At 38.1% G+C, this 244,999-nt stretch overlaps 1 protein-coding gene across 1 annotated transcript; it reads right to left on the bottom strand.

Annotated features, from left to right (window-relative positions):
- Window positions 1-5,443: 5,443 nt before the first annotated feature.
- VPS8 (VPS8 subunit of CORVET complex) lies at window positions 5,444-240,821 on the bottom strand. Its single transcript, XM_084872527.1, has 47 exons — window positions 240,713-240,821; window positions 224,656-224,901; window positions 223,808-223,876; window positions 220,239-220,369; window positions 216,049-216,142; window positions 211,845-211,877; window positions 210,871-210,925; window positions 201,977-202,101; window positions 193,784-193,870; window positions 189,737-189,804; window positions 188,315-188,468; window positions 188,150-188,209; window positions 186,821-186,928; window positions 182,994-183,074; window positions 180,448-180,618; window positions 175,306-175,380; window positions 174,295-174,330; window positions 173,316-173,406; window positions 172,568-172,614; window positions 170,961-171,050; window positions 147,397-147,443; window positions 141,239-141,461; window positions 137,855-137,944; window positions 133,476-133,527; window positions 129,757-129,799; window positions 128,080-128,152; window positions 127,696-127,815; window positions 118,493-118,564; window positions 113,041-113,160; window positions 111,922-111,978; window positions 107,308-107,390; window positions 106,282-106,366; window positions 105,156-105,254; window positions 99,137-99,226; window positions 97,507-97,553; window positions 86,855-87,002; window positions 82,300-82,389; window positions 80,402-80,444; window positions 80,000-80,103; window positions 73,846-73,927; window positions 73,424-73,506; window positions 62,101-62,181; window positions 60,170-60,339; window positions 55,692-55,857; window positions 32,887-32,940; window positions 14,127-14,207; window positions 5,444-6,135 (listed from the first exon to the last, which is right to left on the bottom strand). Exons 2-47 carry the CDS (start codon window positions 224,806-224,808, stop codon window positions 5,986-5,988), a joined length of 4,281 nt encoding a protein of 1,426 aa, XP_084728653.1. The 5' UTR covers window positions 224,809-224,901; window positions 240,713-240,821; the 3' UTR covers window positions 5,444-5,985.
- Window positions 240,822-244,999: the final 4,178 nt, after the last annotated feature.

Genomic DNA, 244,999 nt, shown 5'->3' with positions numbered 1-244,999 from the left:
GAACTTGCTTGCTGGCTGCATTAGGTTCATACAGATGACACTCACGTTCTCCCACAAGCAGGACATCTTTCCCACCAAGCCTCACGCCTTGTGTCCATTTCACACGTGCCATGTACGCAGTTCACCCCCGGGTCCTGGGGGGGCAGCCTCTTGGTCACCAGGGCTCACAGCCCAAACCTGAGGCTGGCAAACCCAGGAGCTCAGCTTTTACACTCAGCACCCCAGAAAAGGACTACTCTGGGGTTGACTTTTATTGCATAACCTCACTGGGATTGCTAAGTAAATCCTTTTGTTAGTGATAGTAACATCATTGTTAGTATTAATAATTACTAGAGGCCCGGTGCACGAAATTTGTGCACAATGGGTGTGTGTGTGTGTGTGTGTGTGTGTGTGTGTCCCCCTCAGCCCAGCCTGCACCCTGTCCAATCTGGGACATCCCTCTCACAATCCAGGACCACTGGCTCCTAATTGCTCGCCTGCCTGCCTGCCTGATCCCTCCTAACTGTCCTCTCCTACCCCCACTGGTCTGGTCGCTCCTCACTGCCCCGCCCTGCCAGCCTGGTTGCCCCCAACTGCCCCCCTGTGGGGCTTGGTCGCCCACACAGCCTGCTGTTCAGTTATTTGGTCGCCCCTCACTGCCCCCTCCCCCCACACCAGTCTGGTTGTCTCCAACTCTCCCCCCCCCCCCCCGCCCCCCGCAGGTCTGGTCACCCCACGCAGCCTGCTGCTCAGTCATTTGGCCATCCCTCACTAACCCCCTTGCCGGCCTGGTCACCCACCCAGCCTGTCCAGCCGTTCATTCCATTGTGATGGTCGCTTAGGCCTTATTATAGATAGCTCAGCACCTACCTTACTGCTATGAGCAACCCTCACAGCAACCCCCAAGGGCGATGGCTGCATCCCCACTCCACAAGCTAGGAAAAGGATTCAGGAAGCAAATGTGTTTGCTCCATGTGGCACCGCTTGTGAGTCGAGGGAGTCAGGGCTTGAACCCAGCCTCTTTGGCTCCAAAGCTCGCTGTCTTGGCCCTTTGCCTGTGTGGTCTACTCCTGGAGCGCCCTTCCCTCCCTGCCCCCTCCAGGTTCTGGGAGGCTGAGTCAGGTGGCAGCTTGATGAGCTGGGAGAGCAGCAAGTGTCTCATTCCATCCCTGACCCAGCCGACACCTTGCCCCAGGCTGGCGGCTCTCCAGGCTTTTTCCTTCCCTTTTCTGTGCTCCATATCCTCCTCCACTTCCTCCCTCCCCTCACACACCATCTTCCTGCAGATATCTCAGTGCTTGGATTAGGCCACTATTCCCACCCCCCATCGAATTCCAGCTTGACTAGCAGTCAGGGCTAGCTCTTCACTCTCAAAAGATAACATGCTTTTTAAAGCGACTTCTGCACATAGCTAACCTGATCGACTGGGTGTGCATTCTACTAATTTAACTCCACGTAATTGTATTGCCAAGTTCTAGAAGGCATTTCATTGTGGCCTCTTACAATTGCTGACTGCACACACTTTGATTCTGCAATAAACTTTAATTTAGCCTCTCATCCTCGTTACAGTTCCATCACTGGGAAGCGGTAATGCCTTTAACCCTTGGAGTGCCACCCCCATTCTGTGCTGACACAGAACCGTGGGCAGACAGGACTCTGGGACTCGGGAGGTCCAATGGAGTCCTTCAGGAGCCAGGCAGCCACGGGAGTTTGGTGGAAATACAAGTGAAAAACAGGGCGAAGTAAATGTGCCTAGACATTTACAGTCCTTTTTTCTGTTTGCTTTTTTGACTTTTCCTAGTTTTCGAAAATGAATTGGTGCTATTACTTTTAGAGTCAGAAACAAACCCAGTCAGTTATGCTGGCCATGTGAGTCCTCGGGTGAGTGCAGGTGGAGCGTGTGGGATGGAAATGGAGAGCCGCCAGTGTGGGCAGTGTCACAGCCACCCGAGTGCCTGCTGGGCCGGAGCAGAGGCTGGACTGGGAGTGTGTGCTGAACTGACCGGCCTCTTCTGAGGAGCGGCCCCATTCCGGGCTTCCAGCCGTGGCTGCAAAGGCTGGCCCCGGGGGTTGGAGAGAGGAGAGGATTTGTTTCTCACTTTCTCAGACCCTAGCCCCAAGCTCTGCTGTGGATTTGGAGATGGGAGATCTCAGAGCTTGGGCCCAGGCGGGACAGGTTAGCCCCGTGTGACACGCAGCCTGTCACCTCCTGCAAAACCCCGGGTGGCTTAGCCCAAGAAAGAGACCGGAGTGTCACTGCAAGGTGATGACAGAACACAGCATCATGGGCCAGCGGAGCACCACAGGTCTGAATGGGGACTTCCCAAGCTTTGCCCAAAACTTGTCTGCCATACTCAGCGACACTGGAGACAGAGTGGGATAATACTGTGAGCTTATAGCTGAAGCAACCAGGAGCTAATTCAACTGTAAAGACAGGTAGGTCAGTCATACATGGCAGGTAAGTAGCTGAGCCAGAACCCCAAACTGCCACTGAGGAAAAACCCAGCCGGTTACGCCCTCAACTCCAGCCTGTGCAGCAAACACCGTCCTGTCTGCCCAGGCCTCTCCCTTCACCTGTCTCTCCCCTCCCCACAGCCGAGGCCCCCAGGCTCCCGTGCACACCTAGATCTACCAGAGAAGGAGACCAGCCCCGGCGAAGCTGTTTTTGCTGGTAGAAGTCAGGATGGTGTTTCACTTGGCGGGGGATGGGGCATGATGAACAGAGAACTTTTGGGGACCAGTGGGGTGCTGGTCTTTTCTATTGTTTGATCCAGGCGCTGGTGATGTGAGTTCACTCTGTGAATTGATCCAGCGGTATGCATATGGTTTGTGAACATTTCTGTTCATCAAGTTTACTTTAAAAAGATAATGATTTTAAAGAAAATGTGGCGATCCCTGTTCTAAGCACTGTGCTTTGGAGGACATGGAGTGGACAGAACACAATCCTGATCTCAGGAGCGTAGGAGACAGTCAGGAAGACACCCACCTATGGGAATAAGGTGAGTCACACTGTCCATAGGTAATGGAGGCGGCGTCACGGCGTTGTGGTGTGGAGGAGGCCGGTGGAGAAAGACGGCCAGGACGTCCCAGGGAAGAGGAGCTGCCCGCTGGCGCTCAGCCGGGCTCCGACTCCCTGGGGCCCTGAAGGTGGCCCGGCTGCCAAGGACACCGCCCAGGAGCCCTCCTTGCCTCCCCGGGCACGTCACAGGCATCTGTTCCGAGAGGCACTTTCACGGGGCAGAGCCGAGTAGGAGCATATGGCTTCTAAGAGCATCCCCAACCTCTGAATTATTTATTCACTGAGCATTCATCATTGATGGGGCTCGTCGGCTTTCCTCTCCCACAGACACCTCCCCCCTTCCCCGGAGGCTCCGGATGGCGTACGCTACTTTGTAAAGCATCTTCCCATATGTCACTTGGACTGGACTTAGAGCAGATCGCTTTTACTACTCTTCTCAGAAGCACAAACAGCACTTCTCAGCTCACCCGTGGCCAGTGGTGGGGCTGTGCCTGGAACCTGGGCTCCTTCCCCAGTCCATCTGCCTCTGGTGCAGAACTGGATGCCACTCTGCTCCTGGTGGCTGGAGGGAGGGCTAGTGCAGTGTGTGTGTGTGTGTGTGTGTGTGTGTGTGTGTGTATGTGAGTGGGGGGGAGGGGCACTTTGGCTGGAGAAGGTTGTCCATTCAGGCACTGACTTTACCAGGTGACAAAGCTGTGATGACACTGCTGTGTTTGACCACCATCATCCACTCCCCTCTCCTGTCAGGGCCCAGATTCCCTTTCAGGGGATCTCCCCGCCCCCCAGTAGGAGAGGGACATTCAGACCAGGTACCTATCCTTTCAAAATGGTAGCTGAAGGCCTCTGGAACATCCCTCCCCAGACCCTTCCTTTTACCACGCGCCACAGCCGAGGGGCCAGCACGAGGCCTGGAAAAGCAGCTGGAGCTCAGCAGTGGGGCTGGCGCAGGCCCAAAGCGCCTGCTCCCTCGCTAAGCTCCATGCGCTGTCAGCAGAACCACTGCTGTTGCTGAGTCTAGAAATATTTCCAGATCAGTCTTTGCCCCTAAGGATCTGCTTGGAAGTGGGACCCTGACTGCAGACTAGAGCGAGGGGACGGGCAGTGACTGGGCTGCCGATGGCAGGGGTCGGGGCTCATCTCCAGGCCCAGCACTTTCTGGTCATGCTGGTGTCTCACCCCCTTGGGTGAGACAGGAAAACTCTTGGAATCCAGCCGAGTGTCTTCCTGGGCAGGCGTGACCTGCTTGCAAAGCTGCTGCAATGTATTCAGTGTGCCGTGACTGAATGGCAAGCTAAAGAACTCTTGGGATCTGATGAAGTCGACGGGCTGGAGGAGCAGTTTGTTGATGTTGACGGTCCTGATTTGAGCAGAGGCTCTGATACTCTTACTAGTAAACTGCTTTGGCTCTTTACAGAATAAAGAAAAATCACCACGTTTGCCTTGAGAATATCCAACTCCTTTGGCCTTAATTTTAAGTTCATCAAGAAGCCTTCTGTCTATAATCGAGGGAGGTAACATTTTGAGTTCAGACCCCTGCTCTGCTGTTTCTTGGTGTGTCACCTCGGTTAACTTACCACGTCTGAGCCTCAGCTTTCTCACCCGTAAAATGGGGTTGAGACTATCTCGTGTAGCTGCAACCAGCATCCAGGTGGTGGCCACTGAATGCTCAGCCCGTTCCTCCAGGTTGGCCCCGCACACCTCCATCCCGAGGCGGCAGCGGCAGGCGCAGCCAGGTTTCGGGGAAGGACACCTTGGAGGGACCGCGGGCTTGGTTCTGGAGCATGGACATCAAGGACTGCAATTGAGCAGGTCGTAATCTTTTAGACGGGGAGGGTTTTGCCTTTAATTTGTAAAAAATACAAAATCTGTGAAGTGCAATAAAGAGGAAGTGCAGTAAAATGAGGTATGCCTGTATAATAAAAGCTATCTCAGGGGCGTTTGCTAAGTGTTTGCATGCATTGTTTCACTTAGTCCTCAAAATAGATCTATGAGAAAGCGAAGCTTAGAGAAGTGACTTATCCATCCAGGATCACAGTAATATATGGTCAAAGCAGGATCTACTGTCTGTTAAAGGCCAGCAAATTTGCATCTAGTTTATCCATCTACTTCCCGTGGGCCAGACCCTGAGAGCCTGATCCTCCCTGAGCCGTCCGTCGAAGAGGGAGCACAGAGTCTGCGTGTGGTGACCTCCCGCCATTGTTGGTTCAGCAGCCGTGGCTGCGGAGTCCCAGGGCCCAGAAAGGTACAAATGCTGCTCTGGCAGCCAGTCCCCATCCCCGGAGCACGTGGCTGCTCTGAATGAGTGGTGAGGGAGCCGCTGATTTGAATAAAGGTGGTGTGTCACAATAAAGGTCCTTGACTTTAATACATGGGATTGTGGTACTAAGTGGCCTTTATGGCTTGACAGGCTGAGAGCCAGCCAGCCAGCCAGCAGGCCCGCAGAGCTTAAACACAGAGCATTTATTGTGAGAAAGGGAAAAACCTTACACTCAAATGGGCTTTCACATAAACACATCAAAAGGGAGATGCCCGGCCTGCAGGCCCTTGGCTCCCTCCAGCGCAGGTCCCGGCTATGCTGCAGCCTGGCCCGCACTGCCCCTGCCCCCGCCCCGTCCCAACAGTGGCAGGAGCCCAAGCCCCTCTGGGTTCCCCGCCGGCTGGTGGAGACGAGGACCACAGACTCCCGAGTGCCTTCTGCGTGAGCTCCACCTGTTCTCCGGGCTTCTGGGGAGACAGGGAACTGCCCCAACGGGCCAAGCACATTTTCTCAAAAGCCGGATGGAGCTATGTGACATTCCAGGCAAAAGAGAATCGACCAGTCTGGTGAAGTGATGCTGCAGCAACACCATGGGCTGGTGGGCATGGAGAGAGCCTCCACCTCGGACCAACTGCCCAGGAGTGTGGGTGGCAGCCGGGCAAAGCCAGCCGAGGGGGCCCCCGTTGCCTCAGGGTCACCTCTGGACTTCAGGGCAGGCCCCCGAGAGCCGTCAGTCCTCAGTCACCGGCGGAGGGATGAGCTGCAGCTGGAAGTTCTCGTTCTGGAAGATGCTGTGGGAAGCAGGGCCGCTCTGGGAGCCGCTGAAGGGCCGGTAGCTCTCGCTGCCGCGGCTCTGGGAGAGTTCCGTGAGGAGCGCCAGCTGCGAAGGAGCGGACACGTCAGCCACGCTGTGGGCGGGGAGTGTGGGCAGTGATGTGCGGGGGATCCTGAGTATGTGAGGGGTGGGCTGCGCTGCGGGAAGAATATACTAATTTGGATCCCAGTTCTGCATCTACAAACAGATGTGACTGTGCACTGGTTCACGTTATCTTTAGGACCTCAGTTCCCTCCTTTACTAAGAGTGGACTGGGTGCTTCCCATAGACACATCAGCCCGTGATGCTCTGATAATGGAAAACTGATTATATATTATAACCATCAGTGCCGAGTCCTCTCCAGCGGGTCCTGACCCCTGGCCGAGGTTCTCCTCGCTGCTCATCTCCCTGCGCTCCGTCCTGGTCAGTCCTCGGGGAATGGCTCTGCCCTGCGATCACTGGCTCTGACTGCTCTCTCCTGTAGCTGGGCAGCTTCAGTGGATGCCCAGCTGCCACGTGAGAAGTCGCCAGGGCAGACTCAGAGACTGCCTGCTCCTCTAAGAGCCCTGCCCGCTCCCAGGCCCCTGTGTCCACAGTGACACCGTGTGAAGCAGCGGCTCAGTTCTGGAAGGCCTCCGAGGACAGCGTGGCAGGAGAAAGGTTAGTGCCAGCCCACTGGGAAACCAGGCCCTGCCACTCAGGGGTCATCCCCTTTGCCTCAGAGGCCTCTGCAAGAGTAGGAGCCTCATGGCCTGGCCGGTCAGGACAGGGCCCTGGTCCTGGAGGGCAGCTGCGTGGAGGGAGCCACCAGTGAGCCACGCCGAAGTCTGCGGGACTTCTGACAGCCCAGGTAGCGTGAGTGCCCTCCAGGTGCCAGGCACTAGGCGAGGTCCTTGATATGTGTATCACTTTTTAAATTTAAGTACAGTTGGCATACAATATTAATTATATTAGTCTCGGGTGTATAGTGATTTGACATTTTTATACCTTACGAAGTGATCACTAAGTATTATAGTGTCACTGACTACATTCCCCTTCACCTTTAACACCCCCCCGCCCTGCCCCCCCCCCTGGCAACCATCCCTTCTTTGTTTCCGTGAGTCTGTGAGTCTGTTTGTTTTGTTTTTATGGTTTTTTGTTGCTGTTTTTTTTAGATTCCACATCTAAGTGAAATCAGGTATTTGTCTTTCTCTGTCAAACTTACTTTACTTAGCATAATACTCTAGAGCCATGGTCAGCAAACTGCGGCTCACAAGCCACATGCGGCTCTTTGACCCCTTGAGTGTGGCTCTTCCACAAAATACCATGGCCTGGAAGAGTCTATTTTGAAGAAGTGGCGTTAGAAAAAGTTTAAAAAATTTGGCTCTCAAAAGAAATTTCAATCGTTGTACTGTTGATATTTGACTCTGTTGACTGAGTTTGCCAACCACTGCTTTAGAGTCCATTCATGTTGTCACAAATAGAAGAGTTCATTTTTTCATTGCCCAATATTCCATTGTGTATATTTTATTGTATATACCACTTCATTATCTGTTCATGTATTTATAGACATCTAGGTTGCTTTCATTTCCTGGTTATTGTAAATAATGCTTTAATGAACACAAAGAAGCAAATATTTTTTTGAATTAGTACTGTTTTCTTCTGATAAACGACTCAGAAGTGGAATTGCTGGGTCATATGGTACTTCTATTTTTAAATATATATATTTTATTGATTTTTCTTTTTTACAGAGAGGAAGGGAGAAGGATAGAGAGTTAGAAACATCGATGAGAAACATAGATCAGCTGCCTCCTGCACACCCTCTACTTGGGGATGTGCTCGCAACCAAAGTATGTGCCCTTGACCAGAATTGAACCTGGGACCTTTCAGTCCCCAGTCCTACGCTCTATCCAGTGAGCCAAACCCGTTCCGGCTGGCATTTCTATTTTTAGTTTTTTCTATTTTTAGTACTTTTATTTTACTGTTGTTTAATCACCATGCATTTGTGTGTGTGTGTGTGCGTGTGTGTTTTCCCTGAAGTTGATTTCTAATTTCATGCCATTGCGGCCAGTTTGCAGTTCCACCAACAGTGCATAAGGGTTTCTTTCCTCCACATCCTTACAACACCACAGTTGACTTTTTGACGAAAGCCATTCTGACAGGTGTGAGGTAGTATCTCATTGTTTTGTTTTGCATTTCCCTGATGATTCGTGATGTTGAGCATCTTTTCGCAAGTCTGATGGCCATCTGTATGTCTTCTCTGGAGAAATGTCCTTTCATGTCCTGATTATCTGAGAAGGACAGGTTCCAAGTCTTTAAATGTCTGGTAGATTTCTCCTGTGGAGCCGTCTGGTTCTGTGCTTTTGATTGTCGGGAGTTTTTTTGTTTTTTATTACTACTTCAAATTCATTGCTAGCACTGGTCTGTTCAGATTCTGTTTCTTCCTGGTTTACTCTGGAAGGTTTTGTTTCTAGAAATTCATTTCTCCTATATTGTCCAGTTTGTTGACATATTATTGTTCATCGTGTTCTTTAGTGACTTTGTTTTTCATGGTGCCAGTTCTAACTTCTCTTGCATTTTTGATATGTTATATTCTCTTTTTTTGCTTGATGAGTCTTGTTTGAGGCTTGCCAATTTTATTCTTTTAAGAACCAGCTTTTAATTTCATTAATATTTTCTATTGTTCTTCTATTTTCTACTCCATTTATTCCCACTCTGATCTTTATTATTTCCTTCCTTCTACTTACTTGGGGTTTTGTTTGTTCCCCTTTTTCTAGTTTCTTTAGGGGTAGTGTTAGATTGCTTATTTGGGATTTTTCTTTCATGTTGAGGTAGGTCTGCATAGCTACAAACTTTCCTCTTATAACTGCTTTTGCTGTAAGGTTATGTTTTCATTTGTCTCAAGGTAGTTTTTGATTTCCTCTTCGATCCATTGGTTGCTTAGAAGCATGTTGTTTAATCTCCATGCATTTGTGTGTGTGTGTGTGTGTGTGTGTGTGTGTGTTTTCCCTGAGGTTGATTTCTAATTTCATGCCATTGTGGCCAGAAAATATGCTTGAAATAATTTCAATCTTGAATTTATTGAGACTTGTTTTGTGGCCTAGTGTGGGATCTATCCTGGAAAATGTGCACTTGAAGAAAAAAAGTGTAACCTATTGTGTTTAGATAAAGTGCTCTATAAATGTCCATCAGGTTGCACTGGTCCAGTGTGGCATTCAGGCCAGTATTTCCGTATTAATTTTGTTTGGGTAGTAGTAGTTAACTTCTGCCTTTATGTCTATTAAAAATTGCTTTATATACGTGGGCATTCCTAAGTTGGGTACATAGATATTTACCATTGTTATATCCCCATCTTATATTGAACCCCTTTAAAATTATGTAATGTCCCGCTTTGTCTCCAAGTGTATTTGGTCTGATATAAGTATTGCTACCCTTCACTTTCTGTGTATCTTTCAATCTAAAGTGCCCAAAAAAAGAAATCTACAACCTAGAATACTACAATACTATGTTTGCAGCATATACTAGTACATAGGTCATTTCCTCCCCCCTCCCCCCTCCCCAATCCATTCAGCTGCTTCTGTCTTTTGTTTGGAGCATTTACTCCATTTACGTTCACAGTGATTATTGGTAGGTGTGTGCTCACTGCCAGTTTGTTAACTGATTTTTAGTGGTTTTTCTTGTTCTTCACTGTTCTTTTCTCTTCATTTTTTGTATGCTTTGGTTTTCGGTTGCCATGAGGTACACATGTGTCTGTATCTTTAGCAGTCTCTGTTTGAAGCCGACAGGCACTGGAGTTCAGTTGCATTCTAAAAGCAGTACACTACTTCTCCGTCCTCCGCCTGTGCTTTTTACATCATATCTTATATCTTTTTGTTTTGTGTATCCCGATTCTTTATTGTAGTTATTAATTTTTTTTACTATTGTCTTTTAACCTTCATATTAGCTTTTTAAAATGGTTGATTCACTGTGATTATTGTATTTTTGTCTTTCTCAGTGAGATATTTCTCCCTGTATTTTCTTATTTTTGGCTATGACCTTTTCTTTTCTGCATAAAGAAGACTCTTTAACATTTCTTGTAAGGCTAGGTTAGTGGTGGTGAATTCCTTTAGTTTTCACAGGTCTGGAAAACTCACTCCTTCAATTCTAAATGATAACCCTGTTGGATGTAGTATTCTAGATTGTAGATTCCTTTCTTGGAGCACTTTAAATATGTCCTACCACTTCGGTCTGCCCTCTAAAGTTGCTTCTGAGAAATTAGCTGATAGCCTTATGGGGTTCCACTTACTTGATGTTTCATTCTTGCTGCCTTTAAGATTATCTTCATCCTTAACTTTTGCCCTTTTAATCCCATATGCCTTGGTGTGCGTCTCTTTGGTTCATCTAGTTTGGAACCCTATGTTTGGCTGCCTGTTTCCTTCCCAGATTAGGAGAGTTTTCAGACATTATTCAAATGTTCTTTCTACCCTTTTCTCTTTCTTCTCCTTCTGGAATCTCTATAATGCAAATGTTAGGTTGATTGATGTTATCTCAGAGATCTCTTATACTATCTTCATTTTAAAAAACATTTTTTCACATTGCTGTTCTGATTGGGTAATTTCTATTATTCTGTCTTCCAGACCACTAACCTGTTCTGTATTAACTAATCGGCTGTTGATTCCTTCTGATGTAGTCTTCATTTCAGTTATTTTTTATTTCATATCTGATTTTTTAAAAATTCCATTTTCTATATTTTTGTTGAACTGCTCTCTGAATTCCTCTATTGGACTCTTAAGGGTGTTGAGCATCCTATGACAGATTCTTTGAATTCTTTATCAGGCAAATTACTTATTTCCATTGCTTCAGGGCTGTTCTCTGGAGTTTCTTCTTGTTCCTTGGGTTGGACACATTCTTCTTTCTCCATTTTGATTGACTTTTGTGTTTGTTCTATGAGTGGCAATGAGTAACTGTCGCTCCCGGTCTTGAAAGAGTGGTCTGGTGCCTGTGTTGAACAGTCCTGGCAGGCTGGTAATCAGGGCGGGCACGTGCCAGACCCTCTGTGTCACTTGGCCTGAGGAGTGGGCTTGAGGTGGGGCAACTGGTATGTGCATGCTTCCTTGCCTTTCTAATCGAGTGGCGCTGCCTGATTCAGACAGGACTCAGGTGTGCGGACCGTGCGCTGTTGCTTTATTGTCCGTGTTCACAGCAGGGCTGTGCACGCACACCCAGCTCACTCCCTGTGCGGCGGCCCTGGGTGCGCTACCTCAAAGTTTTGCTGGTCCCACACTTTCTTTGGCGGGATGGCCCTACGTGTGCATGCAGCAGTGACCCATTATCTGTGCACTTTCTCTAGACAGGGGAGCCCTAGAGGCAGGTGCCACAATGATTTGTTAGCTCTGCATCCTCTTCAGGTGAGGAGCCCCTTGTGTGCACAGCCAGGTGGGTGCATGAAGCAGCACACTGCTGGACCTGCCTGATTGACCTCCGGTGGAAGGACCCCTTGTGTGTGCGGTATCATGCCCTCCTGTTCCTCTGGAGCTCCAGGAGGGGCGGCTGGAACTCGCCAGAGTGCCCGCAGCTCGGCCACAGAACCTGGATGAGCTCCTGCCCACCATCCAGGTTCACAGGAACCAAACGTGGGCCTCACTGTTCCTCCAGTCCTGGGTTGTTCCTCAGCTCCTAGAGAGCGTCCTGACCTTTCCTATGAGGTTTCCCTCCCCCCTCTCCCCATTTTTTTCTCTCTTTTTTTTATTGTACAGAAGCTATTCAGTTGGTTCCCATGTTCTCCCAGGAGGAACTGCTCTAAATATAGGTGTACATCAATGTGTTCTTGGGAGGGGGTGAGCTCAGCGTCCACTGTGCTGCTACTGTGTTTCCCCGAAAATAAGGCATCCTCCGAAAATAAGACCTAGCACAACTTTGGGGGGAAAAATTAATATAAGACACTGTCTTATTTTCGGGGAAACAGGGTATCTTGGACCTGCCTCACGTGCCTGTTATTTCTAATCTTCTAAAACAGCCCTCTGGGTGTAAAATACGAAGGCCCTGAGAAGGTAAGTAACTTGCCCTGAGTTACCCAGCAGTGAGTGAGTGCTGGTGTGGGATTCAAACTCGGGTCCCTGTGGCAGCTGAACTGCCCTGGGTCTGCTTTCCCTGAGATAATGTCTGTCACCTGTGTCCTGCTCACATATCCTTCCAGAAACTCTGCTAGCTGTGTCCGGGCCTCTGGTAAGGCGTTCTCTGTACTCAGGCAATCACTTTCACTGATAACTCAACCCCAGTGGCGGTGGTAATTGGGGAGATATCTGAAGGCTCCTAAGTTTGAAGCGCCAACTTATCTAAAATAATCCAGCTTCTGGGTCAGGGCACTGGCTCTGACTGCAGGTTCCTTAGACGGCCAATGAAAGCAGGAGGTACGCTTGCTTAAGCAGTCCTGCCAGGAACTTCACTGCCACCAGAGAGAGAGATCCCTTGTTCTGCTCAAGCTCCACTTTGTGACTTCCTGTCTTCTGTAAGCCCCTCAGCTGCCCATCAGTCTGTGAAGTTCTCCACGAGAGCTTTACACACAGTGCTGAGAACAGAACAGGCAACAGATAAACTCCAAGTTCTTTCACAGTCAGACACTGTGGAGTAGAAAGGTAACTATTTCTGTTTCCCAGGAAAGAGATATTTTGTGTTCTACTGTTGTAATTTAGTGATCTGGAAATCGATGAGCCCAGTGTGAAGCAGCGGAACTCCCTCAGAAGGCCAGAAACCCAGCTCCTGGGCAGAGCGTGGACAAGGCTGGGAGGGGATAGAGGTAATAAATAACTGCTGGACTGCCTTCAGGGACCCCCGAAATCTCCTGGAACAAAAACCTCTGCCCACAACTCCTCTCAAAAATGGAACATTATTTTTTCCTCTGGCATCCATGCAACCCAGCAGGTGTTTGCCTAAGAATGGGGAGCGGGAGAAGGGAGACCAACAGAGCACATGAGCTGTCTGTACAAGCTCAGGACAAATCGGCCCGGCTGGAATCAGGTGTGACTTCGGCACTGGAGGAGGCAATAGAGTTTGGACTCCACCTTCAGGTGATGGAGATCCAGGAAAGTGTGTTAAGCAAGAGGAGGTAACATGACATTAGGGCTTGCAAAGCTTACCCAGGCAGCAGCATGAAGGGACAGCAGGTCTGCAGTGGCTTCTGTGAGCAACAGTTGGGAGGGAAAGGGATAAATACACAGGAGATGTAGGGAAGACGTCTACAGGATCTCCCTAGTGAGTGGTTGGATGGGAGAGGTAAGCCCAGGGTACTGCCCTGCTCTCGGGCCTGGATGAGAGAAGGCACCGCCAGAGAGGAGCACCAGGTGAGGAAGAACAGGTGGGGAAGTTAATGAGAACATTACTGAAGCGCTTCTGCAGCACCCAGATGGATGTTATGGCACAGCTGCTAGCAGAACTCCAAGTCTGTACCTTCTTCTGTGGTTACAGGATTCCAGGAGTTTTAGCCCATGGCCTTTTGTAATAAAGAGCATTTCCCCACTCTGCAGTGCAGTTAGGTGTGTGATCATGTGTCTAAGTTCTGACAATGAGGGGTAAGTGGTTTATATAACTTATAGGAATTGTGGCTTTTGTTCTTCCTCCTTTTCCTCCATCTTGCTGGCCAGGATGCAGATGTAATTGGTGGAGCTGGAGCAACCATAATAAGCCTTAAGTTAAGGATGGTGGAGCCACAAGATAGAAGAAATCTGGAGAGAGGTTTATGGAAGGTGCCCAGGCTGCCTGCACTTACACTTCTATCTTGGTGAAGCCACTGTAACTTAGCAAATGCAACCAATGCAGATGTCCATCAGAGTGTGAGGCTTTGGGGAGACTTGACAGTCATCAACATAAAGAAAGGCCTCCCAGATGAAGGATTGCGAAACACAGAAGCCCTTGGTTAGTAAGGTACAGATGTTTTTCCATTTCCTTTGCATCCTTTGCCAAATGCTCATGGCTCCACGTGGCCATAACAGGGCACTTTTCAGACTAAGGAGGAGGCTGGAGCGAGGGCTAGAGGGCTCTCCATTTCCAAAATAGTAATTATAAATTAGGAAATAAAAATTTGAACAACCACACAAACTTACCCTGGAACTTCCTCGGTAGAGACGACAGAGTCGATCAAATGCTTGGATTTGCTGAGGGTCCAGAGCAGGTTCTGAGGTTGCCTGGAAATAAAAGATAAGGTTGGTAACATCCAGGGGCAGCCTCTGAACTTGACCAACAATGAAATAGGACTTCGTGCTTCCTTCATTCCTTTGAAGAAAACACATGCTATTAGTGAGAGGTAATTTAGTGAACATTAGTTAGGAGTGGACAGGTCTCACTAAAGTCCCTGGGTGCCAGCGCCCAGGTGACCTCTCTGTAGAACCTTTCCCCAGTGTGGTCTCTAACTTTCCGTACTGATCAGCTTCCTTCAGGGCTTCTTGATTCCTCTTTGCCTTTACTATGCAGAGAAATGTAGCTCCCTCAATACATTGGTATTTCTCTCGCTCGCAAATCAATAATAAAAACATATTAAAAAAGGAAACAGTGGCCTTAAATGAGACATTAGACCAGATAAACTTAATAGATAATTTTAGAACATTTCACCCCAAAGCAGCAGAAAATACATTCTTTTCAAGTGCAAATGGAATATTTTCCAGGATATCAAATATTAAATCACAAAACAAGTATCAGTAAGTTTGAGAAGCAACTTTTCTGGACATAATGGTATGAACTAGACACCAATTACAAGAAGAGAACTGAAAAACATACAAACATGTGGAGGTTAAATAACATGCTACTAAAAACGAATGGGTTATCAATGAGATCAAAGAAGAAATTAAAAGATACATTAAGACAAAAGAAAATGAAAACACAATTACCCCAAATTTATGGGACATGGCCAAGGAGTTTTAAGAGGGAAAGTGATAGCATTATAGGCCTACCTTGAAGAACAAGAAAAATTTCAAATAAATTATCTAATCTTAAACCTAAAGGAACTAGAAAAAGAACAAACCCTAAAGTGAGTAGAAGAAAGGAAATAATAAAAATCAGAGTGGAAATAAACAAAACAGAATCTAAAGAAAATAAATAATAAAAAAGATCAATAAAACCAAGAGGTGGTTCACTGAACAAACAAAATTAATAAATCTTTAGCTAGAATCATCAGAAAGAAAAGAGAACCCAAATAAAATAAACGAGAGAGGAGAAATAACAACCAATACCATAGAAATACAAAGGATTATAAGAAAATACTATGAACAATTATATACCAACAAATTGGACAACCTGGAGGAAATGGACAAATTCCTAGAAACACAACCTTCCAAGACTAAACCAGGAAGAAACAGACAACTGCTAACAAAATTGTATTGGTTATCAAAAAACTTCCAACCAACCAAAGTCCTGGACCATCTGGCTTCACAAGCAAAATTTATCAAACTTTCAAGAACTAACACCTATCTATATCAAACTATTAAAAAAAACTGAAGAGGAGAAAAGGCTTTTCAAACTCTTTTTTATGAGGCCAGCATTACTCTATTACCAAAACCAGATCAAGACATTACAAAGAGCCGAAACCGGTTTGGCTCAGTGGATAAAGCATCAGCCTGTGGACTGAAAGGTCCTGGGTTCGATTCCGGTCAAGGGCATGTACCTTGGTTGCGGGCACATCCCCAGTGGGGGGTGTGCAAGAGGAGGCTGATTGATGTCTCTCTCATCGATGTTTCTAACTCTCTATCTCTCTCTCTTCCTCTCTGTAAAAAACCAAAATATATTTAAAAAAAAAAAAAAAAAAGACATAGCAAAGAAAGAAAATTATAGGCCAATGTCCCTGATGAAAATGGATACAAAAATCCTCAACATAATACTGAATTCAGCAATATATTAGAAAGATTATTCAACCTGATCAAGTGGGATTTATTCCTGGGACAAAGGCCCCTTCAATATCTGCAAAACAATGTGATACACTACATAAACAATACGAAGGATAAAAATCATATCATCATATCAATATATGCAAAAATAAGCATTTGATAAAATTCAACATTCCTTTAAAATAAAAACTCAGCTGTGGTGTCCAGCCAGTGTTGCTCAGTGGTTGAGCATTGATCTATGAACCAAGAGATCATGTTCGATTCCCAGTTAGGGCACATGCTGGAGTTGTGAGCTCGATCCCCAGTGGGGGGTGTGCAGGAGGCAGCCAATCAAAGATTTCTCTCATCATTGATGTTTCTATCTCTCTCTCTCTCTCTTCCTCTTTGAAATCAATAAAAGTACACATTAACCAGGAGAAAACTAAAACTCAGCTGTGGGGATAGAAGGAACATACCTCAACATAATAAAGGCCATATATGACAAACGTACTGCTAACATTATACTTAATGGTGAAAAATGAAAGTTTATTCTTTAAGATCAGGAGCAAGATAAGAATGTCCACTTTTACCACTTTTATTCAATGTAGTATTGGAAGTTCTAGTTACAACAATCAGAAAAGCAAAAGAATTAAAATGCATCCAAGTTGGAAAGGCAGAAGTAAAACTGTCATTATTTGCAGATGACATGATAGTATGTATAGAGAACCCTAAGGATTCCACCAAAAAAACAATTAGATTAATAAATGAATTCAATCAAGTAGCAGGATACAAAATTAATATTTAGAAAACAATCACATTTTATACACCAATAACAAACTATCAGAGAAATTAAGAAAATAATTCCACTTATAATTACATCAAAAATTAAAATACCTAGAAATAAATTTAACTAAAGAGGTAAAAGACCTGTACTAAAAAAACTATACAATACTGAAGAAAGAGTGTGAAGAAGATATTAATAAATGGAAAGATAATACTTTGCCCAAGGATTGAAGGGATTCATATTTTTTAAATAACTGTACTCATCAAAGCAACCTACAGATTCAATGAAATTCCTATAAAAATACCAATCACAGTTTTCTCAGAACTAGAACAAATAATCCTAAAATGTATTTGAAACAGAAAAGACCCCAGATATTCAAAGCAATCTTCAGAAAGAAGAACAAAGTTGGAGGTACCATGCTATCTGATATCAAACATACTACAAGGCTATAATCAAACAGGGTTACTGGCATGAGAACACACATACATCAATGGACCAATATCGAGAGCTCCACTAATCTATGATAAAGGCGACAAGAATATAAAATGGGAAAGTCTCATTCAATAAATGTTGTTGGGAAAACTGCACAGATACATGCAAAAACATGAAACTAGACCACTTTCTTACACCATGTAGAAAAATAAACTCAAAACAAATTAAAGAGAGAGAGAACTCACTGACATGAACAACAGTGTGGTGATTTCAGGGTGGGAGTGGAAGAGCGTATCGGGGATAGAAGGTGATGGGAAAAAATATAATTAAGAAAAAATTTTAAACATTCAGTACCTGACTATATAATGAGGTGCACTAACCTCTTTTCCCTTCGACTGTCAAATAAAAAAATGACAACAGCCAACACAATAGCTGTCTGGTATGAACGAATCAAAATTATACCTATTTTTTGTCAGATTGGCAAAAGAAAAAGTTTTTTTATTGTGCTGCAGAATTTTAGCCATTAGTTATGTGTACATCATGAGATGAAAAAATCACTGCTGTAGACTTGTTATTAATTGAACTCAGGGTTAGCTACATAGAACTAGCAACTGCTCAGGACTTGATGGCAAACATTTATGTGTGCTATTATAACCCAGTTTAATATTCTTTTCCACATTAATTTATTCCATCCTATTGGATATATTTTGCAAGCAACTGAAATCATTGGGGAAAGTGAAGGTCGTGTTAGTTCATAAATAGAAAATGTTACTGTTAAAAACAGAATCACGCTTTCATCCCCGCCGGGAATGCATGGTTTTCTATTCTAGGCGCAGGTGAAAGGCTCTAGCCCCTGGGAGTTTGCTCACTGAGGCAGAAAGTGCAGAAGGCTCAATGATGGCCCAACCCACGTGTTCTGATCCAGTGCTTCTCAAACTTTAATGTGCATGAGACTCACTGAGGGATCGTGTTAAATGATTCTGGCTGGAAGATCTGAAATTCCGCGTTCTAACCGGCGCCCAGGCGATGTGAGATGCTGGTCCTCAGTCTGCACCAGCAGGAAGGTGCTCGCTACTCTGCACTGTGGGAGGAGCTCGGGTCTTCCTTGGAGCCTTCCTTGACCTTCCTGAGAAGGTAGCAGGACCCTCCCAGGTTATGGGTATTGTGCCTCCTCCTGAGTCAGCAGTACCAAATCAACCAAACAATCAGCATTTCTTTTTTTTTCTAAGGTCCCCGATAAGATATGCTGCTTTCAATACTCGAGTTCACATTCATCTTAGCAGGTGCAAGAAACTTGAATAAGATAAGAATGCTCCTGCCACATGGTTCTTTTTGAATCTGACTGAACTGTAGGTCCTACACCTACCTTACTAAATAAGTAAACAGGGTTGTATAAATTGAGAAAAAGCAGGCTAGGAGACTTGCCCAGTATGAATAAAAATTTTGCAACCAATTAAGCATCCTAAGTGGAGCCTCCATTTTATAAACCCTAGTCGTGGGAGAAAACCTGGAGTAACATACTAGTAAGTGCGCATGTACAGACACAATTTCAAACATGACACCCCACATAGGTGTACAGGAGTGGCTTACCATGATCTTATTCCTCCTCTAGGTCCTTAAACACTTTGGGGATATCGAGAAGGGGTTTCTAACAACCACATTCTTTAGAAATTGAAAAATGTGGTTGTTCCGTGTGAGAAGTAACTGGAGGTGACACGTCCTTTCTTACAACACAAGCCCTCATCCTGGGCAGCCAGAGACCGAACTAAGGAGTGCCCGCTGGGCTTCCCTGGGTCCTGGAAACGGAGTCCTGTAGGATGGAGAGGCCCTATTCTTGGCCGTCCAGACTGTCTCTGTGTGAAACACACGTCATCTGAGGTGAAACGGGAGACTATTTGTAGATATGCCTCAGACCGAGTGGAGGCTCACTAGACCAGCATTCCGTATTCTCCATGGTTCCAGGGGCTCGAACAGCAGGGTGGGGTGGGAATCAGGGCTTGTGGGAAGGCAGCCCGCGCACCGACAGCTTGTTTGAATAAAAATCCTCCCCGTGCAGGCTCCTGTCCTGTCGCTTCCAGGCATCATGAACTGGATCCAGTTCTGAGGTTCAATAAATATTTGCAAAGTCCCTACAAAGCTGAATAATTCAAGAGGAGTTTAATGTCTCTTAGATCCGGGGGCATTAAAACTCCACAAAAGGATCTCAATGTTGATAAGCAAGGCGTGAGAGGTTACTGAGATATAACCACAGGTTGCGCAGCTGTCAAGGTGGGCCTTACTTGAAACATGCTCTCACATTATCTCCATAAACCATCAAAATGCCCCTGAAATGACATCTCAGCTCGGGCCTCTTCTCTGGAACGCTTTCTTAGATCCCTGTCCTGTTTATAGATCTGCTTGCACATGACCCGTGCGTGACTGTAATTGCTGCCCTCGCCACAATGGAATGGCCTGCTTACCTGCCTCCCCCATTGGATGTGGACACCGTGAACTGTACTTACTCACCCTCCCCTTCCCAGTGCTCTACACCAGCAAATGTTCGACAGTCATCTGCTGAATAACCCCACATCCTGGTCTATTCTCAACTGTTCATTTTAGGGAGAAGAGCAGATAGCCATCTGCTCTCCTGATCCACCGCGAAACTGCGGGCATTTGTCTTCCTATGTCCAAGCATTTGGATTGTGTAAGACTCTCTGTGACTTCTGCATGTTGTCCTTTATCTCAATGGAAATATCTATTTTATTTAGTTTAATTCACTGCTGGGGAAGGATTATTTCAACTCTCAGAAAACGTAAGCACCAACTCTTTTAAGCAGGTAGAAAAACCCACCCAAACCGTGGGATTTATTAAAAGCCTCTCCTCTTGTTGCCCTGAGCGCTTCCCAGTGCAGAGCCCTCCACTCCATGTGCCTCGGGTGCTGGAGAGGCAGGGCCTGCTCCCGGAGACACTGCACACACAGGTGGCGGAGCCTCTTTGCTAGAGAGCATCTGCCTGAGCCCAAACCCACTGTCACCAATCAGCAGCGCTCACTCTAGGCAGGTTATGTTTTCTCTCAGCTGGGCGTTTTGTTTCATTTTGTAATCTGGGGATAATGATAATAACTGTGCCGTATGAAGTGGCTGAGAAGATTAAGAAGGTAATGCATAACGAGCGGGAGGTAGAGCCCAGGACGCTGTAAGCTCTCACTAAGTGCTACTAACTGGAGGGCACAGGAGACCCTGCAGGCCCTGCACAGAGCCAGCCGACCTGGGAGCCTGGTCACGTGGCCCAGTCATCAAAGCACAGCTGACAAAACTGGCCAGCCCGCAGTGAAAGGGGTGGGTGCAGGCTACAGGAGAGCGAGAATGGGGCGGGTGGAGGGAAAGCTTCATGAAAACGAGAGCTCCCTCAAGACAGGCCCATAGTTTGCCTTACTCACCAGCGCCCATGCTGTGCATGACACAGAGCAAGTGGGAAATCGTTAATTATCTGCTGATCAAAGGGATGAAGAGGAGGGAAGGTTATGCAAGCAGGTTTTTCCTCCTTACACGTTCACCGGACTGTTCAGAAACCCTCCGCCGTGCAGGAAGAGCACAGGGCCTGGCTCTCGCGGATTCCACCCGGATCTGCCAGTTAGCTGAGTGGCTCTGGCCAGGTTATTCAGCTTCTCCAAGTCTCAGTTTCTTTATCTGTACAGCCTACTTTGCAGAATTGTTGTGAGGATTAGAGATAAAGCATGGGCCTGGTGCCTTGCCGATGTGACATTCAAGAAAATGGCAGGGAGTACTGCAATTGTGTTATCTATTCTCCCGAGAGAGGGGCCCGAGAGAGGGGCCCGGAAGAAAGAACAATGGGCCGAGAATCAGGAAACCAAGCTCTTGTCCTGTCACAGTAGTTCCCATGGCTCCTCTCAGTCTATGCTCCCGTTTATCCAAGGGCAATGCCACCTTGGACCATACCGCCATCCAGGGAAGATGTGGGCACCATGAGGTTAGGCATTTAGGCATGAAGTTTCATGAAAGATGGTTCTGTTTACTAAAGCGGATGGTGGCTTTTATTGCAGAATCAGAAGCGGACTAGGGCAAGCAATTAGAGGATTGTTAAGAACACTCACGACAGTCTGAAAAGAAATAATAGATTCAGACTAAGATGCTGTGTGGAAAAATGATTTGCCAAATCAGTGTCATGCACAAAACACAAGTGGGAACAACAGCATCTGAGCACGATCTCAGACTGGCACATCTATAAACAGAAAGCACCAGCGTTCCTGGGCCATCCAACCCACCCACCTAGAATTGATTAGGAGTGATGTTCCAATTGGAAAAGAGAGAAAACACATTTCATATGATCTGCTAGCACTAATGTATTTCTCCCCATGTAATGAAGTGCAGCGATAAAAGCTAAAAATTAAACTGTAGCTGCACATTCTGAGGAAGAAGCAGCGACAGAGCCCTGAAAATGACCTTGTAACGCTCAGCATTAAAGTAAATCCAGTGGAAAATTAGGTCCTGATAATTGAGGAGAGCCCCGGGGAGAGGACGCTGGGTGAACACAGCACGCCGGCATTCTCAAAGCTCAGCGACTCACAGACATGGTGGAAGTGAGAGCTGTAATTACATCCGCTGGAAGGAAGAAAACCACCCAGGCCTTTCAGGATCTACGGGCTTCTTAACCAGTACATCAAGCTTCAAAGTAGGAAAACAGCCACGATCCACTCCCACCCTGAAGGCTAGGATCGGAGGAACAGGAATAATAACAGGACTAGGGATTCTGGACAGGAAGCGTCTAAATCATCTGTGAAGATGGGGACAGTCCCAGAAGACTGAGCTCTGCTTGTTCATTTCTCTTCTTTTTTCAATAAAGAAGGTCCTGACATCAAAATCCCAGCGTTTCATTTCTTAATCGTTTTTCCTCGCTAGACCTCGTTTGCGAGAGACATGGGCAACCTGACATAATCCTGCAACGTGCTTCCTGGTCTTTTTGGCTTTCTAGGAGCCTCTCACTGGCCTTTCTGGCATTTGCTGAGGGTGGGGTGGAGGGGGGGGGAGGGTAGAGGTGAGTGAACTGAGTTTGCTGCCCTCACTTTCAAATCTTCCTGTACATCAGTTAGAGGCCTCAGTTACACTTTCGCCACCTTCACCCACTTTAGAGGTCCTTCATATTTAATGCTTTTACTTAAGGTGAAACCATGAACAGAAAACACCTTTCCCATCTACACAGTTTGCTCTCAGACACGAACCTGACTTCTCACACACCCTCATTTCCCAAGGTCTCAAAACTCTCAATGGGTTACAGCTAATAATGGATTAGGTAATGAAATAATAAAATAAGCAAGTTCATTGCTAAGCTGACTGGAGAGAGGAGGGAAGCAGCTGGAAGAACATCTCTTGTGTGTTCATCTAAGGGAGGAACCACAGTTCTAGAATGTCTAGAATGATAAGCTCTAAGGGAGGAGAGTGCTTGAAGTTGGAGGTGGAGATGGCAAAAGTTTGACTGGAAAGTATCCATTAAAAAAACATACAAAACAGACCTGCAATGCCACAATGGAAAAGAAATAACACAGTAGGAAGAAAATGCGTTTACATCTTCTAAGATGTGAGAGAAGTAACTACCACCACACCACCGCAGCGGTTAACAGTCATTGAGCAAGTAATTACTGTGTGCTAGCTTTTGTTGCAAACCCTGTACACGCATTACCTCATTTAACCACCACAAAAACGCTAGGAGGTCAGTACTTTCCTTACCCTTATTTTATGGTTGAGGAAACTAAGGTCACTATAGGAAACAATAAGAAATTCCCTTTGGTTACAGAAGAAGGAAAGGAGGAGAAGATGAGGATGAAATGTAAGCTGGTGATGCCTCAAAAGTCTAGAGTGTCAATCTAAACCATTTCAGATTAACTCTGTTCGCCACAGGGAGCCACTGAAGCTTCCTAAGCGCTGGAAGAGGTGGAGGATGGGCCAGCAGACAGAGGTGGTCAGTGATGAGGCGTTGGGAATAGGAAGGTATATTCTGACTGGGGAATGACAACACTGTTGAAGTAAATGGGAAGTGTAGAGAAGGAGATGATTGGCATTAATGAAGACTTCTCCGAGCTAAATGTGAAACGCTGAGTGAGGTCATTAGCATTAGATCATTTCTTCCTCCTAAAGACTGCAAAGACATTTCTGTATGATTTCATTTTCTCTTACAGAAGTTGCCACAGACAGACAGGCACTGCCCCATTTAGTACTGTTCAAAGGCAGTCTTAACTAACTTAAAAAAGTGATTTGGTAACAATCTGGAGTGGGTCTCTCCTTTAAGGATATACTATCTCTGGAATATTATCTATTATGGGTACATATGTCACTACAAAACAGGGAGCTAAAACTTATTCATGTCATAATAGAAGAACCAATGTCAATCACAAACAGAATGCCCTAGGATATAAGTAGAAAACAACAAAACACAAAAGCCCCAAGGCAATGACTTGTCAGGCAGAACTGACAGCCCCTATTTCATCTTTATCTTCTCTTCATTCCCTTTTGCTTTAACCCAAGTTTCTCACTGTTTCTTGAACATAATTCATGCTCTGGTAATACATGAGAGGAGTGTGAGCTTTTAGGGATGGCACATTAATTGAAGGCTACACTCAACAGTAACAGTATACCACCACCCACCCACATTACAGCGGCTCAAACTCTGCAGAGCTCTGCTGTTTGTGACCTTTAAAACAGGTGACAAGTCAGCATAGTACAATTAAGAACGGCTTACTAAGTTGTCTTAATGCAAAAGAATAGGCTGTGAGTTAGTCTGTCACACAATGAAAAAGATCCCTGCCATGTGCTATAGTTAATGCCTAAAAGCTTCATTAGGAAACACCGTTGGAGGGGGAAGGCCCATTTGTAACTTGGTTGATATTCTAAACTGCAGTAGGCCCCAAATTCCAAGTTGATGGTATATATGACAGTATTAATTGTTCTGATAAGGGAGTTCAGTTTCTTACACTGAGAGGGCAGAGATGGAATCAAGAACCACTGGCTCTGATACTGTCTTACCTTCAACCTCACTGTGAGAGACTCCTATGATCTGACATTGTTCATGAAGGGATGTCATATTATGAAGGAGAAAAATTACAGCCATTAACTCTCAATTGCCATAATAAATAATGCTTCCTAGGTCTCTAATGATGAGCTGCAGGGCTCTATCCTGGGCTTTGTTTTACACAGATATTTTATCAATGACTTAAAGATAAGAGGTCAATGCATTGGAAGAAAAAATGTGATTCCCAACAGAAGCAATATAAGAAATGCCCCATAGTTGGCTCTAGAAACTAATACTGTTTACACAGGATGGGGTCAGGAGCATGTGTGAATAGAATCATGAGTTTGCTATCAACTTGTTTATCAAGCCAACCGTAAAAAATGGCTGCTTAAAAAATTAATGCGCTTTTTGTTCCATTTACAGAAATGGAATCAAGCCACAAGAAGACCTGAAGGAACCTTAAAGTGGGTATTACTTAATATGAGAAGTCAATCTTCATAGGCAATATACTGTCCAACTACATGACATTTTGGGAAAGGCAAAACAAGAGAGACAGAAAAAAGGATGAGCAGTTACCAGAAGTTTGCCAGGAGGGAATGATGAAGATTGGAACATGGGCTATCAGGGCAGCGAAATCATTCTGTAAATGCTGGATACATTTCATTATACATTTGTCAGAACCCACAGAATGTACAACACAAAGAGTGAGCTTTAGTGTCAGCCTTGGAGTTTACTTAATAACAATGCACCAATTTTGGCTCATCAATTGTAATAAATGTGCCACAGCAATGCAAGATGTTAATAATAAGGGAAACTGAAGAGGGAAATAGATGGGAACTCTGTACTTTCTGCTCAATTTTTCTGTAGATCTAAAACTGCTCTAAAAATAAAGTATTAATTTTTAAAGAAACCATTAAAAAAATCAAAGTGTTATGTTAGAAAATACCCACTTAATGCAAAATAAACGGGTGAGGAGTAGATTTGTACATTGCATAAGAATTCTGAGATCCTTTGAAATCCTCAGCTAGTCTCACTTTTCAGACCAGAAAATATGCATTATTATTGGTGACAAGAGTGAGTACAACCAGCAAACAGTCACCGAGGTCCCTCTTAGTAACTGCAGTTGACATTTTCTCCCTCTACTTGAGGAATAAATAGATTTCGAAAAACCTAATCCATGGACTTCAGGTCATAACTAGGGAGAGGAATAAGGAAAGAACGTGGCATCAGAGTCAGAGCCATGACCCTGTTAAACGTCACCTGAGCCCCGAGCTCCTGGAAGCAGCTCCAGATAAGAAATCCCGGGACCCTGCTCTGGGTAACAGCTACTGCAAGGATCCACTCCTCCTCAAAGACAGAGGATTCCCGATGCCACCATGTTTACAACTATGACAGCCAGAGACAGACCGACCAAATTCTCATTCTTTGCCTCATAAACGACTAGCTGACTACTTCCCTATGACTGATTGGAACAAAATGCTTCACTAGTTAAGCTTCTCTGCTTCCCCAAGTCCTTGACCTGTCCTCAGCCTGAGTCAGCATACAGCCCCTCCTGGATAGTCCTTCTGAGAACTGGCTGACCTCCAGGAGAGACATTCCCTTCTCAACTGTCCAATTCTTTCACCTGCTCCCCCAAATCTGGTTCTTTCTAGCCATGTTTCCCTACCCCTATAAATTAAGTTTCTTTTCTAACTGGTATTCGACATCCTTGCAGATCTTGGGATCAGATCATTCTCCCTTTGGCAAAGCCACCTCCACCCTCATTGCAATGATTTTTTTAAATAAAGTATCTTCTTACCTAAAGCCATCTTTTTTCTTTCTTTGATGGGCAACATACTCTTTTAATTCAGGCTGGATGTATGGGCCTAACTAAAATCATGTGCGGCATATCAATGAGTTTTAATATAACTGCAGCGTCATAAGATTTTAATTTTTCAAAACTCATAAGATCTGAACGCTCCAAGGGATTTACAAATTAGCCAGCTCAACCTCTCAGCCATGGCAGGAAAACCTGCTGCAGTTTCCAGCAATGCATCCTGCTACTGATCAAACACCTCTGGTAACACACCAGGTAGCTTGTTCCACTATTAGGAAATTCTCAAACCAAGCTGACATCTCCTTCTACCTGGTGGTCACCCGCAGGGACCAGTTCTGACCTCTGAACCACAGGAATTTCTATGCTTCCTTCCAAATCGCTCTCCAGATGTCTGACGGCTACTGCGCCAGCTTCTTCACCTGAGCATAAAGAGGCCCCAGGCCTGCGGAGATCCTCCACCGGCCTATGCCAGTGGTCAGCAAACTCATTAGTCAACAGAGCCAAATATCAACAGTACAACCATTGAAATTTCTTTTGAGAGCCGAAAACCGACTTCTGCGCATGGGCCACAAAGTTTCAATTGCACTGAACGTGCACGCCCACATGTGGCTCTCGAGCCACAGTTTGCCAACCACTGGCCTATGCAAAACAAAGACCAAATCATGTCCGCCGTTTCCATTTTTTTATTGTAAAGACACTGAAGTCAGCTGTCATGTTTGGGTATGTATTACTGGACAGATACTGTAAGAAAAAAAGGCAGCAGACATCCCATCAGGGGCTATCACTTGCATCTGTGCAGGAGAGAGGTAAGGGTGAGCCAAAAAAAAGGGCAAATGAATCTTTATTTAAGCCGCTGTCAGATGATAGCTAGAAAACGCTTCATCTCTCTCTGGGCTTTCTCCTTTTCATGTTTCCCTTGACTTCTGTGAAACTATCAACTAGCCATTCTTGGGGCCAGTCAGCTGACACACTGCAGTCAGCTCTTCCTGTTGTTATGGAAACAGAGCCCCTGTGAGCTTCTTCCCTTAAAAATACAAATTAAAAAAAACAAACAAAACCCCACTGTGAGTCAATAAAAATCATGAGCAAATATAGTCATCTACATTCCTGACATGAGTGGCAAGACTGGCAACTAGCTATAAAAATTTTACCTCATCCAAACACTTGGACCAACCCCTCCTCCCCCCCCCCCCCCCAAAAAAAAAAAAAATCAGCTCCGAACTGTTATAATATACTTAAATACTTGAGAAAATGATAACCAATTTCTGGGAGGTATGGTTATTACACCCTCCAGTGCAGTCACCATTAACTTGCATATAGATTGAAAGCAAGGACTAGGATACACTGACCTCTGACCTCCCAAGGCCTGGCACCTTCAAGGCTCTGTGGAACACGACTGAATTTACCCAGAACTATTAGCAACGCTTCCTACCCTGCCCTTGCCAGGACCTTGTCCCTAAATGACAGAAGTCACTCTGAGAATATCAACTGTGACTCTTCGAGTGGGTTCCCTCAGCCTGAGGACTTTTCAGCCAGAGTTTCCGGTCCCCCAGGCTTCTGCAAACACACCGGCAAAGCTCACCTAAAACAGGGATGGCTCCAAGTGCAAGCATGCTTTTGTGATAGATATAAGATGAAACCGCTTTCTCTGGTTGTTATGCATGTAACAATTCTAACTTTGCTACACAAACTCCTGGACGGTCTCTCTTTAGGAGTTGAAAAAAGATGCATCATAGCTGAGTGGTTTTTAATGCTACCTTCAACTACCTCTCTAAATTCCTCTAATTCACCTCAGACATTGTCTACCTCCAGTTTGCAACTACTCTAGGAAGTATTGCAATGGACTATTATGGCAATTTCTGTCTTGGGGAAATGATTCTTTATTTTTAAATTTCTGGCCATCCATGATCAAACTGAAAAAGTCCTAGGGAAACATTTATCTTCCAACTTTATTGAAGTTACCATTAAGAAGAAATTTTACATACATAAGAAATATTATATACAAATTAGAGGCCCGGTGCATAAAATATATACTTAGAGGGTGTGTGTGTGTCCCTCAGCCCAGCCTGAATCCTCCAACCTGGGACCCCTCGAGGCAGTCGGACATCGCTCTCACAGTCCAGGACTGCTGGCTCCCAACTGTTCGCCTACCTGCCTTCCTAACTGCCCCTAACCAATTCTGCCTGCCAGCCTGATTGATGCCTAACTGTTCCCCTGCCAGCCTGATTGCCCCCAACTGCCCTCCCATGCTGGCCTGTTCGCCCACAACTGCCCTCCTTTGCAGGCTTGGTCCCTCCCAACTGCCCTCCCTTGCTGGCCATCTTGTGGTGGCCATCTTGTGTCCACATGCGGGCAGCCATCTTTGACCACATGGGGAAGCTATCTTGTATGTTGGAGTGACAGTTAATTTGCAAATTACTCTTTTATTAGAAAGGATAGAGGCCTTGTGTATGGCTGGGAGCCAGCTGGTTTGCCCTGAAGGGTGTCCCGGATCAGGGTGGGGGTTACCTTGAAGTGTGGACAGCCTAGGCGAGGGGCCTGTGGTGGTTTGCAAGCCAGCCATGCCCCCTGGTGACCCTAGCAGAGGTCATGGTATCAGATTTATTTATCTTCTATAATTAAAACTTTGTAGCCTTGAGAGGAGGCCAGGGCAGGCCAGGGTGGGTGGGAAGCTTGGCTTCCTCCATTGCTGGGGGCAACCCAAGCCTCCTGCTCTCGCCAGCTCCGGGGTTGCTGCCATTTTTGATGGGATTTATTTATCTTCTATAATTGAAACTTTGTAGCCTTCAGTGGAAGCCAGGGCTGGCCAGGGCAAGTGGGAAGCTTGGCTTTCTCCATCGCTGGGGGCAACCCAAGCCTCCTGCTTGCTCTAGCTCTGTGACCACCACCATCTTGATTGGGTTAATTTGCATACTTGCTCTGATTGGCTGGTGGGTGTAGTGGAGTGATGCTCATTTGCATGTTTCTCTTTTATTAGTGTAGATTTTATATGACATATATGATAAATATTTCCATCCAAAGCTTAGAGAAAGAATATATAAAATGCAAAATGCTTGTGTTGCAAGAAGATGTTTTGTATCCATGCTCACAATCTGCTAGACTGACATTGCAGCAAAGCAGAAGGGTGACTCCCACCCAAAACTCCCATCTCAAGAGCTAAGCAGATCCTCACAGAAACGCGGCTCTGTCTCCTCAGCACTGATTCAGCTCCTGGCTGGGCCAAGTGTGACAGCAGAGTCACCAAACATTTCTTTCAGTTTTTGGTCAACAGAGAATTTTGGCTGAAATCAAGAACACTACTGCTCCTTTGTGTTTCTTACACATGTCACATTGGCAGTCAGTCTGTTCAACAGACACTGGTGCCTCCATCTGTCAATGTGACTTTGGGAAGGGCGAGTGGAGCTCCCAAATGATAACCTGAATTTATATGTAGATGTACATATATATGCACACACAAACATGGACACACAAAAATACATACCCAACTAAGGAAGTGATAATTAGGTGCTGAACTTCACATAATTTCACTCAGAGTATGGATGACAATATAGCTCAAACAGTAAGGAACTGACCACACTGGGAATACAAGCCTGGGCCAGCAACGATGGCTCATTTGTTCATTCTTTCTATCAGGTCAGAAACTTCTTTCCCCCCTCACTTCCCACAAACAACACAAGGTCCTGTGGAATGTCTTTCCTATCTTTCTCATTCACTGAAAAACTACTGAGTGACTATTTTGTTCTACATGTAGAACAAGTCTGATGCAGTCCCTGCCCTAATGAGGCAAACAGTCTAATGTGGGACACATGTAAGTGAAAAGGAAGATAAGTATGTTGGTAGGGTCTCGATCAGGATACTATATAAGCTCAAAAAAGGAAAGACATCAAATTCAGACTTTGGGTGTCAGAAAGGATACTGAGGAAAAACAGAACTAAGACTTGAATTTTGCTTGGACAACTATCCTTATTTTATTTTTATTTATTTTTCATTGATTCTAGAGAGAGGAAAGGAGGGACACTGTATACACACACATACAGGGCGAGTGAGAGGAAGAGAGGCAGCAAGAGGGAGGGAGAGAGAGACCCCATTTGAGAGGGAAACATTGATCAATTGCCTTCCACATGCACCCCAACCAGAGATCAAAACCGCAACCTTCGGTGCACAAGATGATGCTCCAACCAACTAAGCCACACTGGCCAGAGCTGTCTTTACTGTTCTAATTTGTCTTTTTACCTGCAATCTCACCTTTGACAGGAATCCTTACCTTCAAGATAAAAGCAAACGTAATAGACTGGGACTGCTCGTGATCTGGGCTCCCATTCATTGCACCAGGCTTTTGCCTGCTCCTACATTTAAGATACACAGAAGCATCCCAATTTCCTGAAATGTACTGTATTCACCCATGTCTGTCTGGAGCACCTTTTCCCTTGGATTTTGGGGCTAGATCAGGTTTTACCTCCTCTGGGAAACCTTCCCTGATCTTTTAGTCTGGTGGAGGCACGTGTTATAATGTATATGTCTAAGTTATTCTAGACACCATGAATAGTGTGTTATTAGGCTTCAACTCAGGGTGATCAGTGGCCCTAAAGAAGAATCCATATTTCAGAGACTGCCAACTACCATGCACTCCCAAAGGCAGCTATTAAAAGCCCTTCAGCTGTTCATACATTGACCAACACCCTAAGGCTACTTATTAGCTCAGAAACAGGAGAAGTTTTCCTACTGGTAAAATTAATGGCTTGTTAATCAGAATGGTAATGTTAGAAATGCACCTCTTTGCTAAAATAAAAGGTATTCCAGATCTATAGACTGGGTAGAATAACTTAAGAGATAGTCCCAACTCTTGCATGGAGAGGAATAAGTCTATAACTGATCACTTAGGAATGCTTCCTGGGGCCACCTGTGTCCAGTCATTGGCTTAGGAAGTTTCTCCTTGTCTGAGGCTGATTACAAGAGTAACAGAATCCTATTTTTTATGATATTGCTACCTCTCTGATAGACACCTACAATGACAGAGAGCTGGGACATTAGAAAGCTTAGAACACAGAACAAATTTATTTCTAAATGAATATTTATTTAACAAACACCTATAAGTGTGGTAGGATTTGCTTTCATTATAAACTAGTAAAAGAGCAGCTACCATTTCTCAAACGTCTTCACCAGCCTCTTCAGCATAAAGCACACAAGTGTGGCACTAAATTAGCTTAGTCATTTCAAAACAGGCCTCTCCACGCTCTTGCAGCACCTATGCATCTGCCACAGCATGTCAATTCATATGGAAATTGTCAGTTTACCAGTCAACTTCTCCCATTAAATACTGAGGTCCTTGAGAAAAGGATTGTACTTTTCATCTCTGAAGTCCATTTCTGAGCTCAGTGTCTAGCTTAAAGTAATATTTGCTGCCCGGCTGGGTGGTTGAGCATCGACAGAGGAACCAAGAGATCACTGGTTTGATTCCCAGTCAGGGCACGTGCCCAGGTTGCGGGCTCCATCCCCAGTGGGGAGCCATGCAGGAGGCAGCCAATCAATGATGTTCTTCTCTCACTGATGTTTCTCTCTCTCTCTCCCTCTCCCTTACTCTCTCTCTAAAAAACAATAAAAGTATATTAAAAAAAAAAAAAGAAATACTTACTGAATGAGCATAATGTATAAGTAGCACAATAAAGTGGAAGGGTATCTGATGAGGAGCTTAGAGACCCATTTTAACACTAGTTTCAACAACAGCTGAGTACTCACTGAGTATCAATAATTTATTGAGTACTCACTATATGTCAGGCATAATTAGGCACTTAAATAGTATCTCATTTAGTATTCACAATTCAGAGAGAGAGCATCATCATTTTAAAAAGGAGGAAAGGAAGGGTCTGACTTATTCAAAATTACTCAGATAAATAAATAGAAGAATCCATCTTTGAACCAAATCTGGTTGAATCCAAAGCACATGTTTCTAACCTCTACTTTAGAAGTGTGTCCCATAGCTAACTTTTGTGAGCTTAGGCAAAAAAAGAAAAGAAAAATTCCCTCTGGATTCCAAATTCTTCATTTGTGTTCTGAGTGAGACGAAGTTACTCAAACCCTTTCCAGCTCACGTTACCATGTGATAGTTCTAAGCAGCAACAATCATGGCCTCACTCCTGCCGGCCCCAACTAGACAGTGAACGAGATTTTCACGTGCAGCTTGTTAGATAGCTTTTCAGACAATATTTTGTTTTCATTCCTTTTTTTTCTCTTTTGAAATGCCTCAGTAGGCAGAGGAAAGGGACCTGTTTTCGGCACACTGCTTTGAAGCTAGAGCCTACTGTTACTCACCAGAGCCAGCAAGTTGTTAGTTTAGTTCTAAAATCCTTTGCTGACATGTATGCTGGCTGAAATTGTCAAAAAGGGTAATCCACTTCAACTACCAGAGGAACAGAAATGGTAAGAGAAAACAGCAAAAATGTCAATCTGTTTACCACATTTGAGCTGTGCTGTGGCAGCTGGATAAAGAGAAGAGTTTCAGTGGTTCTCCTGACATCACCTGGGGGTTTGCTCCATTGAAAGCCTCACAGCCTGTTTGTGCCTCAAAGTTTACAGTCAGGGGTTGAAGTGCATTGACAGTTCTATCTCACAGTACTTACTGAAGACTTTATGTGGTATGCGCTGAAATACTGATATCTCAGGCCAGTACCTACACAGCCTTCCTCCTTAGAATACATTTCATCTGCTACCACTCAGTTACGCCACGACGAGAATTGTAGAAAAATGGTAGGCCCCTAGTTGCCAGGAGACCGATGCTAGGGCTAACCCTCCACTTGGCTTCTCAGGAAGAGGCAAGAAGTCATAGTGATACATCATTAAGGCAACTCATCAGAAAGAGACTTTGACGATATAAGGTGATTAAAAATCACGGTCATTTTCAGAAAATTGTTCAACAGAGGAGAACAAATGCACAGAGGGAGGGAGGAAGGTGTTTCCTGCCTTTAAAATGTACTCACTTTCTTAACAGCAGGATCCCCTTTAGATGGACCACAGGATGGAGACATTTTTACCTGGAAAAAGAGGCAAACATTGTAATATCCTGTTGGTTATAATCTAGTTTTATTTGACCCACACTCTAAATAGTTCAACTAGAATTGGTGTAACTGAGATAAAACAGACATTTTCAGAGTAATAAGGAATAGGTGATTTTTTAAAAACCCTTTGAAATATGATTTGGATAAGAAAAGTGGAACAGATGATCCAGATTGGTTTTAACTAAATGATGAAGAACCAAACATAAATAGATTTTTGTTGATAATGTTAATCAACTGATATAACATGCAATAGTCAGCATTTCTTGAAGATGCCAAAGCCAAGTATCCTTTGTGATATAATATCCCTTTTAAGCAAAATGCACAAGAGTTTGATAACAATAGTGAAGAATTTAGATAAAGTATCAGCCAAACCATAACAAAAAGAAGCTTAGCCCACGGAAGAGAAACTCTTCAAATGGTACAGAAAATCTTTATTTATTTGAAAGGTTAAAAGAGATTGTCACATTAGATAAATGAGACCCAGCTGCTAGCTGCCTGCAAGAAAATACTTTAAATATAAAGACACATAGATTAACAGCAAAAAGACTAGAAAGATATACTATAATGGCATTAAATTTCAGAGGAAAGATTACCAGGGATAAAGAAGATCATTTCATATAATAAAGGGCTCAATTCATCAGGAGGACACAACAATCCTAAACACTATAAACCCAATAGCTCAGAAGTACATAATACAAAAACTGATAGGACTGCAAGGAGAAGTAGATTTTATAGTCAGAGATGTCCATACCCATCTCTCAATAAATGATGAAAAACTAGGCAGATAACCAGAAAAAATAAACCGAATTAATAAATGGGCAAAGGACCCAAACAGACATTTTCCAAAGACATACAAAAAGTCAACAGCTCTATGAAAAGATACTCAATCAGGGAAATGAAAATCAAATCCACAATAAGATAACACTTCACACCTGTTAGAACAGTTTTTATAACACAGACAAGAGATAACAAATGTTGGTGAGGATGTGGAGAAAAGGGAATGTGCTGGGAAAAGGGACATATTGGTAGGAATATAAATTTAGGTATAGCTATTATGAAAACAATATGGTGGTTCCTACAAAAATTAAAAATTAAACTACTATATGACTCAGCAATCCCACACCTGGGTGTATATATAATAGAATAGAAATCAGTATTTTGAAGAGGTATCAGTACACCATGTTCAATCAAGTATGCAAGTAAATGTTCATCAAAGGATGAATGGATAAAGAAGATATGATATACATATATACAATGGATTATTATATTTGAGACAACATGGATGGACTGTGAGGGCATTATGCTAAATGAGTTAAGTCACCAGAGAAGAAAAAATATATATGATATCACTTACATGTTGAATGTGGGAAAGCTGAACTCATAAAATCAGAGTAGAATGATGGTTACCAGAGGCTGGGGGTGGGCTGGGGGAGAGGAATTGGGGAGGTACAGCTTAAGGGTACAAACCTGCAACTGGTAAATGAAAGAGTTTGGGAGATCTAAGGCACAACATAGTGACTATAGTAAAAAATATTGTATTATAAACTTCAAAGTTGCCAGGAAACTAGATTTACTGTTCTCAACATACACAAAAATAATTATGTGACATGATGGTGTTAGCTAGTGCTACTGTAGTCATATTGAACGATATAAATGTATCAAACTAACTTGTATACCTAAAACTATACAATCATATCAGTTATATCTCAATTAAAAATGAAAGCTCTATCCACCAGTTTGGCTCAGTGGATGGAGCATCGCCCAGGTTCGATTCCAGTCAAGGGCATATACCTTGGTTGCGGGCACATCCCCAGTAGGGGGCATGCAGGAGGCAGCTGATTGATGTTTCTCTCTCGTTGATGATTCTCTCTCTCCCTGTCCCTTCCTCTCTGTAAAAAATCAATAAAATACATTAAAAAAAAAATGAAAAAGACATAGAAGGCTTAACACAACTACCTTGATAAGATGGACATTTACAGAACACTCATCCCCAACAAAAGCATAATGCGTGTTCTTTTTAGGTACACATGGAACATTTACCAACTTAGACCATTTTCTGGCAATAAAACAATTCTCAATAAATTTAAAAGAATTCAAGTCATACAAAGAATGTTCTCTGACTAAAACAGAAATAAACTAGATTAATAACAGAAAGATCTCTGGAAAAATTCCCTAATATTAGGAGCTAAGTAACAGATGGATCAAAGAAGAAATAACTCTGAATAACTCATGGATCAAAGAAGAAATCAAAAGAAAATTAGATGCTTAGAAACAAACAACTTACTAAGACTGAATCATTAAGAAACAAAATCTGAGTAGTCTAAGAGCTAGTAAGGAAACTGTAATAAAAAACCTCCCAACAAAGAAAAGTCCAGAACCAGATATTTTCATTGGCGAAATCTACCAAACATTTAAAGAAGAATTGTCAATCCTTCTTCAATTCTTTAAAAAAAAACAAAAAACAAAAAAAAAAACTGAAGAGGAGAGAACAGTTGCAAACTATTTTAGGAAGTCAGCACTACTCTGATACCAAAGCTGAATCTGACATTACAAGAAAAGGAAACTATGGGCCAATGTCCCTGATGAACATGGATGCAACAGTCCTCAACAAAGTACTAGCAAAGTGAATTCAACAGCACATCATGATCAAGTGGGATTTATTCTTGGGAGGCAAAGGTGGGCTCAATATAGACAAGTCAATAAATGCAATACACCACATTAAAAGAATGAAGGGGGAAATCCACATGATCATTTCAAATGATGCAGAAAGATCATTTGGCAAAATTTAACATATTTTTATGATAAAAACACTCAACAGAAGAAGTTTAGAAGGAAACTACCTCAACATTTTATATCTCTCACAGCTAACATCATACTCAATGGTGTAAGACTGAAAGCTTTTTCTCTAAGATAAGAATGCCTGCTTTTGCCACCTCTATTTAACATAATATTGGAAGTCCAAGTCAGAGCAATTAAGCAAGAGGAAGAGTAAAAGGCATTCAAATTGGAAAGGGAAAAGTAAAATTACCTGTTTGCAGATAACATGATCTTATATGTAGGAAACTTTAAATTTAGATTTTTAAAAAATCTGTTACAACTGACAAATTAAAATTGCAAGAAACAAAACAACACATAAAAATCAGTTTGTTTCTCTACACTAGGGGTGTCGAACTCAATCAGAGAAGGGGCCAAAATCTAAAATCCAGCCTAAATCGCGGGCCGAACAGTCATAAACTGACAATGTCATAAACTGACAGCGGAGTGCAGTGTTGACAGCGCGGTGCGGGCCACATTGCAAGGCCTGGCGGGCTGGATTTGGCCCGAGGGCCTTGTGTTTGACACATGTGCTCTACACTAACAATGAAAAAATCAGTAAGGGAAGTTAAAACAATTTACCATACTATCAAAATGAATAAAACACTTCAGAATAAATTTATCCAAGGAGGCTTTGACTTGCACACTTAAAACTATAAAAGGACAAATATTGGGTCGGCAACTAAGTAATTGCGGATTTTTTAAAGAAAATCAAAGACAATTTTTTCATGGAACTAAATAACTTTATTCTGTAATGTATTGCCCATTTTGATCAATGACCTTTTGCCATCTTTCAGGCAGCATCATAATCCCACGTTCAAAAAACTTCTGGTTTTTATTAGCAAAAAACTGAATCAGGTACGATTTGACATCATCATCATTATTGAAATTTTTACCATTCAAGGAGTTTTGTAAAGATCGAAACAAAAAGTAATCAGATGGTGCAAGGTCAGGACTATAAGGTGGATGTGGCAAAACATCCCAACCAAGCTCCATTAATTTTTGCCGAGTGACCAAAGATGTGTGTGGCCTTGCATTGTCATGATGGAATACAACACCTTTTCGATTTGTCAATTCGGGCCGCTTTTCTTCAACTGCATTGTTTAATTTCGTTAGTTGTTCAATGTAGACATCAGAATTGATCGTTCGGTTGGGTGGTAAGAGTTCAAAGTAGACAATTTCTTTGTAATCCCACCAAACTGATAACAAAACCTTCTTTTGATGAATATCAGCTTTTGATGTTGTTTGAGTTGGTTCACCTGGCCTGCTCCACGATCTTTTCCGCTTGATATTGTTGTAAACAACCCATTTTTCATCGCCAGTTATCAGTCGTTTTAAAAATGGATCATTTTCATTACGTTTCTTTAGCAAATCGCAGCTGCTAATGCGTTGCGTTAACTGTGATTCTTTCAGTTCGTGAGGAACCCATGTATCGAGTTTTTGAACATAGCCAAGTTGTTTTAAGTGATTTTCAATGCATGTATGTGATACATGAAGCTTCTCTGCAATCTCACGTGTTGTACTGTGACAGTCCGAATTGATTATTGCTTTGATTAGGGCGTCATCAACTTCAACTGGACGACCAGAGCGTCTTTCATCTTTGAGTGAAAAATCACCAGAACGAAATTTGGCAAACCAATTTTGACACTGCCGTTCTTTTAAGGCTTCGTCACCATAAACAGCACATAACTTTTTATGAGCTTGCGATGCGTTTTCCCTTTGCGGAAATAAAAAAGCAAAATATGACGAAAATGTTCCTTTTGATTTTCCATTTTTCAACGAACGCCAAACGAAAACTACAAAACAGGTCAAAAAACTTTTTTTACTGATTAACAGCTGAATAGCCAACTATCAAATAACAAAATGTGTTTTACATTTTACTACGTCTGCAAACCTAAAAATTCAACTGAAGCCATATATGTGTGAAACCCGCAATTACTTAGCTGCCGACCCAATATATATGATATCACTTACATGTTGAATTTGGAAAAGCTGAACTCATAAAATAAGAGTAGAATGATGGTTACTAGGTAGGGGGGGGGATTGAGGAGGTACAGCTTAAGAGTACAAACCTGCAACTAGTAAATGAATGAGTTTGGGAGATCTAAGGCACAACATAGTGACTATAGTAAAAAATATTGTATTATAAACTTCAAAGTTGCTAGGAAACTAGATTTCTACTGTTCTCAACACACACAAAAAAATAATTATGTGAAATGATGGTGTTAGCTAGTGCTACTGTGGTCATATTGAACGATATAAATGTATCAAACTAACTTGTATACTTAAAACTATACAATCATATCAATTATATCTCAATTAAAAATGAAAGCCATGAAGATAAAAATAAATAGAAAAAATACCTCCATGAACATATTTTGGAAGACTTAATATTGCTAAGATGTTCATAGTATCCAAAGCAATCTATGGGTTCAATGCAATTCCTATCAAAAATGCCCATCAGCAGATGAGTGGATTAGAAAACTATGGTACATCTGCACAATGGAATACTACACTGCTATAAAAAAGGAATTCTTATCATTTGCAGCAGCATGGATGGACCTGGAAAGCATTATGTTAAATCAAATAACCCAGGCAATGAAACAAAAAACCACATGATCTCACTCATTTATGGAAAATAAAGAACATTATAACTTGATAAATAAAAAGATAGATACAGAGGCAGTAAAGTATTGAACAGACCGTCAAATTACAGCAGGAAGGCTGGGGAGTGTTGGGGAGGAGGGGGAAATAGATCAACCAAAGGACTTGTATGCATGCATATAAGCACAGCAATGGACACAAAACACTGGGGGTGGGTGGGATGAGGGCATGTGACAGGGAGAAGGGGAGGCTGGGGGAAGGTCAATAGGGGGAAAAAGGAGATATATGTACTAATAAATTTAATACTTTATTTTTTAATTTTAATTTTTAAAAATATTTTTATTGTTTAAAATGTTACATATATTAGTACATATATCTCCTTTCCCTCCCCATTGACATTCCCTCCAGCCTCCCCTACCCCCTGTCACATGCCCTCATTCCCCCATAATATATGTAATACTTTAAATAATTTAAAAAAATTAAAAAAATCTCAATAGCATTTTTTTCCCCCAGGGGAAAAAAAAAAAATCCCTCCTAAAATTTGTCATTTAACTATCTTAAAGAAGAACAAAGTTGGGGGTTTTCACACTTTCTGATTTCTATACTTACTACATAGCTATGGTAATTAAAACCATGTGCTACTGGCATAAAGACAGGCATACAGAATTAATGGAATAGAACAGAGACTAACAAACTGGATTCAACAGCACACTGAAAGGGTCATACATCATGATCAAGTAGGAATATCACATATATGGTCAAATGATTTTCAACAAGGGTACCAACACCATTTAATGGGGGAAAGGACAGTCTTTTCAGCAAAACTGAAGATCCACATGCAAAAGAATGAAGCTGACCCTTATCTAACATCACATATAAAAATTACCTCAAAATAGATCAAAGACCAAATGCAAGAGCGAAAGCTTTAAAACTATTAGATGAATACACAGGGGGGAAATTTCATGGCACTGGATTTAGCAAGGATTTCTTGGATATCACACCAAAGGCACAAGCAACAAAAGTCTTAAAAAAGACAAATGTGACTTCATCAAAATTAAAAACTTATGTGCACCACAGGACATTAGAGATAAAAAAGCAACTCCAAGAATGGAAAAAAATATTTGCAAATGACATATCTGATAAGGAATCAATATCCAAAATATATTAAGAACATCTAAAACTCAACAACAAAACAAACAACCCAATTTAAAAAATCAGCAAAGGGCCAAAACCGGTTTGGCTCAATGGATAGAGCGTCGGCTTGAGGACTGAAAGGTCCCGGGTTCGATTCCGATCAAGGGCATGTACCTTGGTTGCGGGCATATCCCCAGAAGGGGGTGTGCAAGAGACAGCTGATCAATGACTCTCTCTCTCATCGATGTTTCTAACTCTCTATCTCTCTCCTTTCCTCTCTGTACAAAATCAATAAAATATATATATTTTAAAAATCAGCAAAGGACTTCAATAGATATTTCTCTAAAGAAAATATACAGCTAGACAATAGAAATATGAAAAGATGTTTCACATTATTAGTCATTCACAAGATGCAAATTAAAAACACAATGAGATACCATTACACACCTATTAGAACAGCTGAAACAAAAAAGACTGACTAGCCTTGGCTGGGTAGCTCAGTTAGTTAGAGTGTAATCCTGATATGCCACGGTTGCGAGTTCGATTCCCAGTAAGGGCATATACAGGAGGAATGCACAAACATGGAATAGCAAATATCTCTTTCTCATCAATAAATTTAAAAGAATAATAACAACATAAAAAGATTGACTAAACTGAGGATGTGGAGGAACTAGAACCCTCAAATACTGCTGGTAGGAGGGTTAAATAGTACAACCATTTTGGATAACAGTTTGACAGTTTCTTAAAATGATAAATATAATTTTTCATATGAGTCAGCCATTCCATTTCTAGGTACTTGTCCAATAAAAATGAAAGTATACTCCATACAAAGATTTGTACATAAATCTTAAGAACAGCTTTATCTGTAATAGCCAGAAACTAGAAAAGTCCAAATGTCTATCAACAGGTGAAATAACAAATTATGGAATATCCATCAAATGAAACATTACTCAGCAGTAAGAAGAAATGGACTCTTGATAAAACAATGTTAATGAAACTTGAATAATTATGCTGAATGAAAGAAACCAGGCCAAAAAAGCATAGATACTTGTAGTTGCACTTATCTATATTGTAGAAAGTACAAATTAATCTATTGCTATAGAAAGCCATTCAGTGGTTTCTAGGGAACATAAGTGAGGAACTGAGTAAATTTGGGTTGTTGCCTGGCTGGTGAGCTCAGTGGTTGAGTGTCAACCTATGAACCAGGAGGCCACGGTTTGATTCCCAGTCAGAGACATGCTGGGGTTGCAGGCTTGATCCCCAGTAGGGGGCATGCAGGAGTCAGCCAATCAGTGAGATCAATAATTCCCTCTCATAATTGATATTTCTCTCTCTCTTTCTCTCCCTCCCTCCCTGAAATCAATAAAAACATATTTAAAAAGTAACTTGGGCCGAAACCGGTTTGGCTCAGTGGTAGAGCGTTGGTCTGTGGACTGAAAGGTCCCAGGTTCCATTCTGGTCAAGGGTATGTACATTGGTTGCGGGCACATCCCTGGTAGGGGTGTGCAAGAGGCAGCTGATTGATGTTTCTCTCTCATCGACGTTTCTAGCTCTCTATCTCTTTCCCTTCCTCTCTGTAAAAAAATCAATAAAATATTTTTTTTAAAAAAAGTAACTTGGGTTGTTGATGCATGAGATCAAGCACCTTGATTGTGGTGACAGATTCATGGATATGTACATAAGTCAAATTTGTATATATTTATTTTATATCAATTTTATATCAATTAAAGCACCTTGATTGTGGTGACAGATTCATAGATATGTACATAAGTCAAATTTATATATATTTATTTTAAAATAAATACCAATAAAATAAAGCTGGTAAACTGTTATTTAGGTTGATTAAAAAAAAAGAGGATATAAGTTACCAATACCAGCAATAAGTTACCAATTACTACATGGAGCATTACTTATAGACATTTAAAAGATAATAAGACCCTATTATAACAATTTTATGCCAATAAATTTGGCAAATTAAATGAAACACATCTTTCAAAAAACAGCTTATAAAAGTGGATCTAAGATGTAACAGAAAATATAAATAGCTCTAAACTTATTAAAGAAATTAAATCTGTTATCAAATCTATCCACAAAGTAAACTCCAAATCTACATTGTTTCAGCAATGAATTCTTGCAAATATTAAATACACAGAGACTAATATATTGTATAAAATCATAATATCAACTTATTAATTTCAAGGAGAATGAAATTATTATTAGAAGTAATTTCAAGGAGAATGGAATTATTATTAGATACCATCTGTCTAGAATGATGAAGAAGAGGTATATGTGCTGGATAAACAACCGGACTCAACTTCTTAAGCCTCTTCCAATTTTAACAGTCAAATTCTAAGGACCTGCAGCAGAGATGATGAAGACATTTCCTTTCACTGTGGCATCAAGCTATTCAAATCGGACCATGTTGCAGGTTCTTTTGCCTTTCCCCTCTGACTTTCAGAATAACTTTAGAAAACATCCCTCAGCTCAGGGATCGAAGCTGCTGGCTGTCCAGATTGTCCTTTCAGATTTAACAGATCTGCAAAAATTAGACTTGACAGTCTTTGCTCTAATATACCATGACATTGGCACTCTGGAATTTTCTCCAGATGTGTGATGTAGCTTGCTTAAACGTGATCCAATTTTAACTCCTGGTATGCTCTTTTTTAAAAGGGAGAAAATAGATTTTCAAAGCAAAGTAGATATTTAAGCTTAAAAAAATGACCTCATGAAAGAATCTGCAGACTTTTTAAAAACAAGCCAAGAACTAGATGTGGTGCTGGAAAGTTTATCTGAGAAAGCTGTTCTCTGTAGATTAAGCCAGAGTGTTTGAAGTGGCAACAAAAATGGTTCAATATCAACTCATGCTCATGAAAGGTCTTATTTATTTATTTTTCATTTAACAGGATTCCTTCTGGAAATGCCACAGGCAATGCAGCTTAAAGAGACACTTTAAATCCAGGTGTGCAGACCCTAGATCTGGGGATATGGTTGATATTTCCAGCTATGGCCTTAATAATGATGCTGAACTTTGGTGATCTTTGATAATAAGATAATTCCTATGAGAAACAATCTGATGTGAAGTTTAATAGCAACAGGAAAACCTTATAACTTTGCTTTAGAAAAATAACACATTTTTTTTGTGTGTGTTATGATTTTTCTGATTACAAACGGAATACATACTCACTAATGGAAATTTTAAAAATACAATAGAGCAAAAACAAAGCAAATAAAAATCATAATCCAATTACATTAGCAATAACTACTATGAACATTTGGAATCACACTGTTTTGCTATATTTTCATGTTACATGTGATAATGTTTATTTCACCATATTCTTCAATATGATTTTTCATGGATATTTTGGAGTCCCATTCATTGTATAGAAATACTATAACTAATTTAACCAACTATTGGGAAACTACTGAAACATTTAGGTTGTTTTCAATTTATTTTGTTATTAAAAATGCTGTCATAAACATCCTTGTATATAACATTTGGTACACATTCTTCATGTATTATTTCCATTGCACAGATTCTTATAAGTAAATTTCTGCTTCTAAGGGTGTAGGCATTTAAAGTTACATATTGCCAATTTTTCTCCTGGTGAGATGAATCCATAAACCCTTTTTCTATAATTCTAAAATCCCAAAAACTCTGAAACCAAAATAATTTCTTTAAACTTTTTTTGGCTCCAAAAATCTACCTGATAGTAAAACCTGTCCTGAACTGAAGTGAGGCTGTTTGTAATCTTTATTTATCTCACATGAGAATCTGATTATGGGATGCTACCTAGACCTGTATAACTAGGAATCTATTGTATAATAATAAAAGGGTAATATGCTAATTAGACCGGATGTCTTCTGGACGGCATTCCGGACGTCCTTCCTGACAAAGCCAGGGTCAGAGGGAAGCCAGCTGGGGTCCCAGGTGCTTGCAGGCGGCCAGAGGAGGGAAGCAGCCTGTGAAGTGGGTGATAGAGGAAAGCTGGTGCCAAAGGGAAGCTGGTGCCGGGAGCCAGGGGAAAGCCTACTCTTGCATGAATTTCCATGCATTGGGCCTTTAGTCCTATATAATAAAAGGCTAACATGCAAATCAACCAAATGGTGGAACGACCGGTCACTATGATGTGCGCTGACCACCAGGGAGCAGATGCTCTACGCAGGAGCTTCCCCCTGGTGGTCAGTGTGCTCCCACACGGGGAACACTGCTCAGCCAGAAGCCAGGCTCATAGCTGGCAAGCACAGTGGTGGTGGCAGAAGCCTCTTCTGCCTTAATGGCAGTTGGACAACCTCCAAGGGCTCCCAGAATGTGACAGGGCACAGGCTGGGCTGAGGAACCCCCCCTCGGTGCATGAATTTCATGCACTGGACCTCTAGTGTTATGTAACATACAAAAATGCCTTATATTATTTTTCTTTTAACAGTTCAAAGATGCCATTTTATTATCCTCTTGCTTCCCTCCATATTATCAAAATGAGAAGGCATCCACCATTCTTATTATTGTTTACCTTTGGTGGTTTTAAAATTTTCTTCTTTATCATTAGTTTTAGTAGTTAGATTGACAATGATGTGGTTTTCCTTTGTATTTATTCTGTTAGTGATTTGCTGAGGTTTTTAGATATGCAAGTTGATTTTTCCCCCCACCAAATGTGGAAAAATTCCAGACAGTATTAGGTTATCCCATTGCCACTTCTCTCTCTCCTTGCTTTCTGGAACTACAGTAATATATATGCTAGACTTCTTGATATTGTTTCACAGGTTACTGAGAGCTCTTTTCAGTTATTTTCAAACCTTTTAGTCTCTGTGCTTCAGTTAGGATTATTACTACTAAATTTTCTTCAAATTTACTGATAACATTTGTCTCAATGTTAAAAATGCTATTGACAAAGGTATGTACACATATAATACCTTAATAAAAAAAAAAATGCTGTTGACAGCCCTGACCAGTTTGGCTCAGTGGATAGAGTGTCAGCCTGTGGACTGAAAGGTCCCAGGTTCAATTCCGGTCAAGGGCATGTACCTTGGTTGCGGGCACATCCCCAGTAAGGGGTGTGCAGGAGGCAGCTGACTGATGTTTTTCTCTCATCGATGTTTTTAACTCCTTCTCCCTCTCTTTCCTCTCTGTAAAAAAATCAATAAAATATATATTTTAAAAAATGCTGTTGATATCTAATGAACTTTTCTTCTTAGATATGTTTTTTAGCTCTATAATTAACAATTTGTTTTATTTTATAGCTTTTGTTTATCTGCTTATATTTCCTCAAATGTTCAATTATTCTGCTGATATTTTTCTCTAAATCCATTGACATGTTTCTAACTTCTATTTTGAAGTCCCTGACTGCCAATTTCAACATGTGGCCCATCCATAGGTCTGCTTCTATTGATACTTTTCCTCTTGATTTGAAGTTATAAAATCCTTCTTCTCATTGGCCCTATGATAGTTTGAACTTTGGCTTTGTTGGACAGGTTTTATTTTTCTTTAGCCTATAGTCTCGGGGCAGCTGTTAGTTCTAAAGCATAGTCCTTCTGCAGTTCCAGTGCAAAATATGAGGTGTTTTACCAGTCCCCCTATTTGGCAAGACTTGCACTCAAAATAACACTATGTAGCTGCTGAAATGTAGATTCTGCTCGGTTCCTTAGTCCTTCTGATGTTACTTTCTGCCTGCTTTTTGTGTTTGATTTTGAATAGTTCCTGTTTTAATACAATTGAGTTCACTAATCATTTCTGTTGCAATGTGCACCATGCTGTTCTTCATCTCAGACATTGTAGTTTTAATTTCTAGATGTTCTACTGGGTCTTTATAACTTCCGTATCTCTACTTGGCATGTTCAAGCTTTCCTCTAGCTTCTAGAACATATGGAATACAATTATAATAATTGTCTTAATGTTCTTCTCTACTAATTCTATAATCTATGCTATTTCTGGGTCTGTTTCAATTACCCACTTTAAAAAAAAAGACTAGCTTTCAGAGCAGTTTTAGGTTCACAGCAAAATTGAGAGGAAGGTACAGAGATATTGAATATATCCCATGTTTCTCAGATTCACAGCTTTCCCTATTATCAACGTCTCCTTCCAGATGGTACATTTGTTGCAATTGATGACACATTACATTGACACATCATTAACACCCAAAGTCTACAGTTTACATGAGGGTTCACTCTTGGCATTGTATATTCTATGGGTTTAGACAAATGTGTAATGACATATACCTACCATTACAGTATCATACAGAGTATTTTCACTGCCTAAAAGTCCTCTGTGTTTCATTTATTCATCTTTCTCTTCCCCAATCCCAGGCAACCACTGATCTTTTTAAAGTAGGTAACCACTGATCTTTTTTTTTTTCTTCAGAGAAAGAGAGAGGGAGAGAAAGAGAGAGGGGAGAGGGGGAGGAGGAGGGAGAGGGAGGGAAGAAGAGGGAGAGGGAGAGGCACAGGGACAGGGAGAGATAGAAACATCAATGATGAGTGAGAATCATCTGTTGACTGCCCTCTGTAGATCCCCTATTAGGGATCAAGCCCACAACCCAGACATGTGCCCTGACCAGGAATCAAACCATGAATTCCTGGTTCATAGGTTGACACTCAACCACTGAGCCACACCAATGAGGCAACCACTGATCTTTTTACTGTCTCCACAGTATTGCCTTTTCCAGAGTGTCATATACTTGATTTTTTCCTCCAATTTATGTCTCGTCTTTTCCTGCTTTCTTTCATGCCTTGTAGTTTTTTTTTTTTTTATCAAATGCCATACATAGTGCATTTTACCTTGCTGGGTTAGATCTTTTTCTAATCCTTAACATATTCTTTAACTTTGTTCTGAGATGTGGTTAAAGTACTTAGAAATGTGATCTTTTTTAAGTTTTGCTTTTAAGCTTTGTCAGGTGGGATAAGAACAGTAGTTAATCTAGGGTTAAGTTTTCCTCTAATACTGAGGTTAAGACCTTTCTTAGTACTTTCAATGCTGCCCTGTAAATTATGAAGCTTTTTAGGCTGGCATTATTTCTCACTCTATGTGAATGTGGGGCATTGCTACCTTTAATTCTTTTGGGTGATTCTTTTTCTGGTCTTCCTCACACACAAGTGGGTTAGTATTCAATTTTATATTCAAAGTTGCCTTCAGCACATCTCTGGCGCTCTCTGTGGGTGGCTCTCTCCTGTCCAACCCTCTGTCTGGTGAACTCTAGCCACCTTGCCTTCCCAGAGTTCTCAGCTCTGTCTCCTCAACTCATAGGACTGATTAAGTTCTGCCTCAGTTACCCCTCCTTACACCACGGCATGGACACTTTCTCCCAGCAATAATTTGGGATTAGTCCTCGGGGTTACATAATTTGTTTCTTGTCTCCCAAGAATCACTCTCCTTCACTTCTTGAAGTCCAATGTCTTGAGAATCATTGTTTTATATGCTTTGTCTGCTCCCATCCCACCAAGAAACTTCAACTGCATCCTCTTAGAAATGGAAGCCCCTGCATTATCTTTATAAAATAAAAAATCTGAATTACATCTCTGGCCAAAGGGATTTGAATAAGGTAATGTAAACTTGTACAAATAAGCATTCCCACTGGTAATGCACAAACATGTTTGTCTCCTCACATCCTTTCAATATAAATGTATATGTATTTTTTAATATATGACAGCTAATATGTATTTTTTTAAATTTGCCAATTATTTAATATGTAAAAAATGGCATCATATTGCTGTTTAAACCAGTATATCTTTGATTACAGGTAAAGTTAAACATTTTAAAAGAGATTTTTAAATTGATTTTTAGAGAAAGAGGAAGGGAGAGTGACACAGAGAGAGAAACATTGATGTGAGTGAAATACTGATTGGCCACTACCGGGGATCGAACCTGCAACCATGTGCCCTGACTGGGAATCGAACTGGCAACCTTTTGGTGGCCAGGACAATGCCCAACCATCTGAGACACACTGGCCAGGGCATAAAATTAAACATTTTAAAAATTTAATTGGACAGTAACATTTTTTTAATGCCCATTGCCCATATTTCCAACAAAGTTTTTGTTCTCCATAAAGATTGGAAATACTTTGATGGTACTATTGTTATCTTTCAGACTCTTGGACTTCAGCCTTTTCTGTATCAAAGGGAACCTCACAAATTTATAAAACATATGAATCTGATTGTTACATTGCTCTGGCAAAGAGGTGAAGACCTGGCTACCAGTAAGATATTGCTGCCTATCCATTTTCCACAATCACAATCAATGTATCATATCAACCCTTGTTTTAAATCCTTCCGACTTTGATTTCGAGAATACAAACTAAATTTCTCCCAGTGTGACAGGCTACGTATTTGGGATCTGACCCTGCCTACATCTTCAACTCCATTCCTTGCCATGTTCCCTTTCAGTCACTGGGTTCCAGCTACTGATCTTTTTTCAGTTCCTGAACAAGTCACTTCCCCCCTCAGTTCTCTCTTGCTTGTAATCTTCTTCCCAGGGCTGTTACCTTCTTATCTCTCAGATGACACCTTAAACTTCAATCTGCACATAGATATTCCCTACTACTCAATCCAAAGTAGGTTTCCACTAATGCAATTCTCCCCATAATAATCTTGTCTTTCCCTTCACAGCACTTATATACCTGTCACAATTTCAAATTATATATTTGATATACTATTTGTTTAATTATTATCTAGCTCTCTAACTAGAAGGTAAGCTACATGACGGTGGCAACTATGTTTTTTTGTTCATCAATGTTCACTTAGTAACAAGAATAGTGTTTAGTCCAAAGTAGGTATACATAAAATATTGGCTGAAGTAATGACTCACTCGATACTAAAGTACAGTGGGGTTGGGAGAATGAGAAGAGATAAACCCAAGATCTTATTTACTTATATGCATAGCCCATGGACCAGGATAATAGGGTAGTAAAAACCTGAGGTGAGGTGGGTAAGGCTGAGGGGAGGGAGGGAAAGGAGGAGGGGATTGGGAGATATCTCTAATACTATCAACAATAAAAAATAGATTTAAAAAATACTAAAGTATAATAAGATTATTGGAAAATGGGCAAGTCTCAAAAACATTCACTTATGTTAAGATCATTCATCATTCTATACTTCTGAGATATATTAATCTTCACTTAATCTGTAAGCTTATATAAAAATATTCTTTGGAGAAATGTTATCACCAAAAATTAAAATTTCATTTTTTAGTATTAATTTTAATCTAACATATTTATAATGGGGAGCTAATAGTCTTTGAAAATGGACATATGAAACCAAGGTAATATTAGTGTCCTATTTCATTAACTAACATGTAAACCAAATCTCTAATTTATAGTGAAAATCAAAAATAAATAAAGCAATGTAAAATGGTTAATAGAAAATTATCATTGAGCATAAATAAATGTCATTTACTGAATAATTTCTTGGAAGTTATAAATACTTCCTTCTACATTATTTATAAATTTACCCTGAAAGATAAAACATTTTCTTAGACAACTCTAAAAACAACAAAATAAAAAATCACTCCAACCATCAGAGAAAAATATCAGCTTATTTAATTTAATTATCTCCTTCGTGATTATTAAATGACTAGAGGCATGAGATTGGGGGGAAAAAAGTCATTATTTGCAATTGTGGAATCTACAAGAAGTACTAGCACTAATAAGTAAGCTTAGTAAGGCACTGGTTACTGGATTCAAGGCCAATATACAAAAATATATTATATTTCTATATTCTGGCAATGAACAATTAAAAATTGAAATACAATAACACCAAAATCATTAATCACTTAGAAACAAATCTTGTAAGACATACATAAATTTATATGACAAAACTACAAAACACTGATGAAATAAATAAGAGAGTTAAATAAACTGGGAGATATATTAATAAATCAGAAGACTCGATATTATTAAAATGTCAACCCTCCAAAATTGATCTATATATTCAACACAATCTTAATAAAATCCCAGCTTGAATTTTTATAAAAATTGATAAGCTGATTTTAAAATTTATATGGAAAAGCAAAGGAAGTAGAATAGTCAAATGTGAGAAAGGAGAAAAAGTTGGAGGATTGATATTACCTGATATCCAGGTTAACTATAAAGCTATAGTATTGGAGAGAGGATAGCAACATAAAGCAAAGAAATAGAAGAGAAAGTCCAGAAACAGACCCACACATCCAAAGTCAGTTGGTTTTTTTGACTAGGGTATAAGGGCAATTAATGTATATCCACATGCAAAAGAGTGAACCTCAATCCTTATCAAATGCCCTATTAAAATTAAACCCGAATGACCAGTGATTACGAAGGTTGAGGGTGTGGGGAGATGTTGACTACAGAGAAATAGTATAGGGAACTTTTGAGGGAAATAATCATACTGCTCTTTATTTTGATTGTAAAGATGGTTGTCAAAACTAACAGAAGATGAATTTTATTCTTTGTAAATTATGTATTAAAATATATAATATGTAATTTATTTCTTTTTAAAGAGAAAAAAAGTCTTTTAGCCTCTCAGGACTATCTCGGGGAAAAAAATCTAAATGGTAATATCCAGGCCACGATATGCATGTAATCACAAGTTGTTTATGCATAGGATATAAATGAAAAGAAAAAACCAAAAAACTGAAGTGTCCCAAGATGTAAAGCCTTAAGTATCTACATAAATAAAAGTTTCCCATCTGCATTTGGTTTTGGCTTGGAAAGATGTTGGAAATCACAGGGCCTTTTCTTCCCTAAATGCAAAAAAGGAAGTGTTTTGAATTTATAGCTAACAAAAATTTCAATCTGGGAACCATATTTAAACATCTTTTACTTTTATGTCCTGCAGACATTTCTAACTCCAACAATGAACTCTATTTTTTGATGTTTGTGTTCATCTCAAACACATCTCAAATATGTACTCTTTTCTCCATCCCAATTTCTACCATTCTAGAACAAGTTACAGTTGTTCTCTCCTCTAAATTACTTCAATATTCTTGGTCTCACTATATCTATTCTTGCTTCCCTTTCAATTCTGCAGTGTTTTTTAAAAATACTATTTTAAAAAACAACAAACTCTGTTCTGATCATATCATATCATATCATATCATATCATATATCATATCATCTCTTCCTCAAAACTCTTCAATACCTTCTCTATTTATTTAGCACAGACATAAAAATAATTAATGTAGTCCCTCTTTATCTCACTAGTCGTATCTTATACCACTCTTTCCCCCTCTAGACCCAATTACACTCAATGTCTAGTTCCATGATCTTCTCTGCTTTATAGTAGATATGTTACATGTCTGTTTCATATATTGGTTCCCTCTGCTTATACTCCTCCTCCTCCTGTCTATATTTGCATTTAAACTTGTCTAACTTGCTTCCTTTTTTCCTCAGGGGCAGCTAACATGGCATTTCGAGAAAGCCTTCCATGATCCACCATGTCTACATTGATCTACTGGCTATCAGCTCTTACAACACATTCACCGGTAAGTACTATGACATAATAAAAAAAAATGATTTTTTGTCCCTGGCTCCTGTCACATAGTGCCTAAAACTCTTGGAATCTCCTGAGTAATAGGAGTACCTTTTGCATGCTAATGAAATTATGGGTGTCTGGTCTGGAGATGCTACATAGATTCAGAATGGCAGCTTGTCACCAGAAAGATAAGCCATGAAAGGTCTCCCCTGCCCTTCACCCCCCGCCCCCACCTCTGGGGAGGAGAGAGGGCTAGAGACTCAGTTAATCACCAATGGCCAATGATTTACTCAATTATGACTTCATAATGAAAACTCCATAAAAATCCCTAAATGAGGTTCAAAGTGCTTCTGGACTGGAGAGCAAGCACACTGATGTGCAAAGAAGGTGTTATGTGGGAGAGGATACAGAAGCACCCCTCCCCCATCCTGTTCATTTCTTCCCTTTGGCCATTTCTCAGTTGTATCCTTTATAATAAACAGGTAAATGGAAGATATTTTCCAAAGTTCTATGAGTGATTCTAGTGAATTATTGAACCTGGGCAGGGGTGGGATGTCACAGGGATCCCTGATTTTACAAAGTCAGACCAGAGTGTGGGTAACCTGGACACCTCTTTTGCAGCTGTGTCCGTAGTGAGGGCAGTTTAATGACAATGAATTCTTTTTAAACTTGGGGAGTCTGACGCTAATGTCTGGAAGTTAGTGTTAGAATTGAATTCGATTGTTGGACGTTCAGTCCAGAAAATTGACAGAATTGATGTTAGAAATCAGAACACTTATTCAAAGCCTGTTTATAATTTCATTAGTTATAAACTCCATAATGTCTACTATTGTATTCCCAGCACTTGTGCCTGGAACACTGTTCCAAATATAATGGCTGAATATAAAAATGAATGCCTACCACTGGAGTATAGAAATTCCGAACTGTTATCTGGGAGAAACTAGGTCAGGGGGTTTTACTTGGTCTGCCTCTGATCCAACACTAAAAGCTGATGAAACAAAGCTAAGAGACAACAGGGCCAACTTTTCATGTAATGCTAAGGCTGACTACAGGATAGGGTGGTACACCGGAAAGAGCAGGAAACAGCAAATATAACCCCACTTCTCACTTTGAAAAGGAAGCAAACTGAGAACTGCACAGTGATCAAGTCACAGCCCTAGCAACCACTCCTCCTCCACACTGAGCCCCTCATGGTGGCAAGTCCTGTTCTCCCAAAAGCCACTAAGAGTAGAGTTCAAACTCGCTCCTAGACTTCAAACTGCCTGCCCATGAAGAAAAAATAATTTGATGTAAAATGAATATAATTGTATCTAGTCCATTAGTCAGTTCCCAGATGCAATGAAAATTCCTCACATGAACACCACTTGGAAGAAAGTTACCCAGCTGAGAAAACCAGGCACAGAGCACCTTTGTATGTGCCTTGTCCATAAGCCCTACTTAAAAGTGAAGAGAAGCAAGGACCGATAACCAAGACCACTCTAACCTGCAAAGCTGTCATTTAGAATTGAAGTTACAGATAAAGAGCTTCCCAAACAAGAAAAAGCTAAAGGAGTTCACCATCACCAAACAAGTATTACATGAAATGTTCAAGATTCTTATTAAAGAAGAAGGAAAAAAGATCAAAAGAATGAATAAAAATGGCAATAAATACATATCTATCAACAATGGAATCTACAAATAAAATGAACAAGTAGAACAGAACAGACTGTTAGTGTTAGATACAGATAACTTTCTGTTAGTTGCTAGATGGGAGGGGAGCTGGGGGATGGATGAAAAAGGTGAAGGGATTAAGAAGTACAAATTGGTTGTTACAGAATAGTCATGGGGATGTAAAGTAACAACATAGGAAATATCGGGTCTAGTAATAATTAATGTCGTTTTAAAACATTCGTTTAAAATCTTGCTTGGCGTTGACTTGTACTGACATAACCTTCAAACACGTGGTATCTACAGAACGTGTGAAGTGCAATTAACAAGTTTTGCTTGAAAAAGTTTGTGTTTGGTTTGGTTTTTGTTGCAGAACTAGGGCTAAGAAGATGGCGGATGAAGAGCATATTCGGCACTGCATGCTTTACGAGTTCCAATTAGGAAGAAAAGCAAGTGAGGCTGCAAAAAACATCTGTAGTGCTCTTGGTCAAGATGCAGTTAGCGCCAGAAAATGCCAGCGTTGGTTTGAGAAATTTCGCGAGGGAAATTTTTCGTGAGATGACAAGAGTGGTCGAGGCCATGTGTCCAATTTTGATCAAGAAGCTCTTCAAGCTCTTTTGGTGCAAAATCCTCAAATTACCCAACAAGAGCTTGCGACAATTATTTTAAATTGTTCACAAAAAACAATTTCCAATCAATTGCGTGCACTTGGCAAAGTCCAAAAGTTTGGAAAATGGGTTCCTCATGAGTTGACCGACAACAACCGTAATCAAAGAGTCACAATTTGCAGTTCGCTCCTCTCTCGTCAAAACCGTTTGCCGTTTTTAGAGCAAATTGTTACCGGAGATGAAAAATGGGTGCTGTATGTTAATTTGAAAAGGCGGCCTCAATGGTTGGACAAAAATGAGGCTCCGCAGCCCACGCCAAAACCTGACTTGCATGAGAAAAAAGTGATGTTGTGTGTTTGGTGGAATTTTAAAGGAATTCTTCATTATGAACTTTTACCATCTAACCAAACCATTACAAGTGCAGTGTATAGTGCCCAATTGGAAAGGTTAGCCCAAGCTTTAAGAGAAAAAGAACCCGCGCTGATTAATCGGAAGGGCGTAATTCTTCACCACGATAACGCACGACCGCATACTGCAAGAATCACTGCTGAAAAACTGCGCCAGTTGGAATGGGAAGTTCTCCCTCAACCTGCATATTCTCCTGATATTGCCCCTTCCGATTACCATTTGTTTCATTCTTTGCAAAACTTCCTTCTTGGAAAAAAATTTAATAATGAAGAATGCCTCAAAAATGCATTGACCGAATTTTTTGCATCAAAATCACAAGAATTTTACAACAGAGGGATTAAAATGCTTCCTGAGCGTTGGGCACAAGTAGTAGAAAACAACGGCAACTATATTGTTGTTTAAATTTTGTTGTATTGTTTAAATAAATTCGATTTAAAAAAGTATTAGAAAACGACATTAATTATTACTAGACCTAATATAGTCAACTAGAGGCCCCGTGCACGAAATTCATGCACGGGGGGTAAAGGGGGGGGCGGGTATTGTCCCTCAGCCCAGCCTGCACCATCTCCAATCTGGGACATCCCTCTCACAATCCAGGACTGCTGACTCCCAACTACTCACCTGCCTGACTTCCTGATTGCCCCTAACTGCTTCTGCCTGCCAGCCTGATTACCCCCTAACCACTCCCATGCCAGCCTGATTGATGTCTAACTGCTCCCCTGCCAGCCCGTTTGCCCCCAACCTCTTTCCTCTGCCGGCCTGGTCACCCTTAACTGCCCTCCCCTGCAGGCTTGATCACCTTCAACTGCCCTCCCTTACAGGCCTGATCTCTCTCAACTGCCCTCCCTTGCAAGCCTGGTGTCTCTCAACTGCCCTCCCCTACTTGCCTGATCACCCACAACTGCCCTCCCTTGCAGGCCAGGTCCTTCCCAACTGCTCTCCCCTGCTGGCCATCTTGTGTCCACATAGGGGCAGGATCTTTGACCACATAGGGGCAGCCATATTGTGTGTTGGAGTGATGGTCAATCTGCATATTACTCTTTTGTCAGATAGGATAGAGGCCTGGTGCACGGATGGGAGCCAGCTGGTTTGCCCTGAAGGGTGTCCCAGATGAGGGTGGGGGTTCCCTTGGGTCATGGGGCAGCCTGAACGAGAGGTCTGTGGTGGTTTGCAGGCAGGCCATGCCCCCCAGCTAACCAAGCCGAGGCCTTGGTATCTGGGATATATTTACCTTCTACAATTGAAACTTTGTAGCCTGGAGTGGACCCAAGCCTCCTGCTTGCCACTTGGTGGCAGCTGTTTCTATTTGGATTTGTTTACCTTCTATAATTGAAACTTTGTAGTCTTGAGTGGAGACTTAAGCCAGCAAGGGCAGGCAGAAAGCTTGGCTTCCTCTGTTGCTGGGGAAACACCTCCCTCCTGTTCTCTGTGGCTTTAGCCATCTTGGTTGGGTTTATTTGCATATTCGCTCTGATTGGCTGGTAGGCGTGACACCCACCAGCCAATCAGGACTGAGTATGCAAATTAATACAACAAAGATGGTGGATTAGTTTGCATACAGAGGCATCGCCCCAGCCACACTGGGCCTCTGGGCAGTGTGGAAAGGAGGAAAGCCGGCTCTGGCCAGAGCAAAGGTGCTGCTGGAAGCCAGGGAAGGAAGGCCCATTCTTGCACGAATCTTCGTGCATCGGGCCTTTAGTGAATAAATAAATAATAAAATAAATAAAAGTAACAACTGCATGTCTCAGCATATAGGTAGGTCCCTCATTAACACTGAAACTTTTATACTTGTTGACTTCTTACTTTGTCAAAAGATCTTAAGAAAGCAGATGTATATAATCACTCTTTTCAACTAGAAATTAGTAATTTTAAGGGCAGAAAATTGCTCTCAAATCTCCACTTTTCAGTGCTGGACAGAGAAAAGAAGCTCTTCTTCTCTATGTAGAACGGAACAGATGTCATGCACTAGATTCTCATAGGTAAATTTGTTGAAGCCTAGGAGACCTGCAAAAAATGAGGCCAGGCCTACAAGATATTTATAAGAAAAGACCATTCCCATTTTGCCATGAAAGCAAGTCTTACCTGTGATGGAGTTATCCTTCCTTTTTTTACTTCAGATGAATTTTCACTTAATTTTCCTGCTTTGTAACTTGAGCTGCATTTGTAGCATGTCCATCTTGCTTGCCCTTCAATTTCTATGGTGCACTCTTTGTTTTGCAGACAAAATGAGTGATACAAATGGCCACAGCTGCAAAACAAAGGCAACCAATTGTACTTTTCATTGTTACAAAACCCATAAACATAAGCCGTGTTGGAGTGTTCATAAGTGATAAAGATTTCTTTTTTTTTTCTTATAACAAAGTTTTTACCTTTTTTAAATATATATATATATTTTTTTTATTAAGTTATTATTTTTGTACATATACCAATGCCCCCCCCTCCCGTACATACCCTCCCTCCTCAGAGTTTTGTGTCCATTGGTTGTAATTATATGTATGTATACAAGTCCTTCAGTTGATCTCTTATCTCCCCCAGATCTCCTCAGCCTCCCCACTGTAATTTGACAGTCTGCTTGTTGCTTTACTGTCTCTATAAGTGATAAAGATTTCTGATATGCTGAAATGCACTGGTGGTTGTATTGGTTAAGAAACAAGAAAGGGAATAAACTTATTGTTGTCTTCTCTTTTTGAAATCCAGACTCACATATTTGTATACTTAAGCTGTTAGTAAGAACAAAATCAGTTATCTGACTATAAACCACCTGAAGGATAAGCTAAACTTCTGTTCATTTCTCAAACTATGAAATATTTTTAGATAGTTTGAAAAAACATAAATTGGGGGAAATCATCCTATCTAATAGAAGAGTAATATGCAAATTGACCATCACTCCAACACACAAGATGACTGCCCCCATGTGGTCAAAGATGGCTGCCCCAATGTGGACAAAGATGGCTGCCACAAGATGGCCAGCAGGGAAGGGCATTGGGGGTGATCAAGCCTGCAGAGGAGAGCAGTTAGGAGGGCAGTTGGGGGCAACCAGGCCTGCAGGGAAAGGCAGTTGGGGGGGACCAGGCCTGCAGGGGAGGGCAGTTAGGAGCAATCAGGCTGGCAGCGGAGCAGTGGCATCAATCAGGCTGGCAGGGAAGTGGTTAGGTGGTGATCAGGCTGGCAGGCAGAAGCAGTTAGGGGCAATCAGGAAGTCAGGCAGGTGAGTAGTTGGGAGCCAGCAGTCCTAGATTGTGAGAGAAAGGTTTTTGCCCGTTTAGGCCTGATCCTAGTAGGACATCCCTCGAGGGGTCCCAGATTGGAGATGGTGCAGGCTGGGCTGAGGGACACACCTGCCATGCACGAATTTCGTGCACCGGGCCTCTAGTCCTATATAATAAAATCCTAATATGCAAATCAACGAAATGGTGGAACAGTTGGTCTCTATGCCACGCACTGACCACCAGAGGTCAGATGCTCAATGCAGGAGCTGCCCCTGGTGATCAGTGCACTTCCACAGAGGGAGTGCTGCTCAGCCAGAAGCTGGGTTCACCACTGGTGAGTGCAGTGGCAGTGGCAATGGCCAAAACCTTTCCTGCCTCTGAGACAGCACTAAGAAGCAGCAAGCTGGGCTCATGGCTGGCAAGCACAGAGGTGGTGGCAGGAGCCTCTCCCACCTCTACTGCAGACAGGCAGTAGGAACGAGGGGTCCTATGAGAGCCCTGGATTGTGAGAGGGATGTCTGACTGCCTAAGCCAGCAGGTGGACATCCCCTGAGGGGTTCTGGACTGCAAGAGAGTGTAGGCCAGGCTGAGGGACTTCCCCCCCCACTACCCCATCCCCCAAGTGAACGAATTTCGTGCACTGGGCCTCTAGTTATTATCTAAGTAGCTTATATAATAACAAGAGTCTGCCTTATCAAATTCAAGGCAAAAAGCAGTGATTTGATTAAGCATTAACAAAAATGTCAGTGCTACCGTAAATTCTTACACTCTTCCTATGAAGAAATTCCCTATTGATTACATTAAATTAACAAATGAACCTCCTGACATGATGTTGAGTATAACTCTCAGTCATCTTCACTGATTCCCCCTCACTTCTCAAACCTGAAGGCTGAACTGCCATAGAAGTCAATCCTTTTCTCTTCTGTAGTCTTTACAGTCTTTATCCTTCTATATATAATCTTCTCTCTGTATACCCTTGCTCCTTTAGTGATTCCTTTCAGTTCCATAGCCTTCAAATACTACCTACATGCTGATAGCTGCCCAGACTTCTCTCCTATACCTCACCTACCTGTCTCCTCAAGAACTCTACACTGAATATTAATGGGCTTAAATTTAACATGGCCAAAATTCTTGATTTTCACTCCATACCACCCCCACTCCATGCTCCCACCTAACCTTCCACGTCTCAATAAATGGCAACTACACTCTTCCAGTTTCTCAGGCCAAAAATTTTTGAGTTATCCTTGACTAGTATCTTTCTCTCACACCTCACATCCAATCTAGAAACAAATCTCAGCTTTCTCTTCATAATATCTCCAGAATCCGACCGCGTTTTAACTCATCATTACTACCCTGCCCTCTCTCACTTGGATTACTGCAGGAGCCTAACTGGTCATTCTACTTTCACCCTTGCCTTCCTATAGAACATTCTCAACACAAGGTGATCCTTAAGACATAGGTCAGATAATGTTAATCCTATCCTCAATGGCTTCTCATCTCAGAGTAAAGTTTAATTCTTTATAATGATGCAATTCCTATAGGATCTGGCCTCTGTTCCTCCTCTGAAGTTATCTCTTACCATCTTCCCTTTCCTTCTCTCTGCTCAGGCAGCACTCCCCTACTCATTCACTACTCCTTCAATCTCCCCAGACCGCTCTTGCCCCAGGCTCTGCATTGCTGACCTCTGCCAGAGGCATTCTCCTCTGACATTGCATGGCCACTTCCTTCATGTCTCTGATCAGATGTCACTTAAATAGGGAGACTTTCCCTAATGACTTTATAAATTAGTAACATCAAATATTCTCCTTCTACTATATCATGTTTTATTTTAGTCAGTCATTATTAATTACATTTTTATTAATAACTTTAAAATTTTCTGTCATAAGTCACCTTAACAGTGATGCTTTCCATGATTACCTATATAAAATATATTCCCCCCTGCCCAAGCTCTCTGTATCTCACTTAACATGTTTTAATTTTTTCAATACTAGTCACTATCTGACATTTGTTCATCTGCCCTTGATACTGGAATGTAAACTCCACAAGAGCAGATCCTTTGTTTCATCAGTACTACACCCTATCCTCTAGAACAGTACCTGCCATACAGTAGGTGCTCAATAAATATTTGTTGAATAAATGGGCTCTTTGTATGATGAGAACTACTTCTCTTTCCTATCACCACATCTGCCAATCTTCCTGGATCTATAATAGTAGTAGCTAACACTTAATATAATGCTTACTATATATGTGACATATGTCACCATGATCAAATGCCTTAAGTGAATTATCTTATTTAATCTTCACAAAACCCTTGGAAATAATATCATTATTATTCCAATTTACAGATGAGAAAACTAAGATGTAAAGAGATTAAGTTACTTGTTGAAGTCTCAAAGACAGTAAGAAAAATTAGGATTTGAACTCAAGAAGTTTGGCTACAGAGTTTACCTCATATCGCCTCTATCCACATATTCTAGGCAAGCTGTCTTTGCTCCTGAGATCAAACCTTTAACTTTTATACTAGATTTCTTCTTTGTACTACAGCTTTAAATATCATTTTATGCTGTCAGTTTCTAAATTTATATTTCCAGGACGTGTCTTGAGGGTTCTGACTAGAAAAACTGTCTACCTGTCATCCCTACTTGGATTCTATTATTCATCTCAAATCTAACATCTCCAGGACAAAACTCTTGATTTCTCCAGTTCCTCACACCTGTTCTTTCTCATCTTAGACAATGCTAACCTGCTCACCCAATTGCTCAGGCAACTCACACTCCATATCTAATACATCAGCAAGTTAGCTCTACCCTTAAAATATCTGAACCTATTCTTGTAGCACTCTCACCCTGAACACTTCTTCCATCCGCCTTACATGTATTTTATTTTTCCCCATAGCTCTTTTTAGAAAATATATATATTTTATTGATTTTTTACAAAGAGGAAGGGAGAGGGATAGAGAGCCAGAAACATCAATGAGAGAGAAACACTGATTAGCTGCCTCCTGCACACCCCTTACAGGGGATGTGCCTGCAATCAATGTACATGCCCTTGACCAGAATCAAACCTGGAACCCTTCAGTCTGCAGGCCGACACTATCCACTGAGCCAAACTGGTTTCGGCTCCACATAGGTCTTATTACTCTGCATTTATTTATTGCCTGACCACCCTAACACCCATTCCTTCTGATTCCCATGCAGTGCATAAGGTCTACAAGAGCAGAAGCATTGTCTTGTTTTGTTCACTGCTAGAATGTTCGACTGGGGCTGTGTACCCATGTGTTTTCCTGCCTGGTAATACCATACTGTATACACACACACACACCAGTTCGTGGGACATTTCCTTCTTTCTTACCTAAAGACAATAATTTCATCAGCTGTTTCTTGGTGCCTCTTATACTGCTGCAGACATATAGAGCAGTAATCCTGCTTGGGATTCAGTCCTCTGGTGACGGAAGCTCTCAGGTTGCACAGTGACCAGTGGAGATCTTGGTTTAGAAGGCTAGTAGTTGTTTCCAGCAGGGTCTAGGAAAGGCCAAAACAAAATACAAACAAATAAAAAAATGGTTTATAAAATAAAAGACACAGAGGGGATGGATAGAAAATATCAGTTGTTTTGTTTTCAACCACAACCAAAATTAAAATACACTATAAAGGTATAAAATTAAATAAGCATTAAAAACTCCAAATTAAGTGGTTAACTAAATTCTCAAAATAATTATTAAAAAGCTGTTACTAGTTTCTACTGAGAAATGAATGCTTGGTCATTCTATGGCTTAATTCAGTACTGATGGCTTTTGAATGACTAGATAAGCCCAAATCTATTTATTTATTACATGTATAAAATAAGTTCTCTCTAAACGACTTGAAATGTTGTAACAAATAACAAAAATATCCCTGATTTTTAAAATGTTTTACTGATTTTTAGAGAGAGAGGAAGGGAGAGAGAGAAAGAAACATCAATGAGAGAAGAACATCATCGATCGGCTGCCTCCTGCACGTCCCACAATGGGGATCAAGGCCACATCTAGGCATGTGTCCTGATGGGGAATCAAACCAGCGACCTCTTGGTTTCTGGGTCAGTGCTTAACTGCTGAGACTTCCTGATTTTTTAAAAAATAGAAACTGCATCCATGGCACTATTTCAAATAACCTTTCACTGAAAGAGCTAATGGCCATTACTCAGTTTATATCTCTCTTGTGCAGAGATCACATTTTCCTGATCAGCACTTACAAGTCATTTGAAACTGCTCAAGACTGTGACATCTGTCATTAAGCCACATGAAGACATTTTCACACTACCACATTAAATCATTTTTACAGTTCTATGTGCTTATAAAGTATTGCATTCACTTTTGCATTAATTCTCAACATTCATATATGTCATATCGTTTAGATGTATAGTTGGGGAAAATATACCATCCTCCTTGCTACAGAGCCTAGCCCTTTAACTGCATCTGTAATGTAGAACTTCTAGTTTTAATAGTCCAAGCATAGAACTAAATGTCATTCTTTCCAATCAACCCCATCTTTTCCTCCTCTTCCAAAGTTCCCAACAATATTCTGCCTCACACTCAGCTTTCCTTCTGCTGACATGCACTCTGTGCTTGTGGGGGTTTCAGCTCCACTGGGTTATGCTGACCAAAACTGTAGTTCTTACGGCGCTCTAAGAAAAGCTTTGTCACCCAAATGCTTCTTTTTCTTCTAATTAAAAAAAAGCAGAAATTCTATCTACCATGCCCAAAATGGCACTTTTTCCTAGGTGGTTTCATGAGTAACTTTGAAGTATATTAAGAAAAAAATCTGTTCCTCAACCTGCCTCCCACTGAGAATTTAAGCTATAGGCAGTTTTGAGTTAAGGGAGAACTAATGACCATTTTTGGTTAGCGGCAATTATCTGCTTCAGGATATTTAAAAGAAGACTCTTTAATTTTAGTTTGTAATTTTCTAAACTCATGCTGACCCTTCCCTTTCATGGGTTATGTCTTTGCATCCAATTATTTTTCCAGAAAGTTTTTCATACTTTTGATTCCTGCCAATAAATCAAAACAATAAAATGAATCCAAATTTGATGCATTTCCACATTCTAGAATGTATACTTGTGTATAAAATATATATTAGTTAATTAAGGTCAAGAGAAGTTTAAAATTTTTTTAAACCACACATTTTAATCTATTGAACTTTCTTTAAATAGATGGTAATTTTTAAAGAAAAAGTATAGGTGCAGAGAAAAAGAAACAGCTTTTTTCCACCTTAGGAAAGGCCTAGAAAAAGAAAGTAGCTTACTTGTTCATAGTTAAAGGTGTCCAACATTCCCAGAATAAGTCCCTGGATTTCTCCAAGTTTTCCTTTTCCATAAACTGGATCCTAATTTTAAAAAAAGTTGCAAGAGATTATAATTTTGTTCTTTAAACAGAACTTTAAAATACAAGTTATCCAAAAAAGCCAATTATCCTTAAGTATTATTTTAAAATATATTTTATTGATTTCAGAGAGGAAGAGATAGAAACATCAAGTATGAAAAGAATCAATGATTGGCTCTGGCACACCCCTTATTGGGGATCAACCCTGTAACCCAGGTATGTGCCCTGACTGGGAATCAAACTATGATCTCCTGGTTCATAGGTTGACCCTCAACCACTGAGCCACACCAGCCAGGCCTTAAGTATTTTTCTATAGTCACAAAATATTCTTCCATGAATCTGCCACTGGAAATGCACACTCGTCTCCCTTTGGCCATCACAGATATTTTTGAAAAATAAATAAAATTTAGCTGACCCAAGCCTCTTGTTTTACAACCTTCCTTGCAAGTCTAATTAAATTTCACTGTGGTTTTGTTTCTGCAAAAAGCTTCCTCTCATTCTCCATATTAAAAACCACCTCTCCTTTAAGCTCTTATTTATCTGCTACATCAAAACCAATGTACTCACAAATACTCAGAATCTATCTTAACAATTTCTCCTGCTACTCACATTTAACCACCTCTTAGCTTAAACCAACTAAATTGTTTCAGGTTAGGAGACAAGACTTCAATTTACGAGATCAGTTTATGCATCTAAAGAGCAGCTTTCAGTTTTTCAGTTTTTAAAAAATAAATCCTCTACTAATAAACAACAAATACCCAGACACCCAATTGTCCTCCACTACTTTTCATAAGAGGTGTGCCAAGTAACTTGCTAATTAAATACAATTTGGAAAACACTAAAGTGTACAAAGATAAATAAAATCCAACTACCCAGAGACAAATTATTTAGTATTTAATGTATATTCTTTCAATCTTATTTCTGAAGAGGCAGAAAAAGGGAGAGAGAAAGGAATGTATTTCTTAGTGTACAAAATTTAAGTATTTCACATATTACTTTTTCATTTACTAAGTAGTATATTGTGAGCAGTTTCCCATGTCATCAAATATTTCATAATAACTACAGAGTATGAATTATGATAAAATATTGTTATTCAATCATTCTCTGCTGTTGGACATTCAAGTTCCCTCCCCAACCCCCATTTTCCACCCCATATCCTACCCACTATTATCAAATGCTAGTGGCTGCAAATTTTTGTCTAAATCACCTTATTTAGAGCAGATTTCTAGAGAGGAAATTTCTGACTTAAAGAGCATTTTTTTATGGGAATGGATATAAACTGCCTAATTGGTCTTCAAAACGTTGTTATTATGCAATTTTATCTCCATCAGCATATTTGTGCACTCATTTTTCTGCACCTTTGGCTAGGGTGGGAATTATAATAAAATGCTTTGTTAATAAATGAATATATCAAGCCTATTATTTCACTATAGTATGAGGTTATACATGACATAAATAACTTCCATGCTAACAGGGGAATCCAACTAAACAGTAATGATAAAAGTAGCTATGTATTAAGTGGCTACCATATGCAAATACAGTGCTAAGTACTTACTATATACCATTCCAAAACATTTATAAATAAAGAAATTTGGGCTCAGAGAGGTTAAGTAAAAGCATTTAAGATCACAAAACCATTAAGCAGATAAGCTGGGATTTGAATCTCAGTACTTTATGGTTAATTAAAACCATGCTTTTAACACACAGTACTGATCTCCCAAGTGTGGGTACATAAACTAATAAACTAGTGTTTGCTAGATAACATGGGTAATGGATATGGATAACTAAATGACAGGCCAATGTTTGCTGGAAAATATGAGTAACATTTCTGGTTACTTCTTAGAGAGTAGGGGTTCTTAAAATCTTGGTGCAGTAAGAGTAACTGAGTTCAGATGTTAAGAAAGAATAAAGACAAAATTGTAAAGCAGGAAAACTTAGAAGAAAGGTCCAGAAATGTGAGAGGAAACTTTGCCTTCCTGTCCTTGCACAACATACGTCTTAGGATTTGCATCTTCTCTTCTGGCTCTGATGATGGCTCATGAGGATTGGGTAGTTGAGTTTCTAAGACTGGTTTCAGTATTTTATTTGTTCTAGAGCAGCACAAGATAGTCTACCACAGATTCCTGGTCCCTGATGCAGAGGAAGATGGAAGGTAGAGAATACCTCTACATTTATGTGTTTATGAATAAGTTTACAAGTGTGGGCTTGAATGGGTCACTTCAGCTAGGTGGGGAAATTTTCTGTTTCAAAACTGGAGATTGTACAACTAAGCTAAAGATACTTTTCAAACAGGTACAGACCATTTACAGAAGGCAAGACTATAGCTATCTCAGATAAGTTGCCACTAGAAAAACATTTCGGGCCATAAACTTACCAGACAAATTTTTCTTCTAATTTTCTTTGCATAAAAATAGACCCATGCTAAATCTTCCCAAGTTAGTATGCTTTTCATCAAGCTCTTAATAAATACACTTATTTCTCAAAGTATCGACAGTTTAATACATTATAAAAAGACCTATTATAATACCTACTGTAATATGTATATCTCACACACTAATATAATTCTAATACAGAAAAGCTCTGTCATTTTTTATGACCAGAGTGACTTAGATAATAGAGGTCTTTAAAAGGTTAAAGTCTGATAAAAATAAGTAATCTTTATAGGTCATGTCTATATTTATATCAGTACATTTCATTTTAATATGCATAATTTAAAAGCAAAATCATGAAAATTACCTCATGCTGGGACAACATATAAATTATAGAATGCAAAAGAGAGTTCAAGGCTTAATGCACAGCATGCACACAATCCACTGGCTTTTCAAATTATTTTCCAAAGATGTCAGCCAGATTCTTCGGCAATGAATAACTACTGAGTTTTACTTTAACTTTTTGTAAACTATAAAACAAGAGCAGACTGGGTGCTTCACATAAACTTGTTTTTTAAAAGCACATTAAAAAAAGATGTGATGATCACTTTTTTCCCTATTGTTTTTGAGTACCCTTTGTACCATGTATATGGTTTGTTTTAAAATAAAAAAAATTTGCTCATCAAACACTACTTTAAAATATGAATAATGTCCTCAGCAGGTTAGCATATGAATCGTTTGTTTGCTTTAACCCCCTCAGTAAGACGGCCATTAATAGGTTGTCACAGCCAGGAACCACTTTTGCCACAGAGGGAAGATCAATAAAAGCAAGCAGTGAAGATAGAACGCATACAGCATACATATGGTTCCTTATAAACACTCGCTTCTTTATCATCTAATGTTCATGAAAGAAATCTAAGTAAGTCAGATGCCAGGAATCAGTTTGAATAAATACTCAGAGGTCAAGAAGATCTTTGAGAACCTATCATGTGAACATCTTTCTGAAAAAAACTGTATATCTGAGCAACTTTACGTTTAAATAACAGTCAATACCTATTTCTCCCCAGGGCACCTGGTAAAATGAGGGGGAATATGAAAAACGTGGCTGATGTTAAGTACAGAAGGAAAGATCTAACATCGGGAGTCAGAAGACCAAGGTTAATGTTCTAGGTGTTCCCTGTTAATAACTATTAAACTAAGTCACGTCATGTAATCTTTCTGAGTGGCACTTTCCTTATGAGAAACATGAGGATACTACTACTTCCCCAGCTTAATGTACACAGAACAAAGGAAAGAAAGTGTGCTATAAACCACTCAAGGGCATTAGGTGATTGAGCCAACAAATATTTATTGAGTCTATACTATGTTCCAGGCACTGTGCTGAAACAGGAAATATTCTAGTGCAGCAGATTTAAAGTGGATTACATAAATATTAGGAATGATAAGGGGAAAGATTATCATCATTGATGTTTCTATCTTTCCCTCTCCCTTCCTCTCTGAAATCAATAAAAATATGTATTTTTAAAAATGGTAAGGGGGAAGATTAAAAAAACAAACAAACAAAACACACATAGATACGTAAAAAACCTTGGATGGAGCACTTGATAACTTAAATGAAATGGACCAGTTCCTTGAAAGACACAATCTACCAAAACTCACACAAAAAGAAATATATTTTAAAAAGAAGAAGAAATAGTTAATTTGAATAAATATGTATCTTTTCACAAAACTGCCTTCCAAAACAGAAGGCCCAGACCCAGATGGTTCTGTTGGTTTATTCATACCAAATGTTTAAAGAAGAAGTTATAGAAATACTCTACAATTTGTTCCAAAAACAGAACCAGAGGAAATGAGGCCAGCATTACCCTAATACCAAAAACAGAAAAACAACCGCAATTGAAATGTTAGCAAGTTATTTTACAGATATAGACAAAATGATTCTAAAGTTTATATGGAAAGACCAAATACTCAAAATAGCCAACATAACATTAAAGAATAACAAAGCCTGAGGACACTACCTGACTTTAAACTGTATTCTTAAGCTCCAATAATCAAGACAATGTGGTATTGGTGAGAGACTAGGCAAAAAGATTCATGGGAAAAAAAAAAAGAAAAAAAAAAGAAAAAAAAAAAAAAAGAGCTGCCAGAAACAGACCCTCTTAAATACAGTCAACTAGGCAAAGGCAATTCAATGGAGAAAAGGACAGAATTTTCAACAAGTGGTGTAGGAATAACGGGACATCCACATGCAGAAAACTGACTCTAGACATTGACATTAAACTTTTCACAAAACTTAACTCAAATTCGATCACAGACATAAAATGTATAATGCAAAACTTCTAGAAAATAATATGGGGGGGGGGGGGGGAAATCTAGGTGACCTTGAATTTGATGGTGAGTTTTTAAATATACCACTAAATGCACAATCCATGAAAGAAAATAATTGAATTGTTCTGCATTAAAATTTAAAATCTGCTTTGTGGAAGATACAGTTGAGAGAATGAAAAGACAAGGTGGGAGAAAATATTCCTAAACACATATCTGATAAAGAACTTGTATTAAAAAATATACAAAGAATTTTTAAAACTCAAGAAAACAACCCAACTAAAAAGTGTGCAAAAAGAACTAAACAGACACCTTACCAATGGAGATATACAGATGGCAAGTAAGCACATGACAAGATGCTCAACATTATTCATGAGGGCACGACAAATTAAAACAATGAGACCACTGACCTATCAGGATAGTTAAAATCTAAAATACCGGATTTATTGTTTTATATAGGGTCGGCAACTAAGTAATTGCGGGTTTCACACATATATGGCTTCAGTTGAATTTTTAGGTTTGCAGACGTAGTAAAATGTAAAACACATTTTGTATTTGATAGTTGGCTATTCAGCTGTTAATCAGTAAAAAAAGTTTTTTGATCTGTTTTGTAGTTTTTGTTTGGCGTTCGTTGAAAAATGGAAAATCAAAAGGAACATTTTCGTCATATTTTGCTTTTTTATTTCCGCAAGGGAAAAATGCATCACAAGCTCATAAAAAGTTATGTGCTGTTTATGGTGACGAAGCCTTAAAAGAACGGCAGTGTCAAAATTGGTTTGCCAAATTTCGTTCTGGTGATTTTTCACTCAAAGATGAAAGACGCTCTGGTCGTCCAGTTGAAGTTGATGACGCCCTAATCAAAGCAATAATCAATTCGGACTGTCACAGTACAACACGTGAGATTGCAGAGAAGCTTCATGTATCACATACATGCATTGAAAATCACTTAAAACAACTTGGCTATGTTCAAAAACTCGATACATGGGTTCCTCACGAACTGAAAGAATCACAGTTAACGCAACGCATTAGCAGCTGCGATTTGCTAAAGAAACGTAATGAAAATGATCCATTTTTAAAACGACTGATAACTGGCGATGAAAAATGGGTTGTTTACAACAATATCAAGCGGAAAAGATCATGGAGCAGGCCAGGTGAACCAACTCAAACAACATCAAAAGCTGATATTCATCAAAAGAAGGTTTTGTTATCAGTTTGGTGGGATTACAAAGGAATTGTCTACTTTGAACTCTTACCACCCAACCGAACGATCAATTCTGATGTCTACATTGAACAACTAACAAAATTAAACAATGCAGTTGAAGAAAAGTGGCCCGAATTGACAAATCAAAAAGGTGTTGTATTCCATCATGACAATGCAAGGCCACACACATCTTTGGTCACTCGGCAAAAATTAATGGAGCTTGGTTGGGATGTTTTGCCACATCCACCATATAGTCCTGACCTTGCACCATCTGATTACTTTTTGTTTCGATCTTTACAAAACTCCTTGAATGGTAAAAATTTCAATAATGATGATGATGTCAAATCGTACCTGATTCAGTTTTTTGCTAATAAAAAACAGAAGTTTTTTGAACGTGGGATTATGATGCTGCCTGAAAGATGGCAAAAGGTCATCGATCAAAATGGGCAATACATTACAGAATAAAGTTATTTAGTTCCATGAAAAAATTGTCTTTGATTTTCTTTAAAAAATCCGCAATTACTTAGCTGCCGACCCAATAGCTCAGAATCTAGTCTCTCTTGGTCAATGTTCCAATAGTCTTGGGAACAATGAGAATGCTACTGCTCTAATTGATACACAAATGTCAACTAGTTCAAAGTGGTTAGCAGAAATATGCTGTTGTCCTTATTTTTATTCCTCTGGCTACTTTTAAGCTTTTCTGTTAATCATGAATTTTGAGCAATGTATGATATGCCTTGTAGTTTTCATAATGATTTCTGAGTTTGAGGTAACTTATTTGTGTACTAACAATTCTCCATAAATTTGGAAAATTTTTAGCCAATATTTGTTCAAATATTTTTTTCTGTTCCGGCTCCCTTTTTCAGGACTCCAAGTACACATATTTTGGACCATTTCAAAGTGTCTTACAGCTGATTATTCAAGTTGATACTGTGGTTCATTTTATTCCTGAATCTTTTTGCTCCAAAAATTTCATTCTGGAGAGTCTATGTCACTATGTCTTCAAATTCACTAATCTTTTTTGTTTGTTTGTTTGTTTTGGTGATCTTGCCTGCTAATTCTAATACCCATGTCATATCTGGGTTTCATTTTTCAATTTCTTTGCATACCTTATAAGTTTTGATTCAATGTCATACACTGTAAATTGAACACTGCTGGGATCTGAATATCTTTGTATTCCAAAAAGCATTTCTAAGCTTTGTTCTGGGATGCAGTTAAATTATACTTGAAAACAGTTTAATCCTTTCAGGCTTTGCTTTTAAGATTTGCAAGGCATGACGAGCTATGTTTAGTCTAGGCTTGTTTCCCACTCTTGAGTAACTCTGAGCACTCTACCCAATGTTCTGTGACTCATGGTGTCTTCTAATCTTCACTGGTGGGAAACACTGTTGTTGACCCTGTATGACTACAAGTATTAGTCCCTCTAACCTTTTCAGGTGGTTCTTTCCTTGGCTTAGGTAGTTTTGTCAGAGCATGCTTGAGAGCGGCCTACCACACATCTCCAGAATTTTCTCTTGGTACTTGCCCTGCAAATTCTTGGTCTCTCTTGACTCTCAGCTCCATCTCCTTAAATCAATGGGTATATTGGAAACTGTGTTACTCTCTGGAAACTCTCTCAAAACATTACGTACAGCAAACCTTATTTATTTCCTGTCTCTTGGGGATGACTGTCATTTATTGCTGGATATCCAGTTTTTGAAAAACTACTAATTCATACATTTTGTCCATTTTTTGGTTGTTTCAAGCAGGAGTATAAATCCAATCTCTGTTACTCCATCTTGATCAAAAGTGGAATTCCTCTCCTTGACTTTTATTTACTCTAGAAATATTTATTGAGTAGCTATTATATGCCATGTGCCTCTGGGCTAAGTGGTAGTGATGGAATACTAGGCAAAGCATAGTCTTATCTCCAAGGTCCTTCTGTACTAATAGGAAATAAAAAAATATTCTGATTTTTAGATATTTTCTAGAACTCCATTTTTGCTTTTCTTGCTAATTAGCTTTCTCTTAAAGTTCATCAAGTTTCAAGAATTTAACTACCACTTCTATGTAGATGATCTCTAAGAATATAGATCTCTTCCTATAAACTACAGTCTTGTATTCATCCACAGCTCATTGTTAGCAATGGGAAACTGATATCAGGGGATTATCTCGGTTCTTCTTGTATTCCCCTACATCTAACCTGTCAAAAAGTCAAGTGGATTCTATCAACTAAGTAATTTCCAAATCCATTTTCTACTATCCATTCTATTTAACTCAACTAACACGCTTTGAGTACCTATTACAATACATTCCAGGTATCTCTATGCCTTCAGCCTTGATTCCTTCCAGTTTATCCTACATAACATAGGTTGAGTGATCTTTCTAAAGAGAAACCTCATTCCATTATTTCTCTGCTTAAAATCCTTTAATGAGCATTTAATGATTTGAAAATAAAATCCAAAGTCCTTACCATGGTTTACAAAGCAATTAAGGACACATTCCCTGCCTGTCTCACACAATTTGGCTCCGACTCCCCTTTATTCTTATCCTGTGTTCTAAGAATACTTAAACACAACTCTCCAAATGTACCATGTTTTACCTCAAATCTTTTGTGAATATAGTTTACTCTGCTTAGAAAAGTCCTATTTCCTTTTTTCCCAGATCCCTTTAGGTTCTTTAAGATTCAGTTCAGACATTTTCTCCAGAAAATTGTTCCAAAATCCCCAATCTGTTTCAAATATACCTTATATTAGTACCCCTTTGAAAATATATATTCAGAAACCCAACTCATTCTAATTTACGCAAAGCAGACAATTATTGTAAAGGTACTGGGATGTTTCAAGATTCTGAACAAAGGAATGCAGGTAAGCTTTAAGAGCTACTGAGCGACTCAAATGCCATCAGGATTTCTTTCCATTGTCTCCCTGCCCAGTGTCTTGAATCCTCTCCCATCTTCTCTCTTCTCCATAAATCTTGTCTATTTTCCTCCCTGTATGTCTGCTTCAATTTGCTTCTTCTCTCTGTAGATTAACTTTTTTTTTTTTATAATAGTTTAGTCCATATAATGGAAAAGTAGTTACTGTCACCTCCTCAACATTGTACCTTATGTAATCCAGTGACCTGAAGAGAAACTTACTCATCTTTCTCAAGTTCAGTCCTAAAATTTCCAGTAAAGGACTGATTGGCCCTGCTTAAGCCAGCTGTCCACCCTGAGTCAATGAGGTGGAGCCAGTGGGCAGGGTCTTGCCTTCATAGGCTGTTCCTGCTGTAATCTCATTGACTGAAAGGGAGATATAAAAGTGGCAGTTGCCATAGCTGGAGTTCAGAGCACATAATCCTTAAGGGGGGCACCATTACCTGATTAGATCCCTGTGCATAGTTATATCAGAATACTTTCTATCTCTCTTATAAGAGTTATTTTAGGGCAAGAACTGTGTCTTTTATCCACATAGGCAATGACCAAACAGGGTAACATATAATTAATAAACTAACTAATAGTAAGCTTTTCAAAAGACCAGGGCCTGAAACAAATGAAAAAGCTTACATAATATAATGAGAAAGAACATAAATTAGAAGGTAAGAGACTATTTTGCATATCATCTTTCATTAACAGAAATTTTTATAGTAGCCATACCTACCTCAAGAGATTATGAGCTTTAAATGAGAGAATACCTGTGAAAACATCTTGAAAACATAAAAATCTGTATAAAATATAAGGCAGCACTATTACTACAGTAATCACAAATGTGAAGGTAAAGAATTTAAGAACTAACATACCCTCCTGATTAGTGGGATAACAACCACTGAGGGCAGAAAATAAGAATAAATCACATTGAATGCCAATAAAACTCAAAGGAAAGTGAAGATTTTCAAATATCAAAAGCCATTAAAAATATGAATTTTAAAATACAGAATAAAAGAACATATGCTTTTGCCAAGGGAAAATTAGATTTTATTTATTGTAATTTATGTATCAGAAAGTGTGGTTAAAGCTCAACATAAAGCAAAATGCATATACTGAAAGATAAGCCAGTTTTGGCTTCAGGTTTTCATTTTTTTTCTAATCTACTTGGTGAACTAAAGTATTCCTGCCTTATGGAGATACTGCTTCATATGTGATTAAAAACCTTATAACTAATGCATTTTAAAATAGATACAAAAGAAGTAGTCTATATCAAAAGAATTATTCAACAATGACAAGGATCAAATGAGATAATATATGTCAGGAGACATTCTAAATGATAAGAAACTAAGTGATGAGAGACTACTGAATGCAGTAGTCTTTATCAGCAAAGGCCCAGATGCTCCATACCAAGTGGAAATAAGAGCTTGCAAAGTCTTAAAAGAGATCTGACAGGGACATTCTTGATTGGATAGAAATCATCAGAAAATTATAAAGACCAATGGCATCATATTATTGTTTGATTGTGTGTGTGTGTGTGTGTGTGTGTGTGTGTGCATACTGCATGAAGTAAAGGAAGGCAAAATGGACTCTAAGGATAATTCTTGCTTTTTCCCTAAGAATGTTCACATATTTTTCTAAAAATGTATCTTAATGTATTTTTAATGTTCTCCTTTTGATGAAGTTGGAAAGGTTCAGGTGTCTTTGCTGGTGAGAACAGGCTGAAATAACGTGTCCTACAAAAGCTTTGGATACAAAGCCAACTAGAATCTAGAATAGGGGATGAGTTTTAGACATAGAGAAAACTTTAGGATGAGTTAGAAAAGATAAGTAACAACTAATAATTAAAAAATACCTATATTAACGTAATTTCTAGGATATCTTTTTTTTTTTTTTTTTTTTTTTTTTAAATATATTCCCATTGATTTCAGAAAGGAAGCCAGAGGGAAAGAGACAGAAACATTAATGGTGAAAGAGAATCCTTGATCGGCTGTTTTCTGCATGTTCCCGACCAGGGATCAAGCCTGAAACTTGGGCATGCGCCCTGACTAGGAATCGAACCATGAACTCCTGGTTCCTAGGTCGATACTCAACCACTGAGCCATACAAGCTGGGCTAGGTTATCATTTTTTTGTAATTAAAAAAGTATAAGCAGCTGGAAATAATGGTAATTTTCTCCTAGTTTTAGCACACTAACAGGAAGCTTGTGTATCTAAATGCCAAGGTAACTGAACATCTGAAGGCTGCATGCCTTAACTGAACCTCACAAGTGTGTGCCAAACCCATACCACTGGAGCGCTAGGAAGAGTCAAGATGAGAGTAATAAATCAGATATTAGCTCATGCCAATGTTCAGCTGCAATCTGCTTGAGACATATTTAGACATTAGCTCAAATTGCTATCATTTACATGTAACGAAATATTAGTTGAACTTGATCAACATTGAATTTCCCCCACGTTTCACTCACCTGTAAGATTCTTTGCAAGATTGATGGAAGTGCAATAAAGGCTGCCATGCTGTTTAGAACTTGCATGGTCAAGGATTTCAGAGCTGTTGTAATAAAATGTTGATATTAAGGTTAATTTAGAATAAGAGTTTTTGGTTTTTCCTACAATTCAGTGGAAAATAGGTTTATATAGCCTCCTGAAAACTTAGCTAACCAAGGCCAGTTTGATATTTTAAAGTTTAATTACTGCAAAACTATTAATATTAAAGACAAATGACATAATTGGTGCCGTGGAAAGCAATGAATCTGAAAGATGAAATCAACACCACAATATAATTTCATCAAGATATATAATAAGAATATGATATTGGGAAAAAGTATCACAATGTTAGTTTTTAGCAGATAAAACTGGGTGGTAGTATAGATGGCTCTGATGAACGTACCTTCAGAGTGTAGGTGAGGTGTGGCTGAACTGGACAGCTTCTGAGGGGCCATCATTGCCTCCAATAAGGGAAACCAGAGTGCCTACAATGACAGAGCAAACCAAAGGAGAACAAAAGTGCTGCTATTTAAAAACATATTTTTAAATTAATTTTTAGAGAGAAAGGAAAGGAGAGGCAGAGAGAGAAATATTGCCTCCTGCCCACACCTTGCCAAGGATTGAGCTGGCAAACTGGGCATGTGCCCTGACTGGGAATAGAACCGGCACCCTTTAGGTGCACTGGACGATGCCCAATCAATTAAGCCACACTGGGTGGAGCAAAAGTGCTGTTATTTTTAAGAATAAGTAACATCAGCATAGTATTTCAAAGGCTGAAATGAACTTCTCACATATATTTGTTGGTAAAAATTAGAAAAACAAAAGATGGGACACTTGAATGGGAAGACAAGACAACAAAAAGCAGGGACCATAGCTAAAACAGATACATTTCTCATGCAACCTGGAAAAACAAGGAAGCTGCGGGTAAGCAAGGTTAGACCTCAGAACTGCAATCTTTGGTGTTTCAGAAGAGGGTAGGTTTAAAGGAACCAGGGCAGACATTGTATTAAATGCTTGACAACCATTTCTCATTTCAATCTCATAATAACCTTATACAGAGAGCATTGTCTTCACTTGAGATAAGAAAATGAAGCTTAGAAAACTTAACTTGCCAAAGATCACATTGCCAAAAATTGGTAGTAGGACTCCAAATTCTGTGCTATTCCTTAGGAATATCATCAGAAATAAAACTAATACATTTAAAGTTTCAAACAAATTTTCTAGATGGATAATGATTTACAAAAGGCCTTGACCCAGTATCTAGGTGGAACATATTCCTGTAAACATCCAGGTGGCAGAGCAGGACAAGAATGGTTATCTACAGAAGAGGGCACGTTCTCACCTCATCTGAGGAGCTCACGTGGCCATGGAGATATGTTAAGGGACGGGCTCAGGGCCCAGTGACTTTCCTACTGGGTGACCTCCCACTAAGGAGCTTTACTAGGAAGCCCTCATCTGCCCCGTTTGAGGTTTTCTAAGGCCAGGTTTTATACTGCTGGCTTTTTATATATTTCTTCCATTCTTAAGATACTGGCTTGAGCCATGTTATATACCAGCAATTCTTTATTTTATTGAAATTTTATTTTATCTAGTACTTATGACCTTTAATCTTATATTTATTTGTCCTTTCCTTTTTAAAAATTGAGTTATTTTTCTTCAATTAAATCTCCACATTAACCCTAAATATATGGTAAATACCTTTTCAATATTTTACCACTCTTGCTCTTTAGTATTGTTTCTTAATTTTTTTTTAACTTGGAAAACTGAAAACCCACAGGCTAAAATAACAATCCATGAAAGTAACAATGCTAAACCCCAAGGGCAACAAAACTAAACTGGAATTATTTTCCCTTGTTATATAATGAACTAGAGACCCAGTGCACAAAATTCATATACTGGGTGGGAGGAGTCCCTCAGCCTGGATTGCGAGAGGGCACAGGCCAGGCTAAGAGACCCCATGGGTGTACAACTGGGGCTGGAGAGGGGAGCAGGAGGTTGACCAGCTGGGGAGGGACCACTAGAGGGCTCCAGGGCATGTCTGGCCTGTCTCGCTCAGTCAGGATGGGCTGGACCCCAACAGCAAGCTAAACTACGGGTCGAGCATCTGCCCCATGGTGGTCAGTGCATGTCATAGCGAGCAGTTGAGCAACCTTAGCATATCATTAGCATATTAACTTTGATTGGTTGAACAGACTACTGGACGACCAGGCACTTAGCATATTAAGCTTTTATTATATAGGAGACTAGAGACCCAGTGCATGAAAATTCATGCACTGGAGGGGGAGGGGGTCCCTCAGCCTGGCCTGCCCCCTCTCAGAGTCCAAGAGCCCTCAGGGGCAGGAGGCAACATGGCAATTAGGGGAAGGTGATGCCCCCATCACACCTCTGCTGCTGCCACTGCCGACAGCACAAGTCTCAGCCAGCCCCGGTTACCTGAGTCTTGGGCCGGCCCTGAGAGGCTGAGAAGCTGCCATCTGCAGCTATTCTGAACCTCGACCAGCCCTGCTTGCCTGAGCCTCAGTCAGTGGGGGGTGCAGGAGGACCTGAGGCCCCCAGCAGGGCTGAGGGGACTCTGGCAGCAGGCGTGCAGAGTGGCCAACCCCGGCTGAGGAATGGATGACACTCTCAACAACATGAGTTATAACTTCCAATTTTTTGGACACCACAGTCAGGCTTCAGCTTTGGGGGAGGGAGGAAGAGAGGGATAGGCAGCTTGTTGGAGGAGTCTAGGCGAGCCGTCAGTCAGAGGGGGTTGCAGGAGGACCTGGGGCCCCTGGCAGGGTTGAGGGGACTCTGGTGGCAGGCATGTGGAGCTGCCAGCTTTCCCACCCCCGCTCCCCACCGTGGGTGCTGCCATTTTGCAATGGTATGATGGTCAATTTGCATATTACCTCTTTATTATATAGGATAGCTTTCTTTTCAGGGAATTATATGCAAAGCAAAGCCATGTTCTTTGTTATATCTAATCAGTAGACACTGATATAGCAGCATAAATAGCCAAAAATACAATATAAAGATAGGACAGGTAGACATTCTATTTGGGAAATGACTGTCAACCCAACTTCCTGTGGTCAAACTTAAAGAAAATACTCCATAATATTTCATTTTCTTAAGAAACTTTTATTTTTATTTTTATTTAAAAAAATATATTTTATTGATTTTTCAGAGAGGACAGGAGAGGGATAGAGAATTAGAAATGTCGATGAGAGAGAAACATCGACCAGCTGCCTCCTGCACACCCCCCACTGGGTTTGTGCCCGCAACCAATGTACATGCCCTTGACCGGAATCGAACCTGGAACCCTTTAGTCCACAGACCGACACTCTATCCACTGAGCCAAACCGGTTTCGGCTAATTTTCTGAAGAAACTTTTAGAAAGAGATATTATAGACAGTTCACAATCAAGCTTTTGGATACTTCAACTTTTCTAGTTAGTTTAGGGTCTGCAGCAATAGCTCTTGTTCTCACACTCTCCAAAACAAAGCAAAATAAAGCAAAGCAAAGAAAAACAAGGCAAAACAATTATTAAAAAATCCTCCAAACTTAAAGTTTGGTATTAAATAAAAGCAGTCTAGAATTTCCAAAAAATACTATTTACATAAAAACAATCATTCAAGTACTTCCGTTATGAAACTTGTTCAGAAATGAAGCAGAAACCAGTTTTGGGGGTTAGGGGTGTGGTGGTAGAGAGTGGTGTGAGGTGTGAGACAGACTTCCCTTATAGATAGAGTTCTCTTACATATGCAGCCAGAAAATTGTATAATTATAATCCTAGAGAAGTGAAAATTTCAAAGAATAGAAAAAAGTCTAACATCTAATATCTTTAATTAATTCCATCATAAACATTTTTTGACCAAGTAAATAAATAAATTTCCCTTTTGTCATATTAAAGGAAGCCTTGTTCCTGTTTTTAAGAGACACAGAGTTCAAATATAGTCAAAATAATCCCTAGTGTTCTGGAGGCATGGATTTTATATCTAAGTCTATCATTAAAATATGTGAATCTGGACATATTTCAGGTGATGTGAACCTGAACAGCTATATTTATAAACCATAATTGCCATTTTTCCTAAAATTTCCATGAGAAGAGAATCAAATAGATATTAAAGAAGCGACAGAAGGATTGAAATTTAAAAAAGGTTTGGTATCAAATATGTATAAACATAGATTTAACAATTTTACCCTTTTGTGTTTTTCTATCAAAATACCACCATGTCCAAATATAGCCAGCTAACCATCTATACTAATAAAAGGGTAATATGCTAATTAGACCAGAGACCTTCCAGACATCCTTCCAGACCAAGCCATGGTGGCGGGGCTAAGGCAGAGGCAGTTAGGGGCGATCAGGCCAGGAAGAGAAGGCAGTTAGGGGTGATCAGGCTGGCATGGGGAGTAGTCAGGGGCAAGAAGGCCAGTGGGGGTTAGTTGGGGGCGAGCAAGCCAGCAGGCAGAGTGGTTAGGAGTGATCAGGCAGGCAGGTAAGCAGTCAGGTGCCCATGGTCCCGGATTGCGAGAGAAATGTCCGACTTCCAGTTTGGAGGTCGGAAATCCCCCTGAGGGGTCCCAGATTGGAGAGGGTGCAGGCCGGGCTGAGGGCCACCCCTTCCCCCATGCATGAATTTTGTGCACCGAGCCACTAGTAAGATAAATGAAAATAAAAACATGGGATGGAAAAATCAAGGCAAAAGGATTGGTGTAAAGCCTGTTATCCATTTGAATAAAGATTAAATAACCATGAGAATTATGGATTCAGAAAAAAGTGTATTATTAACCTTAATAAAGTATAATAACATAACTTAATTAAGATGATTGGACAAGAGAGGTTAGAGAAAGTATGAATTCATACAAATTTCCTTACTGGCTTGGAATCATAGATATTATAAAAACTGAAATGTAATTATAAACATAATAATTCCAATCTATTACAGTTCAGAGTTCTTAAACTTTAGTGAGATTTATTAAGAGATAATATGGTAAAGAAATACTTGAAATTCACCAATTCCTCAGTTTTACACAAGCTTCCTAAATGCGACTAAATTTCACATTTATTTTAAAGGCAAGCATTCTTTGACCTGTTTTTTTCTAAAATTATGTTAACCTAGACAGATAAAAAATATCTAGAGTGACAGTCACCAAATGATAATGATGATTATTTCTGGGTGATAGGACAGACACAGATAATTTTAAAAAGCATCCTTCTGCATAACTTTCTGTATTGCAGGATTTTAAAAAACGATGGGTATATATCTTTCACACATAAAAGTTTTTTTTGATAAACAAAAAAGCATCTATATTGTGTAAATGTCTTGTTATACATAATTCAAACTCTAAAGGGTTTTCAAAATTCATAACCTTAAAAAATCCTTGACAAAAACATAAAGGAGCCCGGCCGGTGTGCCTCAGTAGCTGAGTATGGATCTATGACCCAGGAGGTCTCGGTTCGATTTCCAGTCAGGGCACATGCCTGGGTTTGGGGCTGGATCCCCAGTGTGTGTGTGTGTGTGTGTGTGTGTGTGTGTGTGTGTGTGTGTGAGGCAGCTGATTAATGATTCTCTCTCACCACTGATATTTGTATCTCTCTCTCCTTCTCCCTTCCTCTCTGAAATCAATAAAAATGTATTTTTAAAAATGTAAAGGAGAAATTTATTCATCTCATAAGAAAACATTATTATTTCCATTGTAACACACATGGCTAACTATATATGAAACATTTACCCTGCTTCCGGTTTCAGACCACCAGGCAGTGGGAAAAAGCCAGGTGGTGTTAAGCCAGACAGCACAGCCTTGAGGGGCAGGCACCAAGGAGTTATGCCACATCATGCTGTCGACTTTACTTGTTAAGACTACTGCAGAATTTTGCTGTCAAGTAACATCTCATCCCCTACTTTTCTGCTTTACTGCTGTAACTCCTATCTGCACAGGTGCTCCACTATTCCTCCTTCAGTTCTGTGTTCTCCCCTTTGCACTCTGGAATCCGGTACAGCAGTGCTTCCACCATGGGTTGCACAGTGGAATCATGGGGGAAGTTTACAACATACTCATGACTGGGTCACAGCTACAGGGACATTGATTTAATTGACCTGGTTGCAATCTGAGTGCTGGCATTTTTCAAAGCTCCCTAGGTGACTCTAAGGTGCAGCCAAGGCTGAGAACTACTATGTCATAACCTTCTTTGACTTTTTCCAGCTTTCTCTGTATCCCTGAGGGTTTTCTTCCAGTTCTTCATGCTCACTTTCATCCATGGGGAATGGAAGAGATGATAAATGATGACACATCTGCAATACCACTGAGATTTTGGACATAAAATCTCAGTCCAAAAAGAAGAAGGACATCCAGTATTCACACAGTTAAGTTCTGCAACACTGCCAAATCTAAGAATATAGGGCCTTTTCATAGAACAAAGGACAGACACTCCTCATAACAACTGTGGGAGTCTTAATACTCCTGGGAGCACTGAACAGTGGTTAAAATCAGTTGAACTGAACTCAGGAAATAGGATTAATTCCTAGTTTCAGGCCAGAACAGACTTTTAAATGCCTAAGTAATCATTCTCCTACCTCTCTTTGCTGCTGGTTCAAATTATGTGAATTTCTCTGGCAAAGGGCAATTGTCTCTACCGTGGTCTCTTCCACATCCTTCAATGAGGGATCCTCTCTGGTAGCTAGATTCAGAAAAATTGTTAACATTACTTAAGAATATATTAATGATAATCTCAAATTTCTGTACACTGAACTCCACTGACAATTAGCATCACAAAGCCACATGGTTTATTTGCTTTCCTATTATGATCCCTTAAAAATAAATTAAAATGGGAACCAATGCTAACGTCAATAAATAGTATTTATGTGGGACAATTTACTTAATAAATGTATTACTTAATAAATGCAGTTTTTTAGGCGACGTTTTTAAAAACATGGGGTAAATAAAAAAGAAATTGTACATTACACTCAAGAACTTACTTTCACCTTGATGTGTTATTTCTTGAAGTTTGCTCTGTAGTCTCTAGGAGGTAAAAGGAACATTTTAATTTCTAAATCCACCAAATAATTAAACTGACACATTTTAAAGAAAAAACCCAGGAAACAACACAGTTATTAGGAAAGGTCCCTGTTGTTCAGAAGAGAATTCTGGTGTATATAGGATGCATAGCTATCAGCATATCAAGTATCACTTATTTTGCTTCACTTCTGCTTCTGTTGTGCTACCTACATAGTCATCATTGACATCTCTGAGACACAGTTATGAGGATCCGAATGTATCCTTGCTTTGAGATAAGAAAGGACATGACAAGTCTAACTCCATAGCACGGGGCACAACCTTGAATATGAGATATCCTAAAATACTATAATAGAGTTATAGGGTCTACTGCTCCACTGAATTCTAGATCCTCAGATACTGATATTGCAAAAGCTTCTGAATACACACTGAAGCTGACTTTAATATAGTCCTTGTATCAAAAATTTCCTCCTGTTCTTGAAGTCCCTTATAGGTTAATTTTAAGCTAAAAATCATAGAATCATCATTAACCACTCCCTCTCATTCACTTTATACTGTATTTAAATGATCAGTAAGTTCTCAAATTCCTGTCCTCTTTTCTCTCCTTCACCACTGCCACACACAGCTTAGGCCTTGGCCTTCAAGACAATATGCTAAGTGTAATATCCCTGAAGACACTACACTAAGTGTAATAAACTAGACCCAGTAAGACAAATACTGTGTTATCCCACTTATATGCAGTATCTCGAGTAATTAAAGTCATATAGTTTAAAAGTAGAACGGTGGTCTCCAGGGACTGGGGATAGGGATGAATGGAGAGAAATTGTCTAAAGGGTTTGTGAGAAGTTGAAAAAATTCTGGAGGTGGATGGTAATGATGGCTGCACAGAAATGCAAATATACATAATGCCATTGAAATGGTAAATTTCATGTTATGTATATGTTACAACAATTAAAAGAATGAAAAATTTTTCCCCAAAATTTGATAGAACACCAAACTATTGGTAAAAATGTGGAGCAACGAAAGCACTCATACATCATTGGTAGGATGTAAAATGCTACAACCACTTTGGAAAGAGGTCTGATAATTTCTTATAAAACTAAACCTATACCTATCTGGTGACCCAGCAATTCACTCCTTGGTAATGATTCCAGGAAAATGAAAACATCTGTGTATAAAGGTGATTATAGAAGTTTATGCATAATAGCAAAAAACTAAAACTAGCCCAAATGTCGATCAATAGAAGAATGGATAAACTGTGGTAATTCATACAATTATATTACTGAGCAATGAATGGGACAAACTACAGATACATCCAATAACAGAGACTAATCTCAAATACATTACGCTGAATTCAAGAGGGATTGTATAAGAAAACCTATTAAATGTTTCCATTAATATGAATGAATAAAAAAGGGTAAAACTAACCCAAGGTAGAAAAACAAAATCAGAAGAGTGCTGACTTCTGGGGGAGTGGGAATGGAAATTGACTGAAGAAGCATGAGGGAAATTCCTGGCAATGTTCTCCATCTTGTTAGGGACTAGGATTAGACAGGTGTGTGCATTTGTCAAAACTCATCAAATGGTACTTTAAAGACTTGTGTATTTTGTTGTATGTAAATTTTACCTTTAAAAAGTACCACACAGAAATACTAAACTCTAGTCAGGGATAGGCATGATAAAAATATTGAGGTAAAATGTACTACTGCCTGCAACTTCTTTGAAATATAATAAATTAAAATAGATTGATAAAAATTTATGCAATATTATATGTCAATTATATAGATATACAGAGATAGACTAATGCAATGAATAGAGGGGCACATTGAAACATGACAAAGCAAATATAGTAAAATGCTACCTTGAGCATTATTGAAAATGCACCATGAACATCTCCTTTCTTTTCTAATAAATACGCAGTGACTTCATGAAGTTGATACTTCTGGGTAATCTAGGAAAGAAGAAAAGATAAAGATTTGTGTTCATGAATCTTGCTTGTGAAGTGAGAAGGTCCTATTAAGAATGAAAAAAAACACAATATGATATTAATTAACAAATCCATATCTTGGTAGTATGCTACTTTACAGTACAATATGCAAATACTTGACTTTTGGTCTTATAGTGCTCTATTTTTTATTCTTACTAGGCCAAGTGCATTCATTTCCCCCCACTTATTTATTTAAAAAATTGTTATGGACATGAATGAGGAATATTCATTGGAGAAAAGTTAACACATATTGTATTATTACATAAGTAGTAATAATATAAACCAGAAATTGTTAAGTATAATTATTTAGAATATTTAAACAAAATATTTAGAACAAAATAACAATGAAAAACTATGAATCAATTTGTGGGCTCTAAATAAAATTTAAGAAACTAAGAGTGTTAATAAGTAAAAAAGAAATACAAATTATGCTAAAATAAAAGAAAATAATGCCACCATAACTGATTTGGCTCAGTGGATAGAGCGTTGGCCTGCGGACTGAAGGGTCCCAGGTTTGACACCGGACAAGGGCATGTACCTTGGTTGCAGGCACATCCGAAGTAGGAGGTGTGCAGGAGGCAACTGATTGATGTTTCTCTCTCATCGATATTTCTAACTCTCTACTCCCGCTCCCTTTCTCTCTGTAAAGAAATCAATAAAATATATTTTTTTAAAAAGAAAATAATACCATAGAAAGAAACAATAAAAAGATTTAACAAGTCCAAAATTATTCTTTGAAAAGATTTATAAAGTGAAATAAATCTTTCTTAGGAGTAAATAAGCAAGGCAGAAATAACATATTAATAGGTTAACAGATAAAAGGAGAAAAATGTGATAATCTCAATAAATGTAGAAAAATAATTTGATAAAATGCAGTACCTATTCTTGACAAAAACAAAATAATACAAAACACTTTTACCCATACTGGGAAGGGAACTTTCTTAACTTAATAAAAATTATCTATCACAGTCTTACAATAAACACCATATCTAAAGTATAATATTAGATACATTCCCTTTTAAATCAGGAAGAAGGCAAGAATGCATACTATCATTAGTTCTGTTCAAAATAACCTAAAGCTTCTAGACATCTGATAAGAGAAAGAAAAAATTGCAAAGTTGGGAAGATAAAAACAACTACCATAATACCTAGAAAATACAGTTCTCATAAAAAAATCTAAAAACTATTGAATAAAGAAAGGAATTTAGCCTGGTTGCCAGATATAAAACTGTACAAAAATTAGTAACATACAGCAGCAATCTCAATAAGAAATGTCATTTCAAAAACTTCCTTTCAAAATGCTAACAAAATTACAAATACCTAAGGATAAATTTATGAAAATATGTGCAAAACCTTATGCAAAATATTATATAAAGTGATACAATCTTGCCAAAGAGCATAAAAGGCATTTTTAAAAGATAGCCATGTTTCTGAATGTGAAGACAATACCATAAAATGTCAATCTTCCCCAAATTAATCTATAAATTCAATACACTCTTTTCATTAAAATTCCAGAAGAATATTTTTTAAAGGAACCTGACAATCTGATTCTTAAACTGATATAGAATAGTAGGTCAAGAGTAGCCAAAGGATTTTAAAGAAAAAAGAATGAGAAGGGAAGACTTCTCTTTCAAATAAGAAGCCTTATTTTAAACCTATATTAATAAAATACATTGTATGAGTATAGGAAAAAAAATAATCAAAGGAACAGAATAGGATCCACAAACAGATCCATGTACATTTGGAAGCTGGTATATGACAGTATGGCATCATAAATCAGTGAGGAAAAGCACAATAAAATGCCACATGGACCATTAGCCATACACATGAAAAAATATAAATTCCCCTCTTGATCCTGTTTACAAAAATAAATTCCAGATGGATTAAAAGCCTAAATGTAAAAAGCTAACACATAATACTCATATAAGAGGACAGCCTTTATGCCATCAAAGTCAAAAGGAAAGACTGATACCCAAAAAATTAAACCTTGAAGGAAAGGATTGATAAATTAAAAGGAAGTCACTAAGCCCTGGCTGGGTTGCCCAGTTGGTTGGAGCATCGATCCATACACCAAAAGGTTGTGGGATTCGACTCCCAGTCAGGGTAGACACCTAGATTGCAGGTTTGGTCCCTGCAGGACATGTGCAGGAGGCAACCAATGAATGTTTCTCTCTCACATCAATGTTTCCCTCTCCCGGCCCCCCTCCCTTTCTCTCTAAAATCAATTAAAAAAACAAACATAAACTTGAGTGAGAATTAATAAAAAAGTCACTAAAAACCATGTTGAAAGATATGCCCTAGAGATTGAAAGAAGACATCAACATATAAAATCAGCACAGGAATAGAGATCTAGAAATTGAAAAGAAGTTCTATAAAGCAGTAAGAGAAGGGCAAACACTTAGCTGGAAAAACAGTAGGAATAGATAATTCAGAGAAAAGAAAATCTAACAGGTCATTAAACATATAGAAAGATATTCAATGTCATTAGTAATCAATAATCCCCATTCCACTGGCAAAAATTAAGAAGTCTAAAAATATTAGGAATTAGCAAGGATGTGAAAAAATAGCAAATATCAAACACTTATGAAGAGAATGAAACAAACAGGAAATCAGCTTGGCAATATCAGTAGAACTAAACTACTCTATTGTCCAAGGAATTCCACTTCCAGGTATATTTCTTAGAGAAACCTGATGGCTAATGTAACATTGTTTATAATGGCAAAAGACTGGAAATGAGCTGAATGTCTATAATAGGGAAATTTATAAATTGTGGCATAATCATTCAATAGGCTATCACAGGACCATTAAAATGAGTGAACTACTAGTATATCTACATGTATAAAAATTGACAGATAAAAAAATTAATGACAAAAGCAATTTGCAATAGGATATGTACTGTGTGGTACCATTAATACAAATTTTAAAAATAATAAAACTGCATCTTTTAATTATTGTATTCATTTCTAAGCAAACAACTGTAGATCTACTTTTGCACCACCCTGTATATATGAAAAATAAACAACCTGAATAAACTTCCCATCTTCAGGCTGGTGGTAACCTCAGGGAGAGAGGGGGACATGACAAATAAAAGATGCTTTATTTCTAAAACAAAACAACAAATATCTAAAGCCAGTATGACAAAATATTAACATTCATATATTGGCTTGGTGGGTACATATACATTTGATATTCTTCATGCACATTTTGACATATTTTATATATTTCATAATTTAAAAAAAATTTAAGTGTGTGAACAATTCAGGAGGTGGATGCAAAAAATACAGATTATTATTTCATGAGTACTGACATAAAAGAAAGGAGACATAATGGTAGGTTGCATTTTAAATAGGGAACATGGCAACGACTTACAGTATACTAGAGACCAGGTGCATGAAAATTTATGCACTGAGGGGTGAGGTGTCCCTCAGCCCAGCCTGCCCCCTCTCACAGTCCGGGAGCCCTCAGGGGTGGGAGGTGATCAGGGGAAGGTGATGCCACCATCACACCTCTGCTGCTGCCAATGCCAGCAGCGCAAGCTTCGGCCAGCCCAGGTTACCCGAGCCTCAGGTGGTCCTGGGTGGCTGGGCAGCCACCATCCAATGCTTGCCTGTGCCTCAGACCGGCCCTGGGCACCGGGGCAACCAATATCCGAGGCTTGCCTTTGCCTCAGGCCAGCCCTGGGTGGCTGGGAGGGATGAGGGGCCTGGGGAACTCCAGAGGCAGGTGTGCGGAATGGCTGGACCTACCTGGAGGTGGGCCCTGCCGTGCCTCACACCTGCCGCCCCAGCGGGACTGAAGGGACTGGGCACCACCATCTTGTGGCTGTGGGCACCACCATCTTTGAGGGCATGGAAGTCAATTAGCATATTCCCTCCTTATTGACTGTGGGCGCCACCACCTTTGAGAGAGCGTGATGGTCAATTAGCATATTCCCTTTTTATTAGGATTAAAATATGTATATACATTTTCACTTTCATTTGGAAACAGGTGAAAATAAGGGAAATGAATCAAGGTAATGATTGTGCTAAGGCTACTGAATTGCTCTTCAGCCTAGTGTTATTGATAAGAGGACTATGTAACCATCAGTACCTACAAACAAGAGCTTGGTTTTTCCCTTTTAATACTTTTACTATATTCATTTTTATTTGTTTATCATGTTGGCTAGAATGTCTGTGAAACTTTATTAATAAACAATGATGGACATGTCCCGTTTCTGACTTTTCTAGAAAATTTGTGAAAGCAGTTTATTCCATAGCAATGAAAAGCATGCACTATGGACAGACTCTCTGGGTTCCATCTCAGATACTACCACTTACTAGCTAAAAATGTAGGCAAGTAATTTAATATGTGAGTCTCTCTTTGCTTAACTGTAAAATGGTGAACGATTAGGAAAAGTGTACTCTGGCTTCCTCTCCATTATTGGTCTTACCTGGATAGTTTCTTCTAGGCGGTAGCCCTCGAGGACTTGTAATGTCTCTATGACTTGGGTTGGGCTGAACTGACACAACAGCTTAATGAACTGTTCTGTAATACAGGGGGATATCTGCAGCAGCTCCTGATTTACATGAACACCTTCCCTAAAAACATAAAAAGCAAAAGAGTAGCATCATTTAATCACATCTATAATTAAAGCTTAAGGTAAAAAGGATGCTATCTTAAAATCAAAACTACCTTTTGGTCAGGTAATATCATGAATTAAAAATCTCACTGTTGCTCAGATTACTAGGGTGAACTGTATATTATATCAGAGGCGCTCTAAATCACAATACTGCTTAGTTTACATTGAGTAATTAAAGAAATAATAGTCAGTGGAGGCTCCAATAAATAAATCATACCAAAAGTTATATTGTTGCTCTAAAAGAAACAGATGACTAATTCAGTTTAAACAATTTGATTCATGAGTAACTATATACATGTATATATAAACCATCTTCCGGTCTCAACAGCTATCTCTACTATGCTTCCCTTATAGCACCAGTCACACACTGTTGTAATTACTTCTTTAATTATCTGTCTTCTCTAAAAGATTATAAACTCTGTGAGGGTAGGTACCAGTTTATCTTCTCATGAATTAATTCTCAAAGCCTACAACAGTGTACCTTTACTGAGCATCCATTTGTTATGTCCCAAGACTATAGTAATTTTGACAGCCATTAAAGTTAGCATGGGATATATGACAAAGCAGGTAGCTAACAGATGACTAACAGAGCTCTGAGAAATAGATATAACAAGTTGTATTTATGAGCAAGACTGATAAGCAACAGTCAGAAATGGATGTAAACTCATCAATGCTGCAGTTCACTTATTAATGTTCTGATGATGTTGATGCTGCCTAATTGTGTCCCAGCAGACAGATTATTTCCCAAATGAATGCATCAAAATCTGTTCATTCGGGTGATTTGCTTGGTTTGATGCATATTCACAACTTTAGTACTTGTAAAGGGTTTTGCCAATAAATGCCTGGAAAGAATTAAATACTGTGATTCACCAACAGATGCTATGTCTAATCTTAGTTTGCTCCATAGTCTTGCATTTATAAGACATAGTAACAGAAGTATAATGTAGAGAAAATATTAACATTGCCTACAATATGGTATAAATATCTGAAAAATATATTAGCTCACTTTAATGTTTCAGAAAAATTGGTTAGCATTCCCTTTTCTCTTATACCTAATAGTGTTCTACTGAAACACAGCATTCATCCCACCTAAAAACTATCTTTTCCCTGGGTTTGTCATGTGCATCTTCTATTTTCATGTAGACAGGATTTATTCTGAGCCGTATCTGGTGTTGATGCCCTAGTCCTTGTAATTTTTACCCCTCTGTTCTCTATTTAGTTTCCTCCATTTGAAGGCAGTCCAATTTACCTTTCCCAGTCAGTTAAGTTCAATTTAATGTACATTTATTGAGCATCTATTTATTACGTGCCAAGGCGACACTAATGCTGAGGGAACAACAAGGAATGCAACCATCTTTGTTCTCAAAGTTTATAGTGTAGCTGCCCACAGACATTTAACAGACAATTTTCAAGTTATGTGGAAAGAACACTATGTAAGATGGGGGTCTACCCAGGGAACAGCCAGTCACTTAACAAACTCCTACATTAAAGGCCGTTGTGAAACACACAAAAAAGAAGAAAAGAAAACTTCATCTTTGGGATTTAAAGCCAATTTGAGAAGATACTGAATTAGCCCATTTGCAAGTATAGAGAGCACCAAGATTATTGAGTTAATCACCCAACTTCTGGTTAGGGCTGAGTGTCACAAAGCTCTTAATTTGGCAAAGATTTCCTGCATCTAAATATAATTTGTCCTCCTGTAACTGAAGATTCTTATTAGAAAAAGAAGTGTTGTTTATCATCATTTCAGAAAACAGTAAGTCCTCATGTAAAGAAAGGTGCTCTGGCCTGAACCAATCCTTTTTTTTTTTTTCTTTTGCTAATAACTTTCTTGACCCACCCAGTTTGTGCCAATAAAAACCTTCCATTTTGTGCAACTTCATGGATCATCTCTCTGTTTACTAGATGGGATGCTCTTGATTCAAAATTGTTCAATAAAGCCAATTAGACCTTTAAATTTACTAAGTTGAATTTTTGTTTTCTAACAGGGACAGAGACTACATATGAGCATTAATCTAGCTACATCGCTCTATATTCTCTCACTATCATTCAATCATACACACAAATATATGTGCGCTGAAGGGGTTAAGTACAGGCCTCCCCAAAATATGCTACTTTGGCATGAAGAGTATTTTTTACATGTCTTTATTAATTTTAAAAAGAGAAGAAGGGAGAGGCATAGAGAGACAATAACATCCATGAGAGAAACATCTGCCTCCTTCATGCCCCCTAATGGCGATCAAGCCCACCACACAGGCATATGCCCTGACCAGGAATTGAACTGGGGACCTCTTCATTCATGGGTCAATGCTCAACCACTGAGCAACACTGGCTGGGCAGCAGATATATTATTTTGAGCTAAAGGGAAAAGAGACTCTGCAGGCTCAAGAGAAATTTTTACCTTTTTCTTAAAATTTAACGTGGACCCTTGCCCATATAAGAGTGATTACCTATTTATATGGCAGGGCAAACCGAATTATTGAACATCTGCTCTTCTTGTCATCCTGTTAATATCCCTCATCCTATCTGAAACCCCAGGCACCTTACCTCATTCCTTAGCTCATGATGTCATATGTACCTCATTTCACCTTTTTGTCTTGAACCTCTCATGCATGTAGGATCTCTGATTCTCATGTCTGTGGGGTTTCCATACACACATGTACAATTAAATTTGGTTATTTTCTCTTGCTAATCTGCCTCATGTGCCTTTAATTATTAGGCCAGCTGAAAGAACCTACAAAAGTGGAGGAAAATTTCTTCCTCCCCAACAGTGCATACTATTTTATGCTATGTATTTTTTCAGTTTAGCATTATTTTTACATTTACATAGCCATGTTTGCAATTTGGTATTCAATTATGCTCATTTATCTTAGTGTTTATTTAGCCATCTCCCCCATCAACTTTTTAAAATATCTTTTTCACTATATAAATGCTAAGGTGGATATTTGAATATTAACTACTTTTTTCTTTCACAGTATTTCCTTAAATGAAATTGCTGGATCAAAGCACATGTGTAACTTTTGAGCTCTTAATACATATAAATTGCTCCAAGAAACAAAGTGGACTAAGAGGGAGCAATACATATTCAAAGGGAGGAATGACAATGTGTAGTGTATCCTATGACCAATTAATTCAGTACTGCTGCAGAATACGGGGGAAAGAGAAAAGCCGGGTGAGAATATAAAAGCTGGATATGCCTGAATCAGATCAAGAAGGGCCTGTACACCATGAGGAGCTTGGACTTCACCTTGAATAACGGGAACTGAAATAATTGTGTGAAGGGGAAAGGAGACATTCTCATTATCTGTCTTTCTGAAAATGGAAGTATCAATAGAATTAGGAAGGCTGGTTAGGAGACAAGCAAGAGAGACCAGGAGAGAGATGCGGAGTGCCTGAGCCAGGGTAGTGTGGGTAGACAAGAGGGGACTCACACAGGAGAGAGATCCACGAGGTAGATTTTGGATGACTGGTTCTCTGTGGTGTGGCTGGGAAGGTGGAGTGAGTGGGTAAAGAAAAGTAAGAAATTTAGCACTTGGGATCTTTTTTTTAAAGACACTTATACTACAAGTTATATGAAGGTAGGGCCCCATCTTATTCATCTCTTTACCTCCTGTGCCTGTCACAGTGCTTAGTGTGCTATACTTACTCAGTTCATTGTTAAATGAAATAAATGGACAGATAATGCCATTTGCTAAGAAAGAAAATAAAGGAAAAATAAAAAACAGGTTTGGATTTTAAAGTGAGTATAATTTTTAGCCATTTCAAACTCTCACACAGTACATAGCAAATAATCTCATGATAAAGAATTATTGAATAAAGAAATTAAATTAATGCATGAAAGTTATATCTATCTATCTATCTATCTATCTATCTATCTATCTATCTATTTCTATCTACCTTCCTACCTACCTACCTACCTACCTATCAATCTATGTATTAAGTCTGGAGATTAGGAGATTATGATGTATTCGAATTTAAAAAGTTGAATTTGAGCGGTTGGCAAAATATTAACGAAAGACAGTCTCCAGTGGTAAGCCTGGCCAAGTTGATAGGCATTCATAAAGTAGATTTCATATGTCAAAGTTTATTAACATATATAATGTTCCAATTTTAAACTTTCAAATATGCTATTTCAACAGTGTCAGTATCTTAAAATATACCTCCAAAATTATACATAGAAACACTAACGGATTCAACTTAAATCTAATGTATAATCATTTCCATAATCTATGTTTTGCTCCTTGGCAAAGACACTCATTCTCTTAGCAATGCTCAATTTTTACTTTGACTAAAGATTTAAAAATATAATCTGACATTTTATATGTATTTTACTATGAAAAAATTATAATGTATATTTCAGAGGCCTCTGGGACATTGTTAACAAAGGCTAAGTTGACATTACCAAGAAAATCATACTGAGGAAAATACTGTGAATATAAATATATTTGCACATTTTCCTTATTTCTTATGACACTTATAGCCTCATAAAAACCATAAGTGTCCTTTCATATTATCCTTCAAGCATCTCTGCTGCACAAAAGACCGACCTGCAAATGTAAATGTAAATGTATCAGAACTGTGAGAATTCTTGGCCAGCAGGAACACAGAGGGAGTGTGTGTGTAGGGGGAGGAGAAAAGAGGAATGACATGTAGCAGCAGTCCCTGTCACAGGGTGATGTGATCATAGGTTCCTGGGCAGGGAATTAGAAGATGCAAATTCTTCCTCTCCCAAATCTGGCCTCAATTCAGGCAAATAATTTGTTTCTGGAGGATTAATCCTATCTCTCCTCTCTACCATAAACTAATCTTTCTACATACAGATGCCACCAATATCTTTGTAGGTCAATTATTTCTACTGAGGTCATTATTTACATGGCAAAGATAACTTAAATAAATTGAATAAAGAAAATTGAAATACACATAAAAATTTAACTAGTTTGTTCCTCTAAAACTGCTTTTGACAAAAAGCTATCCCCTCATATACAACTCAGTGTGTTCAGACAAATGTTAAATCAAATATGCATAACTATATAACACAAGAATTATGATCCTATTAACTCAGGTTTTGAGGGCAAGAACAACAAAAAAGTAATATTCTGATATGACATATAAGCAATCCCGATCTCAAAATAACTGTTTTCTTACATTTTCTTTACTTTCCAGAATGCTCCTATAGGAGCTTCATGGGGAGGATAAACCTGGATGTTTAAAATAAATTCTATTGCTTAAGAACAAAAAGGGAAAAATGAAAGGCAAAAACGGCCTGAAGCTGTCGGCCAGGGAAAATAGCTAGGCGGGGCCCAGTCTACTTACTCCTGATGTTCCTATTGTGAATGAAATAGAGCTTCTGTAACACATCTGACAAGTCCAGGAGCCCAAAAGTAACCTCACAGGGTGATTTGATCATAAGTTCCTGGGCCCGACATGGTGGGTAGTCACATCCCTGGCCTATAACTTCTTTACGAAAAGGTTTACCTTTGCTTTCAGCAAACCCTGTCCATTGTTCAATAAGCATCTAGGTTAACACACCTTTGAAATGCCGGAATGTCACCTTCAGGGGAAGCATAATCACCCTCAAGGGAGCACATAATCTTGTTAACTGCCCTGTAATCCAATCATAGCAATTTTTCCCATTTCCTTCCTTCATGTAATCTTCCTTACTGAATGCTCCTTTTTTTTTTCTTTCTTTCTTTTTTTCTTTTTCTTTCTTCAAATGTATAAAAAGAAGTACAAATCTGTCATTCATTGAAGCATCTGAGATCTTACTTCATGGCAACAGTTGTTAGTTTGGGCTCTTATAAAATTATCTACAGGTCTTGCCAGTGGAAATCGTGTTCTTTCACAGGATCTGAAGAAAAACATTCCAGGGACCCATGTATGGGAAATTGTGGCATGGTAAGATTTATTGGTAGTGTGAAATGCAAAATCAAAGGAGTGCCCCTGGATTCTCAGTATCCCCATTTTTGTCCATACTGCTAAGGAAAAATTCCTATCTTGCCCCCCAGAAATAGGGCCAGTGTCCAGAGATTCTGCCCTTTATTAAAGCTGAGAGAGAGAGAGAGGGAGGAAGGGGGAGAGAGAGAGAGAGAGAGAGAGAGAGAGAGAGAGAGAGAGAGAGAGAGAGAGAGAGAGAGGGGAGAGAGCGAGCGAGCTGGAACTCTTTATTAGCTTGGATTATGTTACCTTGGGTTTGGGAAGGTGCTTTTTCAAAATAACTAGTCAACTTCCCAAGCTTTCCTGGGCTTGTGCTAGGTCCACCTCCTAACCCATAAATTTCCTTTTCCCAGGCTAGACAGATAGGCCTCTATGGTCACCATTTAGGCCCTTACTGTACAAGAGCTTATTCCCCTCTCCCCACTCCCCTCCCCCCGCCCCCTTTACTGTTCTATCCCATCTCTGTGATCTGTGGGGAATGGACCAGTGGTTCTCTGGGGAGTACACGAAGCTATAACTTCCCTGGGAAGCAAGCCTTTGCTCCCTAGTTTATTAGGTTTAATAATGTCTTATTCCCTTTGCTGCCTTCCTTTATTAATATCTAGCTATCTACGCTAACACAGGTTTGGAAGCTCTTATGCCAACACTATATATCTTTTTCCACACTCCCCTAGTTTCCCACTTCAGTTTTCCCAGTACCTAACAAGATTCTAATCCTTTACTTCAGGTTAGTCAACAAGCATATCCATTTTAAAAAACTAAAATGGGATGGGAAATCAGTCATTCAGAGCTTAATGTAAACTAGGCCACACTGTCTGCTTTCTCCTTACCCTGAAAGTCATGGGTATTGGAAAGGTATTTTTTCATCAGTGTGTATGCTTCATTGTATTCATATTTTACTTGCATATTCTCACTGTAAAAGTGTCACATAATATAGAAAGTGACAAAGTAAATCAAGTTTTGATTGGGGTATCATGAAAGGAAGTAATTTTGGGTTTAAAAAATCTACCTAGGAACAATACTCTATATCTGATTGCGCTTATAAAGTGGAGAGAAGAAGTGTGTACTCTGCACCCCTGGAAAGAAGGGAGCAGAGTGGAGAAGGCAGAGTTCCAAGGACACCAAAGACAAACTTTCTACAACCAAAACTTTGTCTAAGGCTAGTTCAGGAAGCTACTCCTTACTCACTCTGCACTCAGCCTTCCTAACCTTGATCCTCTCCTCAATCCAGTATTGGTATCTTATTAGTGACAGGGTTTAGGACATGCTACCCCAAAATATGGTACCCTGGCATACTACATATTTTAAACTAAAGAAACTTGAGAAATGATGGGTGCAGAAGGGATTCTCTGACCTCCCTTAGAAAGCTAAAATGGGATGGGAAATCACAGAGCATATCATAAAGCTTTCAGGTGAGAGGTGCTCTCCCTGTAGGTGAAGGAAAGGAGCATCCTTATGAGGATGGAGGGACACAGAAGAATCCAAACAACAGGCCTTTCTCAGTTTCTCCCAGTATACTATCCTCAGCTCATCACACTTTTCTATGACTTTCTATTCTTCATCAAACCTAGCAAAAAACATTCTGATTTAACTATTTCTTCAGGTCTTCATTTCCTTATGAAGGCTTCCGTGTCATATTAAACTTATAGTAAATAATTTCATATGTCTTTCTCTTCTTAATCTGTCTTTTGTTACAGAAGTACAACCAAGAACCTAAATGGGAAGAAGGAAAAGATTTGTTCCTCTCCTCACTATCCTATATAATAACGAGGTAATAGGCAAATGGTTGCTATGCTGTGACATAATGACTGGGAGCTACTAGTGGTGGAGAGCTACAGGAGGGCAGGGCAGCGAGCTATCAGCGGTGGTGGGCCAGGCGGCCAGCTGAGGCAAGTGGCAGCTACTCGCACATGGATTCGTGCGCAGGGCCACTAGTTATTATATATTTACACTGTGGGTTAAACGGGCTTTTATGGGTTAATCTAAGATACTATAATTAAATATGCTCTTTATATAAAAATCATTATATTGAAATGCCAAACATCCAATTTACAAATGAATTTGGGCCATTATGCTTCCAATATAAGACATAAAGTAAGAGGATAAAATATGATGAATTCTGGATTGGGATGCTCCAAAGCAGAACGATTGTCTTTGACCTCCTGGAAATGGATCAATATAAAATTGAGCCCTTTTTAAAGGTGAAGCTAAAGTATCAGTCTTATTAATTCAAGGCTCTATTAAAGAAAAAATTACTCATGATACTTGTTAAAACAGGCTTTATTTGGACTATCATAATAGGATAGGGACTATTACAAGTGGGTTTTGACAGTACAGGAGAACCAAGGCTCATTCCAAATACAACAAGGACAAGTGGTATTTATAGCTGGGATGGGTTAGAGGATGAGGAGGTGGTCAGGGGATGAAAAATTACTACGAATGGGGGGTAATTATTTGCTAGACTGACTTAATAGAATTCTTGCTGAAGGCAGGCCAAGGGTGATCAGATTTTACATGCGGGGGAAGGAAGGAAGAATTTAGACAAATATTTTGGGTAATCAGATATCCAGGGTGGGGGATTCTTGCTAAAACTAGACTCCACAAGGACAGAGATGAAAAGGCTCAGAGGACTGAGTAAAGTTTGATCAAGGGAAGAATCTTTGCCAGCTCTTAATTTCTAGTAGGCTAAAGTAAAGCTGGCAACTGCGCTGCTGTCAAAAGTGAGGACATTGCGGGTCATTTTGCTTTTGGGGGAGAGGGAAGACAAAGGGTTGTGGGTTCCCTGCTTCTCTCTGAAGTATTATAGGTAAGAGGAGATCCTTACCTATAAGAGAGATCCTTATAGCCAAATTAATATGACAAGAAGGAAGAAAGTGTGACAAGTTATTTAGAGTAATTATCTTGGGTTAGGGCTAATTCAGGGACATAAAACATATTGAGTAAATGAATGTAAAATTATTTGTGGTTTGCTAGTGAACAAACAACTTTCACAGTACTCATAAAGGGTCTTACCTAACATCTTTCAAATCTAGGGTAGGTAATAACTAAGCAAGGCTTTTCATGGAAGACCTCTGAAACTCTTGTGATGTGCCATGTTTATTACTGTGAAATTTAAGTTAAGGAGTGACTGCAATATCAGGGCAAATGGCTATATATTTATATTACCTAATATTGTTGTTGTTTTTAAAAGAAGGATTTGGTCACCATTGGATTCTATACTCTTGTTTCACATGAGAAAAGGCCAAGTTCAAAACTGAGCCTTCCCTTATCTTTCCAGCTTGAGCATCTCCAGGTAGGATGGTTGGGGAAAAATAACTTGATTAAAATAAATGATCTTACGAGAGGACAAGTCAAATCCTAAGAGGATATATTTGAAACTGGAGGACACACGAGAGAGGGAACAGAAGGAATTTTGCCATGGGAAAGAGGTGCTCAGACCCCAGAGAAGGGGCTGGGAATTGGGGCAGAGTGCCGCCTTCCTCATCCAGCTAGCCCTGTCCTCTGTCTCCTTCTCTCAGTCTCCTCCCAGAGCTCTCCCATCCTCCTTATAGCTCTCTTTCTTCCCTCCTATCCCCCAACTCCAATTCTACAGTTTCTCCCTCAGTTAATTCTAGGAGTAGACCAGGGCCCAAACTGACTATCAGAGAAATACAAATGATTAATAAAACATTTTTCAAAAAAACTAGTTTCAGTAATATTCTGAGAAAAGGATTATAATTAAAACAGTTTGAAAAGGTCTTAAACTGGAGTGCAGGAGAAAAATGTAGTCAGATTGCTTTTCTAAATATCTGCATATGCACATCAGTATGACTCTAATTAAAATGTGACAGTCTTTTTTTTTTTTTTTTAAATATATTTTTATTGATTTTTTTACAAAGAGGAAGGAGAGAGGAATAGAGAGTTAGAAACATCGATGAAAGAGAGACATCGACCAGCTGCCTCTTGCACACCCCCTACTGGGGATGTACCCGCAACCAAGGTACATGCCCTTGACTGGAATCAAACCTGGGACCTTTCAGTCCGCAGGCTGAGGCTCTATCCACTGAGCCAAACTGGTTTCGGCAACAGTCTTAAAGTTTAAATGATTGAGATTTCAAAACAATTGTTACAATCCCACATCCTGGTACTTTGCTATTTAAAAATAGCACAGAATACTAGAATAACTGAAATTGATATCAGGATCACTTAAGTAAATGACTGTTTTCAATGGCTAATGTACATTATAATGCAACTTAAAAGTTTACTTATCTGAGATGAAAGCTGTTTCATCCTGGAATATTACACTTAAACCAGTGAAGCTTAACCCTAGGTGTACATCAAAAATATCCCCACCCACTGTTTTTCTGCGGGCTTGGGCCCAGGTAACTATATATTTTTTAAGCTTCTTAAGTGATTCTGACAAACATGAACATTAAAAAATCAAGGGCTAAGTGTACTATTTGGTTACAATGAACCAGTTTGTTAGCTTCAACTTATTTTCTTATTTATTTTAATCTACATATTATAAAAAATTAAAGTTATAAACATACCTTGGGTCAAGAAGACTCCTCAAAAATTTGAAAAGCAAAACCTGGTTCTGAGTAGAAAAACAATAAAAAATATATTAAAACAAATTCTTCAAACTATGCCAGGGTAAAGAATGAATTTAGAATACCCCTTTAAAATGCACACATGCCTATGATTATTTCCATTAAGCCCTCTGCATAGATCTAAGAAATTCTAAAGAATCATTTGGAGATCATTTCCTCTCAGTAATTCTAATCACTGTCACATACTCCATTTTGAGTGCAAAAGGCTGGGGGAAGGTCAATGGGGGGGGGGGGAAAGGAGATACATGTACTACTATATGTAATACTTTAAACAATAAGAAGAAAGAAAAAAGAAACACAAATACCTTGTTATTGGAAAAAAAAAAATCAACCCAAGAAAGAAAACCAAAACAAAACAAAAAAAAGCCCTTTTCTGAGACAAACCCCAGTGCAGTTCCAGGACGAGGATGCTCTAACTGCTCTGCTGATAGTGAATTCTGGCTGTACTGCTGGCTTCATTGTCTCACATGGTCCTTCTTGTGACCACGGCCCAAATGACAACCACCACCTGCAAGCTCATGAACTCCCCAATATAAGCAACTGCAATAGAGACGGCAAACTGCAACATTTTAGCAATTAAGATGCCATGAAATCAGGGCTCTGTTTCTTCTACTTAAGAGCCACTTGACTTTGTGTAAGTCACTGGCTCTCTTAGCTATTCAGTTTACTTATTTAAAAAAAGAACAGCAATATCTCCTCTGCCTTCCACACAGGGAAGAGGTAAGAATGAAATGAGATGAACCTTATAATATTATATGAATATAAATGTTTCTAAGTTCTAAGGAAAGCTAAGCAAAAATTTATGGTTCACTTTTTCTTTTTTTCTTTACCTTTTCAACACATTCAAACTTCACCTATAAAAAACAGGGTACTCTCAAAACTGAAATGGATTAATGTAATATAGAATATGACATTTTTAATATGTTTATCCATCTTTGATTTTTATCTTTTCCCTGGCCCATCAACTTGTTTTATTTTACAAAACTTTCTTTCTGGTTATAACTTAATATTCTGGCTTACTTATCATTTCAAGAATTCCGAAATAATAGGTCAGAGGCATAATTCTTATCATCAAAAGTAAAAGTACTTAATAAAACCTGTGTGGGATTCTCCTACATAATCAGTAAAGTTCTGCAATAAAAGAAATACTTCATTTCCCTAAAGGAAATGTTCCACAGTGTTTATGGGGCGATATTTTGTGCCAAGCAGCATAGTGGGGGTAGGAGCTGGAGACAGACTTGGCCTCAGGATCTGGCAGGAGAAAAGTGAATAGATCTCAATTCTTCAATAATCTTTTAACTCATTTCCCTTTCCAATTCCAGTTCCCATTTCCAAGGTCTTTGACATTCAACATTAAAACCCCCTTTCTATAATATAAAATTGATTATATATGGTGTCTGCCAGGACTTTATTTCCTCATGGGTTTTAAGCCTCAACAAATGCGTAGAAACTATTATTAAATGACAACAATTAACTGAACAAATTCCTAAAATCAAAAGTTCTTTGGTACATAGTCAACAATTGTCTCTCCACTGGATGTTTCTTCCCCATATATATTTGCAATATTTACCTGAAGTTTATTAAGAACTGTTTCAATCTGTTCAGAAAAGTGAGTAGCAACCAGCTCTGCAGCTTTACAAGGCTTCAAGGACACAAGTTCCTAGAGTGAAAGAAAAAGACAAAATCCTTTTGCTAAATCTTAACGTTAATTTAAATAGGATTTCCATAGATTTGAAACATGATCACCTGCCTCAGTGTTCTCATGAGCTTCTTTATTGCATTTCAGGAGACCTTGATGTAAGGCCCTAATTTAAAGGCACATTGTAAATGAGCAAAATGAAAAACATGCCGTGTAAAGAAAAATCAGATTATGATATACAAGGTAATTCAGAATTCTTAGAAAATGAAAGCACTAAACTCTGGATTTAGGCCATGAATCTGCAGAATGAACAAAATGAACAAAAGCTCCCCAAATTCCTTGTCTATGAATTTCATCCTTGAGCATAAAGTAATAATTTGAAGAAATGGGAAAAAAAAGATATAGTTGCAATTTCTCTGGCTAAGAATATTAAAACTGTATCCTGATTGCCTGATAGGTTTTGAAATTCTAAGTGTCTTAAGAAATCAACTTAAGGTCATAGTTTTAAAACAGACTAAGTGAGGCCGCTGTTAAGTAACCACTGTTAATAAAACCTATTTCTGTCAAATCTAAGACCGCCAATATGCCCTCTCCCTAAACTATCCTAGACACTGGCTCTCATTTTCTTCTTAGAACTCTCCTTTCACTTGGTTTCTGTGACCTACTATTCTACCCTTACAATTGCATATTACATGGCTAACTGCGAAGACCAACTTTACATCACATAGTATATTGTTGAATAAAAAGTATACAAGTTAGTGTGACTGTGATATTAATGACATATCTAATAATTCTGTGATAGTATTTGTAGATTAATAATAATAATATTAAAAATAATATTAAGATAAGTATAGCTTATACTAGTTTTATATATCTCAAAATAGAGCACAACTAATCAATATCACACATGAAAAAGGGGATATTACTACTGATCAATAGACATTACAAAGATAAAAAAAAACTTTTATGTCAATAATTTGAAAATTTAGACAAAATGGATAAATTTCTAGAAAAATATAACTCAATAAATTGACTTAACAGAAAACTTGCAGTGAATAATAAAATATCTTTCCATATGGAAAGCTCCAGACTCAAATGGATTCACCTATAACTTCTAATAACCATTTAAGGAAGAAAAATTCCAACATTAATTAATCTCTTACAGAGAAAAGAAAAAAGGAAACTTCTTCAGCTCATTGTATGAGACTAGCAACATTTTAATCACCAAACCCAATAAAACAATGTAAGAAAGGAAAGAAAAATTATAGATCTTAATCATGAACATTGAGACATTCTAAGTAAAAACAAAAATCAACAATATATAAAAGGATAATATATCAGGATTAAGTTGTATTTATCCACAGAATTTAAGGCTAGTTTAATATCAATAATATTTACCACAAAATTGGTAAGGGAGAAAAGGTGATCAAAGTTTTTTATGACAAAACTATTAATATACTAGAAATAGACTTCCATAAAAATCCTTTGAAATGAAAAATATTAATGGCATGATTATGCTAAAATATAAACTTGTGACAGTCTAAAAAAGGTTTGAAAATATCTACAAAGAAAATTATAAAAATGTTGAATAAAGGGTCACACCATATAGTTAGTCATAGATTGAAAGATACAATGTCATAAAGATGTAAATTACATTCAAAGTGATTGACAGATTCATTGCAATCACAGTCAGAATCATAAAATTAAAAAAAAAAATTGGTAGAATTTGACAAGCTGATTCCAAGATGTATTTGGAAGTATAAAAGATTAAGAATAACCAATACTCTTTTAAAGATATCAAGATTTATTATAAAGCAACAATATTTAAAACTAGAGACCCAATGCATGAAATTCGTGCACTCAGGGGGTCCCTCAGCCCAGCCTGCGCCCTCTTGGGGGATGTCTGACTGACATCTTAGGTGGCAGTCGGACATTCTTAGCGCTGCCATAGAGGCGGGAGAGGCTCCTACCACCTACCACCGCTGCTGTGGACCCCAGCTGTGAGCCCAGTTTCTGGCTGAGTGAGCCCAGTTTCTAACCACCAGGGGGAAGCTCCTGCATAAGTGTCTGCCCGCTGGTGGTCAGTGCACATCATAGCGACCAGCTGTTCTGCCGTTTGGTAGATTTGCATATTAGCCTTTTATTATATAGGATACTTGTGAGGTCCTGATGTAGAGACAGAAAATAGATCAATGAGACAGAAGAGGGCCCAGAAAAACAGACCAACCATATAGATCCTTGATATGCTTATGACAAAGCAGCACTACTGAGCAATAGGGAAAGGCAACCTTTAAAATAACTGTTAGAAAAATTGGCACCCATATTTTAAAAAATTAATTGGACCCCCACCTCACACCATATACAAAAACTGCTTTCAGGTGAACCTAAGATTTAAAGATGGAAGGGAAAAACAGATTAAAGAAACTTTTAGACAAAAATATAAAGAACTTATCATTCAGTATAGAAGGAAAAAATTAATTGACTTAAAAAAAAATAACTTTTCTTAAAAACAATCTTAAGAAAAAGCCAAAGAGTGGGAGAAGATATTCACAACATGTGTTATGAAAAAACACTACCACGCAGGATACATAAAGAACTCCTACAAATAATAAGTACAGGAGATATTTAAAGAGAAAATTGGGCCAGATTTGAACAGGCACATTACAGAAAGGATATTTAAATGAAAAGTCTATCAATCTCAGTAACTAAAAATATGTAAGTTTAAACCATAACAAAATATCATTACACACTCACTAGATTTGTGAATTAAAGTCTAGCAAGGATATAGAGTTAATGGTAAAAACACTTATTCCAATTAGCTGGCAATTATAGACCCTACAGCAGAGATTATCAGATGTTAACATGTCTCAAAAGCACGAGGAGGGTTTATTAAAACATATTGTGGGGCCCCACTCCCAGAGCTTCTGATTCAGTAGGTCTGAGGTGAAGACAAAAACTGCATTTCTATTGTTTTCAGTTGATGCTATACTGCTGTCTGGGGATCAAACTAACAATCACTGAGCTAGAGAAATGCATGTGGCTGTGCTCAGATGCATATAGAATGATGACTATAAATGGAACATCCACTAACAGTAGAATGGACAAACTATGATATACTTGCAAATTAAAATACTATATAACAATACAAATGAACCATAGCTAAGGATAACAAAATGTACAAACTTCTCAAAATATTGAGAGAGAAAAAAGGAAATACAATATATAACTTCATTTATGTAAAGTTCAGAAAAAGGCAAAACAAAAATATAAACTTTTAGGGATGTAGGCATATACAGTAACAATATATCAGGAAAAAATACAGGATAATGGGAGGCAGGGCTTGTAATCAAGAAAGGATATACAGGAAGTCTACACAGAAAGTCTGGGGTACTGAATATAAGTCTATTTCTTGATCTAGACCTCAGATATTTAGCTTTTTAATTTTTTTATTAATCTGTACATTGGTTTTATGTACTTTCCTGTATGCTTTTTATATATAAATTTTTTTTAATATAATGAAATATGTTCTATTCATATTGTAAAAATAAACTAAATATTTTTTTACCTGGAACCCACAGACCTGATCTAAAAATGGATTTTAGGGTGTCTGCATATCCCTGAAATTGTAAACAAATTTACGCATTGTGCACATGCACAAATACAAATATTTTACTAGATTCTCAAAAGAGATTTATAACCTCAGCAGTGTTAAAAACCACTAATTTATAATTTTATATACTGCCAGAAAACTTTATTATGAGGACATTTACACCCACATATTTAATGTTGATTTTATTTATATTACTGAAGCTAAGGAAGTCCTTCAACAAACATATTTTTAATTTAAAAATATATTTGTAATTGTGGTCTTAAGAGATATTAAAAAGTTCAAGGTGAAAAAAAAAAAGTGCAGATGTTGGAAAAAGTCAGCAGAAATAATTGTTGTGCAGCAACAATACTTCTTGCTTCTCCAGACTGAGTTTTCTGCTGAGTAATTTGTTTGCTCTTTGATTAATGCATCATATTTCACATTATGCAGAGAGACATAGCTTCATTTTTGGATGTCTGGAGTCCATGTGCTCGAACCACTGCTTAATGCAGATTAAGTGAAATAAAGAATGAGCCATAATGTAAATACAGAGACTTAAAGGGGATGATGAAAGGGAAAAGAATACAAAATGATTAAAGGAAAAAGATATAACTCAAAGTAGGAGAAGGTTTTCTTGGATTCTTTCATCAAGTATATTCATCTTGTTGTTAGCAGGAATATCGTAACATAAAATAACATATATATGTTCTCAATCCTATAGATGAAAGTGTGGAAATTACTTCAGACCACACATCTGATGACTGACTGTATCTCTTTTTCACCAGATGTTCAACATAAGATGTGTTCACATTCCTGATCTTTCTAAACTTTATAACCATCAGGATGGGAACAAAGTATTCATATCACATGCAATGTTTCCTTGGAGTTTCAGTTCTCATCTTTTCTTATCATTTTTCACCTGTATAAAAAATTTTAATTAAGTTGAATAATCATATCTTTCACTCCATCTCTAAACCTATCACCAGAAGTTACCGCATCACCTGCTCCTTGCTATAAGGAGGAAGAAAGACACTTTGTAAATAGAAATGTTATTTTCCAAACTAGGATTACCTCAGCATCTTTTGTTACTACTTTTTTCCAGCAATTAGTGACTCATAAAAAAGAATACATTTCAACAAACCTGCTAGCTCTGGTGGTTCCTAAGGTATATGGTATGTTATGAGCCTATAGACACTAAAGTGAGGAGTGATTTGTGAGCCCTTTTTCAGAATGCATTCCGATCACATGTTCATCACACATTATTAGTCTCTCCATTTAGGGATCTAAAGGCATGTGCTTTAAAAAGAACTTTTTGTTTCAATGCCAGCACCTGCAATATTGTGGGGGGGGAAAGCATGCATAAACAAAATAAAAAACATTCTGTTACATAGGAAGGGAAATATATCAGAGAGAAAAACTCATTATATCGATAGTAATGTTTTTAAAATTCCATTGGGTGATTGAGTGCAATGGCTCCCATGGTGTATTAGAGAATAAGACCAGGAATACTCTCAGAATTGTATTAAGAACATTATAAAAACCCACTAATAGTCCAGTTTGCCAACCAGCTGATTGAACATGGGTTATTTTCAGAAGTCATCCAAATATATAAAAGCCAGGGGCCATCACGACCTAAATAACTGGATGGACAACTGAAAAGGTTGCATGGGCGACCAGTTCGGCAGGCGGGTTAGTGAGGGACGACCAAATGACCAAACAGCAGGCTGTGTGGGGTGACCAGGCTGGCAGGGGGGAGGGTGAGCGCAGGCAGTGAGGGATGACCAAACAACTGAACAGCAGGATGTGTGGGGCCACCATGCCGGCAGGGGGGGACAGTGAGGGATGACCAAACAACTGAACAGCAGGATGTGTGGGGCCACCAGGCCGGCAGGGGGGGGCAGTGAGGGACAACCAAATGACTGAGCAGCAGGCTGCATGAGGCAACCAGGCCGGCAGGGAGGGCAGTGAGGGGTGATCAGGCAGACAGGCAGGCAGGCAGGTGAACAGTCAGGAACCAGCAGTCTAGAATTGTGAGAGGAATTTCCTTGGGATCAGGCCTAAACCAGCAGTTGGACATCCCCCAAGAGGTCCTGGATTGGAGATGGTGCAGGCTGGGCTGAGGGGACCCTCCCCCACTTCATGCACGAATTTCATGCACTGGGCCTCTAGTGATACAATAAATTGAATATGACAGGCTTTATAAATACAAATATGATGTGGAATAAATTATATGAAAAAGATACAAATCTGCAAGTAAATCAACTTAATAACATGACACCTGCCATTGCTTAGTTAGCATAAACTTAATTTGGGAGATTTCCATACAAATGGGGAAGTTTCAAAAGTCTGTTGAATTAGCACCTCAATGTGATCCATTGCTTTCTGCCATACAGACTGCTTCTCTTCTGCACTGTGGCCAGGAATGGATAAGATATTGTGAATGTAGTTAAAGACTTCTTCCTAAGGAGCATAAGACAATATAATTCATTCATGTATTCATCACTCCAAGAATATTTACTCACTATTTACTATCTATACCAGTCTTGCTAAATATCTATTATTTGGAGATAGTTAACTGATGGAAAACTGACACTAAAGAGAAAGAGCAATTGTTTCAAGTTTAGTTTAGTGTAAAGTCTTTTTTTTTTAAATATATTTTTTATTGATTTTACACAGAGAGGAATTGAGAGGGATAGAGAGTTAGAAACGTCGATGAAAGAGAAACATCGACCAGCTGCCTCTTGCCCACCCCTGACTGGGGATGTGCCCGCAACATGCCCTTGACCGGAATCGAACCCGGGGCCTTTCAGTCCGCAGGCCGACGCTCTATCCACTAAGCCAAACCGGTTTCGGCATAGTGTAAAGTCTTAAAAGTTGCAAATCTGTTTCAATTAATTTTGTTCTCAATTTCATTAACCTAATGAGGGAATATCATACTTTCGTCTTTGGCCGTCCCTGTCCACATTCCCAATTTCATCTCAAACCACTCTTGTTCTTGTGTATTAGGGTCCATTTACATTGATCTTTTCTTCATTTATATGATCTTTATTCAGTTGCTTGAATATGTAAAAAATTTTCCCCACCTCCAGATCTTTACATATACGGTTCCTTATCTAGAACACTTTTCTGTTGGCTCTTTGCTTGACTGGCTTCTTCTCAAATTTCAAAGTCAGTTTATATGTCGCTTCCTCTGAGATTCCTTCCCTGGCTGTCGTATTTACGTCAGTTCCCCATCATCTTCTAAAGTCAGTCTCCATCACTAAACTATAAGTTTTAAAACTGTAAGAACTGTAACTTTTTAATTATCAATGTATATTTGCCTAATATCAGGCACTCAATAAAAACATTTTGAATAAATGAAACCCTGAATCAGCAAACATGTCCAAATATTTCTACTGAATAGTTATACTTACTGAATAGCTATTTCTGCTCCTTGGGGAACTGTGTGGAAATGGTATGGAAAAGGGTAAGCAATCTCTTAACTCACCTCTCTTAGTGGGTCACGTAAGTAGCAATCGATAATCTTGTCATATTGGTGTTCTCGTTCATACATAAACTCACATATTTGATAGCTAGAATATAAAAGGACAAAGTTCAATGTACCAAACAGACAGGTAGTTATTATTGTTTCAAAAAGTTTTCTCAGCACAGAAATTAGTATTAGAAAAATAAACACAGTGTTACTTCTCCGGCTAAATGAAGTTATAGCATCTAAGACAGGGGTGGGGAACGTTTGGCCCCCTCGGGCCTTTTATGAAACAGAAGAATCATTTGGTCTGGCCTGCCAAGACAAAAGTCAAGACATTTGGTCTTTGACCAAATATAGCAGGCTAATTTTTTAAGCTGATAATTTTGTACGGCCCATGGATGATGTTAGAAATATCGAAATGGCTCTTGCAGACAAAATGTTCCCCACCCTAATATAAGGAAATTAATATCTGCCATTCTTCTAAATATAGGTTTAATATACTGCTGAACACTATGTTTACAAGAAATTTTAAAAGTAGGTACAAAATAAATATTAAAATAGCATATGTCACAAAAATAGTTAATATATTAGATATCAATTAATTATATGAAGTTTGTACAGAATTAAATGTCAAATGAAATATTAAAAACTGAATAAATAGTAGATCTAATATATTGCATCTTATTTGCTACATTAAATTCTGAAATATTTATAATATATAAACAGCTGTTAAAATCTATAAAATATTATGCATATTGTAAGTAAAAAAATAAATAACTAAAATAATAAATCATAAGACTGTTATTTCATTTTTATACTAAAAAATGTACAGATACTTCTAATTTACTCCCTGTTGATTTCTGCAAATTTTACTAAACTTTAGATTTAAAAGGCACAAACTTTCATGCTTAGGATTTTTTTTGTTATTTGCATAATTTTTCTTAACTTAAAAATATGACAATGCATCAATAAACCAGGCTTCAAGTTACAGAAATGTAATTTAATAGTTGTATTGACTAATTATATGACTTCAAAACAACTTACAACTCTGCTTTTTCTGCCATACGGATGAGACGACTCTCTTCAAACTGAACTATGCCTCCAGCTTGCAGCAATTCTAAAAGAACCTGAACATTTAAAATGAATGAACAAAAAACTTAGGGATCTCCTTTTATTTACTAGCTTTTTTTTAAGAGTCCATTTAGCCACACACATAATTATTTCTTCTGTCTTATTACTTACTGATGTTTTGGCTTGGCTTTCACATATATAACAGGTTAGACTTACATTATAATGTTGATCATATTGTATTTTAGTCTCATAAAAATATTAATGGCTCTATTTTTCAAGCATGGAAAGAATGCCACAGTGTTTGCAAATAAAACCTTTTTAGAATACCCAGTTATCCTCCACTTAGCTAAAAGAATCCATATATACTTTATCTTGTATGCATGCCTATAAGCATAGTCAATGGACACAGACACTATAGGGGTGAGGGCATGTGCTGGGGGCTGGGAGTGGCTGGGAAGAGGTCAATGGGGGGGAAAAGGAGGTATATGTAATACTTTAAACAATAAAGAATTTTTTTAAAAAGTGAATTTTTATCTAGAGTTTTTATTTCCTATAGTTCTTAAAGTTCTTTATGTCTTATGGTCCAGGTTGAATTCATGTTTACATGTTATTTTTCTAATGAAACGTTGGTATTTTTCACAGTAGCATTATTCACAAGAACCAAAAGGTGGGCACAATCCAAATGCCCATAAATAGATGAATGGATAAGCAAGATGTGGTATATACATATAATGGAAAATTATTTAGCCTTAAAAAAATAAATGAATTTATGACACATGCTACAACATAGATGAACTTTAAAAACATGAAGTGGCCCTGATGGCATGGCTCAGTGGTTGAGCATCGATCTATGAACCAGAAGGTCACAGGTTCTATTCCTGGTCAGGGCACATGCCCAGGTTGTAGGCTCGATCCCCTGGAGGCAGCTTATCAATGATTCTCTCTCATCATTGATGTTTCTACCCCTCTTTCTCTTTCCCTTCCTTTCTGAAATCAATAAAAACAAAAAATTAAGTGAAATAAGTCAAATACATACTCAAACAGTACTGTATGATTCCACTTACATGAGGTACCTTAAATAGTCAAATTCACAGAGACAGAAAGTAGAATGGTGGTTGTCAGGGGGAGGAGATAATGGGCATTTTCAGTTTGGAAGATAAAGCTTTGGAGTTGGATGATGGCACAACAATAATATACTTAATGCCCGAATTATACATTTAAAATTTCAAAGTTTATAATATATATTAATATTTTATCACAATAAAAAACAAACACTGGAGTTCATGCCCTGGCTGGGTGGCTCAGTTGGTTGGAGCATCTTCCATATGCCAAAAGGTTTCAGGTTCCTTTCCCAGTCAGGGTACATGCCTAGGTTTTGGGTTCGATCACTGGTCGGGGCATGTATGGGAAGCAACAATCAATGTTTATTTTTCCTCTCTCTCCTCCCTTCTCTAAAAAATCAATAAAAACATATCCTGTGGTGGCGTTTAAAAACAAGAACAACAAAACATTGGGGTTCTTATAAATAATCTTGCCAAACAAAGAAGGTGAATAACAAAGGTGACTGGGATATACTCATAGATTCTTCAATATTTATAAATAAACCTCTCAATACAATAGAATCATTACTTAGTCGTTAGGGCAAATGCGAGAAAGCTCTCTCTTATATTGAAGTTCAAGATCCAGAGTAACATGATCCTTCTCAGAACTCCAGGAAACTATTTGAGAAACTAACTTAGGAAATTGATTACTTACAAGTTAAAAAAAAAAAAAAGGGGGAGGGGGAGGACATAAAATAAATAAAACCTATCCAAACTTTACATTTCAGAACCCGAATTTAACCCACTTTGAGTGATTTAATGTACTGCTACTTAGAACAACTATGGAGTCAACGCCATCTGCTGGAAGCCTCAGTGTGGAATAACCTAATAATGCCACGCTGGAGCCAGTCCTACCAAGCCACTGGAATTGAGTGTTAAATTTTCAGGAATTTTGTAAGTCAGTTGTGAAACACAGACATTGTTAAAAATTAAGCTATGTAACTTTACAGTTAGAAAAATTAAAATAAAAACAAAGATAATTCATACTAAAAACTCACCACTTTCTAATTTCACTACATTTTACTATGTATGCTCTCGAGGTTAGTTACTGTAACAATCTGTACGGGGAAATATTACATAAGAATGTTGTACTTAGCATCTCTTTCCAACTCTCGGCTGAGTGACAGCATGCTGGTAGGCTGAAATGGTGGGAGTGCTGACACCATGGAAACTGGCAAATTCTGTAAATCAGGGCTTTTTACATTTTAAGGGGTTGTAAAACAAACAAAGAATATGTGACATATACTATAGGTGGCCCACAGCCTAAAATACTCTTTGACTCTTTGCAGGAAAACTGCCAATCCTTGATTACGAAAGTGATGGAGATAATGCTAATAAGGCAATCAAACGTTAAAGTGTGAATGTCGTAGTCATTACAATATGAATATCCAAAAATTAAGGAATTCTTTTTTTTAATTTCAAAAACTGTTATCTGATTCAGTAAAGAAGTCACTTCACTGATGAATGAGTGAACTCTGACATGCTTTCAATATTGCACTTTCACAATTGACTTACCCTTATTTATTCATGTAAATGAAAATATCAACCAATATCATATCAGACCTACATTTGAAGAGCAAGTTTTTAAACTTTTATCAGCATTCCACTGGAAAATACTAACAAATGCCACATAAACAAATTTTGATATATAACAAACTGTACAAGGGAAAGAGTGCCTAAGAAGGGAAGGAACTGGGTTCTAATCTTAGCTGTGACCTTGAGCAATTTACTTTATCCATTTTCTATATTTCTAAAATGAGTAGGAAAGGAAACTATCAATAGTAATCTCAAAGGGGACTTCCAATAATAGAATATTACTATAGGATCATTACTTTCCAACGTTTGGCTTTTACATTTAGATTAGATTTTTATTTCTATTTAATTGTTATTTATATAAAAAGGTTTTTTTTTTAATCATTTTATATAGCAAAATAACATGTATAATATGACCTTTTTTTTTCTACCAATAGAGAAATAGGGGCAAAATGAGAGACCACATTACTATTTGTATTCAATATAATTTAAGAGATAACCAAAATGTTAGCAGTCACTGAGCCACAGCTGTGCAGGGGTTCACTGTTGCTACCACATGCTCTTTATCTGGGTCTCAAACCTCCCAGCTGTGCACTATTACCATAAAAAATCAGCATAATTATCAAAATACTTAATTTTTATAGCTTAGCTCACAAAAGTCTGGCAACCAATTTTAAGTAGATTGACTTTCTTAGTGATCACAATTATGATGGGTAAACTTTTAAAGAATACTATTCTTAGAAGGGACCAAAAAAGGGGGGGCATAAATAGAAAGAAGGGCTCAGTTACCATGTCACAGCAATTAATGGAGGGACAGATGGATTCTAGTCTCCAAAAAACCATTTCTAACCAGCCCTAATGCAGTGGGGTTAGTGGGCACTTCCAAAAGCTGAGTGTCCCACACTCAGTAACCTGCAGTCTTTCCATAGCAGCAAGGAATGGTTATCAGATTAATAACACTGGTGGAAAGCAGGATACAACAGGTGCCAACTGTGGCTGCAATGCATTTATTGAGCACTTCATAGTTAAATGGGAATGCTATTAACCGAGATTAGAAGACACCTTCCAGATCAGGGGTCCTCAAACTTTTTAAAGTGGGGGCCAGATCACGGTCCCTCAGAGAGCTGGAGGGCCGGACTATATGAACTACTAATTCCTACTGTAACACCTTGGCTGCGCTCACTGCCCAAAAAACCTGGCGGGCAGGATCAGACTCCCCTGGGGGCTGCATGTGGCCCGCGGGCCGTAGTTTGAAGACCCCTGTTCCAGATTGTTAAACACATACATACACCAGCAGCTAAATTAGATCCAAGGAGAAGGATGAAGTATTCTCCTTGATGTCATGTTGAATGCAAGACAGGTCCAGTGCCTAGAAACTTGGTGTGATATAAGTTCCATACACATGCACTTCTAACAACTGTCCACACTATTTTCTGGTTGCCACTATCTGGCCTATGTTAGGGTTTGGGACAAGTCACTTCCCCCTTAAGCCTTGTGAAGTCTAGCACAGAAGGGTTTTTTTGGGGGGCTTACACTGTTTTCTTTCCCACTCTTTTTATTTTAATTTTTTATTTATTTTTTATTTTATTTTTTTATTAAATTATTATCTGTGTACATATCTTACCATTCCCCCCCTCCCATTTCCCACTCTTTTTAAAAAAATTTATTTTTATTTATTTTAGAGATGAAGGGAGAGATAAAAGGAGAGAGGGGAAGGGGAGAGAGAGAGAGAGAGAGAGAGAGAGAGAGAGAGAGAGAGAGAGAGAGATCAATGATGAAAGAGAAAATCATTGACTGCCTCCTGCATACCCCACATTTGGGATTGAGCCCACAACCCCAAGCATGTGTCCTGACAGGGAATGGAACCTGATTCACAGATCAACACTCAACCACTGAACCACACCAGCCAGACTTCTTTCCTACTCTTTAGCAAACGAGTTCTAGTAGTTCATACCTGCTGTCTTTCAGAGTGCCGGGAGTCATCATCAGGACTGCAGAGGAATTCAAGGACCTGGCCAAAGAAAACATAAAAGAAAATTTTTTTATTGGATACCAGCATGCACGCTATCATACTATCAATGAACACAGCACCTACCCTTTCTGTCTCACCAATTCATTCACACGGCACCATAGAAAATATACCACAGGTATATGGTATCTTCCCAACTGACTGGCCTAGTACATGGCACAGGAGGTTCAGGTATGCTGTTTAGAATCATGACTAGAAGGCAGCATCATCTATATACCTTAACTTTAAGATCCCTGATACCATGGACCAAGCAAAGCATGAACTTTGGAGTCAGGCCACTTAAATTTGAATTCTAACCTTATCAACACTTAATAAGAACACCTATTGTTAATAATAACTCTTGTTAAGTATGATCTTGGATGAATACCTCAACCTCTTCAGGCTTTAGTTTGCTCATCTGTAAAACGGGATAACAATTATATCAAATTCAGAACTATTATGACCACTGAATTAATAAACACATATAAAACTGGAACAGAGCCTGGCACTATGAAGTACTCAACAAATCTAGTCATTATTAGCTGCAGTCATGTGCATTTGGTCTACCTTCAATTTATTCCTTGTTATTTTATCTGTATTTTCACTTTCATGTGTGGATATGGGGATGCTATTTAGAAAATACCTTTCAGAGTCCAAGTTATTTGTAGGTACATTCAGATTTTTCAAAAGTAATAGCTCCCCCAGATGATCAACATAATAGTCTTTCTGCCAGTGACTTGGGTAAATCTTAAATTGGAAAATTTTTCAACAAAGAAATTTGGAGCAAAAGAATAATTGAGAGAACAAAATCTCTATAAACTAATCTCCACAAATCATACTCCCATGATACCAGCTTACTAGGCAAAGTCAAAGTACCTAGGCACATCATTTAACAAAACCAACAACAGCTAAACTAGATCCAATCTGAAACCAGCACAGGCTTCTCTCTGTTAAGACACTGATCCTATTGGCTATTACATTTAGAGACCACGTAATCCAGTGAACTCTTCTATGAACAGTAATAAAATAAAAACAATTCTAGCTCTCATTGTTGAAGACACTCACCTGATCAAAGAGGGTTCTGTTCACAAACAAGGTGTTGTCAGGCTTTGCAAGCTGCCGGGCAAGGAATGTGAAGAGACACCCGACTTGTGAGGGAGTAAAATCTGAGTTCTCCACCATAACCTGATGAGCGAAAGAGGCCATTTATTCAATGTACCATCTGGTTTGACACAAAAAATATACAATGTGAAGGGTTGGAGGAGCCTCTTGAAAATATTATTTTGCAACAATTGAATTTAATACTAATTAGAGAAGGAGCACAACTGTTTGCATACTCTGGAAGGGGATCATTTTGGTGATTTTTGGCATATTTCTAGGCACAACTTGGATCAGAAGTGAATTGTTAGGTAACCTGCAGGGAGATATTAATCATGTTTCCCTCTTGAAGTCTTAAAAGAGAAACCTACTAAAATTAATTTTCATTAAAGTAACCCTACTAAAAATCTTCCCACTGATCCAGGAAGAAAGGAGTTGCTTTGGGGTTTAAAAGATAATTTCAGAGTGTAGGCCAGCCCACAAACCAATGAAGTGAATAGATTCTCCTTGTCTGTAAGCAGTTCCTTGAACAGATGGTTTTGCACAATGGGATTTTTATAACCAACCACAGTTATCAAATCATACTCATTCCTCTGCTTTAAGTGAGCTTTCCTCTCCTAACTACCTACTATGTGGAAGAAGCTATGGTAGATGCCTTCAAGGGAATTATAAACAAGAAAGCAAGGAGAGATAGATAAACAAGTTTTAAATAAAAGGCTCAGTGTTATCAGCACTATTATAAAGGAACAAATTACTCCAGCAGCACAGTGGGGGAAATTATTTCAAGTGCTTAGACATGGAATTGAAAAGAAATTAGAAGAGTAGCCTTAAACTAAGCTTAAAGCCCATGTGAAACCTGTAATGGGAAAAGCCAAGAGCAAGTGCAAGTCAGTCAGAGAGAGCAATGTGAGTGAAAGCAGGAACACAGTAAAATGTGAGACTGTTTGGAGAAACTGTGTTCATTAGAATGCAGAAGCATGCACGCGGAGCAAGGAGAAATTACATATAAATAAAAGATTAGGCCTCAAATGTCATTCTAAAAAAATCTAGAATTTATTCCATAGAAAACTGGGGAGCTACAAAAGGTGTTCAACCAGGAGAGCTGATCATGATCAGTACTGTGCTTAGGAAAATTATCCTATCAGCAGGGTATCAGATAAAATAACAAGGAATAAATTGAAGGTAGACCAAATGCACATAACTGCAGGAGTCCGGGAAAGAAAAAGGGTCCTGAACTAGGACAGTTATAATGAAAAGGGAAGGAGGAAGAGGTGCAAAAGACACTGCAGAAAGAGAGGAGATAGGTCAAATATACATGCGTGGAAAAAAGGTATGTAGCTAAGGAGAAAAAAAAACATGTCAGATCTTGAGCCTGACAATCTTGTAGGATAATGAAGCTCTTAACAAAGAGACAGAATGCAGAAACTTGGGAACGAAGATCATGCACTGCTTTGGACTAGCTGAGTAGGCAGCTCTACAACAAATTAAAGAATACCCTCTCTTATCTGTCGAAGAGTCCTAAGTTCCCTCCCTCCATTGTCCATTCAGAAATAAAGCATAAGATTTTTCCAATTAGAAAATATTTCATTGGGGCCTGGCTTTTGGCCTACCGTTTCTTACTTTGCCGGCAGTATATCTCTTTCTTATATGCTTCCTGCTTTTGTCCAGCCATCACAACTTGTCTTAGTATATATATTTCAGTTGCAGTCTGTGCATGTATCCAAATTCTGATTTAAACTATCCAAAGAGCTTCCTATGGCTTTAAAACCCTCAGTCATCACTCCCCTTCAGTGGACAGTCCTTTCTAAGGATTCAACTGTTGGGACCCATCTAACACTCCCCTTCTTTTAGCCCTTCCTTTTGCTCTATAAGTGTAAACTCCTTTAACTGATTTCACTCACATGTGGGATATAAAACTGAAAGCAATAATGAACAAACAAGAAGAACAAACAAAAATTCATAGACAAAGACAACAGAATGCAGTGACCAGAGGGAAGGGGGTGTGGCCACTACGGGAAACAGTATGGAGTGTCCTCAAAAAATTAAAAATGAAACTACAATATAATCCAGCAATTCAATCTCTGGGTATTTATCTGAAGAAAACAAAACCACCAATGCGAATATATGTGCATCACATGTTCATAGCAGCATAATTTACTACAGCCAAGATATGGAAGCAACCCTATGTGCCCATCTATAGATCTTAATATATAAAAAGCCAAGTGCCATCACGACCTACACGACTGGACGGATGACCAAACAACAAGCTAAGGAGCTGAGGGATGGAAGCTGTGGGCCCCTGGCCGCCCACGGCGGGCAGCAGGAGATGGGAGCTGTGGGCCCAAAGGACCGTCCAGCTCTCACAGCGTGGCAGGGTGTTGCCATGGAGGCTGAGGAGGCTCGGGGGTGGGCATGGAGCTTCATAGCGTGGCTGAGGTGGAGGAGCATCGTGGGGGCTGTGAGTATGGAGCTTTACGGGCCGGAGAGGCGGAAGCGCATTGCAGTAGCAGGGGCTGTCAACGTGGAGCTTCCCACGGTGGCGTGGGGCATCGAAGTGTGGTGGAGGCGGGGCAGGGACTGTTAGCTGTTAGCGTGGTGCTCTGCGGGGCAGATGAGGACAAGGAGCCTTGTGGGGCAGGGGCGGTGAGCGTGGAGGTTCACGGGGGCAGGAGCCATGGAGGTGGAGGAGTGACGCCAGGCAGTGGACATGGCCCTGACTGCAGCTAGGCCTAGAGACCCTAACCGCGCACGACTTAATAGTGTGCTGGGCCTCTAGTAAACAGATAAAGAAAATGAGATGTATGTACATACAATGGAATATTATTCAGCTATAAGTAATGATAATGATATCTGACCATTTGCAACAACATAGATGGACCCAAATAATATTATGCCAAGTGAAATAGGTGAGAAAGACAAATACTGCCTGATTTCACTTATATGTGGAATCTATTAAGCATAACAAATGAAAACAGAAACAGAGCATAGATACAGAGAACAAACCGGTGGTTGTCAAAGAGATGAGGTTTGGGGAATGGAGGGAACAGGCAATATAGGCAAAGGGAATTAAGAGGTACAAACTTCTCGTTATAAATAAGTCATGAGGATATAATATACAGCATAGGGAATATAGTCAATAGTACTGTAACTTTGTGACAGACAATAACTAGATTTATTGTAGTGATCATTCTGTAATGTAAAAAATATTGAATCACTATGTTGTACACCTGAAACTAAAAGAATATTGTATGTCAACTATAATTAAATTAGGTTACAAAAACAAATCCTCAAGGTCTACCTACAAGACGCTCAAATCCAAGCAGAAAAATATACATGTAAATAATTACAATACAGCGCTCCAAGTGGAGCATAAAATATTCTACAATATGAGCATAGAGAAGGGGCAACTAATCAACCTGGAAGTGTGGAAGAGCATTCTAAGAGTTTCTCATGGATGATACAAGAGTTACACATTGGGAAATTGTTAGGAATTTGCCAGGCAGAGAGAAAAAGAAGGAAAAGGCAAGATGGGATAATAGAAAACTCATGCAAAGAGCATAAGCCATAAAGATGACACGTAAAGTTCAGTGAATTCCAATAATTTAATATGGTTAAGAAGTTCATAATACAGGGGGGAGGGGGGGAAGGGCAGTAGGAGAAAGGAGAATTACAGTGTAGTAGGCGGGGGCCAAAAAACAAAGAAGGATCTTGGGTGCAATATTAAACAGTTTAGATAGGTAAGGCAGAAACTAGTACTTGTGCTCCAACATCTATTCTCTCCTAACAGAACTCCTTACTTTTAAACTTTGCCTCTAACAGAACTCCTTACTTTTAGCTAAATACATAGTCACCCACAATACAGAGTACAGAGTCATATATCTAAGTTCTGATCAATATGATATAAGCAGAATTATAGTACACAACCTCTGAGACATTTTCTTAAAGAGAGAGAACACTATCTTCTTCATCCCCTTATGCATTCAGGCTAACTAGAATGCAGAGGTGATGGCTGAAGCCTGAGCAGTCATTTTGGACCAAAAGCTAGAAACCATATACTAAAAATAACAGCAGTAACAAAAAAGCAATCTGCATCCCTGATAAGTTTATAAAGCTAATCTAATCAGGTTGTCTATCTCTAGACTTATATAAAAAAAAAAATTCCCTTCAAAATTAAACTGTTATTTGAATTTTCTCTCATAGCAGAACTTAATTACAACTGATCCAATGGGGAGTCATAAATGAATATTAGGTAGAGGAAAGGCAAGATCACAAACCAGAGGAAGACAAAATTTGTGAAAAGACTATTTAGGGAGGTATTTTGGAAATCCAGGTGAAGATTCTCCATACTAGCCACCTGGATCAAAGTTTGGGAATTTAGCAACCCTAATTTCATATTCATCACTGCCTATCTTACAAGACCAATAAACAGCTCAAATGACATAACATATATATGTGCTTTGGAAATTATAAAGGACTATTACAAATGTAATGCATTAATTAATGTTATGCATTAACTAGAGAATATTTCCATAGTGTTCTCTTGTGCAAAATAATCCACAAGTCACTATGAGGAATAAATTTTCACTTCACAGCCAAATGAACAGAACACAAATTCTAGGCTTTCAACTACAAGAAGAAACTGGCCTGATTAAAAGCTGTACAGATTCATTTATTAGCAACAGCATTAATCTCAAAACGGCTTTGGACTTAATCTAGATAGATTTAGATGGGATGACTATCTCTGTGTGCCTCAAATAATGCATTCTTTTTTAAAAAAATATATTTTATTGATTTTGTACAGAGAGGAAAGGAGAGATATAGAGAGTTAGAAACATCGATGAGAGAGAGTCATCGATCAGCTGCCTTTTGCACACCCCGTACTGGGGATATGCCTGCAACCAAGGTACATGCCCTTGACCGGAATCGAACCCGGGACCCTTCAGTCCCCAAGCCAACGCTCTATCCATTAAGCCAAACCGGTCTTGGCCAAATAATACATTCTTAAGTGGTACCTGTCATCTCAGTACCATGGTAAAACTATGGCACTATCTTAGCCACTCCTACTAGTGATGCTGGTATGAAACAAAGGGAGATTCTTCACATTATTTACTTTTTCAAAGCATTCTGAAGTCAGTCTCTATGATTGCATATAATTACTAACATAGCAATTATCTCAATATGCATTTTTCTAGAGTAGTACCTAATATCCTAGTATACAGTCTAAAGCTGAGATTCATTAAATATTTTGAATGATTACTATTTTGTTCAGTTTTTGAAGACAATGACATCATAATAAAATTTTTAAATGATTGCAGCATATTGCTTCCTTAAAGAAGATTATTTTAGAACTTGCTATAAAACAATTCAATTTTCTTAATAAAAACATCAATACAAAGGCATGCATTCTTTGAATACTTACTTTCAATAATATATCCACAATACGCTGTTGATATTCTACAGCTTGCTTGTCATTTTTAAAATCTTCAAAAGTCTAAAAGGGAAACATTTTTTAAAAAAATTATTATTTGCAAATTTTAGAAGGCAACAGGAAATTATTAAAAGTCAGGAAATTTTTCAAATAAGATAACCATTCTTCATCAACTTTTTGCTTATATATCTTTAATAGTAAAATTTTTTTTAGTTAAGTAAAAATATATAGCATTTAATATAGCATGGTATTCTGAGACTTTAAAATAACAAAAAAGTATAAAAATATAGTGATCATCATGCAACCAAAAAGTGATTTGAGAAAGAAAGGCAAAGTTTAAAGGCAATGAAAAAGAAAGAACACCAATGGCAAGAGGCAACTTATGAGCAAGGGTTTAAGAAAGATGAAATAGCCGAAACCGGTTTGGCTCAATGGATAGAGCGTCGGCTTGGGGACTGAAAGGTCCAGGGTTCGATTCCGGTCAAGGGCATGTACCTTGGTTGCGGGCATATCCCCAGTAGGGGGTGTGCAAGAGGCAGCTGATCGATGACTCTCTCCCATCGATGCTTCTAACTCTCTATCTCTCTCCCTTCCTCTCTGTACAAAATTAATAAAATATATTTTAAAAAAAAGAAAAGAAAGATGAAATACATGTTATATGCTCAGCCATCATTCCGCTTATGCTATTTGGAAATACAGTTTACCAATTGCCATGAAAAATAACTGTCATGACAAATAAGAAAAAATGATAGATATCTATAAAAATTATTATGGCAAAAGATGCAATGTTAAAACACTCAAGCCTATGTAAAAGGAATAGGTATCCTATTTTCAAAATACTGCCAAGTATATCACTTTATATGGCCCTATTCACGTAAAGTCAAATGTATTTTAAATAGAACATGTATCAAAGTAAATGACAGTACCTAATTCTGAAAAATATCTGATACCTGGAGGATGCATATATGAAGAAATTGAAATTGTATTCATATAAAAAAGGTTAAATAAAGTTATTTATATGATGAAAGACTTGAAGATCTTCCCTATGGTTTTCACTTAGCACATTTGGCTCTTGAAATATGTAAAATCACATAGCAATAATTTATTTCTTATTTCCCTGAAATAAGAAAATAGACTCCATATTGTGCCTATAGAGTTTTTAAAAATGTTCACAGCCATGAGCTTTCATGATTACATCATAGTTACATTCAAACCAGAATAACTTGCTATTCTTCAAATGGGCCCTGAACTTCCCCAAAGCACCTTTGTTCATGCAGGTCTCTTATTAGCATGCCTCTCCTTCCTTCCTCCTGCCTGACCACACAGTAAGCACTTTAAACAAATTATTGCTGATTTGTCTAGTTAATTACACAGAAAAATACAATCTTTAAAAAAATATTTTAACTTAGCTAGACCTCTTTGCTGTCACTTAGTTGAGAAATGCTAAAACTATCAAGTTATCAAGGAAACTCTAGAAACTCTTATTCTGGAAAGATTGAACCAAAAATATTATGATGTTTAAGTGGGTTAAATATGATCCTACCTAAAGACAAAAAGATGGACTAGAAAGTCTCTCAGTTCTATATCCAGGTTTATAAGAATAACAAACATGCACTACACTCACACACACAGGTACAAACATAAGTTACTATCCACTAATACAAGTACTAGTCAACTAAAATAAAAATCATGGAGAATTAATATACATATTATAAAAGTACATCAGTAAAGCAAGTAAAAAAATAATTTCATTATCTATTTTCCTTTTGGCAGAATGTATCCACTGCTTTGAAGCAGATATTGAAAGTTTATTTCCGTAAATATAATTAAGTGGTGATATACATAATGACATTTTAAAAATTTTATTATACATTTTTATTAATTTGAGATAGGGAGAGAGGGAGAAAGGGGGGAAAAAAAAAAGAAAGAGAGAAAGGAAGAAAGAGAAACATTGATGTGAGAGAGAAACATCTATGGGTTGCCTCATGTATGCACCCCAGTCAGGGACTGAACCTGCTACCTGGGCAAGTGTCCTGACCAGGAATTGAACCAGCGACCTTTTGGTACAAGGAACAACATTCAACCTACTGAGCCACATGGACCAGGGCATAATGACGTATTTTGATTGTAGTTAACAGATGCCACCAAAATGGCATATCACTGTTAAAACATTATCATTCCACAAAGATGCTTCTAACTATATAGTATTTATTGGAAGATTAATATGCAAAGATGTCCTAATGGAGTTTATGAAGCGCACAGGTAAACTAACACTCGAGTCCAAAGTTATCTGTATATTTGGTCATAAAAAATTCTTTCTGTAGTCCCTTAAAAATTATTATAGGGTTTTTATAGGGTAACAACAAATGATAAATTCTAATCAAGGGATAAATGAACATTCTCTGTAAAGGCTGGGAAAAAAATACTATATAGGCTTTGTGGGCTACATGCAATCACTATGACATATTCTTCTTCTGTTTTTATTTGTTTATTTTTAAATATACAAATTTTTATTCAAAGGTAATTCCAGAAAGACATGTTTTGGTCACTTTTAAGGTGAGATAAGTTGAAGATCTCAGAAAAATTGTATCTGATCTTCTTCTGTTTTTATAACCCTTAAAAATGTAAAGAATTCTTAGCTCACACAAACCAGAGGCCAAAGGAAGCTGAATTTGATCCTTGTCCTAATATCTTCAGACACCCTCCAGCAAGAGCCCTTCTATGATGATTAAAAACAAAACAATCACCAACAACCTAGGCAAATGGGAAAAGTGCAACATATACCACAAAGTTCAACTTACATAAAATTAACTTGGGAAAATAAACATCCCAAATTAGCAAAGTTGGCTCCAAAGCCCTAACACCAAAAAGAAGTCAGGGTAAAATTGGGTAGAAGAAAGGAGGGTGTGACAAGGTGTCAGTGGTAGCAGAACAACTATAATAGCAAAGAGAACCCGCCCTGGTGAGGAAATCCTGACATCAGGTCAGAGATCTGATGGGTCAGACCACAGCTAATAGGAAGGTCAAAGGAAGGGGACTACTGGCAAGTGTGGATCAGAGGTCATAGTAAGACACTGCTTTTGGGGCAGAGGGAGGAACTTTGAAAGGGGGAGATATTCCTTGGAGGCTTATGGTAAAGAAAGAAGTGGCTCAAGATAAAGTATTTATTAAAATAAAATAATGTCAATATTGAGAAGATGATGGACCACCCTCAAAAAACACTATTTAGCCGAAACTGGTTTGGCTCAGTGGATAGAATGTCAATCTGCGGACTGAAAGGTCCCAGGTTTGATTCCGGTCAAGGATATGTGCCTTGGTTGCGGGCACATCCCCAGTAGGGGTGTGCAAGAGGCACCTGGTCAATGTTTCTCTCTCATTGACGTTTTTAGCTCTCTATCCCTCTCCCTTCCTCTCTGTAAAAAGTCAATAGAATATATTAAAAAAAAAACACACTATTTAATAAATTATACTTAATTGTAGCAAATGAAGAAGGCACGTGAACTAGGAAAACCAGCCTATAATTTTCCCCCACCTTCCAACAAGGTCATCTATTATTGCCAGTCCAGAAAAACCCAACACAAAAAAATGAGAATAAAAGCAGCAACTGAAGGCACTCTAGAATAAAACAAAATAAAAAGTAGCCATAAAATAGAAATAAGGTATAATACCCCAACAAACATTAAATATGTTTAATAATATAATCTCAGATCTGAAAGAACATCACAAACTGGAAATTTAGGAATTCAAAAAGAAATGAACAAAGAGTAGAAAGATATGAAATAAAAGCTAATGAAAATCAGAAAAATAACTGAAATAAAGGTCAAATTCATCTCAGAAATGAAGACAACTACAAGCCACCTAAGAGAGAAGAGATATGACTAAAAAAGCACAGTAAGAGTAGAGAAGATAAATAGAAAAGAAACAAAAAAATGAAATTTAAACAAAGAAGGAAATAAAAGAAATCAGAGAAAAGCTGATAAATATAAAAGAATATACAATCTATATAATAAAAGCCTAAGTGACCAGTAAAGCAGAACAACCAGAACGACTGGTCACTATGATGGGCACTGACCACCAGGGGGCAGATGCTCAACACAGAAGCTGCCCCCTGGTGGTCAGTGCACTCTCACAGGGGAGCACAGCTCAGCCAGAAGCCAGGCTCACGGCTGGTGAGCACAGCGGGGGTGGTGGAAGCCTCTCCCGCCTCCACAGCAGCCCTAAGGAGCAGTAAGCCAAGTGGTAAGAAGCAAGGGGTCTCAGACTGTGAGAGGGATGTCTGACTGCCAGCTTAGGCCCAATCCCCACGGGCCTAAGCCAGTGAGCAGACATCCCCTGAGGGGTCGTGGACTGCAAGAGGGTGCAGACCAGGCTGAGGGACACCCCTTCCAGTGCACAAATTTCATGCACTGGACCTCTGGTATACAAATAACTAGAGTTTCTGAAGATAAAATGAAAAACAACAAAGCAGAAAAAGTATTCAATCTATAATTCAAGAAAGAAATAAAAAGACTCAAATTCACATATTAAAGGGCCCACAATATATAAATAGGGGTGTGCAAAAGTAGGTTAATAATAATACAAGATAAGTAGTTTTGCATATTCACAACTGCAAACCTACTTTTGCCCAACCATGTATAAAATTGAACCAGAACAGTCAAGTCTAAGTGATATCTTAGAGTAAAACTATTAGTTTTTAAATATGTGAAAAAAAGGTATTCTGGTTCTCTAAAAACAGGCTTAAGCCCCTGAGAAAGTTAAAAAAAATCAGGTTGATGTCAGTTATCTTTTTTTAAAATTTCTTTATTGATTATGGTCACATAATTATCCTTATTATCTTGAAAGCAGTGTACAAAGCAGTATCAGAGGAAGGCAATTTTTAATTTATAAAAAATTTTAAATTATATAATGAATGACATATAGAGAAATATTTCATAATAGAGAAATCATTACATTGAGTCCTCATCACTCTGAAAACTACAAAATATTGCTGACAAAAATTAAAGACCTAAATAAATGGAACAATATATCTCTTCATGAGTCAGGAAACTCAATATTGCTACGATGTCAATTCTCCTCAAATTGACTAAACATTAAACACAATTCTAATCAAAATCCCAGCAGGCTTTTGAAAGAAATTAACAAGATAATTCTAAAAATTCATAATAAAAAGCAAAAGACAAAGCAATTCTGAAAAATAACAAAAACATTGGAGTGCTAACACAACGTGATTTCCATACTCATTGTAAAGCTACAGAAATTAAGACAGTGTGGTACTGGAATAAAGAGGGACAAACAAACCAATGGCATAGATTAGAGTTCTGAAATAGACCCTGCACATACACACATGACAGATCTTTGATAAAGTACAAAGACAATTCAGTAGAGAAAGAATAGTCTTTTCATCAAATAGTGCCCTAAGAGTTCTATATCCATATGCAAAAAACAAAACAAAATCACACCCAAACTTGCATCTAAACCTTGCATCACATGCAAAAATTTCTTCAAAATGGATCACAGATCTAAACATAAATACTAAAATCATAAACCTTCTAGAAGAAAACATGAGAAAATCTTTGCAACCTTGAGTTAGGCAAATATTTCTTTGACATGACTCCAAAAGCATGATTACAAAACAAAACTGACATATTAGACTTGATAAAAATGTAAAACTTCATCTATTCAAAAGACAAGTGTTGGTAAGTCAGAATACTGATACCCTCATATACTGCTAGTAGGATGTAAAATGGTACAACCGATTCAAGAAACTGTCAGTTTCTTATGAAGTAAAATAACACACTTAACAAAAAAAATGACCGAGTAATTCGATTCTTTGATATTTACTTACAAGAAATAAGAAGATATGTCCACACAAAGGCCTACATGTAAATGTTCATAGTTTTATTCATATTAGCGTAAAACTGAAAACAAGCCCAAGGACCTGCCTCCCCTGCTGGCCTGATTACCCCTAACCGCCTCTGTCTTGGCCCCCGCCACCATGGCTTTGTCTGGAAGGAGGACAGGATGACCAGAAGATGTCTGGTCAACCTGGTTTAATTAGCATATTATCCTTTTATTAGTATAGATACCTCAAGAAAGCTAAATTTAAAAACTTTACTTGAAAAAAAAAAATCCTAAATAAAAAAAACTGGAAAAATGTGGTTTAAAAAATCTGTCACCTAAATTCTTTTGTGTATCTCTGAAAATGGTATTTACTGAACTAGAAAGGTCATATCATTAATTAGTTATGGTAGACATAACAGGACTTAGTACCCTAAGCATTATCAATTTCTCCAGCTTTCGTGTTTGGGGATGCAGCCAACACTGGATTATGCATGGAAGGAAACCTCCACTTGTCTTTTAGGCACTTTAAATTCATTACGTTCAAAAGAAAGCTAATTATCTAAATTTCCTCCCACCCCATCTCCTGAGAAACCTGCTTCCCTTCTGACTCCCTCCCTATTCGATAAACAAATAAACCATTACACATTCACTTCACTCAGTCAGAAACCTTGGAATCTTTGATGATTCCCCATTTGTCTTACCTTTCACATCCAAGAGTATAATAAGCCCTAAATTTTAGGTCAATTTGCCTTCTAAAATATCTCCCAAATTCTTTCATGTCTTAGTGTCCTCACTGTCACTGCCTGAATTCAAGTCACCATTATCTTCTATCTAGATTACTATAAAAATTTTCTAACAGATCTTCTTGCCTCCAATCTTATCTTATTTCAGCCCATTTTTCATACAGTGGACAAGGGAATTTCTCTAAACTACAAATCATGATATTCCTCTATCCAAAAGTCTTCAGTGACTATCTACTGCTCTGTACAAAGTCCAAACTTCTTACCATGGATTACAATACTGCCTCTATCCACTTCTTTGGATTTGTCACTCTTTGAAGGCTTCCTTACACTTAAAGATGCAGCCATATTACCGGTAATTTTTTTTTTCACTTCTTTGAAACATATTGTTCTCTCTTGTTCCCAGGCCTTTTCATATATTCTATCTTTCTGCCTAGAATATTTCCCCTAACTTTAATCAGACTAGCTTCTAGTCATTTTTTGAGACTCAACATGAACATTATTTTATTCAAGAAACTCCCTAAACCTCCATTAGATTTCCCTCCTCAGTGTTTCCACAGCATCTTCTCCAGTGGCATGTATTACACTGTGCTGTACTTCCTTATATACAAGTCTGGATCCCCTTCCTCCACAAGGGCATGGTTTATATCCTGTCAGTCAAGGGTGTACCCCTAGTTAGTATAGTGTATGTGATACACTGGGTGCTCAAATATTTGTCAAGCAAATGGGATTGTATTACAGCCTTACTACTAGTTCTAATCTCATAATTCAGACATCAACATAATTCCAAATGACCTTCAGTGCTACCACAATCCTTAAAAAATAAAAATTGGATAAAATTCTTTTCTGTTCTCTACTGCTCCTTCCAAAGCCCTTACTTCTGTTTGTTTTGGTTTCTTTCCTACATGCCAAACACCAATTCCCTTATGATTTCTGGATGTCTCAGGTCTCCTAAACCAATAGGGCTGCCTTCCAGTTCTAAGTTTCTTTTCCCTTCTTTCTGTGCAATTAAAGGTACTACTTCTGAAGTCAGATTTTCAAATTAAACTAATTCAAAGTATGGTATAATTGGAATGTTGATCTCATGGGCACTTATTTTTTGTATTTAAGTTTATTATATTATTCAACTTATGAAAATTCTTTATATTCATTAGAGAAATTTGCCCCATCTCACAGAGGTAATTACTATTCAGATTTAGATGTGTTACAATGGAATACTATGCTGCTGTAAAAAAAGGAATTCTTACCATTTGCAACAACATGAATGGAACTGGAGAGCATTATGCTAAGCTAAATAAGCCAGTTAGAGAAAGATAAATATCACACGATCTCACTCATTTGTGGAATATAATGAACAACATAAACTGATGAACTAAAATAGAACCAGAGACATAGAAGCATCAGGCAGACTGTCCAGCCTATGAGGGAAGGTCGAGAGTATGGGGGTAAGAGATCAACCAAAGGATTTGAATACATGAATATGAGCATAACCAATGGATTGGGGGTGGGGGAGTGAGGGCACATGCTGGGGGATGGGGGCAGCCGGGTAAAGGTCAATGGGGGAAAAGGAGACTTATGTAATACTTTAAACAATAAAGAATTTAAATGAAAAAAAAATTAGATGTATTATATTTCCAAATATTGTACATATACAATATTTGTGTCTTCCTCTCTATTTTTCTTCAAATATTGTACACATGCAATATTTAGGTTTTATACATTTACAAGCCTGATACTTCACTAAGCATGATAATATAAGCACTGTCTGTGTTATCAAAGGCTTTTAAAAAACAACTTATAATACAATTTTTGGGAAGATATATATTTTATATAATTACTGGGGTCTCTTGGCCTGGCCTGTGGGGATCAGGCTGAAATCAGCTCTCTGACATCCCCTGAGAGGTAATGGATTGCGAGAGGGTGGTTCTTGGGTGACGTATTCTGGAATTGGGCTCCCTCCTCTCTGGTTCCTGGTGCATCACCCGAGAACCTCAGCAGCCAAGTCACCACAGTTCAGCAGCTCCCGCGTTGAGCTTCTGTCCCCTTGGTGGTCACTGGGCATCATAGCTGCCCGTCAAACGATCAGCCAATAATCGGCTGGTTGCTTAGGTATATATATATATATATATATATATATATATATATATATATATTCCACTGGGGGCATTTTCACGGAAACCTGGCTCATCCAAATCCATGTTTAGTTAAACATGTTCAAGGATATTTTTTTTTTCAGGAAATATATGTGTTCCATTACAACTATCATCACCACCAGATGTCCTTTAGCGCCTTCTTCCATGTTTAGTATGCAACTAATATAACTTATAAAATAAAAAATGTACCACATTTAACCCTGCTTTTTTCAACTTTTTGATAAGAATGTGTTAAAAATGGGAGAGAGAGAAGGCAGAAGAAGAGGAGGAGGAAAGGAAGGGAGATAAAGAATTAGAAATATTGGATGACATAACAATTCAAAATTTAACATCTGAAACCTTGACTTATTGCCAGGGCATAAAAATAGTACCTGCATAAGTATTATTATTTGGCTTTTTTTCTATTTTAAAAAATGTTATCACCTGGCTTTTAAAATACCTTAAAATCATAATATCTTACCAGTGCCAATACATTTAGAAATTCTCTTGTGTCAAAATGTAGCAAAGTCCGAACATAGGGATAGATTTCTTCCTCAGGGGAAGCTTCTGCTGAATGCAGGCGAATTAGAAATTCAAAAACCTGCCAAGTTGGGGGAAAGAAAGTTGATTATTTTCTCACCTTGCAAAGTATCTTGCAAAGCATTGATTCCCATTGGGATAAAATACAGGCAGGTTGAATTTACTCGAAAGTACCGCTATGTTATCACTTCTGTAGCTATAATTACTGGTTTCAGTAATGGTGAGTAGGCTCCCTCCTGCCCCAGGTGTAACACTCAATACAATTGTCTTTAGCACAATTAGCATGAGGCAAAGATGGTAACAATGCTGTGAAAATAGCACCAACCTGGTTTTTAACCAAGGGAACAAGATCTTCAGGGATGTCACCAAGGGGATAGGCACGACCTGCTAGACAACAGCTAGAAGAAAAGAAGGAGAACAGATGTGGTGATTTGTAAGGCGCTAACTTCGGGTAACACTGTTTCTCAAACCCAAGATGCTGGTTTGATTTTAAGTAGGCTCCACTTTTGTCAGTTAGATCCAGTTCAAACCCAGGTCTAGTTCAAATCCAGATCAGGATGACTGCCCGCTCAGAAAATGTGGGTGACAGGGATGGTGGTGAAGTAACATATCTGTGACTAAATCATATTTCTTCATATTTTCCTAAGAAAACACAAGCTTCACTAAAGAGGTGAGAAGGAAAAGAGACTGTCTAAAAGTCACATACTGAGCATCTACAAAAAAACCTAATGGTGCCATTAAACTATGATCTCCCTGTTAGAAACCTGATTTTCTCAGAGGCATTTAAACCAGTGGCTCTAAGAATGGTGATTAAAGATGGGGAATGAGCTAGGCTACGACAGGTCTGGAAAGTGTCTACAATTAGACAAGCCTTCAGGGAGAGTTAGAATCTCATGAGAAATTAACTGTACAGTTTTACCACCAAATCAGACCTTCCCTATGGCTAATGACTTGGCTTATAGGCTGAAATACAAAATGTCTTCGAATATGCCCTCATTTTTCTTCTGGATTTTTTTTTCTTTGTATGTGTGGGGGTTTGAGGGAGGTGTATGAATTTTAAACCTCTTTAAACTAATCATCAACTTTGAGTGTTACATTAGAGACAGCTGGATACCAGCATATTCTAAGAAGTTTAAAAAATGAAAAGAGTCTCAAATTTAATTCTGACACTGGATAGGAGCTACAGTGATGCTCTGGCAGGTTCTGCCACCTCCCTGCCTGCCTGCAAGTTATCCACCTAAAAATTCCATCAGGACACAGTTCTGAGCCTACATAGTCTATTGCAATGGTCGGCAAACTCATTAGTCAACAGAGCCAAATATCAACAGTACAACGATTGAAATTTCTTTTGAGAGCCAAATTTTTCAAATTTATACTTCTTCTAATGCCACTTCTTCAAAATAGACTCGCTCAGGCCGTGGTATTTTGTGGAAGAGCCACACTCAAGGGGCCGAAGAGCCACATATGGCTCGCAAGCCGCAGTTTGCCGACCACGGGGCTATTGCAAAGATCTCTTTTCCAACAGCAGTTTTACCTCTGTCACTAACTTTTCCATGATTTAAATCTCTTGCCCTGACATAATATAGACAATACTAATACATACCCCAGAAAGGTGTAGATAGTAAAAATAAAGTACTCTACAGCATGGTTTCTCAACTTCAACCCTATTGATATTTTGAGAGAGAATTTTTTGTTGTGGGGACTACCCTATACATTGTAAGATATTTAGAAGCTTCCCTGGCTTATACCCACTAGATGCCCGTAGCATCTCTCCCCCAGTCCCAGTTATAACTAACAAAAATGTCTCCATACATTGCCAAATGACTTAGGGTGGGGGCAGAGTGCATGAGGGACAAACTCAATCATGGTTGAGAAGCAGTGCTCTACATGAAAGAGCAATGAAAAATGAAAGGCACTACATAAATAAGAGATGACAGTACCTTTAAGAATATAGGGGGAAATTATAGGATCATAACAGATAAACAAATAAAAAATCTCTTACCTAATATATACAAGAAGTTTGTTGCCCATAACAACTTGTTCATCTAAAATGGAAAAATTTTTGTTAGCAATTCTCTCTCAAAACCTTTTCAGCAATATAATCGTTATGTGAAAACAAAACATAAAACCTGACATTTAAGGCAAAGTAAGTATATCTCCAAGTAACAGAAAACTGAGATAAGACCACTTTATTATTTTTAGAATTCCCATTAGAATCTTTTCACGGACACAAAATCAATGAGTCATTCAAGGGTGCATATAGAAGATATGGGTCTGAGGGTAGAGATCTATGTATTATCGGCTTTACCAATAGCTTTGGACCAGGGGAAGGTGTAGTGCAGGCAATGAGTTGAATTCTAGGTCATGACCAATTAACATTAAGACATATTAACATCTTCTCATTTGTAATGGGACTCTTACCACCTATGGTGCTCTAGGGCTGAGAAGGCCACTGCTCACAAATGTTTGAGATACTGACTAAATGATCTTTAGAACGGATCAGTAACTCTTGTGGTGTGCAGATTTTAGGAATTCGTGGTTGGTAATAAATGAGAAGGTGAAGTTTCTATTTTTGATATATAAATATTGGACAGAGTGCAAGTGCATATCTCTTATTTACTCAGTAATCCTTTATATAAGTACTCTAAATCTAAGTTAAGTGCAAATAAACTTGAATTGCTCAAAATTAAGTGAATTATTGTATCCTGCTTCAACTCAAATTTAATTTACCTTAAATTAATAAACTTTATTTCTAGAGAAATTTTAATTGGGTTTACAGCAAAATTGAGAGAAAGGTATAGAGATTCCCATATACCCACATCCATATCCCTACACCACACAATTACCCCCACTATCAACATCCCACACCAGAGTGCTATGTTTCTTATAATCAATGAACCTACATTGATGCATCATTATCATCTCAAGTCCATAGTTTACAGAATGGTTCACTCTTGTGGTGCACATTCTGTAGGTTTTGACAAGTATATAATGACATGTATCCACCAATATAGTATCAGACAGAATAGCTTCACTGCCCTATAAATCCCAAGCTCCACCTACTCATCTTTCCCCCCCTCTCCACTCACCTCTAACAAAAACTGATCCCTCTACTGTATCCATAGTTTTGCCTTTCACAATGTCACATAACTGGAATCATATAGTAGGTAGCCTTTTCAAATTGGCTTCTTTTACATAGTAATATGCATATGTTTCCTCCATGTTTTTTCATGGCTTGATAGCTCATTTTTTTTCTTTTAGTAGTGAATAATATTTCACTGTCTGGATATTCCACAGTTTATTCATCCATTCATCTACTAAAGAACACCTTGATTGCTTGCAAATTTTGGTAATTATGAAGAAAGCTATTATAAGCATCTGTGTGCAGTTTTTGTGCAGACATAAGTATTCTACTCCTTTGGGTAAATACTAAAGGGAGCAATTTCTGGATCATATGTTAAGAATATGTTTACTTTTGTAAGAAATCACCAAACTGTTTTCCACAATAGTGGCACCATTTTGCAAATTAAAACCAAAACAATATAAAGTAAATGAAGACTAAAATAAGTGAGAAAGGAAAGAAAAATTTAAAAAAAATCAATAAAATCATAATTGGGTTTTTTTTAAAAGACTAACAAAATTTACAAATCTTAGCTAGACAGACCTAGAAAAGAAGACTCAAAGTATCAAAATCATTAATAAGAGATATCATTGCTGACCTTCCAAAAATACATGACAAGAGAATATCCTAGGTAATATACACCAATAAATGTAATAACAGATAATAATATGAACAAATTCCAAGTAAACAAAATACCAAACTGAAGCAATAGATAATTTACATAGACTTAACAAGCAGAGACTAAATTAGTAATTTTAATACTTCCAAAAAAAAATCCCTGGCCCACATGGCTTTATTAATGAACTCTATTAAACACTGAAAGAGCGGCAATCCTTCAGAAATTCTTAAAAACACACACCAAAAAACAGGAGGGCACTTTCCAACTCATTTTATGAGGCAAATATAACAAAATATCAAATATACTTTATATCAAGACTAGCAAAAAATATAAGAAAATAAACTATCTGTTATGTATATAGACATAAAAAGACTCAAAAGATAACACTAGCAAACTCAATCCAGCAACGTGTTAAAAAAAAAAAAAGTATACACCATGACCAAGTGGGATTATCCCAAGAATGTAAGATTTGTTTAACATATAAAAATCAATGAATCTTATAGACTATATCAACAAAGGACAAAACTCACAAGATAACCTCAATAGATGAAGGGAAAAACCTTTGATCAAATTCAACTCTTTCACGTTAAAGATACTCAACAAACTAGGAATAGAAGGAAACATCCTCAAGCTGATAAGGCCATCTCTAAAACACCCACAGTTAACATCACATTTAATGGTAAAGATTAAATTCTTTCCCCCTTAGGTCAGGAAAAAGATAAGGATATTCCTTCTTGCTATTTCTGTTCAACACTGTACTCGAAATTCTAGCAAAGCCAATTAGTGAAGAAAAAATAAATGATAAAAGAAGTGCATATGAGAACGGAAGAAGTAAAACTACCTCTATAGCTGACATGATCTTATATATTTAGAAAATTTTATAAACTCCATTAAAAATTAAAATAAATGAATTCAGCAAGAATGCAGGAGATAAGATCAATATACAAAAATCAAATTTCATTTCTATACACTAGCAACGAACATTCCAAAACTGCAGTTGCCCAAGAAAATGAACACATATGCCCACATAAAAAATTATCTATAGGTAGGGATCAGCGATTGGTGATAGGGCAACATATCAGAAACCACATAGTGATGAAACTGTTCTATATCTTGCCTTTATGTGAATATCTGGTTATACAGTGCTTTAGTTTTGTAAAATGTTATCATTAAGGAAATGGTAATGAGTACATAGGATCTCTTGTCTCATTTCTTTTTTTTTCTTTTTAATATATTTTATTGATTTTTAACAGAGAGAAAGGGAGAGAGATAGAGAGCTAGAAACGTCGATGAGAGAGAAACATCGACCAGCTGCCTCCTGCACACCCACTACTGGGAATGTGCCCGCAACCAAGGTACATGCCTTGACCAGAATCGAACCTGGGACCTTTCAGTCTGCAGGCCGACGCTCTACCACTGAGCCAAAACGGCTTCGGCTCTTGTCTCATTTCTTACAACTGCATGTGAATTTCTAATTTCCTTACAATAAAAAGTTTAATTAAAAGCAAAATTCATCACAAATGTTGTAGAATTACTTATAATAGCTCCAAACTAGAAGCACCTTAAATACCCATCAACTGGTGAATAAATAAACAAATTATGGTATATCCAATTCATGAAATACCATGCAGCAGTAAAAGGGAATGAAATATTCATACATGCAATAACATGGATGAATCTCCAAACATGCTAACTGAAAGAAATACAACATCAAAGATTACATACTGTAGAATCTATTTACATGAAATAAGTGATAGAAAGTAAATCAGTGATTGTCTAGGTCAGACTGCTGGCAAAGAATAGACTGCAAAAGGGCAGGAGGAAACTTTTTAGCGTGAAGAAACCATATACGTAGTTTTCACTACATTTCATTATGGTGGCAGTTACATGATTATATACAATTGCCAAAATTTACACTGTTCACATAAAATTGGTGAATTTTATGATATTTAAAAAAAAAAATTTAAGGCTTAGAAAATACCTGTTAGTGTCTTTCCTGCATTCAGAGGAGGAGCAATGACTTTGAAAAGTTTCTGCATAAAAATGAAATAGAAAAACAATCATTATCATTTTTCAAAAAGAGTATTGTTTAAAAGGTAATCACAAATCTTATGCTATTAATCATCTTTGACTGAATTAGACACTCATAAAATTAACTATAAAAACTTTTAATGTAGACATGAATTGCTTTAGAAGGATCACTGAAAAATAGTCATTGTCATATTCCTCACTAAAAGAAACCATTTAATAAATATCAGTTTAATGATAAAGGTCTTTATTGAGATTATAATCTATACTAATAAAATGGTAATATGTTAATTATACCGGATAGACTGGACGTCTTTTTGGACAAAGCCATAGTGGTGGGGGCCGAGGCAGGGGTGGTTAGGGGCAATCAAGCCAGCAGGGGAGAGCAGTTGGGGGTGATAAGGCTAGCAGGAGTGCAGTTAGGGGCAATCAGGCAGGCAGGCAGAGGTGGTTAGGGGCAATTAGGCAGTCAGGGGAACAGTTAGGGGCAATCAGGCAGGCAGGCAGAGTGGTTAGGGGAATCAGGCAGGCAGGCAGGCAAAGGGGTTAGGGGCAATCAGGCAGGCAGGCAGAGGGTTAGGAGTGATCAGCAGGTAGGCAGAGTGGTTAGGGGTGATCAGGCAGGCATGTGAGTGTTTAGGAGCCAGCGGCCCCAGATTGTGAGAGGGGTGTCTGACTGCCAATGTAGGCCCAATTCTGTCGGTCAGACATCCCCTGAGAGGTCCCGGATTGGAGAGGGTGCAGGCCGGGCTGAGGGACACCATTACCCCCACCTCATGGACAAATTTCATGCACCAGGCCTCTAGTTTCTTATATAAGATATCCTTAGCTTTCTTAAAAAAACAGTAAGCAAGTGAAGGAATTAATAACCCACCAAAATGATAATGAAGATTACTTTAAACTGAAATCATCTGAACTATCAGCCACAGACAGAAACATTACCTAGATTTAAACAGAGCCTCTAAAAATACAAGATTAATGGCAAAACTAATTGGCCTTCCCGGAAGGGAGTTTTCTGTTTGGGAGAAGACTGACCCATAGCACTGGAAAGTGCAAATGCAGTTCTATATCAACACCAAAAAGCCCAATAAAAGCATCCATCCTTCTTCATAAATCCCTAAATCTCTCCTCACAGAACATTTTGTTAAACTGGTATATAAACTTTTACTACTGGCTATTCAGTGAGTTACTCACCACTGTAAGATCCCAGTACACAGTGAATAAATCTTATCTTTTCTCCTATTAATCTGTCTATTATCAGTAATTCACAGTCTCCCCCATCAATAGGACCTAAGTTGATAGAGGAAGTTTTCCTCACTAAACAAGACACTACTACTTTTACTCCAAAAGCAGCCACAACTAGAACTAAAAAAATATTTGAGAGTATAGTAGCCACCTCAAATTCAATGACTGTCCTTCATTCTACAAAATTTCAAAAGACAGGACACCTCCCTTTAATTTAGACCTTTGTAAGTACTACAATAACTAAACTTTAAAGACTGAAAAGAGATTTCCTTATTGGCAGAGAGTTATAAAAGAAATAATAAAATGCATCTAACCTTCCACTGCTAAAATCTCCAAATGACTCTTTAATAACAAGTACCAAGCTCCTGGCGACAGTCATTAAACTTTAAAACTACTCTTAACACAAAAAAAGGCAACCTCAGTGTTCCATCTGAGATATACAGGTATAAATGCAAACCAGATTTTGAAGAATAAAAAACCCACAGAAAATAAAAACTTCAAAAGCAACAATAACAAAAAATCACCAATCATTTTTTTCAACATAGAATGCATCAAATTAAAATCTACTTTAAGGAATTATCTTGAAAGTAGGAATTGCATTAATTCTTCCTAATTGTGGTTTAGTAATGGGACAGAGAACATTTCTGCAGGCAGGAGGCTCTGGACCTCACTGAGTAGGCAGCTGGTGGCTCTTCCTCTGGGTAAGGAAGCAGCTGATAGGTGTTAAGAATATAAAATACTTACTTGACACACAATCACGGTCAAAAGCAGAGGAAGAGAGCTGTGGCTCTCATTCTGAAAACTGACCAAGAAAGAGGTGCATCCAAAATGGAAGAAGTTATGAATTAGAGGGATACTCAGCAAGCTAAAATGCATTTAAAGAAGACTGAACTATCATGGAATTACTGCTGACTTAATAATACTGAAGATAGTTTTGCATGGAATTAAGTATGAAAATAAGTTGACTGGCTGCCTTCAGCAGATGCCTGGTTCAGAATTAGTCACTGTAATAAAGCAATGGGCCAGCAGGACACATTGCATTATCCTCAATTCTGTCTTCAAATATAAGGCAAATAACAAGGAAGACCTGGATGTGTGTGTATGGGCCTGGTGCACAAAATTCGTGCATGGAGGGGGGGGGGGTGAGGGGAAGGTCCCCTTAGCCCAGCCTGCACCCTCTCCAATCCAGGACCCCTTGGGGGATGTCCAACTGCCAGGGATTGGACCCAATCTGGCAGTCGGACATCCCTCTCACAATCCTGGACCACTGGCTCCTAATTGCTCACCTGTTTGCCTGCCTGGTCACCCCTAACTGCCCCCCAACTGCTGGTCTGGTCACCCCATGCAGCCTGCTGTTCAGTAATTTGGTTGTCCCTCACTAATCCCCTGCCTGCCTGGTCACCCCATGCAGCCTGCTTGGTCAGTCTTTGGTCATCCCTCACTAACCCCCATGTGGACCTGGTCGCCCAACATAGCCTGCTTGGTAAGTTGTTTGGTTGTCCCTCACTTACCTCCCTGCCAACCTGGTCATAGGCAGCCATCTTGTGAGGGCATGAGGGTCAATTTGCATATTACCTCTTTATTATATGGGATAAAGAATGCTCTACAAAATTCTGAACTTGGAAAAGCAACAAACCAGCAATTAACAAATAATTACCTCCCAACATTTTCAGGAACTTCCCCAGCAGACTATATCTACAAATAATATTACTCAATAGTACATTTATTATATACAATAACAATAATAAATTTCTTTTTTTATATATATATTTTATTGATTTTTTACAAAGAGTAGGAGAGAGTGATAGAGAGCTAGAAACGTCGATGAGAGAGTAACATCAACCAGCTGCCTCTTGCACACCCCCTTCCAGGGATGTGCCCGCAACCAAGGTACATGCCCCTGACCGGAATCGAACCTGGGACCTTTCAGTCCGCAGACCGACGCTCTACCACTGAGCCAAACCGGTTTTGGCAATAATAAATTTCTTATACCTTTGGAAAAGCTATTAAAATATTAAAAAAATCTTCAGAAAAAAATTTAAAGTCTAACAGGCATGCATTACTTTTTATTTTCTACTAGAGGCCTGGTGTACAAATTCGTGCACCAGTGAGGTCCCTTGGCCTGGCCTATGGGATTTGGCCAAAACCAGCTCTGCAACATCCCCCAAAGGGTCTCAGATTGCGAGAGGGTGCAGGTCAGGACAGGGTGCAGGCAAGGACAAGAGACCCCACCAGTGCACAATTGGAACCAGGAAGGGACGTGGAGGTTGGCCAGTTGGGGAAGGGACTGCGGGAGGGCTCCAGGGTATGTCTAGCCCATCTCCCTCAGTCCCTAATGGCCAAACCCCAATAGCAAGCTAACCTACCGGTTAGAGCATATGCTCCCTGGTGGTCAGTGCACATCATAGCGACTGGTCAACCAGTCCACTGTCTGCCCCCTGGTGGTCAGTGCATGTCATAGCAAGTGGTTGAGTGGCCTTAGCATATCATTAGCATATTATACTTTGATTGGTTGACTGAACAACTGGACACTTAGCATATTAGGCTTTTATTATATAGGATACTAGAGGTCCGGTGCATGAAATTCTTGCACTTAGGGGAAGGGGGATGCCTCAGCCTGGCCTGCACTCTCTCACAGTCCGGGAGCCCTCGGGGGATGTCCAACTGATGGCTTAGGCCGGCCTATGGGGAGCAGGCCTAAGCCATTGGTTGGATATCCTTCGCACTATGGGAGTGCACTGACTACCAGGGGGCAGCTACTGTGTTGAACATCTGCCCCCTGGTGGTCACTGCACGTAATAGCAACTGGTTGTTCCGCCATTTGGTCAATTTGTATATTGGCCTTTTATTATATAGGATTATTCCCTGATATTTAAATACTTTTGCAGATATAAAAAAGCAATGGAAGAAAATGTGAAATTAATGGGTATTTAACAAATTACCAAATGGGTAAAAGCCTAGTAAATCTAAAAGAAATTTTAAAAATTATTCTATGGGAACAGAAACTATTCAAAGAAAATATAGAATAGGGGAAAAAAACACTAAAAGACAATATTAAATATGTGTTCAAGATAGGAAGTATCTTACCTCCATTGGACTAATAAACTCATTCATGCCTCTGTTGTAAACATAGATCATAGCATCATAGAGATGATTTTCCCAACACATGAGAACTACCTGTAAAAAGGAAAAGTTGCTTGGTTGATACAATTGAATAAGTCTAACCAATTATCTCCCTTAAACCTTTAAGAATGGAAAAGATCTTGAATTCTCCTCCCTAATTTTTCTTATTCCTTCTCTGTAAAAAAAATTGAAACTGAAGTACTCAAATAAAAGGCCCTGATAAGAGCTGTTGTAGGTTCAATACTACTATTAATAGTATTAGAACTATTTTTAAACATCTTCCGATACCTAATTTTATTTTGTCTCTATTCTCACCTTTTCCATATTCATTTTAGCTTTGGTCAATAAGTCTAAAAATATTTGCTGAACAATTACAAGCAGGTCCTCTTCTAGGCACCAGGGATAAAGTGAAGGACCTAGTCCCCACCCTTAAAAACTTCCAATCATCTCAGATACTAACTAAAAGAAGGGATGGGCACCAAATGGTATGTGAGCTATGACTCAGGGAAGATACTCAATTAGACAAATAATTCATGTCACTATTACACAACTGTGATAAGTATAATAAAGGAACCTGGTTTGGTCTGGAGTATTCAGAAAGTCATCCCTAAAAGAGCAACATTTAAGCTAGGACAAGAAAGATGCATGAATGTGAGCCAAAAGCACAGGTGGAAACTGGGAACTCTGCAGGCAGAAGTAGTAAGGAATTTGAAATGATTAAGAATGGAGAGAAATCAATTTGAGAAAATATTTAGGAAGAGGAATAGAGATGGCTGAAGTATAGAATACTCTGTATTTTGTTCCTATGAGTGATGAGGAGAGGGCTAGAGTACAAGAGTAGAGGTCGGCAAAAGATAATGAATGATAAGGGGTAGCAGAGAGGTAAGAGGAAAAGTCAAAGTGAGTTGTCATGGGAAAGCCTTTCTGGACAAAGGCAGGTTCTCTTCTCTGACTATCCTCCTCTCAGCCATGATCTTTACTGATGACTAGCACATTTACAGCTTCAGTCCTAATCTAACCTCTGAACCATATATCTCATCACTTACTTGCTATTTTCACCTAAATATCTAGTAGCTATCTCAAAATAAAATGGCAAAACAGAATTTCTGATTTTGATCTCCCAAACCTAAACCTACACCAATCTTTCAAACTTCTTAAATCACTAGTTTCTCAAGCCAAAAAACTAGACATCATCCTTAAATTTCTCCCTCGCCCCAACTTCGGCCACCCAATTCATCAGCAAAACAGTTCTACCTCCAAAACATATCCAAAACCAGGCCCTCTCTCTCCATCTCACTGCTACCATCTTTGGCCAGGACCACCTCCTGGACCAGTCCTAACTAGTCTTGCTTCTCTGTCCTTAGCAAACCAGAGTAATCTTGCTTAAAACTTTTTCAAAGAGACGCCAACTCTTTGCCTTTTATCTGTTACTTTAACTCCTAAGACACATATAAAATATTTTTTTCATTAGCTGTTGCTTTTACCTATTGCAATCTTATTCTCCAAGATCTTTACATTACTGATTCCTTTTTGTCTTTCAGAACCCCTCAAGGTTCTTCCTCAGAAAGTCTTTCTGTAATTAGCCAATCTAAAGTAGACTATTCTCTCCCTACCAGATTGCCTGTTTGACTTTTAACATAACACTTGATTTTGGATATTTCTGATTTACTTATCTGCTAATTGTCTAGCTTTTTGCTAAAATTTAAGCCTTAACAGAAGGCAAGCCTTGTCCACTAGGGTCCATAAAACATCCTTAAAACCTCACACTCGCCGAAACCGTTTTTGGCTCAGTGGATAGAGTGTTGACCTGAGGACTGAAGGGTCCTAGGTTCAGTTCCGGTCAGGGGCATATACCTTGGTTGTAGGCACATCCCAGGTGAGGGGTGTGGGAGGCAGCTGATCGATGTTTCTCTCTCATCGATGTTTCTAGCTCTTTATCCCTCTCCCTTTCTCTCTGTGGAAAATCAATAAAATATATTTTAAAAACAAACAAACAAACAAAAAAACACCTCACACTCAATAAATGCTCCTTGAATTAATGAAAATGCTATTCATTTGTCATAGTAAATAAAATTTGAAAAATATAAGTTGCTATAATGGACATGGAAGTCATTGCTAACTGGTGAAAACAAAGTTGAAGAGTTATTAGAATGTAAAAAAAAATGGAAATAGCAACTTAGACAATGCTTTCAAGAAATCATTGACTGGGAAGAATGAGATGGGGTAGTCTCAGGGAAGAAGGGAAGCAGGACTGATAGGGAGAAAAAGGAAACTGAAGGAGAAATTTTTCAATTGTTTTAACTTGAAAAAGATTAGAATTTATTTACATAGTATTGGGGGGAAAGCTTCAATGTTAGAAAAAGAAACGTACTCTATATTGTGATAGGTAAATAAAGCTAGGTTGATAACATGCTCTCAAACCACCAGACCAATGATCAGACTGAACACTATGCCAAATTACCCATGTAATACAAAGGCACAGGATCTGGTTTTACTTTACTCTTTAATCACAGCCATTCATAAAGAGTTTCCAAGAAGGAACCAATAACCATTTTTCTAAACCCTTCATTGGTATGTAATTTTGCACATTAAAAGAAAACCTTTGGTCCATCTAAGACCTTTGTAAGTTACTCATGTGTTAGTTTAACAGGGCTTAGTAGCTAAACACCTTTGCAACTTTGTGCCTTTGCAGGAGCAGCATGTCCATTATTAGGACTGATGTGGAAATACAGAGGTAAATTGTGAAATATCTTAGGCCAGAATACATACTGCTCCTCAATTAAGGGCCAAAAACTTGTTAGAGAAACCTCAGATATACTGGAAGCATATTATCAAACAATGGGATAGCTGATCATGCTGAGATGCCTTGTACTTGGCTTCTTATACTATTTCAAAACTCAGTGCATAATTATCAACTTTGGGCTTAGAAACTATCTTTTATTTTTTAAAAATAGCACCATACTCTTAAAGTAAAAATATTTTATTATTCATGTGAAAATACTCAGTTGAAATAGACTTGCAGGAGGAAAACTGTAGTAGTGAACAAACAGATAAAGAAGGACCAGTCAATAAAGAACAGTCCTAAGAAACGTGTTGACAAATAGAAGTTTATAAGATATCATACCAAGAGTGCTCAGTAAGTAACCAGGGTTGATAGATGGCAGAATGAGGTCCAATCAGTTAGGTAAGTAGGTTTATAGTTATTTGTGTGGAAAATAATGCAATAAAAAATAATAGTCCAGGAATAAACTTTCACTTATAACTGTAAACCTACATTTTCCCCACCCTGTATAATCAATAAAGGAATGATGTTTATTTTATAAGTTAGTAGACTGTCTATAAACTCACCTGCTGAATATCTAAGCTGGTGATATCCATATGCACAATGAGAGCTTCCACATTTTCCATTAACTTTTTATCTTGGAAATGAACAATCAAGTCTTTCATTACCTGGGGTGTGATCCCCACCAATTTATCACTTAAAATATATGGCTCAAGGCACTCCAAAAACACTCCTTTGGCTACTGAATTCTCACTTAATTTGTCATACATCTGGCTAAACAAAAGATCTCTATAACAGAAAGAAAAAGACACACAAACTTTTAGGAACATTTCAAACATCCATTAAATCCTGTCTGCTAAATATATCCTCTTTTTTCTATTTCAACTTACAAGTTTATTGAAAACAGTAACAATATTTGCATGGGGCTTTATATTATGCAAATCTTAATATATGTATACACACATATACACACATATATACACACTCACACACGCGTGTGTGTGTGTGTGTTTCATCTTAATTCTCCCAATATTTATTTTACAAATAAGAAAAGTTGAGTAAGTTAAAATTATTTGCTGAAAGGCACATAGCTGACAAGTGATAGAGTCAGAATGGGAACTCAGCCTTCCTGTCTGAGTCCATTATGGCACACTGCTTTGGAAAGACAACGATACATGGGAGCAGAGAGTGCAGTGAACATGATGAAATATGAAAAAATCAAATAGGACTATTCAGAAGTTATCTCTTCCTCTTCTATGGAATATAAATATTCCTAGCTGATCTTCAGAGACAACTTGCTTCTTTACCTAGTTCTTAACATTGGTTTCTCAAAGGGGTTAGGCAGCAATAATAGTAGAAGTAGAAAATGTACAATACTTAAAAAATACATCTGGAAATAATTTTATTGCAAAAACAAATTTTTAAAATTAATCTAAGTGCCACTATACTCAATAGTTATATTTTATCCACTCAATCATATTACTTCTCAAATAGTCCATTAATACTTTTAGTTATTCCTTTATAGGTATAATTCTAAATTCTATTTTTTAAAAATTATTTTCATGTAACGTTATATAAGCACTATTCTAAGTTGCTACCTACTTTTAAAATGACCATCCTAACTCATAATGGTTCAATCTGCTAAAATAGCATAATTTACTTAACTATCCTTGTATTGATGGTTTTATCACTTATTTCCAGTATTTTAATATTATGAGAGATGCCACAATGAACATCTACATATATAGACTTTCCCATCCGGAAAGTTTAATGCTCTAGTCATACTTCTTTTGGAATTCTCTCTCTAGTTAAAAGATAGGAAAAAAATTGTGTGGCACTTGAAATGTATTACTAAATTATCTTCAAAAAGCATCCAAGTACTAGTTTACACTGCTACCAGGAATCTATACTAATAAAAGGTTAAAATGCTAATTATACTGGGAGACTTCCCAGAAAAAGCCATGATGGCTGGGCTGAGGCAGAGGTGGTTAGGGGTGAGCAGGCAGGCGGCAGCGGGGACGGGCAGTTGGGGCAAGCAGGCTGGCAAGGGGGTGAAGCTGGGGGTGAACAGGTAGGCAGGGGGGCAAATGGGGGTGAGCAGGCTGGTAGGGGGAACAGTTGGGGGCACAGCAGGATGCGGAGGGGGGGCAGTTGGGGGTCTAAAGTCAGACATCCCCTGAGGTGTCCCAGATTGGAGAGGGTGCAGGCAGGGCTGAGTTACAGTCCCCCTCCCCATGCACAAATTTCCTGCATCGAGCCACTAGTTTATAATACCAGTTTCACCAGACAACTGCCCCCTCCCCTCCAATAATTTAATTAGTATAAATTAAACAACATCGCTGTTTTCAATTCTCTGATGACTGGCAAAATTAAATGTTTTCCAAGTTTTCATTTATGCATTGTATTGCTCTGAATTATTCACTAATTCATTCATTCATTCCATTTAAAAAAATATATTTTATTGATTTTAGAGAGAAAAGGAGAGGGAGAGATAGAAATATCAATGATGAGAGTCACTGGCTGCCTCCTGCAAGTCCCACACTGGAGATCGAGCCTGCAACCTGGGCATGTACCCTGACCAGAATCAAACCATGTGACTTCCCAGTTCACAGGCTGAAGCTCAACCAATAAGCCACACTGGCCGGGCTCATTCCTTTTTTTTTTTTTTTTTTTTTTAAATACAAAAACTATGCTAATCTCACAAACCTGTTAGTATTCTTTATTTACTAAATGTATAATCTCTTTAGATGTGTAGTATGTCACTTGTGAAAAGTGTAAATGGTTCATACACAGGTGTGGACTCTCATGACAAGTCCCACAAAAAGGCCAGGACAGATTCTGAAAGGAGTGGGGTAGGGTCTTGTCCCATGTGAAGTCCTGATAGGGGCAGACAATAAATAGAGTGGCTGCAACTCATCAGAACCACAGCCACTTTTCAATAAACAGTATTTTCAATATCTTGGGGGAGGAGGGGAAAGAGAAGGGGGGTGCATATCCTTTTTATCTCATATCCACAAATGTAATTTCTGCATCATTTCTCCCTTTGCTTCATATTTATCAGAGTATTTTTCATGTTAGTTTCATTTGAATCAATAATCCATCACATTTTTGCAATTACAAATTACTAGCCAAGTAAAAGAAACTGAAATTAATGAAGCTTTACTATTAGAAACATAAAGTGAGAGTAACTCTAATGAATTTAAAGAAAATGACAGATTTGCAAGTGCCTGCACTCTGCAATGTGTTGTTAAAAACAACATGCCAGGGAAGATAATTACATATTTTAGTTCAGCACAAAAACCCTGGGGAGGAGAATTAAAGAGCTAAAAATTCAGTAAACAGAGCCTAAAAGTTGACAAACACGGCATTTCTGTGACACGCAGTAGCATGCAATGCTGTAAGATTAATGGCAAAACTCTAAATTTCTTTCTTAACCAGTCAGATGCTATAATAAAGAGGTAAGAAAACTAAAACTCAGCAGTTCCTACTTACATTTCTAGCTTAAAATAAAAATAAAACAAAATTCTACATGTTCTCATTCTTCTGGAAATGAGGGAGAAAGAAGTACATACAAAATGAGTTTGTAGCACTTGTCTTTCTGTCTATCGTTGGCATTATATTCCTGGTACCAACTCTCTGTACAGGAAGGGCTAATTCCAAAACTGCTATTTATCACGTCTAGCTTAGCCTCCCTAACACCAGTATAAAAGAACATCCATTCTGAATAATAAGTCATAGGAGAGGTCTTCTTTCTGCATAACCTCAACTTTATATTAAAAAGCATATCAAGCCGAAGCCGGTTTGGCTCAGTGGTAGAGCGTCAGTCTGTGGACTGAAAGGTCCCGGGTTGGATTCCGGTCAGGGGCATGTATCTTGGTTGCGGGCACATCCCCGGTGGGGGGTGTGCAAGAGGCAGCTGGTCGATGTTTCTCTCTCATCGACGTTTCTAGCTCTCTATCTCTCTCCCTTCCTCTCTGTAAAAAATCAATAAAATATATTTTAAAAAAATAATAAATAAAAAAAATAAAAAGCATATCAAAGATATTATTTGGAGTTTACCATTTATAACTTCAAACTGATAGAGGAAATGGCTACATTCACGTTGTTTGTACACTATTAATTTTTTTAAAAAGTGAAGAACTCAGTTTTGATGATAATTGTAAATTCAGAGACTGTCTAAAGGGAGCAAGAGCTTCAATACTCATGCTTGACAGTCTATAAACCTTTAACAAGAACAAAATAAATGTATCCCCACTAAATATAAGTGGGATAATAAATTTAAAGGTGATTTTGGCTGGTCATTTATTTATAAAAGTAAAAGCAAAATCCAAATGAACTTTAAGAAAGTATGTTCAAAATGCTCTGTTTTTGTATACAAACATCACAAATTGTAAAGATTTCCTTTAAAAGGGCATGGTTTAATTGTGGTGATGGTTGCACAACTCTATGACTATATTAAAAACCACTGAAGTGTATATTTAAAAAGGTGAATTTTACAGTACGTGAATTATATCTCAATAGAGTGTCATAAAATTAGAGGCACCTTTCCCCCCATGGTTTTGGTGTTTAAAATTTTAACATGCAATTATTAAAAATCCTATATAATAAAAGGATAATATGCAAATTGACCCTAACAGCAAAATAACCAGAATGACCTCTCAACCAGTCACCATAAGGCACATTGACCACCTCTTGGTCCCTTTCCCCGGCCAACAGGCTCCCATCGCCCAATGGCAAAGGGGGAACAGAAGGTGGGTGGCGGCAGGGGGTGGGGCTGACTGCAGGCAACTGGGGAAGATGGCCCTGATCAAAGCCAGGCCTAGGGACTATACCTGTGCATGAATTTCATGGGCCACGCCTCTAGTAAATAAATAAAACAGCATGCAAAACATCCAATTCCTCAACCATGCTTGATAATTAAAATCTTTCTTTTTTTCAAACAATGATCCTGATGTTGAACAAGACGGAACAAATGCCCTGGCTATCGAAATACCACTTCAGGTTCCCTTTAGATTTAACCAATTAACTGCCATGCATCCAAAATGGAAACCATCCCCACATGCCACGATAATTTGAATTTAATTTAAAAAATCAATTTGCAATGATATTATAAAAATAAATATATTACTCACAATTCGGGTGTTCTTGAATATTTTCAGCTGAAAATTCTCACAAAAACTGATTTTAAAGTTGGTCAGAGTTGCCACTTAGGGAAAACATTGTTTTTTTATAGACACGTGTGGCATGTGAGGAAGGTCCACTGCTTGTGCATACAGACGTTTATGGCATATAATGGGTTAACATAAATCATTTTAGTTCATATACTATATAATAAAGAGGTAATAGGGAAATTGACCATCACACCCTCACACAAGATGGCTGCCCCCATGTGGTCACAAGATGGCCACCAAAAGATGGCCAGCAGGGGAGAGCAGTTGGGGGCAATCAGGCCAGCAGGGGAGGGCAGTTGGGAGAGACCTAGTTGGCAGGGGAGAGCAGTGTGGGCGACTAGACCTGCAGGAGAGGGCAGTTAGGAGTGACCAGGCTGGCAGGGGAGGGCAGTTAGGGGCAACAAGGCCAGCAGGGGAGGGCAGTTGAGGGTGACCAGGCTGGCAGGGGAGGGCAATTGGGGGCAATAGGGCTAGCAGGGGAGCAGTTAGGAGTCAATCAAGGTGGCAGGGAGTGGTTAGGGGGTGATCAGGCTGGCAGGCAGAAGCAGGGGCAATCAGGAGGCAGGCAGGTGAGCGGTTGGGAGCCAGCAGTCCTGGATTGTGAGAGGGACATCACTCATTTGTGGAATTTAATGAACAACATAAACTGATGAGTAAAAATAGAGCCAGAGACATAGAAGCATCGAACAGACCATCAAACTTCAGAGGGAAGGCAGGGGAGGGGGGAAAGGGAAGAGATCATCCAAAGGACTTGTATGCATGCATATACACATAACCAATGGACACAGACACTAGTGGGGGGTGAGGGCATGTGCTGAGGTTGGGGTGGGAATGGCCAGGAAGAGGTCAATGAAGAAAAAAGGAGACATATATAATACTATATGTAATACTTTAAACAATAAAGAATTTTTTTTAAAGGAAATTGTGGAACAGAGACCAAATTATGAAAGTAAAAGTACACAGGTCTTCAAAAACAATTTCTGATTGTCATTTCTGATTTTAAAGAATTAATGAAAAGCTAAATATTAACCAAAAAAAGATGTGCATAACACATTGACTGGAATGCCATACAGAGAAAAAAATAGTGTGATTCCTGCCATAAAAAGGACTGTACAATATAAAAGAATTCTTAAGTATAAATGGGTCTCCCATGAGTCTCTCATTCCTCTAGTAGGAAAAGAGAACTCAGAGGGGATATTAGCGCCCACCCCAGCAATGGACTGCAAATTATAAAAGAATCAAATTTCTGCAAATTAAATTTTAAGCCTGACCAGTGCATCTCAGTGGTTGAGCGTCGACCTATGAACCAGGGCACATGCCTGGGTTGCAGCTCGATCCCCAGTGGGAAGCATGCAGAAGGCAGCCAATCAATGATTTTCTCTCATTATTGATGTTTCCATCTCTCTCCTTCTCCATTCCTCTCTGAAATCAATAAAAATGTATTAAAACAATTTTTAAACCTATCCAGTCAAATTCATACCAGGAAATTATAATATAAGAAAGAGGCAACCTGAGTTCAAAATAACTGAATCTGACATGCAATGTACACTCACTTTCGCTGTAGCAGAAGGCAGTAATCGACTATGACAGGCACCATATCCTGCAGGAAAACCATAAAGAAAGCATTAGCATCATGTATTTGTCCAATGCCTCTCTGGTTAGACACAACATAAAATGAAAGTGGTCTGTTTAAGACTTCTGGGAGAATATAACTCTATACCATGTTTTTTGGTAAACAATTTGGCACTATGTGTCAAAAGTCGTAAGAATGTGAAAACACTTTTACACAATAATTCTATCTAGAAATGTATCCTAATACTTTTAAGGAGAAAAAAAATGTAATGCTGTAAGGTACTCACTTCTGTACAGAGACAGGAGAAGGAGGACAGGAGGAAGAAATCAGAATTAAACAGACTACATGGGAATATAATACAGTAAATTTGCTGTTTAAATAAAACATTATGTAGATATTACAAGTTTATAAAGAGTTTACAATAACCTTCTGATTGCCATTAGGTTAAAAATGTGTATTTATGTCACAATTTTGTAAATTTGCAAAGAAAAAAAATAGAATAAAATATATCAAATGATAATAGGATATAACTGGTCCCGTTGGTAGTTCAGGTAATGAAGGTTGTCCATATTTTGTTATAATCTTCCAAACTAGGTATTTTAAGTTATCTTAACTTCCCAGTTTCATAATATTTTGATTTTTTAAATTCATCATGTATAGATTCATATTGAGTGAATAGCAACCCATAATTTGCCTTTTTAAGAGAAACAGTTTGAGGGAGAAACATCTTATTATGACTGAAAATTGTCACAAAACCAAGCATCAGATTTCAGCACTACTCTTTCATTTTCTGCTGGCTGCATAGAAATGGCTTTCTTTTTAAAAAATCCTAGAAGGCCTGGGTTATTAGAGGGGGGGAAAAACATCAGGCAGGAAAGGGCACTATGTGAATAAAATGCTATATGCTAGCACTTGTTTGACAAAAAAAGAAAACTGAGAAACGCTTATTTGAGAGTAATATCAGATAAGGGAGCTATGATCCTGGAAGGATTATAGGGCTATTCCTAACCCACCTATCTGCCCCCTTTAATCATCAATATTCTTCACAGTTACATTCAAAATCCTATTTAGATTTTTCAAAAACAGAACTAAAAATCATACATTTAAAAAGTGTTAAAGCTTTATCAAATTTCAACCCTGAACAAGAACACAGTGGGCCAGATAACTTCCAGGGAGAGGGGGGAGGGAGGAGAATCTCCCTAGAAATGCTGAGGAAAATTTAAAAGTACAGTTGAACTCCCAAAACCGGGTCTAAAAGTGAAAAGGGAACTGAAAACCCAAGCTATAAGCCCTGAGCTGTCAACTTAGACTGTCCTATAAATGCTGGGGTCACATAAGAGCTTGTGATTTAATTTCAAAAAGAAGCTGAGGTCTTAGATTCTTGGACATAAAAAAATTGAAGAACTGGCTAAAACCAGGATTCTTGAAGCTACATCCTTTGTGAAAGAAAATTGGGGCAGGAGTGGGGGGTGGGGGGGTGGGGGTGGGGGGATGCTCAGAGCAGGATCTGCCTGCAGACAAAGGAAGATGGCAGGAAAGATTGTGTGTCTCAGCCTGGACTCAGTGGGAATGAATTTGTCTTCTCCAAGAAAAAATCAAGACCTTACCTGCAGGTAGATTTGGGATTTGAATTTACACTATCACCTTAGTATGGGACAATCAAGACAGGAAATTAACACAAAATTTACCCTTAAAAAGGATACTCCTGAGGCACTTGAAAGAAGCAAATTCAGAATCTCTCCAGAGAAAGAGCTTACCACAGGTAAAATAAGGCCTACTGATCAAGCCCCACTGAAAATGCACTCAAAATAAAAACTTAAAGCACCTCATGAAAAAATGCATTATGAGTGAATATCAGCAGAACTACAAACTGCATAGGTAAATGACTGAAATTTCATATATAATCATCAGGTAGAAATTATTAAAGTATGTTTTTAAATTATTAAATATATAAAATAAGGAATTATGTGCCTAGCCTGATACTTAGTACTAAGGATATACTACAGGGAGCATAGAGAGTGACACCATCAGATTAATAGCTTGAGATCAGGTTGGTGATTTTATGAGAAGAACTGGAAAAACAAGACTGAAGATGGAAGGCTCTACAGTAGTCAAAGAAAGAAACAAGGGGCGAAACTAAGTAGTGAAAACAGACATAAAACAGTGCAAACAGAACTAAGAACTATTTATAAAGTAAGCTACAGAGCTTGGTGACAACTTGCTTGTGGGTAGAAGGCACAGGGAGAAGTCTACTAGTATAGTAACTCCCAAATTTCTATTTTAAGGATGGTTGACTGACAATGTCATAAAATAAGAAATATGGGAGGAGGTGTCAGAAGGAAAAAGGTAAGTGTAGTTTTGGGCTATAGTATAATAGATTTGAGGAACATCCTTGTTTAGATATTGAATAATAAGAAATTGGACATAGTAATCAGAAACATCTGAGTTAGAATTATAGATTTTTAAGTCATGAGAGGAAACAATCTATATACCAGTAAATCAAACTATCCACAATAAACAGAAATAAAAATCAACAGACAATGAAGTATATCACAAGGAAAACCAATATTTATGATATGGTCAGAGGATGAAAAGAAAATCCAACACAGATACAATCACAGAGGTTTAAAAATCAGAAGAACACATATCTACAGGATACATAATTTCAAAAAGGAGTGATTATCATATTTAAAAGAACACTAAGGATGAGTAAGATATGAAAAGCGTTTATTGGATTTAGCAATTAAGATATCATTGATATGTTTAATAAAAAGATGGATTTTTTTTTTTCTTGATTAATGGTAAGTACAGTGATGGATGAGATCCAGCAGGCAGAGAATTAAGTGGTGAGTGAGTATTTTTTTTTGGGGGGGGGGCGGGGGGGAGGCAGAGAGTGAGAGAGGGAAAGAGGGAGAAGACTGGAGAGGGAGAGAGGAGTGTGGTATGAGGGAGGGAGAGTAGGAGGGAGTCAGAAAGAAAAAGAACTGGAATCCCTGAATAAGAAAACCAAAACAATGGAACAAAATGAATAATAGTTCAAGATAATTCAAGAAAACTTCCCCGGGGGGGGGGGGGGGGGGGGGGGGAAGAGACACATAAATCTATATATTGAAAGGGCACATCATATGCCAGAAAAAAAAAAATAGCCTAGAATGATTTCACAGAAAGACTCAATGCAGTAAAATTACTGGATTCTAAAAATTAAGAAACAGGCAGGAAAAGAGATTAATCAATTTTAAAAACGGAAAGAAAAAAAATCTGGCTAGCCTCCTATCTCCCCTCAGTGGCATTTAATGCCAGATAATAGAGCAATATTTTCAAGATCTTTAAGGGAAGCCAAAATGTTTTCCACTATGAAAGCTAGAGACCTACAATTTGAAGATGCAACAACTCAAAGAATATTGTTCTCATGAGCCTTTCTTGAAGAAACCGCTTCAGCAACCAAGAAATGACTAGGGAAACTCTAGCAAAAGCACTGGTGATGAGCATGAACTGTATTTAACTACAAAAGTAAGCCTAAAATACACTCTGACAATGAGGAAAAGATTTATATTAAGACAAACTGGGAGGAAAAAGAGAAAGGGAGCTGGGAGAGGTAGAAAAGATTCATTGGTTTCATTTGTAAATGGATAGTTAAAAGATATCCTTTAAAGCTCACAAAATTAGAACTAGAAACACGTTTAACATTATAAAAGTAAATACTAAGATAACTTAAAATCTAGTAATGGAGGAGGGGTTAACGAGGAAGAAGGAAAATAAGACATGCTAATTTTTATCATAGCAAGGAACAATGTCCAAGGAAATAGAGTCAAGGGTACTATATAATGCTATAATGATAAAGGTATTCCTTGGAATTAAATACACATTCCTAAATATCGGTAGTACATGAACAAATAAAAATAAAGCAATAAAAGCCTTTCTTAAAAGAAATAAAAATATTTGGCTTACCTCAGAGATATTCAGATTGAAATTTGAAAAAGCAAAACTCTGAAATCTCAAAGGGCAAATCCTCAATGCTATTGTGAACAATGGCAAAAAAAAAAAAAAAAAGAAAAAAAAATGGGGGGGGGGGGGCAGGGAGGTGCTCTGTAATAAATCTAACTGACAGTAACCTGACAGGGTGATCGTATTATAAATTCCTAACTGCTCAGGTCATGGTAGGTAGTCATGCCCAACCCTATAAAAGGTTTATTTTTACATTAAGCAAGCCCTATACATTGTTTTTGTGCATCTAGGTTAACATTCCTTTGAAGTGTCTCTTTTTTGAACCTCTTAGAAACATAACCACCCACAATGGAGCATATACCCTTGTTAACAATCCTATAATCCAATCGTGGCAATATCCCCACCTTGCTTTTTCCCCGCCAGCATTTAATCTTCCTTACTCTCCTTTTCCCCAAATGTATAAAAGGAACTGCAAAACTGCCATTCTCTTCAGCACTTGAGATCTTGCTTCCCAGCATGGCATTAATTGGGCTCAAATAAATGCTTATAAAAGTTCTCAGGTTTCTTATGTTGACACCATGTTGTAAATAAGAAACAAATAACAAGAGATCCAGAAAGACTGAAAATAGAATGATAGACAAAAAGTATACCATGAAAGGAATACAAGGGATTGTGATCTTTCTATCAGATAAAGTAGGATTCAGATTATAAGGGCTAATAGGTCATGATAAAGATAAATTTCCTATTTCTATATGCCAAATTTGTATACAGTATGTACTAAATTATATAATACCAATATTCATAAAGCAGATGATAGAAGGAAAAACAGAGAAAATAAGAGCACTTTATTTCTCCCAAATAATGAGGAATTGGGTGCACAAAAATGGGTAAAGGTTTGGAATATCTAACAATTTTTTAAATCTGATTGATAAACTATTTTCTATGAAAACACACCAAGTATTATATTTCAAGTGTTCATGGAACACCAATGAAAACTGGCTATATACTGGGCCACAAAGAAAATCTAAATAAACTTCAAAATGTAGAATTAGTATACAAAACATTATCTAATCACAACACCAGAAAACCAGAAAGTAATCACATATCATAAGATACTCTTTCCACTTAAAAATAAATAAAAACTTTCTCAAATTCTTCAGAGATGGAATACCAATTAAGATTGAAGATTATATACAAAGATAATAATGAGAGTGGTATATAGTGAACTAATAGTCGTAAATAAGCCTATAAATTGACATTATCCAACAGCAACAGAATATACATTTTTCTCAAGTATATAGAATACTTACTAAAATGGGTAATATATTTTAGATCATAAAACAAGTCTTAAATTTAAAAAGATTCAAGTCATCCCTGGCTGGTGTGGCTCAGTTGGTTGAGTGGCATCCTGTGCACCAAAGGATCTCGGTTTGAGTCCCAGTCAGGGCACATACACAGGCTGTGGGTTTAATTGTCATATGTGACACAGACAGGAGGCAACCGACTGATGTTTCTCTCTCACAATAATGTTTCTCTCTTTCTACATTTGGGAAAAAAGAGAGAGCAAGGAAGATTAAATGCAGGTGGGAAAAAAGCAAGGTGGGGATATCGCCATGATTGGATTATCAATTTAAGATCAATTTAAAAAATATATTCACCTGACCAGTGTGGCTCAGTGGTTGAACACTGACCTATGAAACAGAAGATCATGGTTCAATTCCTGGTCAGGGCACATGCACAGATTTTGGGCTCAATCCCCAGTAGGGGGTAAGCAGGGGGCAGCTGGTCAATGATTCTCTTTCATCATGATATTTCTCTCTCTCTCCATTCCTCTCTGAAATCAATAAAGATATCCAAAAAGATTCAAGTCATACAAAGTATGTTCTCTGCCCACAACAGAATTAAATTAGAAATTAACAAAATAAAGAATCAGAGATGACATCAATATAGATTATTCAGATATAAAAAGAATTTAAAAAGTCATAACAAACTTTTTGCCAATAAATTTGAAAAATTGAATGAAATGTCCAAATTTCTTTAAAAAATAGAAAATACCAAAGCTCATGCAAGAAGAAAGAAAAGGTACTATATTAAATAAATTGCATTTGTAGTTAAACACCTTCCTACAAAGAAAACTCAAGGCCTTGATACTTTCAATGATGAATTCTACCAAACATTTAAGGAAGAAACAATACCAAATCTACATAAACTTCCATAAAATTTAAGAATTCACAACTACTTATATAAGACTAACATTAGTCTGATACTAAAACCATACAAATATATTACAAGAAAAGACAACAAATCATCAATCTTCATGAACACAGATGGTCACACACACACACACACACACACAAAGAGTATATATACATTATAAAGAGTGTTTATTCCCAAGAATGCAGGGTTTTTAACATTCAAAAAGTAATCATGAACAAGTGGGATTTATTTCAGGGACACAGGACAGTTCATTATTCAAAAATCAATCAACATAATACACCACATTAACAAAAGAAAGGATTAAAGTCATATAATCTTCTGAATACAGAAAATGTACTTGATAAAATACAACATCCATTTATGAGTAAAACACTCAATAAAATAGGAATAGAAGTACCTCAACATAATAAAGGCCATATATGATAAACCCTCAGCCAATATCATACTTAATGGTGAAAATCGGAAAGCTTTTCTCCTAAAATCTGGAACAAGACAAGGATGTCCCCTCTCACAACTCCTACCCACTGGAAGTTCTAGCCAGAGCAAGAAGGCAAGTGAAACAAATAAAAGCATCCAAATAGGAAAGCAAGAAGTCAAACTCATTTTTTGTGGACAACATGATGCTGTACATAGAAAACACTGAAGACTCTACCAAAAAACTGAAATAATACTGGAAATAATAAGCAAATAGTCAAATTGGGATACAAATTCAATGTGCAAAAATCCATTGCCTTCCTATATACCAACAACAAAACTTCAGAAAAAGAAATGGAGATAAAACAATTCCTTTTGCAATAGCAATCAAAAGAATGAAATACCTAGGAATAAACTTAACAAAGAATGTGAAATACCTATATACTGAAAATTACAAAACAGTATTAAAAGAGATTGAAAAAGATACAATGAAATGGAAAAATACCCCATGTTCATGGATTGGAAGAACCAACATAGTTAAAATGGCCATTTTACCCAAAGCAATATACAGATTTAATGCAATCCCCATCAAAATCCCAATGTCATTTTTTAAAGAAATAGAATGAGAAATCATCAGATTTGTATGAAACCACAAAAGAACCAGAATAGCCAAAGCAATCCTGAAAAAAAAGAATGAAGCTGGAGGTATCACACTACCTGACTTGAAAATATACTATAGAGCTATGATAATCAAAACAGCATGGTATTGGCAGAGAAACAAATACACATATCAAGAAACAGAATAGAGAGCCCAACTATAAAACCACACATATGGACAGATAATTTTCGACAAAGGAGTCAGAAATGCACATTGGAGTAAAGAGAGTCTCTTCAATAAATGATGCTTGGAAAACTGGAAAGTGACATGCAAACGAATTAAACTGGATTGCAGTTTGTCCCCATATACAAAAATTAATTCAAAATGGGTCAAAGACCTAAGCATAAGACCCAAAACTGTAAGTTACATAGAAGAAAATATAAGTAGCAAACTTATGGACCTGAGTGGTAGAGAACATTTTATGGACTTGACCCCAAAGGCAAGAGGGGGTAAAGGCAAAAATAAATGAATGGGACTATATCAAACTGAAGAGCTTTTGCACAGAAAAAAAAAAAAAAAAAAAAAAAAAAAGGACAACAAAACAAACAGGCAGCCAACCAGATGGGTGATGATATTTGCAAACAATAGCTCTGACAAAGGTTTAATTTCCAAAATATATATATAAAGAACTTGTAAAACTCAACATCAAACAAATAAACAATCCAATCAAAAAGTGGGCAGAGGACCTGAAAATATACCTCTCCCAAGAAGACATACAAACAGATATATGAAAAGATGTTCAATCTCACTGGCAATCAGGGAAATGCAAATCAAAACTATAATGAGATACCACCTTATACCAGTTAGAGTGGCCATTATCAACAAGACAGTGTTGGAGAGGTTGTGGGGAAAAAAGGGAATCCCCATTCAATGCTGGTGGGAATGTAGACTGATACAACCACCATGGAAAGCAGTCTGGTGATTCCTCAAAAAAATTAAAAATAGAGCTACCATATAAACCAACAACCCCACTCCTGGTTATATACCCAAAAAACTCAAAATAATTTATATGCAAAGATATAAGCACCCCTATGTTCACTGCAGCATTATTCATGGTAGCCAAGAGTTGGAAACCGCCAAAGTGCCCTATGATAGAAAACTGGTTAAAAAAGATGTGGGATATATACCCAAGAGTACTACACAGCCAGAAGAAAGGATGAAATAGCGTCATTTACAACAACATGGATGGATGGAACTTGAGAACATTATGTGAAGTGAAGTAAGTCAGATAGAAAAAGCTAAGAACTATGATTTCACTCATATGAGGAGTATAAACTGAAACTTACAAACACAAACATCAGTGTGCTGGTTGCCAGAAAAGGGGGGTGTGGGGAGAAAGCTGTCCTAATATGAGGTGACAGAAGAAGATTTGACTTTGGATGGTGGGCACATGGTGCTATATACAGATGTTGTAATTTAATAATCCATACATGAAACCTGTATCTTCATGTTGACTAATGTCACTCCAATAAAATTTAATTTAAAAAATCAACAATATAATTCATAATATTAACAAATGAAAAAGAAAAATCATATGATCATCTCTATGGATACAAAAAAAGAATTTGACCAAAGCCAACAACATTTGCTCCTAAAAAAAAAATCTTAGGAACTCAAGAATAAAAGAAAAAGTTCTCAAACTGATAAAGCGCATCTTTGAAAACCAACAGTGAGCATAATATTTCTATAAATCAAAGACTGAATACTTTCCCAGGAGCACTGAGAGAAATAAGGATGTCAATTCTCACCATTTCTATTCAACATCATACTGGAGGCCATACTGGAGCCAGTGTAATAAGACAAGAAAGAGGACTAAAAGATATCAAGACTAGAAAAGAAGTAATAATTTTGTCTTTATTCACAGACAACATGAATATTTATGCAGAACATTTGATGAAAAATACAAAAAAATTGCTAGAACTAATAAGTGAGGTTAGCAAGATTGCAGGACAGAAAATTAATATACTAAAATCAACTGTATTCATGAACAAGCTCGAAGTAAAAATGTTGTTTACAATAAAATCAACAAATAAAGGAATATTATACAACTCCAAAAAAGGGCGTTCTTGGCATTTTCTATGAACCAATATAAAAGGATCTCTAAGATATATTAAGCGGAAGAAACAAAGTACAAAATCACAAATATAGTTTTCTGTCATTTGTGTTAAACAAGAAAGACTTATGATATGTGGGTAGGCAAATATATATATATGTGCTTCTATTTATGTAAAGAAAATCTGGAAATATACTTAAAAACTTAGTAACAATGGTGATAAGCAGATGGGAACTGAGCAGATGGCATTAAGGGTAGGAGGGAGAGTTTTCACTATATACTTTTTATACTTTTTGATTTTTGAATCATATGAATGTATAACTGATCCAAAAATTAATTTAATGTTTTAAAAAGAATGGAAGCCAGAATATAACTATGTACAGTTTATCTCAATTCTATAGAAATATAACTGGCTAGGACTTATAAACAAGGATATACTCCAAAGCACTGGTGAAATTCAACCATCCTATATAATAAAAGCCTAATATGCAAATTGACCAAACAGCAGAACAACTGGTGGATTGACCAGTCGCTATGACATACACTGACCACCAGGAAGCTCAACACAGGAGCTGCCCCCAGCCAACAGGCTCCAGGCCAGCCAAGGCAGGTACCAGTGGGGGGCCCCTAATCACCCCGCTGGTGGCCCCACAAAGGAAGGTGACTGGCAGTGGGGAGGGGGGGTGGAGGCAGGGCCAGCTAGTGAGCAGGCAGCACCACCCCCCCTAAACCCTCTGGTCATCTCCAAGGCAGGTGCCAGTGCCCCCCCCCTCCCCAGATTGCCCCACAAGTTGGCCCCGATTGCCAGCCAGGCCTAGGGACCCTACCTGTGCATGAATTTCATGCACGGGGCCTCTGGTACGTATATAAAGCACCTACTATGGACCTGGCACATTGCTAGGTGCTAGTGATACGTATTTAACAAAACAGACATATTTCATTGTCTGGTACAAAGATTTTTAAAAAGTAGTACCAATAGTGTATGATAAAGGTTAAGAGAGAAGAATTATGAAGTGCCATTTATATAACATTCTTTAAAACAACAAAATGATAAAATGGAGGACTATGAGTAGTTGCCAGGACCTAGGAGAAGGTGGGAGCAGAAAGAAAGTGGGTGTGGCTATAAAAGGGCAAAATGAGGGGCTTGTGTGGTGATGAAAATGCTCCGTATCTTTACTATCCTGGTTATGCAATTATACTACAGTTTTGCAAGATGTTCCCATTAGGGAAAATCAAGTTAAGGGTACAAAAGGATATATTTGTATTCTTTTTTTACAGCTGAATGTACAATTACCCCCAAATGAAGATTTCTCATTAAAAAAAAGATACACGCAATCCTCATGCCTGCCCCTAACTGTTCATAACTCACTTAAATAAGGCTACTCAGAATTCAAGATGGCTGCACAGGTAAACACCTAGCCACAGCCACACACAACAATTTCAATAAAATACAACTAAAATATAAAATGGACATTACCCAGAACTACAGGAAAGTCGACTGACTGGAAATTCTACAACGAGAAGCAAGGAGAAAACCAGAAGGAAGAGCAGAGGAGCTTTAAAAACCTAAGGTACGGAGACACGCGGCGCACGCAGAGAGGACGGAGCCGGAGAGGAGGAAGGCTGAGTGCCTGGCAGGCGTTCCCTATCGGGAAGGAGATAAAAGCTCCAACTGTGCTGGGCCCCAGTTCTGACTGCTCTGAACCCCAGTTCTAGGCCAGACCCCGGGAACCCAGGCTCAAACAGAGGGAGCTGGGCTGTAAGGCAGAACCCCGGGGGAGCGGCGAAAGGTCACAGAGGCGCGCACATTGTGTGCAGAGAAGGGATGGTTGGCTGTGCCGTGGGATTGCCCTGGCGGGAAGGAGACAGGGGCTCCAGACTGCTCTGAACGCCACCTCCAACTCCACTTCCAACTGAACTGAACCCCAATACCGGGCTCATTGGCGGAGAGCCTAGACTGTTTGGTAGCAGGCGAAAATCGAGGGCACTTTTCTCTCAGAGGCGCTTGCAACGAGTACTGAAGGACCCTGAGACTCAGGAACCGCATAGGGCGGGGCTGACGGAAGCCAAAGCTGTAGGCTCCACCCTGAAACCCCCGCCCCATCAGGGAAGCTGCGAAAATGCCGAGATGAAATAGATCACAAACGAAAGTAATGGAGGACAAAAAGCGACTGGATATAGAGTTCAAATCTACGCTTATAAGGTTTTTCAAGAATTTCCTAGAAAAGATCGATAAGACCTATGAGGATATGAAAAGGGATCAACTAGAATTAATAAGGAATCAACAAGAAATCATAAGGAATCAACAAGAAATAAAGAATACACTGTCTGAAATAAAAAATATTATACAGAGTCCTAAAAACAGAATGGAAGATCGCAAGAATCAAGTCAAAGATTTGGAACATAAAGAGCCAGAAGACACTCCTCCGCAGAAGCTAGAAGGCAAGAGAATACAGAAAATTGAAGATTATGTAAGAAACCTCTGGGACAACTTCAAGCGAACCAACATCAGAATTATGGGGGTCCCAGAAGATGAGGGAAAGCAAGATATCAAAAACATACTGAAAGAAATAGTGACAGAAAACTTCCCCCACCTGGTGAATTAGACTTACAAGTCCAGGAAGCACACAGAACTCCAAACAAAAGGAATCCAAAGAGGACCACACCAAGACAAATCATAATTAAAATCCCAAGAGCAAAAGACAAAGAGAGAATATTAAAAGCAGCAAAAGCAAAGCAGGTAGTTACCTATAAAGGAGCACCTATACTATTGTCAGCTGATTTCTCAACAGAAACCATGCAGGCCAGACGGGAATGGCAAGAAATATTCAAGGTGATGAATAGTAAGAACCTACAGCCAAAGATAATCTATCCAGCAAAGCTATCACTCAGAATCGAAGGTCAGATAAAGAGCTTCACTAATAAAAAAAAAAAGCTAAAGGAGTTCATCACCACCAAACCAGAATTATATGAATTGCTGAAGAGGGTTCTTTCAGAAGAGAAAGTAAATAAAGATAAAAATTATGAACAACAAATACGTAACTAACAACAAGTGAATCTAAAAACCAAGGAAATTAAAAAAAAAATCTGATGAACAATATTAACTGTTGAATATAATAGAATCAGAGGTATGGAAGGGGAGTGAACTGACGATTCTTGGGGAAAAGAGGAGAAGGGGATGTGGGAAGAGACTGAACATAAACTGTGCACCGATGGATGAGGACAATGGGGGGTGAGGAAAGGGCAGAGGGTGGGGTGGGAACCTGGTGGAGGAGAGCAATGGAGGGGGGGGGGGGGAAAGGAACATTTGTAATAATATGAATAATAAAAATTTATTTTAAAAAATTAAAAATAAATAAATAAGGCTACTCAATCCAAATTAACACTTTCAATCTGGCTTCTTAGAGAAACCAAGTCTTTACCAATTTTGAACATTTAAAACCATAAACAAAATATTAAAGCCAAGTCTATTTTCAAGTTTTAAGCCTTCTTTTCTGATTATGAAAAGACAAGATAGACGGTCCAGTGGATAACCCCTGGGGGCAATCTCCTAGACGCCTGGAAATGAGCTAGGTAGGATAGGTAGCTCTCCATCTCGTCAGTGGCAAAGGCTAAACTTGCGCTCAACTTCCCACAGGATCTGCAGACAGAGTTGGGCAGCTGGCATTCCCAGTCAGAACCAGTGCACAACCACCGTGAAGAGCTGGTGCCCAAATTCAGATACCGCCCCCTCCTCACTTAACTCATTTGGAAGGCTGCTCTCACGAGAGCCCTAAAAGAAAGGAGAGTAGAGAAGTCCTCAATCCATCCAGCTAGACCTAGTCTACACATGCCTCTCCATGGAGGGCTGAGAGATTAAACCTTCGTGCAAATTTCCAGCCCTTCTGCCCCTAAGATCAGGCTGTGCTGTGTGCTGCTTGCTAATTGTCCCAAGTCTTTCAATACAAACATAATGAGCAGTGCCTACTTTTAAAATATTCCTCTTGGGCCCTGATTAGAGCATCATTCTGATATGTCAAAGTTCCAGGTGCCATCCCCAGTCAGAGTACATATGAGAATCAACCAATGAACGCATAAATAAGTGGAACTACAAATCAATGTTTCCTTTCTCTCTCTAAATCAATAAATAAAATCTTTAAAAAATAAGTCAAAAATTAGAAAGGAAAAAATATATATATTTCTCTTGGTCTCAAAAGCTTACATGAAGCCCCTGAGAAATGGCTGAATTTTTGGTCTCCAGAATAAAAAATAAAATAATAAAATAAATATATCTCTAATTTCTTCTTCAATGTACATCCCTATAATTGGCCTAAGATGATAACTTTTCTTGCTAGCTATCAGTGTATATTTAAGACTTAATAAAAAGGCAATGTGAATATGTGAATAAAACACTGAGGTGACAGATAGAAAATCTAAATTTAGGCCTGTCAATTGTTTGAGTGACTGAATAGATCCTTTTAGTGCATTGTGACTATTTTACCATCTGCCACCTGAAAGTATAATCTCTGGCTCTCCCTATTTTATAAGCATAATGTGAAAAGAAATGAGATAGTTGATACACATTCCTTGCTTTCTGAAGCAATGGCATTAATTCTAATAATCTATATGGTAAAAATCAATCAGACTATGAAAACTACATTGTTTAAAAATGATTCCAAATTTTAGCAAAGCCCAGTATACACCAAAATAAACATTCATAAACAAAGATAAATGTATATATAATTTATATATATATATACATACATCTCCAAAGGTAGCTGGTATCCCAGTATTAGTACATAAACATGGTGAGTGGCTATATAAACATATAGATCTCTCTGTATATGTATGTATTGTATATGCATGTATTTCTCCTTTTTTTCAGGTATGATGATAAAATAATCTAGGAAACACCTAACTTCCCAGAACCAGCATTTTATGCAAGCCTTGGGGAAAAGACAGTGTGCTGAACACCAACTCAGTTTTCCCTTCCTCAGTTCATCTCAGGAAAGCATGAGTTAGACAAGAAATTCCTACTGCCTCACTCTGTGATCAGCTTTAGTCTCCATCCACTCTTTGGCATGAACTTTCATATAAAAACATACTAACAGCTGCTACAACAGTGGCCTTGAAAGATCTGCTTCCCATGGAAATATAAATGAAGCTGGGAAGAGAGCTTGGTAACAATGCAAGGCTTTTATTTTCAACATCTTTTAAAATAATATTATTTTTCAAATCTCTTTAGCCTGACACATGTTAATAAAATGCCTCATATTTACTTATTTACAACTCTACTTTATTTGATAAACAAACATGAGTGTAGAAAGATAATTCAAAATGCATGAAACTGCTTCTCAAGTAATTTAAAGCAAATGGTCCACAGACAACATCCTGAGAAACACTGATACAGAAATAAGAATACTGCGAAGAATCCTAACATTTACTGGTTACTAGAAGAGGAAGAATGAACAGAGAAAGTCAGTAAGTAGTGAGAGAGATGGAAAAAACCCCACAAAACTTGAGAAGAAATCCTGCCTCAAAAACAAAGCATCACACACCAAAATTACAATTAAACTACAGAACAATCACATTCAGAACCGCCTGAAGTCTGGTTAACGGAAATCCTACAACTAGAGAATGAAATAAGAACCACATTGAGACTGGCAGGAGGGGTGGAGGCACGGAACGGGCTGGTCTGACACCTCATGTGGCGGGATATTTTTAATCGGGAGGGAAATTCAGCTGTGGAAGACCCAGTGAGGAGCAAAGGGTCCCAGGCCCACACCAGACTCCTCAGCCCATGGGTTCAGTGCTGGGAAGAGAAGTTCCCATAACTTTGGGCTGTAAAAACCAGTGGGGATTGTGGCTGAGTGACGCAGAAGCTTGCTGGAATCCCAGGCATTCCTCTTAAAGGGCTGGCTCACAGACTTACTTGGACTCACTCCCTCTGAGCTCCAGTGCTGGGACAACAGCTTAAAAGGATCCAGGGACATATGGGGAGGAACTGAATTGTCTGGCATCAGGGAAAGAACTGGGGGGCAGCTTTCTCCCAGACAAAAGTGCTGGCAGAGGTGACTGTTCCTTTGATGAGACCTCCCTGCAGCAATGCAGTCAGCACATCTGAGTCTCCATAAACCTGGCCTTCACTCTTTGCCCAGCCTTGGTTAATTCCCTGAGGCCTTACCCCACCCAATTTGCAGCCTCACCCAAGTTGTTTGCAGTGGCCTTTCTATGTGAATGGCCTGGCTTGGCTCAGACTTCAGACTTTCCTAAAATTCTCAAAAAAGCAGCAGCTGGTCTCAGCATGCCCAGTAACTCTTGCTAAGTGGTCCCAGGCTCCACACTAGCAGCAGCACCCTGCCTTGGTTCAGAGCTTTGCCTGGGAATCTCCAAGCCCAACACAAGTAGCAGCCATCTGTAGATCTCTCTGTAGCTCATGCCAGGTGGGCACAGGAAGCAGCTGACTTTGCACCTTCCAGGAGGCCACAGAACCAGTGCACCCAGTGGTCAGCTCCAAATCACACCAAATTACAACCCCACAACATCCACAAGCAACACACTCAAGGGATGGACTCAGTGAGCACCAAAACCCCACTGAAGCAAGTCCTGCTCCATAGGGGTGTTTCCTGCACAGCAGCTCATCTGCTGTAGTCGCAGCTGGACCACATAAGACTATTGGCCTGGGGGTCAATCCTTCCCAGTGAAGCCAACAGCAATCAAGTGTCAACTGCAACAAGACAATGCACACAGTCCCCAAAAGGATGCACCTAGACTACCTAGCTCAGGTGACTGAGGAGGCTGAGCCACTGAGCCCTATAGGACACCTACTGCACAAGGCCACTCTATCAATTTCAGGAGACATTGTAGCTCTATCTGATACATAGAAACAAAACAGGGAAGACATCAAAATGCAGAGACAAAGAAACAGGTCACAAATGAAAGAACAGAAGAAATCCACAGAAAAAGAACTAAGTGAAATGGAAGCAAGCAAACTACCAGAGACAGAGTTCAAAACAATGGTTATAAGGATGCTCAAGGGACTTAATGAGGACTTCAAGGAACTCAGTGAGAACACCCAAAAGGACCAGTTAGAAATGAAGGATACACTAACTGAAATTAAAAATAATTTACAGGAATTGACAGCAGAGGAAGACAAGAATCAAATTAGCGTTTTGGAATATGAGGAAGCAAAAACACCCAATCAGAAGAGCAAAAAGAAAAAAGAATCCAAAAATATGAAAACAGTAAAGAGCCTCTGGGACAACTTCAAGCGTACCAACATTTGTATCACGAGGGTGCCAGGAGAAGAGATGGAGCAACAAATTGAAAACCTAACAAAAAATGACAGAAAAATCTGGTGAAAGAAACAGATATACTAGTACAAGTCCCAAGTGCAGATAATACCAAACAAGAGAAACCCAAAGTGGCCCACACCAAGACACATCATAATTAAAATGCAAACGGTTAAAAACAAAAAGGGAAAAGCAGCAAGAGAAATGCAGTTAGTTACCTACAAGGAAGTGCTCATGTGACTATCAGCTGATTTCTCAACAGAAACTTTGTGGCAAGAAATATTCAAAGTAATAAAAAGCAAGGACCTACAACCAAGATTATTCTACCCAGCAAAGCTGTCATTTAGAATTGAAAGTCAGATAAAGAACTTCACAAATAAGACTTCATTACCACCAAACCAGTATTACATGAAATATTAAAGTGTCTTCCTTAAGAAAAAGAAAAAAATGATTAAAAATATGAATATAATGGCAATACATACATACATACATATCCAACAATAATTGAATCTAAAAATATAAACAAGGAGTCTAATGAACAAAATAAACTGATGAATGAAATAGAACTAGAGGCACAGAAACATGGAACAGATTGATGAATCTCAGAGGGAAGGGGGGGAGTGAGGGGAAGAGATTAACCAAAATACTTAAATGCATATGTACATGTATTATCCATGGACACGGACAATAGGGTGGTGAAGACCTGGGATGGGGCAGGACTCAGGTGAAGGGGGGGCATTTGTAAAAATCTCAACAATAAAAATTTGGGTGGGGGGGGGGGGGGGAGTCAGGGAGGATGAACCATCAATTCCTGCCTAAGTTTCCAGCCTACTGACCTACTCTATAGATTTTAGGCTTGCCAAGGCCCACAGTTATGTGAGCCAAGTCCTTGAAAGAAGATAAATCAGTGTGTGGGTGTGTGTGTGTGTGTGTGTGTGTGTGTGTGTGTGTGCGAGAGCGCATTCTATTGGTTCTGTTTCTCTGAAGAACCGACTGATATAGATGGTCACTGAAATATTAATATTGTAAAGTTGTGGGCAGGGCAGGGAGACACTACAGAATAGAAAGAACAGGATCGAATTAGAAATGGAGCTGATAGGAACTTGGGTGGGGAAAAAAAGAAAAGAAACTTGAATGTATGATACCAGGGAAGCACAATGGACAGACTGTTTCAAGAAGTCATTCACTATGTTGAATGCTAATGAGTATCAGTAAGATGAGAAATAAAAGAGTCCACAGAATTTACAAGGATGGAATGAGAGGAAGATGAGGAAATGGAGACAACTCTTATAAGATGTTTGGCTTTGTAAAGAAGGTACAAACAGGAAGCTTAAGACTATTGGGTATGGCTTGAGGCAAAGTAGGGACTTGTTTGCTTTTTATTATTATTGTTGTTGTTGTTGATGATGATGATGATGATTTCAGAGAGAGGGTGAAACATTATTTGTTGTTCCACTTATTTATGAATTAATTGGTTCATTCTTGTGCCCTGACTAGGGATTGAAACCACAACACTGGCATATTGGGACAATGCTCTAACAAGCTGAACTACAAGCCCAGGGCTGTTTGCTCTTTAACGTTGTTTTAGGATGAGAAAGACTTAGCAGGAAGAAAAAGTGAGTTTCAGCATGTATGAGACAAAGAATACTTTAATTCCTTTCAAGTCTACTAGTTATTATATGAAAAAAATATAATCATAGGTTCAAATCTTTCTCACATAAAGCCACAAGATCCAAAAGTTATTTTCTATAGTTAGGTCAGGGGGGGAAATGCCAATTTTTCTTTAGAGAAAGCAGAAATACTGAATGGCATTATGTATTCTGACTAAGGAAAAGGTGAGGCCCCTCCTCAAAGGTGAAGACTAAAACTGAGGCAGCAGGCATGAGTGCCACCTGCTGGTAAAATACAAATTCTCAGTGTTTTGATTAACAGAAACCAGTCTTAATTGGAATACAGGTTACCTGTTTCTTATGACAGTTTCTTGATACTGACACAGAATCCCAAATCCTCCCTGTCAGCAAAGATAATCTTTTAAAAACACTCCTGGTCAGTTTGACATCCTCCTTTTCTTTCAATATTCAATAGCATAATCCAAGAGCTCTTACATCAGCACTAGGTCATTTTAAACTGAAATATATCTCAGAATTTCTACTAGCGTGCCCTCTGCAGTAACACCGTAAATCCACATATGACAGCCCTACATCATCTGAAGGCAGCATGACTCCATTTCTTTTCTCCTCCGATTAAACATCCCCAGTATTTTTTTTTAAACTGCTGTTCATAAAACCTCCCACCATCCCCGTTGTGGGATATATCTCAGCATGTCAACAGTCTATAAAATACCTTAGTGGTTTTATCTCTAAGGAGTAGCCCAAGGGTTACAACACTTTCCTTTATCTAGAGGGCCCTAACACATCATTGGCTCATACTAAGTTAGTGTCAACTGAAATCCTGTCCAGCTAGACTTTCCCAATCCAGTACTCAAGCAAGTTAATTACTTAAATCTAAGGAAGTCTGAATGTTTACCCCTGTTAAATTTCATCTCATAATGGTTTGATTGCACTTCTTGGTGCCTGCTAAATTTGACAAGCCAATCACTAAGTCTTCATCTAAATCAAAGATGAAAACTTGGATATAAAGAGGCTTAAAATTTAACTAATATTAAACCACCAAAGAGTACTCTTTGGGTAAAGATGTTTACCTACAAATCTATTTACTATTTACTAATCTATTTCAGCCATGAGGATAAAGTAAATCCAGACAAATGTTCTTAATGAAAGCAAGATGTTATGGAATAGGCATTCCATTAATATACTGTTCACATATTCCTTTCAAAAAGGCAATTTATGAGTTTAACATGGACATTTTTATGTGAACTCATAAAAAATGTTCACAAATCACATTGGGATTATCAGTAGGTTTCTGAAGTTCACTCTTTTCCCCCAAAAAATTATGTTTTTAGAGACAAACTATTTTATGATTAAACTAGAGGCCCAGTGCACAAAATTTGTGCATGGGGTGGGTTTCCCCTCAGCCCAGCCTGCACCCTCTCCAATCCAGGATTCCTCAGGGAATGTCTGATTGCTCAGAAGTTGGACATCGCTCTCAGTCCTGGACCACTGGCTCCTAATCGTTCACCTGCCTGCCTGGTTGCCCTAACTGCTACCCTCTGTCACACACACACACCACCCCTGCCGCCGACCTGATCGCCCCTCACTGTCTCTGCGTCCCAACCTGATCACCAGACTGATCACCCCTCATGGCCCCCCACCCCCGCCGGCTGGTTGTCCCATGCAGCCTGCTTGGTCAGTGGTTTGGTGATCCTTCACTAACCTCCCTGCTGGCCTGGTTGCCCCACGCAGCTCTGCTTGTTCATTCATTTGGTCATCCCTCACTAACCTCTCTGCCGGCCTGGTCATAGGCAGCCATGAGGGTTTGACAGTCCATATTACCTCTTTATTATATAGGATATTTAAGATCATACACTTCAAGCAATAGATTTATGGCCAACTAAGCATGTACTTCACCCATCCTAATGGGCTGAAGAGCACTTTTCCCAGAAGCAAACAGTACTTCTGAGGGACATAAACTGTGTCTCCTTAGCTTAGGCATCCATGCTTAACTGAGAATGGAAATTGATCCAAAGTTACTGACAAATTATCAATAATGGCTCAGATTGGTCAAACAGTATCCTGGGTTATAATTCAAAAGGTTTTGAGATTTGAACAATCATAATGCAACTAACTATATATCATATATATTGGGCTTCAGCTATTTTCATAAATATATTTATATTTTTCCATTTTGAAGACCACTCTCTGTGCTCATGAAAATGAAAGCAAAATATGAAGTTTTGTACTGTAATAGAAGTGGACCCTGAAGCCCAACTGCTTAGATTGTAATCCCAGCTCTATCATTTATGAGCTATGTAATCTGAAACAGGTTACTTAGCCTCTCTGTGCCTCAGTCTCACTTATAAAGGGGAATCATAAGTACCGACCTTACAGAGTTATGATAAAAATTAAATGAGTTAATATGTACAAAGGGTTTGTAACAGTGCCTGCCACACAATAAGCATTAAAGGGCTTAGATATTTATTCTAATTATCAATTTTGATCACCTATTAACAGCACCCCTTGTCACCCATCCTTTCCTTATACTTGTCTGAAAATAATAGTATAGTACAGTGGTTATTTAAGAGCTGAGCTTTGAAGTCAGAAAGACTTAGATCGAAGTCCTGACCCCACCACTTACCAGTAATATTACCTTGGGAAGTCACTTAATCTTTATAGGTCTCAATTTCCTCACCTCTAAAATGGGGATTAAAACAGTACCTACTGCATTGGGTTCTTGTGAGAATTAAATAGAACGAATGTCACACCCTTTATATATTATTTGGCATGCAGTATACACCTAGTGAATTTCTGTCAAAACCCCTCAACCCTTTGGAAGGCACAGTCTGAATCATACTATTCTCCTTTCTGACAGTCTTCATGATGTTTTTGGCCATATCTTTGGTTGTCTGCCTTTCTCCAATTTCATAGCTGTTCTGTTTGTAGACAGATACTTCTCTCAACAAGCCTCCCTGTTTCCTTTCTTTTTGGATTAATTGTGGCTACTATGTCAAAATTTAAAAATTTGCTATTCTTTGTGAACCCATTAGTTTTTCAACATCTATAACAATGAGATTGTGCCCATATTTCTTTTCTGATATATTTGCTTTATAAAATATAGAATTCATGAAAAGTACTTTTCATCATTATTATAATTTTTAAATAAAGTAACCAATTTTCTCTCAAGAGTCTATTTCTCCCACTTACCAATCAATGGTAGAGTAAATCCAGAATAATGGTTCCCACTATGTTTACCTTTCATGAGACCAAATTATTAATAAATCAAAAATTTTATCAGATACTCTTTTAGCAAAATAAAACTTCCCACAGAGATCAAGCTGATTAAAGAACACATTCCACTACAGTTTGTTTCTCTGTAAATTTTGTAATTTGTATAGAAACCATCATCTACATTCCTTGTCATGCTGAGATTTTTCCATGTTTCACCATCAAAACATCACTTTTTTTCTTTCTTTCATAGCTCTCTCATGTTCTTCTCCAGCACTGTGGTTTCTACACACACACACACACACACACACACACACACACACAACTCATTAGCCCCTTCCAGCATTCCCTATGTTTCTTTTCAACAAAGTATACCCTATAATGGCCAGAGTTCTTTTCTGAATACCATCTCCACCACCTCTTGTTAATAGATAGTCTCACTAAAATATTGTTTTCTGTACTATGTATACTGCATTGGTATACAAAATAATTTATATCTAATGTATCGTTCTCGAACAGTTTTGTTCCTAAATGCTATTTTTCTACCTATGTTTTCCTCCTAAATTATCTTTTTTTTTTAAATTTATCTGGGTTGCTGAAACCGGTTTGGCTCAGTGGCAGAGCATCGGTCTGTGGACTGAAAGGTCCCTGGTTCGATTCCGGTCAAGGGCATGTACCTTGGTTGTGGGCGCATCCCCGGTGGGGGGTGTGCAAGAGGCAGCTGGTCGATGTTTCTCTCTCATCGACGTTTCTAGCTCTCTATATCTCTCCCTTCCTCTCTGTAAAAAGATCAATAAAATATATATTTTTAAAAAATTTATCTGGGTTTATTTATCTTCTTTACTGGTAAATTTAATGAACCTCCAGGCAAACAGCAATAAAAGTTACTCTGCCAGAAGCCCCTACTGTGGCATTAAAGAGTACATTTCAGGAAACCCAAACTTCCTCTGACCCCTCCAAATGTTAACACTGTATCTGTCCTTATCTTCAAACTTATAAGTATCAAAGGGATATGTGAAAAGATATGAACTGCACCCACTCTTCAACTCCAAACCCCTAGTCTTCTTCTAAATATTTCTGTTAACATATACAAGAAAAGCTATTTTGACTAGGCTGCAAATTTTAAGATAGCAAGGATCATGTATATTTTACTCACTATGGGCCAGTGTCTAGACCTTAGTACATATTAGACCAGAGGTTGCATACTTGGCCCAAGTCCTGCCCAGAGCCTGTTTCTGAACTGCTCACAGAGCTAAAGGTGGTTTTTACATTTTTAAGGGTTGTTTTAACAAAGAACATGTGAGAGATCATACATGGTCTATATTTTCCCACCTGGCCCTTCTTAGAGAATGTTTGCTGACTTCTAGTATTAGATCCTGAAATTCTAATTAAAAGAGGAGGTGGGGGGTGGGAGAGCTCTAGGAATGGAGAAGGATAAAGAGAGATTTACAACAAGTAGAACTGGAAAACACCGCAAACAGTAAAACTCACTTAATAAAAACTGTACAGGCCTTAAATTGTTCTTTGACTTCAGTTTTCACTGCATTCTAAGGAAAACTAAAAATCTTTCATTCTCATTTTTTTAAACTGTCTGCCCCGTATCTGTCCATTACGATTTCACTCAATTCATCCCGGTCATCAGAAGGCAGTTTATTCTAGGGAGGTATAGTGACAATTAGAGCAATACTTAGCTCAATTTGTGTATCATCCTCCCAGTGATTTTAGAGATGATATATATATATTTTTTAAATTAATCCGTTCTTGAGTCACAGTTACTCTTAGGATAACTAAATTTAAAACTTGGTAGTCTACCTTTTCTTCAACTAGCCTAATTAACATATAAGTTAGTCATTAGCAAGGTGTCAGCCACTATAAAGTGTCAATTTACGGGTATTCCCTCATACATATAGTCTTTCCTTCCACACAGCACTAAGTAGCTCAGCACTAACATTCTCAACATTTTACTCATCTGTTCCCATGTGACCTGTTACTTCAATTTAATCACACAGAATGCTCCACAAGCCCTGAAATAAAGCTTTGAATACTGAAAATTGTTTAACTAAGGTTCCATTCTCAAGTAAAATGAAAAAGCAATGTTTGACCTATTCATACCAATTGCTGTTAGAAACACATGCAAAGGTGTACCTGAAAATGCTGCTCCATCACTTGGATTTTTCCCTGGTCTGGGCACTTTTTTAGAGCTCGATCTGTATAATGGAATAGGATTTCTACCATCTGTAAGGAAAATAGGCTTGTATAGAAGTTAAAACATATCTCTAAAGTTTTTCAATACTTAATATATTGGATCCCCCTGAATAATACAGAATCAGATTTTGTTATTATCCTTTCTAATAAAGAGGGAGTATGCAAATTGATCATCAGGCCATCACAAAGATGGCGGCACCCATAGCCACAAGATGGTGGCGCCCAGTCCCCTCAGCCCTGCCAGAGTCCCCCAGTCCTTTCAGCCCCACCGGGAGGGTGATAGGTGCACGGTATGGCTAGACCCACCCTCAGTCCCCCAGCCTCCCAAGGCCAGCCCAAGGCACAGGCAAGCCTTGGATGATGGCTACCCTTGGATGGTGGCTACCCAGCTGATGCCCAAGGTGCAAGCAAGCCTCAGATGGTGGCTACCTAGCTGATGCCAGAGGTGCAGGCAAGCCTCGATGGCGGTTGCCCAGCTGCCCAGGGCCACCCGAGGCTCAGGTAACCAGAACCAGCTGAGGCTTACGCTGCCAGCAGTGGCAGCATCAGAGGTGTGATGATGGCATCACCTTCCCCTGATCACCAGGTCGCCTCCCGCCCCTGAGGGTTCCCAGACTGTGAGAGGGGTAAGGCTGGGCTGAGGGATGCCCCTCTCTAGTGCATGAATTTTCATGCACTGGACCTCTGGTATTAAAAATAAATTTAAAATTTTAGTAGCTTTATTTTCCAATTTCCCAAACTCTACCTAAATTCTTTCAGCCACAGGGCTAGTACTAATTTGCTAATCTTTTCTAAAACTACATCCAGGTTCTAGATTTTAGTAGCATCTGTGTTGCTCAGGAAATGAAATACTGAAGTTAAGCTCTTCAGGAATCCCCTGCTGTAAATCTTTCCCTAAAGAACACAGAAAGATCATCGAACCCTAAATATTTTGGCAGATACTGAGAAAAATCATGAGTCTAAAGATGATCACTTTCATTTTCTAAATGTTTATACTAATTTGGAATGTAATTTTTACCAATGCACTTGCACATTAAAAAGGGAAATAAATGAGTACAGTAAATGAATTCAACCAAGTCTAGACTAGGAAAACAAAGGCAATAGTAAATATCAGTATTAATCAGATTAATGTTAATTAGTAATAATAATAAATCATCAGCCCTTTGTATTACCTCAAGTAACATCTACATTTGCATTTATACTATTTTTTCATAATTACTAATCAGTTTATAAAATATAACAAATGTCAACTTTCTATGAGCTATTAGGTTCAGATATAATCCAGATTTCATGCTTCTTCCTAAAATAACCAAAAGACTATTTACTACTTTATCATCTTCATAAAGAGTGAGCAAGAAAAAAAAAAGAAAAGATGATAAAAAATTTTTTTTAAACATTCAAGATAATATCAAGGAACTATAATCTGATTTTTTGTATACACAAACACCTTGACTATAGCCATTTACTAATTTTGCCCAAAGATTACTAGCAAATACTCAAATCAAATTTGTGCTGTACCACAGTAAAGACCCTGTTAAAATACTTACTCGATCTGCAACAACAGCCTTTCTCTTACTGGCATCCCCTGATAATCCTGCAGAGAAGCAAATTCCAAATGAAAACAAAGTTAAATCACATCTTTAGGAGTGAAACTGTTCTGGTCATAATCTGTGCTAACAATACATATACATATATTAAATGAGGAAGTATATTAAAATTTTGTATAACATGCTATAATAAAAACACCTCACGTCTATTGAATCAGATAGCTTATAATGTACTTCCCTTTTATTCTAATTCTAAGTGACATTTAAAATTATATATCCTATATTGATTAACCTTTTTCACTGAAATCTGGCAACATCTATATATATTTATATAGTTGCTTAGGAGTGACTGTTCAACCAGTAGCTATGATGTGCACTGACCACCAGGCAGCAGACGCTCAATACACAAGCATGGAAACATGGAACAGACTGATGAATCTCAGAGGAAAAGGGTGAAGGGGAAGGGAGGGAAGAGATTAACCAAAGATCATATATGCATACTAGAGGCCCAGTGCATGGATTCGTGCACCAGTGAGGTCCCTAAGCCTAGCCTTCGAGGATCAAGCCGAAATCAGCAGTCTGATATCCCCTGAGGGATTCCAGATTAGGAGAGGGTGCACTGGGCCTCTAGTCTTGCTTATAAAATAGTTAAACATTAAGCTAAAAAAAGTGTTCTATGAATGATTAGTACTATTCATTCTCTCTATTTCAGAAAAAAGTCTACTCCACTGATTTTCTGTTAACTTACCCACAACTGCTTTTGCTTTTCCCTCATGGAAAGACCATGCAAGAGCCAAGGCTTCTGTAAGACAATCTTGTTTCAGGAGATGATCCACCCTCTAAAATGAATAAATGCGAGAAGCTAGACCCCTTTGTCTAACCAATCACAAGTCAGAATTCCTATTCTATCTAATATCTTTCCAGAAGTTGTTGCTTAGTAGCTACAAGTATTCTACTAACCATGTGAATATCTAATTTCCGAGAAAAATAATTTCTTAGAGCACTAGATAGTACAGCGACTATATAAGATAGTACTAGGCAGTCATAAGGCCCAAATATAAAGAGAAAACAAAGAGAATGTCTCTGTAACAGAAACAGTCTAGTTGTTTATAACAACATCCTTTCACTTCCTCATCCTCAGTAACAAATCCCAAGTTTATTTGAGACAGCAATAAACCAGCTAAACAACATCTCTAAGACTCCCTTGTAGTTACTTGGGACCATGTGACTAAGATCTAGCCAATGATAATTGGAAGTGTTGTTTGGTATTTCTGAGATATCACCTTAAAAGCCAGCCTTTCTCTTCTCTCTCCTCCTTTCTCAGATGTAGACTTACCAGCTGGCACTTCAGCAGCCCTATTGAAACATAAATGACCCTGGGACTAGACTCTACAGCAAGGATGGTGGAACAGGATAGCACACTAAAGACCATGGAGCTGCACTCTGCCAAATGGCTTTTACATGAGAGGAAGCTTGAAGCCACTGTTGAAACTTGAAGCAACAGGCCACTGTTATTTTGACTTTTCTGATGTATGCAGCCAAACCTAATTCTAATTTATAGTGAGTTTTATCAAATCAAGTGCCTAATAGTTACAATGGTTTTGATGTGCATTTCTGAAATTAAAAAGCAGCAACCCAAATAATCTTATTTGGCAAAGTCAAAATAAACATTAAGATGCTATCAGTTCAACAATTCTAACACTTATAAAATTATACTTTGAACTCACCTCTCTCCAACTTCTCAGCATCATCACATAAACAGACTGGAAAACAAAGAGAAGGAATTAAAATGACCATCTTTCACAAACTTGTTTGGGAGACACATTTGTCCCTGCCCCACATCTCATTTTGCATCTCGCTAAGTAAAAACATTCATACTACAATTGAAGTGTTCACTAAAGGATCTTCAAGGTCCCACATTAAAGAGTAAATCCAACAAACATCTAAAAGTTAATAAGTCTACAGTCTAAGGAGTTAATACCATGGACAAGGAACACTCAATCTCCCTGTATAAACTTGAAAATATTTTGAATTTCAATAATGAAAAAATATTTCTTCTCCATGTTGTTTTTTCTGGTTTGTGTGTGTGTGTTTTTGTGTGTGTGTGTGTTTTTTGTTGTTGTTTTTTGGTATTTTAGCATAGGAACAAACTGATACATAAAAAGTTCCTATTCCAGTGATTGTACTCTAACAAATGCTTCAATGTATTTTAATATGTCCTAAGCTATTCTAACGAAGGGCAGATTAATTACATGACAAATATACATAATAAGGTATCTTCATGATCATGAAAACATAAATTTGAAGAAAGAATATAAAAATACATCCCTGCCAAAACCAGTTTGGCTCAGTGGATAGAGCGTCAGCCTGTGGACTGAAAGGTCCCAGGTTCGATTCCGGTCAAGGGCATGTACCTTGGTTGCAGGTACATCCCCAGTAGGGGGTGTGCAAGAGGCAGCTGATCAATAATTCTCTCTCCTCAATGTTTCTAACTCTCTATTCCTCTCTCTTCCTCTCTGTAAAAAATCAATAATATATATATATATATATATATATATATATATATATATATATATATATATATTTAAATACATCCCTGAATAAAGAAAATAACTATCCTATTAGAATCTAAATGAAAGTAAAAGTATGCCCAAAAGTGGATAAAGTAAATTGATTAGCTAAACCTCCTTAAGTGTCAACTATCCTGACACAAACAAATGCCAAGTGGAAGAGCTTACTTTGGTCCCCAAATAAAAGATCTGACCACCAAAGCTACTGATGGATTGATAACAAGCCTTCTCTCCAACCAAAGCCTGTAAAAAAATAAATAAAAAAGGTAAAGATTGCATGAATTAGAAGTATCATTAAGTTTTAAAGAATTTCCATTATAAAGACAATATTTTAGGCTAACCTGGTTTCACCCCATAAGTAGGGTGAAACATAACCATTGGCCTATTAGTGGAAGGAACAAAAAAGACAAAGTGCAAGAAAGTAATTCTCCGCTTACACATGGGGTTTATTTTTCAGAATAGTGCAGAAAAGGAAGGAACATGCAAACTTGTAAATCTAAAGGAAAACTGTTGCCATCTGCCCCGTTATTGGATAACAACAGTCACTGCTTCCGGCAAAGAATAGAGCTGATTGAAATTAATAGCCCCAACTTCTTTGAAATAAATATAAACATTAAACACAAGAAGAAACAGGAAGACAAAGTAGCATAGTATATAGGAGTCAGCATAGCCCAGCAAAATAGAAACAAAACCTGCTGTTTGATAAGTCAGGATTGCAAACTTTGGCAATGTCACTTTCTAGGTATGACCTTAAATAAGTTTCAAACTTCTGACATTGCGTTTTCACATCTTTGAAAACCATGCACAGTTTCTTTGCTTAAATATGTTAACATTTATAAATCTCCCAAAATATATAAGTGGTCAATAACAGATAACTATGATAATTAATCTTACCTTTTCACTGTGAAAATTTCAAAATATAGACAAAGATAGAATAAAATAATTAACGCCCTGCAACCATTATCCAGCTTCAATTGTCAACCTATCACCAATCTTATCTCATCTATAATCCCACTGACTCCACTGTAACACAGTATAATTTTGAAGTGAATTTCAGATTTTGAATATTTCATTTATAAAAATTCAGAATTTATATGTATTTACATATATAATTATATTAACATGCATTTAATATTTAATAATCATTCCTCAATATCAAATACTCAATCAGTGGATTTCAGCTTGTCTCATAAATGTCAAATGTTGTATATATTTTTGTTGTATGGGCTTTTTTTCTACATTTAATTGTCTGAATCAAGATCCAAACAAGGGCCACATATTAGAGCTGGCTGATAGATTTTTTTAAGATTCTTTTAATGTATAGATTTTACCTCCACCTCTGACCATCCTTTATTTTCTTTGAAGTTTATTTATTAAAGAAGCTGTAACACTATTCCATAAAGATTCCTCCACCTGATTTTGCTAATTGCGTCAAGGAAACTTTTAACATGTTCCTGACTTCCATATTTTGTCTAGAAGAGGTTTGATCAGAATCAGGGGCTTTGGTTTTGATTTGGTTTTTGACAGTAATATTTAAGTAGGATTTTGGATGGTAGTTTTAGGTTGAAGTTTCCTTCTATTTCTAGTTTGCTAAGAATTTATCAAGACTAAATGTTGAATTTTCCTATGTCTTTTGAGAAGATGATATGGTTTTTCTTTTATGATTACTAAGTCAAATGCCTCAAAGCATTTTAATATGTCCTAAGCTAATCTAATAAAGGGCAGCTTAAATACTTGACAAATATAATATGGCTGCCTCCTATACACCAGCCTGACCCAGGATTGAATCTGAAACCTAGCTATGTGCCCTAACTAGGAATTGAACCCATGGTCTTCCGCTGGATGGAAGGAAGCTCCAACCAACTGAGCCACACCAGCTAGGGCTACATTGATTTTTAAATGTTAAACCAGCCTTGAATGCATTGGATAAACACCATTTGATCATGATTACTCTTTTTAAACACTGCTGGTTTCAATTTGCTAATATATTATGGATTTTTGCTTCTATATTTAGAAGGACATTGGTCTGTAGTATTCTTTATTGTAATGTCTATCTCATTTTTATTATCAGAGATAATAAGCAAATCTCATTAAAAAAGTTATGTGCTCCCATTTCCTCTATTTTTAAAAAGATTTCTGTGTAAAATTGGTGGTGATGGTGTTGGGGGTTTCCTAAAATATGATAGACTGCACTAGTGAAGTCAACTTGGCCTGGAGGGTTGTTTTTTTTTTTTTTGCAGAAAATGTATTTATTTATTTAATTGATATACAGCCACTTAAGATTTTTTATTTCTTCTTGAGTCAGCTTTAGTAATTTATGCCTTTCAAATAATTTTTTCCATTTCATCTCAAGTTCTTGAATTTATTGGCATAAATTTACTCATATTGTTTTTTATTAGTTTTTAATGTATTTTTATTGATTTTCGAGAGGAAGGGAGAGGGAGAGAGAGAGAGAAACATCAGTGGTGAGAGAGAATCATTGATTCGCTGTCACCTGAATTCCCCACACTGGGAATCAAGCTGCAATGTGGGCACATGCCCTGTCTGTGAATCGAACCGTGTCTTCCGGGTTCATAGGTCGATGCTCAAGCACTCAGCCACACAGGCTGGGCATATTATCTTTTTAATACCTGTAGACTCTATAGTGACATTACCACTTTCACTCCTGATATTAGTAATTGTGCCTTCCCCCCTTTTTTCCTTGATTAGTCTCACTAAAAGTTTGTCAATTTTATTTATCTTTTAAAGAACCAGCTTTTGGTTTCTTTAATTTCCTATCATTTGTCCATCTTCTATTTAATTGATTTGTGTTCATCTTTATTATTTCTTCTTTCAATCTACTTTAAGTATGTTGTACACTTCTTTTTTTATTTCCTTAATTAAGATAGAAGTTTACGTCACTTACTTGAGATTTTTCTTCTTTTCTTATGTATTTAATGCTATGAATTACCCTAAAAAACTGATTTAATTGTGGACCGCAGATTTTTATATTTTGTATTTTCATTTAGTTCAAAATATATTCTAATTTCCTTTGAGATTTTCTTCGTCTCATGGTTTATTTATAAGTGTTATTTAATCTCCAAATATTTGAATTATCTCCAAAGTGACCCTGATAATTCCTTCAACAATTGGCTGAAGCTTGTTTTATGGCTTCTCAATAATCTATATTGGTGGATGTTCCATATGCACTTAAAAAAAATTGTACTTTGCTTCTGTTGGGTGCAATATTCTATAACTGTCAGGTCAAGTTGATCAAGTTGATCTTTTAAGTCTTTTATACCCTTAATGATTTTCTGCCTACTCATTTTATTACTTATTGAGTTTTAAAATTCCCAAAATATAATTGTGAAGTTGTCTTTTCCTCATTTCAATTTTGTTTATTTTTGCTTCATATTCAGTGTAATTTTTCATCTCAATAACTTTAGTTTTATTCTATATTTAAATATTTTCATATATTCCATGTCTCTACTTAACTTTTTGGACATAAGGACTATACCTATAATAATGGCTTTGTCCTTATCTGCTAATTCTAATATCCGTTTCAGGTTTAAGTCAGTGTTGATGGATTTTTCTCCTCAGTATAAGTTGTATTTTACTTCTTCTTTGCATTCCTAGTAATCCCTGATTCGATGGCAGACACTGCGAATTTCAGCATGTTGGGTCCTGGAAATTTCTATATGAATATTATTGTGCTTTGTTCTGGGAGGAGTTAAGTTACCTGGAAACAGTTTGATCCTTCTGGTCTTGTTTATAAGATATGTTAGAGGGGATGAAAGCAGTATTTACTTTAGTTCTAACTATTCCCCACTACTAAGTCAAGATATCCGAGACTCTGCACAATGCCTGTGAATCATGAGGTTTTCCACCTGGCTGGTGTAAACAAGCCAGTGTGAGCATTGGTTCTTGTTCCTTCCAAATCTTACAAATATTTCTTTCCCTTGCCTTGGGCAGTTTCTATTGATCAGGAGCCTGCTGAATACCCAAGGGGAACCCTTTGTACAGTGCTCTCCATGCCAGTACTCTGGGCTGTCCAACCCGCACTTGTCTTCCTGCATTCTGTCTCCGCTCGGTCTCAACTCATGGAGTACTCCAAGCTTCACCTGGGTTCCTCCCCCTGAGCCACATGGAAACTGTCTCAGGATGGACGCTGGGATATTCACAGGGCTCATGCCATTTGTTTCCCATTTTGTCCGGATTGCTGTGCTTCATTACATGATATCCAGTATCTTGGAAACTGTTGTTTCTTTTTCTGGTTTTTTTCCCCAGACAGGAGAGTAAATCCAGGCCCCATTATTCTATCTTAGCTGAAAGTACAAGCTTAAAGTCTGACTTCAAAAAATATTTCAAAGTATTTTTAATAATCACTCAGACAGCAGAAAACATCTAAGTGTGAGACAGTAATTATTCTTACTTTAGAGAATTTTATTGTGTTATCATTATTCTTAATCTGGATTTTCCAGGTTTCTAAATTCTGATGCTGGAAGACCCTTTCGTTTATATTTTATGCTCTGAGGTTCTAATATCTCAGAGAGATTTGGGCAATGGCTACATTTCATGCAGCAGACACTCATTAAATATGACCATCATCTATTTTCTTCAAGAAATTACCCAGGCAACCTCATAATAGTTTAATTTCCTGCTTAAAGATTACTGGTTTAAGAAACATGAGATCACAATTCAAAGTAATTTAACTGTATACTATCTGTGTAAATTGCTAAAGGCCATTATTATGGTAACATATAATATGGTAAAATTAATACCAAGATCATAATTTTCATGTCTTCCTTGTCTCCAAGCACACTAACATTTCATCTATCTCCTACTCCGAAAGAATCTTTTTTCTTTCTCTCAAAGCCCATCTTTGCCTTTTAGTTCCCACAAACACTATACCTGTTCATTCCTTTACCAAACACCCAATATTTCCAAAGCCTCACAGGCTACCTACCTGTCACTAATCATTTACCCCTTAAATCTATCATATTTATTGTTGCCATATTAAACTTACTAAAATATTTTACTTTTATAACTTGTTATAAATTTCCAACTTCATTTTATTATTTTAGCATAAAAGTTAAAACTCTTGGGCATTTAAATTAGTCAGATTTCAGAATAGAAGGTAACAGGAATTATTATTTTAGTTCACATTCTTAAATATTTACAAACACACCCACATGCACTTCAACCTAGTGGCTGTTAAAAGAAACATCTCAGAAAGTAAAGATAAGTCCTCAGAGTTTCTATTTCTAGAACAAAACAGAAACAAAGTACCACGTTTATCAAATCAGTACTAAGATAATGGGTTACCCGTACCAGTGCCTGGCTAACATTTCCTCCGGTGGCTAGTGATTTGAAATGGCTGCTATTATAGACCAACTGAACTTCTGAGATTTCCACTGTTTCCAATTCCTCTTGAGTTTGCCGGTCAATCACATGCAACTTCTCTGCACTATCCAGGAGTACAACTGTGCGTGAGTTTATCCACTGCAATTCAAGCACACAACAAAACAAAAGTGAGGCCCATCCCGCGCCATCACTCAGGACAAAAAGAAAACGTGGCCACTCAGTGAAATGACACTGAGAACCTTATCCATCTATTATAATAACTTCATGGGACAACACAACCAAAGCAAGAACTACTTAGTAAACAGCCCAGAGAATCGGAACACCACACAGTATTGAGTTTGACAGTGCTAAAATGACACTGGTATTCTGAAAGAAGGCTAACAAAATCTTTAATAGATATTTGTTACAGGATATATTGGCTTTCATACATTTTTTTCAAAGGTACATTGGCACAAATGACTTAAGCAAAGTGACAAACTTTGTATTTCAGTTTTTACATCAATGAAACAAAAGGGCAAATTAAATCTCATATACCTAATTGGTCAAAGGATGATTGTTGAAATATATTTGTAATACAGAGTTCAAAATAGAAGCTATTTAAAATATATATTTCCTTCAAAACCTCCCTAAAATTAGGAGAGTTTTTGCTGTATTTTTTTTACATCTTCTATAGCTATTAAAATAATTTTTAAAATAATAGCAAAATAATAATGTTAAAAATCTTCTGAAAGATGCCATTTTGATAAATTTCTTGGGTTATGTATGAGATTTATTTTCAAAATATATTTTTTTAAATTTTAATCTTTCCCAAGAAATAAAGTTTTTAAATCTGCTCAATTAGAATTTTAAATTAGAAGGAATAAAATTATCTATGTATTTAGGTATATCTATATATTTAGGTATCTATATATTTAGGTATCCTATATATTTTCTCTCTGGCATTCATATTAATTTATATATATGATATTTCCCATGTTATCAAAGCTTATTTGCACACCATATCAGTGACAACCGAATTAAAAAATGGATCAATTTTCTTTTGACATATTTTGAAGATATGCTCTATCAGTGTATAGTAGCTACTATAAGGGAAAGGTTTGTTTTTCTGTGTGTGTTTGTTTTCAACCCCCCAAAAAATATCTCTGAGAAAACAGAGTTTGATACTCAAATCTTTTACAAAGAGCTCCTATAAGGCGCTCTTTTGTTCATTTTACTTTGACAAAGAGTATCATTTAGGAAAAAAAAGATACATTTTTATTAGCCTTATTGAATATCAGTTGGTAATAGTTTTTAAATGCTTTCAAAGATCACCTGATTAAAACAGAGAAGAGAGAATGACAAGAGAAAAAAAGTTTACAGTTTAGCAATTATTCCTGAGGTTAGAATCTCATAATTATGAGTGTTGACATTGTTGTAAACAAACCTTTTAAAAGTAATTTACAGAGCAATGCAGTTAGTGGTCACATCATGGATAAGCCACAGAACAAATAAAAATACTCGCTGTGGTATTGTTAGGAGCATGGCTACTTGTGGTTGGAAAAATTTCCCAGGGGAAGAATCATATGCTGATTTTAAAAGTGCTGTATCTCAAACATCTTAAACAGAAGTGATGATGAACTCTAAAAAATTGTGTCCAATGATTTAACAGGGTTCTAATATTGACAATGTCACTGATATCTTATATGCATGAGAAGAGGTTGAACAAGATTATTTTGTGAAATGTTTATAAGAAAAAGCATTATTTCTAAATTAATGATCTATGTGTGAGATTAAATAATCTTAATAATCTTTATAGTTAAATTTATAAACCAAACTTATAAGTCTTATATAATAAATATTTTTTTATCTATAATCCTAAAATGTTCCATCTTAACAACTTGGGATAAAACTTTTTTTAGCCTTTTATTGGCAAAATGAGGCACTGTGTTATATTTAGGGTTGCCTATATTCATATATCTACAGAATGTTTCACCGGATACCAGATAGTGATAGAAATCCAGAAATATTATAACTGCATTATTACAGAATTAACAAACTATTTAAAAAAATTTTAAATTGACACAAAAAGCAATATTCTCTTTTTTACACCAAAAGTCACTTCGGACTGAGATGTGTGATAAAGACCTCTGCAAACTTTTTAGCCACAAGGAAAGAATAGCTTAGATAAGCTCCTGAACCAATTAGGACAACCTCAGAAGGATAAAAATATGTTGACAAAGAAAGTCTGGCAATAATCCTGAAGAAATCCACCTAAATTCTTTTAAACTCTCCTTTAAGCTAATTGGGACTAAAGAAAATTTTTGTTCAGCAAGCCATAGGCTGAAAGACATGAAGAATAATGTGGCATCATATCAAACTCAGACTTTATTCAATATAAGCCAGACTTCACTTCTGTCCATATTTCATATAATTCTAAAGGCACGGTTCATGGCAGTAATCCTGAAAGCTTTAACACACCATGGTCTCAAAACAATTACATGCAATAAATGGGGATAGTTAATTTGAATACTCACAGTAAAGTTGATGAGGTCATAGTAGAGGTGAAGATGCTTTTGCTTAGTAACATGGATTGCTCCCGATTCATCTCTCTTAACCTGATGATGAAATAAAAACAACCAAAACCTCAGCTATTGTTTGAGGGATATTTTTAGATACTTCATTACACTCCACCCAAAAATTATTTCCATTCAGAGTATGGATAAGTAAAAAATATTAATAACTAAAGAAACTATCACACAAATGACAGAAATGATCACACCATGATTTGTACCAAAATCCAAGGCATATCTGGTCAGCAGTTCAGCTGCCAGTATTAGCAAATTCTGTAAGTAAGATCCACTCTGTCATAATTCAGGACAACTTAACTTCACTACACCAATGACTGTATTTAGCTAGAGTTAAAACATAAAATAGGATGGTGACATGGTGTGAAAAAGTCAAACAAAAGTTCATTAAAAGAAAAAAGCTGCTGCAGTGACAAAACTAGACTTTTCTGATATATAATACTATTATAGCACAAACAACCCAAAGTTTCCCCAAAGAACCCCAGTGTCAATCTTTTATTTATATACTAGAGGCCTGGTGCACAAAAAATTCATGCACTCCTGGGGGTGGTCCCTCAACTTAGTTTGTGCCCTCTCGCAGTCCGGGAGCTCTCAGGAGATGCCCGATCTGACAGCCCCTCTGTGGGAGGCCACTGGGTTGGCTCATCAGGGGACGGCACCGGCCAGTGAGTGGCTGGTCCTGCTCCCCCGCATCATCCCTCCACCACCATCCCACCGTTCCCTCCCTCTGCCCGCTGGCAGGTGTGGCTGGCCTGGCACTGCCCCCACCAACCTGTCATTCCATTGTTCGGTCAATTTGCATATTACACTTTTATTATATAGGATGTGTATAAACATACTCTATAACCTCCAGTTATACTCTATAACATCCTTATAATGTGCATTCTCCACTTCTGCTCCAAACAACTCTGGTAAAGGAACTCCCTTTTTATAGGGACGTGACTTAGTGAAGATGGGAGGAATGAAGGGCCCACACTAAGTGGTCTGAGTTGTTTGTAAAGTATCTGGTGAGGTCAACACCACAGTGATGGGACTAGAAGGCAAAGGGGAAATGGAACTTCAAGGGAAAGGAAGACATCTAGAACGCTACTATGGAAGTGCGCAAAAAAACTCAGACTGAACTGAATGCCATGAACTTCAGGCAGGTCAGCTGAACATGGTGCTCCGTCTCTCTTCTTCAGTGTCCTGCCCCCTTGGAGCAGAATAAGTCCCGCTACAAGAGCTGTGTGACCAAGGGCAAAGCACTAATTTTTTCTGTTTCCTCATTTGTAAATATAAAATAAGATGGCATCAAATTGTTCCATAGCTTGCATATGTTGAAAGTGTTTCAGCTCTGCTGGTGTGGCTCAGTAGTTGAGCATCAACTTATGAACCAGGAGGTCACAGTTTGATTCCCATTCAGGGTACATGCCTGGGTTGTGAGCTTGATCCCCAGTAGGCAGGAGGTAGACAATCAATGATTCTCATCATCGATGTTTCTATGTCTCTCCCTCTCCCTTCCTCTCTGAAATCAATAAAAATATTTTTAAAGTGTTTCATAATTGAAAAGATCAATGCCAACATTAATTGCTCCCTATGCTGTGGTGACCCCCAACCATAAAATTATTTTCATTGCTGCTTCATAACTGTAATTTTGCTACTGTTGTGAATTGTAATGTAAATATCTGTGTTTTCCAATGGTCTTAAGCTCTACAGTAGCAGTTGCGACCCACAGGTTGAGAACTGTAGAAGGGTCACGGCATTAAAAAGGTTGAAAACCACAGCTTATGGGAACCTCCTCTCTTGTTGCCTTTTCTTCTCCCTTTCCCTTGTGAGAATATCCACTAAGGTTAGGTGTGCTCTAGCTTTTTATTTTCACTGTTTCAACTACCTTCTCTATCCTGCAATTCTCACTTGTACCCCAGACCTGGGCTGTCATCTGCCCAAAGGACATTCTCCAAAACAACTTCCATCTTCATTACCAACTCAGCACACTCAAACCTTCCCTAACCTTAACTCTTTAAATAGTTCATGCTTTTAAAATATATACTCAAAAATGAAATGTTTCATTCATGCCCTTCAGTCCTAGAACCAATAATATCAGAAGTTTTGTCTTTCCTTCAAAATATCATCCCTACCTCTCACTACAACTGACCATCCTTATCTGAGACCTCACAGAAGCCAAACCTTCCATTTCCCTCCTACAATCTTTTCTCTTTTTCTATTTCCATACTGATCTTCCTAAAATATCACTTTAATCACAACTTTATCATTTTAGTTGCCTAAGAACCCATGATGTCTCCCCATTACCAATCTAGGTCAAGTATACACAATCCAGATCAGGAGTTAGCAAACTTTTCTGTAAAAGGCCACACAATAAATATTTTGGGTTCTGCAGATCATGTGGTCTCTGTCACAATTACTCAACTCTGCCACTACAATGCAAAAGCAGGCACAAATAATACATAACTAAATGGGCATGGCTGTGTTCTAATAAAACTTTACTTACAAAAACAAGGAGCCAGCCAGACTTACCCCACAGGCCAAAGTTTGCCAACCCCTAATCTAGATCCATGCCATATACTCAACTTTATTTTCCACAATAGGTTTCTCCTTGTCATTAATTCTATAAACATTTACTAAACATCTATATACAAGCACTGTCCTAGTGGCTGAAATATAGCTATAGAGTTGGTCTTTAGATTTATGGAGCTTTCAGTTGAGTGAGGAAGAAAAATACTAGACAAGTTATTTTATAAATACTGAATGTTATAAAAAAAAAAGAGAAAGTTTTATGGGTGTAGATAACAAGAAGCACTAACTAAGTTCAGGAGGTCAGGGGAGGCAGTTAATCAGGAGCTGGATAAAGGGGAAGAGAATACAGTTTTTGCAGTAGAGGTGACAGCATATGGTAATACACTACAGCCAGAGACTGGTTAGGAGGCTGCTCCAGAAGCTAGGCTGAAAATGTTAGTGGTTTAGGCTAGGGAAGCAGCAATGGGAGAGACACAAAGAGAGTAAAATCAGGAGATTTTAGATATAGAGTCTACAGGATGTTATGATGGAGCAGAAAAGAAGTGAGACTAAAAAGCAATTAATAGGTTTCCAGTTGGAGAAACTAGGAGACAGTAGTACACTTGCTTAATTAAGCTAGGAAACCCAAGAAGAGATTACATTCTTACCTCTATAACTTCAGTTCATCTTATTATGCATATCCACCCCCCACCCTATAGTATTTGCAATATATCCTTCATAAAGTCTTCTCCGTCCTCTCTAGTTCATACAAATCTCTTCATACTCTAAATATATCAACTTTTAATTCTCACCACATAGTTGAATCCTTAAACCATTCTCCATAGTAGTAATGAGCATACTGATGTGGCTTTTCAAACAATAGTTTAAGCTATGTGGAAGAAGAATTTATACTTCCCTCAATTGCTTCTTGTGTCCATCACAGTGCAGAGAACACAGCAGATATTCAATAATACTTGCTGTCTAACAAATTCACTATATGTATATAGGTAAGCCATTATTACAGACATATGTACATTCATATTTACACATACACCATTAATTATTTGTTAGTCAAATAATTACACCATAAAAGGGTCCAGAGTAAGTGATCAGTAGTTTTCCATGTTACCCATTAAAGCCTTAAATAAAAATTAAGTATGACACTCTGTCTCCAAAGAATTATGATAGCGTATTTCTTTGACACAATATTAAATTATTGATGAATCAGAAAAAAATATTTCAATAAGGACTTTATAATAGATCTAGCAAATATGGGGACTTACCAAAAGGAAATGCACAACATCTCCTCTGCAGAAAGCAAGCATGGGATTTACAGAATTATGCGCTGCCACAAAGTGCCAGGCCAGCAATGGGACACTGGAAGGATCCATCTAAGTGAAGAGAAGGTCAAAAAAATTTGTCACAGTTAACAGGCAAAAAGACAAAGAGAAAACTGATTTAAAACACCATCTGGCTAGTGTTCCTTAATAAAACTTCTACCAATTACTCATTAAAATGCCAATAAAACAGGAACTGACTGTATTCTACATCTTGATAGAGGTTTAAGTTACAAAGTATATACAAAGTTCAGCAAATGTACACTCCAAATCTGTGCATTTTATTTTATGTAAATTTTATAAGAAAGGAAAAACTTAGATAACTATGGCTAATCATATGCATGCTGATCTTTAGATTAAGAAAAAAAATGATTTCTTTAATTTACTTAGAAATAAATAAATAATTTGATGAAGAGATGAAGAGATGGATAAATATATAGTAAACACAGTACACTAAAATGTGAATTATAGAATTTAGATGGTAGGTATACAGATGTCTAATGTAAGTTTTTTTCAACTTCTGTTTGAAAATGTTCATAATAAAACGTTGGAACAAATACCAATAAAAACATCCAAAAAGGATGCAAACAAAACACCATGATAAATCTCATTTAGTCAATAAAACTAACCTAAGAAATACTAGTGGCAATCTAAACCAGCTTTGCCAGGCTTCTGCTAAGGCCCAAAGATACACAGAGTACCAAGGAATCAGAAGTGTGATCTTCCTCAGTATAAGGGCTGCTTTCTGAACTAGTCTTAGTTCTGTAGCATCATTCTCCACCCCATCTCATCAATACCTCTCCACACACACACACACACACACACACACACACACACACACTGAAAGACCACAACTCTCTGAAAACAATCAAGCAGGAAAGAAAGGGAAATCAGGTGTGCATAACATACCAGAGGCAGAAGCCAAGGAAACAATATGTAGTAGCAATATATGTTAGGTATTTTTTCTACCAGTTCGGTATCTAAATAGCAGCAAATAAAACTTAAAGCAATAAAGGTAGAGAAGTTCAGATCTCATGATCCTCAGAACACTGCTGAAGTCAACAGCTTATGCTCCTTTGGTCACACCAACTCCAGACAATAATCTTTGGAGCAGACTTCCATCTACCTAGTTTTATGACAATCTCACAGAATTTGCCATTTAAAATCCCATCTATCTAGTTTCTTAACAATCTCACAGAGTTCGCCACTTAAAATTCATTTCCCCCAACCTTCTGACATGGTCTTTTTATTAAAAAGATGGAGAGTCTTACTCACTCGTCCATAGGGAAAAGTCATCCACACTTTCAAGGATGGTTTCAATCCAATGACCAGTATCTTCAGGAGAAAAAAATATCATTTAATATTTATCCTGTCATTTTCAAATTTTTTGGCATTTAAAGCCTCTAAAAGTTCTGAGTTTCATCTTCTAAATACACCCACCTTGGTTAAGGAAGCCATGGCCAGTAAGGAAAACTGGGTGATGGGATGATCTTTCAAGTCAGGCTTAGAATGGAGAGGCTCAATACAACACACTTCACCCTTGGAACCACTGAACAGGCATCTGGACTCGCAGGTTCTCACTCCCATCACTCTCCTGAAAATGTAACCAAAAAATTCAGAACCAATTGAGCAATGACCCAAGGCACTATCATCTCTAGCTTAGACTATGACAATAGCCTCCAAACTGTTTCTCTGGCCCCCGGCAATGCAAACTCCACAAGATATCAGCGTGATCTTTTTAAAATATAGGCCAGATTTATTACTCTTCTAGAAAACACTCCAATGGCTTGCCACTGTACATAAAATAAAATCCAAACTTCTTTACATGTATTAAGGCCGTACATGATCTGGCTCCAGCCTTCACCCTCTCCCATTACTGTTGTTCCTGAGAAAGTCACGCTCCAGCCACACCTAACTGATTGCTTCAGCATGCCAAGTCTGTGCCCACCCATCAGAGTCTTTGTGCCTGAATGTCCCTCTGCTTGAAACGTTTCTTTCAGACCTTTACATCTGTTGACCACATTATCATTCAGATCTTTACTCAAATGTCACCTTCTGAGAGAAGCCTTCCTGAATTATCCTCAAGTACACTCCAGCTCACTGACCTTATTTTCTTCAGAGCACTCATAACTACAGAAATTATTTCATTTGTGTGCTGGCTTATTGTCTGTATCCCTCCTCCTACCCCAACTAGAACGTAAGTTCTATTAGAGTAGTAACCTTAGCTGGTTCACAGCTACAACTTTGGTGCCTAGAACAATGGTTACACATACATATGCTCAATAAAAATTAGCTGAACAAATAAATAGTATTTTTTAAGCAATTACTTTGGGCTCAGCATTGTTAGAAAGTATAAGAAATACAAGAAACAAACAAACAAACAAAAGTCCTTACTTTAAAGAACTGAGGGAAACATAATACACATTGTATTTTATATTCTATTTTTCTAACCTCAGCTTTATAAGTTATCTTCCATGTTATCTAAATAGTCTTTGCTCTTATTTAAAGTACATATGGGGCAAGTCTAAGACAATAAAAACTTTCCTATACCTGGCTACTATAGTTTTATAATCAGCTCAGCCTGGGAACTAAATGAAAATTAGTGAAATACTCCAGAATAATGGTTCCCCGAACCTGGGGAAGAGTTTAGAATCCCAACTGAAATCTACTAAGACAGAAATTGAGGGGTGGAAGGCAGGCCTGGAACTCCATATGTTCCATAAGCCTCCCCAGGTCATTGTAATACAGAACCATAACCTATTTTCAATTACATGGGTTTTCCAGACTTCTTCAAGTTCAACGTGAAGTCATTAACCAGTGCTAGTCTTTTCATTTGTCAACAAATGTCCATTAGTCTCTTACTTAAATGTCAATTCAAAAACAGAGCCTCCGCTGTCGTTGCAAATTGCAAGAGTTGGATCATCTGTAAACTGAACAGAGAAAAAAATTATTTTCTTGTAACCCATCAAATGTTAAAAAGGGAGAAAAATTATAATTTTTGAAAAATCTAAAACTAACAATGGCAATACTTAGTAATGAAATCACCTTAGCTAAACTTAGCTTATCACTCTAAACACACAAACTTACCTGTAGTTTTAAAAATACAAAACCACCTTTCCTTAGGATAAAAGAAAAATACAAACTATTCATAAAAGCCCTAAAGTTTTTTACTTGGGTTCTTACATTAACTTTTTCTAACTTGATATTAAACTGAATAGGATACTTCGAATACATCTGCAGTTGCCTTGTTTTCAAGAAGAAAGACACAATAAAAGATACTTGGTATCTTTGAAGAATAACTTGTCTGAATATGTTATCTAAATTACTGAGGAGTTAATCCATTATACATAAAATAGTTTAACTTTTACATAACTACTAGAGGCCTGGTGCACAGATTCATGTAGAGGTGGGGTCCCTAAGCCTGGCCTGTGCTCTCTCGAAATCTGGGACCCTTCAAAGGATTTGGGACTGCCAGGTTTCTAAATGGGCAGTCGGACATCCCTCTCACAATCCAAGACTGCTTCCCAACTGCTTGCCTGCCTGCCTTCCTGATTGCCCCTAACCACTTCTGCCTACCAGCCTGATCACCCCCTAACCACTCCCATGCCAGCCTGATTGATGTCTAACTGCTCCCTTGCCAGCCTATTTGTCCCCAACTTCCCTCCTCTGCCGACCTGGTCACCCCTAACTGCCCTCTCCTGCAGGGTTGATCGCCTCCAACTGCCCTCCACTGCAGGCCTTGTCCCTCTCAACTACCCTCCCTTGCAGGCCTGGTGCCTCCCAACTACCCTCCCCTGCTGGCCATCTTGTGGTGGCCATCTTGTGTCCACATGGGGGCAGCCAGCTTTGACAACATGGGGGCAGCTATTGTGTGATAGAGTGATGGTCAATCTGCATATTACTCTTTTATTAAATAGGATAGAGGCCTGGTACACGGGTGAGGGCTAGCTGGTTTGCCCTGAAGAGTGTCCCGGATCAGGGTGGGGGTTCCCTTGGGGTGTGGGGTGGCCTGGGCAAGGGGCCTGTGGTGGTTTGCAGGCCAGCCACACCCCCTGGCGACCCAAGTGGAGGCCCTGGTACATGGAATTTATTTACCTTCTACAATTGAAACTTTGTAGCCTAGAGTGGAGCCAAGCCCCCTGCTCACTCCATGGCTGCCGTCATTTCTGTTGGGATTGTTTATCTTCTATAATTGAAACTTTGTAGCCTTGAGTGAAGGCTTAGGCAGTAAGGGCAGGCGGAAAGCTTGGTTTCCTACGTTGCCTAGGAAACTCAAGCCTCCCTCCTGTTCTCTGTAGCTATAGCCATCTTGGTTGAGTTTATTTGCATACTCGCTCTGACTGGTTGGTGGGCATGGCTGGGGGCATGGCTTGTTGGTGTAGCAGAGTGAGGGTTAATTTGCATATTACTCTTTTATTAGGTAGGATTCCTAAATGTGCTATTCCTAAATGTGCTGCCTCCTTGCTCTTCTTCAACTAACAGTACCTCAGTTACTATTACTTACTCTTGAAAACTCATAGTAATATATAATGTTCACAGTGACAGACTGTCCTACAGGTTTATGTGGTATGGTAAATATAGATGTTGTATAATATAAACTGAAAATTTAACTTGTACTATATACAGTTACTGGTCTCCCTAACCCAATGGTTGGTGAGCCATCCTAAATGGCATGCCTACATGCTCTTAGTCAGGAATGGTTGAGGCACAGGAGACCACTATAAAATTATTCCTCATCGACCTCACACATAGACATAGTAAAGAAGTCCCGCACTTATGCTCTCAGCCTTGCTGAGCAGTTGCCAAAGGGGAGGCATACACCCCAGAGTGTAGGAAAAATAACAGGACTGTATTTTTATTTATTAACTAGAGGCCTGGTGCAAGAAATTCGTGCATGGAGTGGGAGGTATCTCTCAGACCAGCCTGCACCCTCTCCAATCTAGGACCCCTTGAAGGATGTCCAACCACCCATTTAGGCCTAATCCCACTGGGTGGTTGGATAATCCCTCTCACAATCCAGGACTGTTGGCTCCCAACTGTCCTCCCCTCCAGGCCTGATATCCCCCAACTGTCCTCCCCTGCAGGCATGCTATCCCCCAACTGCCCTCCTCTGCTGGCCCGGTTATCCCTAACTGCCCTCCCTGCTGGCCTGATTGCCCACAACTGCCCTACCCTGTAGGCCTGATTCCCACCCCCCAACTGCCATCCCCTGCAGGTCTGATCCCCCCCAACTACCCTCCCCTGCAGGCCTAACTCCCCTCCAACTGCTCTTCTCTGCTGGCCTAGTCCCCCTAACTTCCCACAACTGTCCTTCCCTACAGGCCATCTTGTGTCCACATGGGGGCAGCCATCTTTGACCATATGGGGAAGGCCATCTTGTGTCTTGGGGTGATAGTCAATTTGCATATTATTCTTCAATTAGATAGAATTTTCTACTTCTTGTGTATGTATTTTACAATGTATTTAAGTACTAGTACAGTATGCTTATATAATTATAATATATATAAACAAATACAAATACGCAAGCCCAAAGTGATACTGATGAGATGTAGAGTTAACTTTGGAGAACAATCAGTAAGAATATTGAAGTGCAAGTGGCTACTGTCAATCCAAAACTTCTGAAGTATCTAATCATATATATCTTTCCACCCCTTTCTCCAATGTCACATGCTGCATGCAGCACCACCTTGACCACCATTCCCAAGCAACAAGATAGCTATAACTATTATGCTTTTAACCTTGGCTGCATTCTTCTCTTTTCTCTTTGCCTTTATAACTTCTTTCCTAATGTTTCTCCTAAAAGGTATGTTTTTCTGCAAACGGATTGGCCTTTCATAAACATCACTAACTAATTATTCCTTTAACCAAACATTTATTGAGCAGCTACTATATAAAACACAAAATAAATGAGAAACAGATTCTGGTTTCAAATATCTTAATCTGTTAAAGGAGATTAAAACATAAACACAAACAACTATTATTAGCAGTTGGTACATATCATATGAAAAAAGGTCAAAATAAAGTGCCATGATGTTCAGAAAGAAAAGAAATTCTCTCTACTTTTACTTGTCTTGGCTATTTTCATTGTTGCTAAATGCTTCAATGCTGCTTTCTCACAGAAGACTTTTATGTAGCTAACCTAAATCCAGACACATAAACTCCAGATGCTTGCAGACTGTAAAAAAGCATATGTATGGCTAAGAGAAATCTGCACAGCTAAGCAACCAAATGTGTACCTGATTAAAATCTAGAAAATCTAATTTTAGACTCCCCTAGTTATAGTCCTCTACCTTTTATGCTTCTGAACATGGGCTTGACAACATACAAAAACCAAGGTTTACATTGTATTTACAAATAAAATCTGCGTCCTAAGTTGGTTTATTTTTTTCAGACCAGTACGGAGAAAGCCAAGATGCAAATCTTAATGTTTTTCATTTAGAGGCCTGAAAGAAAATAAACCAACAGACTCATTTCTAAACATAATGCAAACCTTGGCTCTTTCGCAGTTGGTGCCTTGAACGTCAGGTAACTCCCAACGAAGGGTGACTAGGCACACTATCTCAGCAATAAAGCCTTGGTGGTCTAAACAAAAAGTTAAAAAAAAGCCTTTTAAAATCATCACATGAGTTTCATTAAGGTACCACCTGTCTTTGCTGCCAACCTCTTATCTAGGAGCATATCAATGTACTCTTTTCCAGCTACATCTATTAGACATTAGTTCAACTTGCAGCTTAATGGTAGCACGCCAGCTCACCTCTGGTTTTTCACTTGGGAAAACATCTTGTTGGGCTGGTCAAACAAAAGACAGTTTCTTTTCAGGAATTCTTTTTTTTATAAAGAAATGTACTTAAAAACAGACACAACAGCATCATAATAAAAAGTATCAGGAAAAGAAAACAAAGATATTACCTTAATGTGCAATATTGCTGTTCCTGGAGGATGAGCATCTGTTATTGATCTTAGAAGCTTTCCACTGGCCAAATCCCACATAGTAATCTAAAAGACAACTAAATGCTTTAAAAAACAAATTTATTGCTCTTTTTTGGACTTAAGTATCCTGCCTTCTTGCTGAAATAATCTATTCTTAGTCTATAAACATTGCAAGCAAAGAACCATAAAGTTAAAATACAACTAAAGGTTGCAGACGCATTAAAGCACAGGGCCTTCATTCCATCTTCATCCACCCCTCATCCCGCCCAATCTACTTCTCCCTTTAGATTTTAAATTTTGTTTTCTACTGACAGGCCCAAGAAATTTCTTGTATGAATCCATTTTTTTAGGACTGATAAAAATTACAGGAAAGTCTTACTACCAAACTAGCTAGTGATGTGTAAGTCACAAGATGAGAAATACCCTATATTATTATCAGTTTCAGAAGAGGAAAGAAGTAACAAAATAGTTATCCAAGAGCACAGTAATAAGCATACACAAAGCAGAATATACTGTATTTTAAAAGTAGCAACAATTATCTACACTACTGCAAGGAAATAAATGTTATATAACACCCTGGTTTGTTTATAAAAGCTATTTACTTATTCAGACACATGATTTAGGATATTAAAAAACCACAGGCTTAAAAGGTCGGGGATTCAAGATGGCGGTGTAGGAAGATCCTAAACTCATGGATCTTCCTATGGCCACACATGGAATAATTCCCTCTGAAAGAGACCTAAAAACTGCTTAACAGTCCTCCAGAACAAAGGTAAAAGAGCCACATGGAGATGGGTAGGAGAGACAGAGATGCAGTCTTACCGAACACCCACCCCCAGCATGGCAACCCACTATCCAGAGGATCTCACAGATACAGAGCTTCTCCCAGGGGAGTGAGAATTCATGCCCCACTTCAGGCACTCCTACCCTTGGGCCTGCACCAGAGAGATGAGCCCCAACAACTGGCTTTGAAAACAAAAGGGCTTGTGCCCAGGAAACACAAAGAGCTGTAGGGAACTGAGATTCTGCCCTTAACGGGCTTGCATGCAGACTCCCCTGCTCAGGAACCCAGCACAAAATTGGAAGTTTGAAAAAACCTAAACTATCAGTAAGAGATTCTTTTGCTAATCTTAAAGTGTCTGCTGAAGGGACAAGGGCCTGATGGGACTCTCTCTGAGGATGGAGGCACTGTTGGGCACCATTTTTTTCTCCCCTTCTACCTAGCCAACACCAGTGCTGATGGATGCCATTTGCACATTTTCCTTCTACAATGCTATTGCCAGCAGATATGTGCAGTCACAGTAGACTCCTTTGTTGTCCCACTGAGTTGGAGAGCATGTCCCATCCCTTCACTCCCTTGCTCTCTCACTAAAACTGGTAGGAGTGTCCCAGCCCGGGGCATTCTCACAGCCCCACCAAAGCCAGCTGGCACACCCCAGCACTGTCCAGGGGCCTCACCAAAGCTGGCAAGTTCGCTCCAGCCCTGTGCTCTCCCTTTGCCTTGCCAAAGTCAGGGAGAGTGTGCCGCTCACACAGGCCATAGAGGAGCTCTCAGGGAATATAGGCTAAGATATGTCATCTTTACACATTCTCTCACTACAGCCTGCTGGTACCTTCCAGAAAGGAGCTTATAGACTTGTCTGGAACCAAAATTTTTGCAACTGTTTCCCAGGGGACACCTGCAGATCGCCTGGAATGGAGGCCAGCAGGTTTTACAATTACAGTTCCAGAGGACTGTATATATTTGTATATGTTAAAAGCTGTTGCTGAAGGATGTGGTTTTCAGTCAGCCTGAAACTGGGTGCTGAATGAGATCCCTCCCTTTGTGACACTGGCAGGGCAGGGCAAATCCTCAAAACTGGGACCTATAAAAAATAAATCAGGCTGCTTAGATAATCACAACAGCTCAAGAAAAAACCAAAAGTTAGGGCCACACTGAAAATAAGGTTCATCTCTCCTACACAAGGTCACTCTTCAAGAGTGGAAGAGATCAACCAAAGGACTTGTATGCATGCATATAAGCCTAATGAATGGACACAGACACCAGGGGGGTGAGGGCATGAGTGGAAGGTAGGGGATGGGGGAGCACTGAGGGGATAAAAAAAAAAAAAAAGAGTGGGAGAGGCAACTGCTTTCCCAAATACAGAGAAACAAACACAGAGTCAAGCAAAATGAGGAAACAAATAAATATGTTTTTAAAAAAGCACACACACAAGATAAAACTTCAGAAAAATATAAATGAAAATAAGTAATTAACTTAATAAAGAGTTCAAAGTAATGGTAATAATGAAGCTCAACAAACTTGGCTGGAGAATAAAGGAACACAGTGGGAATGTCAACAAAGTCATAGAAACTATAAGAAAGTGGCAAAAAGAAATAAAGAAAAAAAGAAAGTGGCAAATAGAAGTCAGAGTTGAAGAATACAATAGCTGAAATGAAAAAAACAAAAAACAACAGGGGTTCAACAGCAAACTGGATAAAGTAGAAGAAATGATCAATGATCTGAAAGAGCAGTGGAACTCACCCAACCAAAGTAACAAAAAGAAAAAATAATTTTAAAAATTAAGCTTAAGACAGCCAGAGAGAGACAGACAGTTACATATAAAGGAGCCCCCATCAGACTAGCAACTGATTTCTCCACAGAAACTTATCAGGCCAGAAGGGAATGGGATGAAATATACAACGTCATGCAAAGGAAGGGTCTGAATCCAAGAATACTGTACCCAGCAAGGCTATCAATCAAAAGTGAAGGTGAAATCAGGAGCTTCACAGACAAAAACAGACTAAGGGAATTTATCTCCACCAAACCAGCAATGCAAGAAATGCTAAAGGGTCTACTGTAAAATTAAAGAAATTGAAAGCAAAGAAGGAACACAGGGGTATAGAATAAAAATGGCGTCAAATCAGTATCTATCAATAACTTTAAATGTAAATGGACTAAATGCTCCAATCAAAAGACATAGGGTAACGGATTGGATAAGAAAACAAGACCCATATATCTGTTGTCTACAAGAAACCCACCTCAGAAAAAAGGATGCACACAGACTGAGGGTGAAGGGATGGAAAAAGGTTTTCCAGGCGAATGGAAATGAAAAAAAAGCTGGGGTAGCAATACTTATATCTGACAAATTAGATCTCAGAGTGAAGGACATAACAAGAGATAATGAAGGCCACTTCATAATACTAAAGGGAGCAATCCAACAAGAAGAAATAACCCTGGTAAATATATATGCACCCAATACGGGAGCACCCCAATATATAAAAAAATTGCTGGAGGACATTAAGGGAGAGATTAATAGCAATACAATCATAGTAGGAGATTTTAATACCCCACTGTCACCCTTTGACAAATCATCTAAACAAAAAATCAGCAAAGAAATATCAATCCTAAATGACTTGCTAGACCAGATGGAATTAATCGACATTTTCAGAACATTCCACCCCAAAGCCACAGAATATACATTCTTCTCAAGCGCACATGGGACATTCTCAAAGATAGACCATATTTTGGGGCATAGGCAAAGTCTCTTCAAATTCAAAAAGATAGAAATCATATCAAGCATCTTCTCAGATCATAGTGCCATAAAACTGGAAATTAACTACAATGAAAAAAATCCAAAGAAATCAAACACATGGAGACTAAACAGCATGCTATTAAACAAGGACTGGGTTACCAAAGAAATCAAGGAAGAAATTAAAAACATCCTAGAAACAAATGACAATGAAAACACAACTATCCAAAATCTATGGGACACAGCAAAGGCAGTTTTGAGAGGGAAGTTCATATCCCTACAAGCCTATTGCAAAAAACTGGAAAAAAGGGTAACAAATGATCTAACTCTACAACTCAAAGAGTTAGAAAAAGAGCAACAAGAAAAGCCAGAGTAAGCAGAAGGAAGGAAATAACAAAAATCAGAGCACAGATAAACGACATAGAGACCAAAGAAACAATACATAAGATCAACAAAACCAAGAGCTGGTTCTTTGAAAGAATAAACAAGATAGATGGACCTCTAGCCAGACTAACCAAGAAACAAAGAGAGAGGACTCAAATAAACAAAATCAGAAACGAAAGAGGTGAAATAACAACAGACCCCGCCGAAATACAAAGGATTGTTACAAAATACTACGAACAACTCTATTCCAACAAACTGGACAACCTGGAGGAAATGGACATATTCCTAGAAAAATACAACCTTCCAAAACTCAATCAGGAAGAATCTAAAAATCTCAATAGAGCAGTGACTTGGGAAGAAATTGAAACAGTCATCAAAAAGCTTCCAGCAAACAAAAGCCCAGGGCCAGATGGCTTCACAGGAGAGTTTTATCAAACATTCAAGGAAGAACTAAAACCTATCCTCCTCAGACTATTCCAAAAAATTCAAGAGGAAGGAACACTTCCAAACTCCTTCTATGAAGCCAGCATCACCCTAATACCAAAACCAGATAAAGACAACTCAATGAAAGAGAATTACAGGCCAATATCCCTAATGAACATAGATGCCAAAATCCTCAACAAAATTCTAGCAAATCGGCTCCAGCAGAGCATCACAAAGATCATACACCATGACCAAGTAGGATTTATTCCAGGAATGCAAGGTTGGTACAACATCCGCAAATCAATAAACATGATTCATCACATAAACAAGTTGAAAGATAAAAATCATATAGTCATATCAATTGATGCAGAAAAAGCATTTGATAAAATCCAACACCCTTTCCTGATAAAAACTCTCAACAAGGTGGGAGTACAAGGATCATATCTCAACATAATAAAAGCTATATATGATAAACCCACAGCCAACATCATACTCAATGGCCAAAAACTAAAACCATTCCCTCTAAGATCAGGAACAAGACAGGGATGCCCACTATCGCCACTCCTCTTTGACATAGTACTGGAAGTACTAGCCATTGCAATTAGACAAGAGGAGGAAATAAAAGGCATCCAAATTGGAAAAGAAGAAGTAAAGTTATCCTTATTTGCAGACGACATGATATTGTATATAAAAAACCCAAAAGACTCCATTAAAAAACTAATTGGCTTAATAAATGAATTTGGCAATGTAGCAGGATACAAAATTAACGCCAAGAAATCTATGGCATTTCTATACACCAACAGCGAATTTATAGAAACAGAGACTAAAAAAGCAATTCCATTTACCATCGCACCAAAAAAATTAAGATACCTGGGAATAAACTTAACTAAGGAAGTAAAGGACCTATATGCGGAAAACTACACGACACTGAAAAAAGAGATAGAGGAAGATGTAAACAGATGGAAGAACATACCATGTTCATGGATTGGTAGAATCAACATCATCAAAATGTCCATACTTCCTAAAGCAATCTATAGGTTCAATGCACTCCCCATTAAAATACCAACAGCATATTTCACTGACCTAGAAAGAACTCTCCAAAAGTTCATTTGGAACAATAAAAGACCCCGAATAGCCACAGCAATCCTGAGAAAGAAGAGTAAAGTAGGAGGGATCTCAATACCAGACTTCAAACTGTATTACAAAGCCACTGTTCTCAAAACAGCCTGGTACTGGCACAAAAACAGACATATAGATCAATGGAATCGAATCGAGAACCCAGATATCAACCCAAATCACTATGCTCAATTAATATTTGACAAAGGAGGCACAAATATACAATGGAGTCAAGACAGTCTCTTCAATAAATGGTGTTGGGAAAATTGGACAGATACATGCAAAAGAATGAAACTAGATCACCAACTTACACCATACACAAAAATAAACTCAAAATGGATACAGGACTTAAACGTCAGACGGGAAACCATAAAAATACTAGAAGCATCCACAGGCAACAAAATCTCAGACATATGCCTAAAGAACTTCTTCACTGATACTGCCCCTAGGGCAATGGAAGCTAAAGAGAAAATAAACAAATGGGACTACATCAAAATAAAAAGCTTTTTTACAGCAAAAGAAACCATCAACAAAACAACAAGAAAGCCCACTGTGTGGGAGAACATATTTGCAAATGTTAACACTGATAAAGGTTTAATCTCCAACATCTACAAACAGCTTATACAACTAAATAAAAGGAAGATTAATGATCCAATTAAAAAATGGGCAATGGACCTAAATAGAATATTTTCAAAAGAAGACAGAAGGAAGGCCAAAAGGCACATGAAAACATGCTCAAAGTCACTAATTATCCGAGAGATGCAAATCAAAACAACAATGCGGTACCATCTCACACCAGTCAGAATGGCCAACATCAACAAATCAACAAACGACAAGTGTTGGCGAGGTTGCGGAGAAAAAGGAACCCTCGTGCACTGCTGGTGGGAATGTAGACTGGTGCAACCACTGTGGAGAACAGTATGGAGTTTCCTCAAAAAACTGAAAATGGAACTCCCATTTGACCCAGTAATCCCACTTCTAGGAATATATCCCAAGAAACTAGAAACACCAATCAGAAAGGATATATGCACCCCTATGTTCATAGCAGCACAGTCTACAATAGCTAGAATCTGGAAACAGCCTAGGTGCCCGTCAGCAGATGATTGGATCAAAAAACTTTGGTACATCTACACAATGGAATACTATGCTGCCATAAAAAAGAAGGAATTCTCATCATTTGCAGCAACCTGGATAGAACTAGAGAACATCATGCTGAGTGAAATAAGCCTGTCAATGAAAGAGAAATACCACATGGCCTCACTCATTTATGGATATTAAAAAACATTATAAACTGACAAACCAAAAGATAGATATAGAGACAGTAAAGCAAAAAGTAGACTGTAAAATTACAGCGGGGAGAGTAGGGAGATCTGGGGGAGATAAGAGACCAACCAAAGGACTTGTATACATGCATATAAGTACAACCAATGGACACAAAACTCTGGGGAGGGAGGGTATGTATGGGGGGGGGGCAATGTTAAAATATGTACACAGATAATAATTTAATAAAAAAAAATTAAAAATTAAGCTTAAGAAACCTAGGGGTTAACATCAAGTAAAATAACATTCACATTATAGGAGACCCAGAAGAAGAAAGAGAGAAAGAGGCAGAAAACTTATTTAAAGTTATAATGGTTGCAGCCCTAGCCAGTTTTCTCAGTGGTTAGAACATCAGCCCATGGACGGAAGGGTCCCGGGTTCCATTCCGGTTAAAGGCAGGTATGTTGCAGACTCAATCCCAAGCCCGAGGCAGGGTAGGTGTGGGAGGCCACCAAGTGATGTGTCTCTCTCCCACGGATGTTTCTCTCTGTCTCTCCCTCTGTTTCCACTCTCTCTAAAAATCAATGGAAAAATACCCTTAGGTAAGGATTAACAAAAAACAACAAAGTAGATAATTTATTAAAAATAAAAATTAAAAATTAAAAAGACATAATTGCTGCAAACTTCCCTAACCTAGAGAAGGAAACAGACATCCAGATCGAGGAAACTCTGATAGTTCCAACTAGGAGAAACACAATGATATCTACATCAAGACACATTATAATTAAAATGTCAAAAGGTAAAGATAAAGAGAGAATTTTTAAAAGCAGCAAGAGAAAACAACTTGTTACAAGCAAGGGAACAACCCTCTCCCCAAAGATTATCAGCATTTTTTTTTTTCCAGCAGAAAATTCGAAGACCCGAAGAGAGTGGTATGATAAATTCAAAGTGCTGAAAGAAAAACTCTTCAAGAGTACTCAACTGGACAAGGTTATCATTCAGAAGTATATGAGAGATAAAGAGTTTCAAGATAAGCAAAAGCTAAAATAGTACATCACCACTAAACAGGCCTTGTGAGAAATGTTAAAGGGACTTCTTTAAACTGACAAGAAAAGATACTAATTAGTAACAAGAAAACATATGAAAATAAAAATCTTACTGGTAAAAGGTAAATATATAGGAAAGGTAGTAGGTTAAAGCTAATATGAAAGTTAAAAGACAAATGTAGTAAAAAGAACTAAAACTACAATAAATAGTTAAGGGATACACAAATTAAAAGTTGCAAAATGTGACATCGAAAATAAAATATGTGGGAGGGAAAGTAAAAATGTAAAGTTTTAGAATGCATTAAAATTTAACTTGCAGACTAAGTACCCATCAGCAGATGCGTGTATTAAAAAACTGTGGTACAGCCCTAACTGGTTTTTAAAAATTGATTTCAACATTGTCTTACAGATAAAATACAGTTCATATTTACCTGTCCTTTAGCAAAGCCACAGAGAAGTCTTGAGCAGTCGTTGTTAATACTGAGGGCAGAGATGGCTCCATACTGACCCCCAACACTAGTGCTACCCAGACAGAGTCGCAAGGCTTGATTCTGATCTAAAGAAAGCAATTTGTAAAATCAAGTGAAAGAAATGGAAGGAGTAAATAAATACATATTTATTATAAGCTTGTTTTTAAAAACTTGGGAGGTACCAAGAATCAACTGATGAAGTGAAATCATTTTTAATACATGCCTTAAGCATCTATTAAAGATTGGGCACTGAATTAGACACTAAAAAATGCAGGGGAAGATGGGGGGACACAATATCCACACAGAAGCATAATACATAACTTGCTAACGGTAAGTGAAAAACTCCATTAAGAAAACTATCTCCACAAACAACCCATCTTTCATCGCCCTCATTCCAGAACTGTATTTCTTTCTATTTTCAAGATGAAAAGTTACAGGGAATACTACCTTTTTAAGTAGTTTTAAAAATTGAAAAATCAAATTTTATTAATTTAGAATTTGACTTCATTTCTATTATCCATGAAGAAAAGGTTTACTAAGCAAATTAACAGAACAAATAAAATTATAGTGTTTACCCTGTTTCCCCGAAAATAAGACAGTGTCTTATATTAATTTTTTTTCTCCCAAAGTTGCACTAGGTCTTATTTTCAGAGGATGTCTTATTTTCGGGGAAACACGGTACTTAACAGAATTATTTAAAGCATCAACACTTGATATGCTAAAGGCAAATAATTAAAATCTCTTCTAGATTAAGTTATTTAAGGGCAAGGATTTTGCCTTAAACACCTCTGATATCTCCAGGAGGCACTCAAATATTTATTAAATGTTATTATCTAATAATTAAAAAGAAATTTCTCTAGGGCATCCTCCTAGGAAATGCTTATTTTGTATAACATTCATTACTGTACATACTTAAAAACCATGAAATAAAAAATTTAAATATAATAAGGCACGCCTACAAAGTTTAGAGGGGAAAATAAGCCCACCACACTCGCACAATCTGGAATTCTCTCAGCTCCCCCCGCAATTGTGTGTGTCACCCTTCACTGTATTAAAAACAATACAAAGGGCCCAAAAGGGAGTCACTTTTGCTAAGCCCCCTCTCACCAAACTAAGACTTAATACTTAATTAGTTTCGGTGTCTCCCAGGAATGGAATTTTAAACCAGTTGATCAGGAATTGCATGGTCAGTACTAGTTAGGTAATCTGTCCGACAGACCCATCATAAAGGAAGGTGACCTTGCCACAACCAATCTGCTTTTTAACCTGCTAGTATTAACTTCCTTGTTCCATTCCCTTCTGCCTATAGAGGTCTTTCATTTTTGTATAGCTTCTGGGAGTTCCTTTCTATCTGCTAGATCAGCGATTTTCAATATTTTTAATGGCAAGGCATGCATAAACTAATTACCAAAATTCTGTAGCACACCAAAAAGTGTATTTTTTTGCCGATCTGACAAAACAAAATAGGTATCGTTTTGATTCATTCACACAGGATGGCTATTGTTGTATAAGCTGTTGTTATTTTTTTACTTGACAATCTAAGGGAAAAGAGGTCAGTGCCCTAACTAAATAGACAGCTATTGCATGTTTAAAAATTCTTACATTACACAGGTTGAAAACTGCTGTGTTAGATAATGTTACCTGATTCATAAATCATTGAATTAAGCCAATAAGATTTTTAAAGTTTACTTAGCCAAATTTTTTTAACATTAACTGCATGGTACTTTTTGGAGGTAAATATGTTTTCCGCCATGAGACTGAAACTTCTGTGTAAGGCAAAAGTTGTAAGTAAATAAACACTCCCAGAATACTAGCATGGTGCCTTCCTTACACTCAGAGGCAGTTATCTGAACAGCTTCCACATTTGCCAATCTTCCTTTTGTAAGGGTAAATCTAGTTATCAGAAAGAGCCCCAAAACATGCATTCTCAGGTCTAGGAAATATTGGGTAAGTCCTTTTGCCCATCCAAAGTAAATACTGTAAGAATATTTTTCTATGTTCATAAACTGGCTCATATAGTAATTTCCACCTTCCCAAGGAATTCTGACTCAATTGATAGCTGTATGGTATCTGCCACACAAAAAGTACTTCTTATTTACTGAAATCATTTTAGATTTTAGCCTTCTATGATGACTATTCAAAAAGGACTAAAATTCATAAATATATAAGGGCTGATGTGTTTAAAAAGCCATTGTCCTTATTCATATTTAGCATTATTACAATTACAGATTTTTTCCTTATTTATATACTTTTTCTTCCCTTACCTGGTTTAGTTCAAATTAAGATTTCCTTACTCTAAATATGATGTAACATTTTATTTTGCTTAACTGAAACTGTCTATAAAAATGATGTTTCCCACTATCCTTATCAGGGTTGCCTTAAACAGTTAGCACATTATCCAGACACCTTATTTTGCAAACTGTCACAATACAATCGTTGGGCAACAGTGTTCTATACATACCACTATTTCGGGTCATGCGTGTAGGCAATGGATGAACTGACAGTTAAGAGGACAAAGACAGAAACTCCATTCCAGTCTTACAATCCCCCTCTTCCCCTCCCCCCTCCCCATGTGTCTGGGCTCCTGCCTTCCAAGCACAGATTCCTGTCTGAATAGAATTTTGCTGGGATCCTTTGTAATCACTGCTTTGAGATCCAAACTTTACTTCGTTTGGAGCCACCAAATTTAGAGACACAACTACCGCTTTCTTATTAACACAGTTCGTACTTTAAATTAGACTATTTAAGTATTATAGCTCAGGAAAAGGAGAATTAAAGTGTATGATAAAATATTAAATAAAGGTACCATTAAGAAAGAGGAAACAGAGAAGAAAAGAAGAAAGGAAAAAGACAGTATGTGATTTGAGGTTAAAAACCCAAACATGACTCTGCTTTCCTCACTATGGATCCCCTGTACTGAAAACTAGCTAAGGCAAGAAACCAAATTATCAACCTTGGTGATTCCTGAAAGACGTATTAATTTACATCCAACAGGACTGTGTTAACAAAAATACTCATAACTTTTTTCTCGATTTTTACAATGTATTCATTATAATACATAATTAATTATAACACATTGATGTCCCTTTATAAGGTCACATGGCTATGAAATAATGCACAGTACATAAAATATAACCTATTTTAACTCCAAAAGATTTTTATCAATTCTTATTGCTGGCTTTATACACTCTATTTTTACTGTACCATATTAACAAACTATTATAGAATTTAGACTAAATTCAGAAAAGGTAGATTCCTGAAGAAAAAGGAAGAGTCTTATTGGAGAGGTTTCTTTGCTAGAGTTAACTAAAAATTCTATAGTCCAGGTAATTCTGGGCAATTCTGGGGAAAGGTACAAAAATAAAACCTCTTTCAAACACTTGAATTCTGTAGTTATATGGAAAGAACAGGACATGGACAGAAGCAAGAAAGATGAAAATCAGTGCTCTCTGCAAATTCAACTCTCCAGGGGCTCTTGATCTCAATTTAAATGTAAACATTTCATTCTTCCCCTATTCTCTGAAATCTCCTTTGTCTATCATTGGGGTGAAAAGATTAAATTAGTAACATCTAATTTCATTTACAAATTCACATAAAGCCACTTTTGGTTGGCATTGTCAACTTAGTTTTGTGTGTGTGTTTTTTAATTGGAGTGGGTCCTTATGAAGCAAATAGCTGGACAAGAAATAGGAAATTAAACTATCATTTTTCCTAGAATTGGCATACAGCTGAAATGAGAAAAAGTAAAATGTCATCGAATTGGCATAAAGTACAAAATGGTATCAATGCAAGGGATTATTATTAACAATAAGTAGATTACCAATTAATTAAAAGAACTTAAAGCCTAGATATCACAAAAAGCACATCTATTTGATACTGCAATGAATTAAATATATCTATTTCTCTTATTAGTATACCTTTCAAAGTATACTTCGCAAAGGATAGATCTCAGTATATTCTGGGCTTAAGAATAATGTGCTGAATAGCAAAGAAAAATCACAAATAATGCATTAAACCTATAATAGCTACCAAATCTAAATTTAAACATATTCCCAGAATTTTTTCTTCTCTTTCCATGTACCAACATTAAACCAATCTTCTATTCCGTTGCCCCTAATTTGTTTTAACTGGTTCCTAAAGACTATCAAAGTAAGAAATACCTAGATTCAAGAAGGAATCAAATTTAATGGTGTGTGTAGAGCTCTACTGTTATTGGCAATATTCATCATTCTTCAGTATTACTCTTTACTTATCCTTTGAGTATATTAAAATATTCTCTAAGACCAAAGGAGAAGCAAAGAGATATTAAGAAACATTTTTCATCAATGATTATAAAACAGCAGAAACACTTTTACCTGATCTCCATCTAACCAACACACAGAATTAAAGTTCTCATCCCCTCTATGAAGGTTACCGACTGAACCCAGATAACCCTGAATCCCCATGGCTAACTAGCTATCTTCTAGAATGCTGATACTTACAAGGGGTCACACTTGTGTTCATCCCCAAACTTGTGCATGCCACTCATGTTGCTGTACTTCACAAACTTAATTAAAAATATACAAACTGATGAAATAGAGTGAAAAAGAAAGGGCCATCATTTCCATGAAAACTAAATGAATGCTTTAGAAAAACTTGGTAAAGATAAATTGCTTTAAAAGTTGTTATGAAATAGGATGTGTGCAAGATAACTGCAAAAGATTCAATAGAAGTTTTCTGAAAACCTAGTATTTTGTACTCGATTAATTCACAGGTGCCCACGCTCTTACCTCTTTTTTAAAAAATTAAAAGTGCAAATTTTGCATGGCCCATTATTGATGCAATTTATGCCAAAAAAGATGCTGCAGACCTCCATATGGCAGATACAAACTCACAGTAAAGGCTTTGGTATATATCAAAAGATTAAGAGGGAACTGAATATTTATATATTTTCAGTAAAAACATCAAAGGTATGCATAAATGTATAATTTTTAACAATTCCCTGCTTTAACTGTCAATTAGCTGGTTTTCTTCCATGAGTACTTCATAAGAGGGCACTGACTAATTGATAGCATTCTCTTTAAAAATTAAATGGTCAAAAGAAAAAAGTCACTCATGCAAACCAAAATTACTATACCTTTTCCTTTGAATCCATGGAGAAAAGATCAAAAGAGAGAAAGCAAGAGATCAGATCAAAAGTTCAGAGAAAAGACAAGTAAAATTTCAAGAGTTTAAGTGACAAACCATAGTTATCTATAAGAAGGATACTAAATGTGATTAATTGATATCTCTAGAGTTTATGGTTATATTCAGGTATTGGTTATTGGAAAAGAGAAAAGACATAACATTCAAATTACAGACAGTAAGTAAACCCAAGGTCATTGGGTTTGATTAATTTTCGTCCTGGCCAGGTGGCTCAGTTAGTTTGGAGAGCCATCCTGTATACTGAAAGGTTGGGGGTTCGATTCTCAGTGGACACATACAGAAGGCAACCAATCAAATCTCTCTCTCCCTCTCTCCTCTCTCTCTCTCTCTCTCTCTCTCTCTCTCTCTCTCTCTCTCTCTCTCTCTCTCTCCCCCTCTCCCTCCCCCTCTCCCTCTCCCTCTCTCTCTCTCCTCTTTCTCTTAAGAAAAAAAAAAAAAACTCTCCGCCCACACCAAAAAAAAAAAAAAAAAGACAGTCTACTAAAGTATGCTAACACCTAAAAAAATGGAAAACTAAGGACCTTGGGATAGGGAAACATCTTTATTAATATTTGAATTTTTAATATCCTTCATATAGGTAAAATCCAAGATAGGCAATAAATGCCATATATCTATAATTCCATACAAATAAGCAATATAGAAGTGGACCCAGACACTGGGGCGGTCGGGGCTTGTCCTCGGGGATGGGAGTGGCGGGGGGGGGGGGGGCGGGGAAGCGGGGAGTCAATCAGAGAAAAGGACACATACATAATAGTTTAAACAATTAAAAAAAAGAATGAACAACATACATCATTCTTTATAAAGTTAAAATGATTACTATTTTAATGTTACAGGTCACTATTCCAATGGAGAATCTATTAGTAATTAAACAAGTATGGTTCTTCCTTCTACACTTTATCCTATAATCAATGAAGATGTTTAAAAGAGATCAGATTTAACCCAGGTCTTCAATCTAGACACTTCATAGTATTATTACTCTACCCTGGTTTTCAAGCAAATTTAATCAATTTGTTAAAACTCATTGTCAAAATATATGATTCTTACAAAAATTAGTATAATTTATTAACACATAGTCAAAAACCCAAAGCACAACCAGAATATTAAGATTCTTTCTCAAAATGTTCACTCTATTATACTTTCTTTTCCATTAAATTATAATAAGTTTATTATTTCATTAGAAAGCTGTTGGGATCTAAAGAAAATTAGGAAGCACGCCCAAGGAAATTAAGGAGACATTAGCAAAAGATAATATACTCTTCTCCTTGGTTAGTTTTTGTTTTAAGTATATTCATTTTAATTTGTTGCATTAAGCTCTGCATGGGTTTGATTATAAGCAGGCACATATTCTTATAACCTCATGGTAAGGAAGGAATGTTAAAACAGAGTTGAGGAAAAATTATGGTAAATGAGAACAAAAACTCAACATTCATTCTGCTGACAGATAAATATATGCATTGTATTCTATCCGTATTCACTTTAGTTCTTCTTTTCTTCATATATCTTGGAAGTGGCCTTTTCTCTCAGGACAGGAGAACTGCTCAGAATGGTGGGAATGCGCTGATCTAGGATTCCATATTCCTTGATTCTAACTTAGGCTCTGTGCATGTCACTTACCCCCTCTGGTTCCCAATCACCTCCTATGTAAAATAAGGGAATTGACCTAAATGGCCTTTTAAAATCCTTTCCCAAAATCCTATCAACCCAATACCCCTTATGGTCCCCATAGGAAAACAAGCATCCCTACATCTGATAGCTGGTAGAACTTCCTGGAAGGCAACTAGGCAACACATATTAGACATGTTTACGATGTTCATACCCTGACCCAGGGTATGACTTAGGACTTTTAGGAATTTGTTCTAAGGAAGTAACCACATGTACAAAAATGCAGCAATAAAAATGTTTACCACTATACTGTTTGTTTAGAAACAACCTAAATGTCTTATAGTAGGAAATTATTACTATGTAAATTATGGTGAATCCATCTAAAATAATACTATGTAGCCATTGAAAATAATGTTACAGATGAACATATAATTGCATGGACAGATGTTCATTATAATGAAAAAGCAAGTTACAAATTACATGATCCCATTTGGGGGTAGGTATATGCACACAAGCACACACACGTGTGCAAGCATGCACACACACACACACACACACACACACACACAGAAAAGATATTAGAAGACTATATACAGAAATGCTAAGGACTATTCCTGTGTGGGAGAATTTGGTTTTTAATATATTCAACCTTTTGCTCATCTATGTTTTCTAAATTTTCTATTATGAACACATATCAATAATGGAATCAGAAAAATATTATTTAAAGAATCAACTTATAATTCTCTTGAAAGAACCATATTTTTTGTTTCCATTCTCCTTATCTCCAAACAATAAAATTCATATTTATGTCAATCACCTTTGAAAACACTAGATATAAAAAAATCACATGATAAATAAGGCTTTGGGCATAATAAAAATTTTTATAAGTAGAAAACCAAATTGTTCAAAAACAAGGGAAAATAACTAATACGGTAAATAAAGATGTAAGGCCCACAAATACCAAATTGTGGTTCTGCTATTAAAGTATCTGCCAGTAATCCTTCTACAATATCCTGTGGGTTTCTTAATGAAATACAGTGTCATCAGGAACTCCATTTGAGATGAAAAAGACTTAAGATCCAAAGAACACTAAAAATGACAGAAAACAGTTAGTAGTTTTTAAGTTAAAAAAAAAAATGTTTTGCTACTACTGTTGAATTCAAAGCAAAGAGATTAATGAAACAGGGGTTATTTAGTCTCAGATAGGAAAAAAAAATGAGAAAATAAGTAAGACTAACCTCTACCATACAAATGAAACTAGTTCTTATCTCAACCAAGAAAATAATTTGATTAAGGGCTAAAAATTTTTCAGTTATACTAGAGAAATTTAAAATGGAAAATAAAAAAAAATTCATTGGCAGTGAGAGCTACTAAAAATTACTGAGAATGCCCAAGAATTTTTTTCCTGAAGATCTTCTAGAATGCCTATTACTGAGATATAAATTAGGATTTTTAAAAAATCACCTTACCACTCACCACCAACAAAAGGCAGTCAATATCACAACCCAAGTTCCCTTCCAACTTTGTATTATTTTTGTCTAGGTCTACAGAGAGTCAACAGATATGACAACTCATAAATTCATTAAAAAAAAAATTTTGCAACAACAAAATGAAACTGAGTCAAGTAACTTTTAATGATAAAAATACTGCTACTTTTCAAGTTCTTCCATTCCCTTCCCCTCCACCCCCAAGAAAATAAAGCTCACTCTGTAAACTATGATTAAAATACATTATAGCCGAAACTGGTTTGGCTCAGAGGATAGAGCATCTGCCTGCGGACTGAAAGGTCCGGGGTTCGATTCCAGTCAAGGGCATATTCCTTGGTTGCGGGCACATCCCCAGTAGGGGGTGTGCAAGAGGCAGCTGATTGATGTATCTCTCTCATCGATGTTTCTAACTCTCTATCCCTCTCTCGCTTCTTCTCTGTGAAAAATCAATAAAAAATATATATATATATATATATATATATATATATATATATATGAAATAAAAATTAAAAAAATACATTATAAAACCCAAAAGGATACTTAATATTTAAAGTAAAGAAAATAGGTACTTGGAAAATTTACCAAATATTAAAGCCAATCCATGAGATGTACCCACTGCTATCAGACTGGACACCGCCTGAGAAGAAAAGAGAAGATTATATTTTAAGATAGTAGAGAAAGGATCCTGAAATAAGCAGAGCTGAATGTGTTGGTCTTCCTTCCTCTAGGCAGCAAATGACATACCAACTATTACAAATAAGGAGAATTTCATCTAAGAGGCAAAACAGGAAATGAAACTCAGGACATTTTATTTCTGGGACTCCTTCTAAATTTACTCTAAGGGTAATAATACCAAACTAGTATATGTTCAACATTATAGAGGAAAACATGGCATTTAACTTCCTCTAAAGCAAAAATTCAGAGGTCCAGATAAAGTAGAAGGCACTAATGCCTCCCAATCAAGAATCTGCTATGAGGTCTGGAGAAGGGATTAGAAAGCTCTACTTTAGTTTATTCCTAGGAGCCAAAAGGCACTAGAAATGTTCAAAATTCAGCTGACTTCCTCTCCAATTAATTAATAAAAGAGCTACAGGAGGTAGTTGGAACTAGTCATGAAAAGAGGGCACTAGCATGCTTTCAATATGCCCCAGTTCTCTATAATCACCTCACAGATTTACTTGGTTGGCCTGACAAAAGTGTTCAGAGTTGTTAAATGTGATTTTACCAAATACTGTTTTCCACTCCCTATAACCAAAGGGAAGCCAAATCACAGAAGGAGAAAATTTACTTGGGCAGGGGAGAACCACATACAAATACACCTGGAAAACGCTAATCGTTATTCCATTGTGTGCTTGTCAAACAAAAGCCTGAAGAGTAATAATACAATAGAACAGTTAAAAGGGATACATTTTAAATCTGGTTACTGGCAATAAGTGACTGATAAATTTATCATCACAATAATTTATGTAATAATTTTAAATATTAGAAAAACAAATCTAAGAAAGCCCAATCAAATAGAACGCTTATCTTTAAACAGTTATTTAAAGTATACTTACAATTGCTGTAGGCAACCCGGCATCTACTTTGTCCTAAATGAAATTTAGAAAGAAAAAATACTTGAAAAGATATTCTCATTATAAAACAAAAAAATGGTATAAGGCCTTTTCTTTACATAAACTTAGATCCAAATCAATTCAGACAGAAAAACAGCACCTTTGTTTTTGCCCCAAAGAGAAACTAGAAAAGTTGTATATTCCAACAAAATATAAAGAGCAAGAGAGTAAGCTCATTTTATTTTACTTACTATAGTATAACAGATGCTTCAGGAATGGTACTGATTATAAATGAAAATGTAAAGGAAAAGAGAAAGGAAAGAGGTTCCAGTCTCAATAATGTGAATAAAGTATAAGTACTATGGGTCAAAATAGTAGGAGTATACAAAGACTTTAGAAAAAGAAAACATACACTAAAGATATGTCGGAGTTTTCTATCCAGCAAATTATGCAACACCCCGTAAATAAAACCTGAGCAAGTTCTATTCAGTCAGTTCTCCAGCATAAGAAAATCAGAAATAAAGTGCTAGTTCCAGCTTCTTACTAGTAACTGTAGGATCCTGGGAAAGTCACCTAACCCTTTAGGATATTAGTCACTCATTTGTTTAAGAACTAGCACATACTGCCTTATCTATTCAGTGAGTTGTCCTGAGAATTAAACTAATATAAAGTATAATATAAAGCGTCATATAAGGGGTATCAATTTGATGCTTCTCTATCTTTAAATACTAGTAACGGATTACAATAATTAGCACTGTAACAGCAAAGAGCTTTCACCTACATATATTACACTATTTGATTCCTAAACCTGGAGAAATAGATAAAACAGGTATATATCTGCTTTTCCAAATTAAGAAAATAGAAGTTTCAAACAGTTTAACTGACTGCCTAAGATTATTCAGGAAATGGTAGAACCATGTCTCAAACTCAGGGTTTCTAGGTTCCAGCCATGCTCTTTACATTCTGCATTTCTTTTCTATCAATGTGGTCAATTGGTTATCATAATCTCTCAGAAGGAAGAATCTATTTTATCTTACTTAATAGAGCTTCCCAGGAACTAACTTAAGACACTTGCTCCAGTGCACAGGAATATGTAGGAGGAGAAGCAATTACCACGCTTGCTATATACAATGTCCTGGAAGCAGGATATACCCAACTTTGCGTCGATATGTGTATGTAAAGCTAGACTGGCATAATGCTCAACAATGAAGAAGCATGCAATAAATATTTGCGCTGAAACCAGTTTGGCTCAGTGGTAGAGCGTCGGTCTGCAGACTGAAAGGTCCCAGGTTCGGATTCCAGTCGAGGGCATGTACATTGGTTGCGGGCACATCCCCAGTAGGGGGTGTGCAAGAGGCAGCTGGTCGATGTTTCTCTCTCATTGACGTTTCTAGCTCTCTATCTCTCTCCCTTCCTCTCTGTAAAAAATCAATAAAATATATTTTTTAAAAATAAATAAATAAATAAATATTTGCTAAATGATTGATCTGTGTCCCAGACAGAGAAAAAGAATGAAATATCAGATGAAGAACATAAATGATACTCAAAATGGAACCTAAATAATGAAATCAGAAGTCAGCTGACTTTAAACACTAAAAACCACAGATGTGGAAAGCATTTTAGAGATTACAGAATTTTAGTGCTGGTGTTGAACATCTTAGGGTAGTGGTTTTAAAAAGTCAGATGCATCAGAATCACCTGGGATACCTGTAGCAATGCAGAGTCCTATGCTCCACTGCTAGAGATTCCAAGTCAGTAGGTCTGGGTGATGCCAGGGATCTGCATTTTAATAATCATTCCAGGATATTCTTACACATTAGACACATTTTCCAAAAAAAACACTGTGCTAAGGCATTTCTTTTATTGTAGGTGATCATTAAAGGAATATCCTTTAAATTTTAATTTGAATTAATTTTAAATATAATCACATGTCATATTACTTTGAAGAGGTTTCCAAAATTAAACAATGAAGTTCCTAACTTTAAAAGTTTCATCTCTCCCAAGTGTTTTCCAGGCGTGGATTACAAAGCCCTGATGATCAAGGCCCCAGGCAGCTCTAATAACATCACTAACCACATGGCTAAAGGCATTACTGAACAACTATTCAGGAGAGATATCAAAAAATATAACTAGCTTTACATGTTAATAAACCAACCATCACAGCAAAGCATACAATTTAAATTGAGCTGGTAATCCAGAATTAGGAAGGCAGAGTATGAAGACTGTCACAGGAAAAGCAGTTTTCATTTTAACATACCAAAGGAGCTCAGCCATAGCAATGAAATAAGAATAGAATGCAAACACTCTGGAATTTATTAGAATTTTTTTCCTCCTTTTCAAGAAAGAGGAGAAACCCTTTTAAATAACAGATTTATCTAATCATTGTTCAGTGTCTGAGTTTTAGTTCAGTCTCCATTATTCAAAATATTTTTAAAACTACACAGGTGGGTCAAATGACTGTTCTGGTTCATCTTGATTTTGAAAGGAATGAATTTCATCACCTACATAAGGATTAAATTCAGAAAACGTCATGGAAATGTAATCCTCAACAGGTGGTTCCCATTCTAGAAAATATGAGTTACTCTCCACCTAGAAGAGGAAGGACAAATGCCCAGGTTTCCTCCATTGCTTGACTATCTCTCTATTTAAATTGACTTCATGATATATGAGCTGGGTCAGGGTATACGAACTGCCCACAGAAAATACTTTTTCCTTTCTTTCTTTCTTTCTTTCTTTCTTTCTTTCTTTCTTTCTTTCTTTCTTTCTCTTTTCTTTTTTGTATCTGCAATAAGAGCTTTCTTTAATAACCTGAAAATTACAATGTAGTTATGGTATCATAATGCTACTTCTGTATCAATCTCTTATTCTCCTGAAAAATCAAAACTTTGTCCACATCGAATATACAAAGTGCCAATTAAACTTCATGAAAAGAACATAAAAACACATCAAAACTCCTGAGGTATGAATCTGTCATCACCATCACCATTATTATTACTAGAGGCACAGTGCATGAAATTCGTGCACTGGAGGGGGGTGTCCCTTAGCCCAGCCTGCACCCTCTCTAAGCTGGAACCCTCAGGGCATGTCTGACTGCCGGCAGTTGGACATCTCTCTTACAATCCAGGACTTCTGGCTCCTAATCACTTGCCTGCATAATTGTCCCTAACCCACTTCTGCCTGCCAGCCCTCCCCTGCCAGCCCAATCGCCCCTGACTGCCTTCCCCTGCTGGCCATCTTGTGACAATGTGGGGGCGGCCATCTTGTGGCAGACATCTTGTGATAACATGGGGGTGGCCATCTTGTGAGGGCATGAGGGTCAATTTGCATATTACCTCTTTATTATATAGGATTATACACAGGATCTAAATATTGAATTAGTACACTAAAATTGAAAGACTACATTAAACTACAGGCTTTGGGAGGAAGGGATGCCAAAGAAAAATTTGATAACACATACCAGAATCAGTGTCTATTGTCTTGATGAACTAAATATTTTTGCATTAACCCAGTGTTCTAAATCATTTTCAAAAAATACCACAGATATTCTCTTCTAGCCATTTTCCACTGGACACATTCACCAAAAACACCTCCATTTCACAACAAAGAAACACTCGACTTGGAGCCCAAAACCCCAATTTTAAGTAATTGCTCTGCTCTCTCCTAACCCAATGATGTAAGACAAGTTAATATCACCTTTCTAAACCTGACTTCTCACTTGAAAATAGGACATGGCTTTCCCTACTTTCCAAGTTCCAAGAGTAAATAAAATAAGGTACATGAAAGACAATGTGGATAATTTTTTTTAAAAAGAAGCATTTAGTTGTAAAAGATTCTGAACAATCACTTCTCCATATGAAAAGACTAAAAGAACAAGTACTCTAACTCACCAAATACACAAGATGGCAACTAAGCTGAAAAGGAATTTAAAGAAAGGGCAGATAGTGTTTCTTTTAGGCTTGCTGCCATATTTCATTAGGCACACCCGAGACTCTGAGCAGACCTTTATTTCATGGCTGCACTAATTTCTATGTCAAGATGTGTAGCCATGTCTTACGAGTCAAAAATAATCACCCAAAACCATGAAAGCCAGATTTTATTTTTCTTAAGCCTCGAGCCAAGAGAAGTGCTGTGCTTTGTTTTATGCTCATTCCTACTTCATTATGCCATTGCAGGTTATAAAGCTGGGGGGAGAGGACAAAATACTTACAGCTGCAGACACTATCTGGGCAGAAATTCCCTTCAAAAGTGAATGTCGCATAACTGATCCATGGAGTGAAAAAGAATCAGGTAACCTCTTCTTCCTAAAAAGAAGAAAAAAAAAGTTAAAGAACAAGAAACAAAACTGAAAAGGCAGGGTCTCAAAGCTTTAAAAGAAACACACTCTCTCTCTCTCTCTCTCTCTCTCTCTCTCTCTCACACACACACACACACACACACACCACTAAAAACAAGAAAAGTGGAGAGGCATAAAGACTCTAATAGTCCCACATTACAATGTTGTTTGTATTAAACCCACATTGAACCCTAGAGAAGTCAAGCAGGAAAATGAAGAAAGCCGCAATCCTTTTTCACTGATTTAAACACTTCCATGCCCACCTTAATATAGCAAAGGTTCTACTACTCACCAGAAGGTTGGCTATAGAGCACTCCTCCTGCTCTGCATGTCTTCGTCACCTCTACCTGCCTTCTACCCCTGCCCACCTTTCTTGCCCTCCTCCTTTCTATAACCACCCTCTCATTCTTCAGCCAACCACCTCCAATTCCCCATTCACTACTCATTCTCTGCTGCTCCTACTAAGAGTTCCTTTCATTTACTCTTCTATCATCATCATACAAAAAATTTTTAAACCTTTTACCAAACATTGAGCACCTACTCTGTGTGACCAAAAGTATGCTCTGGAGATGCAAAAATAATCAAACCTAGGTTCCTACTCTCGAGGACCTCAAAGCCTAGCTAGAGGGTCCAATAAGTAGTTCACCTATTATAAATGTAAGGACAACCCTGGCTGGCGTGGCTCAGTTGGCTGAGGGACACCATGCACTGAGAGGTCGCCGGTTCAATTCCTGGTCAGGGCACATGCCCAGTTTGTGGGCTCAATTCCCCAGTAGGGAGAGTGCAGGAAGCAGCCAATCAATGATTCTCTCTTACATCTATGTTTCTTTCTCTTTCTCTCTCTCTAAAAATCAATAAAAACTTATTTTTTTAAAATTCAAGGATAATGTTAGAGAAGAAAAATAAATAAAACACCATAGAAATGAAATAAATCAGAATTTAATCCTGGAGAATACCAGGGACAACTATAGAAGAGATGTCTGCCGAAACCTGTTTGGTTCAGTGGATAGAGCGTCGACCTGCGGACTGAAAGGTCCCGGGTTCGATTTCGGTCAAGAGCATGTACCTTGGTTGCAGGCACATCCCCAGTAGGGGGTGTGCAATAGACAGCTGATCGATGATTCTCTCTCACTGATGTTTCTAACTCTCTATCCCTCTCTCTTCCTCTCTGTAAAAAATCAATAAAATATATTTTAAAAAGAAAAAAAAGAAAAGAGATGTATAATCTGGCCTTGATGGATACCTAGGAATCTGTCAGACTACAAAATAGCACAAGCAGAAATATAAAGTGAGTTGGGAAGGGAGGCGAGGGGGGGAAATGTGAGTACACAAAATACATGAAGCAAGAGGATGGAGGTGGAATGCTTCATGTATTTTGTGTACTCACATTTCCCCCCCTCGCCTCCCTTCCCAACTCACTTTATATTTCTGCTTGTGCTATTTTGTAGCACAAGCAGAAATATAAAGTGAGTTTATATTTCAAAAGCATTTTGGATATGATACCAAAAGCACAAGCAACTAAAGCAAATATAAATAAATGGGATTACATCAAACTAAAAAGTTTCTGCACAGCAAAAGAAATAATCAACAAAATTAAAAGGCAATCTATTGATTAGGAGAACATATTTGAAAATCATCTATCTGATAAGGGGGTTAATATCCAAAATATATAAGGAACTCTTACAACTCAATATTAAAAAATAAACAATGCACATAAAATTATGGGCAGAAGATGTGAATAAACATTTTTTTCAAAAAAAGACATACAAATGGCCAACAGGTATAGTACATAAAAAGATGCTCAACATCACAAATCAAAACCACAATGAGATATCACCTCATTCCAGTACCTATTAGGCTGCTATTATAAAAAAGACAAAAGATAATTGTTGGTGAGGACCTAGGAAAAAGGGAATCCTATTGGGGGGAATGAAAATGATATGGCCATTATGGAAGACAGTACGAATATTTCTCAAAAAATTAAAAATAGAACTACCATATGACCCAGCAATCCCACCAAAGGAAATGAAGTCACTATAACTGCACTCCCACGTTCGCTGCAGCATTTTTCACAACAGTTAATATAAGGAAACAACCCAATAGTCCAGCTACAGAAAAATGGATAAAAAAGATGTGGAGGGGGTGTGTGTATGTGTACAATATGGAATATTATTTAGCGATGAGAAAGAAAGAAATCCTGCTATTAGTGCCAAAATGGATGGACCCTGAGAGTATTATGCTATGTGAGATAAGTCAGACAGAGAAAGGCAAATACTGTATGATCTCATATGTGGAATCTAAAAAAGCCAAACTAATAGAAACAGAGAGTAGAATAGTAGTTTCCAGAGGCTGGGGCTTGGGGGAAATGCAGAGATGTTGGCCAAAGGGTTCAGACTTCCAGTTACAAGATGAATAAGTTCTGGGAAATCTAATGTACAGCATAATTACTATAGCTAACAATACTGTATATACTTGGAAGTTGTTAAGAGAGCAGATCTCAAGTGTTCTCACCACAAAAAAGAAATAGCAATTATGTGAGGTGATGGAGGTGTTAACTAACCCTACTGTGGTAATAATTTCACAATATATGTAATATATATCAAAGAATCACACTGTATACCTTTAGTATGTACAGTGTTACATCTCAATTGCACCTCAATAAAGCTGAAAAAGTTTTAAATTATCTATTTATAGGAAACAGTAATGAACAGGTTAATATACCCAACAATGGCCCCTATTCCACAAAAGCTGACAACCTAAAGAAGACAGCACTGATACGGGTGAAATTTAAGAAGCGAAGGAAAATACAGACAACTTTATCAACATTAAACATACACATGAATTCAATAAAGTATTTACATTATGCTTCCTCCACTTCTCTTTCCTTTTCATGTGCTCTCCAAGAATTTAGAAGGTGAAAAGCAGCCAAAATGAACTTATTTAGGGTTAAAAGTCCTTTTAACAAATCTTTAATCATCTTTGTGACTCTCCTCTGAACCCATTCCAAGGGAATGAAGGAATGTTGGAGCTGACCTTAAACAGTGGGAAGAAGGGGGTGAGGCGTGTGGGGAACAGAAAGATGGTGAGTAAACCAAGCTCCATGTTTCTACACAGTGCCAGGTTTGATTTGTGCTCCCTTCAGGGACTCTACTGCTTTGGGGAGTCTCTGCCTGTTATTACAGCTTCCTACGTGAGGTGCAAAAGACGGTTGTAATACCGTGTTTCCCCAAAAATAAGACGTCCTCCGAAAATAAGACCTACTTACAGGTTTCCTTCTGAGTGAAATATAAGGTATCCCCCTGAAAATAAGCCGCCCCCCCCCCCCCCCAGGCTAAACATGAGAGATTTGATCCACTGATTCTGAAAGAAATGGAGTCACAAGAAATTCACCAGGAAATTCAGGAATTGGATTGTTATGATGATTTTCCAGAAGATGATGACATGATTGTCATTGAATAAATGAGTAAATTCTTTTTTTAAAATATATTTTATTGATTTTTCACAGAGCGGAAGAGAGAGGGATAGAGAGTCAGAAACATCGATGAGAGAGAATCATCGATCAGCTGCCTCTTGCACACCCCCTGCTGGGGATGTGCCTGCAACCAAGGTACATGCCCTTGCCCGGAACCGAACCCAGGACCTTTCAGTCTGCAGGCCGACGCTCTATCCACTGAGCCAAACCGGACCTGGCTAAATGAGCAAATTCTTGATACTGTAGGATTCACAGTTTGTCTGGTTTGTGTTGACAACTACCATACTACCGTACCGTATACAGGTAATGAATTTCCTTTATTTTCATTTAACAATAAATATGTACCATATTCTTCTTCATGGAAAAATAAGACATCCCCTGAAAATAAGACCTAGCACATCTTTGGGAGCAAAAATTAATATAAGACACTGTCTTATTTTCGGGGAATCAGGGTAGTACCTATCTTTTTATCCTCTCTCCTCAACAATCCCAAAATCTTTAGGGCCTGATAAGCATATTAGAAATATTTAAATTTTAAATGATCAAATATTTCAATTATTTGCAATGGTTATTTAAATGAATATGTACTTACCTTTTTAAGTTGGTCCTGTCACCACTATCTGAGCTTGCCACAGATGAAGTATCATAGGAGTGAGAATCAATAGTATCAATGTTTAACAATGTAGGATCCTCAAGAACAAAGGATTCATCTTCATCATCAGTCTAAATTGGAAGAATATGGATCAATAAATTCAAAAAAATCCGTAAATCAGATAGACATTAATAGGTTTCTCCAAAACATTTGCATGCTTATTTTTGCTTTATACCTCTTTCCCATGCATTGTTATTGACCAGAGAGGTATAGTACAGAATTAAATTTCAATTCTAGGTAGACATCTTCCTACAAAAAGTTCACTCCAAAAATGTCTTTCTTGTAGCAAGAAGAAGAAGGAGCAATTATGCAGATTGTTAGCTGTAGAATATTTCTTAAAATTCAAATTTGTATAGATGTGCTTCTAGTTAACTAACAGTCAATGGCTAATTAAAAGAAAACAAATACCACCTGACTATAAATAGTGCACAATGAGAAATATGACAGGCAGACACAAGAAAGGCATTCTGGGTTGGAAAGAGCATGTGCAAATGATTTCATAACATGGATTTTGTCCATGAAAAAAATAATTAGTTTAAAATGACTGGAGTACATGAGGAGGAGTTGGAGGTGATGCTAGAAATAAAGATAAACTAGAACACAAATTGTAAAAAGCCTTATATTCCACTGAGGTAGGTGATCGCAGAGTCCATGTCTTTCTAGTCCACCACTGTGTCCCTAGTGCCTAGTACAACACCTGATACATAATCAGTACTCATTTGTTTAATGAATCAGTGTACTATATAGAATAGGCAGTGGGAAGGCAACTGAGATTTTTAAGTGGACACACATCATAGGAACCATGTTTTGGGAAGATAAATGGGGCAGTAAAGATGGGTAAGGGTAGAAGAGGAAGATTGAGGCAGGGAGACTATTAAGAACAGCAAGAAGGCTATTGCAACATCAAGGAAAGAGAGGGGATGGGCCTAGGAATGCAACAGAAGAGATAAAAAAAAAAAAAAATGACAGAGATATTACTGAGATAAAATCCTAAATCCATGGTTACCATTTATATGGGGGAGGGAGTTTAAGGCAGGAAAAGTCAAAGAAGATTCCAAGGATTCCAGCTGAGAAACTAGGCAAAAGGTGATACTACTGAGATAAAGCAGAATAGCAAATAAAGCAGAATGAGGAGTTCAGCTTTGAACGAGTGGATTCTGAACAATTGACATTAAAGAAAAATGTTCTGATCATACCTTCAGTTTCAGCTGGACTACCTTTGCCTTATCATTTCCATTAATGTTCTTGAGAGAGCAGTCCATACTCATTATCTTTACTTTCTCCACTCATCACTACCAACTACTGACAACTACCCTTGCTGAAATTAGCCAAATCCACTGGCCTATTTTCAGTTAGTATGTTCTCATCCTCTATACATCATTTAACACTACTGACCATTCACTACTTCTTGAAATTTTCTCTTCCCTTAGTTTCTAGTAGTACATCTTTTTGCTGGTAGTCCTCCAAGTATGTGGTCTCTTCTAGCAGTCATGTTCTCTATTTTCTCCTCAATCTAACCTTTAAATGATACTATTCCCCAGGATATTCTTAGTACTCTTCCTGTACTATATGAATATAGTATAAGGAGCCTCTGGGACAACTTTAAGCATACCAACATTCACATGATAGGGGTGCCAGAAGGAAAAGAGAGGGAGCAACAAATTGAAAACCTATTTGAAAAAATAATGACAGAAAACTTCACTTACATGGTGAAAAAAATAGACATACAAGTCCAGGAACCACAGAGAGTTCCAAGTAATATGAACCCAAAGAGGCCCAAACCAAGACCCATCATAATTAAAATGTGAAAGGTTAAAGACAAAGAGAGAATCTTAAAAGCAGCAAGAGAAAAACAGTTAGCTACCTACAAGAGAGCACACATATGGGTGTCAGCTAATTTCTCAATGTTGTAGGCCAGAAGACAGTGATAAGAAATAATCAAAGTGATGAAACACAAGGACTTACAGCCAAGATTACTCTACCCAGCAATGCTATCATTTAGAATTTAAGGTCAGATAAAGTTTCAGAAACAAGAAAAGTTAAAAGACCTCATCTTCACCAAACCAGTATTACCTGAAATGCTAAAGGGTCTTCTTTGAGAATAAGTTAAAAAATATGAATAATAAAATGGCAATAAATACATATCTATCAACAATTGAATCTACAAATCAAAATAAACAAGGAGTCTAATGAACAAAACAAACTGGTGAATAAAATTGAACCAGAGACCTGGAAACATGGAACAGATTTGACAGATCTCAGAGGGAAATGTGTGTGTGTGTGTGTGGAGGGGGTGGGGGGGCAGGAGGGAGGAGATTCACCAAAAAACTTATATGCATACATGCATTTCCCATGGACATAAATAATAAAATAGGGTGGTGAAAGTCTGGGACAGGATGGGATTTGGGTGGAGTGGTGCAATGGGGGTGGGGTAGAGGGAACATCTGTAATGCTCTCAACAATAAAGAGTTTTTTAAAAGTAACAGCAATATCAACTAATATAACAAAAGAAATAAAAGTCATGTAAGAAAAATGAAAGATACAATTCACAAAGAAAGTATTTTGCATCCTATAATAAAGTGTTGGCTATTACCCTAAAAGTAGTAAATGGAAAGAAGTAATAAAGACCAAGGCCCAACTCACTCAGAGCTATGGGATCAGTGGGCATTTCTGTTGGGGAAACTGCATCATTATCTTTTAGAAAATACAACCAAAAATCTTAAATAGATTTATACATTAAAAAATCGAAGCCAAAACCTTCAAGGGAAGTCTTAAGCAAGTTTGTAAGAGACCAAGAAGATGGAGTTGAAGAATTATCAGCAGATGCAGGGTATGCTTCACAAACATGTACTTCCTCCAAGTTCCTTTACAAAGCCTTTTATCCCTTATTCAGAAAAGGATAACATCATTTCAAAAGTCTGAGAAACTTTTTAATAGAGATAGTACTCATAAGATAAACTATGGAGGTTGATTTTTCTTTATACAGAAGGATGATGAGGCACATTGCAAGGCTGCAAATGCTCTTTAGTATCAGAGGATGAGCTATTTGAATCACTGGTAGAGATAACATTATCAAACATAATACAATCTCAAAAGTGACATGAGTTTAGTACTTCAACTCACTTAATAAAACATTTTTAAAATTTACCAAGTAGGAGGCACTGTACTGGGCAGAGATGACCAAGACATGGCTTCTGCCCTTAAAAAGCTCACAATTTAGATCAGCAATGTCCAACAGAACTTTCTGCAAAGACAGAAATAGTTTGCATCTCTGCTATTCACTATAGTAGCCACTAGCTACATGTGGAGTACTGAGCATTTGAAATGTGTCTTGTACAAATGAGGAATTGAATTTTTAATTCTTGTTTAATTGTAATTAATGTAAATTTAAAATGCCACATGTGGCTAGTGGTTCCCACATTGGACAGTGCAGATATTGATATATACACTATAACTAATCTAGAAGTATTATAATTAATACCATAAAATGATCATTATTATATACTTACCTCATTTAGTATGCTTTCCAATGTTGGAGGAGTATCAACTTGAGGAATATCAAACTCCTTGTCATCAATCTAAATAGAGAAAAGAAATTAATGCTCACACAATGATGCTTTCCCTCTTACAATCATATGTTTTAATTAATTTCAAACCATTATCAATTAAGAGACACACATACCACCAAACTAATCACATGAGAACCAACTCAATAAAAATCCATGGTAATAAGGATCAGGTCAAAAGACTATAGAACTGTTTCCTTTCCCATCCACCTATCAGTGATTATAAAGACAAATATGCACTGACTATACCATCCCCACAGCCCTTTCCAGAAAGCTTCTGTTGAAGGAAATTGGCATCTGCTTTCTTAGACATGACAAAACAGTATGTTTTATGACAATCCCTAATTTTCTAAGTTAAGACATAAGTCATATAAGCTATATACACAAAGGTCTGACATTGCATTTGTTAGTCATTTCATAAATGATGGTGAGATTAATTAGGTCAAACAATTTGTCATTAAATATTCTCATGGGCGAGGGGGAATCGCTATGTAAACATTCTAAACTTACCACTAGCTCTATGATTTTAAATCATTTAATATAGTGGCACTTCAGTTTCTTCTTTTATAAAATGGATTGCCAGAGTATTGTAAAGCTCAAATGAGAACATGTAATAAAGTATCTCATAAACTAAAATGAACTATACAAATGAAGAGTGATAGTACCTCATAAAACTGTACACACTCTTATTAATCCATGCAAAAATGATAGATTTAAAGTTTCTGAGTTATTAAGTACAGTCTAATCAACATTTCTGTTAAATTCATCACTTAACAAAAATTGAATTTTACCAGATCATTTTTGAACTCCAGTTCCTTGTCCAGATCTATGTAGGAGAACTTTGAAAGTGAAGCTTCTAGATTGAAAGATTTATTCAGTTCTTCTTCAGTAATCTTGGCACAGAGGCTCTGTTCCACATTTTCATGGTCTGGTTCATTTTCCATATTTACTTTTAAGAGCTGTATTCAGTCAATCCAAGCAAGTTATTGTTTGTTTTGTTTTTTGGCCTTAAATCATGATGACCAGAATGATGATCTCTTTTCAAAAAAGAAAATAATACGTTGTTTAGATTTCCTCAACAGAACATTCTGAAGACTTATTTGGTCAGACTTTTGGGGAAACTTAATCATCTGATTATAGGCAAAGGGAAATTAAAACAAGGGTATGAGGTATGATATGGAGCTGAGTTTCTATGGGAGCATAAAGGAAGAACATCTATCTCAGGAGTCTAGGAAGGAACCCACCACCCAAAGTCTTAAGTCTGGTGATAGAGACAGACTTGGGATAAACGCAGTCACCAAACCTGGTAATAATTAGATTTATGTTCCTAAGAGCATAAAGGGCAAACTGGTGCCAAAAGCTACAATTAACCCTTTCCTCACATTCTTAAACCTCAGAGTAGATCTCCAAGTACTCTGTAGATAAGCATATAGACCAATGTTTTCACTGGCATCTATACAGGACCACAGATCCCTCAGGGGCCTTGGGCAAACACAAAGAGCCCAAAATGAATAGCTAGTCACCTAATATGACACTAGTAAATCTAAGGGTTAAGATCTATCAGAGTAGGCAACAATGATGCTGAAATAAAATAATTCCACAACCAACTAGAGATTTCTAGAAAGAAAGCCAGTCATATAGAAACATGGACATTTTCAGGGAAAACTGAAATACTTTTAAGAAAAGTGCACTTTTTTTTTGTAGATTTCACAGCGCTAAATAATACAATGTTATACCAAAAAGAAACAGATGGCCAGACTAGCATGGCTTAGTGGTTGAGCGTCAACCTATGAACCAGGAGGTCACGGTTCTATTCCCGGTCAAGGCACATGCCTGGGTTGCAGGTTTAATACCCAGTAGGGGGCATGCAGGAGGCAGCCAATCAATTATTCTTGCTCATCACTGTTTCTATTTCTCTCCCTCTCCCTTCCTCTCTGAAATCAATAAAAATATACATTTTTTAAAAGAAACAGATAATTTTGTTTATTCGCAAAGTTGTCTAGCACGCAATTACCTGCAAAATTTCTAGAAAACTAAAAACACAGTCAGGAAAAAGTAATTATAAGTGTAGAGATTAAATTTACTTTTAAATGTTTTTAGTTTATGTTATAATTGGACTCCAATTGACCAAACTTTTAAAAATCCATCACTTAGCTCTACCTGTTTCAAATAAAGAAATAAAAATATGAAAACAGAAACAATGCCATAGTAATAATGATAATTAAAAAAAAAAAAACACCTCTCCCCACCATACAAACTCCTCTCTTACCCCTTAGTGAAGTGAAGGAGGAAAAAAAAAAAAAAAAAAAAAAAAAAAAGGCTGACAACCACTGAGCCATTGAAAGAGCTAATTTTTTAAAGGCTGTAGGGCATGTTGTTGTTTTTTAAATATATAGCATGCCTAAAATACAAAATGTTATCTAATTAGCTCATTTTTTTATTTTCTTTATTTTATTTTTTCCATCACAATTAATTCTTTTTTAAAAAAAATATATTTTATTGATTTTTTACAGAGAGGAAGAGAGAGAGATAGAGAGCCAGAAACGTTGATGAGAGAGAAACATCGAACAGCTGCCTCCTGCACACCCCCCACCGGGAATGTGCCCGCAACCAATGTACATGCCCTTGACCGGAATCAAACCTGGGACCCTTCAGTCCGCAGACCGACGCTTTACCACTGAGCTAAACCGGTTTCGGCAACACAATTAATTCTTCATATCCCCATACTTAAAATTAATTTCACTTCCTTAAGTGTTTCAGTTTTGTCATACTAAAAAAATTAATATCTACTATGTGTAAGACTCATGAAGACTGTTTTTTAAGGGCTGAAACCAATTTTTTCTAGCTAGTACATTTGGCATATTATCAAATATAGACTAATTTCTTTCACATGCCACAGAAGATAGACTCTAGGGCTTTTATAAAACACATGCTATTAAATATATTCCTAAAAGACATAATTGAGGGTACTCTGTATCTGGCAACATTAGAAAGTATCCTTCCAATCTCAGTTACTAAATTACTGCTTCTTTTGCAATGAGCGAAATATGGTAGCAATATTAGCAATATTATATGCCTTTCTTCAAAGAAAACTGAGCTAGCTCATGAAAAGTTACTTCTTAATAAAGTTCACTCTTGCTTGTACTACTTAGCAAAAATTATTATAACTAGTCAAATTATTATAATATTTGCAAATATGCACAATTAAATTTATATTCAGTGATTCCTCAGGAAAGTTTCTGAGATTTATTCATATATAAATGAATTTTGTGCACCAGGCCTCTAAAAATATTTTAGAGGCCCGGTGCACAAAATTCATGCACAGAGAGGTAGGGGTCCCTCAGCCCAGCCTGCATGCTCTCACAATACAGACCCCCTGGGGGGATGTCCAACTGCTGGTTTAGGCCCGATTCCACAGCAGGATCGTGCCTAAACTGAAAGTTGGACATCTTTCTCCCAATCCAGGACGCTGGCTCCTAACTGCTCACCTGCCTGCCTAATCGCCCCTCACCACTCACCTGCCTGCCTGATCACCCCTAACCACCTCTACCTCGGCCCCACTGCTGCAACTTCCTCTGGAATGCCATTCAGCTGCCCAGCCTAATTAGCATATTATGCTTTTATTATTATAGATACATGCACTTAAATAGTAGAAAAGACTATAGAAAAAGAAATAAAGCTTTTATGTAAATTATCAATAACCTACAATGTTTCATTCTTTGCATTTGTTTTTCTAAAATAACTGAGAAAGGAAAACAACTTTTTCTAGCTCTTTTTATATCTCCTATGTGGAGTTAGAGGCACACAGAACTGCTCAGTCAGCATCTCTGAACAGCAATAAAAGAACATCATCCTGCCATGCTACCCTACTTCATTTCCAGCCTTCACCTCACTGAGCTCCTGTGATTGATGAGATGTGGTAGCAAAGTGAAAAGAACACAAGTCAAAGGGTCAATTAAAATCAGGTTTGAATCTAGACTTTACCAGTTCCTACCTATAACTTTGGTCAATCTGACTAACCTTTTGGAGCCCCTCTATTTCTACATTTGTAAAATGAACTTTCCTGTAGCTCTTTGTGTTCCCTACACAGAGCAGCAGCTCTTGTTTTGGGAAGGGCCCCTTCAAACCATGTGGTTCTTGTGGAGGCTGCCAATCAAAAATCTCAGAGGAAAGGCATGGGAGGGTAGGTGGGTGGGTGGAAAAAGGTCGACCAAAGAACTTGTATGCATATATGCATAACACCGACAAATGGAGGGGGGCAGGCTAGAAGGGAGTAAGTGTGTTTGTGTGTGTGTGTGTGTGTGTGTGTGTGTGTGTGTGTGTGTGTGTTGGGGGGTGGGGGTGGGGCATTTGTAATACTTTCAACAATGAAGATTTAATTTAAAAAATAAAATAAATAAATGTAAATCCCCTAGTAATAGAGATTGCCTAAAGTAACCAGAGTCCTTCACGGGGATTCATTAAAATGGAACTGGTGAGAAAGATCCATTTCCATTGTTCTCTAAACAATAAGTAATAAGGCTGGGCAGCACCCCGCCCCCCCCCCCCACCCTATTCTGCAGAAAAAGGAAATCATTTATTCAGTACACATCGACCAAACACCTACTTTGTGTCTGTTACTGGAAATCTACCTGCATAGACACAATTTACATTCTAAGTACAGATTCTCTAGCAAGAATGAAATCAACCCACAAACACAAGCAGGAGGAAAGAAGAGGAAAGAGTGTCCTGATATCATTCAAGTCGCAAGTTTCCAATTTTCTATGAAGTTAGCTCTCGTGGTTTGGATACATAAGCCAAAATACTCTCCCAATTTTCTTTTTTTGGTGACTTACAATTGAGAGTCCTAACTCCTAGGAATGCAACTACCTATTTTGCAAGAATAAATGACAAAGTGACTGTAAAGCATTAAAAATAATGCTTGGACACAGAATAGGTTTTCAAGAAATATTAGCTATTATCATTTAAAATTTCCTCAAAAATCACCAAATTCTTCTAAAGTTAAAGACTGTGAAACAAGAGCCAGTAACCCACACTAAGCTATCAGAAGAATACCTTATTGGAAGGATATGCTCCTAATATCATATTAGAAATTTATTTATGAGATGAATTGTGGGGTTTTGCCTAAGACTAGTACAGCTCCCAGCAAAGCAATACGTACACTTAATAATAATTTTAATTATGATAAGTATCTTATACTACTAATTCATTCTAAAATTATGCCTTTTTTTTATATCAGCTTCCTCTTTTGTCACTAACCAGCAGTTTTTCCTTTCTTTCAGTTGGTCAATAAATGTTTCCAACCCAAATAGACCTGCTGAGTCAAAAGGTCACAATGCTCATTTTTTTTAAAAGAGTTCACCAGAGCAGCTTCTGTAAACTTTTTAGAAACTGGGTGTGCCTGAACTTACCTGTCATAGGCAGAAAAACAGTGCCCAATGACGCCCTTTCTAATCCCCAGAACCCCTAACTGTTACATGTCAAAAGGGATCAGCAGATTTGATTAAATTCTAATTTTGAGTTGGGATATTTTCCTGGATTATCTGGTGGGCCCAATGTAATCACAAGGGTCTTTAACAGTGGGAAAGGGAGGCAGAAGAGCGTGTCAGAGGACGAGATGTGACAACAGAAGCAGAGAGATGCTATACTGCGGGCTTTGAAGATGAAGGAAGGGTGCCAAAAGACAAGGAATCCACTCAGTCTTTAGAAGCTGCAAAAGACAAGTAAAGGGATTCTCTCCTGGAGCCTCCAGAAGAAGCCAGCCCTGCCACAGCTTGAATTTAGCCTACTAAGACTGGTACTGAATTTGTGAACCACAGACCCGGACAGTAATAAATCTATGTTGTTTTAAGCTACTACATTTATGGCAATTTGTCACCATAACAATAGGGAACAAATGTACTAACAAATTTCAATTAATTTGTTTAGTAACATCTTCAACAATCTGAAATACTAACCCCTCCCTTCTAATTTGGTGTTGCCCAAATATTTATTGAGCAAGCTTTTCATTTCAATATGCAGAACAATGATGAAATGATTAATATATGACATTTAATATTACACTTGATGCTGATACTGCCTTCAGATATCACTTAAGTGCTATCTCAGTGCAGAGGTTGGCAATAAACTACTGATAATTTCCTCCTGAAATACAATTCTACAACTAGTTCTTCACCTAGTCATTGGGTAATCTAGTGTTTTTATCATTCTTAAGGCAATGCCATGCCAGACAGTATCTGCAGACAACACAACAGGTAACCTCAATTGTCTTAGTCTCTCCCAGAATGGAACCAAATTAATATAACAGAAAATATATGTCACAGAATCATATTACCCAATATATTGTCCTCTTCTGAGTGCTGATAAATGAATATTTTAATAGTTCTGATTTAAGATTATCTGATATCTTGGGAGCTTATACAACTTAACAAAAGGAAGATAAACAATCCAATCGAAAATGGGCAGAGGACCTAAATAGACACTTTTCGAAAGTGGACATACAGAAGCCCAAGAGACATATGAAAAAATGTTCAAAGTCACTAATCATCTGAGGGATGCAAATCAAAACGACAATGAGGTACTATCTCACACTTGTCAGAATGGCTACCATCAATAAGTCAACAAACCACAAGTGTTGGCGAGGATGTGGAGAAAAAAGAATTCTCACACACTGCTGGTGGGAATGCAGACTAGTGCAGCCACTATGGAAAACAGTATGGAGTTTCCTAAAAAATTAATAATAGAACTCCCATTTGATCCAATAATCCCACTTCTATGAATACATCCTAAGAAACCAGAAATAACTATCAGAAAGAATATATGCATCACTATGTTCACAGTAGCACAATTCACCATAGCTAAGATTTAGAAACAGCCTAAGTGCCCATCAGCAGGTGAGTGGATCTAAAAACAAGTGATGCATCTATACAATGGAATACTATGCTGCTATAAAAAAGACAGAACTCTTACCATTTGCAACGGCAAGGATGGACCTGGATAGTATTATCTAAGAGAAATAAGTCAGTTGAGGAAGATAAGTATCACAGATATCACTCATTTGTGGAATATAATGAACAACATAAACTGATAAACAAAAATAGATCAAGACATAGAAGCATTGATCAGACCGTCAAACCTCAGTGGAAAGGCAAATGAGGGTGTGAGGGGGGATGGTAAGAGATCAACCAAAGAACTTGTATGCATGCATATAAGCATAACCTATGGACACAGACAGTGGGGGACGCCTGGGCTGGGGGCAGGACCAGGTAGGAAGAGGTCAATGGGGGAAAAAGGAGACATACGTAATACTTTCAAAAATAAAGAATTTAAATAAAAAATAAATAATAAAAGATTATCAGATATCTTGATAGTTCCCAAGGTTGTTCCCTCTTAATTAATAAAATATTCCCAACCAATTAATAGATTCAAGGACCATTTAAAAATATATTCATATAAATAATATAAACAGCAATGGCCCCATTATAACATTGGCCAAATGAATAATAACTCTAGAATGTGACCTAGATTAAGATAGGTTAATGTGGAACTCTTTCAACAGTTTTATTGTTGTTGTTTGCTTGTTTTCTTACTTTGGCAAATGTTCCCAACTGTTCTCAAGTTCCAGGATCCTAGAACTTTTCACATTACAGTGAAATCAACTCAAGTATGTGGTTTTGTTTTTTAATTTACTGTATCCCAGAAAGCTATAACAAAATCATGATATGCAAACAAGTTTACATGCCAACTTTGTTTCTAGCTTCCCAATCCAAGTTATTTTTTTTTTCTTTCACTTACTTCTTTGTTTTTTTATGTCTTCTTGTGGTTTGTTTTGTAAAGAAAAATACAATAGAGGATTAACTTCTATTAGTTTTCTACTATATTTCTTGGGTAAATGGACTCATCTTTAACAGCTCCCCAATGCCTACAGGATAAAATTCCTAATTCTAAGCCTATGATTCCAGACATCAGATGAGCTGGCCCTACTTTCCTTTACAACTAAACTCGCTGTTTGAATTCAGTCCTTTAAGAATAGCTTCCACTTTCTCTCCATGTCTACTCACTCTGCTTGACCTTCCCTTTCCCTTTCTTCTCCATTTATCTAAGTTCCTTCCTTCTTTCCTTCCTTCCTTCTGGACAACTTCCCCCAAGCGTCCTCTAAATCCAGAATGCATATCTTCGTTAGCATAGTGCCAGGCAACTTTCCTCACATTGATTCATTATAATGTACCATGTGACTAGGTCTTTTCTCCCCAGCTATACAATAAAAATGGGACCATGCTTCTCTGTATATTCCACATCACCGGGCTCACTAACTTGCATAGCTATGTAAACATTCAATAATTATTTGCTTATTAACACAGAAACTGGAAGGTGAGAAAAACACCTGTCTTACAAATTAAATACATCAGTTTTATTACCTGTAACTGCTAAGCTTCAGAGGACACTGTCTCACAGATTTTAGGAATCTACACCATAATAAGCCAAGTTATAACTGAGTTCTACCTTTATTTATTCAGGCTTGACAACTACTGCTGATCATATTCATCCTTCAGATAGCAGCTAAAACTTTGATTCCTAAAAAAAACTTTTTTGTCCTACTCAACTATGGTAGCTAGGCTCCTGGTTTAATATGTACTTACTTATATTGTTCTCTTTTATTACACTAACTAGAGGCCTGATGCACAAAAATTGTGCAAGAGTAGGCCTTCCTTCCCCTGGCTGCCGGCACTGCTTCCCTCTGGCACCCAGGACAGGGTTTCCCTCGAAGCCCCGGCTTCATCGGGAAGGCCGTCAGGAAGGACGTCTGGAAGGATGTCTGGTCTAATCAGCATATTACACTTTTGTTATATAGGATTACATCATTTTTTCAGTGTCTGAACCACCATTCCCTTCCCTCTATTGAAATGAAGGTTCCAGGAGAGCAAAGATCTGTCTTTTTCACCATTGTATTTCCAATGCCTAATTCCACTGCCTAATCGACCCACCAATTCAGCCAGCCAGTCATCCCCTCCCTCCTTATCTAGATACTAGTAAACAGCCAAGCAATACTTCGCTACTGGTTTCCAGAGCCTCAAATAGCAGTTCTGGTCATTCAAAATTAGATGTGGTTAGTCGTTCTACCCCAAAAAGCCTCCCACCTTGCAAGTTCCTTTCTTTATATCTAGTTGAGATTTTTTTTTTAATCCCTAACACTGATTTTATCTTTTAGTGAACATTTTGCTCATGTGTAAAATGATACAAACTCCACAAATTCAGATGTTTCATGTTCTTTTATATTAATTCAGCCTATAAGCCAAGGTGAAAATATATCTTATGTCCATTCAATTTACAGGAATTCATCTATTATCTCTAACAAAGGGAAAGAGGGGGGAGGGGGAAATGATTCACAAAGAGCCAGGGACTCTATATACTATTCCACTCAGTAACCACGTGCTTCAGAGGGAGCCTGGGAGAGGAAATGGATATCTGCTGTCCTTTGGTTAGTCTCAGTTTTTGCATGCATTAGCAATCAATTTCATCTGTGCTCACAATATCAAACAGCATGCTGTTCCAACATGGAGCAAAAACTGGCTGTGTTGGACTTCCTGACAGATCCTGTGTCAATGCCTAACATGACTCTTTCCCAGGGTACTTTGAAAGTACTCAATTTTCAAGGGCACTCAATTTCACCTTACTGGGAAGCAGACCCTGTGTTAGATGCAATGCTCTCTATACTGAGATGAGTTGCTTACCTGACCCGTGAGTTTCTTTCCAAGAAAAGGCACATTAGGTATCTATGAACCACAGTGCTTAGAGCTGTCACTAAATGCCCAGAAAATGCCCATAAGGCTGTTTCTTTTTCTCTTCTCTTGGTAAATGTCTAAATGAGAAGAGTGGTCATTTAAAACTTAGGAAGTACATACAGAACAACAAATATTAAAAAGAAAAGTGAAGGAAAAGAAGAGTGCTTGATATGGAACATTCTCAAGGAATTCATATGGTTGGGACAAAAACTAGCCTAAACAAATTTAAGAAGAATTAAATCATACCAAGCATATTCTCCAACCACAACGCTTTAAAATCTGAAGTCAACTGCAAGAAGAAAGCTGGAAACCCACAAATATGTGAAGATTAAACATGTTACTGACCAATGACTAAGTCAAAGAATAATAAAAGAGATCAAAAGATACACAGAAACAAATGGGAATGACAATACCATATATCAAAATTTTTTGGATGCAGCAAAAGTGGTAATAAAAGGGAAGTTTACAGCATTACAGGCCTACCTCAATAAAAATGAAAAATCTCAAGGAAACAACCTAACATTTCACCTTAAAGAACTAGAAAAAGAACAAACCAAGCCCAAAGTCAACAAAAGGAAGGAAAATAATAAAAATGAGGGCAGAATTAAACAAAAATAGAGAACAAAAAGACAAAAAAAAAAAAAATGCAATAAAGACTGGTTCTTTGAAAACATAAATAAAACTGATATCTCTAGCTAGATTTACTAAGAAAAAAAGAGAAAAGACCCAAATAAACAATATCAGAAATGGAAGAGGAGAAATCACAATGAACACTACAAAACTAAAAAGCACTACACAAGAATACTATTAAAAGCTATACACCATCAAACTTGATAACTTAGAAGAAATAAACAAGTTCTTAGAAATATATAACACTGGAGGCTCAGTGCACAAATTTGTGCACAGGTGGGGTCCCTTGGGGTGGCCTGTGGTGATTGGGCCCCATCTCGCACTCCAATCCTCGAAGGTCCACCTGGCACCTGGCACCACTCCCTCACCTGCTCCACCATCCAGCCATGTTCTGCACCAACCCCTGGTGGTCAGCGCACTTCATAGCAAGCAGTTGAATTCCCAAACTCCCAGTCAAACAATTTGTATGTTAGGCTTTTATTTAATAGGAGGTTTCCTAGGCCAAATCATGAAGAATTAGAAAATCTAAATAGACTGTTCATCAGTAACAGTCATCAAAAACTCTCAAAAAAATAAATAAATAAAAGTATAGGGCCAGATGGTTTCACTAGTGAATTCTACCAAACATTCAAAGAAGATTTAATACCTATGCTTCTCAAACTCTTCCAAAAATAGAACAGGTAATATTTCCTAACTTGTTACCTTAATACCAAAACCTGGCAAGAAAAACAAAAAGAAAATGAATATACATGCAAAAATTCTAAACAAAATACTAATAAATTGAATACAATAAAACATTGGGGTTCCTTCCAGGGGCACAAAGATGATTCAACATACACATATCAATCAATGTGATAAATCACATTAATGAAATAAAGGATAAAATCATAGACATATCAATTGATGCAGAAAAAGCATTTGACAAAATCTAATACCCTTTCTTATTAAAAACTCTCAGCAAGGTGGGAATAGAAGGATCATACCTCAACATAATAAAAGCCATATATGATAAACCCTCAGCCAACATCATACTCAATGGGCAAAAACTAAAACCATTTCCCCTAAGAACAAGAACAAGACAGGGATGCCCACTCTCACCACTCCTGATTGACATAGTACTAGAAGTATTAGCCATTGCAATTAGACAAGAAGAAGAAATAAAAGGCATCCAAATTGAAAAAGAAGTAAAGCTGTCCTTATCTGCAGATGACATAATATTGCACATAAAAAACCTGAAAGACTCCATCAAAAAAACTATTACACTTAATAAATGAATTCGGCAATGTAGCAGGACATAAAATTAATGTCAATAAATATATGGCATTTCTATATACCAATAGTGAACTTACAGAAAGAGAGACTAAAAAGGCAATCCCATTTACCATTGCACCAAAAAAATTAAGATATCTAGGAATTAACTTAACTAAGGAGGTAAAAGACCTATACGTGGAAAACTACACGACACTGAAAAAAGAGATAGAGGAAGACATAAACAGATGGAAGAACATACCATGTTCATGGATTGGTAGAATCAGCATCATTATAATTTCTATACTATCCAAAGCAATCTATAGATTCAATGCATTCCCCATTAAAATACCAATGGCGTATTTCACAGACCTAGAAAGAACTCTCCAAAAATTCATCTGGAATAAAAAAAAGACCCCGAATAGCCACAGCAATCCTGAGAAAGAACAAAGCAGGTGGGACCTCAATACCAGATTTCAAGCTGTATTACAAAGCCACTATTCTCAAAACAGCCTGGTACTGGTACAAGAACAGACATATAGACCAACGGAATAGAATAGAGAACCCAGATATCGACCCAAACCACTATGCACAATTAATATTTGACAAAGGAGGTATGAACATACAATGGAGTCAAGACAGTCTCTTCAATAAATGGTGTTGGGAAAATTGGACAGATACATACAAAAAAATGAAACTAGACCACCAACTTATACCATACACAAAAATAAACTCAAAATGAATAAAGGACTTAAACAGAAGACGGGAAACCATAAAAATACTAGAGGAATCCACAGGCAGAGAAGTCTCAGGCATGCCGAAGCAATTTCTTCACCAATACCGCTTCTAGGGCAATAGAAACTAAAAAGAAAATAAACAAATGGGACTACATCAAAAGCTTTTGTACAGCAAAAGAAAGCCCACTGAATGGGAGAACATATTTGCAAATGTCATTACAGATAAAGGTTTAATCTCCAACATCTACAGGAAACTTCTACAACTTAATAAAAGATAAATAATCCAATTTAAAAATGGGCAACGGACCTAGAATCTTTTCAAAAGAAGACAGGAGGAAGGCCAAGAAACATATGCTCAAAGTCACTAATCATCCGAGAGATGTAAATCAAAACGACACCTGTCAGAATGGCAATCATCAATTAATCAACAAAAGACAAGTGCTGGCAAGGAAATGGAGAAAAAGGAACCCTCCTGCACTGCTGGTGGGAATGCAGACTGGTGCAACCACTGTGAAGAACAATATGGAATTTCCTCAAAAAACTAACAATGGAATTCCCATTTGACCCAGTATTCCCACTCCTAGGAATATATCCTAAGAAACTAGAAACACCAATCAGAAAGGATATATGCACCTCTATGTTCATAGCAGCACAATAGCTAAGATTTGGAAACAGCCCAGATTAAAAAGCTATGGTACATATATGGTGACAGAGGGAGACTGGACTTTGGGTGGTGAGTACATAATGCAATATATAGATGATGTATTATAAAACCATACACTTGAAACTTATGCAATGTTATTAAGCAATGTCACCCCAATAAATTTAATTTAAAAAATAAATGACATGTTTTAAAAAGGAACCCAGGCCAAGGTGGCTCCCTGGATTCGATTTCCGGTCAGGGCACATAGCCAGTTTGCAGGTTCAATTCCCAGTCAGGGTGTGTATGGAAGGCAATCTTTTGATGTTTCTTTCTCATATCAATGTTTTCTCTCTCTCTCCCTGCACTGTCCCCACTTCCCTCTCTCTAGAATCAATGAAAAACATATCCTCAGGTGAGGATTAAAAAAAAAAAAATGCCTGAGATCTGCCTGCATATGGTGCTAAATTATTATTATGAACACAACTCTTAATAGCCTCATTCTAGAAAACAAAAATCTAAATCCTCTGCAACAAATACAAGAAGAACTAAGTCTACAAATAGCTATTATGTATAAACCCTAACATTATTCATCAGTTTCATATCAACGTGTTTGAGGCAACAAGTAAAACGAATGAAAAAGTGTCACTTCTTTCCAGCTTCTAAGAAGTTCCCCACTATTACAATAATCTCAAAGACTCACCCCAACCTCAGAGAACTCCTCCTAAGAAGCACATGAACCTTGTGCTTCATGTAGGCTGAAATATATTATTTTTTTCTTCCTCACTAAACCGGGATGGGTGAAAAGTTAAATTCACAGAAGGTAGGATTCCATTCACTTGTAGACTGAGTAGATGGTGGCCTTCCCATTCATCTTAATTAACTACCAATTAATTGTCACCTCAGGTTGTCTTGGTAAGGTGTCAAGGAGGATGTACAGGCACAAGAGATTTATTTTTAAGAAGAGCAAGAAGAGGCTTCTAGCTCAATTGCAGAGGGAAAAATCTATTTGGTTATGGTTAAAACATCCCAGTACTTTCACCACCTTTCCTCTGGAAAAATGCCCCTCCTTCCCTCCAACCATGTAATTGGTGGTACTGCCAATCAAATACCATATCTGCCTAGCCAGGAGAGTAGGCAGAGGACATTCTTGTGTCCCATTTGGCCAAGCAGTGCCATTCCCAAGGTTTTGTAAATACTGAAGGTAGGAGTTTTCTCTTTAATCTGGGTGCTTGGAAACTTGAAAGATGTAACACGGGAGCTATTATACAGAATGGAGATAATTCAAACATTAATTCAAAGTTCAGTTAAGAATAGAACAGCTTAATCTTACAAATATACACATATGACACCTGAAGCTGTGGGTCAAGATAATCTATTTAAACTCTGTGGAAGCTATAAAAAGATCAAAAGTTCAAAACAACAATGCGGTACCATCTCACACCTGTCAGAATGGCTAACATCAACAAATCAACAAATGACAAGTGTTGGCGAGGTGGCGGAGAAAAAGGAACCCTCGTGCACTGCTGGTGGGAATGCAGACTGGTGCAACCACTGTGGAGAACAGTATGGAGTTTCCTCAAAAAAACTGAAAAATGGAACTCCCATTCGACCCAGTAATCCCACTCCTAGGAATATATCCTAAGAAACCAGAAACATCACTTAGAAAGGAAATATGCACCCCTATGTTCATAGCAACACAATTTACAATAGCTAGGATTAGGAAACAGCCTAGATGCCCATCAGCAAATGACTGGATCAAAAAACTATGGTACATCTACACGATGGAATACTATGGTGCCATAAAAAAGGAATTCTTATAATTTGCAGCAACCTGGATGGAATTGGAGAACATCATGCTGAGTGAAATAAGCCAGTCAATGAAAGAGAAACACCACATGACCTCACTCGTTTATGGATAATAAAGAACATTATAAACTGATGAACAAAAAGATAAAGCAACAAACAGACTGTCAAATTACAGCTGGGAGGATAGGGAGATATGGGGGAGATAAGAGATCAACCAAAGGACTTGTATGCATGCATATAAGCAAAACCAATGGACGAAAAACTTGGGGGGGGGGGCATGTATGAGAGGGGGGGCAATGGAAAGGTATGTACACATATAATACCTTAATAAAAAAAAGTAAAAAAAAAGTTAAATATACTTCATTAAGTTCTAAAGGCCTTACTTTTCATTCCCATACATAACTGACATTTGATATCTCAATGGTTGAAATGTCTACAAAAAGAGTGAGATACAGTTAAAAATCATCAAGATGTCCCAATATTCTGAAAGACATAAAATATTCACCTGCTTTCGAAGCTGGAAGGAAAACATCCATCCAGGAACAAAGGATAATCAATATATTACTCTTAGAGCTCTGGAATTTTTTCACATGTAACTATGTATCTTTAACATATCAAGCCCAATCATTCAACCACAATCCTCCCCGACCGGCACACTTATCTTTATTCTGCACTCTACGGAACAAGCCAGCCATTGCCAGAGGTTTCACTATCTATTCTTTGCTTACATTTAATCATGAGCAAACCCCTATCTTATGCAAACATATATAGATCCTCCAACCCATCTGTATTAAATATACTTCAGCCTAACCAGTGGTCAAGGACAACAGTGGGGTGGGGGCATGCGTGGGGACGGGTGGGGGATGGGAAAGGGGGGATGAGGACATATATGTGATAGCTTAATCAATAAAGAAATTAAAATAAATAAATAAATAAATAAATTATATATATATATATATATATATATATATATATATATATATATATATTTTTTTTTTTTTTTTTTTTTCAAACACACACACCGGACATGTAATTTTCTGACCATCACAGACATCTGTAGTAGAGCTGATGCCACAAATTATCATCCATGTTTGTTCGGCTTGGGTTTTTGGTTTTTGAAGGGGTACTTTGAAGGAGGTGGGAGGTCAGGAAGGTATGGTAGAGGGTGGGTGGGGCAATGCAGAGGGACACAAGCCTTCCAGTCCATTCTCGGATTGGTGGAGTATGGAAGATACATGCTTAGTTGGAGAAGGCTCAGGTGTTCTTGATTACCCATGCCATGGAGCCTCTCTCTCTGATCTCCCTCCATCCCACCCTAATCTCCTTTGAAAAACACCCAAACACTTTAGGCCGCTGTTTCCCTTCTTCCTGAGGTACCAACTTGAGAAAAACTAACCCGGACATAGGAGTGGCCTCAAACGCTAGAGACCCACCGGTCCCCTTGCTGCCCTCCCTCTGGGACACTCCTTGCAGGCAGAGTAAGTGGGACCAGCCTCACAGAGTGCGTCTCAATCCCAAGAGGTGGACACCCCAGCCATGCCCCAGCCTCACACTTGGGGAGCACACTCATCCCAGTCCTCGAGGGATGGAGGGGCCTACACCTGTGCCCCGAGCCCCAAAGGCGGCTGCACACCTGTTCCATCCCCGGGGAGGCGTGTATCACCACCGGCCTCCTGCTCTCACGGTCTGGGGGGGGCGGGTGCACCTGTCTCTCAGCCTCCCATTCTCTTGCAACCAACAAGTGGAAACTGCCCGACCCAGTCCCAGGCCAAACGGAGGGCACACCCTTCCTCCCCAGGGTCAGCCCCGCCCGGCCGGTGGGCCCCAGGCCAGTCAGCCGGTCAGGGGCCGCTCCGTCCGCCACCCCGAGGCCGCGCAGCTGTCGCGCGGGGGGAAAGGGCGGCAGCTCAGGGAGCCGACGGGCGTCCTCTTCCTCCTCCCCCCCCCCCCCCCCCCCGGGGTACAGCCCCTCCCAGCACCGCCGGCCCAGCCCACACTGTACCTGCGCCCGTAGCCGCGCCAGCCCCGACCCCGGCCCACGAGACCCCGCCCCCTGCCCCAGCCTCACGCACGCACGCATGCGCAGTGCCTCCTACCCTCCTGTCCCTGCTGGCCAAGCTTCCGCTTTCCTCCCGCACCCGGGTCTCTCCGGGGCGGGCCCCGCCTCTACGCCACGCCCTCGTTTAAAGGGCCAGAAACACTCCGTCTCAGCCCAGGTAGTTTAAGGGTGATTTACATCTTTGGGAACAGGAGAATGGAAATATCAGAGGAGGAGTGCAGACCAATACATAGAGATCCCTGATCTAAGAGGAACCCATTTCCAGCCCTATGTCAATGAATTTAGCCTTTAAGAAAATGAACCTACTATCTTCAGCGATTCCAGAAAGGCAATTGATTCCCAGGCTTTTGGAGATTGCAACCAGTAATTTTTTTCTATCATTCTTTTGAAAGAGGAACGTAGAATTGTCAGCTTTAATTTTTCCAAATAAGGACAGTAAACACACACACACACACACTAAAAACTATTATTTTCTAATTTATGTACATTGCTCTGCAAAAATAGATCTTAACACCAAAAAATATAGGAGACCCACACTCTCAAATAAAGAAAATATGTTTTAAATGGGTAAAAACATATTGATTTCTCTCCTTCTGAAGATGACAGTTTTCAGGACAAACTCTTTTAGAGGCTCCACTCCGGGTGGGAAAAATTAAAAAATAAATTAAAAAGGCCACACGCTAATCTGACAAGCTCAGGGAAGGCCTGCATGGCAGTCTTACAAACTCAAAGGCCTAAAGTAACTGGCAATGGGTAGTCTGAAATTAAAACTTTAACTAAAAGCAGTTAACGTGGGTAGTCTTGTCCTAGGCCAGTATCTTCCTGGATAAAGGTCAATCTTTACCTTAACTGAACCTATTGTCTTTTTGCATCTAAGTAAGATAGCATACCTGTGAAATGTCAGGGTGATTTGTAATTTCCCTTTCTCTGGGCCCCTCAGGGCACAACCGAAGGCCCTGGGCGCCAGGATGGAGACCATAAATTCCTCCATTGTTATTGTTATCTTGTTCATTGTTGACTGTTAACTATCCTGTACCTATTTAAGTAAAAGAAGTATGGGTCTATCATTTTACTTTTTATCCAATCCCAGGGATTCCTCTCCCTTTGCTTTCTCCTGCCTCCCTAATCTATCACCAATTTATCTATCACCAATGGATTTCATGTAACCAACTTATGTCTCCTCCTCCTTTGATTGTAATGTATAAAACAAGGTGAAAACCTGCCATTTTTCGGAGTATTATCCCAATTTGTTGAGATTGTACTTCCTGGCAATTGTCAACACTTTGACTCAAACTCACAAAAATTCTTTACAGGTTAGAATGTTTTTCTGTTAACACCTCCAAAGATAACATTGGCCCCATGGAGCCTAAGATCAAGAAAAGAGAAGGATGAAGAACACCACAGCATGCTCCAGGAAGGAGATATAGAAAACATTCCATTGGGCCGACCTCTATTGAGCATCAGCCAGGTTCACTATAGTTCCGGGCCTTTGAAGGACCCAAAGGTGTGTAAGACACAGCCTTGCCCTCCAGGTTCTCTTTGTCTAAGAACTCAGTGTACAGATGTAGCTACTCACATAAGGCAGGTTGTTCTGAGAGGTATAAGGAAGTTATAACACCATCATTTTAGGATCACAGATAAGGGAGAAAGGTGGAACACTTAGGGAGGAGGTGATGTCTTAGGAGGGCCTTGAAGGATTTCAGTAGACTGAGAGCAGGGAGAATGCCTACCTGGGGAACAGAGGTATCAAAGGCAGTACAGTAGTCCTCCTTATCCTCAGGGGACACCTTCCAAGACCCCCAGTGGATGCCTGACACTGTGATAGTACTGAACCTTACACGTACACACTTTTTTTCTCATATATAAAAAATCTGTAAATTAGTCACAGTAAGAGATTAACAACAATAACTAGTGATACAAGAAAACAATTATAAGACATATTGTAATGAAAGTTTATGTGAATGTGATTTCTCTCTCTCTCTAAACACCTTATTATGCCCTGTTCACCTTTTCACTTAAAGGAAGCACTGAAGGCTTCTGTTTGGCATGTTCAAATTGCCAGCATCATTATTCTTACATTTTGGGGCTATAATTAAGTAAAATAAGGGTTAAGAACATAAGCTCTGCCGAAACCAGTTTGGCTCAGTGGATAGAGTGTTGTCTGCGGACTGAAGGGTCCCAGGTTCGATTCCGGTCAGGGGCATGTGCCTTGGTTGCGGGCACATCCCCAGTGGGGGGTGTGCAGGAGGCAGCTGGTCAATGTATCTTTCTCATCAATGTTTCTGGCTCTCTATCCTTCTCCCTTCCTCTCTGTGAAAAATCAATAACAATTTTAAAAATAAATAAATAAATAAATAAATAAATAAATAAATAAAAGAACAATACAATATAGTTTGTACCTAAGCCTTTATAAAAAAAAAAAAAAAAAAAAAAAAAAAAGCTCTGTAATACTGAGACAGTCAATCTGATAACCCAGATGGCTATTAAGTGACTAACGGGCAGGGGTATATACATACAGTGTTCTGGAGCCTCTAGTACACATAATAACTGTACAAAGTAAACCTGAGACCTGTGGATGGATGTTGTTGGAAAGTGATTCCAACTCACAATCAGGAATGTTAGAGGGTGGTCTCAGCTGATATGCTACGCTTTATAGAAATGTTTACATTAATAAAAAATAAAAAATATTGTATGGTTATTATAGGAAACTTGGCAAAATCAGTAAATATAAGAAGTAAAACAGAAATGACTCACATTCCAGAAAAAAAGCACTCATGGTTTTTGCCTTTGTGTCTTTTACTTTGCCTATTTACATTTTTGACATAACAGAACTAAATAGAATATAGAGTCCTGTATCCTATTTTTTTTTCTTTTTGCTCAATGTTATATCTTGAACGCTATTCACAGTTATTAAAATTGTTCACAAATATAATGGTTGATAATGTTTCTTTTAATTTTTTTTGGACATATAAGGTATTTTGTATTTCTTCAATGTTAACAAGAACATTGCCATGAATATTCTTATACTAAAATTTTTGCCCACATTTTAAAACTATTTCCTTAGGATAGAAACCTCTAAGTGAAATTACTTATTCAAAGGCTTTGAAAGCTTTTAAGTCTGTGAATACCTACTGCCAAATAGCTTTCCAGAAAGGTCAGGCCAGCTTCCGTTCTCAGCAGAAGTGCTCGAGGGTGCTCATCACACATACCCACCCACATTTATTTTATCTTTTCAAAAAGCTTTGCCAGTTTGATAGAGGAAATTGCCTCTCGTTTTAATTTGTGTTGGATTACTAGTGGAGTGGAATATCTTTATAAATTTATAAAGTTATTCTGGGAATGCAGTTTTACTGCCTATGTTTGCATTTGTGATTGGCAAGTAGTACTAACTGAACTGTTGTGCACTTATGAGAAAAAAGCACAGGGAGGGATTTAAAAAATAAATAATGTGGTCACACCACATTATAGCCAAATTATATTGTGGTGTACCATACAAACAAAGTTTAGTGAGAGAATTGAGTCATCACAGGTATGTGGTTAAATAGGTCTGTGCCATTACAGTCAGTAAAATATTCATGTTGAGCAGGGTGATTTGGTTTCAGCAAAATATCATTACTTATATTAAATCAACATTGTAATTTTACTTTCCTCGTTTGGTAATTTTGTTTGTATTTAATTTAAAAATTTGTTTTGGTTTTACAAATGCATAAAATCTATATATAAAAACCTAATATGCAAAATGTCCCCTCATGAGTTTGACCGACTGGGAGTTTGACCGCTGGCTATGACATGCACCAAGGGGTGGCATGGAATGAAGGAAGGCCCTGGCCAGCAGCAGCTCTAGGAACCCTATCCATGCATGAATTTCGTGCACTGGGCCTCTAGTATTTAATAAAGGAGTCTTTTCCTTTGGTTTGTGTCTAAACATTTACACATATGCATATATATGTATGCAACAATATAGAAAAAATGTAAGCCAACTCTAGAAATATGTGAGAATTCTTTTCCCTTACAAGAAACCTTAAAATTATTTAAGTTTGAGAAACATTGATACAGGAGGTTTCTTAAAGTTTCATTTGTAATTACCTAAATGTAGGAATTACTTATTTTTTTCTCCAAGGTAAGAGTGGTGTCAGCTTACATAGTATTGGAATTTTTCTATACAGAATATTGTTATGATTTTCTTTCTTTTGGAAAGAGCACCAAAAGCTAAACTATGTTTAGGGTTCA

The sequence above is a fragment of the Pipistrellus hanaki genome (genome assembly GCF_964339955.1).
Source record: "Pipistrellus hanaki genome assembly, chromosome: 2".
Taxonomy (NCBI): domain Eukaryota; kingdom Metazoa; phylum Chordata; class Mammalia; order Chiroptera; family Vespertilionidae; genus Pipistrellus; species Pipistrellus hanaki.
The sequence above is the reverse complement of the archived record's forward strand: the minus strand, read 5'-3'. Positions and strand labels throughout refer to the sequence as shown.

Coding starts and splice junctions, on each gene's coding strand:
- VPS8 (XM_084872527.1), bottom strand. CDS start 224,808: ATGGAAAATGAACCAGACCATGAAAATGTGGAACAGAGCCTCTGTGCC. Junction 175,381..180,447: donor GAAATGTTAGCCAGGCACTG/GTACGGGTAACC, acceptor ATTTTTTTACAG/GCTTTGGTTGGAGAGAAGGC. Junction 129,800..133,475: donor TGCAGGAAAGACACTAACAG/GTATTTTCTAAG, acceptor TTTCCATTTTAG/ATGAACAAGTTGTTATGGGC.